Source organism: Synchiropus splendidus, chromosome 4, assembly GCF_027744825.2.
Source record: "Synchiropus splendidus isolate RoL2022-P1 chromosome 4, RoL_Sspl_1.0, whole genome shotgun sequence".
NCBI classification, from domain to species: domain Eukaryota; kingdom Metazoa; phylum Chordata; class Actinopteri; order Syngnathiformes; family Callionymidae; genus Synchiropus; species Synchiropus splendidus.
Window position 1 is genome coordinate 9836776 of NC_071337.1, and position 218058 is coordinate 10054833.

The window sequence follows — 218058 nt, forward strand, 5'->3', positions numbered from 1 at the left end:
AACCACCTGATGTTAATGAGTTAAACCAGTGTTTTTCCAACCTTTTTTTAAGCCATGGCACAATTTCTTCATCGAAAAAATCCTGATCTACACAGCCAAAGGAACCTGGCCAAAGTGCAACTGTGATTAGTTGAAAGTCCTGTAGAAAATCCCTTTTAATTTGTGAAAAGTTCTAGCTACTGACTCTACAGCTATTGACATGCTGTTTGCAGGAACACATTGCAGAAAATGTCTTTGTTTAAAAATGTTTCCAGAGAGGGGTGGGCAATATGGCAAAAATATATCATGACTTATTTATTTATTAAGCACAATCTCTGTTGCATGATTTTATTCTAGTTTGAGGAATTTCTGGACAAAGCTTTGACATTCTTCTCAGCTTCATAACTTCATAATTCTTTATTTCATCACATTTTGAGAGCATTTATTTGGTGCTGCATTTGGGTTTTAGCTAACCTTTAAATCATGCAGCAAACTTTGATGGTCTTCAAGAGTCAATGAAGTTTTGAAGCGCGACAGTGTTTGGTATCGTGAGACCGACAAGTAACACTCCATCATTCTGTCGTGGAGGTGTGTGATCAAGTTAGAGGCGCATCAGGTTTAAAAACAAGTCAAAGCCAGCTTCTTCTCTGTGAATGTGTGTGGGAAGAGGAGCACAGCTGCGAGTAACAGACAAGGCATCAGCATAGATCTATAGTGTGTAGAAAGAATGTGACAGAATCCATGTAATCTCCCCACAGACTGTCTCTCACGGCACAAACACTGAATTAAAGAACACCGCTCCGCTCATTACTACCCAAAACTCGCTGCTGACTTACAAACAGATACTGATGTACAAATACTCACATGAACAAAATACTTCAAGAATGGTAACACATACATGGTTTTCAATCAGTGGATAAACTCAGTCATGTATACTGGATATGACTAGAGTTCCGTGGGTGTTTTTCGTTTTCATTTCGACCTGTGGGAATCCTGTTTTCGTGGTACTACAACGTATTTTCTCACCACTGTATCTATTATATATATATATAATGTATATTAACAAGAGCCAAACCTTTTAAAAAGAGTAACTCAAGAGTTATTTAAGCTGTAAGACCAGGTAATCTTGGTGAACTACACTTTCTTTGACTTCCACCTGACACATGGGCTTACAGTGAACTCAGTCTGCACTAATGTGGGCTAAAGGTGGTCAGGTGGTCCTAACGGTGATTTCCCTTTTTATTTTTTTTTTAAAGACAAGATTATTTCAAGCAAGTGGACGGTGGCCTTTCTGCATGGAGTTTGCATGTCTGTTCCATGTGTACTCCGGTTTCCTCCCACAGTACAAAGACACGCTTGTTTGGTTAATGGGACACTCTAAACTTGCCCCTAGGTGTCTGTGTGTGTGCCCTGTGATGGACTGGTGACTTGTCCAGGGTGTATTCCTGCCTCTCGCCCAGTGACTGCTGGGACAGACTCCAGATCTCCCCGCTTCCCTGACCAGGACTAAGCGCTGGTTAACTGAAGATGTATTTCAAGCATTCTCAGTCATTTTCATGCACTCCACTGTAGAGTAGGAGTCACTCCTTTGATTAAAAAACATACTTGAGCGCTCTTTCAGCACCCTCTCCAGAGTTTCGCGCACCAGCGATTGTTCTGTTGCACGTATCCACAAATTCTTCCACTTTTTTTTTTTTAATCGTCAGCAAAAAAACAAACAACAAAACTTGAATTAATCATTAAAATCCATATATTGCCCAGGCCGAGTTTTAACACAGATCCAGTCAGAGCTGAAGGTAATTAATAGCAAACAGAGATGGAAAAAGAAAAACACATTTTAAAATTCCCGGAGCTCTGCTTTGTTCAATTTTTAAAACAACAACTTCTACTCCTCCTTTATGGTCAAATAAACTTGGTGATATTGTTGTTTATATTGCGCCATGTTCGTCACTTTAGGGAAATGCTTTATTGTGAAAAGACAAGAAACTGTTAATTCATTACACTGTGAATGTGCAATTGACAGAAACATTGACGGTTCTTCACCCAACAGGGAGGTGTCGATGACGCCCTTCCATGTTCGCTGGTCCATTGGGCAGCGTTGCTTTACTTGTCTTCTACTGCCACCTACTGTTCATTTCTGAGCAGCGGTACTACATCATTGAAGATGGATGTTAGAAAGATGTGGAGAAAGCTTATGATGCATAGTAATTAAAAACATATAAATCATTCAAAAAAACGTGCTTAATGTTATCTCCACCACCAAAGCATGAAACTATAAGGTAGACATGACAGGAAGATTGACATTCATCCCAGTTAGAGTTTTCATTCAGAATGCAAACCAAGTGGAATAAATGCATTTAGAAATGTCATCAAAAATTGTATCTACTGATATAAAAATGATCGCTGGCAGGTAATAAAAATTGCTCATGTAATAATAAGCTTCGTTATTAGTCAGAAAGTTCATTTGCGTGAGGAAAAACAAGTTTGCTGCTTGGTGCTACTTCTTTCTTCTTCTTCTTTGCTTGCAATGAAGTAGCTCAGCTGTGCCGCTCATATTTAGTAATAGTACTTATTGTTTACCAAAGAATAAATAAGAATCCATTGTTTAATATCACTGTCATTAGTTTAAAACAAATACTTCAAAAGCTGTAAATAACAAAGCATTTTTATTCAAACTTAAATGCAGTATTACGAGATTAGCTTTTGCATTTATTTTAAATAATTGTATATTTGCTATTAGACATATCAGTGATACAACTGTTTCAACTGGACGTAAACATGTTTTGAACTTTAATTAAAAGCAAAGCTTTAGCTTTATGAGCCTCGCTGGGCTCCATCCATCCATGAGCTTCGGCAAAACTCTGAGGTGTTGTCTGTTCCTTTTTGTGTGAGTCCGGCTCAGTCGCGTGATTAATCCTCGAGTATTTTCATAACGATGTGAAACACATTTAAATCAACTTTGTGAACTTCTGACAGATTTATTGGAGGACGACTCTTAAATCACGTTCACAAGCTCCTTCACGGTCGCGGCTGATTGGCCGAGGGGTGGTGACGCTTCAGTTGTCAGTGCGCATGTCCGACTAGAAAGCCGCCGCAAAGGCTCATGGGAAGGCGAAAGGCTCGTCTCTGGGAAATCGAAACGATATATATATACTGTAGTAGATGGAAAAAACATGAAATGGCGTGTGTTAAATGCATATGACTGAAAGTTGACAACTGTAAAACATTTTCATTATAATTTAATATTGTCCTTGAAATACTTGGTATCATATATATATCATATATATGTCACTGATTATTTTACTTCATTCATTTACTTCATTTACTTATTTTATCCGCATTTTAAAACGAACACACCATATTTAATGTTTACAAATCCAAAACCTGATACAGCTATTGAAAGTGAATTTCTGCTTCAAGCAATAAGTGAGAATTATTATTTACCATTAAAATATAAAACATGCCACCCCTCTTATAGATGGATTAAAAATATTTTCGTCATTAAAAAGTAGGTTTTATGTTCCGTGGGGAATCACATTGGATCACATGTCTTCATCTCAAAACATTACCTTCTGTGTCTAAAGGGGGGAAAAAATTAAAAGGGAAAAGAATGTCAGCACTATTTAATGAAGAAAATGAATCTTTATTCAATAAATGTACTTTTAAAAATAACTTGGAAATATCGGAATATCCAAGAATATTATACGGTCATTTTTTAAAGTATAAAAATGCTTCTAACGGTCAAATGTCGAAAACTACAATTTCTGCAAACGGCCGTGGTGTTTTGGTGACGGTAAAGCAGTGTAAGTGTGTGGCAGTGTGTGTGCGTGAGAGCCGATCTCAGCCACGGAGCTCTGCCCTCCACGGAGCAAAACAACACACTGGCTTCCCTCCCGTTTCCAAGCCTCGTCCTTGCATGATTGACAGCTCACACCAGCCAATCAAAAACAAGCCTCAAGAACCAACTAATTCATTGGTTTGCCTTTTCTACAGCGTCACGGAGTCTAAACCAATCAGAGGAAGCGCTTTAGAAACGGTGGCCCAGCACCAGCCAATGAGGGGAACTTGGCGCCTGGCGGACTCACTAGAGCCCCGCAGTGGATGAATTAGGAAAACACAACATTCTCTGTCTGTACTCACAGCTGCGCAATTCAACACAGATATTGAAGAGTTTTGTTAGCGTTGTCAGGGTGATTCAAAGACTATACTGACAGAAACATGTTCAACGAGGCGTATTCTTTTCACTTGAACCCAAATTCATCATTTTTCATCAAATATAGTCATAACAATCACACACGAATGATGCCAGAGGGATCACGTCATATCCAGAACGGTAGTTGAAGTACTGACCATCTGGGGGCGCTGCTGCCCAGAATTACAGCGTTGACAATATCTGTCACTATACTATACTATAACTATTTCTCATTCAGCTATCGTTAATAGCAATATTCAACTATGTTGTTTGTCCTCTCATTTTCTTCTTTCAATAAAACCGCATCCTCTGACGATATTTACCATCATTATTTCTTGTATGTTACAGCTGCAGCTACATTTATTTTACTCCCTTCATTATCTGTTAATAAACTTTCTTTATGTCAAGTTCTTCACTGTCTAGTAGTAAAACAAGTACTCCACTCTCTTCTTCACCTGTTGTTACTTCTTGTATGTCGCCTGCAACTACTAGTTGTACAACCACCACTGGCAAACAAATAGAAAGTGACATTGTCATCTTGTTACTCAACCAAGAAACTAAATATAGGTGCAACTGTGTCCAACTCAGTTCAAGAGACAGACCTGAGTACCTGCTGTCGCTTGAATAAATTATCGATCCAGCAGATGTGATTTTCCTCGGGCAGTTTGTTCCAGAGATAAAATTTTATTATTGATTCACAGGTGGGCAACTTTTACTGTTATGAGTAGCTTTAGGGAGCGCGCCAGAAATCCTAGGAAATAATGCCATAAAGTGTTAAGCTAGGATGGTATTTTAACAACTTTAAAGATGACTCTATAGTTGGTGTCGCTGGCATCGGAGGGCAGATTTGAGTTTCATTGTTTACCCAATGAAACAAAATGTCTCCACAACCTTGTTGGGAGTTTTAATCTACCCCTAAGTTTCCTCTCTTTCCATGTCTCCAGCAGCTGTGGGGCCAGCGGCGGGGCGAGGTGCTGACAGCGCCAGAGCCAGTCTTGGATTTGATGTCACGGACCAAGATGTCCACCGCGATAACGCTGCTCCAGCCTGCTGAGACTGGCAGCCTTCTTCTTGGAAAAGAAAACAGCAACGCGCTACATAAACACAGGAAAATGGCCGGGGCCGAAGAAAAACAGCCAAGTACGACTGTGGAATGACACCTCCTTAGAGCTCTTCATCAAACTCTGCAATCCTGTGTTTGCCTTTGGAAACACAACTCTGCTGATACGTGCTCACCGTCTGCCCGTATCCCTCAGGAGATGTTCATGATTTAGGAGGATAACTGTGACATTATAGAAAAACTCCCGACACCTTCTGCAGGATTCTTTGAATCAGTTTCATTGCACATGTTTCACTTAATACCAGTGAAACCCTTCAAATGGAATCTCACTTAAGTGATGCCATTTCATTTATGAAATCTATTCAACGTCTTTTAAGTACAGAGAATATTTCTCATGTGTTAAATTCAAGGATTTCCTTTTACAGCCACCTGACAATTCCATTTGTATGCCACCGATGCAGCTCAACATCAGCAAACAAGTCGCCACTTCAGGTATTTGTCACCTCACTTTCATTAGGTCTGGGCTTGTCCACTAAATCACATGACCAGCAACCAAATAACTTAACTTATGACGTACATTTACTGGAGCAGTAGGTAGACAATGACTTTTAAGTAGGGGAATGTGGTTTTATGCTGCGAGCAACGTATTTTTTCATGGTGATGTATGGTCATGTATATGCAGGAGCTCAACACTGCTTGCTGGGCAAAACCATTTTTGGATCAGTATCACCATCCAAAGAGATGAATAAAGTTCTATCTTTTTAATTAGCGTATACAATATTTTGTGATATTGGGACATTGTTACTTCACGGTACTTAAAATTATTACAGTGGTCGAGGTCTAGTTTTCAACTAAACCAGTTTCTGTCCTCCGTGTCAACATCAGAATCTTCTGCTTCACCTGGTTGACCCTCCGGTGTGCTTAAGTATTGTATGAACATCAGGAAACTAGAGGTTTTGACAGACGTGCACAGAAGTTGTCACTTGGCGTGTGAATAAAAACTCATTTCTGCCTGCTTACAGTGTTGCTTTCAAAGTCATTGGTGCCATCCTGCACTACAAAAGGCCAGTCTTGCAAGCTCTCCCCGATCATCCAGGAAGAGATGGAACACGCCCAAAACAAAACAATGTGATAAGTATCATAAGATCAAAAGGATAAAAATCTAAAATAACATGCTAATATCAGAAAAAGACATAATTATCCTGATATATCAAGATAACATCTTAGTTGTGATGGCGGTTTCAAAAAACAGCGGTGACAGGTTAGCCTTTGCAAAAGAAGTGACAATAGTAGCAATGTACCAGTAGAATTCTTATGTCGCTGCATGGGAAAAAAATAAAAATAAATAAATAAAGTTATGGAGATAAGACTAACAAAAATTTTGACACAATAAAATGATTGGGCAGATTTTCAATAATAATGGTATAAACAACAAAGTTCCTAATTTCCTAAACAGGATCAAAAGTGTCTCATAAAGTAAATGGCTAAGTAAAGCTCACGTCGTGGCTTTAAGGGCCAAAACTGGTGGCTGCAGCTGATTGGTGGAGATTGTCGTCAGGAGAACCCCTGGCACCAGGTGGAATGGTTCCAATGAAGGGGACAACACAAAAACAGGCCTAAGCCGAAACAGGTACATTACCACTAGAATCTATATATCTTGCTGGGCACCTTTCCAGGGTGTCCACCAATGAAATGAATGCATTATTATCATTATCAATAGTAGCTGTAATAAATGTGACCTTTTTTGTCATTGAATATGGAAATACTTTGACCTTTTGGAAAGTCAATTTCTGACCTTTAAATGTGCTATTGCTATCAAAGGTGCAACATTTCCAGGTGCACCTATATAGACAGACATGCTGTATTAATGCATGAGGTCGGTGTTTGTTTTTTTTTTCCTGCCCGAGGATTTTCTCCAGGATCTGATTTGCTGGTGTAGCTTTTGTGTCTGCTTCACTAATGGACTCCTCACGCTGTCTCCCTCATATCATATCCTCATATCCTCCTGAGAGCTGATTAAAAGGCTTTCTACCTGGGGTGAGGGGAGATGGGGAATCTGGGGGGACGGCACAGAACAAGAGTGGTCCTTATTAGCCTGTATGTCTGGACAGAGGAGGGTGGAGTCCAGCTAATCAATAGTCTTCTTCTACCGTCTGTATCTCTCTGTCTGTCTCTGCTCCATTAGAGTTAATGTGTCTGCTATTGACACTGTGACACAACTTCTGCTGGGGAAGACAACACTCAACAAAAGAGAAATGCATCACCAGCTTCTGTGGAAGTCACAGAAAAGAGCCGTCAAATAATAATTCAAAGAATTGAGTGAAAATATTAGTTAAGATAAAACAAGGGCCAGAATAAATAGCTATTTCTGTCTGCTTTAAACTGTGTTTGATCCCGCAACCTGTCAAGAAGTTTTTATTTTTTAACTTACGCTTATTCTTTTAGCAATATTAAGCCAGCTTATATATATGTATGTATATATATATATATATATATATATATATATATATATATATATATATATATATATATATATATATATATATATATATATATATATATATATTTGAGCGAGGCAATTCAGCTATTTATTGTTTCAAAATAAAAGCATGTGAATATTGAACATGGACTCATACCTTGGTCAAAAATACACATTTATCATTCGAGGTTGTCAGTAAAATAATCAACAACATTTCAAAACAATCAACATTTCAAATGCGACGCGGACAGAACCAACAGACTTTGTGCCAGGGGTGAGACGCTCTCTGAAGCACATTGGCCATGTGATTGTTTCCCTGCTGGCCTGGCAGGCTTCATTCACAGAGCCGGAAACTTCTGAGAGACGCCTGGGGTAGCTGCAGCAAGAGCGACCTCTGACCTCACTGAGTTGGTTACCCCCGGGGTCACAGAGGGAGGGGCCAACTCTACGGGGGATAGGCTGTAATTGATGTGGAGAGGGAGGCCTGTGGGGGCTCTCTGGGAGCAGACAGGGGAAACCTGAGGCCCCATTGGGGCTGGATCAGGAGAGCTGATGAGAGTTCTGCTCTGTGTCCACGGGTCCTCAGTGTTACAGCGAGTCCCACGAGAGACGGAACTGAGACCAGTAAGATCAGAGTCTCTAAACCAGCGACAAATCACACCACGTCAAGAGACTGGTTAACTAAACAACATCCACACATCGACTTTTCACACTCACATGGATGGGCTGTTACTCCAGTTCTGCTTCACATGATGAAGTACAAAACAATAAAATGAATTATATTACTCTGAATATTTCAGTTTGTTATAGATCGCTAACAGTCTAATCCAAAATCAATGGTGGAACCAGCAGCTGGAGTTTAGCTTGCTAGCATTGAAACACTCAAGTTTTCAAACTGCTTCACCGCAAAAGACAACAACCTATGCAACAGCTAATGTGTTTTGACAAATTTAATTCACTTTTGCCTGACATCAAAGCTCTGGAAAGTGAGACATATTTTTTGCAAGCATCATTAATAAAAGTAAACCTGGGTAAGGTGTTTTTACAGGCAGATGTGCTCATGGATTTTGTTTAACTGTCCTTTAAATAAAGTAGGCTTGCTAACAACAGAACCAGGGTTATTACTGTATGTTGAGATGTTTCATAAGCATGTTGCTAAGACAAGAACTTGCCGTCAGAATTTTCAACCAAATCTGCTTCACATCAGTTTTGACCTCAAACACTGTGTGAAGTGAAATTAAAGCCCACAAGTCCTTTTTTCACGGCAGTCATCGGAAAACATCTGCTCCGACTTGAGTTGCTCAACTGTGAAGCGTCAACGGTTCCTGGTCCGCTAACGCTAATTTATCCATATTTATCCAACTAAATCTGTGTTCTCGTTTGAGGCGCTTGTCAAAGGGCTCAAGTCTCTGCTGGCTTTTTGGCAAAATGTCACAGTTGCTCTTTCTTCAAGGAAAGGTCGAAGGTCACGGTGAATTGCTCAGGTCTAGGAGGGGGCGGGGGGGAGTGGGAAGCAATGGCTGACAGATGTTTACAGAGGCCTGTGAACATCAGCAGGGAATTTGTGAAACCTGAAAGTGAAGCTCTTCAGGAGAGTTCACCAGTTTCCTTTAAATTTACGTTCAGACTTCCAAGTTTCCTCCCCACGTGTTCACATCCCTGCTTTCCTTCCTCAGTATTTGTAAATTCACTTCGTTAACTGATATTCTTCCCATCTTACTTTGCCATTGCATCCAGTTTTTAAAACACTATTGAGAGCTAAGGCATGGGAGAAACGTACAAAGTATGTGGGCTTCGCACTTCTCTCCAGGAGGCAAAAATGGGCCGAAATAAACACAAATTCGCTCCATCTTCATTCATTCGCAACCCTAACTAAGACGCCATATGTTGTAAACGCAAGGTAGACAACTTGTGCGCTCACACTGAACCGTCCGACATACGCGGCGACTTGGCTGCTCACCCTAGATGAGTATAATCAAAGCAAAATGAGAGCTATAAACACGTTCTTGATGTCATGTGGTTCAAGACATCTGGCATGTGGCTCCACACCTGGATTAGACACATGAGAGCAGACTGGTTTGACATGAGTGAACAGAGTTTAGCTGAATAACTTCGTTGTGCTAATGGCTAGGCTGAGAAACAGGAATTCTCGCTCTAATAGCTCAAATAGCGACTATATTCCTGTGTACTTTTGCTCCTATGTTGGCGCTGGAGTCAGCCTTTCCGCGAAATGGGCGTTCAATTGAAGCGCATGTTATGCCTTGCAACACATATCCTGAGACCATGGTCGGCACACCATGTGAAAGGAAGACAGAGGCTCGGGTTAGGGTTAGCCATGTGATGGCGCTCCTCACGCTCTGTATACAGGAGTTGTGTCACTTGGTATTTAAAGTGAATTTCAAACACCTATGGGTCAGCATGCTACACGGATGGCTGACTTTATCATCAACATGGGACGCGAAAGTACACTTGAAACCAGTCGCTGGGGAGTGAGAATAGGATGGATTAAAACTATGGATGAAGATTTGACTGTTAAACTTCATAAATATGAAGAAACTGACTTGTACATGCTGCACAACATGAAAACACTGAAGTTTAAAAAGTAGCCAGGCGATCATAAAGTGAGAGCATTACACAAGCTTTTTATTCTGTTACACAGTTTTTATGTGACTCCCTCACCTCTTTTTATGAATGTCTCATTCACACTGCTCCAACAGACTTCGTGTTTTACTTCTTCATTCTTAAATATGATTTAAGAATATTTTTGACAGTATCTTTGCTAATTTCTATTCATCATACTTAGGTAGCCATAGACGCACACACGCAGGTCGCACCATCTTTGTGGGGTCCACTCATTGACATAACGCTTTCCCCAGCCTCTCATCCTTAACTTAACCATCAAAAACACAAAGCCAACCTAAACCAGGACTGTGAACTAAACTTAAACCCAATTATAATGACCTTGTTGTTTTGAAGACTTAATCCTCAAATCGACGTTTAGCCTTGTGGGGTCCGGCAAAATGGCCCCAGAAACACATCACAACACACAATCACACATGGACACGTTAAGTTTTTATGTTTTGTGGTGACATTTTATTGTCATAACCCTTTCCCCAGCCTCTCCACCCAAACCTATCCATCCAAAACAAACGGCTCACCTCAATCAGGGCCTAAACCAGACTTAAATTGAATTATAATGATCCAGTTATCTTGAAGCTTTAATCCTCAAATTGAGGCTTAACCTTGTGGGGACCAGCAAAAGTGAGTTTCCATGAATTGGTCCCCACAAGCATAGCTATACAACTTCACACACACAGGCGCACACACAGACATGGAGAGACACACACACACCCCCTGGCGTCCTGTCAGCCTCCTTGGCCCAGCAGACCAGTCCAGATGGCTCAGTCTTTCTCGCATGTTGGTCCTGGCTCCACGAGTTCTGTTTGGGCCCCTTCTACCATCCAGCATATCGATTTAAACCTTCCCCAGTCTGGAAAACTCTGCTGACTGCCTGACTTTCATAGCTTTAAGTTCCATCTCAGGTTACGAGTGATGTGGCCGCCTAAAATCTGTTATGCTAAAGAACTGGGGTGAGTTAAGGAAAATCTGTATCAAGCACATAAGAGAGATGCATAGTTTCCTGATCGCATCATACCATGTTGAGGATTCTCACCGTGTCCAGCACAAACATGTGACTTTATGAACAGATTGATGATGCTACAGGTTGTGCATTTAAGTTTCAAGCCTCACTAAAAATGATCAAAGTTGTCTTTTCCATATCATATTACACGCCACTCAGGACCCGATGAAGGGATTTATTTGCTTTTTCAGCCAGTGAAGGTGACACACTTGAAGAATTCGGCAGGATCCAGCGAACACGCATATTAATTTGGACGACCTCCGATTGGACACGCTTGACGGGCAGAAAACAGATGGTGTTTTCCGAGGAAAACACGTCTTTGGCTGGAGAACCAGGAGCCGGCTCCAGAGAGGTTCTTTAGGACGCTGTGATAGTTTCGTTTTTCAATCCGAGCTTGAGGATGGAAAAATCACTAAACCAAACAAGGAACCCGAAACCTCCCTGGAAAATATCACAGACTAACTATGTCTGGTTGAGACACATTAGACGTTGGATTAATTGGGAAAGCAAGACTCCACACAGAAGTAGGGCTGGAAAGAATGTTTTCCGTGGCGGTCGTAAATAAATGATGTGCAAACACATAAACACATCAGGATGATTTAAATGAAAGTTCCTAGGAATACTGAAGCCGCAAAAACAAAATAAATAATAAACAAACGAATCATGCTGTCATTTAAGGTCAACATCTGCGTTTCTTCACCAATAAATCTTGAATTTATGTTTTTATCTCTGTTTCACACTGAAATGAGTGTATATCATAACGGACATGTCCCTACACTGATACAACGTGACTGAAAGTATGGTCCTTATGAATGCCTCAGTCTTTGAAACCGTCGCCATTTAAAAAAATAAACATTTTGGAAGACATTATAAGCAACACATTTGAGACAAAGTATTTATTTCAAGGTAGTTTTATGGTCACCTGTCACACAATGTCCTTAATTTTATCTGAAATTAATAGGTTTGCTATGTAATTGGAAATCTACACAGTTAAGATGCAAAGTTTCATGTGGTGGTACATTGTACCTCAAAATGGCTGCTCCTTTAGTGTAGCTGTTATTGATTAGCTTAGCTAGCAAGTACAGCGTTCCCTTTACAGGGGCCTTATTAGGTTTTTCCATGTGTTATGAATTAGCTACGATGAAAGCAAGATGAAACGACAGCCTTATTGTACACAGGAAAATGAAAGAACAATGTGCATCTGTTTCTGAGTAATTCAGGTTTAAAAATAAGCCGACACAATATGCCATGTTTTACTCCATTTGGATGCCGGACCTCGTGGACTGACTTCTTTTCAGCAGCTTTGAATTTTCCTGAGAGATGGCAAAGCTCACCGAAGGGGCTTTTGCAACCATTGGTCCTGGATCTGGACTTTAATGTCTAGATTTGAGCCATATTTGATAGATCACTCGGGTTTCAAAACATACAGTGACTGAAAATGCAGGATCCGTGTGGATGAAAGGACAATCCGACGCAGAACTGGTGCGGATAAAACCTGCTCTGTCCCTGTGTGGACGTTGTCCAAGAAATGGATCAGACATCATCATTGTTTAATACTAAACAATATACTTGAGAAACATTATTATCAGATTATTTGTTAAGGTAAATTGAAGATATTTTTTCATAGAAGTTGTAAACTGATATATTTAAAAATACATATATTTTCAATTGGAATGAGGGGATGTGTAACTTGGGATATTTGGCTCCAAAATGTCTCCCCTAAAAATCACAAGGACTGACTTGATAAATGCCCCCTGTCAGGTGCACATGGCCGGCGAAGAAAAGGCCATCTGCTGACCTCTGTAACAACCATCTTGATGGACAAGAAGAAGTTGTGATGGAGTCCAGCTCCGGTGCAGGTTTCATCGGACTGTGACTGTCGGAGTGTAACGCAGATGAAGACTCCCATCAGTCTGCTGTGGTCACGACCGGACACCTGAGTGACCGAGCCCCTCTCGAGACCTCTGAACCCATGGGGTCGTTTCATGCACATCTTTGTTTCCACAAAGAAAAGTAGTTTCTTTCCATGATCATGGAGCTAAGTTTTCCAGTTGAAAGCAAAGTGAGCACAGCACTAACCGCTGCGTGTCGGTGTTTATACGTCACTCTTACCTTCACACCAGTGCATTAACACAGCGTTAAAGCTAATATATACACATCACCCGAGTGTATTTCAGTCCGACTTTGTTTGTAAATGGTAATTGAGGAGCTGTGAGTGAGATAGAGGGGAAATAAATGGAGGATTTTCAGCTTGTTAAACGGGGCATTAGAGGGCTTGTGACTGGGAGTTGTAGGCAATAAAAGCCAACAGTTTGGCCGCACTCGTGTTTTAGTGTGTTGGCTCACGGGCTGACAGCTTTGCTGTTTGTGTGTCGTTTTGGGCCATGCTTGAGGCATGCTTTACGTCCCTCACTTGGCACCTTCCGGACCCACTGGAGGCAGATTTAGGGAGAGGCCGAGCCCCATGTGGAGGCTCAAACCCCGCTACTGTGAGTGAGGGTGGAATGTTAAACATATATCTCACTTTTGGCATTAAGCACAATTCCTGGATTGAACACCCTGAAACTCAGCTTTTTTTTTAATTTACTTCCATGTTGCCACAGCTCTGGATTCACAGCAGACACGATTTGCTCTGAAGAATCTGAGAGAAAGCAGCCAACATGTGTTTGAAATCTGCACATCTGAGAGGAGTGCAGACGCAGAGGCATATATGTTTAGCCCTCGTGAACACACTCACACACATATATTATTTTGATCCAGGATGTCTGGAGTTAATTTTAGGGAAGCTTAAATGATCAAGGCCGCTGTAATGATGTCCACATGCTGACATATTTTCATATTTCCAATGAAGTATTCTGCGTAGCAGCACCGAGGGACATCTGGAATCATATTTGAGGAGAAGAAGTAGGAGAGAGAAGGAACGCAGAAACAAGAAGGACGGTTGTGGAGAGGAGCTCCCTGCGAGTGTCAGGAAAGAGATCGCTGGTGTTCATGCACTACATCATCTCTATTGCCCCGATCAATGCCAAAAAAGATATCAGCTCAGACGTCAGGGCACAACCTCGAGAAATAATGTGGGTAATAATAGCAGGGAATGAATGAATAGCCCGTCGTCCATTGTGCGCTCCCGTGAGCTGAATGAGATGCAAGTGGCGGCAGCGGCGTCCTGGAAACCTTTTGAGCAGCCGTGCGAGGCATTCGAAGAATCCACATGGACAACCGCCGCACTGCTTTCAACCCATAGACCAAATCTGATCACGCCGCACATCAAAGGACGAGAACAGTCAGTGAGGTCACCCAGGACACTAATGCGTAAACAATCTACCACATGCCAGACAAGGGGACTTTGTAAAAACAAAAGGATGTAAAACAGTTCAATGTGTCCTCACTCAATTCTGAAATCACAAGTTAAATAAATCTAAACTCTTTAGTGGCAGTTTTACCCAGGAGAGACAAGGAAATAATCTCAGCAAACCTCTGTGAAACAAATTTTTGTCTCCTCTGCAATATTTACAATAAATGTAAAACAATGTAAAAAATGTATTCCCAATGAGGACATTTTTATGGAGAGAAGAGAGTAGTTTGGTGGCTGGTTTTATTTGGAGTTCTAGCCTCATTTTAAATAAGACGTTTAAGTTGTTATTAGTTTCAGTCACATGCAAAGTACAGTCCAGTGTTCATTCTGAGTATCTGAGTACCTGTTGTCGTTGAGAACTGATTACATTTCAGTTGAGTTTTGGTGGATGAAAATTGAAATTACTCATCATATATTTAACCCATCAATATAGTAGCCAAGTACGCTGTTGAAATACTCGAGTCTGCGTGATGATGTTTTAGACATCAGAATGTGTTCAGCGATGAAGACAAAATTAATTTCTTGTCTTGTTTCAGTCAACTCAGTCAATTAAGGGACAGTCTATTGTAGTTTTTATTTTGTATTTATTTCTCATCACATGACCAGCAGTTTTGATTCATTTTGTCAGTACATGATAAGGATTCTATGAGAATATATCATCAAAAAGCAACTCCAGAAGAAAGAAAGGTGAACTCCATTTAACTTTTAGCTCAGATACAATACAAAAAAGTAAATCCACACGACAAATGACTTGTGGAGATGCATTAAATCTGACTCAGCGAAGTGTCTACTTAAATAACTCCATGCTACTCTCTCTCTTCAAAATTTGTAAGGTACATTTCCTCCCACCTATTGTGGCAGTTTCTGTTTTACATACGTGGTAAAGTTTGCGTCCACCAGGGGCACCGTGGCTCAAATCTATCCATAATAATTGCCCAGGAACAAGAAGAAACATAGCAAATCATAAACAAAGGCTACGTTTTAAATGGCAGCTGAGGAAACCAAATTATTTCCTTTTATCCAACAAAGATTCAACTTAAAATAAGAAAAATCTGAGGGAAATACACATTTCTGTGTTAGACCAAGCAACCAACATGATACAGTCAAAAACAGTTAAGTAACATTACTCCCTGAATATTTCATCTTTCTCATCTGCATGAGCTTTGAGTCATAAATCGCCCTGCCTGCACTCTCCTCTTCACCACCTCTGATTTAAGTCTATTACCCTGGATGACTGATCTCATACTTAGTTTACTCCAATTTTATTTGAGCCACATAGATGAATAACTTTTAGCACACAGGTTCATTCACTGACCTTCATTCATTACAATTTAAAAGCAATGTGAGGCAACAACGCATGTGTGGTAACTATCTTCATGAGCGTTACTTTCTTATTCAGCAGGAACAACAAATGTTTATGTGCTTTTTATATAGTGTTCTTTATCAGCTGCTAAAGTAGGTGAAATTATACACTGGTGCATTATAGTTAAGCTCGGTGAGTAAACAAATGTCTCATAGCTGCAGGTAGAACAGCTCCACAGATCAAAGTCAAACCATGACCTCATGCTGTCGCCGGACTGGACATATTTCTTGTCTCACTTTGTAAATGTGAAAAAGGCTTCACCAGTGACTCACAAGTAAAAGTCCCACACACACTTAAATATCTCATAAACGCTGGTCTCCTCCAGTTAAATATCTAATATTATTGGCTGTAAACTGTCCGCCTCCTACAAGTGCTGCCACTAAAATGGATGCAGTTAAAATCCAACATTTCCTCTCAATATTAGAGAAGTTGTTTTAAAGTATGTATATTTAACACGTAATAAAACTCACTTTTTGAACTCACAGTGACTAAAACAGTGAAAGTGTTTATTGATGTATAAATCTTAGGAAATTTTCTTTTTGGTTTATTGTGTTTCAACAGTTCACCTGAAGAGGTCTGTTAAAGGCATCCGTTGGCTTTTGGGGAAATCCGCGAAAAATACATTCATGGGTGACTATGGATTATTAAATAAAGGCCAGTTTTCACCATACTTACAAGAAACACTTGATTATTCTAAATAACATTATTATTATTATTATTATTATTATTATTATTATTATTATTGTTGTTGTTGTTGTTGTTTTATTATTAATAATTCCTATTATTCATATTGTTATTCTCATTGTTCTTGTTAATAATAAGAATAATAAAAACAAGTGTACTATCACAGCAAACACCGCAGAGTCATATCTGATTTATCCGATTTTAATATCATAATAAATTGTGTCCTTTGACCAACAGTACAGTCCAAAACTAAAGATGAAAAAGACAGTTCTTCTCCAGAGAACCAACACCTAGGGCTGATCAAAACACACTGGTGAAAAAAATAATCAGCAAGATATTGATCTCATATTATATTTAGGGTTTGGGTTTGAATAATAATAATAAAGATAAAATAGATAATAGACAGATCAAGTTTGATCAAACAACTTGACAATGGTCAAAAAAACGGCAAGATTTATTTCATTATTATGTGTTTTTTTGCATCAACATTTCCATGTGTTTCTTATATGCCAATGCTAGCATCACCAGCATGTAAGTGTAAAATGAAATAAGAAAAACAAAATAATACCCTGGACAACTTAACAACCCAAAATAAAAAAATGACTACAGAGTTGGGAGATTAAAACAGTATACAGTGTAACAGCCGTAGTGTATGGATTGACCCCGTGGTATCCCACTTGTGATAATAAGATTTATCGTCTTCATTTGGAGGCTGAGCGCCGCTTCGTGTGGCGTGATTAGCGCTCACAGTATAGAGTTTCCACTCACTCCATCATGATTCGCCAGTGGCGCTTTTGTCTCCTTTGTTTTAGAGACAATGTTAAATTAGCCCCAAACAGATGGGTGTTGTCTGGCTGCCAGGACGAGGCTCTGTGAGAGAGCTCTGCGAGTGCCTCCTGTGATTGGGCAAGTGAGACAGGATGTTTTCATGTTCTGATATCCATTTAGGTTTGTGAATGTGCCTAATTACTGCTGAGTTGTGTGTTCACAAATCTGCTTCCTGGCTGTCTAACTGTCCAGCTGTCATGTGAGAGCTGGTGTGCAGATGTCCCGGGGTTGCTGGCCTTCTAGCAACCGGGGGAGAGACGGGAGGACAGACAGGTGACTGCTGGAGCACATGTCTGAATTTTGTTTCCCACTGTCTGCGACTGTTTGTAGCTGATGTTATAATTGTTATGACCAAGGCCAACATTGGTGAGTGCATGTTCTTTGTCGCACATACAGTCGGCTCCAAACCTGATTCAGGGTGATGTCATACGCAGCTGCTGCCCGGCTGACGGACAGTTTCCGCACCACAACATGGGGCCCTATGGTCTGCTTGTCAGGCCGACTGACAGGTGAATGACACCAATGAGAGCCAGCCGTCCCTCCGCCTGGGAGCCGGGCCCTGAGTGACAGCCAGTGAGCGGCCAGAAAGAGCGTCTCTGAACCTGAAAGTAATCTCTTTCACTCCTTTTTCACCACTTTATTTCTTTTCACAGCCTCCCACTTCTTTGGCTCACTCTTGTCTTCTCGCCCTATTTTCCACCCTGAAAAAAAAAGGCACTCTGTTTTCCCAATTTTCTCCCCGGGTATTTTTCTCCTCCCCAATAGGTCTCCTCTTTTTCACTCCTCCTCCTCCCCTTCTCTGCTGCTTTTTATCACAGTGTCACAGAGTTTTGGGCAGCAGCTTGACTGGCTCTCACTCCTGCCTCTCAGTCAAAACTCAGATGAGACGTGTTTAAAACAGAGTCCAAGCGGGCTGGCAGGGGCGCAGCTACAGATGTCTGCCTCATAAAAACGTGTAATATTGGACCACATTAGCCTTTTAACGGGCGGCTCTGTTTGATCCTGACAGAGAGGAACATTTGGATTCCTTCTCTGTTGTGTTTAAGTGGTGATCTGTGCAAACCTGTCTGCGCCCCTCTGCTCTCTTTATGGCCTGTAGGATGGAAACTGTTACACCAGTTCACTTCTAGATCAGGGCTGGTGCAGTGTTGTCGGAGAGCGCTTCACTTAGTGATGCTTGTTTGATCCATGACTGGAGACGATGAAACTGAGCTCATTAATATCCCAGCCGTCCATCCAACCATAAGTCCATTCTTCCAAACATCCATCCATTCATTGCTCCTCTGCATTTCATCATACCTAAAGCACATTTCCATCCATCCATTCATGAAACGCTCCATCCACATATTGCTAAAGCCATGTAACAATCCATCCATCTACATCTTCACCCATCCCGTACTGAAATTTCTTCACCCCATTATCAATGCTTCATCCATCCATCACACGCTTTAACTCTGATCTATGATTCTACTCATCAATCCACTGATGTTTTCATCTACTCAAGTGTCCATCGCAGTCATCTTAACATCATCTCAGATGAGCTCCATCCACTGTGCTATTGATATTCCTGGCATCTACTCATACATCCACTGAATGGCCTGTTTTCATTGCACATATCGCCCACTCAATTAGGTCAGTAGGCCCCAAGTGTGAGTTACAGTAGCGCACACCCATGTCACATGACCATGGGAAATCTTCTGCTATCTTTGGTGAGTTTTACAAGTTTAAATAGGAACAATCATTGAGTTTATTTAAAGATGCATAATAGATATAATAGTATCATTTATTTTAATAATATAATAATACATTTTATTTTTATTTTTTAGGAATAATGCCTATACATACAGAATATGTCCAGCATTATGTAAAATAGTATATGTAACTCCAGGACATTCATGAAATCATGGGCAAGTTATAAATATATGAGAAATGTTTTCACTGTTCAAATGAAGTTATGGATCTTCTAGCATTGACTGACAGTGGTGCAGCACAGAATGTGGTGACACACTGATCAGCAGGCAGCGTAGGAGCCTACTGGCCCATATGAATGGGTGATATGTGCTATGCAAACTGCCATTCGATGGACTGACAACATTCATATCACCTGCATATTTCAATAATCCATACTTCCTTCTACATGAGATTAAATTCATGTCTAATAATCTGTGCATCTACAGTATTTTCTTTTGGAAATTTCAGATCATTTCATATATATATATATATATATATATATATATATATATATATATATATATATATATATATATATATATATATATATATATATATATATATATATATATATATCCAGTACAATCCATAATTTCAAGTTATCCTTTCATGACTTCACAACATTTACATTTTGATATTAAAACAAGGAAACTGGACTTTATTTGAGGGGAAAACAAAAACATGAATCTTGTTTGTCATGGCTGTAAAGTAGAGGGTCTAGGAAATTATTGTTATGAAATAACTATTCTTCTGCCACTCTATGAAAGTAATTAAATAGATGGGACAACTTGTATTCTCAATCATCCTTGTCATCATACTTCATCCAGCGCCTCTGTTCCTGTACTCACATGACATCCAGCTATTCATTAATTGTATTTTTCTGCAAACTAAATTCTCTTTTTTTATGCTTCCAGTCTAATATATTTTCTGTCCGTCATGGTGAGATGTGAGCAGGACTCTTGAGCCTCTCCGGAGTGTATGAAGGTCATGGAGTGTATGAAAGGCATGCGTCTGCTTCTGTGTTGTGCTTGAGACCCATCACGCAGCCCACCCAAACGCCTATCAGCCTGGCACTCTGCCCCAGGCCCACACACCCATCTGACCCTGCAGCCACAGGCTCATTGCCCTGGTACCCTTTGCACCAGTTGACCCCTCACCTCTTACTCCACTGTCCCACGCTCCCTGATGCTTCCCTGCCAACTCAGCTGCCCACACTAGCTTTGCATCCTGATAAAAGTTCAAGTCTGTTGATATCCCTTGGACAAATCCTCACTCAGACATGTGTAACTCTACTTCAACTCTGCAGCCTGGCCTCTTTATCTCTCTATCCGCCTGTCCCATTTGTCCATCACATCCTTTCAGTCCATCTTCATCTGAGTGGCGTCTCGCTCGCTCAGTCAGTCAATCTCCCGGCCTCGCTGGGCGCTCACTTGTCTGGCAGAAAGTCACTCCCTGTTTGTTTCTGTCTTCTGCTTTTGCTCAGTCTGTCTTTCTTTTCCGTGTTGTGAGAAACTCTTAAGAGTCCTTTGTCAGCAGCTCGAGTCACTTCCATGGTGACCAGAAGTGAGTGACAGCCCGTAAAGAAGTCTCTTCATTGCAGGGGCCGGAGAAGGCATGAAGGAATGTGTGGGTCTATGTGAGCGTAGAAAAGAGGGATAGAGGGGTGCATTTCACTTCTGTATACACACACGCACACACACATGTGAGTGCTTTCCAGTCACCAGTGTGAACGTTCATCCTCTCTCGGGATCATTTTTCTTGTCAGAGGGGGGACGGGATGTTTATCTCGGTGACATAGACAAATAAACCAGGGCAGAGTCAATCTTAGCTCCACAATCAGTGCAAAACCTTCGACAGTTCTCGTCTGTTTGTTTATCCTCCATGTTTCCTTTGAATCCTCCACCCTGACAAACACATGCACACACACTTGTATGAACTTGTATGACCTGAGAGCAAACGGACACACAAGACAGTTTAAAAAAAAAAGCCACCAACTCCTTCACAGCAGTCCGTAATCTAGAAGACCGAGTCAAACTCAATCATAATTATTAGGGGATGAGTTTAAACATAATCCCCATTTTAATACCCTGAACTGTGGTTGGTGTCAAAAGACAAAAAAAATGCCTTCCATCACCATAGACGCAAATTCTCTTTTGAGTTTGCAGTTGATATTTAGAATCTAATATAAATATAGCATAAATAACACAGTCGATAGTGTGAAAATGAAGGCCATTATACTGACAGCTGAGGTGTGATTGTTTTGAGTGATAGATAAGCTGATGTGCAGTTTAGCCTTGTGTATTACAGCAACATAAGAGGTGTCTTTGGACAGATTTTGTCGATATAAAGATACATCAAAGACACGGCACCCGTCGCCACGGTATGATGCGTGTATTCGTGAGGGAGCTGCTGATTGCTCTTTTGTATGCACACATGCTAATTGTCTTCACATTTGTCAGGGAAGAGGCCAACACATCTGCACTGTGTTAGCTTGAGAGAGAAGTGCTGACATCAATACTGTATTGGTGTGTGAGCGTTGGAGAACGCTGACAAGGCAGTGCGTTTGTTTTATGAGCAAGATCCAGCTTGCTGTTGCGTGTCTGTACTTATTTATGACTGGGAGAAATGCTCATGCTACTGTTAGCGTTAGCTGAGCACGTCGTAACAAAGGCTTGATTTTCCTCAACAGATTCCTTAATGCTCAGTCTCCTATTATTCCGCTGAATAAAGGAAAGACGTCACTGTTTATCATCACTTTGATCCCTGCACCTTGGCAACAAATCACAGCGTATCATCGGCCAACAGAGCATAGCATGCTTTTAATGGAGATTACAAAGTTAAGATCCAGATCAAGTACTTTGTTCTCGCCCTGTAAGGTTTCTCCATTACCAGATAACATGTGCAGGAGTTGTTAGTTCAGTTAACCCAAAAGCTTTTGATAGCAATTCGTTCTTAATCTGCGTCTGCATTCTTATGATTTCAATCTGAGTAACAGCAGTACAAAAACCTGTCGAACCCCAAAAACTCTGCTTTAAGTGCTTCAAACTGTAAGACAGAACAGGTCAGAAGTTGAATGTTTTGACAGACTGGAAAGCCGCAGCTGGACGGTCAAGTTTGACGGAGCCTCGGCGCTGGACAGTGTTGGCTTGAATCTAATTTGAAAGCCTACTTTACTTTCCACAGTTCCCCGCGTCTGTGCAGTGTCTGTCCGATGGAAATATCCATCCACGTACGGAGTATCGACCCAAGTCAAACATCTGCGCCATGGCAGTCCGAAATTCAAAGCCATACAATAACACGGCCCATAAACATTCCATAGCACCCAGTGAGAGGGCTTGAACTGTTGGGAAAACATTCAGCTTTCAGGCAAAACACAGAAAATACACAACTTTGGCAATAGAGAAAACTGGATCTGGATTTCAGTAAAACCAGAGGTACGCTACAAAAACACCCTGCACCATCTTAATTTCTAAGTTTCCTTATCGTCAGACTGTTAGAGAAGATCCAGTTCCACATGCTGTGCTAAGATAAAGTGAGAGCCCAGATTGAACGAGAACCCTGGTTTCTTCAAAGTGACAGATGCTTCATCTCGCTGTGCTATCAATCTCAGGGGCATTCTAATTGTCCATAATTGCTCATAATTGAATTTAATTGACTATGATTGGATGTAATTGGAGTGGCGGGCTAATCTGATTGGAGATCAGAGGACAGAGAGTCCTGTGTGGCTGATGTGTGAGTATTCCCCAGAACCCCCTCTGACCTGCGATGTTTACATCAGATGTGTTTGTTTAAGACACAGATGATGCTGCAGATCGGTGTGTCGGGAGGATCTGCAAAACCCTGTCAAGAGTTTGAGCCCGGATCATCCTGCATGATCCTTGTTGGCTTAGTAGGAAACACAGCACTGACTGTAGCAATGTGACTTCTCAGTAGTCTCCTAGCCTGCTCCTCTTCTTGCTAGATAAAGACCACTCATAAAACTGTCAGATGCTCTGCTTTTATGCAAACATACATGCAGTCTGCTTGTATAGCCTTCACCTTCCATGCCATGATTTGTTCTCTTGAAAACTAGAATTAGGTTTTGTTCCTGGGCTCTCATTTAACGCTGGCATAGATGCAAAAAAAGTCACAGTCATCATCAAGAAGATGCATGTTAGCCACTTCTTTCTCTTTCAGCTTCTCCCTTCAGTGGTCTCCACAGCAGATCATCTTCCTCCTTCTCTGCCTGTCCTGTGCTTCCTCTTCTCTCAAACCTACAAACCTCATGTCCTCCTTCACCACCTCCATAAATCTCCTCTTTGGCCTTCCTCTCCACCTTCTGCCTGGCAGTTCCAACCTCAACATCTTCCTACCAATGTACTGGCTCTCTCTCCTCTGTACATGTCCAAACCATCTCCATCTAGCCTCTCTGACTTTGTCTCCTAAACATCTGACCACATGTGCTGTCCCTCTGATCTACTGCTTCCTGATCCTATCCATCCTGCTCACTCCCAGAGAGAACCTCAGCATCTTCATCTCTGCTACCTTCAGTGCTGCCTCCTGTCTTTTCCTCAGTGCCACTGTTTCCAAACCATACAACATTGCTGGTCTGACCACCCTTTTGTCCACTTTCCCTTTCATCCTAGCAGACACCCTTTTGTCACACATCACACCTGACATGCTTCTCCAATGATTCCATCCTGCCTGCACCCGCATCCCCCACCTTCTTTAAGTGCACCCTGAAGAAGATGTTTTGGTATGATGTTACACATCCTCACGCTTTTTTAAGCCACTGCACAGAAATATCATGAATGAACAAAGTTGTTTTTCTTCTTAAATTTAGGGGAAAAAATGATCCACCTTCCAAGCGAGTCAATGGTTTACCCTCTTGCATTTTATCTTGACATCCAAAAGAATGTTAGGATGGGTTGGGGAGACGATGGTAAGCTCTCATTGTTAGTTTACCAGTGATGTTATTTGGTATATATATCAAACTTTCTTCACTGATAGTCAAGCTCACGATCACATGAGTAACAGTTTTTACCAAGTGACATATATTTGTACTGTACTGTACTGTGTTTGTACTGTAAGGAACGGCACCCCATAGTTTGATCCTGTTTTCTTTTTTTTTTTTTTTTAATGAGTTGGACAGCCCGGTTAAGCACTGAGTATGACGTCAAGAAATACCACAGGAGAGGAAACATTTGATTCAATTGAAAGCCTGATGCGCCAATATGCAACACTGAAGACCCTGGGACGAAATGACATGAGACTGTGTTGATCCACGAAATAATTCAAAATGTTTGGCTTGTTTATGATCAAAAACAAATGGGTTTGTTTTTGTTGTTGCCATAGTTCAATAAAAAAAAGCTACGTAATCACTGATGCACTACTGAAAATGCACCATTACGTCCCATCAAATCCACATTTATAACATTTAAAAGACTTCTATGGCAAAGTATACTCATGAGGTTTATTTTTTATGTGGAAAATAGAACTTCTTAAAGAGACTTATGGAGAAAAAAAACATAATACGATTTTTTTTTGTTTAGTAGATATTGTGTTTATATGGCTCAGTGTTTCCTTATCGTTCTGTAACTATTCATTCTGTTTGTCACACAAAATTGATATCAAGAGTATTAAATTAGTGACAGTGGTGAGACATCACGGCCTTGCAACTCTGTCCCGCATTGAAACTGTGCTGGGGAGGTGTGTGTGTCATGAAATGCATGGAGGTTCATTTGGTGCAAAATACTGCATGTTCCCCAGAGAGTCTTCATGCTGCCATGAATATGCAATATTGGGCGTTCACACTGTGTAGAATGCAAGGTATAATAGGCATTATCGCAGTTATTGAATTTAATTATGACATAAAGCAAATCATTCCAAGACGAAATAAGAGTGACTTACTCGTGTGCATGTTCTAAGTCTTCCCTCAATCAAAGTGAGTGTTACAGGGCATTTCCACTGCTTCCATTAGGTGTGACAGCGTGTGCATTTCCCCATACACTCCCATATGTGGGCATGAACAAAGCCAAACCACAGACCCAACTCTCCAAAGTCTGAAAGCGTTCCAGTTGCGTCACAAACGGCAGCAACACAGAGCAGGATGAAATGAAGAGGTGGAAGACCACAACAGCGGGAGAGAAGCGGAAGACGTGAAAATGGACTGATGCCGCAAGAGCCACTTTTTCACCAAACACAGACCGAAAAACAGAAGCAAAGGAAGTCGAGAAATGGTTTCGCGGTTATTATCCACCCGTCACAGTTTCACATTAGCATGATGTTGGGCCACAAATGTGAATATGAATGTCAGGGTGGTCCCCACTTCGCTGCTACTCGTAGAGGAGACTCACACCAGGTCAGGGTTTACTCACCCGGACCTAAGGAGGCCACCCAGACTTGATGTCAATATTCTTGTACATATCTAATCTTTGGAATTTTTGGATCATTCTCCAAGGACCCAAGCCCAACGGCTGACCCGAGAGAGGCGCTGACGAAGCGTGCAGAGGTCATACGTAAACAGTAATGTAATACAGCGCTAATTAGAATCACATTTTCTTGCTCAGACCTGCTAAATTTCTAATTGTGCATGAAGCTGTCCAGAAGTCAAGCTAAATTATCCGAGACAGAAAGAGTAAAAAATGACTACAGCATTTTGAGTCAGGTTTTTTCGCGGGTATGTGTGTGTCGGGGGTGGGGGGGAGGTCAGAACTGTTTGTGAGGGAGAGAAAAATCCTTCATACATTCTTTTTCTTCCTCCCTCGTACTGTCTTTTGTTCCTGATCTGGCTCTGCCCGGTAGGTTTGACAGGCAGATGGAAGCGATTATACTGTAATAATAAACCATGGGAGGAAACCATGGGAGAGACGGATAGATGACAGAGGGAGGGGAGGAGGAAGGGAGAACTCTGGAGCACTCGCAGGCCGGCTCGCATGTCGATCGGGCCCACGGATCAGCGCCCAGGCTGATTTCCATCACCTTGATGGTTCAGACCTCCACCACGCCACCAGGAGAGAAATTGGGAACACATCATCCCAAACCGCCATTGGTTTTTCAAGGGCTTTTCATCCCAGCGGGATCTGATTTGATCCATCAGCTGATGCAGATGTTTCACACTTTGAGGCCTGATTTTGAAAGATGGCTGTATGGTCTCGAAAACGTGTGCCTCCTTCTTTGGTTTGGCAGTGCTGTAGGTCTTCTCTCAGGACGAAGGGTTTGAATGTTTTCCACCATTTGTCTGGCCTGACATAAATGCAGTTTACAGTCGTAATGGTGCTGTAACAACAAAAATACAGTGTACATCAACTTATTCGGATCCGTTGTCTGGTCTTCCTAACAAGGATTTTAATTCAATTTAAATTTTAGGCATTTAAGCCCAGTTCCCAGTTTGTGTGAACCATTTTAAAATCTCTGTCAAGATTTTAGATGTTTATGTTGCTGTCTGTGCTGAGCTCATCAAAAGTTCCCAGAGGAAGAGACGGTGGACGAAACATGAGGCTGACGTGATTTTTTTTGTTGTTGTTGCCATAGTTAAAAAAAAAAAACTATATAATGACCGATGCACTACTGAAAATGCACCATTACGTCCCATCAAATCCACATTTTTAACATTTATAAGGCTTCTATTACAAAGTATACTCATGAGGTTTATTTTTTATGAGGAAAATAGAACTTCTGAAACACTTCTGGATTGTTTTTGTTTAGTAGATATTGTGTTTGTATGGCTCCGTGTTGCCTTATCGTTCTGTAACTTGTCTGTCACACAAAATCAAGAGTATTAAATTATTAGAAAGTGCTGAGATGATCACAGCGTGATCACTCTATCCCGCATTGAAACTGTGGTGCTCTCAGAGCGAGGGGTGTGTGTAGTAAAATGCATGGAGGCTCGTCTTTAACAGGTGCAACATACTGCATGTTCCCCAGACAGTCTTCATGCTGCCAAGAATATGCAATATTGGGCGTTCACACTGTGTTTTTTTCATAACTGGTTAAATGCAAACAATGTATAATAGGAATTAAAGGAGATAAACCTGAGGCTGGATGAATGAAACTTGGCAGTAGTGCCATCATATTCACAGATCAATAGAAGCTCAAGTCCAAAAGAAGCTTCCACTTAGTTTCTCTAGGACTTGAACAGTTATACCTAACATCAGTGAACTTTTGAAAGTCAGAATAGTCAGCCTTCCTCTAATTACCCAACTGTACCATGAGCATTTATGCGAACGTTCACACCAAACACTACTGCTGGCTGGTTTCCAGTCACCAAAGTGACTTAACCCTGCATCTTGAATCTACTGTAGGACATCAAGTCCATCACATACTGTACCTTGAGAGGCACTACGAGCTCGGTGAGATGTGAATTCCAGCAACCGCAACCATCAGTTTCTCTTACATTTCACTTGTTCCTCATCGTAAAAATCTGTGCTCTCATTGGTCTAAACGCTGTGACTCTATCACCCCAAATGTCTGGCCACCCCTGCTCTGCAGCCAACTAGTCTTGCAGTTGTGGGCAAGACTGGGTCTACCCCAGGGCCTCCTCACAGTTGCACTGTACTTCACCAGGAAGATTCCCACGCTACCTCAACAGTAACATTTTAATGTGGAGGAGCTGGGGTTATACGCAGAGTCCCTCCCAGATCCCTGAGCTCCTCGCTGTGTTTCTAAACTGAGGGTCCACAGACCTTGCAACTGGTCACTTGTATCCATGATCCAAAGCTCATAGTCAACAGCGACAGTAGGATCATCAGCTCTTTCTACACCACAAACAGACCTAAACAGAGTCTGACAAGCTCACGCTTGATCTTACTTGTTCGGTTTACCACCTACTGCCCCAGGAAAAGGAAAGTATATACATACATGTAGAATGGCTGCTTCATTTCTGCTGATGCATTAGTAGTACACTTAAGTACAGTATTTTAAAATATATTCAAGTGATTTTTTTTTAGAAATGAATAAACTATTTTTTTAAATTCATGCATGTTTTGCTTGCATCTAGCACACCAGAGTTAGATTGACCGAGATATGTCAAGAAAGCATTATATCTGTGAGACAACAAGTCTGAGTGACTCAACATGGGACTGTCACTGCAGCCAAAGATGCACGCAGTTCAAGCTAATTCTCTCTGTGAGCATCACATCACTGACAAACTGCGGTTCCCAAGTGCCAAGAGGGAAAAAGAACAAGAGCCGTCGACTGGTTAAATGTCAAACCCCGCCCGAGGATCTGGGAAAGACATGAAGCACCTGCGTGGAAAATGGAGAATAATGCTGGCATCAAACGAGGGAAAGTCTTTGTTCAGTGCAGAGAGAAGTGATTGGAGCTCTGGGGGACAGAGGTTGACTGGGTTAATATGTAGAGTGTGCTTACGCATGAATGTCAGCATGTGTGTGTGCGTGTGTGTGTTCGTCAGCGGCAGCTGGTCTACGAATGAGGGAGCGAGCCGTCATCCAGAGGCAAACCCCCTACTCTGGAGCCCACCTTCCCCCTCGCCTCTAACCTCTCACCCTTCACCCTAACAGCAGTATAATACGTCTGTTGAGGAATTGGGGCTGGCAAAGCTGCTTTCTGCTCACATCAGCATCCTCGCTGTCCTCCAATTTGCCTTTGAAATTAAGACACAGTCATGTGACAGCGAGGAGTTGGTGTCGTTTTCCCTTTCTGCTCATCTTTGCTGCCAACTGGCCTCAGAGAGAGCACTAACCTTCTGTTGGCATTGTAGTCAAGACCACACCAACCGAGACCACGGCATTATGGAGACTGGTGGGAGACCAAAATAAGAAATTTGGAAGTCGAGTCCGAGACAAGACCAAGACAGTATATATAAAGACTCTCAAATTGACCCACAAATGAGCCGCAGTGGCTGCAGGTTTTTGTTCCATCGAAAAAAAGCCCACATTAGTGAACCACTCAGGTGTCATCTGAAACAAGCAGGAGAGTCTTCACACACCTTATCAGTGTTTGGGTATCCTCCTGATTAGTTGCAACAAAAACCCTCACCCACCGTGGTCCAAAACTAAACAACACTAAACTTCCTTTACCAATTCCAGTCAATTATGACAGTTTTCTCTGAGACTCTGAGACCCAGACAAGACAGAGTCATTTGCACTCGAGACCAAGACGAGACCCTAAAAATTTGGTCTTGAGATCCATCTCGAGAACAAGACCAATATATATATATATATATATATATATGTATATATATATATATATATATATAGACCCACAGAAACAGACATGCTCAGTAGGAGAGGGTGTCATAAGTGTAATTTTATGTGCCAGTATTTTCAGTGGTACTAGTAGTAGTGGTGAAAACTGTGCATGTAGAATGGATAGTCTAAAGAAGCATTTATTTGATCAGTGCAACTGCTAAAAATGATTGCAATAGCAGAAGTATTTATAATTGAATTATCACAAGTAGTAGTGAGTAACACACACACATATACATATATTGTGACTATATATATATATATATATATATATATATATATATATACTTATATATATATATATATGTATATATATATACTTATATATATATATTTATACATATATATATATATTTATACTTATATATATTTTAAATTTGCCCTTGTTACTAGTACATATATATATGTACTAGTAACAAGGGCAAATTTAAAATATTATCACTTCTCTTGCTGCTACAAGAGAGTAAATAATAGTGTAATAGTTGTAGTCGTAGCGTAGTTGCAGTGCCAGCACTATTCAGTGGTATATGTTAATCAGCAAGTACCGCAACAGCATAAGTACAAATTGATTGCTGTTAACTGATTATCAATAATAATGCTTGTTATTGAAGTAGGGCCAGTAGATCACTATGACAGTAAAAGCAGTTGTTTCACGATTAAGGCCTGTTGAGAAGGGTAATAAAACCGAGCTTCTCAATCTGTTTGGGCCTGCAGTGGCAGCTGCTTAACTCTTATTCAGACTCCCCTTCATATGTGAACAGGAAGTTCACACAGCCAAAAGCACTCTCAACAACGGCATGCAAAGCCACAACCTTCACCTCCAATACTTCTCAGTATTTTCACCCTCCATCTCCAGCTTCCCCTGGCGCTTTCCCGGTGGTGGTTTTCCTTAAGTATGACATCAACACTCAGTGTCAGAGTGGCTGCTCGATCACCCATGGTGCACCTCAGCAACCCCACTTTGCCTTCGTTTCTTAGAAAACTAATGCAGGGGTGTTGAGTCATGGACTGTAAGGGCTGTGTACTTATGTCACATCCATCAACGGCCTGCCAATCTCACAGCTCAAAATACACGCCCGGCCACTCCTCCCATTCAGGACAGGGCTCTGAAGTCAGCGACCAAAGATGAGAAAAGAAAGGACAACGGTTTCCCCTTCCCTCAGATGAACACATTAGCGACTGGCACTCAGTGGTATCAGGCTGCCACTTCCTGGAAACGGATTTCCTTCCGAGTCCACTGCTCTGATTAGAGATACCTGAAGAAACACCGGCTAATCAGACGGCAGAAACACACACATCCAGAACTAACAAGTTCAGACACACAACAACAAGATATCATCAGCAGAAACACACATCACTCAAGAGAACAGCCTTTAATCAAGATGTGAGCTGCGTTTGCCAAATATTTGTCAAAGCCTGTGTTGCTGCACAGTTTCCCCAAGGCACAGTTCACTGGATACCACATTGTATACATGCCAAGAAGCTCAGTCTCACTAGATTAGCACTTGGTTTCAGGATCCTGGGTCGGACTACGTCGACAAAAACAATCCCCAATGACAACATGACTTTCTGTGGAGCGGCAATTTAAAAATGTTTCGTATATGTTGCTATTAAACTGTGAAGTCAACGTTTTTAATGCATCAGAAAAGCTCACAAAAGTTTGTGCAGCTCAGTTTATTTCTGTCATTTTAAGCCACAGATTGTCATCAGCACATTCCACCACCGTCTTCTCTCCATGTTTGGCTCCTCCATGAAGCGAATGACGGCGGCTGACGTGGTTGAAAACCTGGCCAGTTACAATCTGCAGCCGTCTTTTAATTCCGAATAACACTCTTTACTTATAACTCCAATAACAGGTTTGGGGCAGCCAAGCATCTGGCGCCTCTTTCCCACTGAGCCCAGTCCACTCCTAACAACCCGCAGCTGGTTTTACAAACACTAAATTTGTGCATATCCTGAACTTGCCAACAGCGATTGATCCCACAGTCTATCTCTCAGAGTCTGCATTGGTCCCATGCTGAGAGCCTGTTGTTTGTGCGGTGACTGGAGGATAGAAGAGGTTAGCAATCACGGAGCAGAGCCTGTTGTAGGGGAAACAACGGCGAAACGTGAACAGATCGCAGGTCTCTCAGTCGTGAGCTGAGATTCCTTTTCCTGTCAGGACATGTGTGCTGGACAGCATCAGCCACCGGAGGCACAAACACACGCATGCGGAGACACACCATATATTTGAAGTCCCCCGTCCAAGTTCCCTTCCACATCTCTTGCAGCCATTTCCTCAAATCCAAAATCTAACATGTCAGGAGGCCAAAGGATTAATTGTTAATCTTAACAGCCGTCATTATCTGGGATCATTCAAAATTCTTTCTCGCTTTGCCAGCACATGTGGCCCTTCTTTTTCACTGCTGATGATATCCAGAACACTTTCAACCTCCTTAAAATTCACCCTCTTTATTTGACTTTTTTTTCCCCCCTCAACTTCTTTGTTTCTCTTTAGGACTGTCTCCCTCCTCTCGCTTCCTGAAGCTAATTTTCAGAATGATTTCATGGCCACAGAATGCTCTAATTGCAGAGAGCTGGTCTCCAACGCTGCGGGCGACTTTTTAGCCTTGGTATTTGTGAGTGTGTGTGTGTGTGTGTGTGTGTAAGAGAGAGCAAGCAAAAGTGAGAGCAATAAGGAGGGGAAAAGAGTCTTTGGTGTGTTTCTGGGAGTTAAACACTGGGGTACCTGTCATTTTGATGGACGTCGGAGGGACCTGACTGCCCTTGCGCCCCTGACCTCCTTCTCCAGGCCTCCACTGTGCCAACATCTCACTCTGTCAGACAGCTAAGCCCAGGTGGGGGCGGAGGAGAGTGTGTGTGCCAAAGCACAATATCCAAAAGGGGCTCCTTCACAGACCCTGCATGGACACACTTAACAGGCCCTCAGAATGAAAACACTTAGCTTGTGCGTTTGCTAAATATGTAGCCTTTGCTACTGGGAGATCAAAAAGTAAAACATTACTCTCTTGCAGGATTGAAAGGTTGCTTGTTCTCAAATAAGCCTGCATGATGTCTGATGTCTGAAGTATCAAAGTAAACTGTGCTAATGTTTTGGGTTTTTTTTTTTTGATGGCCATCAAAATCGGACAAAATGAACATTAATTTGCAAGAAAACAGTTTCACTTTCACTCATACCCAGTGCTTTGGGCCTAAGCTTTTTATGTGTGGCGAGGTCCCTCATCTGAGAGGGCTTCATGGTGCAAGGAAAAACTACACAATGGTCTATAGTGCACGGGACTTAAATTAAACTGAAGAATTGCTGAGTTTTATTCAGTATATACAAAAAAAGGTTTCAAAGTGCTACGATGAATGACACTTTGGGTCAAAAGCTGGTGCCATCTTGTGATGTAATGGAGGCAACCAAAGACAGAAAAAAGCATTGCTCAATACGGGCGGAGTAACACATCATACCAACAAATATCTGACCGATTCGTCAATACTTTTTCAGGAAGAAGCCAGAGCAAGTGACGAAGATGAGTTGATGCTATGATCGTATGACATGGCCTCGCAGGCTCTGGCATAGTGCAGTACTTCATAGACAATACAATAGAAAAGCATTGCAAGAACGACTCAAACCTGCGGCTTCACTTTGTCTTTAGCTTTCGTTTCAGAACGAAATGCAAATTTTGGCACTGAAGCACAGACAACCAATCTCTTTCTCGATCGCCATGATAGTTGAACATTCTCACGGTGTTGATACTTGTGTTGGAGCATAAGAACGTGGCACCTTCAGCTGTCTGGAAAGAGCATCGGGGAATGAACCAGACTAGTTCTAGTCTATGCTACTTTTCTTGATGTCATGGTTGCTTTAAATGGCGCTTGCATGATGTCTCGAAAAGATGAAGTGGTTTTCAGGTGTGACTCAAGTACTGTAAATACCTATGTGGATAAACCAATGGTATGGATGAAGACCAAGAGCAACCATCAGATGTAACCCTAGAATTGTGAAGTGAAACGAAATTCACTTAAACTTGAAAAGTCAAACTTATGCTGCTTTCAATTGCATTATTTGTTAATAATGTCAGATAATAAATATGTTGATATTTGAAGACATTTTTAATATTAAATATTGAGGAAAATAAGGCTTCAGTTTGGTGGGAATGACATGAGAGCAGAACTTTAAATGCTCTTTCAAAAATGTGAGTCGGTGTATTGCTTGATGAACTAAACTCAGTTAACTTAAAGAATTCCCACAATTGCCTCCAGTTTATAATTATGTCATTTAGAGTCATGGCTCCGTGTTCCCCTGCGTTTTTCTCATCACTTTGATGGTGATGAGTTTTGTCTCCTGTCTTACGCAATACTGGATGTGTGTGCTCGAAGCAGTTACTCCGCATGTGTGTTTGCCATCATTTACACACGCTCTTTCTAATTTCACACTTCACATGCTTTCTGTCATCGGCTGCAAATACAAAATGAAAAAAAGAGAACGAAAACAGGCTGCGGTGGTTGATGAAAGCGAAATTAAAAAATGAAAAGATGTGGGGAGGGAGGAGGGAGCTGTCAATGGTTTAGCTCTAGCGCTTATGATGGAAACCAATCGCTGTGGAAACAGCACGAATCAGCAGACCACATTGTAGCGGACGCCAACTGCACACGCACAGAGGCGCACACAACAGCTCACACATCTGTAGCTTCAGCGCCGCCTGAGATCTGTACTGGTAAATGAACATGATGGGTTTCCCCTGCAGCTCAGACGTTCTATTAAAGCCCCAGTCCAACATAGAGTCTGAACACCACAACGACCACTCAAGTGTACACGACTCTTCCTCTTCTGCCATTTCACTTTCCCAGAAATCTGCTTGATTTATTCTCCCAATTCCCATCTCTTTCTGTCACCCCCGCACTCCGTTCCCCCTACTTAGATAGTTATGGCATCCACCAGGGTTCCTGTGGTGGAGGGCCAGAATAGGGTGGGTGGGTTGTCCACGTCGGAGCCTGACAGGAGCGGGACTGCCTTTACACTGTCCAAACCGGGTGAGCCGTCAATCCTGATTAGCGCTCACGCTGCCCAGAGCCAGGGAATCAGGGGTCTCTGGAAACCATTACTCCGGCAGTGAGTAAGTACCCTGTCCCCTCCTCTAACCTGTCCATCCATCCCGCCTCCCGCTCTAACCAGCCGCCGTTCCGGCACAACTTAATCACTCACAGCTGAGCGGGAGGCAGAGAGGGAGAGTGGGAGGGAAAGGAGGCATAGTTAGGGGAACAGGGGGATGAAGGTGAGGCCCAATCAGCAACAAGTGCTATCGATTACTTTTGCGCGAGGGTCAGGAAAACACACACTGGAGGCTGGTGAACGAGTTAAACTCCCTTCCTCTTTATTCTAGCCTTATTCAGACACAAACCAAAGAAGGTTGTGATGCGTTCACATTAAGAGTCAGACTTGCCTACAGAGTCATTTGAGCTAGAGGGAAATGTTTCGTTTCAGTTGCGAACATTGGCGCGTCTATAGCGGGAGTAAGGCATGGAAGACATGGAAATTACAAACGTGATAATTGATCAGAGTTTAAAAAAAAAATAATAATAATAAGGTTAGGGGCATTGAACCAAATGGCAACCAACCGAATATCCAACTGAAGTAAAGGGAGCGGCAGCAAGCCTTAAGATAAGGTTTGGCCACAAGGACAGGAAGGGGCTTCACATTTCTGTCCAAGATATGGTGACAAGCGGACCAGGCTTTGGCCCGGACTTGAGTCCTCCCAGGTCTTCTCTTGACACTCAGGAAACTTGGCTCAAGTTGACCGAGGAAATACGTGTAATCGACGTGTAGGAGGGCCACAACTCCACAAAAACACTCAGGTTTTCAGTGGCATTGACCACTCCTAATAGAGCTCAAACAATTTACTACTCTTTCAATAGTAAAAACACAAGAGGACACTAGGATTCAGTGGAACCTGATTAAGAGCAATACAACTACAGGGCAAGGAAAACATTCTCGATAGTCCATCACCTTCACCTCCTCTGGGAGTGGAGGCTCTTGATGATAAGTGCTTGATTCTCCTTTTATTTGAGCACTGTTAAGGACCCATTTGAGGATTTAAGACTGTGAGGTCAGACGTGGCTAACATTTCATTGGCGCGACCAGAGACGGAGGCAAGATTGGATTTTAAGGCATATTTTCAATCCAAAATGGACATTAATGGAGTCATGAGTTAAGACCAGTTAAAAGTGTAGAGCTAGAGGTGAGAGAGTGAACTTCACCAGTGGGGGTAGGTGGTTGAGGTGGGTTAAACTAAGTGAAGAAACTAAGGGTAGAAAATAAGCTTTGACATAGCAGTGGTTGCAGCTAGCATCAAGCTACATAAAACAGTGTCCATCATTTTAAGTATTGTACAATGATTAGATTAGATTAGATGTCCTTTATAAGGCCCACGGTGGGGAAATTCAATAATCAATATGTATTGTGTATCTTTATACTGAGAGAGTTAAACCCTGCCAAGAATTTGAGCATGTCGGATCAATACCTTGGGAGGAGTCAGTCACATGGACTCACACGCCATGAATCCACGCTGCTTTGTGTCGAGTTTGTAAGTCAATGAGTGAGTCATCTTTCCATTGACTTAAGTGACTCATGACTCAAGTGAACCAGGGCTTGTCCCATGTTTCAGCCGTTCAACTGTTACTTTATTTAAGAATTAAAATTCATTCCAGAGGTCATTTAAATTTTCTGAAATGAGAAATAATCCGACTGCACACAGGCTATCAATGACTGACTTCAAGCTATTCAGGTGGTCACCTAGTCAAAGTGGCAGCAGCTTCTGTTTACACTTCCTCGTCTCTGCTGTGACAAAGTGTTTCTTGAGCTACAGAAAGACTGGGAGGGGGAGAATTGTTTTTTTCTTTGGCTTTGACTCCCCGGCGCCCCAGAGATTCAGGTTACGGAAGCCAAAAAAGGGAATAGTCATCCGATGATGGATCGCATTTCCTGCTCGTCTCACTCTCATTGTCTGTCTTCTGCTCTTGTGTTGCTTTCATCTTGAAAGTCAAAATAAAAAAGAAGTATGTGTGAGAGAGTGAGAGACACCCACGGAGAGGCTGAGAGGTGAATGAAAACATTTCTCATCTGGCGCAGGAGGAGCACGGTTCAGCTGACAGCTTATAAAGTCTGACCGCGGATCAGATTGTTGTCCTTTGGGCGAAAAGCTTCCGTAATCAAAGAACTGGGAGGCACGTGGGACGTGGTGAGATTGAGCGAGCGAGATGCCAGCAGATGCAGGGAGAGGGTGGATGCAGAGATGGAGGAGCACTTTTTCTTTCAACTTGACTTGCAATGTCAGGAAAGACATGATTGCTTTATATGTTCCATGTAATCATGTGCAGTAGCACGTAAATCCAATGCAAAGGAAAACAGTAGCATTTGCTCAAGTAGAGGGAAACACAGTATTGACAGTTGCAGTACACACTGTGCCAGCAGTACTAACTTGTTTTCTTGAAGGGGCCTGTTCGACTTTTCCATGGTTTAAGAGTGATCTACATTTAATTGACTTGTCCTTGTGGAGATAATGGGGACTCCCTGGACATGTCCATCTAAGGCACATATAGACAGATACACATACAGTATATAGAGTAGTATATTTAGTGTCACAATTAGAGTGACAATTCACTGAGTCCTCAGCGAAAATGGACACAAGCACAGGGAGAACATGCAAAGAACCCAAGCTTCGTGCACCAGAATTGCCTGGAGTTGGATTTGAATTGGTCCTCAGTACTACCAGTCATAAATATTCATCTGTATTGGCAGTAAAGGTACAAGCAAAATCAACATTTTAATCCAAATTTCTAATTTTGCAACAAAATTTCCATTAAAATGATGAGAGCCATGAACGTTTCTTCTACGCATCCCTCAGATTCACATACCACCCCATGACCCTGACGTGTAGCCAAAGACACTTTTCAGGTGACATCACCGACAGCAGATGACATCACTCAAACCTCTCAAGCAGCCACACAATTTGATATGATTTATTTGCACATTATTGTATTTAGATAGGCTCCATTAAGCTTCACCTTACCGTCCTGCAGCACATAATAGATGATCTATCTTCTGAAGGATAAACTAAAGGTGATTCAAACTGAACAGTACAAGCTTAGCTAGTCAACAAAGAATATTAGAGATTTATGTCTCAGGTCATATGTGCAGCACATAATGTCATTAACATCTTCAAAAAACGGGATGTCAGTCTACGATACCCGTGCTATTTGGGCAAGAATTTGGGGTAAAGTAGAGGAACACATAGATAAAGTATGGAGGTAGTATTAATAGAAGACTAAGCAAAAGTGGTGGCAGTATTTGTAGAAGCATTACTCTAAGTTGTAGTCAAAAGTTGTGTCAGAGTAGAGGTCAAACCAGTCGAAGTCGTATCAATAGGTATAGTAGTAGTATTAGTATTATTGGCAAACAAAAGTGGTGGTAGTAGGGAATCAAGTTTTTTGTGTAGTATTAAACTTTACAAAAATAGGGAGAGTGTCAGTTTAGTGGTGGCAGAGAGTCATAACTTGGAGTTAGATTCTTAACGCAGTAATGGCAGTAGCACTTTACTAGGTAATAACTGAAGAAGACGTAGGGGTTGCAAAAATAGGCATTCGTTTGTTACTCAAATGCAAATTCAACAGGTTTCAGGTGTGTTGAAATCTTTAGTAGCTCGTCCATAAAAAGTAGCACTAAAATTTGCGGTAGAAAAATACTTTAGATGATTACAGTAGAAGACGTACTTTAAGCAGTTGCATCAGTTGAAGTAAAAGTAGTAGTAAAACACTTATCGCATAGTAGTACAACTGGGTGTCATATTAGGAGAGGAAGCTGGTGAAGAAGCAGCAGCAGAGCAGTAGTAGTACTAACAGTACCATTAAGAGTACTGTTAATGCCATAAGCAGTAGTGCTTGTAGGACGCGTGAATGAGGAGGGGAGGTAATGTGGTACTTTCAAAATACACGATGAGATGTTGAAGATCGTCACACCGTCTAACAAGTCACCAGTGAGCAGAGAAGGTGGCTGCGTGGACTATATTGGTGTCATTGACAGACATCAGAACTTCTGTCTGAATATGTGCTGGTCCACCACTTTACCACCTTCCGACTTGTTCAAAGTCGGCCAAAGCTTGAGCCCAATTAATTGGAGAAAACTGTCCTCCAAGATGGACTCGACGTTTACACCCTGTCAGCCGTGGTCACCGCAGTTCGCCTCATCTCAGAATAAAACTCGGGCGAAAGGTTACACAAGTCTTACATATTGAAAGTGGTGAAAAGGAAAATCTGTTCTGCCGTGTTCCTCCTGGGGTTTTCCACGCAGACAGGGTTCCTGTCTCGTGTGACTCGCTGCCCAATTAGTGTAGAATTTGAGCGTTGGAGCAAGTCTGAGGGGAATAGTGGGCGTTTGATTACAGCACCTAAACCTTCCTGTCGCCCCCCCCCACACCTGTCCGAAACACAAATGCCCACTGACAGCCAGGTCACAGCTGGACGCTGCAGCTCACACAGGCTTCTGTTATTTGTGAATGAAAAGTCAATGCCGTTGCAAGAATTTCAGGCACCATTTGCTTTTACTGCAGCTCGATAGGAAGTCGCACGTATCTCTGCAGACACACTGAAGGATTCATAGACAGAAAGTGGGAGAGGGAAATATACAAACCATAAGTGGCTGTTTTTATTTCCCCTCAACACGGCTGTTCATGCTCAGGGCTTCATTTGAATTGCATGGCATAAAAAACATAATAAACAGTGGGATTGGATCCATCAACCCAGTTGATTTGCTCAACCAAACACTGGCATGCAGTTTATTTATCTGTGTTGCAGTAGATCAGAGGCAAAGACGGGCAGGGGTCCAGTTATTCTTGTTAGTCACAGAAACAAGCACGTTATGTTTGCTTTTAATGGATTTCTGGATCAGCACTTTGTCTGTTTGGAACACTGCTGCGTTTCATGTGGTCTGGACTTCATTTTGGATTTCAATTCATGAGACGGACGTAAAATATATGGAAGAGAATGAGGCGCAAAGCAGGGTTCAACAAAGTGTATTGCTTAAAGGCCTAAAATAAATCTCTTTTACTAATCACTTAACAGTTGGAGGGTTAGAGGCGGACACATGACGTCAGTTTGGGACAAAGCAGATGAGGATTTACATGAGTGACCTCTGATATTTATCCTTGTTTATAATAAAAAAATGAAGTATATGCATTGACAAGTTAAAAAATGAATTAAAAATACTACTACGAATGATAAACAATCAAAAGGGAGAGGTAAAAAAAAAATTCACCACAGGCTGGATTCAAACCTATGACCATCTTGCACCGGTGCAGCAGCACCAACCATATTACAGTTAGATCAATAACTATAATACTCAAGAGAAAGACCTGCCATGCAGAACATTTACACATATATTGTGACTTGAAGTGTACAATTGCAAACATTAGCATTGACAGGACTAGCATTGACTCAGTACTGGCACTGGACCTTGGTAACACAGCAAAACAATGATGATTTCTTCAAAAGAATCATGAATCCAAGTGACAGACTGGAACACATTACTCATTACTTCCAGGTCTTCATATCAAATTCTCCTAAAAATTTGCGCATCTGCTTTAATGAAAAGGTGAAACGAATCATATTGTGACTCAAAATGTACTGTAACACATTGTTTATTGAAATGCTTCATAGATGTGAAGACGAAAGTCTAAGACGGACACTCATTCATCATTTCCAACTTAAGCGCTTACAAAGAAGCATGTGTGTGCTGGACTGGATTCCCACTGTACATCCAGAGGAGAATCCTCCGGATCAGGGGGGAATGCATGCCCTGCGAACGACTTGACCTGTCCACCTCAGATGTCATCGAGTAGCAGCGTGATCTCGCTGCGATAGCCGTGCCAAAGGAACTTGTTGATACCAGCATTATCTCCACTGTCACTCTGGATCAACCCCCAGTCTTCCCCTAATGCTCAGTGACAGGAGCCCCATTGCGAGGACCCGCCGTGTCCTCAGATCCAGGAGCCAAATGGACGGCTCAGCAGCAGGAGGGGATCTGATATCAGTGTCAGCAATCAGATCTCACCCTTTGAGATCTTGTTTATGTGTGTGTGCCTGTGTGCGGTGGAGAAACAGAGCACACTAGCCAGTGATTGTTGAGAGCAAATGTGCTGACGGCGGCCAGAGTGTGTGTTGAAATGAAGATTAATGAATAAGAGACTTGAATGAGTGTGTGTGTGCGAACGGGACTGACGGGTCAGCAGACGTGTGTCGCTGAATTCCTTAAGTGAACGTGTGTGAGTGTGAGTGCGGTGGGTTCAGCTGTATCTTGTGCACTTTCATCGCTTCTTGTCCAACAGTTGTGAGATGCTGAATGACATGAGACGAAGTAGATCTGCTTCACTGTGACCAAGAGGAGGACACGACATGTTCAGCCAGGGCGCTAAAATACTGCATGAGAGCGCTACTCATGACCAAAACAGGAAATCCAGCCTGAAAAAAATGATGCGAAAGAAGCTGAATACATTTCATTGAAGAAAAGGTCATGGTGAAATCAAAGATACTTGAATATATAGTATACTTACATTTAGGGGTGTGAATAGATTAAAATGGTTTAATCTAAATTAAGCACACTAAAGCTGAGTTAACTCACGATTAAATTGGCAAATGAATCACACATTTTGTATCTGTTCTGAATGTAACTTAAAGGAAGATTTTCATCAACACAAGATTGACCAATAAAGTTAGCATGTTTTGGACCTTTTCAGTGCCTCTGAGGTTATTATAAAGAATGTTCTTTGTTGGGTTGTTGTAGTAAACACATGTTTGCATGAGGAAAACATTATTGGGGAAATTACATTCGGGACAGATACAAAATATGTGATTAATTTGCCATTCATTGCAAGTTAACTCAGCTTTAATGCGATTAGTTGATAGTAAAATCTTCATCTATAGTCAGACATTTGATTATTTTATAAGATACATACAAATACAATAATGTCTGGCAGAATACTTAAATGAATATTTTAATATTTACAACATAATAAAAGTTAAAATGGGCACAACATCTCGTAGTGGTAGCGCTACTGTCCCAAAGCAAGAATGTTGCGGTTCACTTCCAGCTTGTGGAGTTTGTATGTTCTCCCATTCGTTCCCTGGTCTTTGCACTCTGGTTTCCTCCCACACACCAAAAGCATACAAAGGTTCACTAAGTTGATTGAGTTAAAAAGTATTATATTAAATCAATAATACAGTCAAAAAATAATGTCTTTGATTGATTTAAAAACGAGGAGGAAAAAATTCTGAAAGTAAATGTAAAAGAAAAATATGACTTTGTGATGTTATTGCACTAACATTGCTTGTGCATTCATTTATTATATACGTTCCTCACACTTGAGTGACCAGAAAACAAAAGACAAGCCAACTGAACTAAAATACTAAAATAATTATTATGAAAAATTAATATGAGTCATAAGAATCGAAAATATTAAAAGCAAAATACCAATTTCTCTTGTTTGTATTTTAGAATTAATAATTCCACAGTGTCTGAGAAGATTTACACTGAACACCTCCTCTCCTTCGACTAAGACAAGTCCAGAGTGCTGTGAGGCAAAGTCATTTTAAATGGAGTTGTTTGCTTTCGTGGGACGAAAAGAAGAAACATATGATGATGAACATCAAACTCGCTGAAATTTTTTTTGGAACGTCTGCTTCTCATCTGGTTTTACACTCCGAGTTGTATCAATATTAACGATTCACTGTAAAACAAAAGCTGGTGCGCAACAATTTCCCCAGTAGACGATAAATCTGACTGATGGTGAACAGCCCAGCAAAACAACTGCATACATGCCTTCAGCCAAAAGGCATAAACCCAAACTGTGCTCTTAAACTTAATCGCATCTTGAAGCACATTACTGCAATAGTGTTATTACTTTTATAGAAGAGATTTTGTGGGTCTTTATGTAATTGGTTAGTTAATAGTTATTATAAAAGCAGCAACGACCAATTAACAACATTTTTTTCAAAAACTTCTTTTGAAGTACAACCGTTACATGGCTAAATTTAGCTAGTTGTGGAATAAAGTTTTAGTACTTAATGGAAGAAGATAAGTAATTGAAATTTTACTTTGACACAATGACTGAAGGAAACTTTATGTTATGGAATTGTACCTGCCCTTGAACAAAAGCATTTCATGCCCTGAGGAAAGTTGAAATATCTGCAAAATATAGTCTTATGTTGAGGCAGCATATGACTTCACTTTGGACAAAAAACTGTACAAAATATTATTACAAATATTGGACTGAAAATGCATAAATAATAGGGATCGCACTTTTTCCCATCCAATACCAACGCTGCAGCCTTGAGCATCCGTTGATACCAAGCCGATCCGATAGCTTCTACTTGTCACTCAAAGTGTTTCTGAATGTGAACTGTTTAAGACAGACACCTCAAAAGACCACACCACTGAAGTTGTGCACAACTGCTTTAGGCACAAGCAAAAGTGCAAGATGGCAAAAATATTGATATTTAAACAAAGGTTACACTACTTGCCTGACACACAATCGACAAGACATAACAGCATGTCACGCAAAGTGAAAGTGAGCATATCTGGACTTATGGATCAGATCGGACAGGTTCTTGAAAAAAAAAAAATCTGATACACAATCCAGTTATTTTGTCCTGGATCGGACCCGATATACGGACAACCATCCCTGATAAATAATGGAAAAGGATGAATAATAGATGATCAGAAACAACATCACTGTTAAGAGAAATCAATAATAAATAGAAAGTAGGGCCGGGACTCAACTTAAAAAGACGATGTATTTAGTTCGAGGTTTCATGATTAATTAATCACAATTAATCGCATTTCAATATTTGACACCAGAACAGTCAAAAGTGGACAGTACTGCGTTTCTATCTGGACGTACTTCTAAGTTACATTTTCTTTCCATCTGCACAATCTCATTTACTCTTCTTTATCAGTGTTTAGGTTATGAAAATCCCATAAATTTGGTAGAGTAACACGCACCTAGATTTGGTGAAATGAAATATGTTCAAAAGTTTATACGTGATTTTTCTGCATTATTTTGGTCACTGATATGAATTCATTATTTTGTCTGTAAAAATGAATTAATCGAAATTAATCCTCAATCTCTAATAAAAGCATCAATGAATGTTGATAATTTATTTATAAATTTATTATTTAGATAATTTATTATTATTATGATATTTGCTATTATGGGTATCTATTCATGTATTTGTGTTGTTTTATAGTATATGATTTCATAGTATTTTTTTATCTTGACCGTACCTGTGTGTTTTGTGTGTGCTGATGCTTTGTGGATGTATTTGATGTTTGTCTAATCTAATCTAATCTAATCTAATCTAATCTAATCTAATCTAATCTAATCTAATCTAATCTAATCTAATTTAATCAAGGAGACAGCATAACAACAGAAATTAATGGCAATAAATTAAATGAATAGGATGGTGGAAAAAAAAAAAATTAAAAAAATGTATATAGCAATATGTACGATAAATCCAAACAAATGGAAAATGTTTTTCTGATAGATGAAAGCTAGGAAAACTGAAAAGCTCTCAGAGAGTGCAAACCTCTTTGTGGCTTAAATCCAACTCCAAGACAATCTCCCAGTGACAAAGTAGCCCTTAAAAACCATAACCTTTGTGGTGGAGGTAATAATGAATCAGCTCACATCCCCAGGAGCGACCCCCTGAGACAGCTGACAACCCGGAACCAACAAGGGACCTTTAGATCTTCAGCCTGACTCGCTCCTAACTGAACTATGTTGAGGTAAATTTCTAAATTCAGTCTGTGATCAGATCACTGGCAAAATTGAATCATTTGTCCCTTGTCCCATTTCACACATTTCCTGAAGATTTCATCCAAATCCTTTCATAACGTTTCAAGTTATTTTGAACACAGTGGGAAAACCTGTTGTGCACTCCATCTGAGCTGAGCCAGAACCTGAATCAGAAGATTATAATATCCACTGTCAATAAGGTTTCATAGAGCAGGAATGCACTTCAGTGCAATTGTCCAACACTGAACATAAATAACGTCAAAGAAAAGAATCTCAAAACAAATAAATAAGGTAAAGCAATTCAATTTCTTACCTCTTACCTCAGGTCATGACCTGAAGAGGAATTCTTCTATGAGGAATCACCAGAGTGCCATAGCAAACAAATAAAAGTGGGGAGTAGTGTCATGCCGTCCAGGTCAGAGAGAACAGATATTTCATCCATGTCTGGTACTGTAGCATATTTGACCATAAAGTTACCTAACCCAACCTAACCTAAAAGTGAGGACGGTCTATTCTTAACTTTGTGTACTTAGTTTTTTACATTCATTCAGGGTTGGTGATCAGGCAGAGATTTATTACCATGCAATTGTAAATGCTCTTTATTTTCTGTTGATCATTTTCCACAGAAGGGTTCAGCCACATCAGCCAGGAAAATCCCACTCGCTGTAATTCAAGATTTGACAGAATTAATTTGTTACTTCTCCAAGACACTGTCTCTTGAGCCCCAGTACTAAAATTTAAACTTTAAACTAGGAGAAAGAGGATTTGTGTAGCTGTGGCAAACCCAGTCGTGATGTAAACAGACACTCTGTCAGCTTGTCTTAAAGCCAAACTTGTTTGTGCCTGCTAGAGCAGCAAGAGCGCTGGTTTCTGATGACTGTCATTGACAGCAGGTGTGTAAAAACGCTGACGGGGGGAACCATCATGTTAGCACAGTATACAATTCATATAGACAAAGCTGCTCCTATAACGTTAAAGTCGTGTCGAGCAATCGTTTGTTTACTGCTGAGCGATATCCCCGCTGAAAAGAAAAGCGCCACCTGCTGCCCTTCTTCCCTGACAGCCGAAATCGCAGTAAATCTGCTGCAGCGGTGATGGATTTTATAGCCACTACAAGACAGTTTTTCCTCAAATGACAAAAGACTGTAAACCAAGACAAGAGCAACAACAAATGAGCAGCGCCGGGTACATAAATAATACGACAAGACTCGTGGCAAGACACCGACACCCGCCTGATGGGAGCTGAAGTCAAGGAAGATATTTATGAAGTAGAAATGTATTAGTCAAACAACCCTGCCACCTGTTCTCCAGTGTTTGTGCGGAGACCAGTTCTGCGATGATAAATATGTGAAGGGAAAGGTGGGGATTTAGCCGTTTCATTAGCGGGTTCTGTTGAGCGGAAGCCGACCCATTTCCACTCTACACTTCCAGTCAAGCGGTAAAAAGGAAAGTCCGCTCAATGACAAATAGCCGCTGGAGAAGCTTGTACAACCGCCGGGTTATATTTAAGACGTCAACACTCAAGCCTTCAGGTGGGGTCTCTCTAATAAAACTGCATCATTATAGCAGGTGTTAGTCCAAACTGTGTGGTCATTTGTAAACACGATGTGTTCTGTCAACAGCTCCTCCAGTGATCATTTGTCTTTAGCTTTCATTTACTTCTCACTCGGCTTCCTATTTTGTCGCTGTGTGTCTCTATTCATCCGTCTGCTTGTCCATCCATCTGTCAATCCACCTATTTAACCAGGAGCATCAGTCACTCGGCCTGTCACTTAAATCATCTGGCCATTAGAGTGTCCGTCTTTCAGTGCATCGCACTCGTCCGTCTGCTCCGGCTCTCCTCCCATGTTGTTGTGGCGGCGGTCGCTGTGATCTCCGCCACTTTCGATGACAGAAACACTCGCGAGCTTTTGACACAGAGGAGGCCGGACACACCTGCGCGCCTCTCAGCTCACAGTGGCTCTCAGGGAAAGCAGTGTTTCCCACGGTCCAGTTCTGCAATTGTTTTAACCTGGAATTCCAGCAGAAGTGTGAACAAGCGACAAACCCGTGCGTAGATGCATTTGCCACGCGTGTGAGAGAGGAGTAAACAAGGTATTTAGGTCGCACTAATAAACAAGTTGGATAATTACAGAGATGGTTTTCTAGATGAGAGGTAGCAGGACGGTGAGAAGAAATAATGATATGGCAGTACATCAACGTCCTGACTGAAGATGCTATTAACATTACAACCACGCTATTTTCACGCTCTGGAAGCCTCCGTGAGAGTTGATCACCTACACTTAACCTGCCTGTGACTCCTGCACTAATCACAGCCGTGACTCTGGGACTGCTAGCATTAGCATGTGCTCACTGGACTGAGCTCAGTAGTGACCTGTTGATGCCTGAGACAGATGCAACAGGGTCCTGGAGAGGAGCAAATCAAAAGGATAGTTGAATGTTTGCTGTGTTCTGTGTCACATGCATGTGCAATCAACGCATTCTCACTAGCAAAGCGTCTCACACACATAATCCTCAAGTGGAGGTTTGCGTTTAACGTTGTCGCATAAGTTAGCCTTCTGCGTTGCGTGTTGACACATGGGGATTGAATTTATTTCATTTGAATCACGGTTACTCTCCCGCGGCATTTCCTGACACCGCAGGCAGCGCTTCACCAGACTGTCCAACACATTAAAAAGAAAACAAAAAAGATGGCTTAAGACATCGGGCTGACTTCTGCGCCAACTTTGGACACAGAAGTCCCAACATGTGACGCCTTAGGAGTGAGAATTTGGCCATGCTTTATCCTGGAATCCACATCTTACATCTAAGCATTTAGTACCCTCTTGATTTCTACCTACACCAGGTAATATGTTTCTGACCTGAAAGAGGGAGCAGTTTCTGTCAGAGAAAAGAAAGGAAGGAAGGTGTGAATCGAGCCTCTGTGACGTTAATGGAGGACATATCCAGTCGGTGCACCATTAGAACGCACGTAAAAAAGCTCTTCAGTCTCACCATCAGAGGAGAAATACCGAAGCGTTGCATGACAGATGGATGTTCTAATGGTGCCAGTGAGCATCTTCACCAAACTGTGAGGAGTGTCATTAGGAAAAGGTGAAGCAGGTATAAAGAATGAGGGATGACTGGGAACTACCTGCTTTTCGCAGCTTTGCAGAACTATTTTGCCCTGAAAGTTTGCCTCAAACAGGTTTTGAAACCAACTGCAATAGTCCACGGTGTTCAAACATAAACAAAAGGTAGGAACCAAGGTGTGATACCAGCATTATCAAAGAAGAAGCGCAGGGAAGCTATCAAAAAACAGCAGAGGCGTCAATGCTCGCAGATAAAAAGATAGAAAAGTCCCATTGTGTATCCAAACGCCCTTTGTGGTTTGTATCGTTCTTAAGAGTTTTACATTACATTTACAGTGCTGCCATCCATCTCTGAGCCATTCAGACACTAAATTCTCTCACAATAGTCAGAGTCGTTGCTTCCACAACAATGTGGTTTAAATAAAAATAAGTCCTTTGCTTACATGACCCTGCTCTTCCTCCTTAAAAACAGTTGACAAATCCCCCATTATTCACCGCTGCTTCCACTGCTTCAGTGCACAGCGCACTTGTGATGTTGCACGATGGCGCTGGTATTTTACCCACTTATATGAACCTCATTAGAAACACAATATATTTAATCATAGTATATGCAAACAGAATTTTATTGAGGTTTTTTTTGTATACATGGAATGAAAACCCAGTATTTCCTCTTTCTAATGATGTATAGGTTGGTGTTGGTGAATAACTGGGCTTCTTTTTATGACAAAAAGGTTAACGCACGTCACCATTTGTTTACACGCAGTAACAGTAAGTTGTGACAGTTTATGCACAGAAACACACACGCACTCAGTTGACAAGTCCATTTATTTAACTTAGTGAAAAAAATGGACCAAAACTTAAAGGTAAAAAAACACAGGACCAAGCGAGGTGCAGTTATCTACAAAGTCTGAAACCAGATCTCCAGTTCTGGGTGAGCAGTAAAAAAAAGACTCTTTGATTGATCCTTCATCACTTTAGCGTTTCATCTTCCAATATTTTGAGCTCCCCTATGAGCCTTGGACTGTTGTCACGGTGACACCGTTTGTGGTTTGACAGCTGAGAGGCTCACCATGCTCCTGAGCTTGTCAAAGCCTGTCACACACCCTAAATCCGTCCTTCAGACATGCATTCACGCTGCACACGTGCCTCTACAATCCAGCGCCGTCGTACCCCGCCAAGCTGAAATTCCAATAAGCAACATTTCTAGCAGTCTTTCCATAAATAAAGCCACTCACACTGATATTTGATAACTGAATGAGCTTCACCAATATCACAATATTTATTTCAGTATTAAGTTTTCACCAAGACTGACTCAGTTTGAGGCGAGTATCCATTTTCTTAGTTTCAAATAACTGTCATAAAAATGAAAATGACTTCATTTTCTTAATACATTGCCACAGTATTTTTTAATATTTTTAATACACCATAAACGTCGAGAAGCTATGGACACCACAGACACCCTTCGAAGAACAGAGGTGTGCTTTAATACGATGCGTGGAGGGCAGTTACTTTGAGCGATGCAACTGTCAGGAGAAAGTAATCATACTACCACAACAACAATGTTAACTGTCGTGAAGAATGCTGAATAAAGTGTAATTGCCTCCTCTGATGAGGAAATTGATTACAATGAGGAAGGTTTGCTGATGAAAGTCAATGTTCCCATATTAATGGCTACAAAACACATGAATGAATGGATGAATGAATTTGCCTGGAGGGTGAGAGTTGTGAGGGGAATATTAAAATTGCTCTCTTGGTCATTCAGAAGTGGATGAATAATAATATTGCTCTGTTTATACCATAGCTATTAGCGGTGGTGTCAGTTCCTCAACATGTATCTCATGAGGAACGTGATCAAGGCCATGGTGAGGCTCAAGCACAACAGACGCTACAAGGCAGAACAAGTGCTGCCAATGAAACCCGGCAATACTGAGACATTGCTCAGGCTAAAGGCCCATTTATGTTGCCATGTTGCCATCGCTGATCGAATGCTTCCATGCGTTCTTTGCTTTGCAATTGCCGTTCACTAATATATCCACCAGGGGGAACAGCCTGCAGTCAAAAGTTTATGCCAAACAACAAACTCTAAAACAAACATGGCTGCTACGGAAGAAGTATTGGTAATGTCCCTCTTGCACAAAAGGCGAAAAGAAGCCAGCGTTGTAGGAGACGATGGTCGGTAAGGCCATTACATATATTGTGACTGGAGAATTTCCGATACTGTTATATCATTCCGTAAGCTTGATGGAAACTTGCAGAAATACGGACGAAATGAACGCAGTGCACGGACAGAAGGCTCCTTCCGTATGCGGATCTGCACGCAACGTTGAGCATAAATGGACCTTTAGTGCAGAATGAATTTCAGGTTATAGCCTAACAAAAACTCTCTGATCAACTGAACCCCAATGGGAAGGCATTGATTCCCTTCCAAGTCTTGGCTGAAGTCTGAGCTTGTTATTTAAAACTGCATGTTAATAACACCTGTCTAGCACTCAATTAGGCTTCTATCAACTGTTACACCCAGCGCTGATCTCAGATTAGAGCTGATATCATATGCAAATCTCTAATTTAAAAGGCAAGTCAAAGTCAGGGGAGATGTGCACTGACCCGTCAAAGTCGGCCCGCTGAGCAACTCTGTCATCATTCTCAAGCTTTTGACAACTACCTGTGAGTAGATGAGGGGGGTTTCCACACCTCCTGCGTCTGGTTGGGAGTGAGAATGCGCCTGTTTATGACCATGAGGCATAAATTATGAGCTGGGATCTCTCATCAGTGTCTGCTCTGACATTGCAGCTCTCCACCAAGCACTTGTGTTTACCTGTCTGCGTTCAAGGTGATAAATTAAAAGGAAAAGCAGATCCACACAAACAATTCTTTTTAAGTCTCTTCTCACCTCCGGGCCTGAAAGGATCCATCATGTCAGTGACACCGTGGAATGGATACAACAAAAGCCTCGAACAAACGAATCAGTGCAGCGCAAACAGTTGGCATGTCATCACTGTCTGATACAGTTAGACAGTGAAGACGGTGACAGTGTGGACCTGCTGGTTTAACAACCTGGAGATGTCAAAAGTCCATGTTTTTCTTAAATCACTTCTGAGTTTCTCTTTCGGTCATTCAAAGTGCAGTCATCATCAAAAGAACTTCAACTGTTCAGCCTAAGTAAATCATGAACACATTTCAGACAACAATTGCAGTGATGAAACTAACAACAAACCTTCACCACAAAGATATTCAGTTGAGAATATTTTGTTCATGTCCTTAGTTACCAAACTTGAAATAAGAATTTTATATTTGAAAATAAACATTGTTGTCATATAAATAAACATTGTTGTTGTTTATATGATGCTTGATTGTTATGAAACAGATTTATGTTACATTTAGCTTAATATTTTTATTACTCATTTTATTTTTCCCCATTCTGATTTTTGTTTAATTTCATGCTTTGTTAGATAACGGTATATTTGTTAGCTCATTGTTTATTGAAGGCTTGGCAGTTAGTATGAAATGGTGTTTATTTTGTCTTTCATAGACCACATCATATACCTGTAGTATGAAGTATTTAAGTGCTGCCGATCCTTTGATGAACTGGGTGCTTATCTTGTCTTTCTTGGTCACTCATAACGAAAACCTGTCTCCGTGTCTTCATAGCAATTTACAATCAACGACCATTATTATTATTTTACATTTACAGATACATTAAATTCAGATTCAGGTTCTCAACATTGCTAGTCTGCAGCCTTTCATCAGATTAAATAAGCCACTTCATTCTGCAGAAGAAAGCTACGAATATTTTAATTTATCTTTTTTTTTTTCTTGATATCACCATTTAAATGTATTTATTAACTTTATTTCAGAAGAATGAAGTTAGAAAAAGCCTCCTGCAATCATGTCAGGATTTCCGATTTTTGGATTCTGAAGCCGTGGCGGCTCTCCAGGTTGTAGCGGAAACCCTGCATGTCATACTATTGTTTTGGAAAAACAAAGTTTAAAACTTCTTCTAAGACGGATATTTTTAAATATATAACTCAGGCAGACAGTAATAGACTGGAGAAGGGCCAATGTACAGTCAGGATAGCATGAACCAATGTTGCATATTTAGAATCAGCACATGTCGCAGATACACCACCAAATATATCAGTGCAACCGAGTGTTTACCAAAGCTGCAGTTGCACGGTTCAGACAAACATTCTTCAGATTCTCGCTGTTTTATCACCTTCCATCGGCATGACATGATTTCAGTGCGCGAGCACCACATGCCGGAGCGATGGCTGCTTCTATGTATATATCCACAGCCTGAGCAAGCAGTAGCTGGTGAGATGTGTGACACCTTCCTTCCCTTTAATGCTACAATAACTCATACATGTTTTGAAATTAATCCAGGGTTGTCAATAGCTGCATGTTAACACATGTTAACAAGTGAATGATGAACACGCGAAATAATGGGAAAATCACACAGAAATGACACAAGACACTTCTGCGTCTGATGGTTTGATCCATTTAATTTCATAATTTAAAAGTTTGGTTAGGTTAGTTATAGTCGCATATACTTGTTTCGTCTCATTATTAAGATTATTAAGAATTTTATTTTTAGTACAGGTAATAGGTAATTTAGGTAATTTTACTTTGTATTTGTTTACTATTATATAACCAGCACCATGGGTGTGAGACAGGCATAATGCTGTGCGAGAGGGTTCGCAAGATAAAATCTGGAAATACAGAAAGCTTACTTGAAATCATGACATATTTTTATTTTTCCAGGTTGCTCTTATCACCATGACGTAGTTCTTCAATATTGCCTAGCTTAATTATTATTTTACTTCTTTTCTCTCCTTTCCTCGGTTATTACATTAAGCCTTATTGATTTAAAGTAACAGTTGGCCGCTAGAAAAATAGTAAAATAATTTAATGAGTAGTAAACTGTGAGCCCTGCCACGTTTTGTGTCCTTTAAATTAGAATTCATTTTTAGCAAACTAGAGACATTTAAAGCTCTAAAGCTAGGCTGCATAAAACAAACATGTGGTGCAGGCTTGGCCACCGGGCCTCAAACTGACACTTTTTCTTCAGTGTATGCATAGCTACATTAATGTACACAACACACCGCTGAATATCAATACACTACTTCACAGCAGAAGCAGATTGACAGTCCAGGAGTTGCTGCTGATGAAGCTGGATACAATGGAATTGTGCAGAGTGGTGGAACTTGACATAAAGCAAGTGACTTGTTCATTTGTTAAGTGAATTATAAATTTGAACTTATTCTTTGGTGTGTTCTGTCTCAAGTCTGAAAAACCAGCTTTGGCACTGTCACATGCCTCACTGAGTTACTACTATAATCGAGATTGTTTTACACACTACAGTAAATGTTCAGTTTTTATTCAAATCAGCAGTTATTTCTTCATAACACCAACGCAGGCCAGTTGCTAGTCAGTGTAGAAACAGCAGTTCAATTAAGTAATTTAATTAGTGTAAGTAACTCATAATGAACAGCTCCTGAATTATTCATGAAAGTCTCAGTAACTGAAGAGCAAACATTTTTAGCCAGATCAAGGTTCCAAAGTCTACGTCAGCAGTGTGTTGGTAGGTGTGTATTTCTGCTAAACTGATGACTAGTTAAGTTATATTTGTTTCACAGTCTGGTGTACACTCTGCCAGGAGTCTGTAACCAGAGAGGGTCGGTGAAACACATGTTCCAATTCCCAGGGAAGGTTCACACGCCCGAGTCACATTTGTTATGCTTGCTCATGTTTAGTTAAGCTCATCTTCCCCACACTCATATTTCCCAGGTGGTCGTAAATTCACAATATCATGCTGATCTGATGTGATGAGCATCTTTCCAGCTTCAGGAGGTGACCATGTGGGGTCCTGAAGGTAAAAGGGGCTCCCCTCGCCCACGCATTCTCCATTAAAGCAGATGGCCTCGGCCGGGCCATGCGGCATGAATGAGGTTCCATTGTCTGTGGTTGTGGTGGAGCTGCTCGGCCCAGATGGCTTTTGTACCTTTTGTATTTCGACTTTCTGCAGAGTGAGACAGTGTGCTGTGCGCTCCGGTGGGTGGTGGACCTCTGCCCACGGTGACCAGCCTGTCCTTTTCTCTGTTGGAGTTTGCTCGTTTTCTGTGCGACGAGTTCAGAATATTAATAATTTTCAGGATGGATCGCACTCAGTTAAAAAAAATGTTGCCGATTCTTGCAAAGAGAGAAGATTCTGCCCCAGAAAGCGGTAGCGATTCCTGGAAGAGTGATCACCACTGTGCGAGGAAGAAGAGCATGAAGAACGGCAGAAGGAGATCAGCCTCAGTGTTTTCAGTATTGTTAGCTTGGGAGAAAAGCTTCCCAGCACATTTGGAGGCAACCAAGCCATATTGTGAGAAACTTTTGATGAAGGCGGAACACCCGCACTCAGTACTAGTACTCAAGCAAGACACAGTTTTTAGATTCATGGTTGGGATGGTAAGAAGCTCTGAACAGGCGGAGAAGGAACACCGTAAAAGGCGCTGCGCATGAGGATGTAGAATTATGGTCTCGTATATAAACTGCAAGCGACAGATGGGCAAGTTGTGGTTGAATGGCATGGTAAAATATTTTGCTGGTGATTGCATAGCTATGTTGGACGGTTAGTTACTCAGATCAATGACAACCGCAGTGGTATTTACCTGGACTGTGTATTGGCAGGTGTCTTGTGATGCGACACGTATCCCAATACAGGAGTGGTTATACAATACATTGCGATGTGTGGTGATACAGTAAGTTCAGAAATATAATGTCATAAGATTTTAAGGAAGAAAATTAGATAATGGCTGAAAATATATGGGCATGGAAGCAAATGTATTAATATGAAAATATGTTACTCCAGTTCGACTTTCAGTTTAACAGAGGAATGACTCGCTCCTTTAATCAACAAAATAACTGCAAAGCAATCGTTATTATTGTACACATCACAAATGCAGCAGCATAGCCAGTTATCACTTTAACATATGTCGATATAGACAACTTAAAATATCAACACAATCAAGTATTGCGATATTTCAGCAAAATTACACTATTGCAGAATTTGATATTTTCTCACATTCCTACTATCTACATATGATTGGTCAAAGAAAACTCTCCCTGGACTTCCGATATCTGACTGATATATCTGACTCCCTCAACTGATTCCTTTACAATTAGGGATGGTTATCTGTACCAGACTGGGACGTTTTTTTCAACAACCTGTCTGACGTCATCCCTCCATCCCAGTCCAAATATCCTCCATTGTGCTTTGTGTTTCATGCACGTCTTTTTGATTTTACATTGATGCATCAAACAAGGTGTACAGCCCTTTGTTTGAGTATATCAATATTTGGGCCGTGATGCACTTTTCTCAATGCCATTAGAAGCTTGCCGATGTGGTACCCTCCAAACCGTCAGACCCTCAAGGGCAGTAAGAGGAATGGACTTTGCTACTCAGCCATTGAATAATAGATGTACTGTAGGTGTACACTTAGGCGTACGCACCTTTGAATTCCTTTGACACCAAGCCCAGGTAACGCTTGAAGAAAATAACAGAACAGGAAGGAGCCAGACAACAGACTACAAAGTGTGCAGTCGTCGCTAGTTGCAGAGTGACACTGCACTTTGTCATGGTAGTTGTGTAAACTCTCTAATATAGCACTGTGTTTTCATACCTGTTATCTGCGGCTTCATCTGCCCTCAAATGCTTGAACTAACAGTTGATGTTGATAAGGTTGTTTTGGCATCTGGTGTCTGCCAGAGATCTGCCTGATATTCTCGTACTGTCTGACACTCAATTATGTGTGTTATTGTTTGCAGATGCTCGCACAAGCGCCGTCATCTTCACCCAAGCGCAAAAACTCAGATAATGACACCGCAGCCATGCGTCGCTCATTTCCATGCAACAGCTAATTTACTGCTCAAATCTCTACGAGGCCTAATGAATCTATACATCGGTGCTAACACTGATGCAGGCTGACCTCTCTAACACACTCACATATATAGACGCACACCCACTGGTTTGTCTCAGGGCACTAGCAGCACTGTGCCAGGCTTCGGAGCGTGGCTGAAACCTGGCTCGAGGCAGACTGCCTGGCACGCTGGCACATCAGCAGCCTGTATTTACAGCCGCCGCTGCAGGAGGAGAAGGATCTAATTACCAGCAGGAATGTACACAACGCATCAATCAGCGCGCTGAGACAAACAAAACAGAGAGAGAAGCAAAATGCCCAAATTGTGTTCTTAATAGTGCCTTTGTCTCCAGGTATGCGCACACAGTCACAGAGAGGAGGCTCCTTGGCAAGGAGTGAGGTTCCAGATGAGCACTTTTCACTTCCAATCTTCCTATAAGCTCGGATCAAACAAAGCATCCAGCGACTGAAGATGATGTCACCATCCCACAGCTGTCCCCACCACTCAGTGTGTGTGGACTCTTAAAATCCGTTAGAACTCTGGGGATCCTGTCGGGCATGTTGAAAGCAATGATCCGGATCAAGTTCCATTGTGTATGAGGGACACACACACACACCACCACACACACACACACACACTGCCAGGAAAAAGAGCATGCAGACAGAATGGGAAAGGGAGGGGAAGTGAACGTAAAGTGATGCTTTTACAACAGAACCTCACAAGCACAAGTAAAACCATTCTGCTCTCGTCTTAACTGAATAGTAAACAAATGGGCTCAATGGAGATCAAAGCAGGAGCAAACAATGCGCTGGCTCGGCCATTTCATTGAAATTAATATTAATAATGTTAAGCAAACATGTAGCTACACACAAGGGCCAATTTAATCTAACATTGTTTGGTTCATGGAGGTTAACGCATCAGACGCTGGAGGCTTCCTGCGTGTGAAATATGAGCGCAGATACTGTAGCGGCTGAGTGCAGCCTGCGCCAGTCTGTTTTGAATTAAAGGCTTTATTGATGCTTCAGTGTGATTTAATTACAGTTATGCAAATCCCATCGTGTCTCCCAAACCAGAAACAAGGTCAGCCAAAGAAGACGTGTGCATTCAAGCCAGCAACATGTATGTCTGAAAAACTGAACTCAAAAAAAGAAGGTAACATGAAGGGGGCTCCCTGCCGCAAATACCTTCAAATATTTTCCTTTATGTTGCATAGGTTCGCCAAATATCTATAGCCTGTCTAAGGGTTCATTTACTGCCATGCATGGTGACACAAGAAAGGAAGTCTGTTCTGCAGTTTAACAGCAGAAAAAAATACAATAAAAAGTAGGGCTCAGGCTCCTCTCTTTTCTGATCCAAGCTCTGACGTTGGCAGGTTATGAAGTGGCTATATTATTATGCATCTTTCAAATAGCTGTAATTTAACTGGAGCAAGGGTGAACAATTGTTGCGCTAAAAGGCTGCACACAAAAACACAGACAGCCCATCAAGAGTGACAAGGGAGTATGACGGATTAAAATGTTCTCTTTGATGTGTTTATGTTTTCATAATCTAAAACCAAAATAAGTCAAGAAACAATAAAAGTGATTTACAAATATAGCTTAATTGACATAAAGTTCAAATATTCTACTAAATAATTTCCCAGCATGTTGAATGTATCACAGCAAATTATCTATTTATATCCATTTATAGGTTTGTTGCTCCGACATGATCAAAGTCTCATGTATTGCATTAGCCACGAGTCACATCTCTGTGATTACTGCAAAATTCCTTAGCACAAATGAATACTGTTTTTTTCCCCATACTTTTGCTTTTTCCGACCAGTAGATGACAAATTGAGATGTTCAAAGATGGAGGCTCTTTGCTCTATTTGTGGCTCCTCCCACTGGTCTGAGGTCAGTGCGAAGGCTTCAGCAGGATAGTGGCCTGAGGTCAGAAGTCACCGTGCGGCTCTCTGTGTGGGTGCACAAGTGACCTTTCCCCTTCTGACCTGGTGGACAGCAGCCAATCTCTCTGTCAGAGCCTGAGCAGAGGTCAGGGGAGGGGTCTGTCGACTCATCGACATTGTTTCACCGCATGTGAGTGAATTCACCAATAGCAGGGGAGGCTTCTTAAACAAGACGTCACCATGTTAGCGTTATGCTCGCACAGGACAGTGTGCGGTAACTTAAGAGTCAAAACTTGTCCAACAATTGTGCATTTTTAACATGACAATATTTGACTTTTTTACTGCAACATCACATGAATATTGAGTGTTCACCCATGATATAGAAATTAATGATAAAATAATTTAAAATAAAGATCAACTCCACATTGGACTGGAAGAAGAACAAAATAAGAAGTAAAGCATGAGCAGTGCTGTAGCAAGTGGAGTGTTTCTGTATCATGCAATTGCATTACTGATTTATCTTGGTGATGTTGACAAACACTTTTATGATTTAGAAATGAAAATATTCTTCCAGAAAATGTTTGTTTTTTTAATTCATGGATGCCACCAAATGGAAAATTTGTAATAATCACAACATAAGTTATGTTTTGTTTTGTATTATTAATAAATGTAATTCATCTCAATCATTGAATGAATGAATACATGACTGTTAAGATATGCTTTACTGTCCGACTAATTCAAATGGAAAAATAATTTCCAAAATGTGCTCATCAAAATAATTGAGATGAATTTCATTTCATTATATATATCCATAAACACATGATCAATGATGATAATAGCAGAAATAATATGCTTAATCCTTATTGTGCTTGTAGGATGTTTGAAACCTTAAAAAACAGCAAGATTTATCTTGTTGTTGTTGTTTTAACAAAGACAACTGAACTGGAAAAGCAGATTCCTTTAGGAATGTTCTGTAACTGAGAGCCATAAATGATAGTCTTTATTGAATTAAAAAGACAAACAATTTGTCTCCAGTGAACATTATCTGACTAACAAGGATAAATAAAGTTACATGATCTTGTCATCCCGGATAAAGAGGTGTAATGTTCTTTTAACAAGGAAAGAAAGCTGAACTAGAACATGAAGAATGAGGTAATTACATGAGAACCCTGCAGATAATTCGAATAAACAACCTATTTATTTTAGGAAATATCGCAGAGATTGCTTTTTATTCTGAAGTAAATATCATTTATTTACCAACGACAACAAAGAGGCCGACAATGAGAGCCAGGATTTCGACCACAGACCATGTGACCAGACCGCAAATCTGTTAACAATCCATGGCAGGATTTGAACCCATGATCTCATGTTTGCTCGCATGATGCTGGCGTCTCCTGGCCAGTTTACAGGACTGGAACGTGGTAAGCACTGATGATGTCTTCCTCACTGAGGTTAAGAGTTGGGGCTTCTTCACCTGATCATAATCCTCTTGCAGATAAAGGACTGGCCCAACATTTAAATCAACAGTGAGCCACGTCTCTCGCTGTCTCCGTCATATGTCAGAATCCTCCCTCTGTACTGATATTCAGGTGTGATTCCTCACAAATCAGGTACCACCCCCCCCCACAGCTGTAAATTTGTCCCTCTTGCTTATTTATCGGCCTCAAACATCTGCATGTTATTTATCTCTTCATTCTCAGATGGACCGTCCCTATTTGCATTTTGGAAAAGGAATATATCTTAGAAGGAAAACAGATCTGTAAATATATGACCTCTCCCTCTCTCTCTCTTTCTCGCTCTCTCATCCCACATGGGTGTCTCTCCAACTCTGATTGGAGGATTCCAGCTGGATTCTGATTGGTAGTTGTTTAAGTACCGCCTCTTGTCAGTTGTCAAGAAACCCCACCCTCCTCCACTTAGTCCTACCTTACTCAGAGCCTCCGCCTTCGTCCCCGCCTCTATTCCACATGTGCATATCACAGAGGCCGTCTGCCACCTACTGGTAGAAAGATGTTCTTTTTGTGTTATCAATTGTCATTTGTTAAACTGGGGTGAATCTGCTGCCTAAAAAGTGACCTGAAAACAGTTTAAAATGTGGTAATATGAGACTGATGTGCTCGGAGGTTGTAAAGAACTCTCAATCAAGCAAAATGAAATAATAATAATAATAACGAAATGCACATCATGGTTAAAATTAGGTTAATCTGTTTGGATAAAATGATTGACATTGTTGCCAATCATCTTATTAATTGGGAAAAGAGTTAAACAATACCATACATTAGATATTACACAATTCAGTATCATTGCATTCACTTGAAAAAAAAGTCTGTCAAGAGTACCAAATATCAATTTAGTGGTGTTCACATGCAGCAGAATACAAATTCCTTGCTTCTGGAATTACATCACAATACATACAAATATTTTCTGAATATTTTTGAATATTTTAACACCTTCCTTGTTACATTCACATTTATCAACACAAGCAGTTTTCAAAGCCTAACATTCACTTTTCAGTCAATGGTTTCGCTAGTCCACACTGAAAATGTTGGACTACCAACAATGTAAATCACGTCTCTGTGCTACTTGGTATTAAAGGTGTCGGAATCCATGCTTGGATGCTAGTACAATTCCCATTAGGAAAACTACTTCAACCATCCTTATTGACACTGTTATTACTGAAGCTCCAATTATGACGGCAACAATGTCAACTAACTCTGCTATAGCACATAGTTATACTGCTCCACCTCCACATAACATTTATTACTACAAGTGCCACCATTAGTGGGACAAGACCTACCAGTACAGCAAATACAGCTCAACTGATGTTGGGTCACCCTTTAGATTAGGGAACGTGTATTACCGCAAAATTAACTACTTATTCACATGCTTATTTGCAGTATGTTAGAGAGGTATTTAATCATTATGAAGTATTGATTAGTGTCTTGTTAAGACTAGATTTTACCGTGGAATAGTCACAAAAACTTAACAACACCAAGTATTAACCAAAAATAAACAAGTCATAGGTTTATTAATAGTTAATACAGGATGTGTTCCCCAACTGTTACCCGATGTTAACAATGACAGCTAGGTCCAGATCCTATTCTTCGACCAATATGGATTTTATTTAAACTATTAACTGTCCCTCAGACCTTTCCAGTAAATGAAGATGAATTACTTTCTAATCGAGTTTCAGCGCTGGACAATAATCACCACCATCATCAGATGAGACGCAGACGACTCACTTAGACAAGAAAGCAGCTTATTAGTCTCTCTTTTTACAGTGATGTGATGTCATTTGAAGACAAAGGACTTCATCAAGTCCCTCTAAAAGACGTGGATGATTTAACACATGGGGGCGTAGCTTTCAATCGAGGAGCTCTTAAGTTACCTCCTGTTCTAGTTCCTGACAGGTATATTAACCATCAAAAGAAGGAAAGTAAGCTTGATGATTTATTTGGGGGAGCTCTGTGGGGCCCGCTGGTGAATTCTGCCGACGGACATTGCGCTGCTCTGACCGGCCTGCTTGTGAAACAGGTTTAAAAAGTGCCTCTAACTCACGGCACGTCTCTCTCTGTGAACGTATACATCTTGTTTTCTGCCTTGTCTTTCCGCCGAGCACCACACGCAGACAGTCGACGCAACATTGTCGTCTTTGTGTCTGTCGTCCAGGCGTCGGCTCACCTCGCCGTACATCACAATGCGGCGATCCGGCAGAAATGGATTTGATCATTGATAAAACTATAACCTGCCACAAGAGTGTGATGAATGCGTCTCCTTGCTGAGTGTACGGGAATGTAAAGTGTTGTGATGATGACCCGACTGATGTCTAAGTGAGGGGGAAGATGAAACTCCACATAAATCAACTCAACAGGGGGATAACAGCACACAGTCACAAATCATTCCACAAATCCGAGGGTGTCCCGGACCTGGTGAGGAATTCTGGGAACGCTGCCAGAGGAAGAGATAGAAAGAGAAGGACTGCACAGGATCAACAGTGTCACTGTTTGATAGGGTTTTGTCCCCTACTTATTCTTCAGCTTCCTCTGGTTAACGTGTGTTTACTTGAACGTCTCCTGGTTTGCTTTTATTTTCAAAGCAGCCCTAGTTTGGATTTCTAGTGGGAGTGCACTTGCTTTAGCGACATCTTTGGGGACGGACATGTTTTTATGTGATAGCATGAAATTCAACTGCAGCTTCAAGTCAATTGTCAGCAGTAGCTGAAGCGAGTGTTTAAAAATTCATCGTAGATGAATCTGCATGAAAATTGCACATTCATGATATGTTGCGCTTTCATGGGGCCGATTTACAAAAGTCCCTTGTGTTTGTGTGTACTAAATAGCACGTACTATTTGGAGTTTTTCTTGGAGGGTTTGTCATGTGATTTAGTAAGGCTTTGCATACAATCTAGCATCTAACATTTAATAAAGAGATTCATGGTTTACAGCCAGGCAAGTTTGGAGACACACATGTTTGTATCTCTAATCTTGTTGGGACCTCTCATTCATATCATGCTTTCCTCAGCCTCTCACACTAAACCGTCCAAAACAAATGTCAGGACTCAGAACCAAACTGAAACCCAATTATAATGACTCAGTTATTCTGAAGTCTTCATCTTCAAATTGAGGCTTATAATGCGGGGACCAGCAAAAACACACAAGGACAGATAAACACGTACACACACACACACACACACACACACACACACACAAATTATTAAACAAGTACAGAAATAAAAATCTGAGAAATTGTGCTATTCTAGTGTTCTATTAAAATGTATTTTAAGTGTCTTGAAATACTTGCATCTGTCTGCAAGCACACTATTTCCCTTTTCCTGTTTTTGCACTGAATGACCTTAAGTAACTAAAAATAAACAAGATGTTTAGGTCACAGTGATTTGGAAGACTTCAAGAGGTCGACTGGTTCAGTTTTCAAACAAAGTATCAACGTTTTCTTATCCATAACTACATGACAATCTTCTATAAACCATTGTAAACAGTCAGTAGAACAAGTTAATAGTGGAACATTACGACTTGTGATATCAATGAACCATTGAAAAATGATTTAATATGAACCACACTCACATCAACTTATTGTATACAAGTACAACATCTATAATAATCAAAATATGCTTTTAAACAATATCAGAAATACTCTTTCTTTGAATACCTATTTTACTCCAAGCAGTTTCTTCCAACTTTAACATCCTCCAGGCCGACTGTTTGCAGCTTTTGATTTTTCAGCAGCACCTTACTCCGGAGATATATGACTTAATGGCTCAGAAGAAATGAGAAATTCCTAAAGAGGTGTCACAACTGGGTTGTCTTCCCTATACCATCCCATCTGAAGGGCATCTCTGTCAAATGCCAAAACTTGTTTGAGGTAGAACATAGAGGACAGGATCGGTCTTCTGATTTTAGGGTTGTACAGTGTTTTTTTTTCATTCAGGTAAAAGATGAAAGAATGATTTAAAACCAGTTGCTGAGGTTGACTGGGGGTCTATATCGGTGGTCAACGCATCCTCACTTCCATGGTGTCATATATTGACATTGGGAAAATTTATTTCTGCGTCCTATAAAAAAAAAAAAAAAAAAAACAGGATTTGGGTAAAACAGGGGAGGCATGAGGGACAGGGAGTCATACAGAAGCTCTTTCTTTTTTATGTGCTGCATGAAGGTGGAACATTTGCTTCAATTGAAAACCTATTGTGTAAACATGCAACGCTGAAGGTGTATTGTGCATAAATTCACTTTCTCAACGACAAAACGTTACGCCATGGGAGTGAGGATTTGCGGTGGAAGGTGTGTGCGGGTGAGCTGCTTATTATGTGGCTGTTCTTTTGCGTTATTTAAAGGGGTCGGATGAGTATTTGTCACTGCCTCTCATCGAACATTAGCTGGGGTGTGTCAACTCACAGTCACATAAGCATTACAATGCATTTATAATTCATTATAGAAGACATTCTGAACTTTTATAATTATGTTAGAATTATGTATGACAAGGTTTATGAAGTATTAGAAGTGGTGGACTTGATGTGTTCATACAGCAACAGGAGTGCGTTAGATCAGGTCATGGTAGTTATATTGAGCGATGTAACACCTTGGCATGGAATTATGAAGCATTATTATACATTAACTAAATGCACTATAAGGTGATGAATGTACTAATAATGCATTATAGATGAGACCTCAACTCACTGACTCACACACTGTCTTCCCCTCTCATTCATTTATTCATTTTCAAAAGCCAACTTGAGAACAGAAGTGGAGGTGAAGAAAAGAAAGTGAAAAGCACAACCCCAGCAGAAACATCACCAGGACACTGATTCTCTTAAGAGCAGCTCATAAAAATAAAGAAATTTATTGCAAACAGACATTCGGACTCAGCTGTTACTCGCAAGAAACACGGCGTTTAGAGACATGAAAAATGCTGATATAAAAACAAAAACTATTGCCAAAATGAATGGCTACTTTCTATCTGAACACAACATCACTAACAAACAAGGTGTGTGAGAGTAGGCCTTTTGCTAGATTGTGTTTTTGGCTTCCTACCTAAAAGGGGTCAAGCGACAAGGTTCTGTCTGATTAAAAGCTGGATAATCGTCATTAAACGTCCAGTAATGTGTCATTGACTGTAGCCATGGAGCATCAACATGAACCATGGATGTGGGCCTGGCCGACGGGAAGTATTACATATGAAATGTGGAAGTGTTAAATCAACGCGTGGCAGTATTTCACTCAAGTAGATGCCGGCTGTTTTTCCGCAAGTGGACATGAGGGAGTGGCGGGGAGTAGGGGAGGGAGAGGAGGCAGAAAGCCAGAAAATTGAAAGATGAAAAGGCCGCCGGGATGGCGAGGATGTACATTAAAAACATTAAGATGAGAGAATTACAGTGGTGGAGGACAAGGTCTTGGAAGGAGTACTCAGAGTGCCAGTGGGAAGAACAAAAGGGAGGGCTGCAGGTATTGAAGGATCAAGTGTGGGAGTCGGGTTGTAAATCTCCGAGCCGATGGCCTGCGAGCTGAGGCCGGGGTCAGGGAGATGGAGTGGCGCGGGAGAGAGAGGGTCGAGGAGAGGTGGGAGGTAAGTGATCACACAATAAGATAGACTGGAACCACGGCCGTAAAAAAACATTTTAAAGTGGATACTGAATCACCGGATCCACTGTAAACCTGCTCCATGGGCTCAAAGGTGCCACTGGACACGACAACATGGCAAATGGCAGCAATGTCGGGGTCATGACGCATGGATCAAATTAAGGTTTTAGCTCCTCACAGCAGACATTCCTCACATTCTGTCTGCTGAGGATGCAAATGCAGCTGTGACAGGCATGCGGAGGACCACAACACACTATTGACAGAGGGAGGGAGCATCAGTGACGTCAACAGAGATGCTCCTCATACTTAAGAGACGGGATTGTTTGGCGGTTGCTATACACAACCGAAGGATCAAAAGCCAAGGGAAAGGAAGTGTTTTCAGACGGAGATCATTACGGATAATTGAACCACCTCATATTTCGCTTAACCTATTTCACATATTAATATGGAGGTTGTTCAGATTCATCTAATTTTGAGGAGAGCCACTGAAGTGTAAGCAACGTCTCCAATGACACCTTTGGCCGAGAGCGCCTCCTAGAGGGTCACTAAAAGTTTTTTAGTTTTACACCTTTGGGCCGTGAGTTCCGCGAGACACTCAGTTTTAATACATTACCCACGTATGGTGGCAGTAGTGTGTAACTGAATTGATTTGACAGCTGCAAATCTGTGACAGTTAACAACAAAAAGAAAAGAAAAATGATGGAGAAAGTGATGCAGCCCCCCAACAGTAAAAACTGTTCAAGAAAGGAACTGTTGAAGCAGTTTTAAAATTAATTAGAACATTTTATGGCGATACTTACTCACTTATATCTTCTTTGGCGTTTAAATAAAATATATTATTGTTGTGTATGTTATGATGTTTAGACGTTTATTATATTTATTTTATTGTGAATCTTATTCAGTTTTTCCAATTTTCTCAACAGTTTGCATCAAGTGTTTTTTTTTCCCCTTTTTTCCGCAGTAAATTTGATGAATATGACTTGCACCTTGTTCTGCTGCTGTTTGGACTTTTTGATGACATATAAATATCTTTGCAATGACCACATGGTTTCATGTCATTTCACAAGGTTTTGGTTTGTTTACGTGTAAGAAGAATAAACAGGTAAAGAACCCCTGACCTACATGACTCTCACCGTCGACGTCTCGAGCAAGCTCTGACCGCAGACAGCGTAATAACTGTGGTGAAGTTGGTTATTCAAAGATTCAGCGCTTTTAATAATCATTTTATTTTCCACTAAAGCTAGTGTGTTTCCTGGGTTTGAAATTGATATAGACAATTCAGACCCACAATTGAATCACTAAGTTTTTGGACAGTGGGAAATAACTAAGTAACGTGGGAACAAAGGCCCACAGTAAGGACCCAGGTTCAGGCCAACCGGGCTTTCACTTGAACACGTGAGCCAACTCAAAGATATTCAAATAAGCCTGGCTCAAACCCGCCTTGCCTGAATGAAAGGAATGATCAATCTATTGACAAAATACCCAATTAGTAGATATGTCCTGATACCAGCGTATTCAGGATTAGACAAAGACGACTGTGTCAGGAATGTCTTCAGGTTCATTGAAACCTGTGTGCACATAATGAGACACACAACGGTGACGCATGTAATTGGTGGTCTTCATAACAAGTAGCTGGGTGGTCAGAGGGAAGTGGGGCATGTGTAAAGGTGCAGTGCTGAGATCGTCATGTGCGCCGTTCTGAGCATGGTGACAACTTTCTTACTGTCTGTGCTGCTGATGCTGGGGAGCCTCAGCGGAGTAGCGGAGTCCGACCTGCTGGTCCCCCGTTTTGTACGCAGCCTCAACAGCCGACACGCCAAGAGAGGAGAGATTCACGATCAGGTGAGGATGATGACTTAAAAAAGACATTGACCTTTGTCGTCATTCTTGATTCTTAACGCTATCGTCCGTTAAATATTAAAGAATTTGAACAGCGAATATATTTGACAAACTTATATCACTGGTTAACTTTGAGTGAAATATTTTGATATTTTAATCAAGTCTCATATTAACATTATAAAAAATACAAGTGGTGGGACTTTAAGTTAATTACAACATTATTGCGATTAATTAATTACAACAAATAAATTAATTTAGTTTGATTTAAATTAATTTCATTTCATTTAATATAACAGTTTGCTCTCCAGACAACAGGGAATCTGTGTAAGTGCAGGAGTTCCTGGTCCACTGATCACACTGATGCACAAGACACGTCGCAGCTAGGATGATAACAACAACAACAAACATGGAGGAATCCCTGAACAAAAGCAAACAAAAGCAATCATTACACAATGGCCAGGTCTCCACTGCTCTGAATGTATTTGAAATTCTGATAAAATCGAAATTCTTATCCAAATATTCTCAAGACATTAAAGGAGCTGTAGTTAAAATACGGTTATATAAAAACTTGAATATAGCCACCATTGTGATTTATTGTGCTATTGTCAAATTGATGCAAAGTAAACAATTTTGTTGTTGTATGTATGGGTCCATCATTTCTTTCAGTAATATACCAAAGTCATTCAAATTGAAAAATGTGGCTTCTTGTGGCTAATATTCTTATACCATTAAACTGTGATTAATTGAGATTAATTAAATACAAATTCTCTCATTAACAAGATTTTTTTTTTATCGAATCCAACCCCTAAAAAATACATGTATTGTAAAAACTAAATTGCCCTCTGTCAGGAAACGCTTCAGCTTTTTCAATTAAAATACATTTCTAAAAAGATGAAAATTAGTTCTTACATTTAACTGCAGACAGATGACGTATAATGACTTTGATTTACTTCCAAATAAATCTCTAACTTGAGCTAAAAGAAAACTGTGAATTTGGTAAGACCACAATTACTATTGCAACTCAAATATTATTTTAATGCACATCCAGTTTTTAATAAATATAAATATGTCAAAATAAATCAATATTCAATAAATAATAAAAGCAAAATGTTTGCTAATATGTATATACTGCCATCTAAAAAGCAATGAATCTGACCCTTTTCATTTTCAGGTTTCTTGAAAAATTACTGTTTTAATATTAATAAGCCAGTAAAAGTGTGTCTCCAGTTCCAGACAATCATCTAAGCTTTGGGTCTTATCAGCAAAGCAGAAGACCTGCTGTATCTCTCCTTATCGCACCACAAATGATCCCTATATATTTCCCCTACAGGTCAAACCCGAGAACCACAGGAGTTTAGACGAGGAGAGCTTCAGGGTGAACACGACTCCAGCCGTCAGCAAAAGCAGCTCTCCCGTCATCACCAGGCTGTTCCCTCCCTCTGCAGCGCCCAGTCACAAGCATGTTAACATGCCGCTCCGCTTCGGCCGCCAGATTGACTCCGGCGAGGGCCAGTCGTCCAATCCCAACCTGCCTCAGAGATTCGGAAGGGCTTGGGAAATGATTCGAGCCAGTTCCAAGTGCCCACTTCTCCGAGTGGCTCATAGACACAGTCTGGCTAATGCTCGGTTGTTCAACACAGATTTGGAATGTGAGATTTTGAAACTTTCTTATCATCAAATCCTAAATACGTATTTATGCCAAATAATAACAATTTTTCACGTTTTTTTAATAGGGAGTGACGTAACAACTTTGTACCGTATCACCGGTCAACATCAGAAGTGGAGATGGAAGAACATATTCTTCAATGAAGAATGAGAAAAGTTATGCTCAAGAAGTTTAGCTTAGAAATAAAATGCTAGTTTCATAGTTAATTCAGTGGAATGAAGATCATGCAAATAAAGGGAAACATGAAATTTACTTGTTGTTTGTTGATTGAAGTGTTTTTGAATTAACAGGACAACTTTTATTACCTCCACCAAGGAGGTTATGTTCTCCACAGTTTTTCTGTGTGTATTCAAAATAACTAATGGATGGATTTGAATGAAATTTCCAGGAAATGTGGGAAATATTAAACTCTTTGTGTGTGTGAATGCTGAAATAGATGAAGATATAAAGGTCCCTGGTTCGATCCCCAGATGCAGCAGTTGTAGAACGTGACATCTGCAGAGTGGAGTCGAGACCCAAGACTTGGCTGTGGTGGCTGCACTATGGAGACAAGGGCTAAGCACACGAGCCCTGTTCATCATTGCTACACACCAGTGTCATTGTTCATCACTTGTCTCGAGGACGATCAACGGCAGGTCCAAGATGGTTCACTCTCAAGCCCTTTACCACCTGCGTTGGACCTTGTTGACCTTCTGGTACTACTTGTGTTCAGGCTCCAGCTGTTCTGTTTAGCTGTGTGGACACTGATAATCCTTGACATTGCCTTATGTTCTGTCCTTTTGCGTTGCTTTTGTATTTGGACTGAGGCAGTGACTCTTCTTCATTCATTTTGCTGATGAATTGCACTTTGCATTTCTCGCCTTTTGTCTACTTCCTGCTATTGTGTCTGCTCACTGCCCGGCATTTATTTGAGTAAATGTGCCCACGAAACATTCATAATTTCTTTGAGAATTATTTTTCTATTTTTTTACGTTTGCCTGCTATATATCTACTGACCACGAGATGGCACTATATCACAGTCAATATTCCAGTTGCCACTTCACATTTATCTTACTATTTTTAACCCTACGCTTGATTTTGTAATGTCAAATAAATAAAAATATCTAGAATAACTACCTTACAAAAGATCACCAAGTTGATTTAGCATTATGAAATGCAGCATCTCTGCGACAGTGAGGTGTTCCTCTTGAAACATTCCTCACCTGAACCGCAGTGGGTGTGACTCATAGACTTCCCAAAGTTACAAAACAAGTTTAGTAACTGCACCGCACACTTATTATTTCCGACGAAATCGATCTCCAGAATCCTCTCAGGACTGTGACGGACATCTGACAGTATTTGAAAGCAGGAAGCAGAGTGACTACGGTAATGTTTACTCACCACCAAGTACAGCAGGAAATGGCTTTTGGGAGGAAGAAAACTAGCGAGAGCCGATTCTGTTTTGTCCCAACTTAGCATGTAAACAAACAACAATGACTTGTTGCCGGTTTATACCGCTCAAGTCACTCTTTTGTATCTGATGTTTGTCTTTACTGTCTTCCGTGATTTTGAGGGATTAACAAACAAATCTTGAGTCAGTCTCATTGGGCTCCAGTTTCTGAAACTGAAACCCAAGCTTTGTGCCTCTTCCAGAGGATATTTTGACTTGCTTAAAACCATGGCCTCGGATTTAGAGGTACTGACCGGGAACGTTCCTCACCGAGAGTTATATGAGCTGTATTCAGTCTTAGAGTGATCAGTGACTTTCAAACTCACTGAGGATCATTCTATTTCTTCAGTATTTATATTTTTTAATTCATATTTTATACATTTAGTTTTGCCGTTTGAACTTCTCTTTATTGTTGATTATCCTGTATATTTACTATGTGTCCTTATGATAAACTAAATGCTAATTTGGGGGGTTTGGGGTTTGTAAAGTTGAAGATTTGATTGGAGCTGGATAATCTGACCTGAAAATTGATATTTAGTAGCTTTTTATTACCTCATTTTAATGTATCATGACCTTGTAGTTACCTGTGCTCGATTTTTAAAACACTGTTTTACAAATACTGTTGTGCAAGTCATTAGAAAACGTTTTCTTTTTTATGTGTGAAGTCTAAATATATCAGCTGAAATTTCTGAAGCAATAACCCTTTTTCTAGCTTCACAGCATTTCCAGCCCTTTTGGTCTAAAGTTTGTGGTCCTCTCTTCTCACCTTCATCAGTGTCTGGTCATGGGAGACATCGAAAAGGGGAAGAAGACGTTTGTTAAAAAATGCGCCCAGTGTCACACAGTGACCAAAGGGGGGAGCCACAAAACGGGACCAAACCTATGGGGTCTGTTTGGGAGGAACACGGGACAGGCAGCGGGCTACTCCTATTCAAAGGCCAACGTTGAGAAAGGTATAAATGTGTTTTGGGTTAACATTAAGCTACCAGAGAAAGTTTTTTAACTGTGATTCAAATTCAAAATTCATTTTATTAAAAGGTGATATATGGTTTGAAGAGTCGTTTTCAAGTCATTTATCTTGTTTATTAAATTTGATTTAATCTCAGGTAATCACACATTTTCTATCCACTCTAAATGTAACTTTAAGGAAGATTTTATCAACACAAGAGCAACCATTAATGCTCATAATGTTATGCTTTGTGCATGTTTTTGAACCATTTCAGCACCTCTGAGGTTATTCTGGAGAATGTTCTTGACAGTGTCTGTTATGTTGGGTAGTTGAAGTAAACAAATGTTTGCATGAGGGAAGCATTAATGGCCACTCTTGTGTTGGTAACATCTTCCTATAAGTTACATTTAGAGTGGATAGAAAATGGATGAAGTTGCATTTAGAACTAAACCAAAATGTAATCTATTGACAGTTGTAGTTAACTTTATCCTCAGGCCACAAATGTGTTTTGTACTGATGTTTCAGACTCCAAGCTATAAAGTTAAGTTTAGTTCGTCTAGTGATATGCTTGTTTCCAAACTCCAACCCTGGTCTGAAATTCACGACTCATTCTCAAGGTGTGACCGTCATAACTGACTGCATTAGAGTTACTTTTAGAACTGTGTGTTTCTGAGTCTGACTTGGACCAGCAAGTCTGGACAAGCAGAGCAACACTCACACACACAGCAACAGCAGAAGTGGAGCTACAGTATAACCATGTGTCATCGTTTTGTCTTTGTTCAGGCATCGTGTGGGATGAAGAAAACTTGATGGTCTATCTTCAAAACCCTAAGAAATTTATTCCTGGTACCAAGATGATCTTCGCTGGCATCAAGAAGAAGTCAGAGAGGGCCGACCTCGTCGCTTATTTAAAGGACGCCACTTCAAAATAGAAGTTCTGCGGTGGCGATGATAAAACCAGCTTTGACAGCTTTATACATGTTTCAATGTTGATCTTTTCATGTTTTTATGCCACTGTGTTATCATCTAAAGTAATGTACCAGATGATGCTTCAAAAGTGCACAAAAAATATAAGGATTTCAGACCTCTTCCTTAAAGTAATTATTATATTAATTTTAATTATATGTATTTTGATTGACAATCATTAACTTGTTGTGCAGCTGCCAATGTTTACAATTTTAAGTGTGGCAGAGTTCAACAAGTATTTTTAGACATAAACAAAAGGAAAATATTGGAATAAACATTTTCATTGTCATCACTTGGTGATGTCATACTCACTGACTGGGCATCTTGTGGAAAAAATGTGGCACATTAAACATTTGTTCACATGGTCAAGGTGTTTTCTGTCACAAAGTTACTGTTTAACTGTTTAATGAACTTTATTATTTTTATAATGTAATATTTGTACTCCCTTTCCACTCACGTAAATCTTAGCATGTCCCCCTATTTCTTCTTTGCATTCCTCAGCAAAATATTTTATGCATCCATTGTTGGTGCATGTGTTCTTTATATTACACAGACATTGAGGTAGCTAATTTAGTGATCTACACTGTATTTATTTTATATTATTTTGACTTTTTACTTTTACATATAATTAATGGTAGATATTTTGCGGTGTAAATATACTCCAAAGATGGGAGGAAAAAAAAGTCTATTTTCAATAAGTCATCAAAGTATTGTTCATATAGATACGTTTTAACATTTGTTATTATTATTTAATATTTTTTTGATCCGATTTTGAAAAAAATGAACTTGAAGATGAATAAACAATTTTCTGGACCGAGTAAAAAAAGTTATTCGCGCTTGATGTAGAGACCATATATAGCCAGTAGATGGGAGCATTGCCCTCCATCAGCATCACTGTTAACCACCAGCTGCAGCAGCAGCAGCATCTGTATTATATAATCGGTCAAACGTGAGCAGCGACATCAGTATAGGCTGAGAGGCAGACACTCGTCTTACAAACACTGCAGAGACTAAATCAGTGCTGCCTGACCTCTGCTGGACTTGCAGACCAAGTTCTGCACCTGCGGTTTCTTTCTCATTGACCTGCGATTGGGGGAGTAAGTGGTCGATGAAGGTTTATTGAAAGGTCTTCTCTGGTCACTGATCCTGGACTAAACATCGTTTAATCCTGCTGTGAGTAAAGCCAGACATCTTATCTCAAGAGAAAGGTAAGAACATATTGCTGTCTTTATTGATTTGTGCTAATTATGATGGCACTTTATTGCCCTTCATTTGGAGAGATTGGATCCATAAAGTGTATAAAGATGTTGCACACGCTGTGGTCAGTGCAGCATCCTCATCTGCAAAACACACGTGATTCAACACGAGTCTCCCGTCTGCAACAGTGAGCTGCTCCAGCACCTATCTAGAGTAATAGTAAATCAGGAGTTACCAGGGCATGGATGGACGTGCTCAGCCGTGACAGATGTGCACGCTGGAATCAGCTGCAGCAGTTGCAAAATGAGAAGAAGCACTGAGGTGAAAGGAGACCGCATGCGAGTCAGAAAGTTCAAGGAAGCATATTTCAACAGGATGGATCTAGTGACAGTCGCAGTCTCGCTCCACCTCCTCCTGAGTTCTGCATTGGCCGTGTCACATCACTCAGTCATGGACAGCCTCCTCTACGCCAGAGCTGGTATGATGTCGTCACATAGCCGAGCTAAAAGGACACAGCAAGTGATTTGAATCGTTGTCTATGACCCTGTCAGCCCTGGAGTTGCTGGATGAGCCATTGAGATTTGACCCGTGTTGTCTCATGTCACCACCTCCTCCACCCCTCTACCCACCGCCTCCACAACTTTGGAAGCGAGGAAGTCCGGTACGTATATGTGTGTTCTTCATTAGGAATTTTGCAACACGTAAAAGGGAACCAAGAAAAAAATACATTTTAAACAACTTTAGATGAAGGTGCTCCATGGCTCAAGGAATACACTGACACAAATACTGCTAAATTTCGGACTGTAGAGCGCAGTGGAATATTAGCCACACCCACTAAATTTAAGAAGGAAAATGGATCTTATTCAAACATATGCCACACTGGTCCATAAGCCACGGGTGCAGTGGTGCAGCCTGCACCGTAGATAGGTCAGTGGTGCACCCGGCTTTAGATCACTTCTAAACTAGTTTGGAAAACGGGGTCCAGCATCGAGACTGACTCAAGGAACAAACTGGGCAATCTTCTGAACTTCAATCATGAACTCCTCACATCTTTTATTTACATTAAAGTGCGCAAAATGCACTGTTACACAGCCGGTCTCAGGTGCTGCTTTTCGTCTCTGCTCCTCCAGGAGATCAGCTCTGTTGGCAGAGCCGCAGACATGCAGGCGAAAACAGCGCATTTTGAGCGCTTTAAGGTCTGTGATTTCATCAGTTTGATGTGACAAGACTCAATACTTTGGAAGCATGATGCTCTTTAGCCTGTCGTATGAGTTGCAGGGCTCAGACTGTGAGAAAAAAGTAGCAGTTTACAGTCCGGCACAATATTAGCCTTTGACCTATTATTTTAACTTAAAATGTACTTTTTCAAAGACATTAACAGGCATTGAATGAAGTGCAGTTGATCACTCACAAAGAACCAACCAACAAAAGAACAATTTTAAAAAAAGCATCATCACACCTGGTAGAATGTCAACATTAACATCCAACAACAGAAAGTTTTCAATGCTTCCATCACAAGTGGACCTAACAAATCTAATATCAATCTCCTGAAGGTCGGACTGGGCATGCTGCAGCCACCTGTGACTCCCGACGGAGAGCGGCAGAAAGAAGCACGCGGATGTGCGGTGGGGCCCCCCGGACCACCAGGACCCCGTGGCCCAGAGGTGAGGCCATTTCACATTAGTGACTAAGACATGCTTCAGTTTTATTTTGCATCCATTACACGGTGTAATCACCCTGAATATAAAACATATATACATGGTGGCGCTGCGGTGGAAACAACCTTTTTAGCATTGATCTTACAGTAAATGTAGCATTGAAATACGTGACCTGGGTCTAAATGTCTCCCGTCCTCAGGGTCAGAGTGGATTACCTGGTATCAGAGGACCAAAGGGGGAGAAGGTGAGTCCCTTACGATTGGTGGGCTCATGTCTGGTCATCTGTGGTTATAGACTTTCTGTGTCCTTGTGGTCCTCTCTGCTCTAATGACATCTCTTCTCCCTCATTTGTCCTTCTCCAGGGAGAAATTGGGCGTCCAGGGTCGAAGGTGAGCTGTTCCTCCCCACATACAGTACTCTCCCCCCTCCCCCCTGCTCTATCCTCCGTGTCCTTGGAGTGATGCAATATGGATTTTGTGGCTCCTTTTGTGAGTCAAGGTGCTCACAATCCTTCCCATGCTGCTAACTGTGTCGTCTCACATTCATCTAGCACAGTCCTCTAACCTAGCTTCAGATCTTGATCGAATCCCAGATCTCTCCTTCACTCTCCTCTTCCCTTGGCCTCGGTCCATTAGCCTTCCATCCTTACTCCAGTCCTGCTGATCCAGGCGCTCCAGCACTCCACTGCTGCACTTTAATCTGCTTAAGTGCTTTTGCTCTCCTTGATAAATCACTCCACTCAACAGGCTGCTGCTTTAATGACCGCTGGATAAAACACAGCGCGCGTCGGTTCTGGGCTGCGTTTCTTGGATGCTGGTCCAGGTGTTGCTGAGATGTGAGCTGGTTGTGCAATATATATGGGTCTCCAGGCTGCGGCCAACAAAGTGAGATCGATTAAAGCTTCATTCCGCTAACAAGCTAATCTCAGGGGCCTTGTTGAAGCCACGGCCGCTCTCCTCTGACGGACACTTTTTTCTGTCAACTAAATGTTATCAGCACTAAATACAAATACAACACAATTATTTATTTAAGAAATAAATAAAAAAGAATGGACAGAATGTGAAACGCAACTGGATAATGGAAGTAGCCTGAGCCACACATGCATCATTGCATCTGGGACGGACTGAAGACTTGGATTAAATTATCTTGCAAGAATGGGAGGGTGATGCTGAGTAGACTTTTGTGTCTACTGGCCACATTAGGAAACGTTAAAATGAAAGGGGACAGGAAAGATAACCATAGCTATATTCATTTTGAAACAGAGCATCGCGAGTCGAGCCGAGCTGGTGACCCGTAACTGTGCCCTGGGATTCCATCGAAATATTGATCAAGAGCAGAGCGTTATTTAATTGTAATGTAAGGACAAGCACTCACGTTTCATTGGGAAAATCAATGGGTGCAAGGAAATTTAAATCTCAGAAATGGATGGAAACGGCGAGGAAACATGAGGAATAAATGCAATTTCAAATCTTGATCTGATTTTTTATTTAAATATGGGGGCAAAGGCTTTCATGAAAACCAATTGTCTAACAAAAACAAACAAAATGAATATGTATATACATAAATATGAAAGGGAGTAGATATTGATCAGTAAATGTAGGCAAATGAAGACTCTAGCTAAAGACTGAAGACTGAATATTAACAGCCTTGTTATTAAATACAAATTCCTGCTTGCAATGTTTGTGAGACGTAACTTGCTGGTAGTTTAATCATTCATATTTTGTGTGGCATGAAGAAACCTTGACTGGGACTAGGCGATATGGCAGAAAACATCACGATATGAGATTGAGTCCGAGGAACTGATGTCATGCCGTGTCTGAACTGGTTAGCTTGGTGGCTAATGCTACAAACAGACACTGCAATCCTCAGTGAAAGTTGCTCCAAGACCCCAACGAATGACCAGTTGAATAAAAGTACTCAATTATAGTATCACACATTCTATGAGAGCTATTCACCATTTCAAAAGTTTCAAACTAAAGTATAATATTTCTGGGTCCATAGGGTCGCACTGGAGCACCAGGCCTCCCGGGGAAACCGGGAGTTCCAGGCTGGCCAGGGAATGAAGGTCCAAAGGTAGAAGAGTAACTATTCCAACAGTGACAGTCTGAGTAGAAATAAAACCTTTTTATTTCAGGGTGAAAAGGGAGATCCGGGCCTGATGGGACTACCTGGCCTGAGGGGACCACCAGGTACAAAGGTAGGTCCCTAAAATCTGCCTCTGAAGACTTTTCTCTCAGTGACTTTAATATCTCTGTTTTCTATCTGTCTGTTTTGCTCTAGGGTTTGACTGGTTATAAAGGAGAGAAGGTACATATCAACCATTAAAAAAACTTGTTACTAACTCATTTAATATAGTGTTTGATTGTTTATTTGTTTGTTTGTTTTTTTGTAAAGGGGGCTCATGGTGACCCTGGTACAGCAGGACCAAAAGGTGACAAAGTAGGTGAAAACTTATCTTTGGCACTTAAATGGCAACATTAACAAGAAGCATTAGTTTGTTCACACCAGTTGATATACTGTAAGTCTATTTTAAAGCAGCCAGTCTTCTACTTTATCAACGTGCAGCTGTACTTTTCAACCAACCTTTTTTCAGGGGTCCATCGGTTTGCCAGGGATGCTTGGGCAGAAGGTAAGAGACATTCTACACCCACAAACCAAATTCAATAATGCAACTGCGGAAATAACTTGAGCTGACTCGCCTTCTCTCGTAGGGTGAGCAGGGACCAAAGGGAGAGCCAGGGAGCCCTGGAAAGAGAGGACCCACAGGGCGACCAGGGAAAAGAGGCAAACAGGTTGGTGACCACTGTATTTCCTCTGAAATGTAAATTCTGTGTTGAAATTGTGTCATCACTGGTGGAAATCCAAGTAATTTTCATATTGTTTATGCACATGTTGTGCGCAGGGGATGAAGGGACATTCAGGAGCAGCAGGAGTTATGGGCCCTCCAGGACCACCCGGTCCAAATGGTATACCTGGACCCCCAGGGCCTCCTGCCTCAGGTGACTCAAACACAGTGGAATTTGTCAACATGTAATCATGTGACCTGGATATTAATACAAGCATGAAATTCTTTTTTTTCCCACAGGAGTTTATCTTGTTGGAGAAAAGGGAGACAAGGGTCTTCCTGGACCACCAGGTCACTGCGAGTGTGACACCAGTATCAGAGCCAACAACGCTCCATTTGGAAGCTACACACAACGGGGCAGCGCCAGCAAAGTCCCAGCTGTAGGCCAAACAAATGATCTACCTGGTGGTGGCCTTAAAATGACACCACACTACAATCTCTGGTTCCCTCTTTAGATATTTGTGGTAAACAGCGAGGAGGAGATGAACCAACTGCACCTTGACAACACCATGGCTTTCAGGAAGGATCAAAGGACGCTTTACTTCAAAGATAAAGATGGATGGAAGCCCATTCAGGTTTTTGACACCATCATTGCACAGGAAAAACAACCATAATTAAGGCAATTAAATAATCCCAACTTTATGATAACAGCCTTTCCAGTCATACCAGTCCACAGAGAAGGTTCCGGATAGAGTCGGTGTGTGTGGAGACGGGAAGGTGCAGGCCCAGCATGGGGAGGAGTGTGATGATGGAAACCATATCGTCACTGATTCTTGTCTGAGTGAGTCAAACATCTTAATACACAAACATAATGATTATGTTGATATATAATAATATTGATTTTGGACAGCAGTGGTTATGTGTGAAGTAGCTTCACTGAAACGGTGTCCTAAACTACATAGAGAGATAATAGTCAAACCCATCTTTCTCTTCTCAGTTTTTATGGCTCAGTTTGCCTCCATTAATTACGAAGAGAGAAATGCTGTTCTTGCAGAAAACGGTGCCAAAACCTTCTGTAACATCTTTCGTCTTTCCGTCTATGACTTTAGACTGCAAGTGGGCCTATTGTGGAGACGGATACAGACATGAGGGGATCGAGGAGTGCGATGGGAAAGACTTTGGTTACCAGACATGCAAAAGCTATCTACCTGGGTGAGTCCAGTCAAACCGTCCATGATAAAGTGTCTCCATAAAACTAGATCATTTATGTGGCTCACCTTAAGATGTTTTTGTCATTTGGGTGCAGCGTTCATTATATTTGTAAAAAAAAAACATTCTACCAATATGTTCACTCATGGATCTTCAACCAGCTTTTGTCACGTTCTCTTGGTCGATGGAAATAATCGAATTGTAGGTATTTACGGGACATTACAGTATATTTACCTGTCACTTATTTAAAGACAATCAAAGCACAGAGTTAAAGCGATCTTGTTAATTTTGGCGACATCTCCTGGCTGTATCAAACAATGCAATTATGCTGAGCAGAAATCGTTTGGTTAAAACGTCACCGACGTTATTTTATTATACCGTACTCGCAAACATGTCTGTTATAGTGATTCAACCATCAAAGACTTCATCTGTTTTGGTTATTTATATGTTGTATTTTCTGTAAATCAATATCAACCATGCCAAATATGCAGACTTTTTTTTCCTTGGGGGAGGGTATGTCATGGAGGAATTCCTCCACCACATCTGAGCTACATAATGCGTACATGTCAGTGACATCACAGAAGACAGATCCATGCCAGATAAAATATAAAAAACAACCTGACCTGTGGGTGTCTTCTGCAGATCCTTCGGACGACTCAGATGCACAGACTCCTGTCTCATTGACTCCACTGGCTGCAAGTACTTCACTTGAACAAAGTTGCAGCTTTGCAATTCCTCTTAACGAAGGGTTTAAACTTCAGGCTTCCGCTGAAGTGTCACCTTCCATCGGAGCAAGTGGTGGACCTGTGTTTGAAAGCAGAGACAAATAGATCATCACGGGAAGCGTAAAGGATTTTGATTTGCTGTGACCGTTCCGGCACGGGCCTTGTCCACAGACCCATGGCGAATAGTTTCTTTTCTGTTTCTTGGACACAGAAACACATTTAAAACTCGGAACACACGTTTGATATTGTGTGCATCCTTCATTTTAGAGAATGTAACTCCTCTACTAGAGCTCACTCGGACTAAATGACAAGCAATCTTTGGATTGTCATGACCATCGTCTCCATGATTTTCATGCCACTGGCTGCAGCACTGTTATCAACACTGGCAAAGGTGGCAGACAACTCTAATGACTGTATCTGATCAAAGGGAATGTATTTGACTTGTTGACTGTTAATGCAATAATGGAAGCAAAAGGACTATCCAAGGAGGCTACTGTTAATGTAACACAACGTGCAAATGTTTCTACTCCCGTGCAATATTTTACACCTATATATACTTGTGCTTTTGTGTGCCATGCTATAACATGCAATAGAAAACTTGTGGTGAATGTTTACGTACATGTCGTAGATTGTCTGATACATCAACTTGTTACTGGATGTGTTTCTCGCCACGCAGCATGATTGTAAATCAGCAAATAAATGAAGACTGTGAACTGTTATGGTTTGTGACTTCTGATGAATGGGCGTGTGTGGGCGGGGCTCTGGGGTGGTACGTGGCCAATCAGAGGACAGGTTCCTGGAGCAATGCGTGACGCAGCGTTTCTGCCACGTAGAGGACCACATTCTCCACAAAAAACGACTTTCTCCGCTCAGGAAGCAGCCGCTGGCACCATGCTGCTGTCGGTGCTGAGCTGGCTGTGCTCGGGCCTGCTGCTCACAGTCAGCTGCGGGAAACTTCCAGATGCTGAGGTGACCATCGAGGTTCTGCACAGACCTTTCATCTGTCACCGTAAATCCAAGTATGGAGACATCCTGCTGGTGCACCACGACGCTTACTTTGAGAATGGCACCATGTTTCATTCCAGGTACGTCCGCAATCAACCACTTTAGAAGCAGTAGGTGCGAGACATAACTGCTGTCAGTCGAAAACTAGCTTATCGGGCGCACGCGCCCCGTCGCCATGGTTACGCTACTGCGGTCTATCGGAAGTCACGCGAGAAATTAATTCTGTAGTTAGAGTCATAAAAACATGTTAGTCATTGTTCATTCATTTTACAATAATAAGTATCATTAATATTATCAGTAATGAACGTTTATATTTTATAAGGCGTATACACACCAAACCAGCTAGCAACGTCAAACGCCATGAATTCACTCGTTTCCTCAATTAATGTATCATAAAACGCATTCCCAAAGTACAAACATTTAGACTGTTGAATTTTTAGTTTTTATGTCCTCACCTCTATCTGTGGTTGAAACAATTCGCAGGTGGCGATTTAACTCCTCCCGCCATGTTCAGGCTGTCTGTCACCGGAAGTGACGTATTTAATATGGAGAGCTACTTATTTTGTAGAATCAGAATCAGAATCAGATTTATTGCCATGGTCAGTGGGGAATCTGTGAGATATTTTCAGTTTAAGCGTGAAATGCATTAAAGAGACTTGATCTACCCTGAAAGCAGAACCATTTGGTTAAGAACATGGTTTGTAAATGTATGAAAGTGAATCTAATCCCTAAATATAAGATGCACTTTTAAATTATATAAGCGAAATAGCTAAACATAAAACTTAATCAGAGTGAAACATTGATATTAACTGGTGACTTGTTATCAACGGGTATACAAATATAAAAACAGACAGAATAGTGTAAGCGTAGTTTGAACATTTGAAATACAGTGGTACCTCGGTTCTTGACCACAATCTATTCCAGATGGCCGTTTGAGAAGTTATTTGTTCGAAATCTGAATTTGATTTTTCCTATTACAATGAATGGAAAAAGAAATAATGCGTTCCAAGCCTTAAACTAGTCTTTTGTAGGAGTGAATGTAGAGTGTCTGCTGCAGGTGCGCTGTTCATCTATGTGTGTGGCCGCTGCATGTGGGAGGGGTTGCCGAGTGAGTGACGTCTCTCCAGAAGTGAAGAGGTGCCCGGTGCGTGTCCAGCTCTGAATGTGCGCTTCTGTGCAGTTTGGCTGTGTCATAAACCCACCGTCCAAGACTCGCCTCAGGACATCAAACCCTGGAGTGCGCGCTCCAGCCTCGGAGGTGTGGAGAGCGAGCACCACACCTGTGACACTCTACCACGGTCCAGTGCAGAGACAGGAAAGGTTTTACACTTCAATATGAAGAAAAAACAGTCAGTAAATGTAGCTAACACTCTGTCCCAGACTCGCCTCATCCCTGTCCCAGCTCCAGCCCACAACAGGACATCAAACCCTGGAGTGCGTGCTCCAGCCTCGGAGGTGTGGAGAGCGAGCACCTCCCCGGTGACACTCTACCACGGTCCAGTGCAGAGACAGGAAAGGTTTTACACCTCAATATGAAGAAAAAACAGTAAATGTAGCTAACGGGACACGTCTGCATACAGAGGCTGCGTTATACACAATAACAAAGTGCGTCGTGGGTCAGCTGATCGGTCCGCACACGTTATGTTTTTTCCGGCTTTTTCGAGGGCATTTGAGTTCTGGATTTTCGTTCGAAATTCGAAGCAAAAAAATCTCAAAATTTTTGTTTGAACTCCAATTTGTTCGAATTCCGGGACAATCGAAAACCAAGGTACCACTGTATAGTTAAAGGTCATCTTATCTTCTAAACAAATGACCTAATGGTACACTTCTTTTTGTTTGTTCATTATTGTTCTTTGCTGCTTCATCAGTCGAGCAGAGGGAGACAAACAGCCAGTGTGGTTCACGCTAGGCATTCGGGAAGTGATAAGAGGCTGGGACAAAGGCCTGCAGGACATGTGTGCTGGAGAAAAAAGGAAACTCATCGTACCTCCAGCTTTGGCCTACGGAAAAGATGGCAAAGGTAGCGACACAGTATCTGCGGAGTGTACATGCATGGGCTGTTAAAGGTCTTCAGATTTCCTTAGACTTGCCTGCATGTTTGTGTGGCAACAACAATTGTTCTGAATGACTTTCTAAGGTTTCCATTCGGGACTCTATTCAGTCATACTTCTCCAGTCTCACCTACAAGGAGCATGTGAATGATACTAAGCCCTGGTAAGAAATCACCTCTATGCTCTAACACAAGTCTCTTGTTTTGTCAATAATCTAACCATGCCAACAGTAAGATCTAAATCTGATTAACGCCTACTCACAGCGAATTTCAGTGGAGGAGCAGCAGACCATTTAGTGCTGAGAGTGACATGTCTTGTGTCTGTCAGGTAAAATTCCACCAGAAAGCACCTTGACTTTCTTTATCGAGGTGCTTGAGATCAGGAACGGCCCGAGATCACACGAGTCCTTCCAGGAAATGGATCTCAACGATGACTGGAGGCTTTCGATGAGTGAGGTGAGAATCTCTATTGTGGCATCTGTCAAATATTGAACTTTCAAGATGAAATGGTCAGCTCAATTGAAAGAAAAAAATATTTTTGTTCTGCCAGGTCAAGCAGTATTTGAGAAAAGAGTTTGAGCGTCACGGCTACCCTCCCAATGACACCTTGCATGAGAACATGATGAAGGACATTTTTGCCAAAGAAGATGAAAACAAAGACGGTTTTATATCTTCCAGAGAATTTACATACAAGCACGATGAACTTTGATGTCACAGCCTCTGACCTAATGGTTTCATAAGGGTTTTCTCAGGTGCCATTTGTAAATGTTGTGTGGTGCATTCAACATTTAGTATGTTTAATGTCTCTGTGGTGTAAGGAATGCCGTTTGGAAACACAAAACAGTGTGTTTATTATACAAGAAAATTAAAGAAAATGTGCAGCAATTGGTTGTATTTTTTTCTTACTGTAATAACCCAATCCAGTCGTTGTCTATTAGAGGCAATACCATCTTAATCCATGGGAATGAACGCACAACAGGTGTTGCTCTTCAAAGTAAGAAGCTGTTTCAATGTTTCGTAGTTTAGGGAATACAATTATAACATGTAAATAACATGTAAAATCTTTTTTCTTAATACATTCATGCCACATGTTGATCATTGATGAATATATCTTCATTATTTTCCAGTCCAAAATAAATGAAACTGCTTGTAAAAATGAATAGAACATTACCAAATATCGAATATCAATTATTATTCATTGATACAATTTAAAAGGACTGAATTTAATTAAAATTGTAAAGGTTTGAAAATCTATTTCATAGTGTTTTTAACTTTTCCCAGCAGATGGCGCTAACTTCTTGATCTTACTCTCCAGCCCTTTTATCTGTCGGAAAAGAGGAAATATAGACTTTAATTTGCATCCTAACCGATTGAACATGAACATTAGAGAGTGTGGTGTGTCACAATTGTATAGATTTATATTCAAATAAATGAGCGAATATCCAGCTGAACTATTTTCTTGAGGACTTGGTCATTGAAAAACAAACATCTAAGTGCTTCTGTACTACAGTTTAACTCAACAAGAGAGAGAGAATGTCCAGTTTTGTCCAACAGTGAGCTAATAGCACTTGGAAGACTGGAACTGCTCGCTGTAGACAGGGCCGAGTGGGAAGAGCCCTCCTCTCACACACATTCAAAACATTCCACACTGGAAGACGGTCAGAGGTCAGACGTCCAATATGAGGTTCGAGATCCCATATAGGAAGGTTTGTATCCAAATGTAAAGCTTTGGTTCTCATTGTTCTCGGTCAGCTGAACCCACTAGGGAATGTGTGGGATGAAGAACAGGATGAGGCCTTAGCTCAGCGGAGGTGTGTCCTGAACCCAGGTGGTTTGGAGTTCACAGCTGAAGAAGACGGGATTAAAGAGGCATTGTTTTAGACAGGTTTTATGAACTGGCTGAATCTTGTTACCTCTGTTTTCTTTGCTGGGGTAGATGCGCGGGAACGGCTTGAACTCCTCAGGAGGCGGTAAATCTTCAACCGGGTGGAAATGGAACTTGGACTCAAAGTCGTCTGCTGCAAGAGAATAAAAAAAAACAATCATGCCAATATATTCAAGTTGGTTTTCACCACAGGATGAGGAAATTATAATGGATCTCCACAAGACTTTTCCCACCCCATTATATATTATATTAAATACAGAATACTTTCATTCTTTAGCACTTACTTAACCTGGAAACATCAGGGTTGTATTGCACATAAAGAACTGAATTCTCAGGTTTGCCAGGAAGAGAGTGCAAGCCCCTCATTCTGTCACTTGATGTCACTTTATTTTCACATAAGTAAGTACATGAAAACACATTTAGAAATAAAAGGACTCATGCCAAATTAGTCAATGTAACTATCTCTGGTAGTTACACGGCGCAATTGGGCAGTTAGAGGACTGCTCTTGAATCTGGAATTTTCTTTTTCTGCCAATAAATCAAAGACAATATCTGGATAATCAGATGCAACATTAAGCCCCACGTTTCACCATCATCATGAAGATACAGCATTATAGTTCAGAGAAGCAAAAACACTAAATGTACTTGATATTTTTTTAGTTATTTATGAGATACATGAGACAAGTCTTTTGAGACGCATCTCACCCAAACTGTGCAGGTGTCCATTTCTCAGACTGGATGGGGGCAGAGGTGGAGGAGGAGGAGGAATACGGCAGGACAGCTCAGTGCTGGGGGAGCGTGTGGGAGGGGCTGGTGGTGGAGCCGGTCGACCTACAACTGATCACAAACCACCAATTGAAAGAAGACGCTCCATTTTTGTTTTCCTCACAGTTGAACTAAACAACAGCAAAAGCATGACACCAACATTTATATCTATCATATATAAAACATACACACTTTTAAAGCCGTAATGAATGACCTTGGCGTCAACTAAACTTTTCTGAAATTATTACCTTGTTAGGTACTGTACATTAGTAAACTATCAGGCTTTGATATTGGTGGCATACTAATATAATACTATTTCTTCTTCTTCTTCACTTGAAGATGTTTCGTGACACTACTGCCACACACTGTCCGACTGAGTTCATTGCTGCCAGTCAACTCAATAAACGTAGGGCAATAATAATTATATTTTTTAAAAACCAATTTGGGAGGAAAGGCGTTGCTAGGCAGAGGTCTGGTATTGTTCAGTACTTTTCTAGTTATTATTATTATTATCAAGGAGGTTGCTGTCATGATCATCAACGCTAAACAAAACACGTCATAACCTCCAGGACAAAAGCTAAATAACTAGTGACTTTAATGAGTTAATCACGACTAATTACATTTTATGATTAATTAATTACAACACAAAATCAATTTAATTTAATATTATAAGATTGAAATACTTATACAAATATTTTCAAGACATTAAAAACCTTTAGTTTAAATTTGGCAGTTAACTACCACTTTGGCAGGGTTTGCTTTCAAAGCTGCTACAACACGTGGCAGCTTTTGAGTCCAAGTTTTTGAGGAGGTTAAGTCAGTGTGAGAGCATCCGAAATCGAATTTGTTATCATACTTTTCATTTATGAGTCAACTCATATCATTTCTACATTTAGGATCCCACCTGCACTCCTGGGAACCGCAGGCGGTCGCCTGGTCGGTGCGTTGCAGGGATAGGAGGGTGGTAGAGATCGCACGGTCACAGCAGCAAGTTTGGGAGGAGGAGGCGGTTGGAGGGTGATGAGACAGTTGGGTGTGTAGGAGGCAGGTAGAGGTGGGGGAGGAGGAGGAGGGCCCAGGGGGCTGTCTCGTAGGACAGGAAACCTGGAGGGTTCGGAGTGGACAGGGGTGGGAGGTGGAGGGTAGAAACTCCCTGAGGAGCGATCACCTGAGACAGTAGAGGGATGCATGTAAGATGGAGGTGGTGGAGGGGGCGTCGAAGGCTGAGGGATGTATTGGGATGGCTGAAGTGGCAGCCATGTTGGTTTTGTGACCTGGCTGGGAGGCGGTGGTGGAGGGCAGGACGGAAGTGGAGGGGGTTTGCTGGGTGGTCGGTCTTGAAAAGCTGGAGGTGGAGGAGGAGGAGGTGCGGATAGTGGGGCAGGTGGAGGAGCAGAGAGAGGAGCAGGTGGAGGAGGAGGAGGAGCAGAGAGAGGAGCAGGTGGAGGAGAGAACACTGGGAGAGGAGTTGGATGCTTGCTGCTGAAGGTGGGTGAGGGAGGAGCGGAGGCGGACGGAGCGAGTGGACGGTGGGATACGCTTCCTCTTTCCGTCTTGTCCGAGAAGTTGCTTGAGTCTGTCGGTGCGTTCCAGAGCGGCCTGAGGGAGGCGGAGGAGCTGGAGCGGGACACTGGCACACCAACACACGCCGTCATTTCTCAACTTGGAACTCATGTCAGTATCGCTTTTCACCAACCTGGTATCTTTCCTGCCAAGTCTCTGTGGCGGACTGGCCTGAGGGTGGGAAAACCCCCGGCGAAAAGCCCACCAAGGGACACACCAGGGAAGTCCTGAGCGGCTCCCACACTGCTGGACACATCTTCTGAAATGGACCTGCGTTCTGGACACACACCCAACAGGAGTCAACCTCCACCACCCCTTGTGTTTAACAGGAGCACATGATGACCAGTGACAGACATGAGCCCCCGCACCTTCAGAATAGTGATCACTTTTTTAAGATGAAATCTCACGTGACCAAACGTATCGAAATGAGCGGAATGATCATGATGGTTTTTCTGTGAGATTTTGACGGAACAATCCCTCTGTTGAACAAATATGTAATATACAATAAAAAAACAATTGAATGCTGTTTTTTTAAAATAAAAAATATATAAAATCTCACACGTGTTCCATTCCTCAATGTGAATTACACAAATTGTAAAAAAAATTTTTTAATATTTTTAAACGCTATTATAAACTATTACAGCAGTCACCACAGCCGACAACGACGGGTCGCTCACAGTGGTGTCTGAGCAAACACACAGTTGTGTGTTTAGAGGTAACATTGCCACCCATCCATCCATCCATTCCTCCATCCATCCATCCATCAATCCATCCATCCAGCCAAAATAAGATGCCTATGATGTCATCGGCCTGATGAGATGAGCTCAATATCTTGGTGGCATAAAGCTCATTTGCTCATTTATTTTATACAACAACACATTACTACTATACTGTGAAATACTACTCGATGCAAACTCTTAAGAGGACAGAAAATAGTAGGAATGAAAGGCTCTACTATTACATTACAATCACATACCAATGTAATGCAAAGTAAAATGGTCTTTAGCCTTACTGTCCACAACAGGGGCGCTCCGGTCGTTGACCTGTGTGACTTTCTTTAGTCTTGTTCCTTTCTGGATGTCAGCTAGAAGAGCATTCCTTCCTCCTCCACCTCCCAGCTGAAAGTGAGGAGGCTCCGGAGGAGACTGGGGAGATGAAAATGATTTCACTTCAGTATTTTATTGGACACAGAAATATACAAAGTCAATCTGAATACAAGGGTTTGGTGCTAACACACATCTTATTTGTGATTTACATTTGTCTTTTGTCACTTTCCTCTCATTTTATGTCACTTCCTTGAGAAATAGTTTCTCTGCTCCTTTCTCAAATCAAATCCATATTCTGCTGCAAAAGTTAAAGCAGCATAATTGTATTACACTAAGTATCGCTATGGTTTAGAGAAGAATCAATGGAAACATCACATCCAAAACTGATCATATCATACAGCCAGATGGCTTTTTATTATTTTCAGCCATGTCGAGACAAGAGAATCTCGATGACATTATCGCTGACCCTATTTCGAGAGGCGGTCAGTGGTAACTCGGTTATCACGGGGACAGTGCGCACCTGCTGGGGAAACACAATACTCTCTGTCTGTCTTTGTGTGTGTACGACCTCCATGAATAATACAACCTGCCGGTGTTTGGTTGAGTGGGAAGAGTTGCTACACTTGCATGAGGAGGAATATAAGCAGGAGAAGCACGTGCAGCTTCTCACCTGTGCTGGAGGTGGAGGAGGAGGAGGGGGTCCTAATGGAGGAGGAGGAGGCGGTGGAGGCGGGGGCACGGGCATAATTGCGCCTCAGAAGCCTGTGGAAGACATTGAACATCGTGACAAACTCATCTACTTCTCTGAGTGTCGCCCTCACAGTTGCTACTGTGTACACTTGGTGACCTCTGATTCTTCGCAGGGGAAGTGCTTTCACCATCGTCCTGCTCAAAACAGGAAACAGACAGAACTCCATCCTCTCCAGAGAAACCCGACACGTCCCCCTCACCCCGGTCCTCCTCTCCTTCCCACAATGCCCCGTGTTGCTCTTTAGGAGAAGAACAATGGTGCTTGTTGTCCAAAAAGTTACAGACCAGTCAGTTCTTCGGTGACCTTCACCGTAGAAACAGACCAACTTCATGAAAAACTTGTTCATCGCCTCTAGAATTACACTTCAGCTTCAGTCATGAAGTGTAAAGTGCATGTTTTTGTCTTGCTTGGAGGTGGTGTTCTAGAATTCCCAAATACTGACTGACAACATTCTTCTGTCTCCCAGAAATGCCTCCTTAATTAGTTTTAGAGTCTGCAAGTGTTCCTTCCTTGCAACAGTCCAACAGACTATATTCCATTATTACAAGTTCTGCTCAGATATCTTTAACACTTCCAACATAAATGCTTGAATTCTTAGACATTAGCATTTGACCTACAACCCATGTTTGAGTTCCTCAACAGCTGATGAAGTTGCCATGTACCAACAAAAATACACATTTTTTTTTTTATTTATGGGGGATAACTGATGTAAAGTCTCCCATATTTCTGTTTTCATGAGCCACAGTAATAATGAAAGCTACTCATAACTATCTGTACGGTATATGTTCAAGCTTGCGTTCCAAGATAAGGGAAAATACCACAAGATAATAAAACTATCTGGAGTTGCCAATAAGACAACACTTTCTTAAGAACATTTAATAATGATCAATATCATTATTTAACATTTGGCCATGTCGAAATATACAGTTATACTAGCCTGATCAGCATTTCTCACCAGGCTGAAACCACAAATACGTTTTTCCTTTCTATGACCTTTTGGGGGTGTGAAGTTTTTCTTTATTTACACTCCTCATAAACTTGAATCAATACACGAATAGAGTTACTTAAAGCCAGACTGCTATAAGACAAGTACATTCACGGGTTGTGAATTATTCAATAGTGATCTAAATCAAGAACATTTCCGAGGTGTAATGATGCAACATTTAATTTATTAGTATTAATTTATCTATTTACAACCTCCGTTTCGACGACAGAAAAAAACATTTCCAATTTACAGACAACATTTCTGTACGTACGTACATTCTTTTATATTATTATTTAAATGTATTTTACATTGGGTTTTTAAAGCAAAAAATAAAAATAAAAACGAATATTCTGTCAAATGAAAACTAACTTTTAATAAGTTGAAGCACCAAAGTAAAAAAGTATTCTACCGTATATTTAGCGTGTTTTAATGTGATAAAAGAAGCCGATATAATATAATTGAGCAAATTAAAATTGTTCTCAAGTGTCAAAAAAGAGCGTAAACAGCAACTCCGACGGCAGCTGACGTCGGACCTTCCATTTCCACCGTGTCTGAGCGCTGTTGCCTCGACTGAATTAAATAACGGTCTGTGTATAGACTTAAATAAAGTCTTACCTTCAAGAAATCGCCGCTAAATTCACCTGTTTGCAGGGAACTCCTCGGTGGAAAACGGCGCAGCCCACTGACCCGCGGCGTCTCCTCATACTGTAGCAGCCACAGGTTATTTATAGTCACATGAGGGCAGCGCTTGTATGACGTCCGGACGCTCGCTGCTGACAGAAGCGGAGGAACTCCGATCCTGCCGTCCTCACCCCTGGTCGACGCTGCCCCCCAAAAGTTGCACCTCGCGTGCCGGACCTTTTACACCCGCTGCCACAGGAGGAGGTGGGGTATGGCCGGGGGAGCGTCCGCGCTGAACTTGACCAGTGAAGTCATATTTACCATCACACCGAAGTGCGGCCGCTTGCCTGTATTCATGCGGCCCTCACGTGATCGTTGCTGCAACGAAACAAGTCACTTACCACTTAGGTAAATGACTTAAATGACTTCTGTTAAAAACCCATATTTGGTCCTTTCCGGTGTGACCCCTAGAGGTACAGCCCCTTCTGATAAGTATCACATGTTTATATCTATTTTTCATATTAAATTCTATGGGGTTTTTTTTTTTTGTTTATTTTGATAGCGATTACCCAATGGGACCAGCAGGTGGTGGTAGTGTTCCGGAACTCAATTGCACACACCAGAAGGAGAAGAAAAATAAGAAAAACGAAGAAGAAAGCGCTCTCATAGTGAGTTTAGTTTAGATGGTTAGATGGTCCTTTATTTTTCTCATAATGGGGAAATTCGACTTGTCTCAGCAAACAATAACATTAAAGACAATACAGACAAACAATAACATTAAAGAGATTAAAGACAAACACTAAACATTAAAGACACACATGACTCCAAATGACAACGCCAGAAAAACAGAATTATTAGTTATTTGTTTGAATATCAACATTTAAATAAAAATTCCACTGTAATCCACTCATCTCTTTTTGCGTTATTTAACGGACAGTGGGACGTATAAACGCTGAGAGTCTTTTAATGCCATTAACCAGAAGTCTGAGACACTTTATTATTCTGATAATAATCCACCTTTTTTAAAGTCATCTTCTGGTAATCTCTCCCACAAAGACTTTGTGGGACAGTGAGCCATTAATGTATATGCACCGTACCTGCACACGTATATTTGATTTTCTTTGCACTGAAAAGAGAGAGGTGTTTGAAGTGAGAATGTTTCCCAGTTGAACATGGAGCCACCCGTTGAAGTGTTCAGGATGCAGCCCCGGCCGTTTTATCAGCTTACACTGCACTTTCACACCGGTTAACAGTTAAGAGAAGTGGGGGGGCGTTACATTTTCCAAGCAGCCACATCTGGGTCTGTTGTGGGATTTTGTCTAGGACTTTAAAAGGAAAAAAAACACATTATTTTCAACACCTTAGAAAGAACCGTTGAAAGGAGTGAAGCATTATTGGGGGAGAAAAGAAGTTTTGTTTTAACAGCCTGTTAGCTCCTATTAGAATAAATACAAATGGGATATTAATTCACAAAAGAAAAGAAAATTATCTTTTTTTTCAGATTTTTTAAGGCACCAGCAGATTACATGCTACCAGTCAGCATGGCCTGTAACCCAGGAGGGTTAGACAGGAACATGTTGGTGGTCATAACCGCAGGTTAAGTGTAACGGTGCCCCACAAGGGCATCAAAGCAACCTGTAGTTTGAAGTGAGTAATATACACCATCAGGAAATGAAAGTTTACCACCCAACTGCTTTACCCTCTGGAGTCCATGACTCAGACAGGCCTTTGCTTGTAATGGGCCTCTGCAACGTAGCACACCAAGTTAAATTTATTAAGTTTGTTTGTATTGCAAACCATATAATGTGGTGTATAAGAAATTTAACAGGTCTTCAGACTAAAGTTTTTAAAAGGAGTAGTCAGTATACAGGTACACTCAGATAAGTACACTACGTCTTATCTACCTTTTAGTTTCCCTGGCATGTTGAATCCATACATTGTGTCCTCTTTCTTCACTTAAAGTTTTTGATATATAACATTAAAAAAAAAAACTATATTCAGTCTGTTACAAATACTATGCCCAGAATTCAGGTGAGGCAACACAACCCTGGCGATGGCCATTGAAAAAGGCGCTTTCTTCAGGGTTTGTAAACCGTAACCTCGTAAACTCTTGAGGAAGTTACCTACCAAATGTATTCTAAATTACCTGAATAAAATTGCCATTGGTTTTAGTCTTAAACTTGTCACGGACCAACAAGTACAACTCTTAACAAACCGGACAAGTCTGACCTACTTTGCCCTCGTGTGTTCATAACATAGCATTGCATGTGGCAGTAACTGCTCCAGCCAAGTGATGCGCACTAACAAGTGCTGACAAACAACAAAAACAGCCGCAGCAACAAAGAAACAAAAAAAAAAAAAAAAAAAACTCCTCCCTGTTAAATGACACAGACTCATTACCTGTCGCACAACGAGGTAATTATACATTATCAAACAATCTATTGTTGAAATCGACTGACAACCTGGCAGAGTTGGTTACTTTGATTTGTTAATAAAAAAAAAAAAAGACGAGTCAACAATGGCTAATCTTGACAGTGATATTTATTTGGCTTGTTTGGTTCATTCAGCTTCAAAAAAAAAAAAAAAAAGCAGACTACATCAGCCGGACTTCACATCTCTTCACTGGACACATTATTGCATCTTCACTTCATTGTTCGGTCTCCTTCATCCAATAATAAAAGGCATCTCAGCTGGAACAGTTTTACTTCTTTAACCACATAAAAGCCATAAACTCATCCGTTAAAAAACATCAAAAATGACATGCAGACACACACCATGATTAACCGTCCTTATAATCATTAAATCACACATTGTTTTTTCCAAAAAGCATTTGTGAAAGGTGCATCCTTCTATTTCAACATTGTGTAAACATAAAGAAGTACATTTTCTCAAGGCACTTTTTCTATACAGTTTTGGGGATATCAATAAAGATGACTGGGGCTTTGACTCATTGACATCTCTTTTGATGCAATACGTGCAACTTTAAAGTATCGACACGGCCTATTTATAAAAGCATGCTTTAATATTTTGATTATTTTAATCCACAAAAATAACTTCATAATTCTTAACTTGTTTGAAGATGATTGCTTGTCTATCAAATCAAAACTTATTTAATGGAATTTATCTTCCATTTAAATATTTTTAACTTGGGATAACTTTATATGATCACACCTTTACAGGAAATATGCAGAACAATGTGAATTTGACAGCAAATGTAGAACTTCATTTTACATTAGCTTACTATAGAGTCAAATGACTTGTTAGATGAATCATATATTGTCCAATAAAAGTGATATTTAATGGCTGTTTCACTGTCCATGCTAACATGTGACCTGAATATCTTCAGTGAAATGGTTCCCTGTCATCACCTGTTATTGTTGTTCGCGCCTGAAAGTCTTTTAACCAAATTTCCACGTCATCCATGAAACTTAAAACGAATCAGGCTCCGCCACCACGACACCGGCTCCTCTTCATCTTCACCACCGTCTTTTCCTTCAGAGAGAATTTCCATCCTCGCGTGCAACAGTCTCGCAGCTCATCACCGAACATCCTCCCTCCCGGCCGCCACATTCTCCGTATCCTTGATGGGAAGCGTTGAGCGCACCTTCCTCTTCTCCTTGAACCGACCGGAGCGCGACACGTTCAAGTTCCTGCGACACGTTTGGTCATTGAACACCGATTCCAAGCGCGAGTCATCGAAGGTTTCGTCGCTGAGGAAGCTCCCGCCGGTGTTGCTGCCCTGGTGGGACTGCGAATGGTCACCAGTGGATTTGGTGGCGCTCCCTGGGTCTTTTGGCTTTTCGGGTGGTTGTGCAAATGGGTCAAAGTCTGCACCCAAGTCTTTTGTTTTGTGATCCTTTTTCCTGGGCAAGAACGCTTTCCACCACTTGGGCCTTTCAGTCATTCTGACTTCAGGAGGGGCAACTGCAACAAATGCATAGTCTTAGAATGGATTTTTATGCTACTTTAAGACATTTCACAGAAAAATATAGGCCAGCATTCGTTCTCCATTGTTGATTCAGCAGTTCCCTGTCCCTGTTTTGTGACCCTTGTTCTGCTCGTGGTTCTGTCCAACAATCGGCAACTCTCACTGTCATTAATCTACACGTGATAAACCCAATTAATCATTTACTCTCAATGCTAGTCACTAGTCTGATCATTTGAAGCTCTGCAACTGAACAATGGCAGCCCACAGAATGGCCTGACTCCATCTCCAGCACATAAACAAACCCACTGTGTCCTCAAGTGTTCATCGAATTACAAGAGCACTTCTTCCTCCCTCTGGTGTTTATGATCCCAATGAAGGAGCATCAGCCCTGCCCTTTAGCTCAGCTCCTTTTTTCATGTCCCAGACATGACCACTGCATCTGCTGGAACTGTCACATCACACTGTTGTCATGGTCAATTGATGGATCGGATATCTGAAACCAGGATGTATGTACCCCCAAAGCCATTGATATCGGCTCAAAAAAATAAATAATAATAATTGGATATGACAGTGGCCTTGGCAACAAGACTCCTCGTAATAAATGCATTGTACTTTCAGCAAGCCATTAAGCAAGACTACGTCTAGAAATCATCAACAGGTCGGCACTGTAAGATCCAAGACCAAACCCAAACGATAAAAAGATAAGACTGACTTTCCATTTTCAAAGGAATTTCCCTCCATAAACCTGCAATGATGGTGCTCACCACAACTTTTAACATTTTCAGTTCCACACTCCAAACCCAGATGGCCTTGCTCGTAATTTATGTAAAGAGCTTTAACTCAGCAAGTGTAACCTTAATCCCGACCAAACACATCAGCGGTTTCAGAACCTGATACCACCTGCGTACTGTAGCCCAGGGGTCACCAAACTCATGACCCTAGAATGAAGCTCAATTCTAGGCCGCGTATTGTCAGGTGATAAAGCTACTTTCACGCCGACTCACATGACACGGGTCCATCAACCCGCTTTATTACGCTTGCTGGCAGGCTTCAGAACCAACAGCCGCCCCGCCACCTGTGCGTTTGGACCTATAGAGGTCAGTGTAGGCGACGCTTTGATCGATCCTCGTATTGTTTCTCACTGTCCAATACAACTAACGATGGTTTGCTTGCAAGACATTTAGTTTTCTGTCATCAAACAGACGAGTAAGCAGCGTTATGACTCTGATTCCATACTTCAGCAGGCTTCCACCAACTCATCCACCAAGTGTTTACACTGCGCCGCTCAACTGGTTTAATTGTTCGTGCGAGCGGGTGAGTAAACCAAAGCCGTGATTCACCGGTGAACAATGTGTCTAAGGAGGCTCACCTGAGCGCGTACACCTGGGAGAAGAGCGGCTCTGAAATACGAAGCCTCCGTCCGAGCAGCAAGTGTCCGACTCCTTCAGGCGGGCGCACTGGTATCCATGCTCCGGGCAGGAAACCCCGGCGTCCTTTAGGTCTCCATGCGCCCTCTCCCACCTGTCAGGTGCTGCCTTCGCTTCACCGAGTGGAGCAAGTGTGTGTGGAACAGTTCAAGTCTACCGGACCAGCAGGTTTCCTCCTCGAAACTCTCGGCTCACCTGCGCACTCCCGATTGGCTCGCGGACTCCGCGCGGTCACGTGACGACGCTGGGCGGGGCTTGTTGTCGCCTAGCAACGCGCCACAATTTGGGATCAATAACTAAAATGAAACGCTTTGTATAAGCCCCGCCCACGTCTGCCGGCCTCTGGCTACTGGAGTGGAGGGTGAACTTATTGTTCTAAATTTAGACACTTGTAATAACGTTGGGTTCGGCCACGTGATCGGCAGGTATCTCCTTGAAAACCTTCACATCTGACGCTTTCCTTGGTGGAAGCTGGCGCCGGTTGGAGCAGGTGAGGCGGAGGAGGGGGCGCGGGGTGTTGTCAGGAGCGCTACTTCCGGATGCTTCTGCTGGCGCTCTCTGTGAGCACATCAATCAAAGGTGCAGCGAGAAACCACTCCTGGCTGATTCCAGCCTGCTCTGAAGGAAGACTGCAACCTGACCGGGCAGTACCTTGACGTGGCACCAGCACCGACCTGGCTGTCGCTGGGTGACACATGATTCATCACACGTGACCATCGTGGTGAAGACACCACGACACCCCAACCTATAGTGTTGATTAAAAGACTCGCATGACCTTGAAGATCACCCTGAGCAAAGATCCAACACCTTCACTCACCTGTGTGCACACCACAATAAAGTTGACTTTTGTTGACTCGACTTCAAACTTATATAAACTAAAGACTGGATCACATTTGGCGATTGCAATACTTTATTCATCCATCAATTGATTTGTTGCTTGTTAGGTGAACTTTTTTTTTATTAAATATTGATTGAACTGTAAAGGATACATTTTTATCAACTACTTTAATATGAGTTGATGGGTGGACACTAATATCTGACTTATCATTAATCTCCTCAGCAGCTTGACAGTACAGTTTTTTCTGGTGAAGGAAAGTAAAATGTTGGTTTTATATTTTACACGAATATTTTTACATATAATTTTATATGAATGATACATTACAGGGCTGTCAATAGAATAAAAAATGCCTCTTTTGATCGCAGTAAGGCAGAGTTAACTCACGATTAATCAGAAGTTAAATTCAATAAACTCTTCCTTTAAGTTACAAGTATGATTAATTTGCGATTAATCACAAGCAGAGTCTGCTGCGCGATTAAATGAGATTCAATATTATAGTCTAATGACAGCCCTATTTCTTTATTTTTACTATTATTCTTTACAGCAAGACGGACATCTCAAATACTTGGACACTCAATGCCAAACTCATTTAAAGACTGATTAACTTATTTACCTAGATTAGAAAGGGTTCCTCTGTCAGTCCGTCGGCACTTTCACTCACTTTTGAGACTCGCCCTAAAGGGTGAGCTATAAATACACTTGCTCTGACCAATTAACGCGTCTTTTCGACCATTTTGAAACACTTTCAGAACTTGATGACTGACATTACTGATAGCTGTATTTATACACCAGTTTGCATCCTAAGGTGCGAGACAAAGGGCTCTGTGTAAAGTGGACAAGGCAGCAACAACTCAACCCGGGCCGACAGTCTGTAGTCCTGACTCCACCGCCAGAGTGGGATGGAACACAAAACTCCCCCTGTTTAGGTGCCAGCTGCTGTTTGAGGCCAGGTGTCTGGCATAGCTTCCTGTTGTTCTATATCTGGTAGGCATCAATACTTGTGTAATAAACATGTTTTTTTTAAAGCTCTCTGTTCACATCTGATAAGATTCTTCTACACCCTGTTTCAGTGTTTGAGTTTCAGTATTGACTGAGGAGATTGGATTTCCTTTTTTTTTTATCTAGCTGGACCTAGTGAAACAAACCTTGAGCCCAATTTCTATTTCAAGAGTGAGGATCATGAAACGCATGACACATTTACCAAAGTGCGTGTGTGTCATTGCCTCATAGCTACAGTTTCAGCGTCACTAAACGTGTCAGAGGTCTGGAGTCATTCAGTTGTACACAAGTGTTTATCTTGCCTGCGTCTGTGTTTGTGCGCAGACAGTGACGCCGGTGGTGCCTTGGCATCGCATGCGTGCTCATGAGCGTGGTTCGTCATTGTGAGACGTTAATTGTCTTTATGTCATTGTGCAAAAATCGAACAACAGGTTGAACCAAGGTGTGCTCAGCATGGGAACGACAGCAGGAAGGCAGCCAGTCGGACTGGTAGAGTCAGCCTAACAAAAACATCTGACAGGCAGGCAGCGGCTACTGTATCCAGGGACGGCAGTGACACACGCAAAAGCAGACCTGCTCAACTGGACTCCTCAGGAAAACCAGCCATGTGGACTCCAAACACAGGAGGCCAGCTTTCGACAATAGTAATTACATGCAACAAAACACAGGTTTGAAAATAAACACGATAAACAAGCAGTTGCAGCTATAAAAGTGTTGGGTTGGTTGAGCTGCTGCTGGAGAGTCAGGAACCCTCAAGCTGAAACTCAGATGAACATCACCTGCGAAACCTTCTGGAATGCTGTAAGGAATCCAACAATTACTGAATATTTCCGTTTTGCATCGAGACAAACTAACTGAAACAACAACTGGGACCTGGAATTAAGTCAAGAAACACAAGCCTCACAACAGCCAATGTACACACTCTAGTGCAAACACACTATTGCAGGTAAATGGCCAGTTTGGCTGGTCTGTGTCATCACTTCCTTCAGATGTGAACACAGTTGTAAAATTGTGTCTTCTGGAATGAACACAAACGTGGGCCACAGCTCCATTGCAGGCAAGATGCCAAGTGGAAGCAGCTCTTCGGGGAACGGTGGGTATTTTCCATGTGAAGACTGTCCACTCACCCAGTGAGAGGTTCTTCTCACAGACCAAAATATACAGAGGTTGTGTGTGCATTTAAATAAAAAGGGAAAAGGCAGGCTTCTGTTGAGGCTTTCGCTGTTGGTAATTACAAAAACTAGACACAAAATGAACTGTCCTTTTCCTTCAATAAAATATTTAAAAAAATGAAAACCAAATATGGACAAAACTAATGTGTTCATAAGAAAACAAAGTGTGTCTGTAAAAAAACGACCTTGAAATATTCACAACACATTATAGTCAATTAAAAAATCCATATAATTTTTATATAAAATGAAGTTGAGGTAATTGGATGAATGTAATTTTGGGTTTGAAGTACTTTGAGTAATTGTCACTTATCTTACAGATCTCAGATCTCATAGACCCATAAATGATCTTCAACAGCAACTAGATATCGCTTATGTGTGTATTAAAAAAAAGAGGAAAATGAAAACAAAGTAATGAAAAATACTCTTTTAACCAGAACATATTTATGGCTAAATCGTTACACTTTTATTTCTATAGTTACACATCAGTTGATGTTGAACCTGGGATGTTAAGCAGTGGTTCGACTTGTAAAAGGTGTCATATTTGAGGGTGATGTACCACAAACTCTCGCAGGGGGGCGCAGGTGGCCGCTGCACCGCAGTTCCGATACAGAAGAAGAAGAGACCTCTCCTGTCATGTAACGTGACCAAGGTTGTCACCGAGATTCCGCAGTCAAACATGAACGTTTTTTGATAGAATACGGACGCACTGTTTGAGGTGAGTCGTCCGGGCTGGCGGATGTGTCGGGACGCTTATTTGTATCCGGGTTTTGCCGGTGTAAATGTCGCTCCTCGGCGAGTTACCAACACAACTTGTGAAACCCTACAAATGGAGCCCTGTTGTGTTTACTTGTCCTTTATTTCATGCCTCATTGTTCCTGGTTTTCCAGGTACAGTCGACTTGTTTGGTACATTTCCTCACACAGACTCATCTTGACTGCGTGTAGTCGAAGGGTGACGCGATTGAAGATGCAAATACATGTAACACCGTTGTACCGACACCGGCTAAACACCGCGATGGGTTTTACGCAAGACTCGCGAGACTTCCCTGAACTTCGCCTGTTGTTTACCGCACAGGTCACCATGCGCGCCCCCTGCTTCCTGACCTCCGCCGGCAGAAGCTTCTGTCTGTCGCTCTCTGCTGCTGCTCAGCTCAGCTCCCGCCCGCTGGGAATCAGCTGCTCCATCACACGGTTCGTTCTTATGGCATGAAACGATGTGTTTTGTTATGATTGTTCAAAAAAGTCTCATGAGCGACCAGATGTTCAAGTTCTCCACTGTTTATTTTAAGAGTCTCTGATTGTGTACAGGTGAGGTGGTCAGTGTGAAAACCCATGTTGTATATAAAAGCTTGTCTAAAGTGTATGTGAGCTTGGGTTAGAAGCTGTGTAATAAACTGTCACTATCTTTTAATGTTTGCAGAAGAAGTATGACTTCCAAAAGGCAGATGGATCATCTGGAGAGGACGGCGAGTAATTACAGACAAAATGTGAGTTGACATTTGGACCCTTGACCTCCACTGTTGTGTTTGTGTGGCCTAAACAAATAACTGACAATGTAAATCCAGGCTCTGTATCCAGCTCAAGTGTGCGGGATAGTGGACGAGTCGGAGACCGTCAAACGCTTGAGGATAGCAGTGCATCCTGACTTCAACTTCAAAGCAGGACAGTGGTGAGTAAATGGTTAACTCGCCTGGTGGAAGATTGAACCCATGACCTGTTGACGTCACCTCAGTCACTCTAATCTTTAGTTTCTTGTCGTCTCTTTTAAGTGGACACTTCCCTTCTCTGTGGAAATAATATAGTCTGACATCTTGAATAACTTTTTCGTTGAAAAAAAACCCAAAAACTGTTAATGTATATATGTATGTATATAATGTATTATATTGTTAATGAAATAGTGTTTACCTTTCGCTCCAATGTGGACCGCTTCATTAATTCATTTTACCGTTTCTTTGCCTGTCATAACAGCTTTTGACCACTAGATGGCGGCGTTGCTTCTCGTTATGCTTGTCTGTAACCAGCGCCTCTTCTATGAAGAGTTTCTCAGGGCGGAACTGCGGTTTATTTCGAACTGTGATCTGGATCCAGTCCTGCTGTCTTCGTTAGTTTACTGAGGCGTTTTGACCTCCATAAACATAATAGCAGCACAATAGTATGGGGGACACCAGTCGATCAAATGTGGCATCACGACTGTTGCCATAACAAGACGATGAAAAGCACAAGTAGTAATTGCTAGTGTAACAGTGAATATGTCGATGGAACAACGATTATTATTGTTTCCATCCGATGTAAATAAGAATCATTCACTGTTGCCGTGAAGTATTCTTGATGTGGACAGTACTGGAGGAAGTGTTTAGATCCTCTGCTCTGTTCAGGAGTGGTGCTCTCTTGTGGCGAATATACTTTCACTTCAGATGAAGTTAAGTGTTGGCGAGCAACTGCCTCCCAGTGATCTCTGCCAATGGTAATGAGCTTCTGTGGACCCGGTACGCGCTGCTCTGGAGTCCATACTGTAGGTGGGCGGTGGCGAAAACACATCAAATCTGCCGCGCTCGCCCGCAGCTCCGGACTTGTGATGCAGATTTGTGAGTTTTCATGTTGGTGGGAGAGAAACTGAAGCCTTTGTCTGCAGGTGCGCGAGGAGGAAGTGGTGGGCGGAACGTATGTGTGCGTCTCTTTTACTGTGGCGCCTTATTCACGCCACAGCTGAGGCTTGTGTAGCTGCTTCAGCTATTGTTTCGGGGGAACATCAGTCCAGCTGTTCATTGTTTCAGATTTGAATAAACAAAGAAAAAAAAAACAAGTGGGTAGATTCTGGGTTATTTTTTCCACGCCTGGTTTCCAGAATGACCTGAGGTGAAAGGTCGTGTCAGTCACATGTTGACCTCTGCTGTAAAAAAAGTGCCAGTGGTGCATTTTCTGGGGCAACGCCTCGATAAAAACATGTTGGTTTTTCTGTGTATAATCGCAGGGTGGATTTCTTTATCCCCGGTGTGGAGAAGGTGGGGGGCTTCTCCATGTGCTCCAGTCCCGGGCTGCTGCAGAGGGAAGGCGTCATTGAACTGGCAGTTAAATACGCCAAACACCCGCCGGCTCACTGGGTTCACACCAGGGTGAGTGCTGCACTTCAGTCAAGGTTTTCAGACCAATTTTTATACTGAGAAAGGGGAAAAAGTTGCCACTGTGTAACACAGTTTTTATGTTAGTGCAGAGGTGGGCGGTCACATTCCCTAAAGGGCCACATTATAAACTGTGACTGTTGTGAGGGGCCATCATGCCAAAAGAAAGGCAGCGATGACTGCGAAACGTGACGGAAACTAAAGTCACAAGGACGATTTATTTCATTATTTTACATGCATCTTATTTGAATACAAATCATAATGAAACAATGGACCGAGCACCTAAGATAAAAAGGAAATGTATTTAAAAATATATGTTGAATTTTCTTTCGACAAATTTTGTGGAAAGTACTAAAATGATAAACAAAAAGAAGAAACAAAAATTTTGTCATGAATGTTTTGTATTTACTGTTGAACCAGTACTGGCTAAAAGGGAACAGGATTATGTGTGTGTGTGTGTGTGTGTGTGTGTGTGTGTGTGTGTGTGTGTGTGTGTGTGTGTGTGTGTGTGTGTGTGTGTGTGTGTGTGTGTGTGTGTGTGTGTGTGTGTGTGTGTGTGTGTGTGTGTGTGTGTGTGTGTGTGTGTGTGTGTGTGTGTGTGTGTGTGTGTGTGTGTGTATATATATATATATATATATATAGGTCTGTGTTAGTGAAATCCTTATGTTGAGACAAGTTTTAGCAGTGATTTTTCCTTAAATATCCTCTTTCATGAACGTGGCTATGATTCCACCCAATATATTCAGGTGTTCTCATCCTCTTCAGCTGCAAATGTTGGAGCACAGATGTGGTAACTGTGAGATGAACATCTAAATATGACTCATGAACAGGCTTTTCCCTCTGTTTCCGTGATGTGTCAGAAACGTTAGACCCGCTTCAGAAGTAGTGAGGTTCCACAGGGCTGCGTTGTGAGACGCTGCTAGCTCAAACTGTTAGTCAGCAGTACACTCACCTAGTAGTGGCTGTCATAAGCGGACGCATAGAGAGACTCAGTTGAAGTGGCACATGAGGCCTGGAGCCACGAGGCTGAAAACACCTCGGCTTTTGATGTCTGTTTTCAGATGTCCAGGCTGCAACACTGAAGTGCGAGTTCCACTTTTCTAAATTGAAAAACAGACAAAGGTGTGATTGATTCAGGTGTTTGTGTTTGTTCCACTTTAGCTCGACGGCAAACATCGCTTCAAGTGCCACCAAATATAAATAAAAAGCATATTTTCAGCTCGGCGATCGTTTGATGAGCCTTCTTTTGTTTGATTCCTCTGTTTTCCTCTCGACAAAAGCAGATTTATTTACCGCTTCAAAAGATTCCGACCCCGACGTTAGCTTCTCCGCTGCCTTCTTCTTCTTCTTCTTCTTTTTCATAATCCAAAGGTTGATCTCCTGAGACTGGCTTGTTTATCATCTTCCTGAAATACGCTCTTGTTTATCCGTGCAGCGAAGGTTAAGAGTCAGATGGTGTGAAAATATCCTCTGCTGTTCCTCTCAGTGCGCCGTGGGCTCCGATGTGGCCATGCGTGTCGGGGGGGAGTTCTTCTTCGACCCGGCCCCCTCGGAGCCGCGTGTGGACCTGCTGCTGGTGGCCGGCGGGGTGGGCATCAACCCTCTCTACTCCATCTACCTGCACACGGCGGATCTGCTGCGCTCCAACCTCAGTGCTGCCGGGGGTCCCAACTACAACATCGGGTCTGCTCACCTGTGCTACAGCGCCAAGAGCTGCGAGGAGCTGCTCTTTAAGGTGATAGACTGGCCTTCCATGGGAGTAATGCTGAAGTGCATGGGCGGAAACTGAAACCCTTCAGAGTAACAGTATAAATACTGCAGTCTGTGAGTCAGTTGGATTATGTTGAAAAAATTGCAAAATATTTTTTGTGTTTGAAGATTAAGGATGACATCATAGTGATCGACCATAAATGTACTGCACAACTCAAGTGAATTTATCTCAGAATTACATGGAAAAATAACCTAACTTCCAATCGCGCGCTTCAATGGACCTGAGTTTGAATAAGTCTGAGTAGTTTACTCTGATAAATAGTAATAAAACCGTCCCACTAAGTACTAGTATCTTGGTGGAGATTTGGTTTTGGATTTTCTGTATTATCAGAGACTTATGCCAGATGGAATATGAATGCACCACCATGCACTCCATGATGTGTGACTCACATTACTATTGAAGGAGTCAGACAGCGCTGACTGACCAAGTGTTCCGCCTCCTCCTCCAGGCTTCCATCACACAGGTGTGTGAGAAGTTCCCGGACCAGTTCTCCTGCAGCTTCCACGTCACTCAGCAGAGCACGGACATCGACCCAAACCTGCAGCCTTTTGTCAACCGTGAGTCCAATCGTTCACTGTTTTGTTTTGTTTTTTTCAGCCGTTTCTCCTCCATTCGTCCTCCTGCACTCACTCACGAATAAGACTCCAAACCGTGTCTCATTTCTCCGCAGACAATCGAATCACACAGGAGGATCTGCGGACTCACGTGGACCCACATAAGACTCTGTGCTACCTCTGTGGACCCCCTCCTATGATCGAAGCCGTTTCACAAACCCTCCAGGACTTGGGACTTTCTCAGGACAGAATCCTCTTTGAGAAATGGTGGTAGAAACATGGGGGGGTTGTCTCCTCCTGGACCTACTCTCAGGTTAATAGGAAGTCGAGCAGTGGCTGCTAGCTGCTACAGAAAATTTGGAAATGGGCTAGTGAACCCATATTCCTTCATTTTTCTGTCTGCTTCCCCCCCTCCAGGAATCTTCACACCTCAGACTCTATTTATGACTTCATGTTACACTCGCGTTGTGCTGCCTGCACAAGCCCAAATCACACATTCCCATGCAGTTCCTGCTCTCCCAGAGTGGGACGCCGTGGTGGTAATGGAACCTCCGGGTGGGCTGAGGGTGACTCGCTCTTCAGATGCTCCCGCGCACGATGATGTGATTTTTTTAATGGAAATAAAACAACAGGCAGATTTTATTATCAACATTTATTTGTCTTCGGACAAAAACCTGACAAAACATGTTCCTGTCTTGAAATCTCACAGCGCTAAAGGAGATCTGTCACGAGCGATCCAGAACTGAAGCAGAGGAACTGAACAAGTGGAGCTTGTTATGATATGGGGCGGGGGAGGGAGGGTGTGATTGAACTAAATATAACATTGTTCAGTTTTTCAATGAAATATTGAGCTTCCTATTTGGTCATATTGTTATGGTCCCATGTGTCACCGAGCTTCATGTAAAACTAAGCCACTGCGCTTGTCAACTAAATCCCAGAGGAACTTGCGGTTCATTTTTGACAGAGTCGTTTAAACTTGAAGAATCGGTACGTCGTGAAGTGGCAGCGTCTTAAGTTGTCGGTGTGGGGGAACGAGGACTCGAAAATCCAAAGTTTCAATCTGGACTTCCACTCTTGAGACACAAAATGATAACGCTAAGATCAGAATGGACAGTGAAAACAGTTTACTCTCATGAGGGCACCTCATTTTTGGGCGTCTTTTTGAGGAGGACAGTGTTGAACAGCAACATGCTCGACAGCATGGGCAAACTTGAAATGAGGAATGACCTGTGACCTGTAAATGCAGTTACCAGCTGTATTGCTCTTATTCTTATTCGCCACCTACTGCAGTGCGCTTTTGTCGTCAGGAATTTAAAAAGGCGTGTAAAAGTACTGCGGTCCCTTGGTGTTGTCTTCATCTTAAAGCACATAAACATAGGCCAAGTGAGTCCATCGCTTTTAACAAAGTCCAGTTAGGACGACAGACTGTGCACTTTCATCATCAAACGCTGAGTGAACTTCACTAAACTCCCTACTAACAGAGAAGTGTTGGTATAGAAACGGTGTGTCTTCAGGGAGAAAAACTTCCCTTTAAAGGCTCGGCCTGACAAACAAACCGCTTTTTGTTTTGAACACCGGACGTGTCAACAAACGCCCGAAAACAGCTGCTGTCTGATGCTTTCTTTCCTCTTCATCTCCGCGTCGCTCCCCACTGCATCCCTGTGACACACATCCGTCCACCTGACGGACAGGTCCGGCCTGAATGTGAGGATGCCGTCGAGATCCGTGTCCACTTCCTGCCCTTCAAGCGCTCGGCTGCCGGGCAGAAACAGCAGGCTCTTCTCAGGCTGCGCTTCCCGCTCCGTTTCCTCTCCGCCGTCCTCAGTCCTTCCGCTGCTCCAGCTCTCGATCCAGTTTCCTTCTTTAGAGCTTGGTCTCCACCTGTCCATCTCCATCACCAGGGACTGGTTCCTCTCCTCGGGCGTCTCTCCAGTCAAGGATTTTCTCGCCTTGCTGCGACCCTTGAGGCTCAGCATCTGAAATCAAACGCAAGTGTTTGACAGCTTTCTGCTTTGTGCCGCGTCTTTCCTGTCTCCTCTCCCAGACACCTGACAAGCCACAACAAAGCCTCCGTCCCTGACGTCTCCCTCCCGCATGGCTTCAGGCTGAACACTCGACTATTATTAGACATTCTTGGGGCAAGTTGGCTTTTATATTTAACTATAATTAACACTTGTGTTCATTAGTGAGCGCCACCTTCAGAGGAGTGATGACTTGAAGCCCAGTCATGATGCTGATGTCAAGTCTAGTTAGCTTGGTGGCATGATCATTCAAGCTGATGTCGGCCCTGGTGATGATGTAAGTGAGGCATCATAAAACGTTTCTGCACAATGACACACTGTGCTGATACTGTGTCACTGAATACTGACCCCTGCTGGACATTAAGAATCCCTGCAGCCCCCATGCTTGACAGACTGAATTGACACTGATGTGTTGCACCTACTGTACACAATAATATCATTTAAGTCTCTGCATTCATATTGTATTATTCCATATCTTTCAATAATGTGAACATGTATCATGATGTGAAAATCTAAGTTAAAACTATGTGAACGAGGAGGCTTGTGGAGTTTTTGGACATTTTTTTATTTGAATAAAATAAGTTTTTCCAATGTTTGAATATTTTCTAAATTAAGTCTGTCGAGTTTCTTACAAGAAATAATGTGAATAGTGAACTAAGAGTGACCTGAAATGAATTATAGCGGAACAAGACCAAGTCCAAAATCTGAGACAAACTCGATAAAACAAGGAGATTGAAATAAACACATTATTCAAAATGGTCAAAATGGTCCCAGACAACTTGCGTTTCCCCTGGAGCTGCTCCATAATGAAGTAAAGAATGAAGACATTCACAAGGAACCGTGAGGTTAGATTGTTTCAGCAGTTGCATCCCCTTTACAGATGCACTTCCTTATGAACACAGTTTGACGCGTTTTTGCTGAGTCGACAACGTTAAAATGGTACGTGCACCAACACGGGGATTGCTCTGTGAGCTCGGTGCATCGGTGTGTTGCGGGACCCATCTCTAGTCAGACCCATACAACTGGCCGACAGAAGGTTCACTTGTATTTGGATAGGAATTTTACATTCATTTTATAAGGAAGGACAAGTACACCTACATATTCTTTGAATGAATTACTGTACTCAAGACTGAGAAGGAAGTGTCATGTTTGGTTCTACCAGCACATCCAGGAAACCGCTTTTGGGACTCGTACACTTGAGGTGTCAGAGTCAGCTTTATACACAGTAGGAGTGACATGGCTGTCACAGGACAAGTCACGGGAGTCAAATATGTTCACGCTGGTGTGCAACGTTGACATTCTGCTTGGTGTAAACTGAGCGTTTCTTTTGACATGGACCTGCACATCATGCGGCGCAGAGAGTGAAAGAGCTTCTAATGATGCAGCTAGCGACTCGCGTCATTAGCCTGGGAATAAACTCTAGCTTCATGTCGGTATCCACACGTAGCAGATGTGTAGCCGAGCGAGAGGAGCAAACCTTGAAGTCTTTCCTCCTGCGCTGCAGAACGGGTCGCTGTAGGAACAGGATCTGCTTGGTGGATAAACTGCCGTCGCTGCAGAAAGAACAGAGCAGCAGCCTCTTTAGTACAGTGCGCTGGAATCAAAGGCGCTGGCATCTGCGCGCCTCCACATCAAGTCGCTGCGAGCTGCGCTGCAAGTGACAGGTTACAAGTCAGCGGCAGTTCAGTGGCAGAGTTTTTTGTTCTCCTCAGAGTAAATCAAAAAGGTTTTCATGTTCCAGAAAAGCTGCCATCAGGTCTCATCTGATCTCTAGTGCCGCTGGAGGAGACGGAGCGACACGGCGGGGAGCAGATGGATGCAGCTGAACTCTACATTGAAGAGCTGATGCTTCACTCCAGCGGAGTCGCTACCTGTTAGTTTTGACGATGGGGGTGGGCAGCACGCACATGAGCCGCCAGCCGAACGGTGCCAGAGACTGCAGCAGGGGGACGTAGTCGGCCTTCACCACCACACCCTGCGAGCCAGAGAGACCGTGCATCACTACCACAAACTTCAGGAGCAAAACTACTCGTTACACACCCGGCGTTCAACAGGGTTCAACCTTTCATTCAACAGACAGGTGAAGTGAAGCAAAAACCAGTCACTGAAGTCAGTGTGGAACCACTATAAATATGATCAATATGATTAAATCAATAAAGCTTCAGATAAAACAGCTAATTCCACCCTTAAATGCCCAAAATGCAACACAGTGACTCCTAGTGGTCGCAGTGGTGAAGCTAGGTGCGCTGCTTTCTTCACTCGGACTTGTGCGTAGGAGGCATTTGAGAGTGGATAAAGGGATGTTGTCTGACTTTTAGGCTAAATTTGTCCCCACAGAATGAAAATCCTATCGTATCATATTTTCAAGTACAACTTGATTTAGCTGGATTATATCGTGAATATATATATATATATAAGCTGCAGGTGCAGTGGTGCTGTCTGAGTCATAGAAAGGTCAGTGGAGCACCTGGCTAAACAATTCATGAGGATCACTAAACTAGCATCGAGAGTGGGGAAATAATGGAAACAAGCTGTGTAATCAATAAATTGTTTGTTAATACGGTCTTGATTCATCTCCGCTGCTCTCACAATAGACAAGGTGGAGCTCACCAGACGGGATCAAGGCAGTGGCCAAAACCAGACTCGCTAATGCTCACGTCAGACTTGAGCCGAACACACTTTGTCTCGAGACATCGTCTCACATCTTTTATTCACATTAAAACCCTCAAAATGCGCTGTTTTCGCCTGCTTGCCCAAAGTTCCGACACCACTGTTGGTCTCTGGAGCTGCGACTATAGACCTCCAGGAGATCGACTCTCTTGACGGAGCTGTGTAAAAAGCCTCCGATTACATCGCCTCTGACTTAATCTGATTTCAGCCTGTAAAAATCCATATATTAACTGCGCTGTTGTATAAGCCACAGGGTTCAGACCGCAAGAAAGTTGCGGCTTATATTCCGGAAATTACGGTCCACTAAAGCGCTCAAAATGTGCAGTTTTCGGCTGCGTGTGCGAAGTTCTGACACCACAGCATCTCAGCAGCTGCTTCTCGTCTCTGGTTCTCCAGGAGATCGGCTGTGTGGCGGAGCCGCGGACACGCAGCCGAAAACAGCGCCTGTGATTTCATCAGTTTGATGTGACAATTCTCAATCTTTCAGCAGCATGACGCTCTTTCGCCCGTCAAAATCCATATATTAGCCACGTTGCTGTATCAGCCGCAGGGTTCAGATCGGCTTATAGTCCAGAAATTATGGTACTTATATGTATGACACCTTCATTGAAAAGTTTATTCAAAAAGCTGTGCAGCACTTGGGACAGGACGTTGCTGTGAAACTCTCCAGCGTCAGCCAGTGTCTCTGTATCTTTGCTGGCACAGTGAAGAGTATTAAAAGCTGAAAAGACTCACATTCACCACGGTCCACTGCTCAACCACGATGGCATCGTAGGAGGTGCTGGCGCTCTGGTCCTCGGAGCTGCGGAAGATGAACACGCTGTCCACGGATGAATGGCCGTTATCTGGAGAAGAGCAGCCGGAGTCAGACTAAGCACAAGAAGACGGGGTCGCGCTCTCTTCCTTCCGACGGCTCACTATTGATCCCCTCCATCTTAATCCTGCTTATTCTGTGGGACTTTTGCTGCTAAGTTTCGTGTCTCACACTCTATCTGACAGCTGGATAAAGGACCTGAAGGAGCCACACGGCCCTCTCAAGTCAGCAGCAAGTGAAAGACCAGTGTGTTTTGATCGATTTGCTGCTGTGAGAACCTTGTCTACTAAGTATAACTGGACAGAAACGTCATGTAAGAATGAGTCACAGACTTGGTCAGTGGTTGAATACCACATTCTGTCATTGACCTTTGTGTTACAGGAGCAGGAACTTGAGCAAATAAAGTTGAGAAACGCACCGTTATCATCGCTCAGATGGAAAAATCCGTCAACGAGCTGAGCCCCGTTCATGAAATGCTGAGTCATGTGATCCAGCCAATCGGCATCCACTTCGGTGACCAGCCCCGCCTCCTTGTGGAACCGTAACGGCACGGTGAGGGAGTAGAAGCGCTCGGTGGCGTCCAGCTGCCCCGTGGAGTTGTAGAGGGCGAAGAGCTGCGTCCCTGTCACAGAAGGAGTCAGTGGCAGGTCTCACGCGGAGCTGAGGAAGGACTTACTGGACTTACTCTCCTTGACTTGGATGTGGTTGTTGTTCTGTGCCGTGACTCGGGTGGAGCAGGAGGTGGAACATCTTTTCTGTCTGTGATTTTGAAGATGACTTTCTGCCAACTCAGGGCTTGAACACGCCGGCTCTCTGTGAGGGCGGCCAGTTGGTCCCAGCACCACTCTGATGCTAAGCTCTGAGTTCTGAAGGTGCCCGTTTGGATCCTCGGGGTCCGGCTCGGCGTCGCGGGCCTGTGGATGCGCGGGCCTGTGATTCTGATCTAGGCTTTCATGATCCCACTCTTGAGGATCAAAGTGGTGGCGGTGGGGCTCCTCATTACTATGGGGGGGGTCTGCGGCGTCTGACAGGCTGCTGTTGGCGCTGTGTGGGTGTCGGTGTATGGGGGACGGGCTGGAGTGCAGGGAGGACAGCTCCTCAGGGTCCCAGTTCCCTGAGAAGAAGGGTACGCCACCTGGCTGCTGCAGGAAGCCCAGAAACATCACCCCTTGCTCGGCGACATCCTGGATCTGAGGAGGATGAAGATGATGATGATGATGTCACTTCAAGTCAGTCAAACACAACCTCATTATCACACACACACACACAAACACGGAGCAACAACCTCCCTAATCATTCGCAGAGATCAAATAATCAGACAACAGAAAGCCCCATTATTTGGGGGCGCCCGTGTGTGAGTGAGTTTGGCGCGGCCTCCCGCCGCGCTCACGTGGATAATTGTCACTCCATATTTGCCTTGACGGCGTCAGACGTGCTTGACAGGAGAGAAATCACAAACTTTCACCGCACAATAATGAGACATGTCTTTACCCACTTTTGACACCCTCGCTAGCGCGCGGCACGTATATTAGCACGGTCACAGTTACACTCTGTTCATGTCTGGAGAGCGGCACAGGATCACACACACACACACGGCTGGTGTCTGCGGGGCACAGCCTCTCAGATCCTTATCCTCGACTCTCTGCCAGCTTTCGATGCGACAGGTTCCGCGCGTCACGCTGCCAGAGCTGATCACATTATACCCAGTCCCCTGGATTTCCATCCAATCGGGTTTTGCTTTTGTCCTCTGTGGGTGTTCAGATGCAAATCTATTCAAAAGAGCACATTTTCATTTCCCATTGTTCGTCTGCTGGTGAATCGATGAGCAGGGAGACCAAACGTGATTGGCGTGAGCCGCTGCCGGGGAGGTTATTGCAGGGTTAAATCTCTTCTTTAGTTTGTCAGCTACAAAGATTTGACATAAAGTTCACTCATTAATAACGTCCTGTTAGCATAGTGCTTCTCAATTATTCTCTGTTGCGCCCCCACTATTTGAGAAGGACTGTGTTAGCAGCACTTGCATCCTCACAAGGCTTTAATACATTTATATGCAAAACGCAGCCTTCACTGTGGGTATTTAACTATATGAAGGAATCCTTAAAAAAACCTCGGATCCAGGCGGCGATCCGGATCACTCCCAAAAATGAATCATTTGTACCTTGTCCCATTTCATCCAAATTTGTCCATGACTTTTCCAAGTTATTTTGAACTAGGGATGGGCGATATGGACAAAAAAGGTTATCGCGCTAAATGTTTCGGCGATAAAGATGATTATCATGATAAATACATTTTCATTCTATTCCATGTGGTGGACACTACAGTCACTCTTGAAACTGTTTTATGATGAAACGTATTAGTGGAGTTTGTCTCCAACAAAATCATTATTTGTTTATGTTTAAATATAATAGTTAACTAAGTGTAGAGATGAGAAATTCAATGTTTCACGTCTTTGGTAGAAGCCGCTGGTGTCTGACAGACTGCTCAGCCAGCTTTATTTTGGGGTTCAATTGAGTCTTCTGTGTGCCGTGTGTCATGTCTCTTAACAGTTGACTTGAACTATGGACCAGTCTGGACACAGTTCCTAGATGCTGTTGAAGAAATATTAGAAATCATGTGAATAAATGATCATTTAGTCATATTCTATTCTCCGAATCATTATACAAACTGTCAGTCCTTTGTCTTGTGTGATGAAAAACCTTTTCACAATTCCCTCTCCTAAAATGGTTGTTGTTCATTGCCTTATTGAAGATTTCACGAATACTTTTGCCGCTTTAGAATTTGTTGATGGTCCCTAACTGATGCCGGGTCGTAGCATTAGCGCTGTCTGTGAGAGTGTGTCCGCGATCAGTGAACCCCAATGGGGATGTGGAAGAGAAGGGTGCTGCCAATATCGGAGCGGTGCTCCATTCAATATCCAACTATTTTCACCACGGTTTTTCACCGAGGCACCAGCTCAGCAGGAGACCTGCATGTGTTGATATGAACCAAGGCAGAGGACCACGTCAGAGAACCCATGAGGACCACTCCATCTAATAAAATAAACTTGGAACCAGAGACTCAGAGTCGACCAGTGTCATTATCAAAGGTTCCCTGTATTAAAAATAAGTTTAAAACTACGATTGTGAACCAAAGTCCACCACACTGTCCACAACTGTCACGCGGCGGTGTTGGCTGTCAAATGCCGCGGAGCTAGAGAGCGCAGAGCGCCTTCACGTTCTTGTCATGTTCACGTGTGCAAGTCCAATGCAGTGAGTGTGTCACGTGTTTATCGAATTAATCGTGAGATGCAGAATTGTCATTGTGGAGATTGTGTTTGGCGGTATATCGTGTAGGATAAGTTATCGTCCATCCCTATTTTCAACCTCAATAGACAAACCAATGCTGTCGCGAACACAACCTCCTTGGCGAAGGCAACATTATTAGCCTCAGAGGCATCTTTCGGTCGATTACTGTTCATTACTGCTCTGGTGAAAGTGTGTCACCTCATGGTGTGATGGTGATTGTTGATCATTTCTGACCTGATTCGCCTCCAGTGGACATCAAATCTACTCAGCAGACACCAAATTGTTCCCCTCACACATGAAGAAGTTGGTTAAACAAGGCCATCAACATTACATTTAAACGAATGGAACAATACAAACAAAGACTCACTCGTTTGACGTAGCTCTGAATGGCATCTGGGTCTGGCGCCTGATGACCCGCCACACACACGTCTGTCTCCAGACGATGTCTGGTCCACATCAAATGGCTCTTCTCTGAACTGTAGACAGAGAAATGATGGGGTGAATGACACAACGACAAATATTCCGGGGGGTAAATGCATCAATTGTAGGCCATTAACTTCTGTTCAATTCTGCCTAAATGAGCCAGAACCATCACGTGACCTCATACTGCTCTTTTATTACCACAAATTGTTTTTCTTTTTATCATCGCCGGTTCACTTCCACCATGCAGCAGCATTTCAGTCTAAAGGAGCCCCCTCTTTATGGTCTCTCTCTTTGACCCAGAGTGAACGCAGCAGTCGCAGAGAGTGGATTCTGGTGGGCACCGGGAGCATTTTCCATTTTCGGAGGGCACGCTCACCTCACTCACAATAGACTTATTAGAAAGAGTGAATTTCCTCGACGACAAATGAAAGAAAGGAGAAGTGGGGCACGCCTCTTTGTGTTTGGAGCGAGGACAGTGGGGAAGGCCGAGGTAATATCTGGTGCCGTCAGGCGTGAGTGGCATTCTCGGCTCCATGTGAAACAGTTCCGCGCGCGATATTTCTTCTTTCATTTTCACACCCCGCGATGAAAGGGGGAGGCGTCGAGAGGAGATGAAAAGGGACAAAGGGGATGAGGGGGACAAAAGAGAAGAGGGGTCGGCCATCGCTGAAGAAGGTAGATGAAAGGAAGGTGAGATGGTTTCTCTCTTTCAGCGCGCCGTTCCCCTCTGGCGAGCGCTGATGATGCAATCAGCATCCTCGAAGTGAGGGTTGCCAGGAAGCAGCGGGACTGCCTGGCGGGAGGCGGGTTGAAAGCCCCGCACCTGTGCGAGCGTGTGTGATATTAAGATAAAACGCCGCAATATTAGCATAGAAGAATGAGCGGAACGTTTGAGCGATGGAAACGAAAATATGTTAAGTGTAAATGGGTTATTCTAGGGGCGACAAAAGACAGAATATAAATCAGTTTTCCTCCAAATATTAATATCTGTGACAAGGCAAATGATTGTTTCAAATGTTTTGGAAGCAAAATCAATAATAAAATATGGATTTAATATCGGGGCATGACGTAAAATAAAAATGTGACAGGAGAGGAGGTTGTCAATCGACACTCAGGTGGTTCATACCTCGGTGTCTCTCTGACCAGCACGGCCCGATGGAGCTGCCTCTGGATGTGTGCCTGGCGAGGCCCACATGGGTGGACAAACGGGTGGACGGCGACCAGGACGAAGCCCTGAGCGTAGAGCTCCCGGACTTGCACGGGCAGTTCTCTGACCGACGAGAGACAGAGCACCGACGAGACTGGAACCTCTGGAAAACAGTGGCAGGAGAGAAAGCGGGAAAATATTATCATTCTCAACTTCAGGATTTCAGTGCTCGTGCTTCAGTTAAAACCAACCATGTATGGAATTAACAGGTTGCAGCAAAAATCTAAATTGAAGTCACGATGAAGTAAATCAAGTTTGATTGGAAGGAAATCATCAGGGAAACTGAAAGTGAACCTGTTTTATAACCTAGTTGCTGCAGGGTTGCAGCGGTTTCTTCTGTAAACACCATTAAAGCATTTGAGTCGCATCTGAGTTTCAGTGAAACAATTTTGAAAGTTAAATTGAAACAAAATGACATTTATTCATCACAACTCTTAGTGCTGCTGTTTTCATTTGTGACATTTAAATTCAATTTACCTCACCGTGTTATTAGCCAAAGACTAGTGCAGATTAACAACAGAACTTTCAGATCTTGGATTCAATCTCAGGAAAATGACAAGCCACGATTTCGATCCTTCACCTCGAATGGCTAATAATCCCGAACAAAAGAACCCACGAGATGAAGAAGGGCCCGGGGCACAAAAGGGTGCTTGGAAACAAAGACGGGCGGCACGTTATCAAGAGGTGACACATGGCATCTTCACGCTATTTCTGAAACTAATTACAGCCGTGATGGTGACGTCTGTCCTCAGTGCCACACTCACACTGAGCGTCTGGATGTTTATGCAGATGATTCTCGTCTGACACGCCACATCTCAAACGCAGTCAAACAGAAAGATGTAAAATTATTTAGAAACAATGGCCTTGTTGAAGAGGAAAAAAACATTATCCTTATGCATGTTACAATTTAAACACACAAGCAAGACTCACTTTTTCAAGATGAATTGTTTTTTTCAAATGTATATGTACAGTGTTGAACTCGAGGGGGAGCCTTCTCTTAGATGTACACTACAGTATTTGACTTTTTGCTGAATATAAACAACTTATTTTAGAGTTCAAGAGACTCTAGTGTTGGTTTGACTGCACCACCCACCTTCTCTGGCGGAATTTTATTAGCAGCTAATTTTCCTGGAGACTAAGACCATCTTTAAGATGCTGCTATACTTCATGAAAGGAAAGTGAGATTCTGTTTGGGCTGCTTGTGCCAAAGTAGCACTGTGAAAAAAGTTTGCGGCTGGATACTGCAACTGTTTCTACTGAGAACAATGTTTTGATGCTAAGCAAAGAGTGTAGGTACGAGACAAGTCCTCCACCTAGTGATGACATCACATTCTGTAGTTACAAATGAACTTCAAATGAAGTATTCAAGGGCACTTTCCTACGTCCTGGTTTGACAAACCACACACGCGGCAGTATTTTTACACACACCTTCACACATACACAGAAGATATTTTCATTAAGAGCAATTGGGGAACATGACTTTTGGAATCTATTCGGGCAACTTCCTGGTTTGACCACGAGCACTGAGCCTGAGCAGAAACAGAACTCTCTCTTAGGTTAAGTTGGAAGAGGTGGAGTTGCTGTGCTGGTAGTAGTGGAAAAGCTAACTTGGAACTTGGAACCAATTTATCAACATTTCAAACAAGAACTAGGCATGCATTTATCCAACCTTCATGGACCTGACATTGGTACTGACCACTGGGCTTGGTAACGACTGATACCGATCCAATACCAGTGTTAAAGTATTAACCTTCTTGCCATGCTGTGGGATAACACTGATCATGCTTTCAGTAACAGACCAACTTTTGATGATGATCATATGTGAATATGGCGTGGTGCTTCCTTGGGTACTTAATTAAGCAGGTGGTGTTGAACTTTGTGACTTCAACCCCTTGAAACGTCCACTTGTACAACTTGCATGTCGCTGTTGCAGTTGTTTCCACATAGCTAAGCATCTGCTGTAAGCTGCCGCCATGTTATCACTATGACCGGCGCCACGTGTGACGTAAACGTGAGCATAGAAAAAACATTTAAACATAGAGTTTAAATGCTAGTCTCTGCCACCCGGATCGGCCCTGTCAATATCGGGTGAATCCATACCCGAGTCGGCCAACCCTACGGAGAACCACAATGCGACCTCCACCACCTCACTTCTGGATTCGGCACATGATTTATTTTCCCCAAACAGAAATTCATTATGAAAGCACCCAAACGACACCCGTGCTGACACACATGCGCCTCACAGATCGGGAAGACAATGCTTGTCAGGCTGTGTGTGGCATTAGCAGCTAACACCGAGCCGGCGCCCTTATTAACGCACACAATAGAGGGGAAAACCTTCCTCTGGAGACAGTTCGCGGGGCTTATCGTATGGATGCAAAGTGTTGTGACAAATCCACGGAGGGATGCTTGTGAGAACCGCCCTCTCGGGGTCGGTAATAGCAGCGAGTTACTGACGCTTTTTGATATGAGCATGGTTTGCTTCCGTCGAGCTCAGTGAAGCCAGGTGCGTTGAGGAGAGACTGATGAGCAGAGCAAAGAGAGAGAGAATGAAATGAGGCTGTCTGTTTGTGCCTGAATGCTTGTCATCCCATTCAATCTCATTTGCATGGGTCTGGAGAAGAGAAAATAACCTGAATAAATTAACTAGACACACACACACACACATACATACATACACACACAGAGAAAAAGGATGTGCCAGCCATCTCATTTTCAATTTGTTCGCCATCAACCGGCGAGTTGAAACACACACACACACTTCTATTTCGGTGAAACAATGAGTCTAAAAAATCTGAATCTTGGCTCAGGAAGCACAGGGGCTTTTCATCAGGCCAAGACTGATTCAGGCTTCAATGGGGACTTATCAAAAACAGTTATGATGATAATAGCAGCTGGAGACCGAGGTGGGGGTGGGCGATGACAATGATCCCAACACCATAAACAGTCATTAGCTCTGCACGGTCGACACTCACACACACCGACAACACGCAGGCCAGGCAGCTAATGCCGGGAAAAAAAGGCATACAGAAGTTACTAGGGTGTTATGAGGCGCTTTGGGCTTAGGAACTTCTTTTATGTCGTCTACCTCGGTGGGATTTCAAAAGTGGCAGCGTTTGGGAGCATAGCGGAGAAGCTGGATTTTGAGAGCGCGGGAAGACGGAGAGCGCTCGCGTGGCGTGATGATAGCTGATGTGTGTTTAGCAGGGATGAGTCGGAAGGCAGAGAAAGTTTGCGAGAGCTTAAGTTGGCGGGTTTCCTGAGGAGCTAAAGGCAGACAACATACTGGCTTCGCTCAGAAGTTCTGCTGCGGACTTCAAATCTTTATCGAGTAAATCACTGTCAGAAGACGGTGCCGCGGAAACAAACAACTAAAGTTAATTGGTTTTTAACTATGATGTCCCTTGCAGCCCGGACCACAGTAAACCTCAAGCTCCATTTAGCTACACTGATGGGCTTGTTGTTTCAAGGCGCAAGACATCCAAATCTACAAAGCGTTGAATTAATCATTCCATGCAGGCAGCACTTAACACAATCAATAAAGTTTGAAATAAGAGGAACGGCGTCGGAGTTTAGCATATTTCTGGCACCTGACCATAACTGTGATAGCGTTTCCACATGATAAATGGCGCATCAGAACTCCTGCGAGACAATTACGAGATTATTTATTCACGATTCATGAATTATTTGGCATCTCCCTCAGCTCCAAATTTCATGCTTGGTACCGCTGCTGCGCCTTTCAATGGCACACACGGTAAAAGAAACTTCCACTGATGCGCTGAAAGTGCATCAATCGTGTTATGAAACTTGACACTTCACATGCTAGAATTGTCATTCCTGCTTGGATTTCATCTTGGAGCGACACTCAGGTTCTTGTGTAGCTCAACACGACGGTGCTTCGTTGGGCCGCTGCAACACTAACGTTCAGCTGCTCAGCATGAACACGTGTGTTGGAGGTTTACCATTGATGTGTCCGTAACGGCAGCTGTTCCGCCGCGCTTCGCTATTTCTGTTACGAGTCGAAGAAGTGACCGCATGATAACGGCTGTGTTTGCGCGGCGGGCCTCACTTTCTGACCCCCTCGGCAGCTGCTTCTGGGGCACCAAGTCACTGTAGCTACTTGAAAAGACTTATTCATTCCTTGAAGACTTGTCCGGATTTTGGCGTGTGAGACTGTCAAGCCGATTTTGTGCGGCGTGTGTTTATGTGTGATCTTTGTGCCGGTGAATGCGCCTGAGAAAGAAGGCGCTAAGCTTGCGAGGTGATGCATTAGCTCTCGCTGCCACCCGGGAGGCTTATCCCTCTGCCTGCTGGAGATTCACGTTTATTTAAATAGGCCTCTAATGACTTGCAGAGGTTGTAGGCAAGGATCCGTGCCAGAGCGGTGACTATAAAACTAACTTCCTATGGCCAGGAGCTCCCTACTGTTTGGGGAATGCAGCCGCAGGCAACAACAGTTGTTCATCAGCTACTGAGCCCCGAACGGCGCTCGCTTCATCAGAAAGAGTGTCAAGTTCACAAAACTGATGACGAGAAGAGGGAAGTGTGAGAACAAAATGAGGAGCTTAAGGCACAAACAGTGCTAAGCACTTCTGAGCATAGAGGGCTTAGCTCCCTTGAAAGAATATTAATACTAGAAAGATACAAGTGTGTGACAGTTAGTAGTCCGCGTACAGTGTTGGATATTTATGCCTGAAATGCTGCGGTATCAATTATTATCTAGGAAATCTGTTAGTGGAGAACTAGAGTCAGGCTGTTTGATATTTGCCAGTATGATTTACAACTGCTGATTATCTTTTTAGCACCTTCTCAGACCAGTTATTTTAAGAGACGGCAGCCACAGTGAGTCAGTCTTCCACCAGTACATGGACTTTAATTTCAAGTTCACAATGTTTTATCAGCCTTTCTATGTAGGTATGTGTACCGCCTCCAGCAGCCATTAAATTGGGAGAATCTTAAAATGAATCACCCAAGCTCCAGTTACAATTCTTTCAATGTAAAATACTCACTTAAGAAACTTAAAATACATTAATGATGATTAATCTCTTGCTTGTGACACTGGTTTCACCATTGAGAGGAAAACTTTAATCATTTTCTTTGGTTGTTATAACAAGATTATTTTTCAATTTTTTTAAGCTTTATCACATGCGCTCATGTATTCAAGTTCTTCATGGGCTTAAAAAAAAAGGGAAAAAAACACTAATAGGAAATGAGGTGAAAACTGAAAAACTTTTACAGGTGGTCAATAAACAGCTAACGTCGCGCATTGAAGTACTTTCCCACCTCTCCAAATCTCATTGGAGTTGAGGAAATTTCAATAATTCTCTGGCTATAGAATGTTGCACTCAAAACGTATAGCAGAAGTTTGGAAAATGCAGCAAGATTAGAAAAACAACGCAGGTATAGTCTAGCTAGCATCAGCACTCCTGCTAACATATTGCGTCCTGTGGTTTGCCGCATGGTGAAATTCGGTAGATGCTTTAGGCCATTTACCCCTGCAGCTCATTTTGTTGTCACAAATTTTGCAAATAGCACTTCTACTGTTCGCTTCCGTCATGGAGAATTAGCCCCAAATGGTCAACATGGTAACAGACCGGTTGCTTCTGGGAAAATGTTTGTTGCTGTTCTACCAGTTGCTGAGTATAATTTAAAAGGAAACATTAGTGGCAGCTTTAAAAAAATTAGAGTCACATTCTGCTTTTGCTTTATTTCTGTCCTGCCTGCCCAGTCTCCCTGAGGGATTCACAAATGGCACGCACCTGAAACTAACTACCGAATCAAACCACCGGCACTTAAACGCCAGCGTTCCGACCTGGGTGCCAGATCAATGTCGCTCTCATGCTAGTAAAGTGGTTTCACTCTGTAACCTCGGTTCGGAGTCCTATGCGATTTGTATTCCGGTGCCTGAGCTGGTGTTTTTTACTCTCTTTGGTTAACGCTCATTTTTACCCTGTATTTTCCACCAGCACCAGCTGTCCAATGGGTGTATTTTGTCGTTTTTTCTGTTTCCTTACTTTATTATTATATATATCTTCTGCTCTGCTGGGTCCGGTGGTACCACCAGTTTTCCTTCCCGTTTGTCCCAGCTCATTTATCCGAACAAATAACTCTGTTAAGTAAGTAAGTTAATAAGTCTGTCTGGAACCCACACACCACAAGTGGGTTCTGCTCCGTACGACCTGTGACAATCGTTGTTTTGTTATTTCTATTGGCCAATTGTGATGATGTCAAAACACACTTATTGGCGCTGCAACTATCAGCCTATCGCTACATCTGTACTGGATCACACCCGGATCATCATCATCTGCAGTACTGCAATACTTGGTCGCTTCATCAAGGCAACTTCAAATATCAGATGACAAGTATGTTGAAAAATTGGTTGGTTGACACCTCTGGTAATGCTATCAGATTATCAGATTAAAAGTTATTAAATGGAGGCCAGAGTTGGGGATGGAGTCATAGCTCGAGTGGAATAGCGAATCGATTCAGGGTCGATTTGGTTTCCATATTAAAATTATTAATGTGTTTACATTCAGATTTGCACTACAGGCCAAAGCACACATGGCTGAAAAAGCTTTTGGGACTTTATGAATCAATATGGTGCCTTGCAGAGGAAAAATGATTCAGAATGATTAAGAGACTTTTATCAACTCAGCCCCAAGGGAATCTGAGTTTAATAATTGGCAGGGTTTCCGCCACATGTCAATGAGCGTGGCACACCACCAAGACTTATATCAGAGCTGCCACGTCATCTGAAGACTGATCTCGTTTTTAAGATGAAATCTCACATACACAAACAAAGTGGAAACATCGAACCAAGCACATAACACGTAACGCATCATGGAGGTGGACATGATCATAGTGGTTTCCATGGAAAAATCCTGAAAGAAACATGATATGTGTTAATATTTTTTGGAATTTGAATTGAATTCTACTTCTTTTACCTCCAATTCAACACTGTATGTTGGAGCTAGTTCTTCTTGATATGAAACTCCAAATTCAGAATTTTCTGTGAGTAAAGAACCTAGATTGTTTTCAGAAACAGTTGCCCCTGATAGGGTGAATATATATGTGATGTCATCCCGACACACTTATAAGCACATCGGCAACTGGAAGAGGTTGCACAACAAGTTCATTTGTCATCGTGTTTGGCAATAAGCTGTGCCCCCAGCTTTGTCTTTCACACAAGATTAGATTTGACACAGAGTAGCTCTTTGCCATTGTGGCCATCTCACTCAGCTTCTTGTATGAAACAGAATGACAAATGTGCTCTGATGAAGAGCCCGAACTGTGTCAGATCAGCGCTTTTGTCAATCCATCATTAAGCCGCGTGGCTGGGTCTACCTGCGTGATGCGCCGGGCGGAGCGGATTTGCAAAATTGATGGATTTGTTTTCCATTTGCTCTCTCAGCCAAATACATCACACAGACTCAGGGATGTATCATAAGGCAGAAGGAATAAATAATACTCAGTCAACACAGAGCGCTCTGTACCGCAGCAGCACATGTGAACACGTGGAAGCGTCTATACCCCGCAGGTAGCAGAGCAAACAGCAGCACACAACGCCGCGCGTCAGCTACATTATGTAGGTTTTAATGAGCCGAGTGGGTCTCCGTCTCTGCAGGGCAGCGAAAAGTCATCAGCAGAGTTCACCTCCTCCGTGTCTGCTCCAGAGACCAGAGTGAGTCACACAGCATCGCACCCCGCCTTACTTCCTCCTGACTTCTGCTCTCTTTCTCACACCTCTGACTCACTTTTCTCCACTGCCGACACGGTTCCTGTCCCTGCTACATAATCCATCGAGCCTCGCCATTTCTTCGCATTTGACGCGCCGCTCTGTTCTCTGCCCCTTCCACCCCATCGGCTCTCAAATGTTCTCCGGCTTGTTATCGGCACAGCGACGGCACAAAAGAGGTCGGGATCAAAATTCCACGCCAAGGTGTTCTAGTTGATGGTCTGTGTTTGCTCAGAAGCATCAAGGTAACCGACAGCACCAACGACGACACTTTCTCTTCCAGCCATCTGGAGGCAGCATTTGAAGAATTTCTGGATGCTACTCTGAATGCAGCCAATTTGCAGCTGTGCAATATGTCTTAGATGTTTGGGTGTTGCTATGCAGCTAATAAGGGGGGCATGTATTTTGAAATTTAAGATAATAAAGTGCTGTTTTCCTTGGTGAAGATTCATATGAAAGTTACGCGTAAGGATCATTGCAGCGGTGTGCAGCCTGTGAATTATTTTTGCCTGGAAATAACATCAAAAGTTCTGAGGATGAAATCAATGTTCATGCAATAAATGGAACAGATGATAAAATTTTGCAGGATAAAGGAAGGATTAGCGAGCGACTTGCTTGGTTTCTAAATCTGCTGCGTTTGGCGGTAGGATGCAAGAAACTGAATAAAGCATTTTCGATGGTAAAATACCAATGAACATACAAGATCATAGCGATGTTTTTATAATTCACGATATCTCGTGAGATGCATGAGTCAAGCCAAATATCGCAGTAAGCATCTTAAACAATTTCTTTTCATATAAATATTACATAAGACAATGAACTGAATATAACTATAATTTCAAACAGGGTTCATTATATGATTCACAACTTGAGTCTGATATTTTGCAAGATCCTTTTTCCATGGCAATATCTAGCATAACTAATATTATTTAATCATTTATTTAGAGTTTAATGGCCATGCCTCATTGAAAACATAAGGAAAAATGAAAATAACCCCCGGCCCCATCCAAAAAAAAAAAAAAAAAATCAAATTGAAATCCTACTGAGTGACGGAAAATAATAGAATTTCAGTTTTTTGTTTTGCTCTGATAATTCAAGACCACATATACACTAGGTCAGGCCACTGAGTAAGAACGCAGATGTTGCATTAATTTTTTCCAATCACATATTTGGTGAATTCATTTCTTGTTTTTTGATGCACCACAGTGCAAAACCTTGCAACTGAATTGTGTTTTGTTCTTTAAAATAATGAATATTAAGAAATAATACGAACAACAAAGGCTGACTTGCTGAAGAAGATTAAAGGAAGACCAACATTGGGGTCCAAAAATTACTTTCATCAAGTAACTGTAGAAGCAAGTCTGTATTTCTAGAAACAGATGTGCTTAAATAGTACCAACAGCTCCTTTGATGCCCATTCAACATGATTTAAGAGGCAAGCATTGGGGCTGGTTCAGAAGCTGAGAATCTCTTGCTTTCCTCCAGCAGCTTAATAAACATGTTCAGAAGGAAGGAGAGGACAAAAGCAGGTAAGCATTTTAGGAACCTCCTCAAGAAACTATGTCTGATTGGACTCATGACTTGTACTTGAAATAGTTTTCGGTGGATGGATTTCTACAGTGGCCGTCTTCTTCTTCTTTTTTTTTTTTTTTTTTTTACTTAAAATTCATTGCCACCGTTAGTAGACGACGGCACTCAAAACAAAGAGACCATTGTAAAGTACATTCATGTGATGGTCATCCGCAAGCGCATTGACGCTGAGAAAGAAACCCAAAAGTATTTTATTATTTATTTTACTGATCAGCAGTTCAACTGTCTCTGGTAAGCAGCTATAAGCGCAGTAATTCCAGATAACAGCAGTTTAAGACGCGGCATCACAGAGGTCCAATTTTAAGTGTAAAAATAAAATTATAATTTTAGAAATAAATAAAATAACATATATAATTTATGTTTTTTTTTTATCTTTTTTTTTCTAACTCACAAAATGTATCCTGAGGTTCCTGCATTTCAAAACTCTGCAGGACTAGCAGAATGAGAAGTCAGTTGTATGAGACAATCTGGTTATGTCAAAACCTCGTATGAAGACTCTTTGGTCCATCAGATATAAGTGATATTGTGCGGGGGACTACAACTCATGTGAATCAAATTAGAAAGCTGGAACAGGACTCTTTAGAAAAAAGCCAATCTCATAGGGTCGAAGCTATTTGCCTCCAAGTTTCATCTATCTTGTCAAAAGTCCAGCTAGAAATCAGACGGGCCTCCTGTTCAGTCGGAACATTAAGCTCTCCTCTTCCCGACAGCGCTACTTAGTTTAATAAACAGCCGTCCGGTCGCACACACGTCACAGCCGCGACGGCAAAGATATTTGTTTTTCATTACTGCGGACCAGTCATCAAGTCACGCCGGCGAGCAAATAATATTAATGGAAGCCAAATTGAATTAAAGCTATGGATTTGACCGTGGGTTGCCTCAATGTCACGGGCTGACATTCCCATTCCTGTATATGCCTCTTAGAAACACACACACACACACAGAGATACACACACACAAATACAAATAAATCCCCTTGCTGGGAATGAGGTCTCTCAATCTCCACAAACAATCAGATAATCCTTCAGGAATCCTTCACTTCTTTTGGTCTCGCTCTATCACAAATAGAGTGAGTGTGAAGAGAGAGAGAGGGAGCGGCTCGCAAGCCACCGTACACACGCAGACACACATTCATAATAGCTGTGTTCATTCTGAAATAGAGTATAGCCATCTTAAGCAGCTCAGGTGGCATGGAGTTTACCATATAAATGACCTGCCTTGACTTGGGAAAGATAACTGCCGCGAGCGTGTGTGATCCGAGCGCGTGTGGTCCTGTGTGGGTGCCATGTTCATCTGCTACTGTGCTCACAGCAATTAAAAACTTGCACAATCTCCATGTCTACGCCGTGTTCTGGTCTTAACAAGAGCTTCAAGTTGCCAGATCTCTCCCACCAAACACTACAGATGAACCCATGTGCCAAACGTTACAGTGCTGGTTCGGAACCAAGACGCCTGGCAAGCGACCAGCCTTCACTTTGGCAGTGATGATGTGCCTTCTGTCAGTTACAGTGTCATTCTGGAGAATCCTCAGAAAACCAGCACCGTTTTTTCCCTGCTGGAGTTCACTGTTTGCAGCTAATATTCTTGATTATCAAGATCAATTATTTTCTCACTCAGCGCTTTATTAAGGCGGAGAAGAAACATATTCTGAGGTTAATCCAAGTAGAACTGGGAATTGATCTGATAAATCTCATGTGTAAAAAAAAAAATTTTAGTATTTATGACTCTACAAAGATCCACTAATGATTATGACTTTGAGCTTTGGCATTAAAAACGCAATTATTTGAAAACAAGTTATTCATTTTACAATTTAAGTATTGACCTTTACAGAAAATGTTTTTTTGTACCAATTATTTTGCTCTCCATGGAGCATTTGGATTTTGTGCCGGATACTGTGTAGTGGTACTGGAGGTGGACTGAAGCTGTTTGTCGGTGGTTTGTGCTTTTCTAGTTTGTTGAATATACATGAAAGAAACAATTAATATTGCTAACAATGCTAGAACAGTCTCACGAGAAGCAATACAAACAGTATTATACAAACATATATATATATATAGTAATGCACAATAACGATCACTGCTAAAACTCCCACCCGCCAATACTCATACCTATAGCTACACCTATAGCTATTTCGGGAGCAGTACAGTGTTGGGGACTAAGTAGTGTTGTTGTCAAGACCACAACCACTGAGACTAAGACATTATCGAGACTGGAGAGTATCGAGACAGAGACAAGACCGAGACGATCGGTGTCAGCTGAAACAAACAGTATCAATCAAACAACAGTCTTCAGGCACCTTATTGGCGTCTGGGTTTCCTCCTGACTAGTTCGGAACAAAAACAAGTACCCATCGTGGCCATTTTGTGGATCAGTTTGAGACCCTGATAAATACCAAAGAAAAGACACAACAAAACTGACCAAAAAGCCAGAATCCAGTTTTCTCTGTCTGTCTCGACCTGTCTTGAATAGAAATGCCAAGTCTGCCCAGTCTGAAACTGAGACAAGAACGAGTAAAAGGCATTCCAGAGCGTAATGAGACAGAGAGCCTAAAAAAGCGGTCTTCAGAGCGGTCCCAAGACTTAAGACCCAGTGACCCGAATGGGCTCAAGGTAGAAATAAAGGCTGAACAGTGTTTGCAGTTTTCATACAGCAGGTTTACTTATCGCCTTACAAGTTGTCCTGGGGAAAAACTATCGAGTAGAGAGGTCTAAACTCAAGCAGCCCCTTCTAGTGGCCAAGTCTGGGTAATGTCCTCCATACATAAGCGTTGTGTGAAAAATTGTGATTACTAATCATGCTTCCAGTATTGATGACAATTATTATTAGTAAGATTTTGGCCATAACTATGCAGCCATGTATTTCGACTGAGACGATTACCGTAAGAAACAGCTTTGTAACAAAACAAGAACTAAACGGATTCACACTTCAGCGTCTAAAATCTCGAAGAAAAAAAAGATCAGCAAATACTTCAGCATAAGCAACTTTTTGAGGTGGAGACAGAAAACCAAGGAGGTGACAATGTGTCAGCAGCTTATTTCTACTGCTTCTGTGAAACACTTGAGTAAAGATAGAACAAATAGAGTCACTGTAACTTCTCAGTTTGTAAAGGGAAACTTCGCCCACTTTTGTTCCTGGCCTTCAAAATGAAAGTCGAATGGCCACAAAGCAGGCGGACCACCAGGCAAATAGTTGAGAGTGATGGATTTTTGTGGCACATTCTGCATAAAGGAGTTGTTTTCATTGAAATGTCTGCCTCTCCTTCTCCTCCCTCGCTCGCTCTGCCCCTCCTTGCTATCACTCCCAAACTTCACACCAGCTACACAATAGCAGAATTAGTATTTTTAGCAGCCAGATGCCTCTGGAGGATTCTCATCAAGCTTTTGCAAGATGCAAAAAAAAAAAAACACACACCCACACATAATCAGACACACTATTTTTCATATTGAAGCCCACAAAAGCACACACTGCAGAGTGAATGCAGAAACCCACACCAGCTTTGGAGCGATTGCGCGAGGCAGGGGGAGGTTGGAGGGCAGCACTACACTCGGCACAATACAGCTGAATCTGAGAAACTTCAGTCACTTTCTGCCCTTCAGATACTTACTGTATGGAAGAGAGACTATTAATACGGAGCTGCTGACCTAAACATTTTCATGTGACGAGTTCAAAAGAAGCTGTTTCGTGAGTGAAGCGCACAAACACAGCAGTTCCGGATGACAAATGCAGCTACAGTACAATATGTACCTGTCAAATACAGTTTCATTTTCAGATGAGGCCGCTCTCTCGTTTGTCATCTTTTGCAGCGGTTTCTTATGGCAAAAGACACTTTCATGAATAACTATTAACATGAGGTGTAGCAAAGAAGCAAAAACATGGAGTTTCAGATGCCCCTGTGAATTGCTCAAGTGAATATCCGCCCTGTGTCCAAGCAAAACACAACACGAGGAGGCTTCTGGGCGATGACGTTGCCGCCGCTGTGACACACCTAACGCTGCATGACGCATTCGGCTAGTGTTTGTGCAAGTATTTTCCGACCACAGATCTGAAGGACAGTGCTGAGAAGAAGGAGGTGATGTGAATTGAATTAAAGAGGAGAACTGACAAACAGATGGAGGAGAGGGGTGTATCTCTCTACCCGCGAGATGAAGGACATGCTGGATAGAATGACTCAATGAAACAAATGTATTGATGGATATTTTTATGTTTTATTAAAGCTGAGATATTTAAGTGTTAATTTCAATCAATAATGATGGAGAAAAAAAAGAATGATCCAAAAAACTAGGGGTGTTACGATACAACATTGATATCGGTCCGATATCAGCCAAAAAACAAGTATCGGACTTTATCGGACTGCATCCACAATCCCTGATAAGCAGTCCATTTTCCTCTCCAACACTTATAGACACTATCCACAAAATATTAGTGGCAATATCGACAAGCTAAAAATCTTCTGCTGCTGGGGTTTAGCTGTTTTCCGTAAACACTGACAAAGCGGTTGCATTTGAGTGTAACACTTGTTTCCTGTGGTGGCACAGAACTGGGAAACTGACCGACCTAATCACACATTTGAAGCAACATCACAAACATGCATGAGGATTTCCACAACCAACTACCTAGGCGTAGAAGCAACAAACCTCTGAGATGCTACGTGAGTAGACAACAAAAAGAATGTCCAAGTAATTTTAAGAGACAATGCTTTTCTTTGATTTATTTACGTTATTTTACAGAGCCAAGTTGAAATGTATGGAACAATTGTTTTTCAGCTGTAAGGCAGCAGATCTTCACTACATCTCTGCTGTGGCTACATGTCGTCCGCTGTAGCGGATGAGCAAGGCAGGAAGTAGAGCACAGACCACCTGCTGAGTTGGGCTGTGGACAGTGTCTGCTCCTTAAAACCCCAGTCTAATTGACTCTAGTCAAATACACAGCCCAGGTCCTTAGACCTTTTGTCTACCGCAACAAGTTGTCTCTGTCCTTCAACTCCCCTCGCTTGCACGCACCTGACCACGCCCACTGTGGTGTTCAGGTACATTAGATTCCGTGTGGCACATTTGAATGACGAAATAAATACAAGTTTAACGGAAGTTTGTTGAAAGTTCCAATTTTAAAGTTTGACTTTTGTATCGTTCCACTTTCAAGGACCACTGCATTACTTATTTACATTTTATTTTAATATATATAGACTATGATAGTGCTAAAGTACCTGAATAACCCAACCAAGTTCTCTGAAACAGTATGTAAATAAGACGTAAACAGTGCTCCTATTAGACAAAGGAGTAACAGCAAGGTGGACTGTTTTGAAAGACAAATGTACTATATTGTTAACATGAACTGCTGAATGTGTTAATAAAAACATGCAAATACCCTTTTATTTAGTCTGTTTGTTCATTCAATATAAAATGTGACTACTAATGCACTACTGGATGTGTGGCCTTCTGTTGGACTGATTTTGCTGCAAATCCCATTATACCCACTGATACAAAAATGCTTAAGCTGATATCGTGCAGCATCACTTTCACAAATGAACGGTTAAAACACCTCCATACCTTCTTTGCCCAGCATGAAATCCAGGAAGTGGTAGGTGTAGGCCACTCCCACTTTGGTCTCCACCTGTGGACGTCGCAGTGTGGAGTAGATGTTGCCGGGACTTCTCTTCTCTTCCGCCTTCCTCAGTTTCGGCAGTCGACACCCCATCGCTCTCTACAGAGGAGCAAGGCAGAGAACTCATCAGCACAAACCTAGGTGTGAACAAGACGAGGATAAACAAAACAATTGTGATTCCCACAGATGTGTGCGGCGGCGGAATGTGAGCGCAGCAGCCGCTACCTGATTGGTGAGCGGCGATACGGCTAGCTCCTAATCAAACATGCTTGATTAGGAGCGACATGTTTGATCAGAAGGAATTAAGGCAGAAATGAGGCTGATTTGCTGCCCTGTCAGGCACAAAGGCGAGACGGCAGCCAGACAGGCCACAGGGATGTTGTGTTGCTCCACAGGAAGACTATTTATATGTTGATCCGGGATCCACTTGGAGGAGTTGTGGTTCCCCGCACGACGAGACAAGATGCCACTATTTGCAAGGTTGACTTTTTTTCTTTGAAGCGCTGTTTATTGCAAATAATGGAAACTGAAAAAATACTTTCTCTGTCATGCCAACCTTGCTACATACCGTGCTATATGGTTGACCCCACAAATCCCTCCCCATCCAAACATCATTACTATATTTACTGTGTTTTTCCATATATAACTCTGATCCCTACAACTGCCGCTAATGTAACAGCAATAATTTTTGTCCGTCTGCATGTTCCCAACAGTGGCTGCCTCCTCCAGCTGAACCTATCTACCAACTCATCTTTATATTCACAACAGATCACTATACCATCAGCAAACATCATGGTCCATGGAGATTCCTCCCTAACTTCATTTGTCAACAATAAACTGACAGACTAACTAATAACACCAATAATAACAAGAGCACAGTTTTAAATACAAGAGACGATTGAACTTTTTTTTTAGCTTTTTATTCTCAAAGAGAACTTAGTCTGCAGTATTATAAGTTGTGGATCAAATATATTCATAATGCCTGATAATTCCTATTGCTTTCCGGATTACTTAGCTCAGCATAACTACTAGTTATATTTAGTTACAAGGAAGCAATTAACCCACACCACACTGTATAATGCAATTAAAAATAAAATTTTATTCTCCTTATGAATGGATTAAATCCACCACTTAAAATCCTCCAGAACACCCTCTATAAAACCTCATAAATGCATTGATATCTTATGAAAGTACTAACAAAGATATAAAACAACATCAGTACAAAGCATATAGAGATACTTCAAGCTCAGATATATCGGTATTTCCTCTAAAATCATATTTTTCCTGCTAAAAAAGGCATTTGTTATTAGACACTTTTAAAAGAAAAATTTCTCTCTACAACATTAATTTTGAGTCATATCATGTGATACAATTCTTTCAGTGAACTGTGCAGAACGTGGCTATATATTGCAATATTGTAATACTATCATATCATTACCAAAGTAACATGATGCATAGTATCATTAAGTTGTGTGAGTGTGTGACCATATATTTTTCTGTCTGAACATAAACACTTTGTTGACACAATTAGCTACACGGCAACACAGTATTGACATTTTCAATATTCTGTATGCATAAATACGCATGTTTCCAGCCTATAAACAACTACTGTTGAAGCACTGTTAACTGTGATCATTTCAAAGGGAAACTAAGCTGAAGACAAAGGTAACAGCCGCCTGGACTGGGCACTTCATTCATATTATTGAGACTGCCGCTGGGATGAAACACTCTAACAATATATGCAGGGAAGAGAATAGAAAAAAAAAGGGAAGATATAATTTTGAAATTACCTACACAGTCTTTATGGCGCAATCAAGACAGTGCTACATGTGTCTGAATCACAACAGTCAATTTAAATCAGAGCATCAGCGACACGCATGGAAATGAGCTGACCTCTGCGACAAATGGAGTCAGGGTAAAACGTGTGGAAGAGGAGGCGAAATCAGGGTAAAGGCCATGAAAAAAAGGCGGTTACCGAATACTCACTCACTAATATGATGTGACAGCGTCGCTACCCTCAAGCCATCACCGCAGCTACACTTAATATTCCTGTCTGTCTGTTTAGCCAGCATGGAGAATGACACTGCTCGTCCCAAGGGGCCCGATGCATGGACATTAACTCAACTAACGATCCTGGCAGGGAACATTAAGCTCCGGTTTTTACTGGATACACTTAGAAAGGTGAGACGCTTGAAAAAGAGCAGTTGGGTTTTCTCACCATCTTCATCATTTTACAGCGCTAACACTGAATAAACACGGGAAAGAGCCATGGCGGTGTGGGAGAAAAAGAAGGATGATCTCACTTCGATTGACAGATGTACTCTTCTCTACAGTCTTTCAAAGCCGGGTAAATCCAGGGAACTGGCAGAGGCAAAGGGAACCTTCCTTTCTCCGCTGTAATTAACCCGAAGTAGGGCCTTGATTAGAATCTTCTCCGAGGAATGGTTATTGACATCTTCTTGTTTAATCCACGACCCAGAGCCAAGGTAACACGCCCACCTCACCTGATATACCTCGCTCAATAGCTTCATGCCCACATTTCTTCTGCATTTCCAAGTTGCATCAGGTTGTTTGTCAATTTTTGCTGTGCTTTTTCACTCTATTGTAATGGACTATGATTCATGGTACAGTTCAAGCACATGTTTGGCCAGTTAACACACGAAAGTCCATCTCTTGTAGCTGTCACAGATGTCACATCTTGTTGACCTCAAATATGACGCACCCAAGAGTCACTTATTTGTTGTGTTGTGCTACTGGACAGTGGACAGACATGGTTGCGTCTGCCTACAAATGTCATTGAGAAATGGAAATATTTGCAAGTTTGTGATTACTATGCAAACTTAAAAAAATAAAAATAAAATAAAAATAAAATTTTAATTATATATATATATATATATATATATATATATATATATATTAGCTTTAATACATACAGGGGTAGGACAAAATAATGGAAACACCTTAAAGCATTTTTAGCTTTAAGGTGTTTCCATTATTTTGTCCAACCCCTGTAAATCATAGTTTTATTTCAAGAGCTAATTTAATAGCATAAAGTGGACAATGAGTCAATGACATAACAACAAACAAATTGAGAAAAATAATTAAATAAAACGTGTTCATACAGAGCTACCACACTAACAAGCCGAGCAGAAGTTGATCAGCAACTGTGACAATTATTTTCAGCTAAATTTGTCTTCTTTGTTGTCTTGTTTGTTTTGTTTTTCAATCCCTACAAAGGCTCTGCACTACAGTTAGCACTGTTATCAGCTAGCTAAGGTAGCAAGTAGACAATTACCAGGTAAACTCTCTACATTACACATGAAGAAGAAAACAGTTTAATCCATTAATCATAACTGAGTATAAATGATAAGTAAAACAAAGCCTAACTTTTGAAAAAAGCAAATACTTTTATCAAACTGTGGGAACTTTTAGAAACCTTTGTTCTTCTAACGTTCAGGAGCAATTTCTTCTGCTGTCTTTTAATCGCAAGAGCAAGAAAGTGTCACCAGGGTGGGTGTAAAACTGCACGTTGGGCATAAACCATGATTTTTAGATAAGAAATGATAATTTAATAAACAAATACCTCCTACACTGAGATTTCCCCGAAGTAATGGGAGTGTAATGCTGTTTTTGTCAATATGTAGTTAACCCTTTTTCAAATTGTAACATCTTTGATATTAGAATTTTAAAAGGCTATAGCTTGAAATTTGTTATGAGATGAAGGCAAACTGTAAAACATAAGAATCTTCACTGCAGCCCAAAGTATGAGATGGAAGTAAATTCACTCGTAAATTGGTATATTATGACAGCCATACATAATGTCACATCATTTGTCTGATCCACTGGTGACATTCTTCCTCATCTCTGAAGCAATCGTTCATTTATCGCAGGACCATGAACGGGACCACGCTGCCTCTGCTATTGTGTGCAGTGCATTTTCTTCCGTGTCGCACGCCATGTCTGCCACAATCCCACCGTTTTCTTTCTTTTCACATTCCTGCTGAAGCATCGGCTCCATTACCTGCTGGCGGTGGACTCATGGTGAACGGATGTCATTACGGGCAGAGGCAGCATCACTCTCTGACCAAACTGCACATCTTTCAAAATTGCGATCCAAATACGCCGTCAAATGTTGCTCAGATTGAAGTTACAGACAACTACACCACACTCCATATTTGCAGCTGGACTTGTATAAATGCTGTTATGCAGCCTGCTGATATTCTGTGACTTTGACACCCAAGAGGTTAAGTGTGACTCGCAATGTTAGAACACCCTCACGTCAGTCAATGGAGGAGGTCTCCGCCTTTTAAGGCGGACCATTAAGAAGCCGCTCTCCTTAACTCAGACAAATAAAATGTTCTTTTAAATAATAATAATTATATATAATTAATCTAACTATTACACAGTAATTATTTATGATTATTTAGCCACACGACTTCTTTAGATGGAACTAGAGTCGATTAGGGTCATCTAAAGAGACTCTAAGTTAGTGCAACAAAAAAAACAACAACAACAATTTCACTCGTACATATACGCAAGTATAATAGACGGACAAAAGCCACTCATATAGAACCCAAGTTACAGGTCAGCACATATTTCCAACAAATGAGTGTTTCCATGGCTCTGAGTGGTGAAAGCCTTGCTTTGCAACTTCAATTTAAATTTAGGTGCAATGCCCTCTTGGCTTGGTTAGTGGAAAAAGCTCACTTGTGAAACTACCGCACTTCTTCTGTGCTCATTAATTTTTGCTAAGACACTTGACGGGTCGGTGAAGGGACAAACAATAACAAGGTGCTGACGGATGCACACCAGAGAAGCAATCCTGCGTGCATTAGAATGAAATGAATGGAGTCTCAGTTTCATATCCTTAAACACGTTCTGTCGATACTATCAGCATTGTCTTCAGTGGTGGTCCATCTTGTTCCCCCAAATTTTACAGAATTACTCAATTGCATTTTATGGTTTTCTCTCTTTCCAGTCTGGCTTATCAATGCTCAAGACACCTTGATCAGAATCAGCCAAAAAATTCAAACCTAACAAGATGTAAAAGTTCTCTAACAAATATGCATACAAGTGCAAGTTTGTTGTGTTTCAATAATCAGCACAAAGTACTAGGGCTGTATGTATCTCTATATTCTCATCAGATGTCTTGATACGATAGTATATGATTATACGGTTTAGTAAAAACCATGTTTTTAGGGGTGTTTCTTTAAATAAAAACAATGTGATAGAAAAAGGTGTAGAAAGTCAGATGGCTGGCTCAAGGTCTTGATCAATGGGAAGCAGGAAATGACCTTGGTTAGATGCTCTGTCGGCAGCTGTACATTGAAGAACAAGTGCAGAATTTATGTTTGCCTCTGCCACAGCTTCATGGCGGACAAGCGGGGAAATTGAGATTGTTGAATTAGCTATACATTATTAACACCTTGAATGTTCATACAACGACAATTGTCTTTTTTTTTATATATTTATAGTTTTATAGTTTATAGTTTAAACACTGCAACAGCGTGGTCTGCAACATAAAACATGGCAGACAACGAAAAGCATGCAGGTACCAACTAACATCTAGGACAAGAAGCTAGGGCTTTACTTCATAATGTGTTCAGTGCCCTCTTCACAGTATCAACTAGAGATATTCAGACATCACATCACCACGTCCCCCCTGGCCAGCGTCCGCCATGCTTCAGACCGTTCTGTCTGGTGCTTCAAAAAGTTCCAGCAGCAGCAGTGATCCCGCTGAGCCTGTAAAGCACCACAAACTATTATAATGTTCCCGGCTCACAGGGCCTCCATCCAAGTGGGTCCTGGATATGAGTGATTAAGAACATGCAGATCCTCTCCTAAACATGTGGCCCTGAGGCTCGTCTGGCAGGGACACAGGCAGGTTATTGTGCGGATGTTTAGCAGCCTGCGTGTGATACGTTTGAGGAAAGATGGAGCAGTGAAGAGGGAGGATGTGGTCAAACTGAACTGAAGATGACCCTCGAACAACAAATGCATTAAAAAAGTTCCCAGGCTTCAGTCGACTTGGTCTGTCCTCCATTCCACTGTAAACTATGCACTGGAAACCGATGTTCGGCTTGTTGACTTTTATTTACAGCACCATTTGACAATGGTTTATTTTTTGAGCCAAACTCTCAGGCTGAGGAAGAAAAAGAGCAGGATTTGGGTTTCCTAAGGCTAAAATACACAGTCAATCATCTGAATCCGAAGTTAGAGCCAGTTCTCCACATAAATCGTTCCTCGACCAAATGTACGGTATCATTGTAACTGTGTCACTTGTTGTGACTACTGGTGCCATTTCCACTTTGCATTTAGTTTTAAATGATCCAAGACACTTAAGCCTTCCCAAAATACTCAGACATAATATATAATATTGTTTTTAATGAGACCGAGGTGTCATTCTCAAACAACAAATAAATTAATCTACACCACCCAGTTTGGACGAGAAGCACTCCATTTGAGACAATATGCATGAATTAATTTTTAATCACTCAGAGTCATAATAAGCATTCTCAATTTGACAATAGAAAATATAGTGTTTAATTGGAGCATTTCATTGAGAAGAAGAAGTTAGATTTAAATCATCAAATTGTGCAGTGGTGCTTTGGGGTGGTACAGCTCACCCCAGATTGACTGAAGCTAGCCAGCCATGCTAGTGACAACAGGTTTTAGCACAGTAAATTGAAGTTGAAGCGCAGTAAGTGGCCTTGTATCACTGGCAAACAAGAAGGTGGCACACTGACTGTCAAGCTCGTGCACTGTACAACAGTTGCATTTGTAGCATAAATATCAACAATGGTTTTTCCTGAAAGAAGTTCCTAAGATACCCTGTAAATGATTCCAGTCAGACCAACATTTGTCACTATGGTGTGAAATTTTGTTTTTGGGGGGACGTTGTTCAAGAGGAGAGTAGTTGTTGTCAAGGCAACTGCCTAAACTGTAAAGCACAGCCTGCCCTAGCTAAGCTAGTCACTAGCATACTATTCAGTGATAGTGATAGTCATTCAGCTGGAAAAAACATACAAACATAGGTATAACAGCTTCACAAGCTCTAACGTGTTATGCAGGGCTGAACGATTAATTGCATTTGCGATTATACCGCAATATGATAAAACGTGACTTTCTAACCGTAAGGCTGCGATTTGACTGGTCACTTGACTTTCACGTTGGTGGCGCAGCGCAACGGTGAGCTTTAGCCATTGAGCTATAAATTACGGCTTTAGCCGATGAAGGTAAAATGGGTGCAAAAGTGGCACATACCCGTAACACAAGACTCGTATCCATGCGTCAGAGGCACATACACGTAACTGCACATTTGCATCCGTAAACCCCGTGGCACGTGCGTGTAAAAAGAAGATTTATACATTCATACATACACGAAAAGTAATTTCGCCTTCATTCTCTAAGTGCACAGATAGAGGTGGCTAAACACGAGCTCTTGAAACTGCAATTGTGACACATTGCTAAGTTTTCCACTTCAACCACCGCCAAAACGGGTGCATAAGTTCCACATACTCGTAGAACACGATCAGTATGCGCGTGCACCCTTTTGCACCACTTCTCGCACCTGTAAATAAAACTGATGCGCACTCGTAGAAGTGGTGAAAATACGTGCCTGTTACTCCACGCGCGTTCCCGGTAGTCACGTGACGTCTATTGTCCAATCGGCTTTTTTTTATTACTAATTATGGGCTGTTTATGTTCAGACAGTGCTTAAAAAGTGCAATCTACGTTTACATGGAGTGGTAAAGCCACATATTGGTTTGCATTATTGTTGTAATATGCACTTTAGTTTGTGTGATTTATCAGTTTAGTAAGTCTACAGTTGAAACTGAAGTAGACAAATAAACCATCTTTCATTTTAATTCATGCTTCATTTGCCTTTAGCTTAACATAAGAATAGCATATAAGGAAGAACAATTATATATACACTGAATTACATATGGTTTATTATAATACAGATTGATTTACTAGTTGTGGTTGTTGTAAAATACATGAGAAGAGGACCTTGAAAAATAATCGCACATTTAATCGCAATTGCAATATTGAGAGAAAAAAAAAATCGCAATTAGATTATTTTCCAAAATCGTTCAGCCCTAGCGTTATGGAGCGTCACGGGAAAAATTAAGTTTGATGAACACTATCTAGCTACCAAAAAAAGCAAATTAAAAATCGTAAGAACTTCTCAGGACCTTGGTGCCTGCAATGACTTCACAGAGAGATTAGCGTTGTATCAACAAGCACTGGTCTTTCAGCGGTGAAACAGTTTGCTGAGTAATTTCGATCTAAATTAAGGTGCAATGCCCTCTTGGCTTGGTACGTGGAAAAAGCCCACTTGTGAAATTAGTACTCATTTTCTGGGCTCATTATTTTTCAGTTTGACACCTGACGGGACGGCAGAATACACCAACAATCCTCATTTGTGCGCACATTCAAATCACTACAGGATCTGTTCAGGCTGTTTGGATTTGCTGATCCAGCAATTTTGACGCCATCAGCATCATCTTCGGTTGTAGTCAACATTCCTTCTTAAAAAAAAATTCTGAATTACTTCATTGTTGGGTAATTATTATATGACTGTGACAACCATTTTAACTTACTCTTATTATGCTTTCTCTCATAAACAGATAAATAGAAACACGACCATTGCAAGCTTTTGAGACAGAAACCAAATGAGTGGTACCTTTCACTAATTACATACTTAAGAAGGGATAATTCACTAAACACACATGAAACTTCCAACATAAAACATCGCTGTAATGAGCGCTCAGCTCTGCCGATTCACTTTAATTGAAGCACATTTTGACAGATCTCTCTCAATCTGTCGTAACAAAGGCACTTTAAAGTTAACGACTTTGGACCTTCTGCTTCATCCCACTTCCTAAATCTCAGGCAGAAAATGCCTTGACAGCAAAAAACAGCCATTAAACATGGAGAGACAGGAGAGAGAGTCTGATAAAAGGAATAAAAGAGAGGGAGTGAGAGGAGGAAGACAGACAGGGGCTAGTGGAGGGCTTCTCATTAGAGAGTCTCTTGTAACAGAGAGTTCTGAAATGACTGCGAGTGCTTAATCCGCCTCTGTGATGTGGCGGCACTGCTACCTCCTGCAACGATGAGGGGGCATATCTGCTGTGAGAGGTACATCTCCAGGCAGACTTGGACCACGTCCAGGGAGATATTTATATACATTTCCATCCTTAACTGATCCTGCTGTGAGGTGGAGGAGCATAGCATTGAGGTGAGGATTAACAGGTTAAGATAACAATAACGCACTTAACTGGCGTGACGCTCAGTGAGGACTTGAGAAGGTCCTGGTTCGAATTGCCCCAGTTAGATTGATGTTTTGTCACAGACATTTAACATCTAGATGCTCCTGGCACACTCATACATCAGTTTTGTTCCCATTAGAAAGATTAATAAAGCATAACGCTCAACCTTCTGCTGTGTATTTTCCAAGAATACACAAATACAAGAGGTAGAAAAGGTGTGAGTACGGCGTGATGCGTTCAGGCACATGATGTTACTGACTTATTAACACAATTTATGAAGCTGTTTTGCTTTGAGAATATTCTACGATGGAAGCATCCCTAGCTGCATGCCTGTTTGAAGTCATCACAAATAGTACACATTCAGCAGAAGTTTTTCACACTCCTTTCTTCAACTGACTTCATATGCTTTACACACTTGTCCCTCTTTGTCCTGGTCCATCACAGATTAGGAAAAAGCAATTGTGTTTAAGTCCAATTTATTTGCAACATATAGGAGCTTCAGCTCTTTGTTGCAATTCTATCTGGAGCCATTGATACCTCCCAGGTTTAGGTTGTAATCCATCCAGTATGTGGCAAAAGTGGGGCTTGAGGGCCGCGCTTTTCTCATTGCCTGTATTTATGAGGCGCTCATGAGGTCAGAGGTTTCATCATTCATTACTAAGTGAATTCTAAACACACTCCAACTATTGGGTTAGATTTTAGATTAGATTTTGTTTTTTTTTTAAAGAGTAATCCTCATTTAATATTACTTGACCCTCAAAATAAATGTAAAATACTGGGAAAAAAAAAGTGATTTTATATAATAGGTTCAACAAGTAGTTATATTAGCAAGATATTCACCACTTAAAATATGTATGATTAATATTAAAAATATTGAAATAAAATGTATATAAATTGAAATAAAAATAATGTTCAAATAACCAATTTCAATTATATAACATCATGGCATACTTGCACTTTTTTCCTATTTCATATACAGTATTTACAGTGGATAGCAAATTTTAAGTTCATTCTTTTCTTCAGTCCTTTTGACTTGATAGGCCCTCACATAAGTCACAGTAACAATGGGACGCATCACTGTCTCTAGGTGGTTGAAAGGACAATCATTTTCACACACTGGAGTGCGACAATAACATACTTGATTTTTGTTCACTGACTGGTACTGAAGATCGAAACAGTTGCTACATTGCTAGATTGACCTTTTTTTTTTTTCTACAGCATGTTGACTGGCCAGAAGTTTGAACCAATGTATAAATATTAGAACCTTTAATAATGTACCAAGTTAGAAGGTTCTTCTACTATTTATTAGGGGTGTAGGACAATATTGATACGCACAAATATTGAGATACTTGATTGAGATACTGAAATATGTAATACTTGATTACGTAACATTGTCTGATATTATATTTATTAACCTGACGTGTTTGGGACAATGTTTTCTTTTTGTATGCTGGAGTTATTTTGCTGAATATAAGAGGGATTCAACGATTCATAATCCAAAATTTTACTGAAAATCTAACTGGACCGTCATGAGAATAAATTCATTTTCACGCATACAATCGTTACATACGCATACAATACATTATCTGGTTTTCCCCCTTTTAAAATGATGGTTCTTATTACCATATATTGCTGAACTTACAGTTTCACAAAATATAAATATCACCACACCTGTATTGGAATACATGTTGTAAGATACGTGCCATACACAGCCCTACTACACAGCATTAGCCATCAGAGAATCCCTCCCATATTCAAGCACAATTGGCATGAACTTTCTGATATATCCTAATCCAAATCAAAATTATTTTTGAGCCCTTGCGGATTAAATCAAATCGATTTGAGAACACTCAGCAGTACAGCAAACAAGACAGGACATATACATATATTTAGAAAGGGTCTGTTAGTGCAGAATTATCTTATCAACATTGGCGCATTGGTTAGTGCTAATAAAGGTGATCTGTATTATGACAGTTACTTAAATTTTAGTAGAAAATCTGAACATAGAAAGAGAAAGAGCTGCTCACACACGAACATAAATGCTTCCTGTCATTCTTCAGTCTTATTAAAAGAGCCTAAAAGCATTTTGTTTCAATAACATATTAGCAAAACATGTTGAGTTAAGTCACCTAAGGTTTTAAAGCAGGTAAGTATAGGTAAACTTAATTTGTCATTGAGTGCCCCTCCAAAAAGTAATCACAATCGGAGCCGGAATTTATGGTGGCAATACTGTGGCACTATATATATATATATATATATATATATATATATATATATATATATATATATAAAGATCCTGTCTCACCCAACCACTGGCGTGGAACTTCTTTGTTTCTCCCCTAGATTTTAGACACAGCTGATGCACAAAGAGAGTAAAGCAGGGAGGGATAGAGTGGAGAAGGCAGGGGAGACGGACAGACAAAAGGAGGCAGACAGACAGAGAGCAGACTGGGAGTGTGACAAGATGCCTGGAGGGATGCGAGCCTTCCCTGAGCAACTGTGTTGTCACCTCAAACAGAGGTTTAATGAGGCTGTTTGGGGAGGATAAAAACAAATCATGACATTGATATATTAGTCTCCTGGTTCGTTTTATAACCTGCTTTACTTTTGGATGATGCGGTTTTGTGACAGAAGCATAAGGGGATTAAGGTTAGTGGCATGCTAGATTCCAAAAGGTGGTTTTATGTTATGTGAAAAAGGAAATGGCAGTTCACAAGTCAGAAGACGCAAGAACTAATGCCTTTAAAATAATTGTCCGATATCATATTTATTAACCTGACGTGTTTGTGACAATGTTTTATTTTTGTATGCTGGAGTTATTTTGTTGATTAAGAGAGCGATTCAACAATTCATAATGCAAAATTTAACTGAAAATCTAACTGGACCGACTCCATGAGAATAAATTCATTTTCACGCATACAATCGTAATACATGATCTGGTTTTCCCCCTTTTAAAATGATATATTGCTGAACTTACGGTATCGCAAAATATCGTATCACCACACCTGTACTGGAATACGTGCCAATAAACAGCTCTACTACACAGCATTAGCCACCAGAGAATCCATCCCATATTCAAGCACAATTGGCATGAACTTGCTGACATTCTGACTAAACCAAATAAAATTAATTTTGAGCCCATGCGGATTGAATCAAATCGATTTGAGAACTCTTAACACCCAGCGGTACAGTAGACAAGACAGAACATATACAGAAAGTTATATTTAGAAGGGGTCTGTGGTTAGTAACTAATACCTTTAAAATAATTAGATCCGAGAGCCGCAATAATTCTATCACACACGCGCCTATATTCTGATTAATCAATAGTTATGTTTAACATTCAGTTCACAAACAACTACAGCCCAGCTGTATTACATCAATGTGTTTCACAGCACCGCAAACATTTTTAAGAATTTTGATATTGTTATGAACGCTACATACACAACGCGCCTCACAAAATTTTACCTTTTTGATTTAAATATTTTAGACATGCAACTGATATAAAGGCTATAATATTCTTGTGCTTGTTACTGTATGCTAGTGTTGGTGACCCCTGTTTAGTCTTTTGCATAGCAGCTGACATGGTTTGAATTCAGACGCCATATAGTGTGGGAAAAGTATTCGAATATCTAAATACACTTGTATCACACCTTTACATGGGACACGTCGTTTGAGAAGAACAGCAACAAGTTTGGGAGTAAGCCCACTTTCTCCAGCAGAACTTGGGGCACCTAGTTGGATGTGCCCAACAGCAACAGTGACTGACTCGCACTTGTGGGTTCAGCCTCGCAAACATGTTCGCTTCGAGGCTGTCGCACTCACCACACGTGTTTGGCTGATAGTTTAGCGAGCATATTGCACATGACAGGTCGCTTTTGCTGCGTGTATATCTCAAACACGACGGAATATTAACGGCTCGCAGGATCTCAGACATCAAACGCTGCCTTCTGCGTGGCACCTTAAAAGCCTTCCCGCTCGAGCACACTCCAGCAAGAATACGGCACAGTGGCAAAGTTATTTCTGAAGCCTGAAAACTCCCGCAGCTGACGGGGAGGAGAATGAAGCGCAGAGCTGGAGGTAAGGGCAGAGGTACTCACCAGTCAGGTCGGCGCGGGAGTGAAGGGCGGACGGAGCGAGACGGAGAGACTGGAGAAGCTTCGATGCGCGCGAGCCTCCTCTCTGCTCCACACAGCAGCTGAAGGGAGAAGCTCAACAGCCAATGAGAGCAACACGCTGACAGCCTTGGCTCAGAAATGACAAGTCTGACGTCGACATGCGTACTCGGCTCACAACATTGGGAAATGAAACCTCAAGTTTGACAATTCCGCTTCATGTCCTGATGCTGCGTTTATAGGAAACTCGATCATCGTGTTCACACGTGTTAAAAACGCAGCAAAACGTTGCATTCACGCGTCAGGTTCGTAAAGAGAACGACAAAACTGTTTAGAGATGCTCAGACTATAATATCAGAGAACCTAAATTCAACGTCCACTTACTTCATTCATACCGATTCATAATTTCCGACACATCTTGAAGGTGCGCTTATTGGCAGCTTTCAAGATCTGTCAGGAAAAAAAAGGTTACAGTTCAAACTCTATGTTTTCCAAAAGATGCTTCGACATTTCGAATTTTGCATGAGCATTAATCTAAAGATTTCAAGTTCACAGTCGTCGTGGTCATAGTTTCTTTCAAACGTGGGATTCATAGAAGTTGCATGGCGCTTATTTAGTTTTGCCGAGTTTAGTGACGGCATCACGTCATGCTGCACGATGTATGAAAATCAAAACAATACCATAAATACGCTTCTGGCAACAATGAAAATGTTTTAATAAATACAGCTCGTTGACTCTCGGAATGCTTCGAGCTATAATGACGCATTTTAAATATCACATTTCTATTCACATGACACAAATCAGCGTTTGAATACAAACTTTGCTTCCTCATACTCACATAATCTTACTGAGATTCAAGCTAGAATAACTTTATTGTAAATAGATTTTAAATGCATTTCACCAGCTTTCCACTTTTGATGGTGTAATGTTGATGCAAAATGTCCCGCCACAATTTCACACACATTAACTTGTCAAACAAGTATTTAAATGCACCTTATTCGACAATATACCTGCATTCAGATTCTTAAATAAGCTACTTCAGCAGAGTCGATTCTTTCTCTTGATTCTTTGAATGGTCATTTAAATAATTTGTTTCATTTTTTATAGGACTCCATCTAGACTTATCTATAATTCAGAAATGTCTGAATAGGGGTAGGTGGGAGCGGCAGACTGGTGGGTGTTCCAAGGAAGGGGAACCCTGGGGAGCTGAGACACACAACCAGACTGTGACAAAAACAAGACACCGTGACCGCAGGACGGGCTTGTTGCCAGGCAAGAATTGGGCACCAACTGGAAACCAACAAGGCGATCAACCCGGGAGTGGGATCGGAGCAAAGTCATTTACCACACCACCTCTTACTTAAATGCAAGCTGTTCAAATTTATTTTGTCAAACCAATAAATTCAAACATTAAGAAGAGACTCCAAACAACAACAAAAGGGTACAAACTCTAGCAATTATTGAGACCTACATTTTTTTCCCAGAAAAAAAAAATGCGCACCATGCAAACTACTATACATTGCACTACAAACATAATAGTGAGCACCCAGAACCAGGACAACCAAAAAACACCTATAAAAATGTAACTATGTACATTCATGTGAATCCACAACTAAGGACAGAAGGGATGAAAATGTTTAAACGAGTGCAGCTGACCACAGTGATGTGATTTAACGACTTCACTGAAACACCCCGAATGAAAATAAACTCAGATTTCAAAATAGTCAGCTGACCAGCAATTTGGATACAAATGTTGCATTGGACTTATTATACTTAACTGTCAACATAAATGTGTGCCGTGCACATTTTTTTTTTCAGAAAGCATCACACAAAGCAAAAATAAATAACAAAATTATAAAAGGGTACAAATTTGATTTTTCAGAGGACAGCATGGGTTTAAAAGTACGTAAGTAAACAAACAAACAAAAAAAAGAAAATATATTTATTGCTTTGGTTTTTTTTTGGCTGTGACAATTCTTTACTCTTCCTTGGAAAGCTGGATAAAATCAGTCATGGTCCCTTCTGTCGGTGAGAGTGCTCGAACTTCTAGTTGTGAACAGGAGGGAAGTGCTAAAATGTTCCTTAAAATGTATTGCGAATGGATGTCAGCCACTGTGGAATCGGTTTGAAGGGTTGAGCTGGATTCAGCCTTAAAAGTAACGTAATTCTCCATTTTCTGAAAAGAGGGGGGGACAAAGTCACACGTGAGAGACAATTTGAAGATAAAGACGTATGTTAGAGAACAGGACAGAGATTTATGAGGTGAAGAGGCGAGTGAAGACAGGGAGGAGAACAGTAGTGAGCTCTTCCATGGTAGATGGTTTAGAGACTGTGACTTAGAGCTGCAACTCAAACAAGAAGCAGAGTTGAAGACCCTCAGGTTTTCATTGGGTGTGACTATTAGAAATGCATTAATCAGAGGGACAGCTAATGGAGAAAGGTTTGAAAACAAAGTAGTGAGGACAGAATCAGATGGTTTGGACACTTGAATAGGTGCGAGGGAACACGTTGGATGGAAGGAGGTAGAGAAGGAGTAGCAGAACCCCTGGTAGAAAGACTGCTGCGAGACGAAGAGCTAGTAGAAAAGGAAGCATAAGTCAAACATAGAGAAAGTATTAGAATAATAAGAGGAACATGAGGAATGAAAATAATTTAAACGTGAAACTCAATGCCACACAATCAGAAAATGAACATCTATAAAATCCATGAGTGAAACTGCTGAAACAACTTCAAGAAATGAATAATTATATTTAAGTTCAGTTTCACATTGAAATCACAGACTTCAATGATCAATATTTTTCATTTAATAACATCTAATCTAATCTTGTGTGTGTCTGATCCAGCCATATGAGTGACATTACATGCTAGTTTGACTTTTTTAGTACCATTGTTTATTTTATAGCATCAGATAAGCACTAGTTAAGAGACCAGAGGCCATTATCTTCCAATCTCAGCACCCAGGGTTGTCGTGCTGCAGTGTTTACCATTCAGGGTTCTCCGCAGCTGAGAACTCAGTGCCGTCACTAAGGTCTGAACCTCTGAGTCCACATAGGTCTGAAATGAAACAGAATGTCAAAAGAGCAGACGCTTTAAAAGAGAGCCGTGAGCTATGATGGGACTCACAAAGAATGACTGACATCTAGTGGTCTACGACACTATTACACATAATTACAACCAGATAAACAGTCACCTGAAAGGCTGGTGGTCTGTTGGCTGCGTAGTAGCCTGGATCCTGTGTGGGAGAGGACCACTAGTCAAAAATATAGTAATGCAGGCAGACGTGGGTGGGTTTGAAGCCAGAGTACAAACCTCCTGGAAATTCGGCGCTGGCACGTAGCCCACTGGAAACTGTGGTGTCATGTAGTCGCCATATTGGTATGCCTGGGAGGAAAACACATGTAAATAACGCTGCAGATGCAGCCCACTTTGGGCAACACATTGTTAATGGTGGAAAAGCTGCAACTTATGATACATATTTTACACATATTCTGGATTTTTTAAAAAAACTGTGGCAAGATCAACCAACGGTGTGGTGGAGAGCCAGTTATAAAAATAAATGTTGAATTTGAATTGTGCGATAAGCAAAAGTAAAATGAGGAACATCACTCCTCTTAATAACGAGGATAGCTATGCATTTTTTTGATACATAACACAAAGGCTAAGGAGTAGCAATAATTTATTGTTCATACATATTTGACATACTTAAGTGTCAGTACAAGTATCTTGTACTGTACTCAAGTGTAACCAGGGTAGGCCATTGAGCATCACGCATCTGTTGGAACCGGGACAGAATTTGAAATTGAAACCATTGAAATCTTGACGTTTCATTTCACTTAACCACACATTTGCCAACTTCTACTCACAGTAAATGCATGTCTCCACTGCATGACAAAGAGACAGCAGTGTGTCCTTTCTCCACATCACAAAATCTGTGCTTAAATACTAATTTAAAATGCAGAGATTGCTCAGTTCTGTGTGTCAGATGTCAGACACTGCAGAGTAAATCAGGGAAATCGTTTCATCTGCATGTATTTTGAGTGACAACTGATACAAAAGAATAAGCGTTTTATCACAGGACCAGCTCATGTCTGAGAATCTGTCAGCAGAGCTGTTATTGTGTTTCACTGTTGTGGTGATGATCAAAAAAACAGATTGACAAAATGACATCACAGCGATCGACAATGAATAATACCAGAAATACATGACATATTTAGACTATAGAGTGCACCGGCACTCACTAAATTTAAGAAGGAAAATAGATCTTGTTCATACATAAGCCGCACCAGTCTTTAAGCCATGGGTGCAGTGGTGCTGTCTGAGCTGTGGCCAGGTCAGTGGTGCATCAGCTTAAAAAGGATTTTCAAAACTAGTTTTGAAAACAGGGTCCAGCATCGAGAGTAAGGAAATAGTGGAAACATCTGCGTAACATGGAGCGTCTTGATTTATCCACACTGCTCACAACAAGTTGATCACAGTGAGAAAGATTACTCACAATCGAAACGCTTTTTATCAGTGACGTATAGATCCAGACATCAGAGATGATCAATGAATAGTCTGGTGATCGTCCAGTCCCGGACGGCTGCACTGCACTCCTCCACAGCACCAGTCTGCTGCACCTCCCGGCAGCACACCTCAGTGTTTAGGGAGTTTACAAAGTTTTTTTGAACGATGTGTCCGCCCAGACAGCGATCAGACCCTGTCTGGCATCTATCATATTTAAGTGGAGTCGCGCTATACTAGGGATGGGCGATATGGACAAAAAAAGTTATCACGATAACTGTTGTCATTTCAGCAATAACGATAATTATCACAATAAATACATTTTCATTCTATTCCATGTATTGGACACACTACATTCTCTCTTGAAACTGTTTTATGATGAAAATCACGAGTCATCAATCATGGAGTTTGTCTCTAACATAATTCATTGTTTCTTTAAATATAATAGTTAACTCAGTGTAGAGATGAGAAATGAAATGTTTCATGTCTCTCATAGAACCCAATCGTCTTATTTAGGGGTTAAATTGAGCTGTCTGTCAGCTGTATCTCAATAAATGATTTACGAATATTCTATTGTCGAAATCATGACGCAAACTATCAGTCCTTTGTCTTGTGTGATGAAAAGCATTTTCACAATTCTCTCTTCTGAAATGGTTGTTTTTCTTTGCCTTATTGAAGATTTCACAAATACTTTGAATGTTTTAGAATTTGTTGATGGTCCCTAACTGATGCCGGGTTGTAGCAATAGCGCTGCCTGAGAGAGTGTGCGCAATCAGTGAACTCTAATGGGAACGCAGAAGAGAAGGGCGCTGCCAATACCGGAGCGGAGCTCCATTCAATATCCAACTATTTTCACCACGGTGTTTCGCCGAGGCACCAGCGCAGCAGGAGACCTACATGTCTTGATATGAACCAAGGCAGAGGACCACGTCAGAGAACCTATGAGGACCACTCCATCTAACAAAATAAACACAGATCCAGAGACTCATAGTCGACCGATGTCATTATCAAAGGTTCCCTTTATTAAAAAAAGTTTAAAACTACAATTGTGAAGTCTACCATGCTCTCCACAGCTGTCACACGCTGGTGCCGGCTGTCAAATGGCGCAGAGCTGGAGAGCGCGGTGCGCCGCCACGGTCTCGTCATGTTCACGTGTGCAGGTCCAATGCAGCTAGTGTGTCACGTGTTTATCGAATTTATGAGATGCAGAACTGTCATTGTGGAGATTGTGTTTGACGGTATATTGTGTACGATAAGTTACCGCCCATCCCTACGCTGTACATGCAATTTCCGGCATCTAGCGCCGAGTCGCCTGAGGCGAGAAGCTCACCCCCTTTAAAGTGTTTCCCCAAGACAAGGTGCAGCTCTCCAGCCAGGATACAGTCCGCGGCCAAACCCCGACTCGCTTGTGTTCACGACTGACTTTTGAGCCGAACGCACTTTGTCTCAGTGTCTCACATCTTTTATTCACATTAAAGCCCTCAAAATGCGCTGTTTTCGACCGCATGCCCAAAGTTACGACACCACTGCCGGTCTCAGCGGCTGCTTCTTGAGTCCAGACCTCCAGGAAATCAACTCTGTTGCTGGAGCTGTCGACACGCAGGGTAAATAAAAAGCCACTGATTTGATCTCATTTCAGCCTGCAAAAATCCATATATTAGCCGCATGCTGACTAAGCCACAGTGCTCCATCTAATAAAAACAACTCTGACTCAGAGTCTCATTAGAAGCTACTAAAGTCATTAGTGTCTTGTATGAAATACACGCTAAATTAGGCAAAGGGGAGAGGAGACGGTGGTTCCTGTATGAACCATCAAAAAGACCCTACTCCTGCAGTGAAGCTAAAAAGATTTATAAAACCATCTGATTTGGTTCCTGCCACGGGAACACGTATTGATGTCGTCAAAGGAATAAAAAGTGCCAACATGCTGCTACAGATGCAGATATGATCTGTTCTATTGTTTGTTTTTAATATTCGGCACCAGATTACCCCATCCGTGAGAGCAGACAAACGTTTCTGTACATAGAGGATCAGACACTTGGCATCTGTGTTTATACAAGGTTTTCAAAGATTATGGTTTGATATTCATGTGCTTAAGTAAAAGGTTCACACAATAAAATTCTATTGGGAGAACCAGAAAAAGAACATACTGCCAGCTAGCTCATTCAAAACATGCTAACTTTCTATGACATTTCTCTTAAAAAGAATCAGAATCAATGCTCAAGCCCATCTTTCATTGAGGGGATAAAAATAAAAAAAACATGTATGGTTCCATTACTTACCACTTATAAAAACATTGTTACCTGATTGCAGAGCCCATCAACAACAGGGGGGTGTAGGGGCATTGGAGCTGGCATAGGGGGAGGGCACCAGGGCCAGTACACACATTGTGGTGTCCTGACCCAAAGCGATGAGCCCATAACATTAGAAGCCATGAATCTAGAAACTAAATGAAGGAATGAGATGGATGGACTATTTAAAGACATATTTCCCAACCCTGACTGAAAGTTGCTCACCATGTTGCCTTTTTTTCATGATGGCGGGACCCAATTTCAGTCGCCGGCCATTGAAGCGCATCTGCTGCTACAACATTGCGAGAAGATGTTCTGGTAAGATACCAATAGGGTTGCAACACATCTCTCCAGTAACTTAAATAAGTCAATCATAAATTACATATTTGGTGCTTCGAGTTATCATACAATGTGTGGGGAAAAAAGTGGGCCACCATCCAAGAGTGAAAGGTGAAAAAAAGACTACGGCCTCTAAAGGAGTAAAAGATCATAAGAAAATATCATGCAACTCAAGTTACTCTGAGCAACAGCTGCAGCCCTATTCAAGTATTCCGATTATTTAACTGATTATGTTGACAGCAGAAGTTAGACATAACTAAAAGTTACTCAAGTAACCTGTCGCAACCAACTTTTTTTCCACTTACTTCGACAATTGAATCAATGTTGACATCTTCTTCAAAGTACACAAATCCATACCTAGAAGAAACAAAATAAGAGTGGCTGATAGACCCCTACCAAGACCAAACCCCAACAAACACTCAGAACACAACACACCCTTTGCAGGATCCTCCAGAGTTTGTTATGATCTTTACATCTTTGATGGCGCCATACTGCTTGAAGAACTCCTTCACTTCTCGTTCATCCACCTTCGCATTTAAAAAAAAAAAAAAAAAAAAAAAAAAAAGAGAAAAAGGTCAAAATAGGCAACTACTTTAACCAAACCAGCAGTTAAATTTTGTTTGTTTTTTGGGACGGTAAAAAATGAACACATTGATAATCAAAACTGGAAATAAAAGGTGTGAAAAGTTAAAACTAGAATTGATTACGAGCAGTTTATACATAATATTTATTAGCAGATATATTTATTTAAGGATATTTAACATCAGAAACGAACAGAAGGTTTTAAAGAAATGCAAGCTACAGGGGTTGGACAAAATAATGGAAACACCTTAAAGCTTTTTTAGGTGTTTCCATTATTTCGTCCAACCCCTGTATGTGAAGGGATGTGTTCAGATGACAGACTATCACAGGTGTTTTGTATAAAATGAGAAGAAAACAACTAAATTACACCCTGAGAAACAAACTGTAATTTCACTGAAAAAGATCATTACATTAACAAGTCAGGAAAATGAAGTCTTACCTCAATGCCTAGGCCGCCAACAAAGATGGCATTGGGAGTGATCTTCCCCTCTGGCAGGATGAAACCATTGGGCAACTCCTTTGAGGGGTACTGGTGACTGTTTTGCAAAACATGATAGTCCTAAAAGAAAAAAAGTAGAATTGTGAAAGTCATGGTGAGGGGAAAAAAAAAAATCATATGGGACTCAAGCCACTAGTTTGTCATACATCATTGAGAAACTGTAAAGCATTTATTTGAATGCACAACTAGTGAATGTCACTTTGCATTACACTAAACATGGGTTGAAAACAGACATTAATAGGCGAATGAACTTTTTATTTACAGTAATTTCTGAACAAAGTATACAATCTTTATGAAGAAATGTGAATATCGTTCATTTTCTTTGACTCATGGAGTCATTTTGTAAGCCATCAGAAATGGCAAGAAATACCGAAGAACCAAAGAAATTAAGGATACAGAACAAATACACAACAAAGCATCAGCATAAAAAAAATAATAAAAAAATCGTATCTCTGTAGACAAGAATGACGACCCAGTACGTCAGTAGGGACTGTTGAATTCACGGCACAACAGTGAAAAGGGCGGCGAAGAATGGTTAGTTTATAAAATGTCGCCGCTCAAACTGATATTTCACCACTAGCTAACGATACAATCGGTGCCGTGTTATTTTGGCGCACAGAATCACTTCAACTCATTTAACAAAACTGCATTACTTGTTCTACGTTGTCATGAGATGAAGAAAACGAAACCATGATGGACAGCTTGGGTTTGACGACTCTAAATAAAAACCTTTCGGCGCGAAGAGTTCGAGCTAGCACAAGCATGTCCGACACGTCACGTAAGAAGGACAGAAGACGCCGCTCCACATTTTTATTCAGTGAAGTTGAGCATACGGGCGAATGACAAAATCCACGTTTGAATCCAAAACTTACCATTTTAGCGGTGACTTTTCAGAATTATGTAAATGCGCAGCACGTTTCACCTCGGCGACAGCAACTATTAACATTGGAATCGGACACGCCCCCTCTGATGACGTGACACGCGACCTATCAGAGGTGAGTGAATTAACGCCGTGGATTTGCAGCGCGCGAGCCTCCCATTTGCTTCAAGTGTTTTCGTGTTTTAATTGAACCAATAACCTGTTTCATTTTTATTATTATTGTTATTATATGGAGCAGAGACATCGTCTTATCTCAAGCCCCTTTTCCCGTTACAGGTTGTAGAACCCGGTATGGACTGGTTGCCCCCCCCATTTTGTTATCCATTTAAACTGGTCCAATATGCAAAGTGGGACCGGAAGAGGCGGGGCCAGTTGTGACAGGTGCAGTTACTATACAACGGTTCAGTGGAGACATGATCGACAATATGGAAAATATGATAGGAAGTTAGAAATGTTTTGAGTTCATGAGATGATTGTTTGTTAATGATATCAATCTTTATTCCTTCTAGAGTAACATTGTTAGTGACATCACTGTGGCCTGAAATGCAGTTGCAGCGGGAAACAGAATGTATTCACCAATAACAGAATGTGTTCCTGCGCGTGTGTGTTTATGAGCCAGTCTTACCTTGGCAGGGCCCCATCCACAACAACCTTGTTGTAACCATCCTGCCGCACTATGATCAGCCACGGAACAATATACCTGCTCTGAAAAGTCCACTCACATTGTTATGGTGCCAAAGAAGAGCAACCCTAACAACTTAGGGTTGGTGGCACAGGCAACTCCGGTTCTGTAGAATGTTAGACCAGGGATTTTTGATTTTATGGACCTGCCGAAATCTGCTACCTGAGAAGCTTTGTTCATGCTCTCCAACTTCTCCAGAACATTCAGCACCACCCAACTAACACTGTTGAGGGTTGACATGTTCACATGATGGTTTTGCTGGACTGTGGCATGGGAGACCTCCAGCTCCCTTCACCAGACATGGGCAGGAGATGGTCATTGTGGAATGTTGCGACAAGAAGACGTAATCCAGATCCTTCAAAAAGATTTCCTCCGATCTGAGTTACACCGAACTGTCGTTGCCAGCACACAGAGATGGTAAAGCTGGAGAAGGGCCATGAAGGCTGTAGAGACCCACAGGCTGAATCAGCTGGTGAAAAAGGTGACCATCCCTGGTTCCTCAATGACACCTTCAGTGAGTGACTAGTGTGTGGCTGGTCTAAAGTTCATACTATTGTAATCATCACTAAGAATATGAGTCTCCTTCTAACAAACATTTTTAGAACAAAGATATGATGTAGATTAGACTCAACTGGTGAGATTGATTCAACTGTGACTTGGTGTTTATTACACTGCCACCTTGTGGATTTTCAGTGGGCTGAGTGGTTTATACACTGGCGTGTTCTCACATCTGACGCTAGATGTCAGTAGATCACCGACAGACTCCAAGCAGAGGAGTTTACCTTTGAATTTCATCGCTTTACCGCTTGTGATGCAATGATAATTCTTACTATGCCTCGATATACTTGTGATGACGAGTTTGTCTCAATAGAAAGGAAAAGTTCGGCGACGGTAATGGACATGGTTTAGGAATATGGAGCAGAATTAAGGGACATGTTGGTGATGGATGCATCATGTGCTGTAAAAGGAGAAGAGGAAGATCTAGTAAATGAGGACATTATGAGGACAGGTTAGAGTGGAGGCCGAGTTTCTGTGGCAACCACTGATGGGAAAATGTCAAATGCAGGTGAAGTATATTTAGAAAAAACAAGGGCACATAATAATATTGTAAACAATCTACACAACATACTGTTTTCATATTATATCCAATATGAAATTACATGTCTGACTATTCTTATAAAACATGAAGAGTCATAGACAGCTCCAGTCTTGCAATAGTCTCATCTAATGACTTATTTAATTTTGACTTATGAGCCTTTTATTGTGCATGACTACTCACAAGGAAAAATATTAATAATATATAGAAATATTTACAGTTCTGAGCATGTTTTTGCTGTGGACAATTGGATTCCTGCCACGCTGAGGGTCAGACAGGTCAAGGTGAATCCCAAATTGATTGGATTTTCTTTAATGACGCCCAGACGTCATTCAGACAGTAATATTTGTTTGTCTGGAAAGGATGGTTCTTTGGCGTTCATCCCTGTGCTGCATCACCATCATAAAAATCCTTGAGCAAAAAGCATTGCTTTGTTTCATTATAAATCTGGGAAGGACTGGAAAATAACTGCTAGAACATAATTTAAATATGGAAAAAAAAAAAAACCCCAAGGTTGCCAAGTCAATAAATCTGTCTGAGTTGCAGTTTTATTTTAAATGTTGAAGCGCTGTTGATATATATATATATATATATATATATATATATATATATATATATATATATATATATATATATATATATATATATATATATATATATATATATATATATATATATATATATATATATATATATGAAAGAAATAAAATATTTGATAGTAAAATATGCATATTATTGCTTGATGGTATGAGGACACTGACTTTTAGATAATTGGATAATTTTATTCTTATGTATTATCCACTATTTAAGAATTATTTGTATCTCTTCCTAATGTCATCAAATTCATTACTGTACTTGAAGAATTCGTGATCAAATGAACCATGAATGGACCATGCTCTGAAACACATGGAGTAAATGTTCGTCCTGCACTCACGATACTTTCACACAATGCATTGTCTTATTATGATAAATGTTTCCCATGCAGGATTTACTGTTGGACTGGTTGATATCAGCGTCCCTAAATCAATGTTTTTTCCTTATGATGAATCGATTTCAATATTAAACAGGATATTATTTCATGGTAAAATATACTATACAAGACTGTGCATGTAACTTTCAATAAAACAAGGTATCATTGCGGAAAACCTCTTTAATGGGCATGTAATGAATGAAGTTCAAGCTGGGCGATAGAAAATGTAAAATATGTGGGAGTAAATGTTATAAACAACTATTCATTTATTTATTTTTTGTCCATCCTGGCAGTCATTTTCCATAATGAATTCGAAAAATACTGTTTACTTCTTTAGACTTTATAGATACAGCTATCGAAGGTGAATAACAGTGTGAAAAAACGACCTTCAGTCGCGGATGAAGACTTCATTTGTCTACTGCAGCTGACAAGAGGCACCAGCGACAGCACAGGAAACGCTCTTCAACGGTGCCCTGAACGCATCACCACGTCCAGATGTGAGGACTGGAGGTGTGTCGCTTCCAGCTGCCTCTCAGCTGTTCCTCGTCCTGTCTGCCACCCCTGCGTGAGAGAGTGTGACGGACGGAGACCGAGAGAGAGAAGTTTTATTCGCTCCCGTCGTTGCGTGGTCGCCGGTTCTTCGTGTCACATGATGGCGGGCTTTTCTCCGTGTGCAAGCGGGGAGACAGGTCGCTGTCGGAGCCTGTGAGCGGCCACACTACTACTCCAGCTCCCGAGCGCGTCAGCATGGCTGAATTCGGCGAGAAAAGAGCCGCTGGTCCACCGGTTGCTTCGTGCGGTAGAAGGGGAATGAGCCAGGAGGTGAACCGAGCGGAGCCGGTGTCAAACGGCAGCTGCACCGCCGCGGACACCGGGAGAAGGAGGACCGTACAAGCCGGCTGCGACTCGCCGACCTGGGACTCGCCGACCAAACAGATCCCTCGACGGAGCAGTCTGATCAAGGTAGGCCAGCACTCCCCTCCATCAACCTTCCAGTCTGAAACGATTGGCAGTGAGCCACCACCTTACATTACACAAAGACTTTTTTTGTTTTTTTGGTATTTCATAGTAAAGTTTGGAAACTTGAAATGGTATTCGGGGGCACTTGCACCTGTTGTAGCCTACCTTGCTTTGTTTGAACGAAAATATCTCAACACCTTTGATTCTCAGAAGACAGAAATATAATACACATTTCAAGACCAAACTTAAATGTGAACCAACTTTGATAAACTGGTATTTTAATGTCTTGACAACATTACCATTAAGTGAGACACTTTGCTGCGTCTGTAACCAGATGGAATGACCAGGATTTTCTGATAACTGTCCATTAAAACCTGTAGACTGGCATCTTCCATTTGCATCTTTAAGAAACCCAAGTGTCCTTTTAGAGCCTTGCAGTTTGTGAAAGATTATAACACGACTCATTCCCAGGTACTGTCATTGCTGGGACATAGCAGCGACAGTTGGTTGCTCCTACGAAAGGAAAGCTTTAAACGCTTAGGACCAGTGGTCAATTTGCTCACAAAGATTTCCATAAGCGACGCCAGTCACCATAATGTTTGGACACTGAGAACTACCATCAGTCTTGCTCTTACTTGCTGGAAATTGACATATTATTACCCAACACTTTTGGGTGTGTTTCTTGTATAATCCTTGTTGTATAATAATAATGCATGTCTATGTACATTTTTCAACAGTGAGTTTAAGATGATGCCCATCAATAACACAGTGAGTTAAGTGTCCTGAAGCTTTTGTAAAGCTCCCTGTGCAGAATGCTTACTCACATCATCATCTCAGATTCTGTCGAAACAGCAAGATCCAAGTTGTGAAAAGAAGGAGCCCCGACATGCAAAGTCACATCTCCGCCAGCTGCACATGCCTGTGCATCAGAGCATTCTTTTCCCATCATGTGTCACTCAGTGCTGATCGTGCTGGCAAGTATTTATTCCTGCCACACACCGGCTGGCACTTATTAGCACTCCATCAGAGAGAGATGAGAAGAAGAGCAGAGGAACGACCTGCTGTAGTTGATGATTAGACTTTCAAACTGCACTGGTGCCAGCTCAGAATATTAAGTTTCCTTGCTATTTGAATGTTAGATGTGCAGTTTAGGTCACATTTAGTGATTTTGAATAGGTCTATCTAAGCTAGAAGTGTCAAGTGTGGATCGAAAATACAGTTTAAATTTCCCAGTATTACAGTACACTGTCTGGGCTGCTACTAATGTTGTTGTCAGGACCGTGCCAGGCTCAGAGACCAGAACCAAACTAATAAAGAGGCATTAGTCATACAGGCACACATTTATTTCTTACAGCAAACGAAACTGTAGTAATTTTTTTATTAATAAATAAAGAACTGAAACGCTTTCATTAGAAGCAAACTATTCATTTGTTGTGTATTCAGTTTGGTGTTGGTCTTTGTCTCGCCTCCAGTCTGGACTCTGTACAACACTTGAGTACAACACTAGCTGCAACTAACATCTATTTTGATAGTCGATAAGTCACAAGACTATATTATCAATTAGTTGACTAGTTGGTATATGACATACTGTATGTGTTTGGCTTGGCTAAAATACCAACATGTGTAATTTTAATGCAGTAAATGGTCATTAATAATAAATAGTTAAATGATGTTTTGGAACTTTCTATTTGAATTTTAATTGCTGAAAATGTGATTTGAAAGGTGCATTTGGCAAACTTTGCATTTCACTTCAGTTTTTGATGTGCCCGTTGTGCATTGTGCTATACCTTTGATGTTTGTTGTCATGATGGTGCCGGAGCGTCAGCCATTTCTCCTCTTGTGCTCAGTTGTGCACACAAAGATATCAATTCTTGAAGGTGTTGTCAACTAAGTGATGTCAAGTTTGTCGACTACTGTAGTCATTGCAGCCCTGAGACTGATCATTATGTTTCAGCAGGAGTATAGATTTGATTTATACCTTTGACTTTGATAAAGCTGTTGTAGATGCTGCAACTGTTGTGGCACATACAGTTATTGGACATAGGCGACTTTGACATACCCAATGCAGAAGCATTGCTAAATAAAACACCAGGAATGTGTATAGTGTAATAATAATTTCAAGAGACCTTTGGAAGAAAATGGAAGTCAGTCAAATGAAAGTGTATCGGCTTGACTCACCCAGCAAGCATTGCTTCTGATGATTCTTATGTGCACTGTGAAAACTGGGGCTGGGTATTTCCAACAACCTCAACATACGACACTGTACGTATCAACGATACGATATTTACTACGATGCATTTGAACCCGATGACAGGTTCACTGCGATATCGGTTTGGTCCGTATTGGAACATTTTTCACTTACCTGTACACATCGCTATCATCATATACAGGGGTTGGACAAAATAATGGAAACACCTTTAAGCTTTTTTAGCTTTAAGGTGTTTCCATTATCACAAATGCAAGTGAAATCTACTGTTATTCTTAATTTTTGTCTTCATCAGTGATAGATTTCTACATTTCTCCCTTAATCTGTTGGCTCGTCCCCTGACTGCATTGCATTGTGTTCGTAAGCGTTATTGAACCGTTCTTTCAAGTCAGTCAACATTTCTCTGTTCAACTTAAGCAGTAAAATGTAGCAATAACAATGTAGACTATCTATTTTTTCTCATGGAAGGTTTGCCAACAAATTACTGTCTCCACAATATACCAAAGCCAAATCTGTTGAATAAATATCGGCCCAGAATATCGGCCTAATATTAGTTTTCAGCTTTTCTAAGCCACCAGATATCGACGTCAATAATGGTCCTAAAAAAAGCATATTGGTGGACCCCTAATCCAGATATATAGCCTTCAAGGTGATACGCATCCCAGTATTTCACATTATTAAACGTACATTTTTAAGAAAATAGCCATGTATACCCAAAAGATAGTGTCATTGTACTGGATAAACACAGAACGCAAAATGTGCAAGGAGCAACCTTCAGACATGCTCTGGGAAACTTGTGGGATATCGATTCTAATGCCTTTGTATCGGTGCATGTATTGTAAAGAGGCCTGTTATATAATCCTGCTATCCCCTATTTTAAAGACATCCTTTCAAAGACATCCTTAGTGCATGCACATATTTGTTTTGTGTAAATTGGTATACATAATTTTTATGAAAATATTTTACTTTGACTAACGTGTTTGAATTTTTGACCGACAATCAAGTTTGAGTCTGATATATAAGACAGAATGAACAGTGTATTGATTGGTGGTTTATAAACAAGAGAAGATTCTTTTTTACGCAGGAAAAGGCTTGTGACCCGCTCTTTGTGACTTCGCAACCCAGTTTTGAACCCAACCCACTAGTTGAGAGGCATTGTTTTGAAACAATCCCTTTATGTTTTGATCCTTTTGAAAGATACAGGTCACGCCCTCAAACCTGCCATTCATGTGCATCGCTTTTTTTTTGTGTATAAATCAACATTTAAAATTTCAGCATTCAAAACTAGCACTCATCCGATTTCGTTGTCAGCTGGAGCACAGACACGAGAAAAGCTTCACCAAAGCTGCTGCATGTAACGGCATGATCCTCTTAACGCCAAACCGTCTTTGTATTTTTGTGTGTGTTAGACTTCATCTCCTCAAGTCAGGAAAGAAGCCAGTTGGCCAATTTCCTTGCACGGTTCATGTTGCAATATTGCGATTAAGTCATGAGATTGTTGCTGACACTCTCAGAAGCTCCTCACGTTCACTGGAACACAAACAAATGTTTCTCGCCTCCTCGCCCACACATGTACACACACGCACTGGCGTACATGTGCCAGCACACGCATCGGCTGGCTGTGCTTGTCATTTTTCACTCAGACCAAGGTCGAAAAATAAAAAAGATGTACTTTTGTTTCATGCTGGGAAGCATCATTAAATATGTACTAATTCTGTCAACTGTTTCGAAGCTCCAGAGGTTCATCCGCTCATTGAAGCTCTCTGTGTGATTGTGCTATTGTGCACTAAATTTTCTACACTTTCTTTGAGATCTTAGACTTTTTGACCTTTGACCTGTCAATCTTTTTGAACGGGAAAATGCAGATTTATTAATGTTGTGTGTGCGATCAGATTTGTGCAAACATGGCTGCTCTGACTGTCGTGAGATGATTGATGACTTTTTTTTTTTTTTTAGTATAGCATAGTATTGATACTACAATGCACCCGCAGCACTCTACCACTGCTGTTTGAAAAACAATCCAATTTACATTTTGATTTCTGAATCTGAAGAACATTAACAGTGTTGAAGCACAGTTCATCTGAGAGTATCTAGTACCCATGACTTATATTTGGGCTATATATTTTACATTTATTTGAATGGTTGTCTTAATAATTATCTTTTTTTTCACAGTGTTGTTCCTTTTCATCATTTTCTGACTATTTCATTAGTTTTATTTAATTGATTTATTTATCTGGGGTTCAGTTTTTCATGCTATTAAGATTGTTTTTATGCAATTGCAAATTATTATTTTTATCTCAATTAATCCTGCTAAGGCTGACTTCACTGGTGATTCTAAATGTAATTTAAATTTAAATTTAAATTTAATGGAATATTTTATTGACACAAGAGGGACCATTAATGCTGCTTACAGTATTATGCTTTTAGCATGTTTTTGAAACTTTTCAGCACCTCTGAGGTTATTCTAAAGTACCTGTCATGTTGGGTTGTTGAAGTAAACACGTGCATGAGGAAAGCATTAATGGCCACTCTTCCTTTAAGATACGTTTAGAACAAATACAAAATGTGTGATTAATTTACCATTATTGGTGAGTTATCTCATCTTTAGCGGGATTAATTGAGATTAAAAAAAAAAAAAAACGTCTATTGACAGCGCTACTCCAATGTCTTCCTGGCTATCGACTTGCAGTTTTGGTGTCATGACTGACCTATTACAGTTCTGCTCCAATGACTGACTACTGATGACATCACATAACAATATTAATTTATGTAATGTATTTTGAAATAGTGCAGAACTATCTATCTATAACTAAAAATTTGCGTCCGCATTCACTCATATGCTTCCTGTGAGTAATAATGTTTCAAAGGACGTTCAGTGTGTAAAGCACCACCCATCCGTCTTAGAGATGAACCAAAGTTTACACCACTTGAAATGTCTCTTTATCGGATGTCCATCACATTGCCAACATATGACCGGTCATGTAGCCTGTTGTCATCATCAGTAGTCGCCCCAAGTCGATCTGACAGCGGATGTAGAACTCACTCCGGAGGACTGTCACTCTGTGGCGCGTAATGTCACACTTGAACTGCACGTGTGGCGGCGCTGTGGACGTTCACTGACAGTTATAGTGTCACACAACGTTTGTCGTCAATCAGTGTTGTGCCAATGATCAGGTGAGTGTGTCCTGCGCGTGTGTGTACCTGCATGCCTCTGCTGCAGTTGTGTACCTTAAGCTTTATTTCACCAGTATTCGGACTGCTCCAGCGTTTCAAAGAGATGTAGAATCATTGGCAGGGAGATAACCATCAGGTGCTCTCTATCTCTCTGCGCAGACACACACACGAACCCACACAAATTCAAACACATCTCACCCTAAAGGCAAGAAAATCAGTATTCAGGCCGTGGAATACTTACATAAAGAATCTTTGAGCAGATTTTCTCTGAACTGATAATGGAAACAATGAAGTTGACCTCTGAATAGAACATGAAATTGTCTCGAACTGACGATTCAAATTGGCATCTACATGCATTTTTTAAAGATTTGCTTGATGTGCTACAGTTTGAGCAACATAAAAACCTGAACTTGATCATCATCTCCATGTGCTGCTCAACGGGTTCAATGTTCCTACAAGGCACTAAAGAGTGAGTCAACTCTGATCTCAGATTAGAAAAGGAGGAGCAGTCATAGCACTACCAGCTCAAAAACATCATGTTGAAAACTGAGGTGAAGACCAAGTCTGGTTTCATACTTTCATCTCACTTAGAAATGACCTTCTCTGACCTCTTCATTCTACGATGAAACACCTTTAACTGAAGTGGAACTTAATGGTGCTTCTGATGATTGATCTGTCATTGTGATTTAAGATTCCCTTTTGTCTTATTTTGAAGTTGTGTCTGTTGGTTTAAATAATGTAGCTCCTCTACCTCTGTTCTTTCAAGTATTGACTCTTTTATCTCTGTTTTTTTCTTTATACTTACGTGCTCCCTGCAACTACCCACTTCTTTCAATGTTTCCGCTGTATGCAGTTTATAGATGTTCTTTTTGTATTATGAGAGCAACTCTTACCTGAAAATAATCCTTCATGATAAAACATTGTGAAAGTATGTGTAGTCACCTCTATGTGTTTTTTTCTTAAATTCCATAAGGGCTTAAGCTTTTTTATTTTTATGTATTTATTTTCTGTTCTTTCTAATCTGCACTCTTTTAGTATGCGGATGAAATGTATATTTTGCACTGCTGCAACGCACACACACACACACACACACAGGTTTGTCGTATGGGGTCCACTCATTAACATAATGCCCCACAAGGAGGTGTTTTCCCCAAAACTCGTCCTCACTATGATAGATTTATGCTTAAACACACTCACAGCTTTGTTATACCATTTTTGTGGGGTCCACCCACTCTCATAATTCTTTACCCAGCCATTGACTCTTAACCATCCAAATGTAGTGGGTAACCTTAACCAGGACTCCAACAAGAACCAAACCTAAACTTTAAATATAATAAACTACTTTTATTGATGTTTCAAGCCTCTAAATCTTGTGAGGACTGGCTCAAAAAGAAGAATGTCCTTTTAAGAAAGTGGATTGTCAAGACTTGATAGTACACTTGAAGTATGGCAAAACACGCACACACACACACACACACACATACTTCTTCTTCTTCTTTTTTTATTACCTCTACTTTAAACTGGCTTTGGTGAAAGTTTCATTTTAATCCCAAGTGAAAAATTTTCCACTCCATAAACATTACAGCATCTTTTATGCTCACTATTGATCATTTCACCTGGACTATTATAAAGTGGAAAGGGTGTTTACTGTTGGACTTAATCCCTAGTTAAAAACTGAAATGTTTTGTGGACAGCAAAGGGCACCTGCTTTGGATTTCAAGAAACAAATATAGCAAAACAAATAGGGGCCTCATCTTTGTTGTAGGAGTCTGAAACATCCCATTTAGAGTGAGATTTGTTTCTCTGATATGTGGTGAAGTGCATTGCAATGAGCATTACTTCTGGGATCAGTGTCGTGCCAAAGCACCACACAAGAGATCCCTGCAGGGTTTCAGAATCGAACCAGCAACAAGCTGGCACAAGCACCAACACTATCGACAAAGTTATGCAGCTCACAGTTCTCACTAAGCTCTAACAATGTGTCCGTAATAGGATCGGAAAACAAGGAGTTTCTCTTAAATGTTCTTTTTTTTGGCTCATAACAGCACCAAAGAAGTCTCCCAGAGGGTGTTGTCGTGCTCAAGCCTGAATGTTGTGACCTCTGAAAAGCAGTCTGATTTAAAATGAACACTGATTTCTGGTTAAAAAAAAACAAACTCTGAAGCTCCGGTGTGACGAGGCTGTTGAATAGAGCAGGGATGGGAGCTATAGGAAACCACCTTCGATGACATCAGTGAGCAGGCTGTACCCATGGACCCACGTAATTGTGCGTTGGTGAAAAATCACCCCATGTCAGTGTTCTAGGGTTGAAAATGAGTTTCAAGTCAGCTTATAACAGCGGGGACGTCAATACATAGAGTATATAGGATGATGAAGTAGCGGCAGAGTAATGGTTACCGCTGCAGCCTCACATCTAAACCCCAGCTTGAGGCGATCTGCTTTAGAAGGTTTGCTCCGGACACACAGGTTTCCTTGCAAAAGCATGCAGAGGTGAATTACTTACTCTGTTTATACTGTATGTGCTGCACGATGGACAGATTCAGTGGTTAGTAAAATGAGCACGATGTCTCGCTTTACAGGAAGGTTTGCTTAGTGGAAACTCTGAACCTTTATTTTTTGTTAGTGCTTGTGTTGCGTACCTTTATTAATTTGGAGGCAGACGCATTAGTCAGAGCCGTCAACACACAGCTGGAAGGGCTGAATAGTCCTGAGCCCACTGTTCAGTTTAGATCATCATCATCCTCCGTCAGTCACATACAGGGGCTATAACCATGGAAACAACAACTAGGCGTTTTGAAACCGTACAGGTGACAGCGGCTCTTGTATTTTCTTTGAACTGAAATGTAACTGGAGAGATATAGAATGTGAAGCTAGACATCTGTCAACCGTGTATTTAGCACTCATGGAAACACTTCAAAGATGTGAGTTTGAAAAAAGTCGCCGGCTGCAAATTGTTTCCTGCAGAGGTTCTGTGAATAGTCACCACAGTCTCTATTGTGCGTGATTCCTGCACATAGGTGCTGCGGTGCCGTGACTCAACCACATGCACTTCCTCAGGCTTGTGTACCTCTCATGTATTTTCCTCTGCTGCAGTCATTTGAGCGTGTGGGCCAACTTGACTGAACTGTAGCTTGGGGAGTAACACATGCATGTGTTGAAGGAGCTAGTCGAAGTTATAGGTTGAATTCCTTTCCTCCATTCTGATCTCTGACCTCACTCGCCATTCATTGTGACCGGTGGGTAAAGGTTACAATTCCTGTCCTTGGTTTGACACATTACAACTGAAAGTTGTGTACAATACATGGAACTGTACTGGCAAAGGCGTCCGACTATGTTCGCCAGAAGTGACGTCAAATGACTAGGAGTGATTCATCTTTTATCAAAGAATTATATGATGAAGCATATGAATTTGTTAAGGTGTACTGTATGTTTAAAGGACCTTTACAAAGTTGGCCCATAGACAACAATGCTGTGCCTCCAAAGAACCTTGTTTCAATTTTAAATGCATTGTTTCTTGATGTTTTGGCCTGTGGCGTTCCACTGGGTTCTATTTTAGGTACTATCTTATTTTCCATCTGCATGTCACCTCTTCAAATCAAATCATCAAGCGCTACAACATATCCTTCCACTGCTATGCAGGCCACACACTGTTAAAGGACTCTCAAGGCTGTTCTAGCATGTCTTGATGATGTCACCGGTTTGTGGCACAGCATTTCCTTCAGCTCAACCAAGTCTTTCTCTCACCAAACTCATCTAGCTTCCCTGATAGCAATCTCAATCCCTTGTTCAAAAATATTGTATATCTCCTAACACTTGACTCTTAGCTTTCATGTGAGCCTCACGTAAAAAAAATACTTCTGTCCCTGGAGTGAAAAAGATAGCTGAATGCCGACTGTGAAAAACATGGACATGAGTTACTGTCATATTCTCCTGCCTGGACAGTACAGTAACTGTCATCCTCACTGGCATCGACAAGGAATCTCGATCATGCCTCCAAATGGTCCAGAATTACAAGCAACAAGGCTCCTTACTGGTTATATAGCTTCACTGCACTGGCTCCATGTCCTCTTGAGAATCAAGTAAGATTTTCTGGATAACTTTCTAAGTCCAGAAATGGAGACCCCCCTACGAGCCAGGAAGAAGCCTCTGATCCTCTGGTGTATCCTAGCTAGTTGCCCCAAAGTGAAGTCTTCAATCTTGGGATGACAACCTTCTCTGTCATGGCACTTGCATTTATGTTATATGGCTCTGTTTTCCTACTTTCCTCTGCTGTCACTGATATGTTAACCTCATCCATGTCTGATAGATGTATATACACATGTGCATGCATAGAGGTCTTCTTGCTTATTCACTATCTAGTCTGTAAACCACTTGTGATCACAGTTGCTACGGGATTGTATGGTGGAATTCAATGAGCAGACCCTCAGCCTTCATCCTGTCACATGAAATGGTCGTGTGTGCTTTTGCAGACAGTTATATCCTTGGATGAATAGTTACATCAACAATCCAAGATCAGAGTTTTGCACCAGAGGGGCCACGTGCTGACTGTTGAGTGCTTCTGTTGGACTCTTGGGTATGAGTATCAGAAATTGTCTAGTGCTGAACAGAACTGTTTGTTGCACTACGACTACCCTTATATAAATATAGTGCCGTTGAAGTCTCATTAAATGGGCCCTCTTATGGATTTCCATGTTTTTATAGTTATCTGCAGTGTTAGGAAGAGGAAACATCCTGTTAACATGTACTGAAGTGTGAAAGAGTGATGTTCATCTGTTTCCAAGTCATTAACTTTAACCTTTTGTGGACATATTTCACTTGGTCATTCGTCCTGATGTCACAAACGTTTTATGAACCCCAAAAGGATTATGGGATCGATGATGCGCTGCACTGGATAAACAACAGCAGCGACCGACTGGAGCGACTTTGTAAAGACGATTGTCTTGAATGTTTGAATGAGGAAGAAAGTGTCGGGGTGGATATGTCTTTGCTAAGGACCACGCTAAGAAGGCTCCATGGATTTAGTTCATTTTTGAACCCAGAGCAAAGGCAACTGGTTACAAGCCTCTAATGTCTTGCCAAGATGGCTCGAGCACAGAGCATCATCCAGTTTTGCAGCCCTCATGGTTTATGGTTTCGATTTAAATCGTATGTTTCGCGCAAGGTTACCAATTTGTGAACTTTAACTTAATAGAACTATAAATTTTACAAACATTTCAAATTTTATTTTGATGCCACCACACTATCCTTGTGAGATTTGGTAACCGAACAAAAAAAAAAGGCTCCTTTATTGTATAAGCCCTTTCTCCATTTCAGTCTTAGAACCAGGGGATCAAAATCCGGGATCAGTGAAAATGTGAAATGAGACAAATGGCTATTTTTTTCTGTACAACACATAATAAGGATACACTAGAAGATGGATGGCGAACGGTTTGGTTTACCCTTGAACCTTAAATCAGAGGGTGGAGAGTGAAGTCAATCACAGAATGCCTAGCTAATCCAACGGTTGGAACAGATTTAAGGCTTTATTGCTTGAACCAGGGAACATCTTCCTGTCGGCTTTAGCACTTACCCCTGTCCTGTCCTGGCAGAATGATATGTTTCCTCTCTTTGAAAATGGCATTGATTTGACCCATAACAAATGGTCTGTTTAATTATTTTTTGGCCATTCTGAAATTGAAAGCAACATTGTGCTCTACATTCAATTTTGTCAACTTGGCATATGTTTTGAAGTGTGCCTCAAGAGTCCATGTATACATCCTTAGGAGCCTCAATTCAGAACTGTGACTTTTCTGAGAAGCCAGTGTTGGAGGTTGCATAGCTGAGCATGAAGTAAACAGATGCTGTGTCATTGTTGCCAGAGGCAGCAGCAATGTTCAGCTTTGTGATGTTGTTTTCATTATGACATTTTCTCGGGGCGCTCACGGTGAGATTTTTGTGTGTTTTCAATTGACAACGCGCACCAGCCACCAGCACAAAGGCTTTAAGAGTGGTGATCGTTGCAGATCTGCCGCACAGCTCTTAGCTTTTGCTGTAATATCTGGCACCTTAGAATTTAGATAACTCTCCTTCCTATCCGGAATAAAAGCTTCATATGTCCTTGATCGTTGATGTTGTTGCTGTCAAACAAACACTCCTTGGCAACCATTTAACGGCCTCACTATCATAATTTATGCAGAATTTTGTATTCAGTCTAAATACTAAAGCACTTGTCAGTGCTGTACTTAATCTTCCACTGCAGGGGGCAACAGTGAGAAATCCCTCCCGTCAACCAGTAGAAGAAGACAGCTTGCAATCAAAGCAGCCATCACGAACAAATGCTCTAAAGATAAGCAAAGTAGATATATAAAATTGCAGTCAGCAAAATATGCAGTTAATCTTCTCACTTTGGCGATTGGCACTTATATGTTTATTTGAACCATTGTTCAGTGCACTGTGAAAATCAAACATCAATTAAAAGACGAGTTCAGCGATTGTGGGATGGTGTGTAAATAAATGAAAAAGCACTTAAAATGTGGTTAACCTTGTGGCATGAGCATGATGGGACAACCACAACCCTAGGGCCTTCACATTTGGTCCACTGTGGCCCTTGTTATGATATGATTGGCCATGATAATCAAAGTTGGTATGCAACACTCTTTAAGTCTTAATCGATTAAATTGTATTTTAATTGAGCAGCGAGTTGTACAGAAAATCTTGTAATAGTTGACATCACAAGGCTTTTGTAAGCTGACATTAACGCTAGGCGATTAATGCGAAAATGAAAATCAGAATTAATTGTACCACAGTCTCAATTATCACAATATCAACGTGGTTTATTCTTTACATATTTGTGAGTGTTGTTATTTACTCTTCACTCTGTTCATGTACAGTAACCACCAGGTGCAAGAACACCTTCTGTCAGTAAAATTTTGGGGCTAAATTGTGTCAGCAATTGCGAGCTTGTGTCTTATAGATATCTGCTCAGATGCAGCAGATGACACTGAAGCTGGATCTGAATTCAATACAGTAACATCCAACTAATTTCACAGTATGACCCTCGACACAGCATGTACAACCTCAGAGGAATGACACTGAGGCAGGGTTCTCAAGTGTCATGCATTGCATCCAGACCAATTCACACGCAAGCACCCATCATTATAAAACACTTTCGTGGAACATTTTAATTGAAGAGACTGCAGCAGAACGCAACTGTCTCCCGGGTTACGCTGCGCTCGCTTCATCATATGAGGACCTCCCCCCATGTTTCAGGACTCATTCGTAATACTTTCTAGTGGTGTCATTAAGGCAAACCAGCTATTAGGCACTACGGGAAACCCTGGTCGAGAGAAAACTGTACTTACGATGGTTTGAAGCAATAATTGTCAGTTTAGTTTTTTTAATCGCAGCATCCACAAAGTGACATCACTTTCGCCATCTTTCTCCCGATGAGGAGAGAAAGTACCGCACGGAGCTCAGTTATGTCATTGGTGTGAACAGAGTTTGTATCAGCTGATTTGGTTTTCAAATCAAACTTGCAATACATCACTTTTAAAGACATTAACAGACTCATCCGCAAAGCTGGTGATGTGGTGGGGGTGAAACTGGACTTCTTGGAGACGGTTATGGAAAGAAGGATGCTCCTGAAACTAAGGAGCATCCTGGACAACATCACCCACCCCCTCCATGAGCTCCTGGTCCAATACAAAAGCACATGGACCAATAGACTGAGACTACCCAACTCGAAGACCGAGTGTCACAGGAGGTCCATTCTTCCTGTGGCAATAAAAACATAAAATTCATCCCTGAAAAAAATATAATCAAGGTTTTTTTGGCACATTTTCTGTTCTTGAACTGCATTTGTTGCACATTGTTTTCTAAGCTCTTTTGTGTCGCTTTTTTTTTACACTTTATAATATTATTTCTTTTTAATTTATTGTGATATGTTGTGTACAGAGCATGTTACAAACACAATTTCCTTTGAGATTAATATTTTTTCTCTGATTCTGATTCTGATTGTTTGAACTGCTGAATTTTGCTACCGTTCAGAAATACATTATTAATTTAGTTTCCTCATAGCAATCATTGTAGCTTGGAATATTTGCACTTCTGACTCAGCAGTTTTGAGGCTTCAATGCAAAGAGCTTTCAGCGGGTGTTCATTTTATACTTGAACTGGCCTTGGTTGTCTGTGAAAATTGGTATTGTGTGATGCAACGTAAGCTCTTCTTCTTTTGTTTGTCTTCTACTACAGTGTGGTCTTTTTTTTTTACAATGCATATATTCACCTTGACTGCCTTTGTCTGATCTCTGCCTCTGATCCACGCTCACACATCTATCAGAAGAACTGATCAGTCTAGACGTCTCAAACCTTGAGTCATTATGATGCCACTCACCAAACCCAGTCGCAGTGTTCTGCCCTGCACCTGCGCTGACTTTTAAGAGCTGGCTTTGATTACACATCTAATGAAGTCTTACTAGATCTATATATTAAACCAGCGGCATTCGCTCCTGACTTGGCCTTTTTTAGCTTATCACTGGGGCTGATTCATTGAACTCGACAAACTCAGCAAGGAAGTAAGAGGGAGTTCATCTGTGTGTTTGGGTTTTGAAGAAGAGAAGTTGTGCTGTTTTTCTTTGCAGAAAAATATCAGTCCAAAAAGTGCTGTGCTAAGAAGGTGCCATACTCTCTTCTCTACTATCGTTTTGAAGGAAACTTTGGGGTTTGTGGGGAGTGTAAAGCAGACACTCACTTAACTAGATGTTCTTAGACGTCTTCAAAAAGTATGTTTGAAAAGCAGTGTGAACATGAGGTGGGATGATCACCAACTTTTTTTTCTTTTTCTTTCATAACATACATCAAGATAATGTTAAGTTAGCAAACTGTGTCAGATGTCCAAAAAAATGTATTTTACTATGCTCTTTCACTCAGGTTTGCCATCCACACATTGTCAATATCATGACAATTGTAGTGCAAGGGCAGGCAAATATCCTGCTATCGTTATCATTACTTACATTGGGCTTTTGATGCGTACATTTCACTCAAGTTACCCATTCACAGTGCATAACCTGAGGTTAGGACTGAGCCAGAAACCTAGCAGTAACTGGCTATTTCCTGCCATGACGCCCCACTAAAAGAGATTATGCATCTAAAATTGCGATATTTATGTTTACAAGTACACGGCAGTAAAATAATTTATGGGACAGACCATGTACAACTAGGACATAAAACCAGGTCAGTACAAGTAGTCTCCCTGCACAGAACTAGGATGTGAACTGCAAGACAATAGGAAGCAAACCCATTGTGTTTAACTAGTGGAGAGTTACCACTGCTAGGACACGCTGCAAAATAGACAAGAGATGAGTTGGCAAATGAACTGTATTTCTTCGTATCTAGTTCTTAAATCAAGTATCAACAAAAAACAAGAAACAAATAAAAAAACATCTATTTAAAGCATTCAATTTGGTCACATTACAAATTCAATACCTTGGAAATTAAAAAAAAAGTTTCATTGTGCGACAGGATGTTGCCGCAGCTCCTCCCCCAAAACCAAAATAGAAATCCTAATTTTCACTGGGCGACAAAACTATGACATAACTGGTTCTTACATCTGTTCCTGTTCTGAATGTGTACCAAATGTTGACACCTCATTGCTGTTACAGCCGAACCACTGTGAATGTAATAAATCAGAAGGCAGTGATATAGTGGAATCGGTGTGGTGGGAAGGTCCTCACAGACAATTAATGGGGGTTTGAAGTTGGCACAAAGCACATCAGGCCCTGCCAGAGTTGAGCGCTTTGTCATGATAATGATGTATTAAAGATCACCATTATCCCATATGGTTAGCAGACTGCATTAACTAAAGTGAGATTTCAGTGGTGGTGAAAGGACGAGCGCCAAGAGTGACATGTTGAGGGGGCATCTGTACAAGAGGAAAACGTGAGAGTCGATCTGTGAAGCATGTTTTAATTAAAATGTGGGGGAACGTTGCACTCTGGATTGCTGGCAGGTAACACCGAGGTCAGGGACTGGAAGAGGAAGGGCTGAAGTTTCTAAAAGCTAGTGGAAGGGCGTGTTCGCTACGACAATAACAAACATAAATATGGAGTATGTTTTTTTCAGAGCAGTGAAAATGAGTGTTTTGGTATATAGAGACTGAATGACAAATCTTCACAAACAGAATTTCATTTAATCCCCTATCAAAGTCTTTCATTAAAATTCATGAAACTTGCCTCTGTTGTAATCTCATCGCCACACTTTTATTTGATTTATTTCTGGAGGAGGCCCCACTATATTTCTCTCTCTCTTTGTCTGCTTCTTCTTCTATTACTTCTTTCATCAGTCGCCCGTTCTCATAACTTTTCTCAGGAAGTTCTTTGTGAGGGGCGTGTGATTTGCTTCCTGTTACAAAGTGAAGGATGGTTTCAAATAAACACAAAAACCAAAGTGGGTCATCGTGCATGAACTTCACAAGCAGAAGATGAATATATCATATTCTTTCATATGATGGAAGTGATTGGTTGCAAAATAGCTTTTTCATAGGGGCTGATATGTTTGAATTATTTATCCTTCAGCAGTATTGTTTGGAGCTACTGAATACCCCCTATAGAACTTCAATGATGAAACTGTTGCTCTATTGTGGCTCGCACTCCAAAAAGAAAAAAGAAAAATCCTTTGGTCAGTATGGATTGAATGCTAGAGATGTCAGTCAGGGCTACTGAGGATTACAACTCAAGCATAAATATGTTATTAGTAAATGATAGATCTGTACATCTCATACATTTTTTTGTTGATTTACATCATGGATGCAAAATAAAACAAATAAAAATAAATGAAACAACCCAGGAATTATCAAGGATTAACAGAATAAATATTCTATTAGAAAGTGAATCACAATGTGCATATCAACAGACACAATTGCAGAATAATGTCCCTCTCTATTTCTCCCTGGCGTATCGTGCTAGCATGACCAATTAGCTTATGAATTTGTGAAAATGAATGCTGCAGTACTGCCGGAGGGTCCGGCACGATCACGAGCCAGGATTGATATTTACTTCCTCTCAGCCAGTGCACATCGAAACGCCTGCACTCTGACATGCTTTCATCTGTCGCCGTCTTCAGACAGGGGGCGGGTCACACATCAGTGATTGACAGCTCTCAGCCAGGCGCTTCAGCGGTTACCACAGTTTTGGTATGCTTAATGTGAAACCTTGGCGTACTGAGAATCGGTTTGGACCCGCGCTGTCTCTAAACTTGGGCACAAAAATGTGAGAATTACATTGTGACCTGGAGCTCTGCAGATGTGTATATTGTATATAACATCAGTGGCAGGCCAAAATTGTGATTTGCCATTAAAGTGCTGGCCTATCCTAAAATAGACCTGGAATCTGTCAGTTTTGATTTCTAGATGGAAAAACTGCTGCCATTTTAATTATTTGCAATGTTTTAGCAGTGGAAGAAATATTGTACTATTAGCTGTTATTGATTTATTGAATTATTTGCAAGGGCGAGTTTCATATTGAGATCAATGCAGTCCTTATTTGAGTTGGTTTTCATCTCCAATTTAGCAGTGAATTATTATTTATATCGTTCCCCATGTGAAAGCCTGCTCTGCCTCCACTGACCTGCCTCTGGGGGGGTCTCTGTATTTTTAGTCGTTTCAGTGATCTTGCACTCGGCTCAATGAGGCAGCTACTGTGTCCTTACCGATGTGATTCTGGCTGCTTCTGCTGTGGTAACTTACCACGAAACCACGTCCTCTCAGGCAATAGATTAACAGTTTTCATGCCTTCCGTTGCTTTTAATTGATGCAATTCATCCATACTTGCATTTCATTAATAAATGACTGACTGCAAGTCACTTGTTTTACATATATATTAATCGCAGTCTCATTTGACATTTCTCTTGCATTATGTTAAAAGCTTGTTTGTTTCATTTCCATGTTTAAATCTTCAATCACATCAGGTTGAATTAACAACAATTGCATTACCTGTGCTTTCCAATAAAGCCTCTTAATTAGATTTTGTGTGGACATTGAAATGTAAATAATTGAATAAAGCACCCACATGTGTGCTTTTATCTCTTTATGTAAGGCTCTCCACTCGGCTGACATCTGAGTGTTCAAAAGATCAGATGAATGAGCTCAGATATAGCGATGGAGTTGATCTGAGCTCGCCGTCATTGTAGAGGGACGGAATTAAAATGCGAGCGCCAGCCGCCTCCGCCCGGTCAGGTATGATTAATGGTGACGGTGAAGGGCGAGGGCAAGCCAAGGCTTTTAGCGTGCCATAAAAACAATAACAGATTGGACTCAGTTGTCCTAATGTCGTCCCAATAATATACATTTACGTCCGGTTACATAAGCTGCCTTGCTCTTTAATCCTTTGCTGTAATTGGTGGTCTGGAAAAGAACATTGTGTCATGCAAGGCGTAGGGATCATTGTCCGGTTGCCTCTGCGGCCACTGTGATGTTGAACCTTCACTTTTCATCACTATCACTCAATCCACTCTCTCCTTCTGCGCCAGGATGGGTCACGTGCAGGTCGAGAGAGGAAGAAGACGGTGTCCTTCAGCAGCAGCCTGTCTGAGAAGAAGATCAGCAGTGCTGCAGACTGCATCCACTCCATGGTGGGTCAACGACCATGTGACCTGTAACAATAAATAGGATTGGACTGATTCCTTTAATGAAAAAAGAAACATGTTTTTTCATTGTAATCCAGGCTATTGTTTTGAACATGAACCTGAAAGCGCTATGTTGGTACTTTGTAAGAAGTATTAACTTGCCAGGAAAATAGTTTTTTGTGTATATATGTATATGTATATGTATATGTATATGTATATGTATATGTATATGTATATATATATATATATATATATATATATATATATATATATATATATATATATATATATATATATATATATATATATATATATATATATATATATATATATATATACGAGGTTTTCATAGGTAATCATTTTACCAACTCTCTTTCCAAAGTCAAAATTAAATTGGTGCCTGTTTACTCTATCAAACCATTGATCTAATGTTTACTGAGTAGGGTGAGACATGCTGTTCTTAGATGTAAAATCTAACCAAGGAAAACGCCATTCTTCCTGTCTTGCCTCAGGTAGAGGGCAGTGAGCTGAAGAAAGTACGCTCCAACTCCCGTGTGTACCAGCGCTACTACCTCCTGGATGCAGGCCTGCAGGCTTTATGCTGGGAGCCCTCTAAGAAGGAGTCCGACAAGGCCCGGATCGCTCTGGCCTCCATACGAGAAGTGAGTAAGCTCGTTGTCCTTCCTGGATAATGTCTCCATCAATTACTTCTGATCCATTTGTATTGAGGCAATGCAAATATTTGCGACAGTCAGACCTGCGGACGATAGCAGATGGCATGATTTTTATTGTTTCATGTTTTTGCTTCCCCCGCAGGTTCGCACCGGTCGTAACACAGAAACCTTCCGCACCAGTGGAGTTTATGAGCAGATTTCGGAAGACTGTGCATTCTCTATCATCTACGGAGACTTATATGAGAGCTTGGACCTGGTGGCCAACTCTGCTGAGGTGGCAAATATTTGGATCACAGGTCTAAGGTAGGAGATAAAAATGGGACGTATCTGTATAGAGATAAGCATAATCAGGTGAGATGCAAGAAATTAAATCCTGTGGACAAGAAAGGATCTTAGAAGCAAATGATTTACTAACATGAGAAGGGCATTTTTGGATACTTAACTCATGAAAATGAAAATACAGTCATCAATAAGACGCTCTCAGCTTGTCATGCGACTGGACAGGATTGGGGACTACTCCCGCATTTTCTGGAATGTGAGGGATTTTCCAGCATGCGGAGGAATCTCACTCACATGGTGTTAAAAATACCATCCTGCCTCACTGTAACATTTGTCACTGTGGCATGAACAGTCAGATCCACCTGAGGTGCCCTCAGCTCTGTGAGTTGAGAATTCCTGCGACCACTACGATCAACTTCTCTTCCATTTCACTTCATCGTGTTGTTGAATTTTCGCTTTCTACATATGTCTTCGTAAAATCTGGGCTCTAATTGGTTTCACTACTTGTCACCAGAGTACAGATTTAACAACTTCAACTTTTGATGCGACAGATGTCGCCTGAAAGGTGTCACACCCCCGCTCTGATTTTGTAGCATGTTGACTGTGGACTCATTTCTCATCAGCATACAGGGGTGAGGTGAATCATCTTTGTCTAGCACTTTACTCACCAAGACACAACAAACTCCAATGACATTTGCAGCACGGAGACAGACCACAGATGATTCTGTGCATCCATTTTGAAAACAGCAATATCAGTAATGCTTGCAGACATCACTAAAATGTGGTCAGCAATGGTCGATAGTGATGGATAATTTGTTATTTTTAAGTCAGCGGAATGACATCACACAAAGAGCACAAGCTCGGGGGACTGGCAATTTATGGGTTCTTCTGTTGTGCGTCATCTTCACACCACTGTGTCTTTATATCATTAGGGCCTAATGGGGCAGCAACCTGACAGTTAAGTGGAGTGTGTGTGTCCAACTAAACATACTGGCAACCCTCCGGTGGAGTCATCTCTGTGTGATCTCTCATAGCTGCCTTCTGTCGATGACGGTTCAGAAAAGGGTAGGGAAAGTGTTGCTAGAATGGAGTAGCATTTACATAGACACAGGGTGTCACATTGAGTCATGGTGGTCTCCTGCATATATATACATAAAATATTCTTATGCAGCCAATGTCAGTGTAGTGATATTAACTTCATGAATGTTTAACACTTGAAATTTCAACTTTGATACATTGAAAAAAGAAAAGCTGTTCAAGTATTTTGTCACCTTTACTTGTGCTTGTCCTTTGCAAAATTTTGAGGTGATTCAGCCATTAAAAATATGTACCATAAATTGTTATGTTCAGTAAATGAAGTGTTGAGGGCACTTTCGTCAAGCTCTAACATCTGCTCACGCTCCTATCTGCAGGTACCTGATGAAGTACGGGAAACATGCCTTTGACATGCTGGCTAACAGTCACAACAGTCTCCGTCTTGGCTGGTTGAACCAGTTATTTTCCACCGCTGCACATTCGGACGTTGATGAATGGATTTCCCTGCATTCAGCCGTGAGGCTGGTTCAAGATGTGAACCCTGGTGTCAGCAGTGTGAAAGTGGAACACAGATTTAAGGAACTTCAAAGAGTTCGGGAGAAGATGCACAGTCTCAGTGTAGATAATGGACCTGATGGAAAAGACATTGCTGCTCACGAAGTCATGTCAGCCGGACAAGTCACCAAACAGGAGTTCATAGAGGTCTTCCATGATTTCTGCACACGCCCAGAGATCTACTTTTTGCTTGTGCAGTTCTCCAGCAACAAGGAGTTCTTGGACACCAAAGACCTGATGAAGTTTCTGGAGGCTGAACAAGGCGTTGCACAGGTGGGTACTGCACACCTTCTGAAAACATTTTCACATTAAACATCTTTACATTTGTGTCGTCTATGTCTGATTTAGGTCAGCGAGGAAGCAAGCCTGGAGCTAATCCAGTCCCACGAGCCTTCAGATGAAGGCCGGCAGCAAGGATACTTGTCCTTAGATGGATTCAACAGCTACCTTACTTCAGCAGAATGCCACATCTTCGATAGGGAGCACGACAGCGTGTGCCAGGACATGTCGCAGCCCTTGTCTCATTATTACATCAACTCCTCCCACAACACCTACCTCATTGAGGACCAACTACGAGGTCCTGCTGACATTTCAGGCTACATCCGTGCCCTAAAGATGGGCTGTCGATGTGTGGAGGTGGATGTCTGGGATGGCGCTGATGGGGAGCCGGTGGTCTGTACGGGACACACCCTTTCTCCTCCACTTGCCTTGCGTTCAGTGCTGGAAGCAATTACGAAATTTGCTTTTGTGTCCTCCGAGTATCCTTTAATCGTGTCTTTGGAGAATCACTGCTCTCCTTCTCAACAGAAAGTAATGATGCAGCATCTTGTGAGAATATTAGGGCCGAGATTATTCCGGGATCCCCCAGATGGGAGAGAGACGTACCTTCCATCACCAAATGCCTTACGGCATCAAATCCTGTTGAAGGGAAAGAAGTTAGAGCTGAATTGGGACAGTGATGATGGAGAGGTAAGCGAGGAAGACGAAGGTGCTGAGATGTGTCAAAGAATGAGGGCGAGTAACAGTGGAGGGGCAGCAGCAGCTACCGGGGATGACAAGGACATTTCACAGAGGAGTGCCGCTTTAACAACGGTCACTTTTTGCAACCCCCCTCATCACTCTCCGCAAAGATTCCTTCTCCTAAAGGAGCTTTCGGACTTGGTGACTCTTTGCCAGTCAGTCCGTTTCATTGACTTTCAAACATCTTCTAAAAGCCAAAGACCCTGGGAATTATGCTCCTTTCATGAAACGCTGGCTTTACGTCTTGCTTCAGAGAGCCCCGGCAACTTTGTCAATCACAACAAACATTTTCTGTCGCGGGTGTACCCCAACCCCATGCGCGTGGACTCCAGCAACATGAACCCTCAGGATCTGTGGAAGTGCGGCTGTCAGATAGTGAGTATGAATTTCCAGACAGCAGGCCTCATGATGGACTTGAACACCGCCTGGTTCAGACAAAATGGATGTTGCGGATACGTGCTGAGGCCGGCCATCATGCGGCAGGAGGTCTCGTATTTCAGTGCTGACACCAAGGAGGCGGTGCCTGGTGTGTCTCCGCAGCTGCTGCACGTAAAGGTGGGTTTGGTCTAAATGGTATAGCTTTAGAATCACGAAACATGGGGCAGGATGGTCACCTGTTATGCCAGTAGATGCTAAACACATTAGATAGTCTTGGTAAAGAGAGTGGCGTATGAGCTGTTTTTGCATGGGAGGATGTAAGTTAGAACAAGAGTACATGAGTAGTCTAACCTTGAATTATAGGGTGTATCTGCCTCCCATCATTAGACACACTCATCAGAGGGGGCCAGCGGCAGGGTCCTGTACCCAGTCATGATTCTGATTCATGGTTCTGTGAAGCCCATGGGACTGCAAGGCAGGGCCATCCTCCTCCATGAGTCAAGCCTGGAGACTTTGTGTGGCTGTTTACATTGACAAAACTCATGTCAATGGATGAAATCACGCTTTGATGCCAAGTCTATGTCAAAGGAATACTTCAGGATGGCAACCTCATACCCAGATCAAAGTTAATGCTGTAGTGGTCGCAGCTACTGATCATTCCAACCTTTTGATCATATGAAAAATCATACCTATTATTATTCTAAACCTTAGTCACACAGGCACATTTTGACAATAGAATTAACTCCATCAATAGCCAATATTGAAAGGAAAGAAAGACTTTATATATAATATATCTGAGCTTAGTCCTCAATGCACCCTTTTTTATTCTCCCACTTAAAAGAGCCATCTTAACCCTTGATAGCCCGGTTTGTTGAGTCATGATCAGTTCAAAATGCTCACTTGTTTATGTATTCCACTTACTTTTATGTGAAGCCTGAACCCTGTGAACTTCTGGAGTGTGTGTTCAAGCTGTGTAGGAGAGAGCTAGAAAGAAAGCCACGTATCTTATGTCAACAGCAGTAAAGAAGGCTTTTGCTCCATTAGATAGAGGCTTCACTGTAAACCAGCCAGCCAGCATGACTTCCAAAAACAGCGTTTTACAATAGATGACCTCACACATCCCATCCACGCCTTAATGGCTAAACATTTAAGCATTAAAATATTGAAGAAATGTGTGTATTGCAACAGTGATGATGGCACGACTGAGTGACCTTGTGATTATCTCCTTCCAAGGTGATTAGTGGCCAAAATCTTCCAAAACCAAGGGGCTCAGCTGCTAAAGGGGATGTGGTGGACCCCTACATCTATGTGGAGATTCATGGCATCCCGGCGGACTGCACGGAGCGCCGCACCAGAACCATCCACCACAATGGAGACAACCCAGTTTTTGATGAGAGCTTTGAGTTTCAGATCAACCTGCCAGAACTCGCGATGGTTCGTTTTGTGGTGCTGGATGACGATTACATAGGCGATGAGTTCATTGGTGAGTGTAAATATGGGAAAATGTATGTTTCATTCGATTGAAACACTGCTCTCTTGGATGTTCCCAGGTCAGTATACAATTCCTCTTGAGTGTCTTCAGTCTGGATACCGACATGTACCACTTCAGTCTTTGACTGGGGAGGATCTTCCCCATGCTCAACTTTTCGTCCACGTGGCCCTCACCAATCGCAGGGGAGGAGGAAAGCCTCACAAAAGAGGCCTGTCAGTGCGGAAAGCCAGAAAAGGACGGGACTATACAGCCTTAAGGGAACTTGGAGTACGTTCAGTGGATGAGGTTTTTAGAAGCGCAGCACCTCTGCTGAGAGAGGCCACTGACTTGAGGGAAAACATGCAGGTAAGGCCCTATTGATCCGTAATGTAAGGAGAAGCCTTTGAAGACACCTGTCAGGAATGTCTAATAACTTTAAATAAATGTCACATATTTCCATCACGATTGAAGCCAAGGTCTATGCCGCTAGAGAATTGTGTTAACAGGGTTTTAAGGCAGCCGCCCTGAAACCTGTATACTGTATACCAGAGCACATTGCACATCCTTAACAGTCCTCCTGAATGGCCTACCTTAAAAGAGTTCATTCTACTTCTTCATGTTGACTTTTTAGTCAACATCAGAAAATGCTCCATCCACTGCGAAAAACTGATTTCCAACATACTCTTTAATTTCATTTTTGCTTTCACTTTCACTTTTTCACTCTGGTTATTGATGCTTCTTTTTTAACCTCCTTTCAAAATATGTCTTAACTCATGTGTGTTTGTGTTCTCCGGTAGAGAATTGTGTTAACAGGGTTTTAGGGCAGCCGCTTTGACAAAAACTCCTCTCCGCCTTGACTATATATATTCTCCTGAAAACTTCACTACAAGGTTGATCTTTTGGAAATACAACACCTTCACCTCGTCTTTTGTTAACCAACAAAACGCGCTCTCTCTTTCTCGCTTACCTTTCTCACTTATATCTACAACTTAAGCTAGAAATAAAACTGACTGAACACAGTGGCAATGTTGGACTTTCTGCTCTGAACCGTGCTAAAGTAAATTAAATTAAAAATTATGTCACAATTACCAAACGGGAGTGTGGGTGGGTGCGAGTGGGTGTAGGTTGTGATTTGTTTGAAGACCATTGTTTATGTTGGCTCAAACGTATGAATGGATTTCAATGACACTTTAAGGAAGTACTGATAATGGATCAGGAACAGGTGATTTAAGTTTGAGAGGTGACTGGAGCCAGGGTTCTCTCCCAGATTTTTTCCCAACGTAGGGGGTGTGTTGAACTTTGATGATGGGGGCGATGCGATTAGGATAAGGCAGAGCACCTTGCACATCCTTAACAGTCCCCGTTAATGGCCTACCTTAAAAGAGTTCTGCTTGACAGACTTGCTGATATTGTGAACCACATTTGACGTCTTCGTGTTGACTAAAACATCAGAAAACTCCCCTTGCACCGGGAAAAATCTAAAAATATAATTTTTACTTTCACTTTTATTATTTTTGCTCCGTTTTTCAACACCCTTTTAAAATATGTCTTAACTCATTATTGACAAACATAATTTTGTGGATTGTAACCAGTTACCTTTAATCTATCAACTTTTTCTGCCTAGGATTTCCACAATTACCACCTTGTCACCTTCAACGTTCACGCTTTTTTGAACAAAGAGATCTCATTCCTCTGGAATCAAAGTGATTGTTCATGATTTGAAGTATTTCAGGAGATATTTAGGTGTTGGCTGTGTGTAGAAGCGACAGATGAATGGAGGTGAGCTAGTCTTGTGATGTACTCTCTCAAGCCAAACTATCAAGTTCAGTATTATAGAGGTAGGTTATCACAAGGTGCTCTGAGGTCATGAAGCTTTGTTCATAGTATTTACTGCTCAACAATAAAGGGTCCTGGCTGGGTGTGGAGAAGAGGAAGGAAAGAGGAATAAAAGGAGGGAAACGAGGTTGGCAAGGTGACAGAACAGAATAATAATGAAATGAAGGAGTTGAATTTGCTGCTCGATCTATACAAAAAAGCAGGTTCACTCCGGTAAACGTCCTCCTGAAACAGTAGCAGCTTCAAAGCCATCCATCTCTGCTGCTTTCCTCGCACAGCGCAAGGTCACAGCGTGCAGGAGACGCCATTGATGAGCAATTACCTAAAACTGTGTGACAGCTACATACTGATAACTGAGCAGAACATTTTGTAAAGGTCGTCATCAAATGGATTTTATGTAGAGGACATTCCAAGGAGAAGGCACACTGTCCCACTTTCCGATTCAGAATTGGGTTATGAAAACTGGCAGCCACAGCAGCTGTCGCTATCAAATGTTGGTTGGATATAAAATGTGTGTGTGTTTGTTTTGTGTTTCTTTTCAGAACTGCAATAACGGCAAGCCTTTGCGAGCAGATTACATTTAGAGCCATGCCAGAGACGAGTAATGCAGTTTTGAAGTAGATGTGTTTAAAACTCTGGCTCTTTTCCATTCAGAACTCGGTGGAGGTGTTCAGGGAACTGTGTGGCGTGTCTGCGGCTGCAAACCTCATGCAGTGCATTCTGGCTTTGAGCTCCAGAGTCGCAGGACCTGACGGATCGCCGCTGCTCCTCTTTGACCTCCGGAACCACTACCCCACCCTGGAGCCCCAAGGGCCGCTTCCTGACGTCCTGCGCCGTGTTGTCTCCACATATGAAATGGTGAGGAAGGAAGTGACCTCTTGCTAAATATTCCTATTGTTTTCAAATGACTCGAGAAACGGACTGACTCACATGTCCATATGAAAACGAAGGAAATCGCAAACAAGCGCTCCAAAGATCCTCCTCCTCGCATTTCCTGTCTGCTCAGCCCAACAATGACACGGCATCCCACAATAAAGCCTCACACATCCTGTTCTGCTACAATTGCTATGCAACAGAATACGATTACAATGGAGTCCTGGCCTGAATGAAAATGAACTTTTTGGCATTCTAGAGTGCTTTCCAGCTCTTTCATCAGAAGAGTTCTTACTTTCACTGGCTTCTAATTGTGTCCAGAGGAACTGGACTTGAGCTGATGAGATGAGCTTCCTGTGCAGTGCGGCTGGTCTCTGGAGATATGCTAGGTCATCAGCGAGAGGCTAGAACCACTATATACTGCTGTGGTGAGGGGACCCAGCTTCTCAGGGAGGTGAACAGTGGAGAAGAGATTATGTCTGGTGGTTGTCAGAGGCTTTCCCAAAAGAGGTAGCAGGGTGTCTCTGTACACTTCTGCATCTGCTGCCCAGAGAGTATGAAAAAGGATGCTGATGCTAACGTCTGCCTTGACGGCAGACTCTTTTTTTAAACCAATTTATAGGCATAGGGATGTTGTCGTTTTAGGGCCATTTAGATGGAGGCAACAATATTTAAGTTAACACACGTTACCTACACACCTTCCCGTGCTCACATGCTCCCTCTTGAGGTGCACCATGTTGACGGACGTTAGCATACCTTGTTGCATGTTGCGGCATCAGGCTGTCGACCTGTCAACCAAAAATGTTCTCACAGGATTTCCTGACGCTATTGGCCCTTGCTTCACTAGACTGTCAATCACATTTAAAGAAAATGTTTGGGGTTAGGGGCACCTTCCTTACTCTACAGTTAGGTGTGACTTGCTACTGTATATGTAGTGCTGTATGTCATGTGACCGTGGTCAAACAAGGTGCCTATTATACCAAGTATCAGCAAGAGTAAGAATCTTGTGATCATCACCTGTTGTCCTCATTCATACCCCAACCAACTTTAGGAAATGCCCTGAGCGGGAACATTTGCTTCAGTTAAAACGCTATTGCATCAACATGCTACGGGGAAGGCTGCGTCAACACTGGACAACAAAGTTTTCTGGGCAACTGTCAATACTTGTTTTGTCACATGATGATTTGACACAACAATTAATCGGAACAGAAATGACACACTCATTTTAGAGAAACTTTTCTCCAAAGCGACTTATAATGGATTAGTTTGTCCTTGCGTAAGGGAAACTTGTGAGGCTCCAGGGTCCATATTGACTATCTCATTGGCATCGGAACCAGCCTCTCCCTTCTTCATAGCCATTGTTGCTCCCCAGTGAGATAGTCAGCGCTCTGCAATGTCAGTGTTAGGGTGTAATGTGCCAAGGATAAGATGTGTGGGATTCCCTCTCAGTCTTCACCAGACCTCTGAGGATACACAAAGACACGCACAAAACTGACTGTAACACTTAACCGATGGCAGAAACTATGCAATACACTGACAGTAACGCACAACCAACTGACCAAAACAAAACTGACTGACTGCAACACACAAGAAATGACTGAAAACACAACAAAATACAAAGGACCTCACACAGACACAAGTTTACAAAGAGCTACACACAACCAATGTTCTGAAAAATAGGGAGGCAGAAAGAGAAGAAGGCAGAAGAAGCAGAAATTATAAAAACTGTTCTTCACTCCGGGCCTTTTTAATTTCTCTATAATAAAAGAGCAGAACAGTTGTTCAGCTGTCTAATGGAATCTAATGGAAACCTGGACCAATGCTGACAATGGAATAAGGCCATTAGTTCTGATATTAAAGTCAGTTAGGGGTGTCTGAGCTGCAGGACTAGTTATCCTCGTGAGACCCCACCAGGGACAAATGCTCTAGGATCATTGGAGCACTCATACGCTTCCGTCACTTTACAGTTGGGACCCATTCCTTACATGCATTAAAATGAAGCTACACATTATGGCACATCTAAATGAAGTTCATGCTTGTCCAGGAGTGGAAGAATTCCAGCGTCACTGCAGCACAGTGCCGAGTTATTAGGTAAGAGAGTTAGTCAGCTGCGACTTTGAAATAAATTCAAAAAAGAACAAATCACCTGGAGGTGTTTGTGTATGTTTTTCTGGGCACTTTTAAGATGTTCCAATTTTCCTCAAGCTGTTTCCACCCTCCTCTTCCATCATGTATTTCCCCTCTTCCTCATCTGAGCCTATTTCACCCCTGGAAGAGCAGAACAAGTCATGTCCTGCTGTGCCTCTGAGAGTTTAAGGGATCGCAGCGATAAACAACATCTCACTCTATAATTTTTGTCTCACCGCTGCAACACTTTTTACCATCGGGCTTGTTTTATGACCTTTGTTGTCTGGAGGTGGCTATGATGGCTGTCGGGCTCACAGAACTTTGGAGACGGGGACAGAGGTTTGCCAGAGAAGTCAAACTTAAGACTAGCGGTGTACATTCATAATAACTGTTGCCTCTCTGTGATTTTATTCTGATGTCTTGCCTGAGGATTGTGTGGCCTTATACCCAGGGTGCTACACTCACTGCTGCTAAATGGCCTTTTTGCTGTGCTTGATCTGTCCGTCCCTGCCATCAGTCTGCATTGCTCCTGGCTAAAAGGAGTGCCAGTCTGCTTCTGCAGCGGGGGACGGCAGCTCCTGCTGTGTTTGATGTTCGCTGCCAGTGCCGCTTTTTGGCTTTTGGTGTCTGACTGTCATGCGACATATCCGTCACAGCCGCCATGCTGAGTCAGTGTTGGGGGGGGGGTTCATGGGTAACATTGCTGCTGGGTCCTCCCACATGGGCCTCTCTCCATCCATGTACAACCTTTCTTTCATTTATATCCTCCTTGTCTTTTTATTTCCCTCGCTCTTTTCTTCAGTCGTGATGTTTAAAGGTTTTAGATATGGCAGCTGAACATTCAACACGCACCTCTTCTGCTTGATTAAAAGAAAAAAATGGAATGCTTCCACATGAATAAAACAATATCTATTTGAATTTGCCAGAACTAAGTTTTATTTCCAACCTAAATGCTGATTTGACAAGGTTTTTAAATAAAAAAAAGTACTATAATTTCCGGACTATAAACCGCTACTTGCTCATATAACAATGAAGCTAATATATGGATTTTTACAGGCTAAAGAAGGTCATGCTGCCAAAGTATTGAGCCTTGTCACATCAAACCAATGAAATCACAACCTTTTTATTCAGCTTAAAGCACTCGAAACACACTGTTTTCGCCTGCGTGTTTCGCACGTCCACCCACAGAGCTGATCTCCTTGAGGACCGGAGACGAGAAGCAGCAGCTCAGACCGTCTGTGGTGTCGGAACTTCGGACATGCGGGTGAAAACAGCACATTTTGAGCGCTTTTATGTCAATAAAAGATGTGAGGAGTTCATGATTCACGTTCAGAACTTTGTTTCAGGTTTGTTTCATGTGTCAGTCTCGATGCTGGACCCCATTTTCAAAACTAGTTTAGAAGTGATCCTCGTGCGTTTTTAAGCCGCTGACCTTTCTACATCTGACAGATTGACGTTCTCTCCATTTAAGCCTGGCACTGTGAATGTTTATGCACGTTTTGGCGAGTTTCTGGTCAGAGACTTTTTTTGCCTGTCTCTATTCTGAGTTTCTCTTCTTTTTCTGTGGCTGCTTTGTCCTGGTACAGTAGCTATAGCAGCCAAAGCTGCACTAGCTTCTTCTGTTTCATGGAAATGCACATAGGGAGCCCAAGTCACGTCCACCACTTCTGCCTCATGGGACCCAAGTTAACAAAGAATATGAACAGGAGTCACTGAAGAGATAAAAGTTATTTTCTGGTCTAGCTTGAAATATGCCATAGATCTCACATATGAACTCTGTGAATTCTAATGCCATGAGAGCACCGCTTTTCTACAGGCATCAAAAGTTACTTAAGGTTTTGTGTGACATGTAGTTGCCAACTACGATGCTCTCACACTCTCATATGTGTGATCCAGGGCATGAGGCCAAAGTGGACCAGAAAATAACTTCGATAGACCGAGCTTAGATTCCACAGACAGACCTATTTGGAATACCCCGGCCTCTATACCACTCCACCTCACTAAACTAGCCTGTGTGGTTTAGAATTTCTTGTCCAGGAAAGATTTTTGAAGCTTGACAACAAAGCCCAGGAGATGAGCAGAGGTCTATTTCTTCACAGATAGCGAAGAATATCATTTCATCTAACTGGTAACTGAATCATTAACCAATGATGCTGAAATATTTCTGTCAACTGCACATTTAATGTGCGATCTTGCACATTTGGATCTATTTAAATGACTCAGAAGATCAGTAACAACTAGTGTTATTATGAGTGAGTGTTTTGTGTATCATAATAAAACATCATGGATCCTGGTCAGATCATTTTAAATGTATTTTTTTTATGTCTGTTTTCAAATTATAGTGTCAGTTTGATTTTAGTTTTCTACCTGTTTATTCGGCTGTTTGACAAGAATGGCTGAAGGAGGAAACAGAGGAGGAGCTGGGAGGAAGAGAACTGTGAGCATGCAGGTCAGGATACAGTGTTAAGACTGTGTAAAGGTAATAAGGAGCTCAGCTTTAAAAAAAGAAAGAGTGAAGGTAGTAAAGTGTCTGCGACCTCAATGTGAAATTCCAAAGTGTGTGTGCAGGAGGGGGAGGAAGAAACCTCCTTTAAACCATAATTGGATCAAGTATGGAGAGGAATGATGAAGGTGTTAGTGTTGGAACTCTGACACTTAATTAAGCTCCAGTTGTTTATCACTGTTGTGTGACTGAGTATAGTATAGTGTTCTGTCTCCATCCAAGCAGATCTTTGGAGAGCCGAATGCCATTAATGTAGATCTGAATGTCCAAATAGCCAAATAGATCTGACTCCTCGATGTACTGCCGTCTTTGTTGTGGTGCTGTGAAACACCTACATGTATAAATCTGTGTCGCTGACGTGTCGATGCCTTTCATTGGTCCACAGATGGTCCAGGCCAGCCGGGCGGTGATGGAGCTCACGGATGGAATCTACAGTCGAATTTTACACACGCAGACAACAGGTGTGTGTGTGTGTGTGTGTGTGTGTGTGTGCGTGAGGTGGACGTGTGTAACAAGCCTTTAAGTTCACAGAACAGGCGACATTGTTAGTGCCTTCGAATTGATCGGCTCACCGCTGCTCTTTTCTCTTTATTTGTTTGGAAAAAAAAACAACCAGCACCCCTCTGGTGACATCGCAGTATTACGACCAGGTGCAGTTCCATCATGCCATTCATGTATAAACAACTGAAATTAGTTTAAGCAGCTAGTTTGGTTATTTCCATTCGTTCAGGGCTACTTTTATCGTTTTATTTTTGTTGTGAAAGGTCTGGTTTTATGCGCCTGAATGAATAAATAATAAGCTACAAATCTAAAAGACACTAATGCATTAGATAAGCTCACTGTTAGGGACAAATAAACAAGCATCGACGGAATATAAAACCTGATTTAAAACTGGTGCATTTACCTTTGACAGCTTTATGTAGCAAACAACCCTTATTTGCTGGTAGGGATGGCCATGTCATGCCTTAAGGGCTCAAGAACGGGTGTTTGAAGACTTGTAACCTTCAACATCGCCCTCGTCTGGCTGTGATTTTACACTTTTAGAATGCATCAATGTTGGGCAGAAAAACAAGTATTGATAGAAATTTTAATATTATTGTTGTAGGATTGGTTTGTTTGGATTTGAATGAATTAATGTTCATTTCCAACCCCAGTCTTGCATTCTAATTCCATTCAACATTCAGTTGACTTGCATGTCTTTGCATTCAATACAGTACATTGCTGACAATTTGCAGCTATGTTCTGAAGACCCCCCCCTTTTCTCTTCTGTCACCTACGGTCACATGACCAGCTGCGGCTTGTCCTAAAATTAGACATTTATAAATGTGTTCATTTTGACAGCAGAATTTGATTCAGTTTTAGTCAAAAGTCTTTTGACTAGGAATGAAATGAAAAGGACCCCAGACATGGTGATAAATGTGGTTATAGAGAATACTGACAGACGGATCTTTTTCATGCTTAGATATGACATAACATCTTCTAACCAGTGAGCCAGTGATGGCGGGGCAGCATCCTTGCATCGCAGCAAAATAGCTCGACGGGCCACTAGTAAGGTGAAAGAGAGTGACCTTCTGGTACCCGGAGTAAACCGTTCATCATCCTCAATGGGTCTGGAGTGATGTCCTTCTTGGTGATTGCAGATAATGTTTGGAAAACACTTTTCCTGAATGAGTCCAGTTGGGGGCAGGTGCAGAACATGTGAATGAGGGTGGCCTCTGGACATGTGGGCTCTGTGCACCACCTCAAACTGAAGGCCAGCACCAAAGCAAGTCTTATTTACAGGAGCTGAAATTGATTCCCACTTCTCCTCAGATAGTGTGAGGTTGAGAGGCCTCTTTGATCTTTTCAAGTGGAGTCTCTCTGGTGTCGAGCATTTTGATATAGATCACTGAAATAAGATGTTTGGTGTCTGGCTCTAGGTCCAGTATGTAGTCCATACGATTAGACTCAGCTTTCTGAGGGAAGCTTGAAATCGCAGATTGAATGAATGAAATGCAGGTATCAGCAGAAGTAAGTGGGTTGTGTCATGAAGTTTTTACTTGGATATCATTTTACATAGAGGTGTTCTGTAGCTAAAATTAAGATAAGATAAAAATATGCACTTTTCCTGTCCAATAACAGTGAAATGTGCCATGATCATTGGGGTGAAATGCACCGGCGACTCTCCACAGGCTGATATGTCAAAGCCTTGGTAAACAAATGCGCATGGCGGTGGAGTATTGGCAGAACAGCCGGAGAGTGGTCAGACCAGCGGGTTCATATGCGCTTCATGATCGATCACAGTGCTACTTTTCATTATTTATCATGCTTACCTGCGCGCACACGTCAGGACTGTAAATGTCTTTTGCCAGTTAGCCTCGCACTACACAGTGTCTCGTGTACCTTCTGTGTACAGCCTCCCCGGCATCCTTAACTTGCCGCTGATTGGTTCTCTTGTCTAGCTCCTCCCACCTCCTCAAACGCTATTGGTTCTGATTTCATTTCTTCTCTAGACATTTTTGTCTTATTCATTGATGATACAACTGGTCATCGCCTTTGTCATTGTGAATGGATTATTATTTACAACAGCATTAACATACAGTTAAATCGCTGAAACAAATCAATTTTCTTGTGTCTGTTGTGACCAAATCTTCTGTTGGGCAGCGTATTTAGACTCTTGCTGAAACACTCACAAACAGCGCTGGCAAATGCAAGGCTGCAAGTTCAAAAAAAAAAAATTTGGGCAGAGAGTAACTTTTTCTTAAGAATTTAAGAATGAAGGAATGATGGACTCCTGCTAAAGGGGCACTTTTCTCCTGCAAGGAAGAAGGACTACCTCTAGGGGTCAACCTGGGAGCCGAGTCTAGCCTTGTCGTCCAGTCCTACTAGTCCACTACAAGTAACATCCGACTTACAACTTCCATCCACCCGTACTTACGACCACGCCCAGAAGATGCTTTTTTTTTTTTTATTCAATGTCTGGCACCGCAGCACGTAGCAGCCCAGCAACGCGTACGACAGTTACAGCAGCACAGTATCCCAGCATCTCACTCTCACACAGCCATCTACCACTACAGTAGCACCTATAACCCTCGCGGCAGCTATTTTGAATGGCATTCCACTTACGTCCAATCTGACTTACGACCGGTTGGTCGGAACCGATCCCGATCGGATGTTACTTGTACTTAGTCTGACTTCAGTAACAGCCTCTCATCATAACATAATTCATGGCACCATAGCTGGGAAATAGTTCCATCTCCTCAATTGTGTACAAACGGACTGTTTTCAGTGTCAGAATTTTTTTTATACTTTGAGCAATGAAGTGCTGATCGCAGTGCCACAATGTCCTCAAGCAGGACTGGCAAACTCTGACATTTTTGACTTGCAAAGTTCAAAAACAGAGATTATTTTTGGCCGATTTCTTGTCACCGGTGCCAAGATGAACCTTTTAGCCGCGGGTCAAATCATTGCGAAGAAAAAGAGGATTCTCAGTGCTTCATTATGAAACAAAGCGGGTGTTTGAAGATTGATATGATTTTCAGTTCCGCCCTGCTCCCGGACGTCTCATTCCATCACATGTTGAACTTTGTTTCAGGGCGGCTCCGCGGCTGCAGCTTGTGATTGAATAATCTGTGATGTATGGAGCAGCGCAGCAGCTGAGTCTGCAGGGGGAGCTGTCTCCGTCATGATGTGGTCTGTGAGCATGGGATCACACGTAGCAACAAGTAAACACAGAGTGTCTAATCTGGGAGCGAAGTGAGGACACCAGACCATCAGGTGATCCGAGGGAGCCGGGAGGCCAGGGGGCGGCCGGTGGCAGAGATGGATGTCTGGACGTTACATCAGGGCATGGAGATGAAACACGGGAGAGGGGGCGTGGGAAGATGGAAAGCAGAGGCTGGTGAGAAGGCTGGGAGAAGAGATAAGAACACAGGGAGAAATCAAGATTCATGAGAAAACATGGATCATACTTACCCCCAAACTTTGGTCCTTTGTGTGTCACAGGAGGGGTTGGACTGTCGCTGGAGGGATGAATGCATGATGGATGGGTGCACTCAGTAATGGAAGATCAGTGGAGAGATAGAGCGGTGAAAGGATGTACACACAGTCTCACTCACGTCGATGGGTGTATTGATGGATAACTGGGTGGAGGAAAGGTGGACGGCAGTGTTTCAATGGACTGGCTGTCAGCAGGGAATGGGTTGAATGAATGAGTGAGAGGATGGGTCATTACCACGTGAACAATTGGATGGATGAAGGCTGAAAGGTTGGATTCATTGATTGGTTGATGGATGGATGGGCTGAATGGATAACTGATGAATGCTTGGATGAATGGATGAGTTGATGAGTCCATATGAATGTTCATAAATGGTTAGTTAAGTGCAGAGATTGATGGAAGTGAAAGGAAACAGTCGTGGATTAAAGTACGGATGAATGGATGGATGGATGGATATATGATGGATGGATGGTGAGATGATGGATGGATGGATGGATGATGTTAGATGATGGATGGATGATGGATGGATGTTAGATGATGGATGGATGGATATATGATGGATGGATGGATGATGTTAGATGATGTTAGATGATGGATGGATGATGGATGGATGTTTAGATGATGGATGGATGGATATATGATGGATGGATGGATGAATGGATGGATGTTAGATGAGGGATGGATGGATGGATGGATATATGATGGATGGATGGATGAATGGATGGATGGTTAGATGATGGATGGATGGATGGATGGTTAGATGATGGATGGATGGATGATATTAGATGATGGATGGATGATGGATGGATGGTTAGATGATGGATGGATGGATATATGATGGATGGATGGATGGATGGATGTTAGATGATGGATGGATGGATGGATGGATGGATGGATGGTTAGATGATGGATGGATGGATGATATTAGATGATGGATGGATGATGGATGGATGGTTAGATGATGGATGGATGGATATATGATGGATGGATGGATGTTAGATGATGGATGGATGGATGGATGGATGGATGGATGGTTAGATGATGGATGGATGAATGATGGATGGATGGATGGATGGATGGTTAGATGATGGATGGATGGATGAATAATGGATGGATGGATGATGGATGGATGGATGATGGATGGATGGATGGATGGATGGTTAGATGATGGATGGATGGATGAATAATGGATGGATAGATGATGGATAGATGAATGAATGATGGATGGATGGATGGATGGATGGATGGATGGATGATGGATGGATGATAGGTGATGGATGGATGGATGATGGATGGATGATAGGTGATGGATGGATGGATGGCAGGGCAGATTAGAATGAAAGTGAGAAAAGTGATGAATGATTGTGCTATATGTCGTTCAGTTAGAATGAACGGGTGGGTGAATCAATGAATGTATGAAGGGCGATGAATGAAAGGATTGTTGTATGAATGGGTTAGTGGGCTGGAAACGCTTTGGTGATTGAGTGAAGGACTAAATGTAGATGTGGATGAATGAGTGAATGTGGATGAGTGCATGGATGTGTCAGAATGTTCGGCCTAGATATCGTTCAGTAAGAATGAATGACTTTAAGGTTTGGGTGAATGAGTGAATGACCGTACGAATGGAAGGATCGTCGCGTGAATGGGTGAGTGGGTTGGATTGTGTCATTTGATGGGAGATTGAATGGAAATGTGTTGGTGATTAAATGAAGGAGTGAATGAAAGTGGATGAATCAGTGAATGTGCGTGGATGTGTTAGAATGGATGATTTGATGGTTGGGTGAATGACTGTATGAATGGAGGGATCGTTGCGTGAATGCATTAATGGGTGGGAATGTGATAGGAGAGTGAATGGGAACTGGTGGTTGAATGGATGACAAGGCAGAAGTCGATGAAAGGAAGGGAGGAGAGATGAGTGAACATGGATGAGCACATGCTTGTGATGGCATGAATGAGTGAGCTATATTTCTAAAAACAAAATATGAATGGTTGGGTGAATGCATAAATGAATGAATGAGTGCATGAGCGAGGGAGGAGTGAAAGCATTGTTGTATGAATGGGTTCATGGGTTTCATTGTGTCAGCAGTTTGAGATGGAAGCTGCACTGGTGACTGAATGAAGGAGTGAACGTTGTGGTTTATGAATGAACGTATGATTTCCACATCTGGCCAACACACCCTCCTCTGCAGCCGTCTTGCTCCGTTATCGCTGCTCGACTCGACCAGGAAGTGGGAGCACACATCACTCTGGCACGTAGGCTTGCCGTTGCCTAGCAATGGCTCAGCAAAGGTTAGAATCCCTGTCTGTGGGTGAGCGCACATGCAGATGTGCGTCGTTCATGTTGGACTGCCTTCCACTACCTGACATTTTTGACGTCTGGACTCTGGTCCATTCCTCACAGGGACGTGCGTCCTCTGTTAGCTGGCTCCCTGGTTGCCATGGCAACAGCTGGACGGCGGCCCGGGGCCAGATGAAGCCAGACGCTCAGCACAACTGAGTGAGAAGTGCAACTGGCTTCAGGCTGCCATGTCACGTTGCTGAGATGTTTCACTGCTTCACGTCTCCACATCACAACTTTAATAACGTTGTTTGAATATTTAATGCTGTTTCGCTTCACTGCCAGACACCACACAACATGCTGCTGTTCATGATCTTCCATGAATCTGTGTCACTGGCTGCGTCCTCCGAAACATCCACATGAAGCCATTGTCTTCTGACTTCATTCACCTTGTTTGGTCGTGGTGTTTCCCCGGGGGGTTTAATCTGGTGCTCACTGCGTTTCAGTGGGAACCGAAATGATGTTTCATTTCTCTTTAAAATATTTACAAAAAGAAAAGTTCTCCTCATTTAACATGAATCAATATGACTCCTACAAAGTTGGGAGAATGATGTGAGTTTGGCTGAATCAAGTTGGTCAGTTAGTGGTCAGTTAGTGTCTAATTTTTATTATGGATTTCATTAAGATTTCTATCAGGATTTTTTTTTTTTTTTTTTAAATCAATGTTTAAGCAAAATGTTAAGTGACATTTGCCACATTTTTTAAATTCTGATCATTTAAGATGTGTATTTTTATATTCTGTACTATTATCAATAAATATATATATTTCAAGAATGTTAAAATATTGAGAAATATTTTCAAATATTAATGTAATATATTATGCAGAGGAAATAAGAAATGTTGTACAAATTTCAGAAATAAAATGTAATGAAAAATTCAATACATTAAAGCAAAATGTGATTGTACATTGAGATAACAAATATATTTAATATATTTTTTAAATATTTCAATTGTTTCAGTCAAATCAGTACTTTTCTTTAAGTGCACTTTTTCATTACAGAATCTATGTTTTGTTATTACAATTATTCGATAACAATAATAATATGAAAATATATTTGAAAAACCTCTATAAGTACAGTAAAGTAAAAATATATAGCGGAAAAAATATTTGGCTCTTCTATGATGGTAATATTACTGAAATATCCCTGTCTTCTTACTAAAATGAAACCCAACAAAACATCACCCTGCTTTGGTTTTGTTTAGTAAATCTGTTCTTTAATGTCTTGAACCTTCTTCTGCTGATGCTGCAGCCATGGAGTTCCATGAAAACCTGCAGAGCCTGGCAGGGAGGGAGGGTCTGAAGGGTCGTAAGGTCAGCCAGGCGCTGGAGAGCTTCAGCTGGAACATCACCATCCTGAAGGTCAGCGTCACTGAAGGCTCTCAGGCCCAGTTAGCCGCTCGCTAACCTGCCACTTCCTGCCCAGGGTCAGGCCGATCGGCTCAAACACGCCAAGCTGGAGGTGCAGGAGAACATGAAGCAGGTCCACGACGCGGCGCTGACAGGGAACCTCACCAAGGAGGCGTCAGGAATCCGACGAGTGCGCTCGCAGTCCAAGCGGAGTCAAGTGGAGCCGCTGGGCACCAGTGTTTAAGGAGGACCTGGGCAACAGCACTGCGCCTTCAAGGCAATATCTGGACGCGTCACTGACACCTACTGACCCGCTGGACATATTTTACTTTTTTTTGTTAAATTATATTTTTTAGTTAAGTGCTAATTCATGAGAGTAATAACAATTTTAATAAAATAAAGTGTTGTTTTCACTGTTTATTATCTGATATTTAACGTTTCTCCACACACAAAATCTATTTTTCCCTACAATTACAAAGTATGTTTGTTCATGTAAAGACTTCATTTAGTCTTGATAAATCATCTTCCTCACATCTGAATACATCCAGAATATCGCCTTGTCAGCGTGTCCTGCTGTTGTTGCCACCCGTCTTGCACCAAACGCGGCCGCAGGCGTCTTGTTTTGGTCAGCAGCCGCCCGAGACTTGACACCGTCCTGCTGCTGGACATTCAACATGCCGACGAGAGGAGACGAAAGACAAACAGCACCGGGAGGAGGAATGTACAAGTGAAGGGGTTTGTGTCTGTAAATACGCCTCGCCACGTCCAGTGTTTTTGAGCCGTGTCTTTTTCAGTTGTCTTCAAGCCGGAAATCCACAGGTGAAAATGGTGTGACAAAACAAACTGAATCAGTCGTGTTGATGGGGTCGGTGGAGTTCTGGTTCTGAGCCGCAGAATGGGCTTTGGTAAAAGGTAAATTGGTGACGTGAATAGCAAGTACTAGGCTGCACACATGAAACTCACTTCTGGTTTTGTTTCAGTCCTGTTGGGGAAAAAAATGTTTGAAGCAGCATTATGTATATTAAAAATTATTTTGGAAAAACGTTTTAAAATTAACTTGGACGTCTTCATTTCAATGAATTGTTTTATGTTATGCTAATGTACAACTTCTAGTGACCATTTTGGGGCGCAAGTCTTTGCTAAATTCCAATATATAGAACGTCAACAGACACATTTCTCATAGTGAGAAACCAAGCCAAGCATACGTGTGTGGCAGCTTCTCATGACAAGCCAAAAAAAAAAAACATTGAGTATGTAATAGATACATAAAATAATGTTAAATAATAGAATAGAATAGAATAGAATAGCCTTTATTGTCCTTGTACAGTGTACAACGAAATTTGAGCGCTACTCCCTTGGTGCAAACAATGTACAAAAGAATATATAAAAAAAAAAAAAAAAAAAAAAACAATCAAGCATGCACTAAAAATTAAATAAAAAGTATATACACAAGTAGCAGCAGTAAAGAGCGTAATGATAGAAAGTGGCACTTATCTAGATGTAAACTTCAGTGGTTTGTTATTGCACATAGTTTTTTTTTTTTTTTTTTTTTATTGCACTATGAACGATGTGGTCAGTAACAATGAAAGTTGTAGGCTGTTTATCTGGTGTTGTTGTTTTTGTTCAATACTGAGATAGCTTTCGGGAAGAAGCTATCTCTGAGTCTATTTGTCCTGGTTTTGTGAGACCTGTACCGTCTGCCTGACGGTAGCAGGTCGAACAGAGAGTTACTGGGGTGGGACGAGTCCTTGATGATGTTGCCGGCTCTGCTAAGGTAGCGGGAGTTGGCGATATCCTCCAGGCTGGGCAGAGAGCAGCCAGTGATCTTCTGGGCTGTGTTGATGACTCTCTGTAGAGCTTTCCTGTCTGCGGCTGAGCACCCTGCGTACCACGCTGTGATGCAGTACGTTAGGATGCTCTCTATGGCGGCTCTGTAGAAGGTGACCAGCAGCCTCTCCTCCAGGTTGTTTCTCCTGAGCACCCTCAGGAAGTGGAGGCGTTGCTGAGCCTTCTTCACCACCGCTGTGGTGTTTGCAGACCAGGAGAGATCATCCGAGACCTGCACGCCCAGGAACCTCATGTGGTGGACCCTCTCCACACAGTCACCGTGGATGTGGAGAGGGGCTGGGTCCGCTCTGCCCTTCCTGAAGTCCAGGATGAGTTCTTTTGTTTTTGTGGTGTTCAGCTGAAGGTTGTTTACTGAACACCATGTAGTCAGTCTGTTGACCTCATCTCTGTAATGAGACTCATCGCCCCTTGAGATGAGTCCAACCACGGTGGTGTCATCCGCAAACTTAATGATGGTGTTTGAGAGATGGGTCGGGCAGCAGTCGGATGTGTAGAGCGTGAACAGGAGGGGACTCAGGACACATCCTTGTGGGGAGCCAGTGCTAAGTGTGGTGGTGCTGGACAGGTGGGGGCCAAGTCTGACCGACTGTGGGCGGTCAGTCAGAAAGTCTTTGACCCACAGGCAGATGGGGAAGGAGAGGCCCAGGTGGGACAGTTTCTGGACCAGGATCTCCGGGATGATGTGATTAAATGCTGAGCTGAAGTCCAAGAAGAGCATCCTCACGTAGCTTCCCTGGTGCTCCAGGTGACTCAGCGCGGTATGGAGTGCTATGGTGATGGCGTCCTCGGTGGATCGGTTTGGTCTGTAGGCAAACTGGTGGGGGTCCAAAGTGGGGGGCAGACAAGTCCTGATGTGCTGACAGACCAGTCTCTCAAAGCACTTCATGACTACAGGCGTAAGTGCAACAGGCCTGTAGTCGTTTGGGCTGTCCACTGCTGACTTTTTAGGGATGGGGATGATGGTGGAGGTTTTGAGGCAGGGTGGGACAGTGGACATTGATAGGGACAGGTTGAAGATTTCAGTGAAAACTCCACTCAACTGGTCAGCACATGCTCTGAGTACCTTGCCTGGTACTCCGTCGGGGCCGGCCGCCTTCCTGGGGTTCACTGACCTTAGCACACGTCTCACTTCATGCTCCTGAAGCGTCAGTGTGTCCGTGCCGGGGGTGGGTGGGAGTGGTGTGTCAGCTGAGGGCCTGGCCGTCTCAAAGCGGGCAAAAAAGTGGTTGAGCTCTTCTGCCAGCGAGATGTCCGTCCGAGCTGTTTCATGGTTGCTGCTTCTGAAGTAAATAAGCAATACATATTAATAAATGTAAATAACATGTAGAAAAATAAGTATACAATAGCTTATTATTTTATGTCAGCATTTATTAAACCATTCATTTATTTCTCATGTCATTTTTTGTCCCTCAGTTTCCAACCATCAGACTCAACAGCTGGTGTGAGATCAGATCCAAGCTCTTTGTACAAGTGTGTGTGAATCCCAAGATGGTAGGGGAGGGTACCACCTTCCTCGCCTCTCCTCCTCAAACCATAACCTATTTCAAATCGACTTATTGTGCTGAAGATTTGACAACTGAGCTTAAAACGCTTGCCTCTGCTCAGCTACTCACCTCAGCTGTGCAGCTCCGGGTGAGATGGCGGCTGAGCTGTTTACCATCTTCCCCTACCATCCTGGGATCTGTCTCACTCTGCGATCGTTCCTAAACCATGCAAGAGTGTGACAGTATGAACTTCAGACACTGATGGAGATGAATTTCATAGCAACACTCCCAGACACAGAGCAGAGGTAATGATGCGCTTTTATTGGTTGAGAGTTAATTATGCTGAGTGGACGATTTACACGTGCATTTGCTTACATGGAGGAAGAAGACAGTAAAAAGAAGAAAGCAGTTAAAAACATTCACCACAGAGTGGACAAAACCGAGGCGTCGCTCGAACTAAAGATCAACCGTCAGCAGGCTTTAAAAAGTTCTCCTAAAAAAAACAAAGAAAGAGAGAGAGAGAAGGTGATCACAGTCGGGTTTGGTTCCGTCCTGGTCGGAGGCACTGGTGCAGTATGAGGAGGTGGCTGAAGTGGCACAGATCAGACAGACAGACAGAAGAGTCTGGGGGGCGGGGCTCCTGGGACCAGCCACGAAGTTCACATGTGCAACTTTTCAGCTGATAGCAGCTTCCTCACAGACGATGGCTCTGGCTCCTCACAAGTCGTTGGGGTTCACGATGCTGAAGTCTGAGTCCTTGCTGTTGGTGGAGCCCTCGTCTGGGCTGGAGGAACCCGACGTGGCGGCGGCGGCGGCGGTCAGCGGGTCGTGGAAGGTCCCGGCCGCTCCCTCCGGCTCCATGCGCACCAGGGCGCGGCCTCTCCGGACCAGAGGGGTGCGCCGGGCGCCGCCTCCCCCCACAGCCAGCAGGTCTTCGTCCTGGGACACCAGGATGTAGTCGTCCCAGTTCTTGCCCTCCTCACAGGCTCCAGCTGCCGCCTGCACACACCACACACGCACGGCTTAATCTTCTCAAACTTGGCATCACGTTTCATTCGGCTTTATCCGGAGCGACTTAAAAATAAGCACACGCAGGTTCCAGATGCAACACAGTGGGAACCAACTCCAGTGACAATCATTCATCTCTGTGACCCTTGACTGGCTCAGTAACCTCTGCATGAATAAAGTGCGGCGCGCACGCACACACGCGCACACGCACACGCGCACACACACACACACACACACACACACACACACACACACACACACACACACACACACACACACACACACACACACACACACACACACACACACACACACACACACACACACACACACACACACACACACACACACACACACACACCAACGGCTGGATGGGACTGAAGTGCAGAGCGGACCTGTGGCTCAGACGCCGACGCCGCTGCCGCCGCCGCCGCCGCCACCCGTCCGTCCTCGCCTGCCTCCGTCTCCTCCGGGTCTTGGCTCCGCCTGCTGCCGAGCGGACGCTTGTCGTCCCCGAGCGCCGCCTCTGCGGCGGCAGCCGTGGACGTGTAGTGGTCATCAGCGATGGTGATCTCCTCGTTCTCCTCCGCCTCCAGCTGACTCTGGTTGAACCGCAGCGCCCCCTTCAGGATGTCTTTGATCTGCAACACAGTTATAAAATCACTTTCGGCTTCTCTCAGAGACTTTTGTGCCGCTGCTGTTGACAGCAATAACAGCACCAGCGAACCAGGACCAGCGAAAGGTCCCCACTAAGACATAAGGTCCTCATGAGGATTGTGTGTTGTCAAGAATTAGTCCCGATGAGGCGCACACACACACACGCACACTTCCATCAATGATATTTCAAAACAAGTGAAGGGAACCATGCTGCTCGTGTTGTAATTCCAACCTACAGATGTTGCTCAGTGCATCTGGCCTCTGCTGCTCAGGAGGCCAGACACTTGCTCCACCTGTGTTTGCTCTCAACTGCAGCCACGCAGTTCTTTTCTAATGAATTCATTTCTTTTGTTATTGAGAGGCAATTTTCAACCCTTTCCTTTTGGCTTTTTCACTCACAGCTCCAAGGACCTGTAGACGTGGGGCAATGATCCGTTTCCATTGCATAGCAGCAGCAATTCGAATGCCGCTATGATGATGAACTATAAATAAATGACTCAACTGTCAATTAAAATCTCTAATTTTTCAACGATGCACCTGTGAGAACGTCGCTGCTCCCTGACCCTGCTGCCGCCACATTCGTCTCACTCACTCATTCCACTGTCATGACTGACACCAGGCAGCAAAACACCAGAGGCGGACGCTCCTCCGCACCTGCTTGAGTCCCGCCAGTGACACCAGGACCTCGTCTTCCCTCTCCAAGTGCTCCTGCAGGATCACCTCCTGGATTTTACCTGTGGAGACAGAAGGGTTTTGCCGACTCAGCAGGACTTCTCCAGCTCCAGTGGGGATCGACTTGACACCTACAGATGTGTGTGTTCATCATCTTGGCACAGTACTTGCTCATGGCCTCCAGGTCGTTGATCTGACCCTGCAGGAAGGACACCTGAAACTCCAGGTCTTCGTCCTGTGGACAGGCAGACGGGTCAGAGGTCGGACACTGAGAGAGAGATGATTGGGTTTGTGGCTCACGGTGTCTCTCTTGCTCATGCTCTTGCTGTGGGACCTGGAGCGAGTGATGTGGAAGAAGGAGTCCTTCTTGGAGGCCGAGAGCGGAGGAGAGGAGGTGCTGACGTCGCTGCCTCCTCGCGACGGAGGAAGAGGAGGCGAGGCCGAGGACTGGCCGCGTCCAACCGACAGAGATTCTATACTGGGAGAGGAGCTGGCCGTTCTGGAGCTCTGGCCTGGTGCACAGCAGCACAAACATTAGAGGCACCAAGCAGAAGACTCTGGAAACATCCAGAAATTTATGACGTCACCCCTCGTTCTCGAGGGAAACTCACTGCACAGAAATGATGAAACAACACCAGAGAAAAGATGAAGCGTTGAAGGGATTAGTCAGCAAAAACAGAAAAGAATGTGTGTCCACAGTCAACTCCATTCCTGATTCAAGGAAGTACTTTTGAAAAAGGAATGAATTACATGCAGAATATCTTTTAAAACATGATTATGATTGAGGCTACAAACAGCAACTATGAGCTCGTGCATTTATGTCCATTTAAAACAAACGTTTAAAGAAACAAACAGGGTTGAATGTGAATTCTATTTCAGGCAACTCAGCGATTTGTCTCCCCCTGTCGAGCCAAGTCTCAAACTACAGGTAGAAGATCGAAAGCAGTTGTTATTTAATTTCTAATAACGCTGAACGATCACATGGTTTAAATCGTAGGTGAATTTAAAAGTTCATTCTCTCACTCAAATAATAATAATTTAAAAAACAGGCAACTTTGTTTCATGAAATGCTTTGCAAAAAGAGGTGGTGGCTCCTCCTGCTGGTGAGGTTCCACCTGAACCGATTTGGAGGTGGAAAGTAGATGTTGCCATGCAGAGTGGGAGCTTGGGTCTGGCTACTGGCAGGGGTTAGTTACCTTGAGTGTCAGTGTGAGTCTGGACTGGGAAGGAAACCTGAGAAACCCCACCTGAAACCACATCTAAGACAGTGAAGCCAAATGAGAGAGGAAAGTTGTGCAGCCGCTCAAACCCCACTCCGTTTCCACACTACCTTTGTTGAGGTGGACCGGCATGCTCTCCGACTTGAGCAGGCGGTAGTGCTGGTTCTGGACGGGATGCTGGGTGTGCTGCAGCTCCTGGTGTGGAGGGGGGTCGGCCAGCGGGTGAGGGATGGCGGGCGGCGGGTTGGAGGAGGCGGAGTGAACCTCGCTGTTGATGGGAGTGAAGCTGCTGGAGCCGCCGGAGATCGCCGGAGCGATCAGCTTCCTGCCGAAGTTCAGCAGACTGTTGGAGACTTTGTTGATGTTGAGAGGAGCTGCTTTGGTGGAGGAGCTGAGGAGGGAGGGAAACACGCTTAAACACAGCAGTCTACGGTGCTGGTATCACACAGCACGAGGACATGAGTGACTAATAAAACCGGCCCTCTCGAGTGGAGTGTATTTACCGTGACTTATTCATCAGGTCAGCGCCTCGCGTCTTGTAATAATCCAGGTTCTGCTGGAACTGATAGTTGACGGGTCGTGGGTTGTTCTTGCCATGGGAGGAAAAAAGAACAACATATCAAGTCCGCTGATGCGTCTTGTCCGCACGAACGGTTTCAGCTGCGGCGTAAACACACGGGGGCTGAGTCACTGGGATGAGCGCGCCGGAGCAGGAGTCGCTCCTTTCTGCCCGGGCTGACCATTACTTCAGACGTCACCGCGACAAGCCAGGGGGAGCTGCACCTGAGGCCACGGCTGTCACAGCCGATGAGCCGCGGTGATACCAGCAGCGCAGTGAGGGGATGAAGGAGTGGACGGGTCAGTGCGTAGACACCGTCCCAAGCTAGTGCGACCCCACTGCTCTGTGCAGAGAGCACTTCACACTCTTCGGACATCAGCATCTCTACAGGCTTGTGAGGGCCACCTGAAGCCCATTGTCCGTACCGTGGAAGAGTTTAAATAACTGTTGGCTATGCTGGAAGAAAAGGTTTGACTGAGGAAAAAAGGATGTAAATACAGGGAGAAGAAGAGACTGCTCCATCTATAACACGTCTTGCGGCCTCTGTGAAATTGGGAGGAGGATCAGTGATCCTGGAATGAGAAGCTCCTGACGGAGATGGAGCCACTTACAGTAGCAAGCTGCAATAAATACTCAGGGTTAAACCACTAAATATTGATCTGGGAACTGTTCCCAAGTTAAATCTTTAGTATTGTGATGATTCAGGACCAAATATGAGCTTGTTTTCGTCACCTTCATTGAGGTCTGCCTTTTATCCAAGTGTGACCAAGTGTCATTTTCCCCATTGTCTCATAGGAATTTGGGAATAACGGACTTACTCCTTTCAATCACAAACTACAAGAGTTTGTTTACCTTAAACAGACACCTACTGATAGTAAGATTTACAAGATCATTTTGGAGAGGTAGCTTCATTCCTTCCAGAGCTGTGCCTCATCTGGAATAACTGCAGCGAGAGACTTGACAGGGTGAATCCAAAGTCATCGTGCCGCAGAGTTTGGAAGCTTATTCACCATTTCACTTCATAATCATCCACTTTAACCTTCATCCAAAAACTATTTCTTGCCCTTGAATGGAAGCGCAGCCGGGTTTTCAGCGAGACTGCTGAAAACCACCATCTTTTTTCTGTTTAAATCGCTTATGTTTAATAGAATATCTGTCATTGCACACATGAAAACACAGACTGCTGATCACGCGCGTGCTGGAACTCAGATCTTCAGATGGAAACGCTGCACTGTTCACTCCTTCTCTTCCACATCAAAGCATCTTTCATCTCTCACCGCAGTCATATGTCAGGGTCAGGGAAAGAGATGAGTCAGCGACATGCTGATGACAGTCAGGATAAAGTAACCGCTCCGACTCTTCTCAGAAACTCAAACAAACAAAGGCCATAACTCACAACTGAGGAAGAGCTAATGCACCGTCTAAAACAGGTTCTTTAGGTTTTGCGGATTTAGGTTTGTCTTGGCTTTATCATTTATTTAAGTTTCACTTGAAAACACACTCGATTTGTGCTGCGACATCTTGGCACCAAGTGAGCACAGGTGGGGCGCGGCCTCCAGTCACGCACCAGTAACACACTACAACATGTAGCTCAGAGGAAACTCTTCTTACTTTGGGGTCTCGCAGGAAAAGAGCCTTCTGGATGAGAGCGTTGATGTCTCCTATCGGAGGGTAGTGCATCAGCAGGCCCAGGCAGGTCTGGAAGTTACTGGCAGTGACTGAAACACACCAGCAGAATCACCAGCAACTTCGGCAGCCGACAACAGAAGCACAGAGAGCTTATGTTCAACAAAGCATTTTAAACAACATGGAGTCACGAGAGCACGCCCACCCTGAAACTCAAAATCTCGACACAGCACAGTCGATATATGAACAACTTACAAAGGAAATGGTTTTCAGCACCATTAACTCCTGAGCTCGACAGGTCAGAAGTTATCTTCTATTATAAGCAGCAGAATGTGACTGAATGACCTGATTTCATCCCTATGTTTCCACTCAAGTGTGTCCTGTCGGCTGACAAGCCACGACAGGCAGCGGCGGATGGATTAAGAAACAAATGGAGCGTACGAGCATCTCGAATGTAGAGCAGCATGGCCACGAAGATGTAGTCCACCAGGTCCAGAGTGATGCTGTCGGCGAACAGCGCGTCCCAAACCACCATCAGGTCCTGGAGGGGGAACTCGCGTCCGAACAGCAGGCGCACCCACCGACTGAGGAGGAGGAGGAGGAGACAAGGATACAGTGGGTGTGTTGTACACGTGAGGCCAAAGCTGTGCGGCGTCGGCACTGACATGCCGTAGATCTGCGGCGCGATCTCCAGTCGGTTCAGGTGCATGTGCAGCTCCACGTCGTGCCTCTTCACCAGCTGGTCCTGGATGCGGTTGACTTTGGTTACTATGGCCACAGACGGGCCTGAATCCTGGGGCCGAGCGAAGGGGATGCTGGTGAGCATCTCCTCTTTGCCCTGCAGGGGGAAATCTTTTTATAACAAGCGTGTCATGATGTAAACGGTGCCCATGATGCAATTAGGTGCCTGTGTTGCACAACAACGTGGATCACACAACACGATGAAGACAGTCTGTTCCTAGAAGAGCTGTGTGGGTGCATTGTTCTAAGACACATTGATCAATATGATTCTGTTCAAAACATTGTGTGGGTCAGAATAACAGCAGCTCCATGATTCAAGCGCCCATTTTCAACACTAATGGAACGAGACCTGCATGTTTAAAACACAGCGTAGCAACACTGAATGCAACCATCTTTGTATTTGGACTGTCACTTCCCTTTCTACATCTGAGGCTCAACAAGTTCAACAATCACCTTCACCCTCAAAGCATTTTTATTTACAAAGTAGTGACAAAATTCAGAAGGTCTTTGACCTTGACTCTTATCATAGTCTCAGTGCTTTACAGCTGTGCTCCTGAACACTAGGCTGAAGGAGTTTCTTGGAAAAATAGAAACAAAACCACCAAATGACTACATTATTTCTCACTACTACTTCCAATCACAAAGTACAGTGTATTTTCACAGTACTCCCGCTTAAGAGCTTCAAATAAACACAACAACGCAGCTGTGAGTGAAAACACCTGCAGCGATCGATAAGAAAAAGAACTCACCCTTCTCACTTCTCTCTCGTAGCTGGAGAACCAGGGTTCGGCTGTCTCCATCAGTTGAGAGAACAAGGCACTGGAATGAGGAGTGTTGTAGAGAAGCTCAGTTGGGAAATGCATGTGTTGTAAACAAGTTCATACTATTGACTGACATGGAGTTTTGTTACAGGAACCAGGTCCAGAGATATCTGAAGAGGCGCGTAAGTCACATCTAGATTCAGACTCGTGATTCATGACACGTGGGACTGCTGCATCATCCACGTCAAGTCAAAACGCATCCAGATAAGTTGGTCACGAAACAGAGTGTAGCATTAGCACCGGTGAACTGTCGGCTAACTTGGTTCGTGTGGTGACTGTGGTTCTGTCCCGCGCTGATCCAGCGTTTTCAGTCACCATATCCGATACTGGAGAGCAATGTAATTGAGACAATGCGATAAGATGAACATAGACTAGAGACTTGACTTGGACTCGCAAAAAACTACTTGTGAGCATCATCACTTTCCTGACACAAATTTTATTACATGCATTTGTTACTCAAGTTCCCCATCGTAGCTCAGTACTACACATAGAGGAAATTTGAGTTACACATTTGTAAACTCCGGTTAAGACACACCTTCGTATTTGTACAAATTTGTGATCATTGAGAACAAGAACCCCATAGAATTCAACCAATATATTTGGTGTTAAATATTCCAACAGGAAATGCGCTCAATGGACAGCGCTCGAACAAAAGAGGTGAAGAAGAGGACGTTTCTAGCATGAGAAACTTTGAAAACTCCGGTAGAGCCACATTTGGTCCGTGTAGTCACAGGAAAGTTGACTACTACACAGACCTGATTGTATGTTGTGTTTCCTGAAGACTGTTTTCTGAACTAGTCACAATTGATGGTCACGATTTGAGAATCCAAAATACCAAGAGAACAAAAACAAGCTGCTAACTGTTCACAAAGTAAAGCGCTTGTGTTCAAACAACCAACCAAATACTCACTAGGCGTCATGCTCAAGGTAGTGAGGGTTTAACAAGCACTTCATCTCCTCACTGTGGAAACAAAGATGATGCTTAGGGGAATTCCTCTGGTGCTAAGTCGACCGGTGTGTAGCGTGACTGACCTGGGATCCGCCGTCTCGCTGGCGTGCTGGAAGGCCTGGTGGTCACAGTGCAGCACGAACACGATGGGAGCCAGCAGCTCGTGCATCCCCTGCAGACACAACATGGTAGCTCGGCGGTCACTCTCTCTTTAATAATGATGGAGGAGGTTGATAATGGGCGGTGGCAGATTTAATTCAGACGATGTTAACTACTGTTCAGCCAAGTGTCACTTTCACTTTACGTCCCTCCGTTGTCTGGCAACTGATTCAGACACGGGTGATTATTAAAAAGGTATGTGTACCAGCTTGTAAGTCACTCCCTCCGGTGCGGATGGGCAGCGTGCGATCAGACACGCGGCGGCTCTACCTGCTTGTAAAGAAGCTGCTCGTTTTCTCTGGCATAGCAGAACAGAATGTCCGTCAGCTTGGTCCTCACTTCTTCGTCCTGGAAGTATCGGATCTCTGGAAACCTTCGCGAAAAGACGTGGATTGTATTCATAAGCAGTAGATTAAAAAGAGTTGTTCCTGACGCTTACGTTCTCAGGACGTCCTGCTTGATCATCCCTTTGAGCTCTTTATCCTGAAAGAACTTGTTCCACAAGCTCTGGGGGAATAGAATCACACCAAAATCAGTATGAAATGGATTCGTGAGGTTTTCCTTGCAGAGGAAACATGACGATAATAGACCCATTCACTGTACAAAAGCACGAGCCATGGGTTCATTGTCACATGTCTAAAAGGTACATTCTCAGCATGTAATTTACAGTTTCAGTCACTGCAGGATTTTGTAGGTAGATCATGGTAATAAACAGATTCATTTAAACTTTTCCAACACTTCACATATACCATCAGCAACACTATGTCAGACATGGAGAGACTGAAAAGAAGCAAACCAAAGACTCGTGGTGAATCTCAATTCCTTCCTTAACCCTCAACCTCATTCCTCAAAACCAAGGGTAAAGAAAGTTTGGTTCCTTAGAAATGGGTCACCTCTTAACTGCAGATACGTCCTCACACTGTGGGTGGCAGCATTGCGCAAAAGCAGCGTTCAGTAAATCACACTTGGTGACGGTTTGAGCCCCCTGCGCTTCATTCTTGACAACATAAACATCACATATTCAGCAAACGTGTGAGACATGGGTCGGAAAGTCAAAATCATTTTCGACTTCTATTGAACCGCAACAGCCAACCCCACAGCAGGGGAGCTGAAGTGCAGAGCTTGTTTCACCTCCGTGGCACATTTAAAAAACCCATTATATTACATCACGCCGTCCATTTGAAGCGAAAGTCATCGCCAAGGCTGCTCTGCATGGTGTTTCATTGCACTACGAACTTAGCCGGTGCATCTACACTGGCCAGTCTGGGTCTTCCTCAACCCTAAGGTAGGTGCCAGCGAATCTTGAGAAGGCTTCACCTTCACCTTCTTCTACCGCTTATCCGGGGTCGGGTCGCGGAGGCAGCATTCAGAGCAAGGAAGCCCAAACTTCCCGGTCCGCACAAACCTCCTCCAGCTCCTCCTGGGGGATCCCGAGGCGTTCCCAGGCTAGACCAGAGACATAATCTCTCCAGCGAGTCCTGGGTCTTCCCCGGGGTCTCCTCCAGGTAGGACATGCCCGGAACACCTCCCCAGGGAGGCGTCCAGGGGGCATCCGGATCAGATGCCCGAGCCACCTCAGCTGGTTCCTCTCGATGTGGAGGAGCAGCGGCTCCACCCCGAGCTCCTCCCGGATGACCGAACTCCTCACCCTATCTCTAAGGGTGCGCCCAGCCACCCTGCGGAGGAAACTCATCTCAGCCGCTTGTATCCGCGATCTCATCCTTTCGGTCATTACCCAAAGCTCGTGACCATAGGTGAGGTCTCGAGAAGGCTACTTTCCTCAATCTCGCTCCTCAACTTAACTTCCTAAGAATCGGGACACTCCTTATTTCTCCCATCGCCTCTAAATGTTTCATCCGCGGGGGCTACCTCACCAATCTTCCAGCCACACGTCTCTCTACCAGTGTGCTTTCACTTCCCTGTCTGATTTTGTTGGTGAAAAGCTCTTAATTCCTTTATCCCCGGCCTTTTTTAAAATAATTTTGTCTGGTGCCTTGGATGTTTTGATCACCAAAACCGCCTGAAGTTCTAAATCCCAGCAAGGACATTTGAAATGAGCCATAGGACTCACCCCTTCATCCTGTGACAGAGGGTTGTTGACCACCAGATCCTGCTGACCTGCAGCTTTTCGAGGGTTGGTGATGTGCTGTGGCAGAAAAAGAAACAGCAATTCTAAATACCTCCAAATAATCTGCTGACACTGGAATCAGTACAGAGCTTCATTTATTTTCTAGTAATGAATATTAAAATGTATTCTGATCCCTCAAACTTTGGAGAAAATTCTGGAGTTATTATGTGAAGATTACCGTTTCTTTGATCTTCTCGTAGTGCGCCCGCTGCTCTCGGGTCTTGTTGATCCACTGACTCTTATCTTCCGGCAGAGCGTCCAAATACAGCTGTCAAAAGGTCGGTGGAAAAGGACATGAGACTTGAAGCTGCCTGTCAAAGTCACGCACACGCAGCAACTTTCAAACCACAGAATTGTCAGTATGATGAAAACAGGAGCTGCCAAAGCCAGTGTTTTTCAGAGGTGGGGAATCTGCCAAAGGTACTTTATCAAACTTGATGGAACGGCTTTATGTGTTTGGCAGTCACCTTCCAGCACACGCTCCGAAATCGGCTGCTCCTTAGTCGCCCGCTGATGCCTGCCTGTCGGATCCTGGCCAGGTAATTACTGTTGGAAAACAAGTCGTCCCATTCTTTCCTGAGGAGGACACCAAGGAGATTTATGACTTTCCCCACCCAAATTGGCCACAATGCTCTCTCCAACGTGTCATCCCGCAGCAAACCAGTGGAGCACTGAGCTCCCGCCAAGGGCACGTGACACATCAACCCAAGATGGAAGCAAGAAGACTCACCTGTACGACAGGAAGGTTGAGGGTGAGTGAGTGCTGCCGTCGACAGAACCTCCTGCTGAAGGACACAGAACACAACTCAGAGTTTTACAGATGCTGCCTGCGTAATGAAGGTTTTTGTGGGGATGATTGAAAAAGGCTTTCAGTCTATTTATTAGACTGACTTTAAAGATAGACTTTATTCATGGTATTTGTACTTATTTTTTGAACCTCTCATAATGCTCCTGTGTTCCTCATCAGGAGGTCATCATGAGACAACATTTCTAGGCCTCTGGTCTAATGAAGTCTTGCCAATTTATCATTTTTGCTATTAATAACTTGCTGCTGTGTTGGGGAGTACACAAGACGTCTTTGTTTAATGTCTGATAATCACATCAGTACAGACAGCAGCAGTCAAATGAACATGTGCCAGAGAGATCAAGATGAAGAGCAAAAGCCCAATCCAGTCTGGATTTGCATTACCAAGCAGCAGATACACAACTGTCATGATCTATTACTGACACAGTCGGAGCACAAATGTATAGAGAGCCATTCGGGAAGGAAGTAGAGCAAAATAATAGTATTCGGTTACCTTTCAAAGTAAAGCAAAATCCGTAAAACGATCGCTATAGAATGTATCCATAACCCAATGCCACAAGTCAACACAGAAGTTGTTTTGGAGGCCATTATGACAAGACCATTGACGGCTGCTAATGTTATAATGGAGGCTCATTTTAGATTCATCGGTCAGACAGAACACAGAAGGTTGCAGCACACAGAGCATTGGGACATTGGGCTTTACTGTCCTGCACATCATACTACTTCCGACACCGAATGTGGCAGAGAAGAATTTGAGATTATAAGATCGAAGTTGGTTACACTGTCATGCCGTCAGTAACAGGTCAATAATGATACTGTAGTAAGGCCACTGCACTAGTCGACCCCGAGGCTAGTTTTTGTGACATGACATAAATGACAGAAGCTCGCCATGTGAACGTCTACTTCTTCTGTACTAGGCATAGTTTTAATGACTCAACATTAAAAAAGCAGACAGAAGCTTCGACTCTCTTATCTCTCTATTGCCACTAACAATCCTAACTTGCAGGTGAAGACGCACGCAAGTCAAAGAGCTGTCTATCAACATCAACTGCAGATGTGGATGATTCCACAGGGACACTCACGATGAATATTCATCAGCTCAACATGTCAGCCGTCAACCTTTTCACTCACACGCATACAAACACAAAACACCCTCCTGGGCATTGGCATGTCAGGTGACTCACGCCTAACTAAGACTCAATTGGTATTTTACTTAAGCCCCAATTAAGCCTCCTGATATGACTACTTCTCTTCAGGAAGACTCAGGATGCAGTGGCAGATCCACAGAGAGTATTTCTCAACAAAGGACCATCAACCAGTGGCAGCGACTGGTGAACTCAGAGAGGAGAAACAGGCCAGCAGGGAGTTCTCCACACAGATAAGTGAGTTACAAGGTACTCAGAGTAAATGGCAAACCCTCATTCTTTGACTGTAATGTGATCAGTCATCCACTACAACACTTATCAGACACAAGGCTCAGTCCCCAGACGTCATCCACCAGGAAACTGAATTACACCCTTTTAGTCATGGGAAAAAGAAGTATACATTGTGAGGTGGAACAAGAGAATTACAAATGCATGATTCTACAAATAAAGATTCATGTAAGAAGAGGGCCTCTTCTCACAATGATGACATAATTATTCATGTAAATTATGGACTATAGAGCGCACCGGAATATTAGCCCCACCACTAAATTTAAGAAGGAAAATAGATCTTGTTCATACATAAGCTGACAACGGTCTATAGAAGCCGCGGGTGAGGTCGGTGGTGCATCCGGCTTAAAAATGCATGAGGATCACTTCTAAACTGGTTCTGAAAACGGGGTCCAGCATCGAGACTGACCCATGAAACAAAACGAGCAACGTTCTGAACTTTAATCGTGAACTCCTCAAGTCTTTTATTGACATTAAAGTGCTAAAAATGCATGGTTTCCATCTGAAGTTTTGACACTACAGCTGGTCTCAGCTGCTGCTTCTTGTCTCCGGTCCTCCAGCAGGAGGCTCTGTTGGCAGAGTTGTGGACATGCGGGCAAAACGGCGCTTTGGGGTCAATAAAATGCCTGTGATTTCAACGGTTTGATGTGAGAAGGCTCAATATTTTGGCAGCATGACGCTCTCTGGCCTGTATAAATCCATACGTTAGCCACATTGTTGTATTGGTCGCAGGGTTAGACAGCGAGAAAAAAGTAATGGCTTATAGTCCGAGAATTACAGTAAATAAAAAACAGGACAACAGCATGTAGTTAAAATAATACCAGTAAATAAATGGGTTAACTGAATTAAAAATATAACAATCGCCTTCCACTGAAAGTTGTCCTGATAGTACGGGATTATAATTTATTTTCTCCAAAGACTTTCTAGGGCTTTGATCTCACTCTGTTGGCAGTTGAGAGTGAAAATAAAATAAAAAAAACAGCGGTTGTGACGTACTGCTGCGGTTCTTGTTAAAGCTATTGAGGGGGTCAAAGCCTGTCTCCTGCTGCTCATCTGGCTGAAGCGGGTGGCGGGTCTCGAAGTTGGGGTGCTGCATGGCTGCGACCGGGCCAAACCTACAGAAAGAAAGGAAGGAAGGACAACATCAGGCAAGCAATTTATAACAGCCAGATAATATTTCACATGGTAGCAGTTATGAATCCCCGAATATCCAACAACTCTCTGAGGTAAATGACAAAGTGAGCAGCAGCTGCTGATACCAACAACAAGCTGGGAACAGAAAGCTGGAAGCCTTAGCTTTCTTAATCGATAACTGACCTCCGACCTTTCTTGGAAAGCATGCAAGTCAATTTACTACAGGAATGTTTAACATCAGTCCTCACCGTTTCTCTTCTTAGTCGACACCCAACAGAAGAGATTGGCCTCTCTGCAAGAGGACAAAGGCATTTTAAACAGGGATCCAATGAAGATACATGTTATATGACAATAGATATTCATTTCTTGTATTCAACATCATTTTATGATTTTGAGCAGTTTGAAAATTGGCCTTACTTAAGAACATACTGGACTCAACAGGAACTCTGGATCAAGCTCATTTCACTCAAAATATGAAGACTTTTTGAAGACCATTTTCCAATCTTTGCTGAACCTATTCATGGCCACACCAACATTTTTGCCTCCACTTCCTTAACCACATGGTAGAGCAAATATTCAGACCTTTGAACCATTACCACAGAGGCCACATAAAGCCACCCATATTGTGCAACCTCTACCTTTTGGTTAACATGCATAACATTAACAAACAATTTTGAAATATATACATTTAAAGTCTTGTAGTTAAAGGGTTAAACAGACTGCAACTGCGTTTGACCAAATCCACTCTGTCAAAATCTTTGGTGAAATACATTTTATTGCAGAAAGAAACAAGTCTAACACTGAGAGACAAAACCAGTTTATACTGCCAATGCACATTAAAGGGTTTAAATATGATAAGAACAAAATCATTAGAGTAAACTGAGAAAAAGCATCGGTGTGTTTGCAAAACATTAACAAGGAAATAGATACACCAGATGAAATCCATGCAGCCCAACATTAAAGGGTGGAAATAAGCCTCAAGATTAATAAAGCACAGACGTTAAAATACAAATGTTTGACGACTGCACTGTGCGGAGGAAAATATACAAATGAAAACTGTGACATGATAAAATATAGAAAAAAAAATAGAAAATTATATGAAAAACTGTATTGTTACGGTGTATGGAGGCTGTTCCTTCAAATCTCAAGAGTGAGAGTAACTCGCGTCGCTGTTGTCCTCCTCCATATATACAGGACTAAACACAAGCAGCGAGGGAAATTAGGTCATTAAGGAAGCAAATGAATAAATCAATTGTTTAATATTAATGCCAACTCTGCACTTGTCACATAGCAACGGACAATATGACTCTTCTCCTTTCTAGATGAAAATGAAATAAAAACACACGCATGCATTCTGAAGTTAAAATATTGAAATGCATTTCATAATGATCATTTATGAATATTTCACCAGCATTTATGAACTTGGAATCTGGACCTGAAAATGGGGAGCGGTTGAGTCGGACACCAACGGAGGAGCTGACTTAATAATAACACATAATACACTTACTAAGAGTGTGTCATTCCTACATGAGTTTTTTCTGTCTTTCGATGTGCCTTCTACCATGTACGTCTGCTGTGTCACCAGTCTTCACGCCTCTATTTTTATGTCCATTGATTTGGTTTCTCTTTGTGACTGAGATTTTACGTCTTCATTACTGTGTGTGTGTGTGCTGTGTACGAGGATCTATAATGCGTCTTCTGCCTCGACACTCCCTTTGATTTGTTTCTGGATTCCATGGGTCAATTTACACATTGATTTAAGGTTAGTATGTTATCCAACCACCAATACCAGGTCAGAACAATCACCTCCAGTCAACCAGAGTTCACAGAGTTCTCTACTTGACAATGTAGGTTAACAAATTCTGCCTCCAGTCTTCATCCGGCTTGGGATTACTCCATATTTATGAATATAGTTAGCCTAATTCACAATCCAGGCCCAACAGCCCGCTTCCACACGGCTCTATTTCTCTTTATTAATTGTGGAAATAACAGAACAAAGGAATCTCTTAAACCCCATTAGCATTTGAATAGAATTATCTCGCATAAATCAGACACTTGCTTCATCAATATGAATCATAGAAATGATATGTGACTGCTGTCCGTTCGCTCTATGAATGAATTGACATGCAGACAAAGACAGCTCACTTTTAAGAGGTTTGTCTTCCACTGCAACCACTGCATTTTAAACTATGCAACATTGCATGTCTTTCCATTCCAAGTTCTGGTTGGGGTTAAATTTGATACCGATCAGCCAGAGTGCTGATCACTCAACAATATTAATCACATGGACTGACAATGAATTTGTTATCAAAATGATGAAAACGTGAACCATTCAATCATTTTAATTCAGGCACGGTTTTATATATCTCTTCAAGGAGGCAAAAAAATAGAAAAACCTTGCTGAATGCAACAATTATTCTGTGTATTTCCGTTGAGTCAGACTCCAGGACACTTGGTAATTCACCATCTGACTTTGTAGTTTTCAATCTGTGGCAACAGATTGATAAATATTTTTTACAGCTTGCTCATCAGATCATTCTCTTATTGTCCACATGACACCAAACTCTCCTCTCATTGCTGCTTTCTTCCAATATTCTTGTATGGCCACACAACCAAACAGCTCTCCTGGAAACCCCCCCATCATTAGATCCGTAATAGGTCTGATCCCTCATTTAGGTTCAAAGTCCTGCTGGTCAGGAAGTCTTGGACTTACTTGAGCAGCATTAGAAAGACACGTCAACTGTGACAACAACAAATGGACAGTGTCTGCGTGTCATTTTATGAACTGCCTTAACATGGAGTCACTACTACAAACATTCTAACAGTGTTCATAACAGTGTAATCCTCTATTACAGGTACTCACAGCTCTTCAGCAGGATTTGTACTCCACATCCTGTGTTCAAGCGCGACTGTTTAAACTGAGATCACTGACAGAATTATTACAAACGTCCCTTCTATTTACCAATAGTAACCATTGAGATTCAACACAATGATAGCAAGTTTTTTTTATCATGAAAAAACATTAAAAGACATTTGTGAGCGACTTTAATGTCTCTCTACGTTGAAGTTGCATTATGGTATTTTTCCCAGAAATATAGTGTTTTAGGTTAACGCAATTGTCACAATAATCAGACAACCCGATTATCATTGTCCTACATACATATTTTTTCGCATACATTTTGTACAAACGAGTGGAGAAATGAGTGACAGTGATTTTGCGGACAGCAAAAGTAAAAGCACTGCTGAGACTGATTTGGCTCTGACCAGAGCGTAGTCAGTCATAATGGGGGTTAAGAGCAAAATGTGCCGAAAAACAGCCGCAGGAAAAGCAGCACAACAAATAATCAGTTCCGTCATTTGCCACAGCCACACAGTGGACTAGAACGAAGGTCCACAACAAGAACCACTTCCAAAGATAGGCACAAGATTAACTCAGCAACACGGTGAGCAAACCCTGGCTCAGTTGTTTGGCAACCACCAAACATATAATAAAACAAACACTTGCATATCATCCATCCCTAATCTGCAGTCTTCAATGCTGTTATTTTCTTTTTTTAAAAAAGAGGGAGTGGTAAGTGACTACGTCTCCAGGACTCAGAGACGTGCAGGTGGGATCAGAGCCGACCCTTCTCATCCTGGACATGGACTGTGTGTGGACATTGTTCCTCTTCCCTCTGGCAGGAGGCTACGGTCCATCCAGACCAGAACCTCCCGTCACAGGAACAGCTTCTTTCCCTCGGCCATCAGACTGTTGAATTCTTGATCAGCCTTTGTTGTTTGTGGGTTATTTTATATATTTCTATTTATTTTATTGACAGCACTTTATTCCGAAACACTTTCCTAGTTGGTGGGATCCTCACTGACAACTGGCAACAGTGTTCAATGTTGATAAGATTTTTCCTCAGGAAAAGCACTACGGCATTTAAAGCAAGCACGGTTGAAGCCATCCTGCAGCATTTATTCTCCATTTAGGATGGATTTCACTTGTGAAAGAATCCCTATGTGCTACACTACCATATTTAGAGTTGAATTGTTATTTAAGGACAACCATGTTATATCACACTACTTTCATCATAATACCACTATCACATATTGACAAGAGAAAACAGTTTTAGTACTCATGATTGCTTAAAAGGTTCAGATGGATCTAGTTCAGCAGTCATTTTTCAACAATGTTAAGACAACAACTCATGTAAATGAGGACAAGTTTTGTTTAACTGCAAGCACAAACATTGAACTAAGAGCCTTGATGCGCAGTAAAATACAGTATATTTTAAAGGGCCCTACAGGGCTTTGAACACTGAATTGAACCGTGGGTTTACTGGAGGAAGGGTAATATTTTTCATTGTATATACTGAAATAAAAATGAAAATAAGCATGATCATACTGTACAAGAATAACATCTCTTTACACAACTCTTTTGTACATTGTTATTAATAATGCAGTAGATCGGTCAGACTGAATCCATAATACTGGACCTTTTTGCTATAATATACCAGACATAAAAAAAATAAAAATTAAGAGGAAAAATGTGTTCAGAGGTGAATATATTGAAAAGCTTGAATTCACAACACGTGCACCAATTTACATAAGGGTCAACAAATGTCAAAGGCAAAAATTCTGGAAATACATAAAGCATAACAACAAAATTAGACACAAAACTCGCTATTTTTAGAATGAATTACACAAACCTATTAAATAATAAAAATACTTGACACTGCATAAAAACACTGCAGCTTTGAAAGAAAAATAAATAACATACAAAATATTTTTAATATTCAGTAAAATGAATAGTGTTTATCCTCTTGTCACTGAACAGATCAAACCCACAATGTAAACTTCACCTATATTTCTCACTGGACTGGCCGATAATGATGTCATGCTTATATCGGCAGCGATATATCGGCCGGCCCATTGATCGGTGTAGCCCTAAATCACTTTTTATTAATTTTTCCAATATAAACGACATTCTGTGATCACCAAAGGGTTCAGGTAAAAAAGGCAACTCTCATAAACTCAGATCTCAAGTGTGTCACAATCCACCATCATTATCTTCCCACAGACACACAAAGGAATGCTTCAGTCAGCAGAAGGTTCTTGCGCCGAAAGGCTCAACTGCTTTTAACACAGAAAATGGCATGTAGCTGGGAGAGGTCCTGTAGTAGAAACAATACAGGTGCTGACGTTAAAATAATCCTCCTACCGAACAATACACAAAATTAATCTCTGATTTTTTTTTTGTTTTGTTGTTGTCCTGAAACCCACAAATGTCAGGCACCGACAAGCGGCTGCTAGTGTCAATGTCAACAACTGGCAGATTTTGAAGCTTCGACAAAGTGCAACACCCGAGTTAAACAAACTCACATGCCTCTGCTTCAACAAGATCCCAGCCAGGGGCCAGTGTGGTCACATGCTGCACAGGAGGCCAAGGAAAAAAAGAGTGGAGGATTCCTGACGCACTGAACTTGACTGCTTTCATCAGCAATACATGAAACCTCAGGGATGATATTCAAATCAGGTAAAACAAATCAGATTTAGGATTGCCACTAGTGCATTTTCAGACCAAAACATATCATGTCTAAGTCACATTCTCAATATTCAGGGAGTTACAGAGCATGAACTCACTACATTCAACATCTAATACAACCTACTGTACAAACCAAGTGGAGCTACATCTAAAATAAGCAAATAAGTAAATAAAAATCTCAGGAATCATTACTGGACGAACATGTAGCCTGAAACGGTGCCATATACTCTGCACTTGTCTGAGAACTATCGCAGTCTCAGGCATGAAGCAGCGTGATAGCTTGCTGACAGGGAGTGTTAGCAGTTAGCAGACCTCTGTGCTCCCCTCTCTCTTCAAATTTAAGGTCACACTGGAGGTAAAAATCGACTACACTACAATAAGTTTGTGCTTGTACAGAAGTTAAAGATGTATTTAGATTTAAATCATGACAGTAGGGACACTAACAGCATCAGATATTCCACATGCAGACAGCGAACAGCGCCGAGGGGTAGCTAGCACTGGCGCGTAGCAACGCTCCACGAACTACTTTTAAACAGATATCAGACGTTCAGAATGGTTATACTGTCATAATATTCTGCTCCTGAGACGGTAGCCGGACTCATGGGGAAGTTGTAACCGAGCATATGAGCGGCCCTGTTGTTACTTCCGACACACGCAACGGCTTCTGGGAACTGCGGGAATGACACACAGCCGGGCGGCCAGTCATGCCCCGCAAATATGTCTGGCAGAAGATACATGGTTATTTCAAAAAGGTACCTACTCCGATCACGCAGAAGTCTGCATTCTGCAGGCTGAAGCTGTCGCTGATTTGTAAACAGAAGCGAGTCAGGCGGATGTGCTGAGGAACCAGCTGACTGGTCATGTGACCGGAGCCGCCAGAAACACTTTGCATTAGCGCTGTTTGCGCACTATGTTTATGCACTCGAGCACGTTCAGTCCATTTCTAACTCGTCTCGACAAATTGTTTAAAAACAATTGCTTTTTTGTATTATCACTCCTCCGCAAAAAAACTATATTTATCTTTTACTTCATATGAGAACAATCCTTCAACACACTCATTATAAATCGTTTAATATTTCAGACCAAAATATTTTGTTTTCTCTTTCACACTGACAAAAACAAATCCTTTATTTTGCTAAATGGATAAAATTTACAAGAAAGTTATCATTTTATTCTTATCTAAATATGAAGACCATCTTTAAAACATAGAATTGTAAACTTAATCACGAACATGCTTCCTTTTTTTTAACATTAATCCATGGAAATGATGAGAAAAGCAGGGCACGAACAATCATTAAAAAATGAATCTCGATGGTGCCGCTAATATACAGAGAGGGTTAATGAAGTCAGTATTATGCTTTCTAAATTACAGCAATTTCTGAGGTCAGACAAGTCATTATTATCTCTGGAGTGCTTTGCATAAACAACTTGATCGCAAAGTGCTGCCAGGCGAGGGAGCATATATATATATATCTATATCTATATATATATATATAGATATATATATATATATATATATATATATATATATATATATATATATATATATATATATATATATATATATATATATATATATATATATATATATACCGACTGAATATAAGACAAAGTAGTACGATGGCCATAATCGACAAAATGCAGGAGCCCCTGGTGACATATGACAGCATCAGTGTGTTGGTTTATGTGTTTGTGCCGTGATGGAGGTTACCACCAATCATAATTATTACCACCATCATCATTACGGCATTTCAAGAACGCCATTATCATTGTTATTATAGCTAATATTACTGATGATGAGGCTTCTGTGGCCTCTTGTTGGCCCTGATGAAGATATTGTCATGGAAACAGATGAAAGAAAAGACCATTGCTTTATTTAATTGCTCAATAAAGCTGCGCCGGGTTCTCGGTGTTGCATTGTCTCAATATAGAGTGGGAACAGAGCCGCGGAAAAGGCACATTATAATAAGAATCTAAGAAGAGATAAGAACTGGGAGCAGCAGTCATGTGACTTTGGGGAGCAGGAACGGCTGGTACACTGAGCAACAGAGAGGAATATTGTTCTTGAACAATGAGTAACTGGAGCTGACACTGCAGGGTGATATAGAATATAAACATACACCTGCTTAATAACTAACAGTAACAGTACCGTTACAGTGTGTCTTAGGAACACTATACCATCTAAAGCAG

At 42.1% G+C, this 218058-nt stretch overlaps 10 protein-coding genes across 19 annotated transcripts; 6 read left to right on the forward strand and 4 right to left on the reverse strand.

Annotated features, from left to right (window-relative positions):
- Window positions 1-65982: 65982 nt before the first annotated feature.
- Window positions 65983-68342, forward strand: npvf (neuropeptide VF precursor). The gene is made up of 3 exons (XM_053862288.1): window positions 65983-66120; window positions 67448-67766; window positions 68254-68342. Exons 1-3 carry the CDS (start codon window positions 65983-65985, stop codon window positions 68340-68342), a joined length of 546 nt encoding a protein of 181 aa, XP_053718263.1.
- A 663-nt stretch (window positions 68343-69005) lies between these two features.
- LOC128757253 (cytochrome c iso-1/iso-2-like) lies at window positions 69006-71924 on the forward strand. The gene is made up of 3 exons (XM_053862400.1): window positions 69006-69148; window positions 69988-70165; window positions 70945-71924. The coding sequence occupies exons 2-3, from the start codon at window positions 69997-69999 to the stop codon at window positions 71091-71093; spliced, it is 318 nt and encodes a 105-aa protein (XP_053718375.1). The 5' UTR covers window positions 69006-69148; window positions 69988-69996; the 3' UTR covers window positions 71094-71924.
- Window positions 71925-72080: 156 nt separating this feature from the next.
- On the forward strand, window positions 72081-79395 carry LOC128757250 (acetylcholinesterase collagenic tail peptide-like). The gene is made up of 18 exons (XM_053862393.1): window positions 72081-72335; window positions 72699-72802; window positions 72876-72985; window positions 73878-73988; window positions 74182-74226; window positions 74345-74371; window positions 75984-76055; window positions 76117-76179; window positions 76263-76289; window positions 76377-76421; window positions 76576-76611; window positions 76694-76774; window positions 76885-76981; window positions 77068-77207; window positions 77283-77402; window positions 77479-77608; window positions 77877-77979; window positions 78619-79395. Exons 2-18 carry the CDS (start codon window positions 72700-72702, stop codon window positions 78686-78688), a joined length of 1380 nt encoding a protein of 459 aa, XP_053718368.1. The 5' UTR covers window positions 72081-72335; window position 72699; the 3' UTR covers window positions 78689-79395.
- A 134-nt stretch (window positions 79396-79529) lies between these two features.
- LOC128757252 (peptidyl-prolyl cis-trans isomerase FKBP14-like) lies at window positions 79530-82667 on the forward strand. 5 transcript variants are annotated; one of them, XR_008414367.1, is made up of 6 exons: window positions 79564-79786; window positions 80887-81223; window positions 81575-81726; window positions 81844-81920; window positions 82085-82212; window positions 82307-82328. XR_008414367.1 is itself a non-coding variant. In XM_053862398.1 (6 exons), exons 1-6 carry the CDS (start codon window positions 79723-79725, stop codon window positions 82463-82465), a joined length of 780 nt encoding a protein of 259 aa, XP_053718373.1. In that variant the 5' UTR covers window positions 79564-79722; the 3' UTR covers window positions 82466-82667. The 5 variants fall into 5 exon arrangements, 3 of the variants coding, with proteins under 3 accessions (XP_053718374.1, XP_053718373.1, XP_053718372.1); XM_053862398.1 differs by lacking the exon at window positions 81844-81920 and having other exon boundaries at window positions 80887-81026; window positions 81087-81223; window positions 82307-82667; XR_008414366.1 differs by having other exon boundaries at window positions 81844-82212; window positions 82307-82336.
- wipf3 (WAS/WASL interacting protein family member 3) lies at window positions 82382-90016 on the reverse strand. 2 transcript variants are annotated; one of them, XM_053862396.1, is made up of 9 exons: window positions 89564-90016; window positions 89367-89456; window positions 87686-87777; window positions 86982-87114; window positions 86103-86246; window positions 85311-86036; window positions 84347-84478; window positions 83670-83774; window positions 82382-83602 (listed from the first exon to the last, which is right to left on the reverse strand). In XM_053862396.1, the coding sequence occupies exons 3-9, from the start codon at window positions 87758-87760 to the stop codon at window positions 83559-83561; spliced, it is 1359 nt and encodes a 452-aa protein (XP_053718371.1). In that variant the 5' UTR covers window positions 87761-87777; window positions 89367-89456; window positions 89564-90016; the 3' UTR covers window positions 82382-83558. The 2 variants fall into 2 exon arrangements, with proteins under 2 accessions (XP_053718371.1, XP_053718369.1); XM_053862394.1 differs by having other exon boundaries at window positions 89367-90016.
- Window positions 90017-98316: 8300 nt separating this feature from the next.
- On the forward strand, window positions 98317-103816 carry oxnad1 (oxidoreductase NAD-binding domain containing 1). Its single transcript, XM_053863946.1, has 8 exons — window positions 98317-98451; window positions 98811-98926; window positions 99156-99222; window positions 99301-99404; window positions 100707-100848; window positions 102341-102589; window positions 103074-103182; window positions 103296-103816. Exons 2-8 carry the CDS (start codon window positions 98817-98819, stop codon window positions 103451-103453), a joined length of 939 nt encoding a protein of 312 aa, XP_053719921.1. The 5' UTR covers window positions 98317-98451; window positions 98811-98816; the 3' UTR covers window positions 103454-103816.
- A 19-nt stretch (window positions 103817-103835) lies between these two features.
- rftn1a (raftlin, lipid raft linker 1a) lies at window positions 103836-142004 on the reverse strand. 2 transcript variants are annotated; one of them, XM_053863945.1, is made up of 10 exons: window positions 141894-142004; window positions 128470-128623; window positions 113518-113701; window positions 112336-112444; window positions 109370-109874; window positions 109103-109306; window positions 108606-108715; window positions 107072-107175; window positions 106678-106753; window positions 103836-105155 (listed from the first exon to the last, which is right to left on the reverse strand). In XM_053863945.1, exons 2-10 carry the CDS (start codon window positions 128615-128617, stop codon window positions 104763-104765), a joined length of 1833 nt encoding a protein of 610 aa, XP_053719920.1. In that variant the 5' UTR covers window positions 128618-128623; window positions 141894-142004; the 3' UTR covers window positions 103836-104762. The 2 variants fall into 2 exon arrangements, with proteins under 2 accessions (XP_053719920.1, XP_053719919.1); XM_053863944.1 differs by having other exon boundaries at window positions 109361-109874.
- Window positions 142005-143310: 1306 nt separating this feature from the next.
- dazl (deleted in azoospermia-like) lies at window positions 143311-151094 on the reverse strand. 2 transcript variants are annotated; one of them, XM_053862904.1, is made up of 10 exons: window positions 150992-151094; window positions 150060-150179; window positions 149474-149565; window positions 149344-149395; window positions 148925-148988; window positions 148712-148854; window positions 145218-145289; window positions 145099-145140; window positions 144893-144962; window positions 143311-144084 (listed from the first exon to the last, which is right to left on the reverse strand). In XM_053862904.1, exons 1-10 carry the CDS (start codon window positions 150992-150994, stop codon window positions 144059-144061), a joined length of 684 nt encoding a protein of 227 aa, XP_053718879.1. In that variant the 5' UTR covers window positions 150995-151094; the 3' UTR covers window positions 143311-144058. The 2 variants fall into 2 exon arrangements, with proteins under 2 accessions (XP_053718879.1, XP_053718878.1); XM_053862903.1 differs by having other exon boundaries at window positions 148925-148991.
- A 3142-nt stretch (window positions 151095-154236) lies between these two features.
- Window positions 154237-194265, forward strand: LOC128757910 (inactive phospholipase C-like protein 2). The gene is made up of 12 exons (XM_053863538.1): window positions 154237-154710; window positions 172589-172690; window positions 173197-173346; window positions 173501-173661; window positions 175050-175500; window positions 175576-176802; window positions 177859-178108; window positions 178176-178462; window positions 180587-180790; window positions 185821-185896; window positions 193000-193109; window positions 193174-194265. Exons 1-12 carry the CDS (start codon window positions 154495-154497, stop codon window positions 193339-193341), a joined length of 3402 nt encoding a protein of 1133 aa, XP_053719513.1. The 5' UTR covers window positions 154237-154494; the 3' UTR covers window positions 193342-194265.
- Window positions 194266-196730: 2465 nt separating this feature from the next.
- On the reverse strand, window positions 196731-216753 carry tbc1d5 (TBC1 domain family, member 5). 3 transcript variants are annotated; one of them, XM_053863190.1, is made up of 23 exons: window positions 216629-216753; window positions 210590-210633; window positions 210204-210322; window positions 207700-207751; window positions 207437-207545; window positions 207148-207237; window positions 206913-206987; window positions 205281-205348; window positions 205112-205214; window positions 204766-204854; window positions 204644-204694; window positions 203662-203731; window positions 202837-203009; window positions 202613-202755; window positions 202157-202263; window positions 200490-200575; window positions 200097-200377; window positions 199963-200025; window positions 199067-199278; window positions 198902-199001; window positions 198749-198828; window positions 197833-198078; window positions 196731-197428 (listed from the first exon to the last, which is right to left on the reverse strand). In XM_053863190.1, the coding sequence occupies exons 3-23, from the start codon at window positions 210301-210303 to the stop codon at window positions 197147-197149; spliced, it is 2580 nt and encodes an 859-aa protein (XP_053719165.1). In that variant the 5' UTR covers window positions 210304-210322; window positions 210590-210633; window positions 216629-216753; the 3' UTR covers window positions 196731-197146. The 3 variants fall into 3 exon arrangements, with proteins under 3 accessions (XP_053719165.1, XP_053719163.1, XP_053719166.1); XM_053863188.1 differs by having other exon boundaries at window positions 207700-207754; XM_053863191.1 differs by lacking the exon at window positions 199963-200025 and having other exon boundaries at window positions 207700-207754.
- Window positions 216754-218058: the final 1305 nt, after the last annotated feature.

What these genes read in the sequence shown, in the direction of transcription:
- npvf (XM_053862288.1), top strand. Translation starts at nt 65,983, where the DNA reads ATGGTGACAACTTTCTTACTGTCTGTGCTGCTGATGCTGGGGAGCCTC. An exon ending in GAGGAGAGATTCACGATCAG is followed by an intron (nt 66,121 to 67,447) that starts GTGAGGATGATG and finishes TTTCCCCTACAG; the next exon opens with GTCAAACCCGAGAACCACAG. An exon ending in GTTCAACACAGATTTGGAAT is followed by an intron (nt 67,767 to 68,253) that starts GTGAGATTTTGA and finishes TTCGATCCCCAG; the next exon opens with ATGCAGCAGTTGTAGAACGT.
- LOC128757253 (XM_053862400.1), top strand. Translation starts at nt 69,997, where the DNA reads ATGGGAGACATCGAAAAGGGGAAGAAGACGTTTGTTAAAAAATGCGCC. An exon ending in AAAGGCCAACGTTGAGAAAG is followed by an intron (nt 70,166 to 70,944) that starts GTATAAATGTGT and finishes GTCTTTGTTCAG; the next exon opens with GCATCGTGTGGGATGAAGAA.
- LOC128757250 (XM_053862393.1), top strand. Translation starts at nt 72,700, where the DNA reads ATGGATCTAGTGACAGTCGCAGTCTCGCTCCACCTCCTCCTGAGTTCT. An exon ending in GGGGACCACCAGGTACAAAG is followed by an intron (nt 76,180 to 76,262) that starts GTAGGTCCCTAA and finishes GTTTTGCTCTAG; the next exon opens with GGTTTGACTGGTTATAAAGG. An exon ending in CGTCACTGATTCTTGTCTGA is followed by an intron (nt 77,609 to 77,876) that starts GTGAGTCAAACA and finishes CTATGACTTTAG; the next exon opens with ACTGCAAGTGGGCCTATTGT.
- LOC128757252 (XM_053862397.1), top strand. Translation starts at nt 79,723, where the DNA reads ATGGAGACATCCTGCTGGTGCACCACGACGCTTACTTTGAGAATGGCA. An exon ending in GGCACCATGTTTCATTCCAG is followed by an intron (nt 79,787 to 80,886) that starts GTACGTCCGCAA and finishes GCTTCTGTGCAG; the next exon opens with TTTGGCTGTGTCATAAACCC. An exon ending in CCAGTGCAGAGACAGGAAAG is followed by an intron (nt 81,224 to 81,574) that starts GTTTTACACCTC and finishes CTGCTTCATCAG; the next exon opens with TCGAGCAGAGGGAGACAAAC.
- wipf3 (XM_053862396.1), bottom strand. Translation starts at nt 87,760, where the DNA reads ATGCCCGTGCCCCCGCCTCCACCGCCTCCTCCTCCTCCATTAGGACCC. An exon ending in TGCGGTTCCCAGGAGTGCAG is followed by an intron (nt 84,479 to 85,310) that starts GTGGGATCCTAA and finishes GTTTGTGATCAG; the next exon opens with TTGTAGGTCGACCGGCTCCA. An exon ending in CCCCAGCAAAGAAAACAGAG is followed by an intron (nt 83,603 to 83,669) that starts GTAACAAGATTC and finishes CGTCTTCTTCAG; the next exon opens with CTGTGAACTCCAAACCACCT.
- oxnad1 (XM_053863946.1), top strand. Translation starts at nt 98,817, where the DNA reads ATGCGCGCCCCCTGCTTCCTGACCTCCGCCGGCAGAAGCTTCTGTCTG. An exon ending in AACTTCAAAGCAGGACAGTG is followed by an intron (nt 99,405 to 100,706) that starts GTGAGTAAATGG and finishes GTATAATCGCAG; the next exon opens with GGTGGATTTCTTTATCCCCG. An exon ending in GCGAGGAGCTGCTCTTTAAG is followed by an intron (nt 102,590 to 103,073) that starts GTGATAGACTGG and finishes CTCCTCCTCCAG; the next exon opens with GCTTCCATCACACAGGTGTG.
- rftn1a (XM_053863944.1), bottom strand. Translation starts at nt 128,617, where the DNA reads ATGGGGTGTCGACTGCCGAAACTGAGGAAGGCGGAAGAGAAGAGAAGT. An exon ending in CTGGTCAGAGAGACACCGAG is followed by an intron (nt 112,445 to 113,517) that starts GTATGAACCACC and finishes CTCTGTCTACAG; the next exon opens with TTCAGAGAAGAGCCATTTGA. An exon ending in AGCAGTGGACCGTGGTGAAT is followed by an intron (nt 107,176 to 108,605) that starts GTGAGTCTTTTC and finishes TCTGGCTCGCAG; the next exon opens with GGTGTGGTGGTGAAGGCCGA.
- dazl (XM_053862903.1), bottom strand. An exon ending in TTGGCGGCCTAGGCATTGAG is followed by an intron (nt 149,566 to 150,059) that starts GTAAGACTTCAT and finishes TTAAATGCGAAG; the next exon opens with GTGGATGAACGAGAAGTGAA. An exon ending in ACAGACCACCAGCCTTTCAG is followed by an intron (nt 144,963 to 145,098) that starts GTGACTGTTTAT and finishes GTTTCATTTCAG; the next exon opens with ACCTATGTGGACTCAGAGGT.
- LOC128757910 (XM_053863538.1), top strand. Translation starts at nt 154,495, where the DNA reads ATGGCTGAATTCGGCGAGAAAAGAGCCGCTGGTCCACCGGTTGCTTCG. An exon ending in CTGAACAAGGCGTTGCACAG is followed by an intron (nt 175,501 to 175,575) that starts GTGGGTACTGCA and finishes TGTCTGATTTAG; the next exon opens with GTCAGCGAGGAAGCAAGCCT. An exon ending in TTTACACACGCAGACAACAG is followed by an intron (nt 185,897 to 192,999) that starts GTGTGTGTGTGT and finishes CTGATGCTGCAG; the next exon opens with CCATGGAGTTCCATGAAAAC.
- tbc1d5 (XM_053863188.1), bottom strand. Translation starts at nt 210,303, where the DNA reads ATGCAGCACCCCAACTTCGAGACCCGCCACCCGCTTCAGCCAGATGAG. An exon ending in ACGAGAAGATCAAAGAAACG is followed by an intron (nt 206,988 to 207,147) that starts GTAATCTTCACA and finishes TTTCTGCCACAG; the next exon opens with CACATCACCAACCCTCGAAA. An exon ending in CGTCGGCGTCTGAGCCACAG is followed by an intron (nt 197,429 to 197,832) that starts GTCCGCTCTGCA and finishes TGGTGTGTGCAG; the next exon opens with GCGGCAGCTGGAGCCTGTGA.